Raw genomic sequence first — 288358 nt, 5'->3', positions numbered from 1 at the left:
TGGGCATCTGGTACTGGGGCACTGCGACGGACATAAGGTCTCGAAAATCCTCTGTGTCCACCAGGCGGAAAGGCAGCATTTCTGTAGCCAAGAGCTTTCAGATGGTGAAATTCAACCTCTTAGCTTTCTCATGGCTAGGAGGAAATGGTCTTTTACTTGTCCACATCTGAGGGACCGAGGGCTGGCTATTGTGCTTAGACGGGGTTGATAAGGGTGTCCCCGGCAAACTGCCGGTCTGTGAGGAAGATGCAGGCGGACATGTTAGGTTGCCTTGATCCAAAGGTGGTGCTATCGATGTCGGACAGCGCTCAACACCAGCTGGTGTTACCACCTCCAAAGAAAATGATGACCTGCCAATCACGATAGCTGTTGCGGGTAAAGAGGTGGCAGGTCTGCGCCCCAAAACAGGTGTGACTGCTGTCTCCCCAGTCACAGAGGATGAAGAGGCCACGGATGCACAAGATATGGCAGACGGTGGTTGGCCCGGCCGGCTAGGCTGCATTGTAGCACACTGAGCTTCCCACTGCAACTTATGCTTCATGTCCATGTGCCGGTTCATGCATGAAGTACTCAAACTATGTATTTTTTGGCCTCTACTTAGCTTTTGCTGACAAATGTTACAGATAACACGAGTTGGGTCATCTTTATCGATCTGAAAAAATGCCCAGGCTATGCAAGGCTTAGCACCCATGCGACCTGAAGAGCCACCACGACTTGTGGTGAGAGGCAGAGTTGTGTTTGAGGATGCAGTTGTTGACGTGCTTCCAGTACTACGTCTCTGTCCAGGAAGGTGCAACCTGACCTCGTCGTCACTAGCATCTTCCTCCACCTCCTCTGCTGACCTCATCTCTTGGCTGACTGTGGGTTGACAGTAAGTGGGATCTCCAACCTCATCATCATCACCCTGTGTGTTATCACACCCGTCGTCCTCAGAGCCAACCTGTTCCTGCCCTGACAAAAAACTAAAGTTGTCGCTCCAATCAGGTATTTGAGTCTAATCATCGTCTTCCTCATTGTCTCCACCAACAGGAGTTACAGTTTGGGAATGAGGGTCCACATTATGGTCAGAACCTTCTGCGTCTGGTCCTGGATCCGACTCATAAAGATTCTGGGCATCAGTGCAGATCATTTCCTCGTCTGGATTCACAGAAGCGCTGGAGTCGACCTCTGATTCCCAGGCTATAGTATGAGTAAACAGCTCTGCAGACTCAACCATCTGTTCTACCTCATACTCAGACGGGCAGCTGGAGATTTGGGAGCTGTGAGGAAGCAAGTGCGATTTGGGTGACACCTTTGAGGACTGGAGTATTTGTGATGTTGAAGTTGATGTGGAGGAGAGCCCACTTAAAGGAGCACTTGATATCCGTTGAAGCACCTGCTGTTTTTGTGCCTCATCTGGAATTTGTAGCGATTGGCGTGGCCGTAAGAAAGGGATCTTATCACATTGTCCGCTAAAAGAAGTAGACATTTTAGTTTGGCTGGAAGATGGTCTTTCTTCTGCAGATGGTACTGTTGCTTTAACACCTACCCCACGGACACAACCTTTTTTCCCCTTCCCAACACGCCTATTCCCCTTTCCACCAGCAGCAGGCCTTTTTCCACTCATTTTGGTGGTTAACTAATTCACAACTCTGGAGTTGTTTGCACAAAAAAACAATGGATGGTAACCGAGCAGAGCTGAGTGACCAAACTGTGGTATTAGGCCAAAACTATTGGCTGGGTTAGATGCAGGAAAAAATTATATTCAATTTGCAACCTGATGGAGGTCAGTATAGATGGACTAATACAACAAGTCCCACACACAGCTAGAAGCCCAATATTTTTTCAGAGGTAGATGCAGAAAAAAATATATTCAGTTTGCAACCTGATGGAGGTCAGTATAGATGGACTAATACAACAAGTCCCACACACAGCTAGAAGCCCAATATTTTTTCAGAGGTAGATGCAGAAAAAAATTATATTCAGTTTGCAACCTGATGGAGGTCTGTATAGATGGATTAATAGAACAAGACCCACACACAGCTAGAAGCCCAATATTTTTTCAGAGGTAGATGCAGAAAAAAATATATTCAGTTTGCAACCTGATGGAGGTCAGTATAGATGGACTAATACAACAAGTTCCCCACACAGCTAGAAGCCCAAATATTTTTTCAGAGGTACTGTAGATGCAGATAAAAATTATTTTTAATTTGCAACCTGATGGAGGTCAGTATAGATGGACTAATAGAGAAAGTCCGACACACTGCTAGAAGGCCAAATATTTTTTCAGAGCTAGATGCAGAAAAAAATTAGATTCAGTTTGCAACCTGATGGAGGTCAGTATAGATGGACTAACAGAGAAAGTCCCACACACTGCTAGAAGGCCAAATATTTTTTCAGAGCTAGATGCATACAAAAAATTATTTTGAATTTGCAACCTGATGGAGGTCAGTATAGGTGGACTAATAGAACAAGTCCCACACACTGCTAGAAGGCCAAATATTTTTTCAGAGCTAGATGCAGAAAAAAATTATATTCAGTTTGCAACTTGATGGAGGTCTGTATAGATGGATTAATAGAACAAGACCCACACACAGCTAGAAGCCCAATATTTTTTCAGAGGTAGATGCAGAAAAAAATATATTCAGTTTGCAACCTGATGGAGGTCAGTATAGATGGACGAATACAACAAGTCCCACACACAGCTAGAAGCCCAATATTTTTTCAGAGGTACTGTAGATGCAGATAAAAATTATTTTTAATTTGCAACCTGATGGAGGTCAGTATAGATGGACTAATAGAGAAAGTCCGACACACTGCTAGAAGGCCAAATATTTTTTCAGAGCTAGATGCAGAAAAAAATTTGATTGAGTTTGCAACCTGATGGAGGTCAGTATAGATGGACTAACAGAGAAAGTCCCACACACTGCTAGAAGGCCAAATATTTTTTCAGAGCTAGATGCATACAAAAAATTATTTTGAATTTGCAACCTGATGGAGGTCAGTATAGGTGGACTAATAGAACAAGTCCCACACACTGCTAGAAGGCCAAATATTTTTTCAGAGCTAGATGCAGAAAAAAATTATATTCAGTTTGCAACCTGATGGAGGTCTGTATAGATGGATTAATACAACAAGACCCACACACAGCTAGAAGCCCAATATTTTTTCAGAGGTAGATGCAGAAAAAAATATATTCAGTTTGCAACCTGATGGAGGTCAGTATAGATGGACTAATAGAGAAAGTCCGACACACTACTAGAAGGCCAAAAATTTTTTCAGAGCTAGATGCAGAAAAAAATTATATTCAGTTTGCAACCTGATGGAGGTCAGTATAGATGGATTAATAGAACAAGACCCACACACAGCTAGTAGCCCAATATTTTTTCAGAGCTAGATGCAGAAAAAAATATATTCAGTTTGCAACCTGATGGAGGTCAGTATAGATGGACTAACAGAGAAAAGTCCCACACACTACTAGAAGGCCAAATATTTTTTCAGAGCTAGATGCAGAAAAAAATTATATTCAGTTTGCAACCTGATGGAGGTCTGTATAGATGGATTAATAGAACAAGACCCACACACAGCTAGAAGCCCAATATTTTTTCAGAGGTAGATGCAGAAAAAAATATATTCAGTTTGCAACCTGATGGAGGTCAGTATAGATGGACTAATACAACAAGTCCCACACACAGCTAGAAGCCCAATATTTTTTCAGAGGTAGATGCAGAAAAAAATATATTCAGTTTGCAACCTGATGGAGGTCAGTATAGGTGGACTAATAGAACAAGTCCCACACACTGCTAGAAGGCCAAATATTTTTTCAGAGCTAGATGCAGAAAAAAATTAGATTCAGTTTGCAACCTGATGGAGGTCAGTATAGATGGACTAATAGAATGATGCTATGCCCAAAAGATTTTACTTCACTAGGTGCAGTAAAAAAATTGGAATTCTATACACAGGTGGTATATCTTGCAACACAGATAGGCTACTCCACTGACTAACACACTCTGCAATAGGCCAAAAAGGATTAGCTTTGCTAGATTCAGCCAAATGCTGTGAAAAAAACTTGCACAGCACTGGCACAGACCTGCCTGGCAAAAACTGATAGGAACTGATGTAACCTAGTCCTGAAAAGGACTCCAATTACAATTAGTCTTTACTCCCACAACCTATCTATTTAAGAGCACAGACCTGCCTGATAAAAGTCATAGGAAATGCTGTAACCTAGTCCTTAAAAGGACTGCAATCACAACTATTCCCTACTCCCAAGCTATCTGTATATTTGTGCGAAAATTGGCTTGAAATTAACAAGGTATAGCGCACACAGCAACAGCGGTGCCGTCTAACAAGCAGCTGCAGCAGTGAGAAAATGGTGGCGACGGGGAAAATGGCTTGGTCTTATAGGGCAAGTACATGTGACATACACTGCCAATGACACATGCCCTTGCTTGTGTGAAAAAAAGCACTTCGCTCCGTGTGTGCGCTGCTGATAGGCTGACAGATTGCACCTCCCCACTGTAAATGCGGGAAAGAGAAAAAAAAATGGAGATCTTCATTGTTCCTGCAGAGATCCATCCCCTGCCCCTCCCCCCACCCCGCTGTACACTCAAACTGTGTATTAACATTAATTTTCATCATTACTGAGAAAAAATCCAGTTATGATTTTGGTGCACGAACAGTTATCGAACATAACCTCGAACAGCCGAATTTTTCTCAAATTGTTCGTGTTCGCCGAACGGCTCGAACACCGCCCAAAACAGCTCGAATTTGAGATTGGCGAACAGTTCGAGTAGAACAACGCTCATCTCTAAAATTGAATATAATTTTTATCTGCATCTAGCTCTGAAAAAATATTGGGCTTCTAGCTGTGTGTGGGACTTGTTGTATTAGTCCATCTATACTGACCTCCATCAGGTTGCAAACTGAATATATTTTTTATGCATCTACCTCTGAAAAAATATTGGGCTTCTAGCTGTGTGTGGGACTTGTTCTATTAATCCATCTATACAGACCTCCATCAGGTTGCAAACTGAATATAATTTTTTTCTGCATCTAGCTCTGAAAAAATATTTGGCCTTCTAGCAGTGTGTGGGACTTTCTCTATTAGTCCATCTATACTGACCTCCATCAGGTTGCAAACTGAATATAATTTTTTTCTGCATCTAACTCTGAAAAAATATTTGGCCTTCTAGCAGTGTGTGGGACTTTCTCTATTAGTTCATCTATACTGACCTCCATCAGGTTGCAAACTGAATATAATTTTTTTCTGCATCTAGCTCTGAAAAAATATTTGGCCTTCTAGCAGTGTGTGGGACTTTCTCTATTAGTCCATCTATACTGACCTCCATCAGGTTGCAAATTAAAAATAATTTTTATGTGCATCTAGCTCTGAAAAAATATTTGGGCTTCTAGCTGTGTGTGGGACTTATTCTATTACTCCATCTATACTGACCTCCATCAGGTTACAAATTGAATATAATTTTTTTCTGCATCTAGCTCTGAAAAAATATTGGGCTTCTAGCTGTGTGTGGGACTTGTTGTATTAGTCCATCTATACTGACCTCCATCAGGTTGCAAACTGAATATATTTTTTTCTGCATCTACCTCTGAAAAAATATTGGGCTTCTAGCTGTGTGTGGGACTTGTTCTATTAATCCATCTATACAGACCTCCATCAGGTTGCAAACTGAATATAATTTTTTTCTGCATCTAGCTCTGAAAAAATATTTGGCCTTCTAGCAGTGTGTGGGACTTTCTCTATTAGTCCATCTATACTGACCTCCATCAGGTTGCAAATTAAAAATAATTTTTATCTGCATCTAGCTCTGAAAAAATATTTGGCCTTCTAGCAGTGTGTGGGACTTTCTCTATTAGTCCATCTATACTGACCTCCATCAGGTTGCAAACTGAATATCATTTTTTTCTGCATCTAGCTCTGAAAAAATATTTGGCCTTCTAGCAGTGTGTGGGACTTTCTCTATTAGTTCATCTATACTGACCTCCATCAGGTTGCAAATTAAAAATAATTTTTATCTGTATCTAGCTCTGAAAAAGTATTTGGGCTTCTAGCTGTGTGTGGGACTTGTTCTATTACTCCATCTATACTGACCTCCATCCTGTTGCAAATTGAATATAATTTTTATCTGCATCTAGCTCTGAAAAAATATTGGGCTTCTAGCTGTGTGTGGGACTTGTTGTATTAGTCCATCTATACTGACCTCCATCAGGTTGCAAACTGAATATATTTTTTTCTGCATCTACCTCTGAAAAAATATTGGGCTTCTAGCTGTGTGTGGGACTTGTTCTATTAATCCATCTATACAGACCTCCATCAGGTTGCAAACTGAATATAATTTTTTTCTGCATCTAGCTCTGAAAAAATATTTCGCCTTCTAGCTGTGTGTGGGACTTTCTCTATTAGTCCATCTATACTGACCTCCATCTGGTTGCAAACTGAATATATTTTTTTTCTGCATCTAGCTCTGAAAAAATATTTGGCCTTCTAGCAGTGTGTGGGACTTGTTCTATTAGTCCACCTATACTGACCTCCATCAGGTTGCAAATTCAAAATAATTTTTTGTCTGCATCTAGATCTGAAAAAATATTTGGACTTCTAGCAGTGTGTGGGACTTTCTCTATTAGTCCATCTATACTGACCTCCATCAGGTTGCAAACTGAATATTTTTTTTTCTGCATCTACCTCTGAAAAAATATTTGGGCTTCTAGCTGTGTGTGGGACTTGTTCTATTAGTCCATCTATACTGACCTCCATCAGGTTGCAAATTGAATATAATTTTTTTCTGCATCTAACCCAGCCAATAGTTTTGGCCTAATACCACAGTTTGGCCACTCAGCTCTGCTCGGTTCCCATCCATTGTTTTTTTGTGCAAACAACTCCAGAGTTGTGAATTAGTTAACCACCAAAATGTGTGGAAAAAGGCCTGCTGCTGGTGGAAAGGGGAATAGGCGTGTTGGGAAGGGGAAAAAAGGTTGTGTCCGTGGGGTAGGTGTTAAAGCAACAGTAACATCTGCAGAAGAAAGACCATCTTCCAGCCAAACTAAAATGTCTACTTCTTTTAGCGGACAATGTGATAAGATCCCTTTCTTACGGCCACGCCAATCACTACAAATTCCAGATGAGGCACAAAAACAGCAGGTGCTTCAACGGATATCAAGTGCTCCTTTAAGTGGGCTCTCCTCCACATCAACTTCAACATCACAAATACTCCAGTCCTCAAAGGTGTCACCCCAATCGCACTTGCTTCCTCACAGCTCCCAAATCTCCAGCTGCCCGTCTGAGTATGAGGTAGAACAGATGGTTGAGTCTGCAGAGCTGTTTACTCATACTATAGCCTGGGAATCAGAGGTCGACTCCAGCACTTCTGTGAATCCAGACGAGGAAATGATCTGCACTGATGCCCAGAATCTTTATGAGTCGGATCCAGGACCAGACGCAGAAGGTTCTGACCATAATGTAGACCCTCATTCCCAAACTGTAACTACTGTTGGTGGAGACAATGAGGAAGACGATGATGAGACTCAAATACCTGATTGGAGCGACAACTTTAGTTTTTTGTCAGGGCAGGAACAGGTTGGCTCTGAGGACGACGGGTATGATAACGCACAGGGTGATGATGATGAGGTTGGAGATCCCACTTACTGTCAACCCACAGTCAGCCAAGAGATGAGGTCAGCAGAGGAGGTGGAGGAAGATGCTAGTGACGACGAGGTCAGGTTGCGCCTTCCTGGACAGAGACGTAGTACTGGAAGCACGTCAACAACTGCATCCTCAAACACAACTCTGCCTCTCACCACAAGTCGTGGTGGCTCTTCAGGTCGCATGGGTGCTAAGCCTTGCATAGCCTGGGCATTTTTTCAGATCGATAAAGATGACCCAACTCGTGTTATCTGTAACATTTGTCAGCAAAAGCTAAGTAGAGGCCAAAAAATACATCGTTTGAGTACTTCAGGCATGAACCGGCACATGGACATGAAGCATAAGTTGCAGTGGGAAGCTCAGTGTGCTACAATGCGGCCTAGCCGGCCGGGCCAACCACCGTCTGCCATATCTTGTGCATCCGCGGCCTCTTCATCCTCTGTGACTGGGGGGACAACAGTCACACCTGTTTTGGGGCGCAGACCTGCCACCTCTTTACCCGCAACAGCCAGCGTGATTGGCAGGTCATCATTTTCTTTGGAGGTGGTAAGACCAGCTGGTGTTGAGCGCTGTCCGACATCGATAACACCACCTTTGGATCAAGGCAACCTAACATGTCCGCCTGCATCTTCCTCACAGACCGGCAGTTTGCCGGGGACACCCTTATCAACCCCGTCTAAGCACAATAGCCAGCCCTCGGTCCCTCAGATGTGGACAAGTAAAAGATCATTTCCTCCTAGCCATGAGAAAGCTAAGAGTTTGAATTTCACCATCTGCAAGCTCTTGGCTACAGAAATGCTGCCTTTCCGCCTGGTGGACACAGAGGATTTTCGAGACCTTATGTCCGTCGCAGTGCCCCAGTACCAGATGCCCAGTCGGCACTACTTCTCAAAGAAAGGTGTGCCTGCGCTCCACCAGCATGTCGCACACAACATCACCGCTTCTTTGAGAAACTCTGTGTGTGACAGGGTGCATTTCACCACAGACACTTGGACGAGTAGGCATGGACAGGGGCGTTACATGTCGCTGACTGGGCACTGGGTAACTATGGTGACAGCAGGACAAGGGGCTGCTGTCCAAGTCTTGCCGTCCCCACGAGTTGTGCGTCAATCCTCTTTATGTCAAAGTTTCTCCACTGCTTCTGCCTCCTCAACCTCCTCTCGATCTTCCACCTGCACCCAAAGCCTGTCTGGTCATGCCACAAGCTTTCTAACTGCGCAGAAGGGATCCTGCACACCTCCTTACTATCCTGGCAGTAGGGCTCAACGTCATCAGGCGGTTTTTACTTTCAAATGTCTGGGAAATGTGAGTCACACAGCTGAGGAGTTGTGGTCAGCTCTGGAGAACCAATTTCATGAATGGTTGTCTCCACTGGACCTGAAACCAGGGAAGGCCGTGTGCGACAATGCTGCAAACCTGGGTGCGGCCCTTCGCCGGGGCAATGTCACACACGTGCCTTGTATGGCTCACGTGTTGAACCTGGTTGTCCAGCAATTTTTAGCCCACTATCCCAGACTAGATGGCCTTCTGCAGAGGGCACGGTCGCTGTGTGCTCACTTCCGCCGTTCGCATCCCGCAGCTCAGCGACTTACATCTCTACAGAAGTCGTTGGGCCTGCCACTTCACCGGCTAAAATGCGATGTGCCTACCCGGTGGAATTCAACTCTGCACATGTTGCAGCGACTGTGGCAGCACCGACAAGCCCTGGTGCAATACGTTCTGACGTATAGCCTGGGCCAACGAGATCCAGACGTGGGGCAAATCACGCTGGAGGAGTGGTCTCAGATCAGGGACATATGCACCCTTCTGCACAGTTTTGAAATGGCGACGAAGATGTTTAGTGCTTACGATGCCATTATCAGCATGACTATTCCGGTGATTTACATGCTGGAGCACATGTTAAACAGAATTCGGAGTCAGGTGGTGGCACAAGAGGAGGTGGAGGAAGTAGAGGAGGAGGAGTTGTATGCGGAAGGGCTAACATCTGCAAGGTCCAGACGGTCGGCAGCACCAAGGCGGCAGGCATGTGAGGGTGGGGGAGATGGTTTTACCAGGGCGCATGGTAGCAGCCAAACTAGTGAGGAAGGTGCAGGAGCCCAGGAAGAAGTGGAGGACGAACTGATGGAAGACTCATCAGATGAGGGAGACCTTGATCACATTTCTGTTGTGCGAGGTTGGGGGGAGAGGACAGAGGAAGGAAGCATGATTGTTACCTCGCCACCAACACAACAGGGACTTGGTGCTCCTGGATGCGCAACACACATGAGTGCCTTCTTGCTGCACTACCTGCAACATGACCCTCGAATTGGGAGAATTAGAAATAATCCTGACTACTGGGTTGCCACACTGTTAGATCCCCGGTACAAAAGTAAATTTGCAGAAATTATTCCTGCCATAGAAAGGGATGCACGCATGTAGGAGTATCAGCAGAGACTGTTGCAGAATCTTACATGTGCTTTTCCACAAAACACCAGTGGTGCACGTAGTGAATCTCACAGTTCCAACTTGCCAACCGTGGGACCGTCAAGTGGTCAGCACTCAAACCATAACAGAACCACAGTATCTGCTGGTAACATCAATTTTGCGCAATCATTTCACCACTTTTTTAGCCCATCCTTTGCAAGGCCACAGGAGACAAGAAGTCTGACACATAGTCAACGCCTAGAGACGATGGTACAGGAGTATCTCCAAGTAAACATTGAAGCCATGACTGTGTCACTGGACCCTTGCACTTTTTGGGCTTCCAATCTGGATAAATGGCCGGAGCTAGCCACTTACGCCTTGGAGATCTTGTCATGCCCCGCAGCCAGCGTTCTGTCTGAACGTGTGTTCAGCGCTGCTGGTGGTGTGCTGACAGATAAGCGCACGCGGCTCTCCACTGATAATGTAGACAGACTCACGTTCATAAAGATGAACAAATCATGGATCCGAAACAACTTTTCTACCCCTGTGTCATCCTGGGGAGAGTAAAAGATGTATGATTGGTTAAAATCACCATACCAACCATTTTAAGCTTTCAAATTACTAATCATGTTTATCTGTATCTTGGCTGGAAAATAATTTGGGCTTTGTAGCAGTGTGCAGCACTGATTCTATTAGGCCATCTATAATAAGCTCCACCAGATTTAAAATTACTAATCATGTTTATCTGTATCTTGGCTGGAAAATAATTTGGGCTTTGTAGCAGTGTGCAGCACTGATCCTATTAGGCCATCTATACTAAGCTCCACCAGATTTAAAATTAATAATAATTTTTAGCAGCATCTAGCCCGGAAAATAATTTTGGGGCTCCGAGATGCGCAAAACACATAAGTGCCTTCTTGCTGCACTACCTGCAACATGACCCTCATATTGTCAGAATTCAAAGTAATCATGACTACTGGGTTGCCACACTCTTAGATCCGCCAAACTTTTCGATCAACCTTTTCATTTTAATAAAGACCAAAAAATGGTCATTTTTGAAATTATAAGCATTAGCAGGTTATTAGAAACTGAAATCAAACAGTTTTCAACTCAAAACTTTATTCTAGGTGATGTTACATTTTCACATAGGATCCCTTGTTCGAAAGGAGCTTCTGAACTCTCTCGTCCATTGAATTTGTCAGGTTTTGGATGGTTTCTGCTTCAATTGTTTTGCATGAGGACAGAATACCCTCCCAGAGCTGTTGCATAGATGTGAACTGCCTCCCGCCATCATAGACATTCCTTTTGATGATGCTCCAGAGGTTCTGAATGGGGTAGAGGTCACCATAAGTTTGTCCCCTTTTATGCCCATATCAGCCAGAGATGCAGATGTTTTATGTGCAGCATGAGATGGTGCATTATCATGCAAAAAAATGATCTTGCTGTGAAATACACGGTTCTTCTTCTTGAACCATGGCAGGAAGTGCTGTTTGAGAAAATCCACATACATTATGGAATTCATCTTTAGCGCCTTCAGGGATCCTAAAGGGGCCGACAATCTCTCTCCCCATGATTCCAGCCCAAAACATTACTCCACCTCCTCCTTGTTGGCTCTGTAGCCGTGTTTGCGTGGGGTGTCCATCAACCAGCCATCCTCCACTCCATCCATCTGGACCATCGAGCGCTGCACGGCACTCATCCGTGAACAAAACAGTTTTGAAATCAGTCTTCATGTAATGTTTGGCCCACTGGAGCCGTTTCTGCTTGTGTGAAGTGGATAGAGGAGGTCGACAGGATGGCGTATGCACAGCTGCAAACCTCTGAAGGACCCTGCATCTTGTTGTTCGGAGGACGTTGGAGGCACCAGCAGCTTCAAAAACTTGTCTGCTGCTATGACAAGGCTTTTTTGCCGCTGCTCTTTTAACCTGACGTAATTGCTTGTAGGAAAGAGTCCTCAATTTGCCCTTATCAGCACGCACACATGTGTACTGTGAATCAGCTACATACTTCTTGATTGCCAAGACACTTCATCCTGATCATCGCACAATGTTGATTGTAGTCATGCCTTGACCTAAACACTCCACAATTTGTTGCTTCTCAGCAGCCGACACATCCTTTTTCTTTCCCATTTTGGCAGAAAATGTAGGCTGCTTAATAATGTGAGACAGCCTTCTTAAGTAGTCTTGCCTTTCATTGGACACACCTGCCAAACTAATTAGCACAGGTGTCTGCAATTGCTTACAGTGATATAAAGAGCCCTGACACACATCACCATCAATGAGTTTAACTGACAAACAAACAAATTCTTCCCTTATCACTCCTAAACACTTTTTGCATAATAATTTGGAACACAGTGTACATGTGCTTTTCCACAAAACACCAGTGGTTCACGTAGTGAATCTTACAGTTCTACCTTGCCAACCGTGGTCTGTATGGAGTTGTTCAATAAAGGGCCCAAAATTAAGATAACATAGATGGGAGAGGTCTCTATGAATAGGAATTCCTAAGTATTTGATACCCTGTGAGGGCCAGGCAAAGGGAAAGTTGGACTGGATGGAATCCTATATGGATTTGGGGAGGGAGACATCGAGGGCCTCAGACTTCGCTGCATTGATTTTAAAATTTGACCATGTAACAAAGTGATCTATTTCAGCCATAACAGCATGGATGGATATATGTGATTGAGTGATATATACTAGGACATCATCAGCAAATAGAGAGCACTTGTACTCGGTGCCGCCCACCTCAATCCACCTAATATTGGGGTTATGGCGAATTGATGAGAGCAGGTGCTCCGTCACTAGGATGTATAAGAGAGGGGACAGAGAACATCCCTGCCTTGTCCCATTGGTGATTGTGAAAGGTGATGAAAATGTTCTGATGCACCCCCTGGGCCTTGGGACACCCGGAGCCGGACCCTTTTTGGTGGATGCTGGTGGTTGTAGTCTCCGTGGCGGCGACCCGGTTCCGTGGCTCAGGTCGGTCAAACCAGTGGCGGAACTATTTATGTGGTTTTGATGTTTAAATGTCCGACTACGCCACCCGTGGATTGCGGTCAGAGTGAACCGCCGCTCCAGGGCAGACCGCTGAGGCTGGTGTTGTGGGTGCAGCAGAGCGTAGCATAACTCCCCACGGGAGGAGTATAGCCTCAGGGCAGTGTATGCGGAGGATGGGGGTGATGGTGCAGGGCAGCAGCAGTAACGACACGGAGTCAGTGATGCAGTCCAGGGCCTTTACTCACAGTTCTTATTATCCAGACCACGTCTGCAGGTAACGGCTGCCCACGTCGTACTGTGCTCACCAGGTGAGGGGCTCAGACAACTCCCAGATAACTTTGTAGCGCTTCACAGGACCCCCTTTGTGTGTCCTTTGTCTGGCCTTTCTTACCAACCCTTCTGTCCGGCTGCCTCGGGCCTCCTCTTGGTAAACTTGGCGCCAGTTTCCCTGACCCTATGTGGTGCCTTCCTAGCGGGTGTAGCGAGGGGCTGCGCCACATAAAATGTCACAGCCTCCGGTTTCTAGCTGAGGGTCGTTTCCTGCCTCCACTAGTTTCGGGGACCGGTCTCCCCCTTTGGCCTGACCCCTCCACGCAGGTGGATTCGGGCGTGCGGTGGCGACTCGCCCGTCCGCACCCCTGGGATCCCTTCATTCCTCGTTCCTGGAGCCTTTTCCGCTCCTCTTCCTTCCTTCTCCCTCTTCCAGGCCTGGGCCTCTGTTACTAGGCCCGCCTCCGGAGCAGAGCTCATGCAGAGCCCCTGCTCCCTGCCACTTCTGCTCAGACTTCTCTGCACTGAACTAAGATGGTGCCCACCTTTTATACTCCCTTCTCAATGCACCCAGGAACTGCTTCCTCCCTGCTCCTGCACTACAGGGTTCCCCTTCCTCAGTGTTCCCTCCCCCCACTCCAGCCAGGGACAGGGACTGTCGTGCCCATCTCAGGGGCATATTGGTCGCCCTGCCCCACGGCAATGTGGTGTAATGCATGCAGGTGTCGGGTCCTGATCCACACTCCATCCTTACCTGAGAGTGAGATATCACACCTCTGGGTGAGGTGCAATACCTCTGTAGCAACCGAGCCCTGAGGGTAATACAGTTCCATTTATCTTCAGCCTAGGTGACGTATTGCGATACAGGGCCGTGATTTTGGCTATAAAAGGGTCCCCTAGACCCCTACCCCAAGCTTTTTAAGAGAATCATATATGGCGTGCCAGGAGACTCTATGGAATGCTTTCGCAGCATCCAACGAGAGTATCTAATTACAAATTTTTAACTGCATCTAGCCCAGGAAATACTTTGTGCCTAGTAGCAGTGTCTGCTAGTCAGCGGATTATCCCGGCTGTTAAGCAAGCTACACCACCTGTAGTTTTGACACTTAATTTTTTCAAAGGAAATGCTTCGGGACCACGGGATACTCAGTGAAGAGCATCAGGAGGCACCCCAAGGCATAGATGCTGGGACTGGCAGTAGGATGCCTTGCGGTGGACAGCCGAGCTCGATCCTTATAAAAGCTTTTTAACTGCAGCAGCTTTAGTGGACGCTACTGGAGCTGGAATTACGCGGCTGCTGGCATGAGACTTGCTCTCCAATAGATCCTTGTAAATGGATTTAAAGTGTATTCATTCAAATTAGAGAGACAATTTAAATTAAAAAGCTTAGAGCTGCCTCCACCACAGGGGGGCTCGCTCGACCCACCAGCGGACAGGCACCAGTATTGGGAGAGGGCGGCTGGCCGTCAGGGTTCACCGTGGCTCTGGCACAAACCCGGCGACACGGAGGTGGCACGGGCAGGAGCGGACTGAACGTGTCAGCTTCTCACTTTTTGGATTTTAGAAGGGCATGACATGCCTATATCTGTGTCTCCCCCTCCTTTTACTCCTCCACCTCTTTTCTTTTCGCATGACTATATGTACTTGTCACTTTTCCATGTGTTAGTTGTGTCTTCAGAGCAGTTTGTCAGCTTTTGGACACCTTTGAAGGTGTTTTCTATGTGTTTCTATGTGTTTTTGTTTGCCTGCCATTGGTTTTAATGGTGTTCGAAGGTGTTCGACCAACAGTTCGACGAACAGTTCGGCGAACACACGGGTGTTCGACGAACCGAACCGAACTCGAACACTACGGGGGTGGCTCAACACTAGTCAGCAACAAACCCAGTGATGTTGTAAAAAGACTGGCTGAGCCCTTATTTGGATCGGGTCGCAATATAACAGCTGACAATTGGTTTTCAAATTGTGATCTGATTGATTATCTGAAAATGCAGAAGCTTTCATATGTCGGAACTGTAAGAAAAAATAAAAAAGAATTGCCTACAGAGTTTGTAAGTGTGAAAGGGAGACAACAGTACAGCAGTATGTTTGCATTCCATAATGGAAAGTGTTTGGTTTCCTATGTACCACAAGCAAAAAAATTGTACTTCTTCTATCAACACTTCATGATGATGATGCCATCGATCCTGGGATTGATGCAAAAAAAACCCGGAGATAATTACATTTTATAATGCAACCAAAGGGGGTGTTGATACAGCTGATCAGATGTGCTCAACTTTCAACATCAGCAGAAACACCAAACACTGGCCAATGGTCATATTTTTTGCTATGTTGAATTTGGGTGGTATAAATTCACAAGTCATTTACCTTGAAAACAAGCTTGAACCACTCCGTAGACGATTCTAGCTGAAAAAATTGGCCCATGAACTAGTGCTTGGAGAGCTACGCAGGAGAATTATGAAAACAATCGGTATCCCCTCTCGCCTTCAAGTTCAGCTCAAAAGATTCCGCCCAGAAGATGATAGTGAAAATTCACCACCTGCACCACCACCCAAAAGAAGGAGATGCACCACCTGCACCACGGAAAGCGGAATCAGAAGGCTTTCTAATTATGAATGTCACAAATGTCATAATGCAATCTGCCTGACACATGCAAAAATGATGTGTAATTCTTGCTCTTTGCTCTGCAAGTGTAATTTTTCTGGGGAAACTTCAGGATCTAATTCTGATTGAATATGTGTTTAATAGTACTTAAGGTACCTTAAAATTAAGTTTGTTTCCATAAATTTTCTTTGTAGAGTTTCTTGACAGAGTCGAACTGGGGACTATTTGGCGGGAGTTTTGAAATGTTTGTATTTCAGAGCTATTAGTTTTATGTTAAGTAAATGGTTTTTTTTTGCACCTGATTATGTGTAGTCTCTTTTATTACATCCCTATGAAGGTCACTGATCACTTTTAGAGCACTGAAATTGCAAACATTAGATATTATAGGTATTTTTCTAGCCTGCGCCTGACAGTCACATTGTATGTGAACTCGTTAGAACCGATATTGTATGTGACGGAGGGTTAATGTAGCGTCAGCGTCCCTGCCTCCTGCTAGGCAGGGACGCCGTTCCCCTCACCTCTCCGCTCCGTGCCTGGCGTCTTCCTCCCACTCTGCTGGCAGCGCGTGCTGCTTCCCGGCCTCTGTGCTTAGGGCGCGCGGGCGCGCGCTCCCCCTCTCTTAAAGGGGACGCGCACGCCGTCCTAAGGAGTCCCCGGCCAATGGCCGGAGGACCTCACCATATATAAGGCACCTCCTCCAAAATGGAGGTGCCCGAGCAATGTTGTTGCAAAGCCTTTCAACTCTGCTTCAGCCCTCAGGTCCCGTTACCAGTTACCTGCCAGTCACCTGCCAGATTCCTGCTTGATACCTGCCTGATACCTGCCTGATATCTGCTTACCTGCTTGCTATCCTGTGGTCCGACAGTCTGCCTACCAGCACCTGCCAGTCTGTCTATGGATCTGTCCGCCTGCGGACCAGGAAGTACCTGCCAGATACCTGCCTGATACCTGCCTGCCTGTCCAGAGACTCTTACTCGCTCACCTGGGAGCGCTCAACTGCTACCTGCCTGCTAGCCTACCTGGAGGCTTAGCCGTCACTTGCTGTGACCACCTGCCTGTCCAGAGACTCTTACTCACTCACCTGGGAGCGCTCACCTGCTACCTACCTGCTTGCCTACCTGGAGGCTTAGCCGTCACTCGCTGTGACCACCTGCCTGTCTGGAGACTCTTGCCCGCTCACCTGGGAGCGCTCACCTGCTATCTGCCTGCTAGCCTACCTGGAGGCTCTGCCGTCACTTGCCGTGACCACCTGCCTGTCCAGAGACTCTTGCCCGCTCACCTGGGAGCGCTCACCTGCTACCTGCCTGCTAGCCTACCTGGAGGCCCTGCCGTCACTTGCCGTGACCACCTGCCTGTCCAGAGACTCTTGCCTGCTCACCTGGGAGCGCTCATCTGCTACCTGCCTGCTAGCCTATCTAGAGACTCTTCCCTGCTGTCACTTGCCGTGACCACCTGCCCGTCTAGACACTCTTTCCCTGCTGTCACTTGCCGTGACCACCTGCCCATCTAGAGACTCTTACCCTGCTGTCACTTGCCGTGACCATCCGCCTGTCAAGAGACTGTCCCCGTCACTTGCCGTGACTTCCTGCCCCTTCTACCCAGAGACTATCCCTGTCACTTGCCGTGACTACATGCCCGCCTTCCCTGGGAGCCACCCGCTTCCTTACAAGGACTGCCCCTTTGTATAGTTGCTCAGAGGTTCCACCTCCCAGACCCGTTACAGTTAAGAACAAGTGCTGAGCTGGGAAAACTGTGTGGCTCTGTAGAGTTTTGTGGAAGTCCATGATAAGTGGATTAGAGACTTTGTGCTGAAGGAGTCACGTGTCGAGTGATAAAGGAAGGGACTTAGGAATCCAATTCTGTGACAGAGCACATGGTTGGTGTACTGGATAAGAGTGAGAGACTTCAGGAGGAAAGAAGGTTTATGGTGCCATTTCCACTGAGAGGATATTGACAAGACTTTGCGAAGAGATCTTCCCAGACCTCAATCTGAGGCTACAGGACTAAAGTCCCCGGCGTGTGGGCTCAGCATCGGCCGACAAGACAAGGAATTTTTGCTGTTTTTGTGAACTTTATTTTTGTTTTGGCGCCAAAGTTTTCCAGGACTAGCTGCAGCCACCGCGATTCACAGGCCTGTGATAGACTGCATCTGAGGTTAACGGTACCATAACTTTAAGATACCCGGGTATCCTGATAATAAGGGTATAAGAGCAATTGGTATAGCTTCATGCATTACTATTGTTATAGTGGTAGGATTGTATTCAGTGTGCCATCTCAGGGGGTCCCCATATACCGCCCTCACTTGACCGACACTGTGTTTAGTTAAAATTGTTCCAGATCACTAGAATAATTCACATAAGCTGGAAACCTTGAGATTGGCACATTGATTTCAGCTTTTGCTGATTGTGTGTATTTAGTAGAGACAGTGTCCCAGGCAGAACCTGAGACTGATTCATTCAATACTGAATTTTAGTCTAATCCCTGTTTTAGTAAAGAAAGTGTTGTTTATTTCTGTCTCTGTCTCAGTTTGTGACTCACTGGATCTCTCTCGGACCTCCGGTCTTTACAGAGGTGACCTCCTAATCTGGATTAGCGTCATCCAGTCTCCCTCTAACGTCCCTATACAGCCTCCGCAGCTGTCGCCGATCACGTGCCTCGCCCTACTATCCTTGGCGTAAGCATAAAGCTGGGGGTGGAAGGAGATGAGCACTAGTCAACCTCCGCTAGCACTCTAAAGACAAAATGGGAAGACAACACAGGGAAATAATAGCTTAGCTTTAGAAGAATTCCAACAGGGCACACGGCCTCAAGACTCCAAAGAGGACGTGATGATGCTTCAGCCATGTTCCAAGCAGAAATGAGTATAACCGGCGACACCCACCTAGACACACCAGGTAAATATGCACCCAGACTAAAGGGAGGTAGTCGCTGGGTCCTAAACACAGCCTCCTATCTAGGCAACTGTTTGCATTGCCAAATGTGGAGAACTCCTGCAAACCACCGCAGGGCGACTGTCTGTCACCTCTGACACACCCGTGACAGGATGTCAGTGATAAATATTGCTATTTTTTCCGCTGTATTGTGTAACTGTTCCGCAAAATTTTTTTTATTCTATATATAATTTTGAAATTGCACTCCCAGTTAAGTCACATCCCTAAAGTACACTACTTTTTTTTACTTTTGCTGACCTTTTGGTGAAAAAGGTAACAACTCTACTGGAAGTGGTTATCAGATCTTGTTACCTAACCCAGGACGGACATATCATTGGTGCAACCTGTGCAGCTACACAGGGTCCCAAGAGGTAAGGGAATCATTTATATCTCCAAACCAGGTGGAATTGTGCATTATAATGAGCGATTTGGACTGCAAAAGTCCCATAGATTCTTCTTTGACAGGGGTCCTTTTCTGTCTGTGTCTGCCAGTGACCTAAGCCATTGAAGGGGAAGAGGGAGGTTCATTAGGGGTCCTGTTTCCTTAGTCTCTGACCCATCCCTTTGCTTTGAGATGTGGGGGGTGGGTGGGTGCATTGGCTTCATCTGCCTAGGGCACCAAAATACCGTGTCTTGGCCCTGGTTGTCTGTTTGCATTTTGTTTATTTAATCATCTTTTATTAATATGTTAAGGCCACGGCCCCACTATCATTATTTGGTCAGTATTCAGTCAGTATTTTTTCTCAGGATCCAAAACCAGGAGTGGGTGATGAATGCAGAATTGGTGCACTTGTTTCTACTATACCTTTTCTCTGATTGTTCCTCAACTGGTTTTAGCTCCCACTCCTGAGAAAAAATACTGACTGAATACTGACCAAATACTGCTAGTGGGGCTGTGGCCTTAAGGACCATTTACAGTTTCCTATGTTACAGAATTGCAATGTATGTCCACTGCTCCACTATAAATATTTTGTCAGTATTCGGTCAGTTTTTTTTCTCAGGAGTGGGAGCCAAAACCAGGAGTGGGTGATAAATGCAGAATTGGTGACTTGTTTCTATTATACCTTTTCTCTGATTGTTCCTCAACTGGTTTTAGCTCCCACTCCTGAGAAAAAATACTGACCGAATACTAACCAAATACGGATAGTGGGGCCGTGGCCTGACAGTGAACATACATTCAAATAGATTTTTTCACCAAGGATTTGCTGGAAAGGAGAAATAGGTGATGCAATATCCCCAGTCTAGTAGTTAGTGGGGTTCCTTGTGGTGGAGCCCAGAGTTTGACATGTATTGCCTACTCTGATGAAAAGTAAACATATTATTCTTTGTCAAACTTCTTTAAAAGCACACATTTTTCAATTCTTAAGTATGTCTTAATTAATTACATCTAAAACTAAGGTTCATTTCTTTCATGATAAGCATACTCATCTTAATTTATAGGCTAACATTGAAATCACATAAAAAAATCTTTGGCTAAAAAAATTTTATTAAAAAAATATTGTTATTTAAAAAAAATAGAAAGCTGTTTACTGATCAACACGGTTGTATTTTATTATGCCGGAATAAACTGCAGGCTGAACAAAAAGGTTGTACCATGCTTATAGCACCACCCTGTGGTAAAATACTATATGAATCACAACAAAGTGTGGATATAGCCTCTTGATAGAGGACAGGAACTCTAGTACCACCTAACAAAATGGGGTAAATGTCTGGTATTCAGAATATGTTCACCAAATCTCTTTTTAAAGGTAATATATCATCAGGTTTTTGCTACCCTATCAGAGTGCAGAATGATCCAATTGCAGAGACTCTGATTCCAGTGATGTATCACCTAATGGACAACATGAGGGTGCAGCACTGTGCCTAAGTGGTTAGCACTGTTGCTTTGCAGCATGGGAATCCTGGGTTCAAATCCCACCAAGGACAATACATGCAAGAAGTTCATTCTCTGTGAGTTTCCTTACAGTTTCCCTGACATTCAAAATATATATTGATAGGGAATTTACATTTTGAGCCCCAATGGGGACAGAGGTGATAAAGTCTGTAATGTTCTGTGGAATATGATGGTGCTATATAAGAAAAGCTTTATGTTTTTTATAAAATCATTATTTTCTCTGCTACAGATTTTGCAGTTCTCTGAAGGCTGAGCTCCCACACCACTGATTGACAGCTTTTTGTGTTCACTGTGCATAGGCAGAATGCTTCCAAACAGTTTTGGAGGTGGAGTTATACAGAGCTCATGAATATAGAGGACTACATGGCATCTGGTCTACTAGTCCTCTGGTGATAATCTTCTGCTGCTAAAACAGTGATTTTATCAAGACTACATCAAGCAGCCCATGAAGTGACACATCGCTGGAATCAGGGCAAATGTCTTTACATTTTGCATTATCTGGAAAAAAAATTTTGACAGTTTGCCTTTAATCAGGGGCATAACTAAGATGGGGCAGGTGGGGCATTTGCCATGAGTGCAGGCAGCAGGGGCTGCCATCGGGTTGGCTAACTTGGCAGTCAGACGTATCTCCCAGGCTGCTGCATTTGACTGCATGAGTGGGATTCACTCATTCTCTAAAACAATTGTCAAATTGACAGCCAGCTTAGAGAACATGTAAAATGGTTCACTGCACACAATTGAACTCAAGTTTTTCAGACATAAGTGCAATGGAAGCTCTGACTGCTGGCACTGCTGGGGTCAAGGAAATGTCAACAGGGTGGTAACTTGATAATGCAGACCTCTCTTGATCATGAGGAGATTTATGGGGAGATAATCTTGTTAGGGGACAATGTGGGGAGGGTGGGGGAATGGGGACAGTATGAGGTTGCAAAGTGTGAAGGGACAGTATGAGGGGGAAAAGGTTGAGGGGACAGGTTTTGGAGGAGGTGAAAGGGAATATTATAGGAGATAAAAGTGTGGGAGGACAGAATAGAGGACAATAGTGTGAGAGGACAGCATAGAGGATAATATGAGGGGCAGTATGCGGGAAATTGTGAGGAAACAATATGGGGGAATATTGTGAGGGGAACAACAAGCAGGGAAAAACATGAGGGGAATATATGAGTGGAAAGTATGGGGGAATAGTATGAGTATGAGGAAGTGTGAGGGGACAATATGGGGAAATGTGAGAGGACAGTATAAGGGGGGAAGTGTGAGGGGGCAGTTTAGCAGAGAAAAGTGTGAGTGGACAGTAAAAAGGGCTTCCCTATATTGTTGTGTCCGGCCAGGTACAAATAGGCAGCTGGTGGTTGGGGGCAGCCCGTTCCTGCCTGCTGTACCTGGCTGGACACAAATATAGTGCGAAGCCCCACGTCAATTTTTTTTTAATTATTTAATGAAATAATTAAAAAAAGGGCTTCCCTATATTGTTGTGTCCGGCCAGGTACAAATAGGCAGCTGGTGGTTGGGGGCAGCCCGTTCCTGCCTGCTGTACCTGGCTGGACACAAATATAGTGCGAAGCCCCACGTCAATTTTTTTTAAATTATTTAATGAAATAATTTAAAAAAAAAGGGCTTCCCTATATTGTTGTGTCTGGCCAGGTACAAATAGGCAGCTGGTGGTTGGGGGCAGCCTGTTCCTGCCTGCTGTAACTGACGGGACACAAATATAGTGCGAAGCCAGGTACAGCAGGCAGGAACGGGCTGCCCCCAACCACCAGCTGCCTATTTGTACCTGGCCGGACACAACAATATAGGGAAGCCCTTTTTTTCTTAATTATTTCATGAATTTCATGAAATAATTAAAAAAAAAATACGTGGGGCTTCGACCTATTTTTGTGTCCAGCCAGGTACAACTAGGCAGCTGGGGGCTGGAATCTGCAGCGCAGGGAGGCCCAAACTTTCTGGGCCCCCCCCCCCGCTGCAAATTGCAGTCCGCAGCCTCCCCGGAAAATGGCGCGTTCATAGAAGCGCCATCTTCTGGCACTGTACCCAACTCATCCAGGGCCCTGGTGCGGTGGCTTCCTGGGTAATAAAGGGGTTAGGGCCAGCTTGGTATTATCAGCTGGCCCTAAGCCCGAAATTCATGGGGGTCACGCCAATATTAGACATGACCGCCATGAATTTCTAGTAAAGTATTTAAAAAAACACAATACCCAGAATAAAGTCCTTTAATTGAAATAAACACACAATTCTTTATTGTTCTAAATTAAACCATAGTGTCAGTGTCTGGCTGTGACGGCATAAAGATGAGCCGAGGTCATGTCCAATGAACTCAGCTCACCTCATGCACGTCACTGACAGCGTGGGAAAATTCTCCTGCACTCAGCGCTTCAGCAGGAGAATTCTCCCACGCTGTCAGTGACGTGCATGAGGTGAGCTGAGTTCATTGGACATGAACTCAGCTCATCTTTATGCCGTCACAGCCTGACAATGAGGAGCGCAAGCATGCCTGCGCTTCTCAGTGTCTGCGGCATGGCAAGCTGGATGGCAGCTTTCTGCAGCGATCCAGCCTGTCATGTGAATGTAGCAGAGCTGGAGCTGTCCTGGGAACCATGGAAAGGTAAGGATGATGTTGCTTTATTATTTTTCTTTTATTGCAGGAGATCGTTGGCTTCAGCTGGAATGGGCGTGATGGTAAGTATGGTTTAATTTAGAACAATAAAGAATTGTGTGTTTATTTCAATTAAAGGACTTTATTCTGGGTGTTTGTGTTTTTATTTTAACTTTGACTATTGGGTTAGTAATGGGGGTGTCTTATAGACGCCTCTCCATTACTAACCTGGGCTTGATGTCAGCTGGCATTATAAGCTGACATCAACCCCAACCCTATTACCCCACTGCCACCGCTACAGGGCAGTGGGAAGAGCGAGGCTAAGTGCCAGAATTGGCGCATCCTATGGATGCGCGATTTCTGGGGCGGCTGATGGCTGGTGTTTCTAGCCTGGGAGGGGGCCAATATTCATGGCACCCTTCCTGGGCTATTAATATCAGCCCCCAGCTGTCTGCCTAGCCTTTGCTAGCTATTAAAATAGGGGGGACCCCATGTCATTTTTTTTGGGGTCCCCCATTTTAATAGCTAGTAAAGGCTAGGTATTCAGCTGGGGGCTGATTTTAGTAGCCTGGGAAGCTCCGTGGGTATTACCCCCTTCCCAGGCTTCAAACATCTGCCCCAGCTGTCTGCTTAACCTCCACTAGAGACTAAAATTACGGGGAAACCGACGCCAATTTTTTTTTTATAAATCCTTTATTTTAACACTAAATGACAAGTACAGTAACCAACACTATCACTGTACTTCTTATATATGTGACTGACATGTTTCTATCTATCTAATCTATGTGTGATGCTCTATCTTTCTGTTCTAAATTGTCGGGTACCGCTGCTGAATTGCCAGCCGGCTTTTTTAAAGAGACGGTGCATGAAAACACTATTATTTTTTTAAATAATTCCTTTACACTAAATGACTAGTACAGTAAGCAACACTGTCACTGAACTTATTATATATGTGACTGACATGTTTCTATCTATCTAATCTATGTGTGAAGCTCTATTCTTTCTGTTCTAAATTGTCGGGTACCAGTGTATGCCGCTGCTGAATTGCCGGCTTTTCATGTTTCACTGTGAGCACTGTTCCCATCGATTTGGGCAACCACCTCCCCCAATACATTCTACATTATTGTTAGTTGTTTTCCTTCACGTAGAATTAACCTACAAGGAAAGAAAGGGTTTATTTTCATTCCGAGATTTGTGTCCCATTGACTTGCATTGGTTTCCGGTATCGGAATCGGCGATATCTGATACTTTTTGAGTATCGGCCTGATCCAATCCGATCCAATATTTCCTGATATCGGAAGGTATCGCTCAACACTACTGGCCATCCAAGATAAGCATGGCAAGTCATAGGATTTTAGAAGAGTATTAATGGCGTTGGCAAGTGTTAGGAAGTTACTTTGATACAGTTCTCTTGGGTCGCTGGTAACTAGAACTCTAAAGTATTTGATATGTTTTGAGGGTCCTTTAAATGGGGTATTTTTCTTTCGAGTCTCTACATAATTTTTGGGTCAGTAATATTAAAGGCTTCTGATTTATCTAGATTGATTTTGAAGTTTGATAATTCACCAAATTGTTCAAAAAGTTCAGTGAGTTTAGGGAAGGATTTCTTAGGGTCTGTGAGTAGAAGTAAAAGGTCATCAGTAAAAGCTGACGCTTTTTGTTCTGATGGTACTACTTTTATGCCTTAAATGGCCTGATATTTTGTATGAGAGTCTCCATAACAAGTATAAAGAGAGAAGGGGAAAGAGGACATCCCTGATGAGTTCTGTTTTGGATGTTGAAGATCTGAGAGAAGGAGCTGATGACTCTTATTTTTGTTGAAGGTTGAGAATAAAGTGTTTTTATTGCATCAATAAATGCAGTTGGAAAAGCGAACCATTCTAAATTGCTTACCATGAAATGCCAGCTAATTCTATCAAACACTTTTTCGGCATCAGTTGAGAGGAGGGTCAAGGAGTCTTTGTTTTTGAGGCATAATAAACTGAGTGTAGCTTCCTAGCGGAATTGTCCTTCCCCTCTCTGTATTTCACAAAACCAGTTTGGTCTGTATGTATTAGTTTTGGTAGGACATTACTTATTTTTCTATCTAGAATTTTAGCCCATAATTTTGTGTCTGCGTTCAACAGGGAGATTGGGCAGTAGCTACTACATAGTAGTGGGTATGATGATTTATATGAATGCTTCTAGGGATTGTATAGGATGGGGGAATATCCAGAGAGAAAATAATTAAAACGGTTTACTAGGTAATTTTTACTCTTATTTTGAACATTTTCCTCTGTCTTTGCAAGTTTAATGTTTCCCCCACATCCACTTCTCTTTCTCCTCTTCCATATCCTTCTGCATGTAATTGGATGTTGAGTGTCTGCGCAAGGGACAAATCCTACACAGTGTTTTATTGAGGAACTTCAATTGATCCAAAATAATTTAGATAAACATTACAAAAAGTTCCAATTTCTACAAAAATTCTGCCCCTCATGCCCTGCCCTGTACAGGCACTATGTACTGTGCAGTGTTTTTCTGGGCAAAATCAGTGTAGATGAAGGCCCAATAACATTTCACTAAAAATGAGAAATACCATGTCTGCTTCCCACTCATATAAATCTGAAAATAGCCGCCTGTAAGAATTTTAGTTCACGGTGGGTAACCGCGACTGGAAGGACTTCCAGTGCAAAATATATGCAAAATGGAGATACCCAGTATTATTGTTCTAGATCCAGTTGCTCATCCTCCAGCACCATCATGCAGTGTCCCATGTACTAGGAGGGGCCTCTCTGTGCTGGTAACATTTACCCGCAACACCTTCACTCCTGGCTGGCTCAAGTGATGACTTCAGGCTGGGGTACAACATGGGTAAGTAGACCGCAATAGCCGCAAGAGCAGAGTAATCTGGCAAGTGGCTCAAACTGTTCTTTGTGCTCCCGGATGATGGAAGATTACATTTTGGATCAGGTGGGTTCCTGGAATTAGGCATGATTGGCAAGTTTAAAAGAAGCTCTAATAAGGGCATCATCTCTGTTAGGTGTCTGTCTCTGCACTCATTCAAAACAAAAATGTATCATACTCCGGACATTAATTATTGCTACATCTCTCCTTTCTAAAAAAAAAGGATAGGCAAAATAAATGCATAACGCCATTTCACACACTGCTGAACAATCACAGAGTGAGCTAATGAATGTTAACCCCTGGGCAATTTTCCGCTTTGCTCAGGCTGCAACTCCATCCTCAGCAAATACAGTAGCTTGCAAAAGTGTTCACCCCCTTGGCTTTTTAACTACTTTGTTACATTACAACCTGTGTTTAAATATTTTTGTAATCTGATTAGTGTGTGATGCATCATATAATAATAATAATCTTTTTATTTATACTGTATAGTGCCAACATATTCTGCAGTGCTTTACAATTCAGACATTATCGTCACTGTCCTCATTGGGGCTCACAATCTACATTTCCTATCAGTATGTCTTTGAAGTGTGGGAGCAAACCCACACAAACACATACAAACTCCTTGCAGATTTTGTCTTTGGTGGGGTTTGAACCCAGGACCCCAGTACTGCAAGGCTGCAGTTCTAACCACTGAGCCACCATGCTATTTACTGCATCAGCACTAAGTAGTCTAAATTGGTGAAGTGAAGTGAGAAAAATATAGGTATGAATGTAATTTATGGAATCAAATAACTAAAATTGGCAAGTGTATATGTATTAGCCTCTTTAGCTATGAAGCACATAAACATTTCTGATGCAAGCAATTACCTTGAAAATTCACATGCTTAATCAAAGGAAGTTCGCCTGTGTGCAATCTAAATGCCACATGGACTGTCAGCATATATTCACTAACCAAACAACACCATGAAGACCAAGGAGATATCCAAACAAGTCAGGGACAAAGTTGTTGAGAAGTACAAGTCAGGGTTGGGTTAAGAACATGGTACCCCAAAAAACCTGCCAAGAGAGGTCCACCCACTAAAACTCACAGCCCATGCAAGGAGGGCATTATTCAGAGAGACAGAGCAAAGACCAAAGGTAACCAAGAGTTCCCAAGCAGAGAATAAGACATGTGAGAGACTTCCCAAATGTATGGAGAAAGGTCCAGTGGTCAGATGAGACCAAAATTGAATGTTTTGGCCACCAAGGTAAACAATATATCTGGCGCCAAACTAACACCTCATCACCCCAAGAACACCATCCCCACAGTGAAACATGGTGGTGGCAGCATCATGCTGTGAAGATGTTTTTGGGCAGCAGGGACAGGGAAAAAGGTCCATGTCGATTGTAATATGGATGGTGCGAAATACAGGGATATTCTTGAGATAAACCTCTTTCAGTCTGTCAGTGATTTGGGACTGGGAGGGAGGTTCACCTTCCAACAAGGCAATGACCCAAAGCATACTGCTAAAGCAACACTTGAGTGGTTTAAGGGGACATGTGTAAATGTTTTGTAGTGGCCTAGTCAAAGCCCAGACCTTAATCCAATTAAGAATCTGTGGTCAGACTTGAAGATTGGTGTTCACCAGAAACCATCTAACTTGATGAAGCTTCTGCAGGTTTGCCTTGAGGAATGGGCAAAAATCCCAGTGGCAAGAAGTGGAAAGCGCATAGAGAATTATCTAAAGCAACTTGCAACTGTATTTGCTGCAAAAGAAGCTCTACAAATTACTGACTTTAGGGGGGTGAATAGTTATGCACACTGAAGATTTTAGTCATTTTGTCCTATTTGTTGTTTGCTTCACAAAAAATAGAAAACCAAATGTTCACAGTTGTAGGCATGTTCTTTACATGAACTGATGCAAATCCTCAAAAAAACAGCGAAATTCCAGGTTGTAAGGTAGTAAAACATGAAAAATTCCAAGGGGAGAGGATGGGTTGATGAATACTTTTGCAAGTCACTGTAGTTCTAAGAGCTGGCAAAAAGAGTAAGGACACTTTTTCTACTGCATGCCTGATAGATCATCACTTTATGCAATAAATCCTGAGATCTTTAGCTATGTATGGTGAAGATATTTTTGCACACAGTCTGGGTCCCTCTACTTGTTTTGTTCCTGAAAATTTTGGGAACATCACCCTATGATCCATCTGAATATTTTTAAGCAATTAAGAGAAGGCTTGTGACTGAGACACTACTGCTCAACCTCCACATCCTCAGACTCCTCCATCTCAGTTAATTATATGCCTTAACATGCCCCACAGGCCGTGTCAGGTGTTCATATGATTGTAGCCAATCCATGTTTTCACAGAGCCAGGAAAGACCAACCTACATGACATTACATAGTCGTTCTGCAAATCATCAAGCCATCTATCCCTCCGTTGCTCAGCTATCAATATTTGACTACAGCACAGGCCAACATCAAGGGCAACATACATTTGAGCGGTCCACCTGAGCAGCTAGTTTCTCCCTTCACTTATAGTGGTTTATATAATTCTTAGATTTTGTTTTTAAAATATGTATTTTTATGGGTTGTTTTTATCAAAAATTTGGCCATATTGTGATTTGGCCAATTTTGTCCTCATTTGGGGCAAAATAGTTTTAATTTACATTTTATTTCTCTTTCTCAAAATGTTTATGTAAATGCAAATTCTGGTTGCCAAAAAAGTTTGATATGATTTGTAATTCTATTGTTTTTTTATCATATAAATGGTACTAATCTTGTAATGCACCAATGTCATGTTCATTGTTTTTCAAATTTTACTCATGTCTATTATGTTGTTTAGTATTATTTCAGAGTTTTCTCGGAACAGGTTAACAAACAATCCTGTCTAGATCTGATTTTGATAACTTAGTGATCTGTGAGAACTAATACTACTACCACCACCAACGAATATTAAGTTATCACATAGCCTAATATAGAGGAATTGTTTAATAGACATCTTCAAAGTCTTTAATGAAATGTCATTACTCATTATACAAAATTTGGTAAGAAAAGATCGGTGACAACTTTGTTTACATCTTCATGTTTTATGAACACTGAAAATACAGTATGTTGGCAAAGATTTTACATTGAAAAAAATGCTATGTGACTAGCTCACATCAGGGACATGTTGAACATTTATCACATATACACATGATTTGTCATAGATATTATCTAACAGTTTGGCAACATATTTTAAATGTGTGATCAAAATTTCAGACAATCATAACAAATTGACATTTAGTAAATATATTTTAACTACTTCTAGACTACCCGTAGACTTTAATTATTCAAGCAGTTCACTATTATCCCTGCTCTGACGTTTTAAACATCAATGCCGACTAAACAGTTTTCGCAAGATTGTGAAGCTGTCGGGGGAGGTAAGCTGGTTGTCACACTCAGCCAGACTTCCCAGATATAAGATAACCATGGTTTATTACTATATTTACCTTCATTATCTCTGCATGCAGAATTCTGAATTAGTGCTGTTAATATAGATTAGGAATCACTTACCCTGCTTCCTCCTCCAGTCTCAGGAAAACCAGTCAACTTTACTATGTAAATAAGTGGCTGAGATCCCCATGTAACTAGGGTTAATATATAAGAATACATCAGCCCCAGTTACAGGGAAATCTGCTAAAAAAAGATTGTAATTTTATGTTAAAATACTCCCCAAAAGTACTTTAAGACTTATCGGTGGCACAGTATGTAAATTATATTTAACAATACATAAATAAAATAGCAAAAATAAAATAGAAAATAACAGCATAAACAAATAAAACAAAACTAAAAAAGGGACAAGAGCCAGTCTGAATAGCTTCCTCAAAAAATAATATGTCCAATAAAAAAAATAATTTCTACAGCAGGAGAGCTCAATTTAAAATGTTTTTAGCAGTCCTTTGTAATCATAAAAAATTGTGAAGAATAGATCTGTATTTCCTATTTTTCTTTTCCCCAATGTCATCAAAAAAATGACATTAAGGGTATGTGCACACGATGCAGAAATGAAGCAGAAAATTTCTGCATCATTTCTGCATCTCCCTGGCAGAAAAAACGCATGCAGATTGTGCATGCATTTTTCCGGCGGAATACATGCGGATTCACATGCGTTTCCACATGAGTTTCCGCATGTGGATTGACAAGCGCTTTCCAGGCGATTTTAGCATCACCTGGAAAGTGCTTGACGACTAGGTCACACTATATAAATCCATGCAACCGGCATGGATTTTTATAGTGTAACCCGAGAGAATGGTAAAAATAAAAAATAAATATATACTTTACCCTCTGATGGCCCCCAGTGTCCTGCTTTACCCTCCGTTCTCCCTCGCCGGCAACTTTGAATTGAAAGACCTGCCGACGTCAGCGTCACGTGACCCGTCACATAACTCTGACGTCAGCACAGGTCCTTCAACTCACTGCTAAGTGCTGGGAAGCAAGCAGGAGTGGTGCGCGGGCCGACAGAAGGTAAGTATACATTTATTTTTTATTTTATTCTTGTTTTTACAGCTTTTTTATGGTACCTGGGCGTGGAGGAGAGTCTCCTCTCATCTACACCCGGGAACCATCCGCACATTAGAACGCGCCAATAGTGCAAGTACAAATGCAGTCTTGCGGAATTGGCGCGTTGTAATGCAAGTCAATGGCGGCGAAAACGCAGCGTTTAGGCAAAATTAATTGACATGCTGCGGATTTTTGAGCACAGCATTTACGCTGCGGAAAAATCCGCATCATGGGCACAGCAAATGCGGATTTCAATTGGGGAACATTGCTGCCCTTCTACCATGCGTTTTTAATGCGTTTCCGCAACTGCAAAAACGCCGCAGAAACGCATTATAAACGCATCGTGTGAACTCAGCCTAAAATTAAGCCCCATATATCGCAAAAAAAAAGAGGAAAACACTTTCGAATATCCAAGTGAGAAATGTTTTTTACATCTGTCAAGACACATGTACGATAAAAGATAAAAATGTGCCTGGTCAGGAGAGCGGAAAATGGCCTAGTCATAACTAGTTAAGCAGCAAAGGCAACAATGGTATGCATATACTAAAAAGGAAGTAGAAGAAGAAAAAATACAAAAATGTATAGGAGACACGATGTTAAAAATGTCTGGTGCCACAAGCCTATCCAATTCAATATATAAATTATGTGTGATAGCCAAAGTATAAGAAAAAGCCAACAAAAAAAATGTTAAAGGGAACCTGTCACATCCTAGCTACTATCTAAAATGGTCAAACGTTTGCACTGACGAGACAAATGTTTTTGAACTTGTCTGGGTACTGCCATAGTTCACTGTAGAGGTGCTTTTTTGGCACATTGTGACACAATGGGATGAACCCACAATCTGCCCCTCTTTCTTAGTTCCTCCTGCCTTTTGTACCACTCAAAGCATCGAGATACCATAAAGAGTAAGAGAGCATGGTTACGAGGACTTAATAGCACTTTAGACATTTTGCTCAATAACAAACAACCAACCTTTCACATGAACCAAAAAGCATGCTTTCCAATGCTATGGATAAAATGAAAATTATGTTTGTGCAGTCAGGTGATCTGTAATGGGCCCTTTTATCTGTTAAAGGGCTTGCTCCCACTTGCAATGCAATCGGACGAGTGGAATCCGATAAAAAAAACAGATTGCACTCTCCCCAATGTTACCCTATGGTGCAGCACACATCTGCGATTATGTTCTCATGCCGATTCTGCATGCGAAAATAGTAGCAGCATGCTGCAATTGCACCCGTGGATCAGATCGCACGCACCCTTATACAGTGCAGACCAAAAGTTTGGACACAGCTTCTCATTTAAAGATTTTTCTGTATTTTCATGACTATGAAAATTGTACATTCACACTAAAGGCAACAAAACTATGAATTAACACATGTGGAATTATATACTTAACAAAAAAGTGTGAAACAACTGAAAATATGTCTTATATTCTAGGTTCTTCAAAGTAGCCACCTTTTGCTTTGATGACCGCTTTGAACACTCTTGGCATTCTCTTGATGAACTTCAAGAGGTAGTCACCGGAAATGGTTTTCACTTCACAGGTGTGCCCTGTCAGGTTTAATAAGTGGGATTTCTTGCCTTATAAATGGGGTTGGGACCATCAGTTGTGTTGTGCAGAAGTCAGGTGGATACACAGCTGATAGTCCTACTGAATAGACTGTTAGAATTTGTATTATGGCAAGAAAAAAGCAGCTAAGTAAAGAAAAACGAGTGGCCATCATTGCTTTCAGAAATGAAGGTCAGTCAGTCCGAAAAATTGGGCAAACTTTGAAAGTGTCCCCAAGTGCAGTTGCAAAAACCATCAAGCGCTACAAAGAAACTGGCTCACATGAGGACCGCCCCAGGAAAGTAAGACCAAGAGTCACCTCTGCTTCTGAAGATAAGTTTATCCAAGTCACCAGCCTCAGAAATCACAGGTTAACAGCAGCTCAGATTAGGGACCAGGTCAATGCCACACAGAGTTCTAGCAGCAGACACATCTCTTCAACAACTGTTAAGAGGAGACTTTGTGCAGCAGGCCTTTGTGGTAAAATAGCTGCTAGGAAACCACTGCTAAGGACAGGCAACAAGGTGAAGAGACTTATTTGGGCTAAAGAACACAAGGAATGGACATTAGACCAGTGGAAATCTGTGCTTTGGTCTGAAGAGTCCAAATTTGAGATCTTTGGTTCCAACCACCGTGTCTTTGTGCGACGCAGAAAAGGTGAACGGATGGACTCTACATGCCTGGTTTCCACCGTGAAGCATGGAGGAGGAGGTGTGATGGTGTGGGGGTGCTTTGCTGGTTACACTGTTGGGGATTTATTCAAAATTGAAGGCATACTGAACCAGCATGGCTAACACAGCATCTTGCAGCAGCATGCTATTCTATCCGGTTTGCGTTTAGTTGGACCATCATTTATTTTTCAACAGGACAATGACCCCAAACACACCTCCAGGCTGTGTAAGGGCTATTTGACCAAGAAGGAGAGTGATGGGGTGCTACGCCAGATGACCTGGCCTCCACAGTCACCAGACCTGAACCCAATCGAGATGGTTTGGGGTGAGCTGGACTGCAGAGTGAAGGCAAAAGGGCCAACAAGTGCTAAACATCTCTGGGAACTCTTTCAAGATTGTTGGAAGACCATTTCCGGTGACTACCTCTTGAAGTTCATCAAGAGAATGCCAAGAGTGTGCAAAGCAGTCATCAAGCAAAAGATGGCTACTTTGAAGAACCTAGAATATAAGACATATTTTCAGTTGTTTCACACTTTTTTGTTAAGTATATAATTCCACATTTGTTAGTTCATAGTTTTGATGCCTTCAGTGTGAATGTACAATTTTCAAAGTCATGAAAATACAGAAAAATCTTAAAATGAGAAGGTGTGTCCAAACTTTGGGTCTGTACTGTAAGTCTATGGGTGTGTGTGAAGACTCGACGTCTTCCATGGGCATAATACTACTCAGACAACACAGGGTGAGGGTAAAACAGTGTGGCAATATTTTATTGAACCTCCAAACAGACAATAAACATATAGAACAGCCCCAGCAAATACCCAAGATGGTGCAAAATTACACAGTCTCACCCTTCCGCTGCCCTGTCGGGAATAGATCAGCTGCGACTTTGGGACTTCCAGGGCCAACTACCTCAACCAGTGACCCCCCGCTATTTATGGGAACCCACAGAGAGGAGGTAGCGGCAAGCTTAAGAAGCTGACAGTCCATTGGGGAGACCCGAGAATCACACCCCAGCCTCTTCAAACAACTCCATGGGTTCCAGGTTACCTCATTGTCCCAACCTGGCTTTCTCCGAGTGTCTCCGTGGATTCCAGGTGACCAGATAGTCCCAACCTGGCAACCCAAAACAACATACCCATGGGGCCAGGTGACCACATTGTCCCAATCTGGTTTTCCCATATGTATCCATGGGTTCTCTGATGGTCAATGGAGCAGATCTGCATCCTTCCAGCCAGAACCGTGTACCCTTAGGCTGGAATCCTGTAGAATCCAAATCTGTGTCTCTCTGGGTGAAGCCATGGTACCAAATTGCTGTCCTGAAGAGTCTATCTGATTCTCTGATTCTCCTTGCAGCAGGATAGAAAACCCTTTTTATATTTCCATATGTGGCTAAGGTCATCATTCACAGGTCAGGGGGAAAGGTACATGGGCTCATGTCTCATTGTTTGAGCATTTAATTCATTTGCATAGTTGGTATCTCCCTGCTTTGTAAACCAACAACTAGCTGGCTTAGTACAATATGTAATTAGCATATTAACAAACATGATTGTTCTACCCTGAGTCACTGTCCTTCTTGACTAGCCAAACACAAATTCAAAAGTCAACACAAACACAATTGTATATTTCGCCTGGCTTAACACATTTAGAGACGTCTGGGTAATTAAGATTAGAAGCTGTGTCATCACATTGCTCCCCCAACTTAATTAGCCAGATGTGATAGGATCCCATTAATCCTTCTCCACTTATTGGGGACAGTCCATCAGCATGTCTTTAAGCACAGACACAAAAGTAAGAGGTCTCACCTTCATGGGAACAAAATTTTGTATGATTCAGTTTCCTCAGAGCATATTCCATGTCTTCCTTGCGAATAAAATCATCACATAATTGACTAAAACCGACTCATATCCATTGCGCCCATACATGCTGTCCTCCACATCCTGTGGTTCCTAAATTAAATGCAATGAGTGTCAGTGGCCTGGTATTCAATCTGTTGAAGCTCGCACAGCTCCTGTAGTTGCCGTTTCTTGTTACTGCTGTATATCCTCTCTGGTCCTCCTCCCAAGGCTGGGCTGGTGGGGTTGGACATGGTAGCAACCGAAACCCACTGTGTATGGCTCAACTATGGTCTGCTTGGTATGTCTATATGCCTTCCAGGTTGTGGAGCCCCTTGGATGGTGTGTGCTAACACCAGTCCCCTTGCAGATCCTTCGGATCCACTGGGCTGAGTAGTATCCTACTGTTGCCACCAAAATGTGAAGAGACGGGGTCTTCCGTGGGCATAATGCTACTCAGACAGCACAGGATGAGAGTTAAAAAAGTATGGCAATATTTTATTGAACCACCAAACAGACAATAAACATATAGAACTGTCCCAGCAAATACCCAATATGTTGCAAAATTATACAGTCTCACCCTTCCGCTGGCCCTTCGGGAATAGATCAGCTGCGACTTTGGGACCTCCAGGGTCAACTACCTCAACCAGTGGCACCCACAGAAAGGAGGTAGCGGCAACCTTAGGAAGCTGACAGCCAGTCGAGGTACAAGGCCAGGAGACCTGAGGGTCCAACCCTGGCCTCATCAAACAATTCCATGGGTTCCAGGTGACCTCATTGTCCCAACCTGGCAACCCAAAACAACATATCCGTGCAGCCAGGTGACCACATTGTCACAACCTCGTTTCCCCAATTGTATCCATGGGTTCTCTGATGGTCAATGGAGTAGATCTGTATCCTTCCAGCCAGTGTCGTGTACCCTTAGGCTGGAATGCTGTAGAATGCAGATCTGTTTCTCTCTGGATGTAGCCATGGTACCAAATTGCTGTCCTGAAGAGTCTCTCTGATTCTCTGATTCTCCTTGCAGCAGGATAGAAACCTCTTTTTATATTTACATATGTGGCTAAGGTTATCATTCACAGGTCAGGGAGAAAGGTGCAGGGCTCAGGTCATCATTCACAGGTCAGGGGGAAAGGTGCAGGGCTCATGTCTCATTGTTTGAGCATTTAATTCATTTGCATAGCTGGTATCCCCCTGTTCTATAAACCAACAACTAGTTGGTTTAGTACAATATGTAATTAGTATATTAACAAACATGATTGTTCTACCCTGAGTCACTGTCTTTCTTGACCAGCCAAAGAAAAACATAACTTGTGAATTGAAAAGTCAACACAAACACAATTGTGCATTTCTACTGGCTTAACAAATCTAGATGTCTGGGTAATTAAGATTAGAAGCTGTGTCGTCACAGTGTGTGTGAAACATCGCACTGCACTCGGATATCACCCAAGTGCAGTGCAATTATCGCCAATTCTGGCAACAGAGGAGATGGAGAAAATAATTTCTGCGTCTACTGTACAGCTGTGCTGTGATCCTCTCATGCGGGAGGAGTGGAGCACAGAGCACTGACACTCAGCTCCTGCTCACAGCAGAGCAGGAGCCAAGTATCATCCGCATATCACATCCGGTGCTCTCACATTGGTTGTGATTCGCTAGTGTGACTATGGCCTTAGGCTACATTCACACTGAAGTATTTTGGTCAGTATTTCAAACCAGCATTTGTAAGGCAAAATCATGAGTGGAACAATCAGAGGAAAAGAAGAATAGAAACACGTGCACTACTTCTACATTTTTCACCCACTCTTGGCTTGAGCTTACAAATACTGAGGTAAAAAACTGACCAAAATACTGAATGTATGAATGTAGCCTTAGGGCCACAGTGGGAGGAAATTACTTTGATTTTGCATATAATAAAAACCATGGGCCATACGGATGTCAAAAGCAGAAAAGCGGATGACACACGGACATAAAAAACGGACATATGAATACAATACAGATATGAAAAATGTAAAAAAAAAAACGTTAGACACGGGACAATGGAAAAATTTGTATTCTCTTGTGTGAACCCAGGCTTAGGTATACTATTTAGGAGAAAGAAGCCTAGCATGAATTCTAGAATTTCATTTAAATTACAATGTAACTTTACTGATCCCTGTGGCAGGCCATATTTTGAGACTCATAACTAGAGAAGGGGAAGGTGTGGGAGCAGAATTTGCATGATTATTCTTTGCATATTATAGAGACCATGGAGGTCCTCATTACAACTTTGGTCCAACCTTCCTTCAAGAACGTTCAAAATTCTACTGGAGGGAAATTCAGATTTCTCATGGTTAGGCTAGGGTCACACCAGCGTATTTTCTCCCATCTGAAAGAATCAGGTCGATTATGCAAAACACACTTTGATCAAACTCTGAAAAGAGTTTGATCAGAGTGTGATCATAGTGTGATCAGATTCTCTCGGATGAGGAGAAGATGGAGAAAAACATTTCTCCATCTTCCCCATTCTGTTGGTCATTGGAAATCAGACTGCACTCAGATGTCATCCTAGTGCAGTCCATTGTTTGCATGCAGGTCTGCCACCAGAAATTTCAGGGCCCCATACTGGCAAAATTTTTGGGCCCTTTGAAACTCCGCCCCCACTCCACCCCAGCTCCACCTCCACCCACCCCCACCTCCACTCCTCGAACCTTCCACAGTGCCTCTGCCTACACTTGGAAAAACTCCACTTGTGCACCACATCCTTACCAATCACACATTAACAGTTCCCATCGAACACCATATCACATACATAACCATCAGCTTTTGTTTTGGCCAAAAGATTTTTTAAACCACCATCACGACAAGGTAGACTCTTCCCTATTTAACATTTCTTATAATACCCAATACTCGTTTTGATATATTTTATGGGAATGTGTCACATACATTTTTTAAAAATGACCAATACACATACACAATCCACATACAAGGAACAAATACCACCACACAATGACCAGACCACATAGTGACCGAATAATACCACATAAAAGGAACAAATACCGCTACACCATGACCAGACCATATATTACCAGCACATAGTGACCAAATAATACCACATGCAAGGAACAAATACCATCACCCCATGACCAGACCACATATTACCACCACATAGTGACCGAATAACACCACATACAAGGAACAAATACCATCACACCATGACCAGACGACATATTACTACCACTTAGTGACTGAATAATACCACATACAAGGACAAATACCGCTACACCGTGGCCAAACCACATATTACCATTACATAGTGACTGAATACTTCATTACTGATCATTAATAAAAAAAAACACTACACTAATATTGCCATAAATGCCAATATACACAGGAGCTCTGTATAGTGTCAGTGTATGGGTAATACAGTGATCACCAGTGACATTATACACAGGAGCTCTGTATATAGTGTCAGTGTACATGTAATACAGGAATCCCCAGTGACCCAGGAGCCCTGTGTATAGTTTGCAGTGTATAGTGTCAGTGTACAGGTAACTGACCGACTCACCGGTGATGTCTCTAGTTGAAGTTCTTCATCTTCGCTTTTCTCCTTCATCCAGCGCAGACTGCCTTCACTTCTTCCAGCCAGGACTAGTCTCTCAGGAAAATAACACAGTTATCTAGAGCAGTTTGCAGAGCACATTCTCCAATTTTTCCCCAACTTCTACACTACACCAGATGAAGAAAAAAGCGACATATTGTCACCGTGCACAGTAACAGGACCCCCCCACGGAAAACAGTATCCTCAAAAATAAAATACATTCTGCCACCATGTGTCTCATCATCACCATCCTGCTCCATGTGTCTCATCATCACCATCCTGCCCCCATGTGTCTCATCACCATTCTGCCCCATGTGTCTCATCATCACAATCCTGTTCTCATGTGTCTCATCATCACCATCCTGCCCCCATGTGTCTCATCATCACCATCCTGCCCCCATGTGTCTCATCGCCATTCTGCCCCCATGTGTCTCATCACAAATCTGGTCCCCATGTGACTCATCATCATCCTGCCCCGATGTGTCTCATTATCACCAGTCTGCCCCATGTCTCCCCACCATTCTGCCCCCCATGTCTCCTCTCCATTCTGTCTCATGTCTCCTCTCCATTCTGCCCCCATGTCTCATCACCATTCTGCCCCCATGTCTCCTCACCATTCTGCCCCATGTCTCCTCAACATTCTGCCCCCATGTCTCCTCATCATTCTGCCCCCATGTCTCCTCATAAAAAAAAGTTCCTCCTTACCTTGCCACCGCTCCAGCGCTGACTCTCCATCGTCATCTGAGGCAACAATACCAGACAGTCACAGGCCAGCAGTGATGTCATACGCCAGTGACATGCGCACTGACATCAGCTGCCGTCCTGTGATTGCTGGCGGCTGTTATCTATTGCCATGCAGGATCTTCCTGCACGGTAATAGATTTATAGTGAACCTGCATCCGAGGAAGCATGTTCAGTTCGCTGGGGCCCGATGAGCAGAGGGGGGTCCCACCCAGCCCCTCTGCTCACCTGGCCCCATATGCCAGTAAGGGCAGTAATGCCCTGATGGCGGCCCCATTTCATAGCCAAGTGCGATCCGAATATCGAAGCAAACTTGGGCATGCATCGATTTTTCCACGGACCAGCTCTGTCCGAGGAAAACATCGTACATGTGTATGGCCCCATTTAAGAATAACCTTGGTCTGAGAGTGATACAATGTTTTGTCAGATCGCACTCAGACCGATAATACGGTCGTCTGCACAAGCCCTTACTCTAGTGAGATAGTGCAGTTTTCCCACAATCAGCCACAATCCACTGCAGCTCAGAAAATCTCCTCATTTAACACACAACAAGGAACCTTTGTGTTTTAATCTTCCAGAATTAAATTTAGGTATCAAGGGTATGGTCACACAATTTTTTTTAAGGAAGGTTTGGAGCGGGTTGGCACCATAAACTTCCAGAAAAAGCACTCAAAAAAATCTCAGAAGAATCTTCCTACTCATTGGAAAAAGAACTTGCTGTTCATATGTTCAGACTTTTGAGCATTTTTTAACCACTTTAGGTTTCCAAAAATGAATTTTCCACTTGGAAGACATTCCATACTTCATAATAGCACTTAATTTGAAGTACAAAAACGCCTGGACGATGTCTAGGCGTTTTTTAAAGTGTTTTGTGAGCATTTTTGCCTAAAATAACCACTTATGTTTCACTCATTTCTTAATGGACTTAAAAATTACCTGCAAATCACCCCCCCAAAAATGCTGTAAAAAACACTTCAAAGTCAGCCAAGAAAAACACTTAAGAAAACATTAAAATAATCATTTACAAATCACTTCGGGAATTTTTTTTAAAAACATGCAAAAAGACACTCATTGGTTCCAACCACCTGGAAATAAACTTGATTTGCACATACCTTAAAAAGTGGCATGTTGTTCTACTTTCATTGTCTCCATGCCAATCCTTATTTTTCCACTAGATGTCACCCATAAACCAACTGTTGAAAAGAAAACTGCAGCTTCATGTGACTTGCAGATTTCAAAGCACTTGCAAGGTTTTTTATTTTTACATATTTCTAAAGTGCAATGGATTTCATATGCAGGAGGTATCAGTACAAATAAAGAGCATGTTTTTTTTATGTAGGCTGTTCACTTTTATATTTGCTATTTTATCTTATGTTTGAACTTTACCTGCTGATTTTGAGTGCGGAACATGTGGATTTATATGATAATAACTTTGAAATGATTGTGAGATTATATTTTCATTCGGTTGTATTTATCAATACTATCTATTTATTACACAGAACAAATTTAGACTAGATTATATTAAAATGCACCAGATTTAACAATTGTTCATTTCATAAATTTGGTAAATCTAAAAGGGGTTTCTCATGAACAAAGTACATTTTAATCAATAGATCTTTAAATAATAATAAGTTCCACAACTGGATGTGTTAAAAAAAATGTTCCTGTGCTGAGATAATCTTATAAATGTGCCCCTGCTGTGTACTGTGTAATGGCTGTGTCTGACTGTGCAGGAACATGGTCTGATCATACCACAGCCCTGGGCAGGGGAAGAAGCAAAAGGGTATACAGACATTACAGCAGGGGATCACAGCTGATTCTTTTTGAATGATTTTATTTAAATACATTCAATTGTGGAATTATTATCATTCCAAGATCTATTGCTTAAAATGAACTTTTGTTTGTGGGAAAACCCCTTTAAAGGCAATCTGTTACCAGGTTGTTGCTGCTCTACCCGAGAGCAGCATAATGTAGGGCGAAATGTTATTTGCTGTGCTACTTGGTGCAGTTTTGATAAAAATCACTATTTTATCTGCTGCATATCTACCATTTCTCTGAATGCTGAACTCTGTATAACCCGCCCCCGCTGCTGACTGACAGATTTCTATGTACACTATGCATAGGCAGAAAGCTGTCCATCAGTGATGGCATACAAAACCTATGAATATGGCGGACTACATGGCAGCAAGTTTACTAGTCCTCTAATGATAATCTCCTGGTGATGAAACAGTGATTTTTTTTCAAAGCTTCAGTAAGCAGCCTGGTAACTGGCACATCGCAGGAATCAGGGACTCTGTCTCTACATGATGTTGCTCTTAGATTAGGTGGCAAATCCTGGTGACAATTTACCTTCAAGACTGACTAGCTTAATGGTGTACCAGTTATTAGATGGCCTAACATGTGCCCAAAAACTGCAAAGTCATGCCTACTTCTTCTCACATATGGTGCACATAATAAAATAATTTTTTTTTTCAAATTGCACCAATATACTGACACATTTAGCTTAAAAAGTTTCATGTATTGTACTTTGTTAGTAGTAAATATTGGGTCTAAGCGGGAACGTTTCTCCTTGCGTAGATTGACAAGCCGGCATAAGGCAACGTACAGGCCACGCAATGATCCTGGGAATTTAAATATGCAAATAGCCTCGTCAGAAGGAAAAGGAATTAATCTCTGGCTACATCCAGTAGATGGTGCTAGAGATCAAGTTCTCTCCCCTCTGAAGAAGCTAATTACATGGTCAATTTTGGTCAACCTGTTTTGTTTATTTATAAAAAAAAAATAACCTTTGAGGTTTCTTAAATTTGTATGCCTTTTCTTGTTATGTTTTGCTTATATGCCACAGTACATTAGATACATCATCACTTTCCCCTTTGGAGCTCAAATCTAGATTCCCAATCAGTATGTCTTTGAAATATGAGATGAAGCCCATACAAATTCCTTGCAAATATTGTCCATTGTGAGATTTGAACCCAGGACCCTAGGGCTGCAAAGCAACAATACAGTACTAACCACTGAGCCACTGTGCCATTCCTTGTTTTTAACACCACACAAAATAGATAAGAAGTTTATCTTAAAGAAGCTGTCCACTAGAGATGAGCGTTGTTCTACTCGAACTGTTCGCCAATCTCAAATTCGAGCTGTTTTGGGCGGTGTTCGAGCCGTTCGGCGAACACGAACAATTTGAGAAAAATTCGGCTGTTCGAGGTTATGTTCGATAACTGTTCGTGCACCAAAATCATAACTGGATTTTTTCTCAGTAATGATGAAAATTAATGTTAATACGCAGTTTGAGTGTACAGCGGGGTGGGGGGAGGGGCAGGGGATGGATCTCTGCAGGAAAAATGAAGATCTCCATTTTTTTTTCTCTTTCCCGCATTTACAGTGGGGAGGTGCAATCTGTCAGCCTATCAGCAGCGCACACACGGAGCGAAGTGCTTTTTTTCACACAAGCAAGGGCATGTGTCATTGGCAGTGTATGTCACATGTCCTTGCCCTATAAGACCAAGCCATTTTCCCCGTCGCCACCATTTTCTCACTGCTGCAGCTGCGTGTTAGACGGCACCGCTGTTGCTGTGTGCGCTATACCTTGTTAATTTCAAGCCAATTTTCGCACAAATATACAGATAGCTTGGGAGTAGGGAATAGTTGTGATTGCAGTCCTTTTAAGGACTAGGTTACAGCATTTCCTACGACTTTTATCAGGCAGGTCTGTGCTCTTAAATAGATAGGTTGTGGGAGTAAAGACTAATTGTAATTGGAGTCCTTTTCAGGACTAGGTTACATCAGTTCCTATCAGTTTTTGCCAGGCAGGTCTGTGCCAGTGCTGTGCAAGTTTTTTTCACAGCATTTGGCTGAATCTAGCAAAGCTAATCCTTTTTGGCCTATTGCAGAGTGTGTTAGTCAGTGGAGTAGCCTATCTGTGTTGCAAGATATACCACCTGTGTATAGAATACCAATTTTTTTACTGCACCTAGTGAAGTAAAATCTTTTGGGCATAGCATCATTCTATTAGTCCATCTATACTGACCTCCATCAGGTTGCAAACTGAATCTAATTTTTTTCTGCAACTAGCTCTGAAAAAATATTTGGCCTTCTAGCAGTGTGTGGGACTTGTTCTATTAGTCCACCTATACTGACCTCCATCAGGTTGCAAACTGAATATATTTTTTTCTGCATCTACCTCTGAAAAAATATTGGGCTTCTAGCTGTGTGTGGGACTTGTTGTATTAGTCCATCTATACTGACCTCCATCAGGTTGCAAACTGAATATATTTTTTTCTGCATCTACCTCTGAAAAAATATTGGGCTTCTAGCTGTGTGTGGGTCTTGTTCTATTAATCCATCTATACAGACCTCCATCAGGTTGCAAACTGAATATAATTTTTTTCTGCATCTAGCTCTGAAAAAATATTTGGCCTTCTAGCAGTGTGTGGGACTTGTTCTATTAGTCCACCTATACTGACCTCCATCAGGTTGCAAATTCAAAATAATTTTTTGTATGCATCTAGCTCTGAAAAAATATTGGCCTTCTAGCAGTGTGTGGGACTTTCTCTGTTAGTCCATCTATACTGACCTCCATCAGGTTGCAAACTGAATCTAATTTTTTTCTGCATCTAGCTCTGAAAAAATATTTGGCCTTCTAGCAGTGTGTCGGACTTTCTCTATTAGTCCATCTATACTGACCTCCATCAGGTTGCAAATTAAAAATAATTTTCATCTGCATCTACAGTACCTCTGAAAAAATATTTGGGCTTCTAGCTGTGTGTGGGACTTGTTGTATTAGTCCATCTATACTGACCTCCATCAGGTTGCAAACTGAATATATTTTTTTCTGCATCTACCTCTGAAAAAATATTGGGCTTCTAGCTGTGTGTGGGTCTTGTTCTATTAATCCATCTATACAGACCTCCATCAGGTTGCAAACTGAATATAATTTTTTTCTGCATCTACCTCTGAAAAAATATTGGGCTTCTAGCTGTGTGTGGGACTTGTTCTATTAATCCATCTATACAGACCTCCATCAGGTTGCAAACTGAATATATTTTTTTCTGCATCTACCTCTGAAAAAATATTGGGCTTCTAGCTGTGTGTGGGACTTGTTGTATTAGTTCATCTATACTGACCTCCATACTGACCTCCATCAGGATGCAAACTGAATATATTTTTTTCTGCATCTACCTCTGAAAAAATATTGGGCTTCTAGCTGTGTGTGGGACTTGTTCTATTAATCCATCTATACAGACCTCCATCAGGTTGCAAACTGAATATATTTTTTTCTGCATCTACCTCTGAAAAAATATTGGGCTTCTAGCTGTGTGTGGGACTTGTTGTATTAGTCCATCTATACTGACCTCCATCAGGTTGCAAACTGAATATATTTTTTTCTGCATCTACCTCTGAAAAAATATTGGGCTTCTAGCTGTGTGTGGGTCTTGTTCTATTAATCCATCTATACAGACCTCCATCAGGTTGCAAACTGAATATAATTTTTTTCTGCATCTACCTCTGAAAAAATATTGGGCTTCTAGCTGTGTGTGGGACTTGTTGTATTAGTCCATCTATACTGACCTCCATCAGGTTGCAAACTGAATATATTTTTTTCTGCATCTACCTCTGAAAAAATATTGGGCTTCTAGCTGTGTGTGGGACTTGTTCTATTAATCCATCTATACAGACCTCCATCAGGTTGCAAACTGAATATATTTTTTTCTGCATCTACCTCTGAAAAAATATTGGGCTTCTAGCTGTGTGTGGGACTTGTTGTATTAGTCCATCTATACTGACCTCCATCAGGTTGCAAACTGAATATATTTTTTTCTGCATCTACCTCTGAAAAAATATTGGGCTTCTAGCTGTGTGTGGGACTTGTTCTATTAATCCATCTATACAGACCTCCATCAGGTTGCAAACTGAATATATTTTTTTCTGCATCTACCTCTGAAAAAATATTGGGCTTCTAGCTGTGTGTGGGACTTGTTGTATTAGTCCATCTATACTGACCTCCATCAGGTTGCAAATTGAATATAATTTTTTTCTGCATCTAACCCAGCCAATAGTTTTGGCCTAATACCACAGTTTGGTTACTCAGCTCTGCTCGGTTACCATCCATTGTTTTTTTGTGCAAACAACTCCAGAGTTGTGAATTAGTTAACCACCAAAATGAGTTTAAAAAGGCCTGCTGCTGGTGGAAAGGGGAATAGGCGTGTTGGGAAGGGGAAAAAAGGTTGTGTCCGTGGGGTAGGTGTTAAAGCAACAGTAACATCTGCAGAAGAAAGACCATCTTCCAGCCAAACTAAAATGTCTACTTCTTTTAGCGGACAATGTGATAAGATCCCTTTCTTACGGCCACGCCAATCGCTACAAATTCCAGATGAGGCACAAAAACAGCAGGTGCTTCAACGGATATCAAGTGCTCCTTTAAGTGGGCTCTCCTCCACATCAACTTCAACATCACAAATACTCCAGTCCTCAAAGGTGTCACCCAAATCGCACTTGCTTCCTCACAGCTCCCAAATCTCCAGCTGCCCGTCTGAGTATGAGGTAGAACAGATGGTTGAGTCTGCAGAGCTGTTTACTCATACTATAGCCTGGGAATCAGAGGTCGACTCCAGCGCTTCTGTGAATCCAGACGAGGAAATGATCTGCACTGATGCCCAGAATCTTTATGAGTCGGATCCAGGACCAGACGCAGAAGGTTCTGACCATAATGTAGACCCTCATTCCCAAACTGTAACTCCTGTTGGTGGAGACAATGAGGAAGACGATGATAAGACTCAAATACCTGATTGGAGCGACAACTTTAGTTTTTTGTCAGGGCAGGAACAGGTTGGCTCTGAGGACGACGGGTGTGATAACACACAGGGTGATGATGATGAGGTCGGAGATCCCACTTACTGTCAACCCACAGTCAGCCAAGAGATGAGGTCAGCAGAGGAGGTGGAGGAAGATGCTAGTGACGACGAGGTCAGGTTGCGCCTTCCTGGACAGAGACGTAGTACTGGAAGCACGTCAACAACTGCATCCTCAAACACAACTCTGCCTCTCACCACAAGTCGTGGTGGCTCTTCAGGTCGCATGGGTGCTAAGCCTTGCATAGCCTGGGCATTTTTTCAGATCGATAAAGATGACCCAACTCGTGTTATCTGTAACATTTGTCAGCAAAAGCTAAGTAGAGGCCAAAAAATACATAGTTTGAGTACTTCATGCATGAACCGGCACATGGACATGAAGCATAAGTTGCAGTGGGAAGCTCAGTGTGCTACAATGCGGCCTAGCCGGCCGGGCCAACCACCGTCTGCCATATCTTGTGCATCCGCGGCCTCTTCATCCTCTGTGACTGGGGGGACAGCAGTCACACCTGTTTTGGGGCGCAAACCTGCCACCTCTTTACCCGCAACAGCCAGCGTGATTGGCAGGTCATCATTTTCTTTGGAGGTGGTAACACCAGCTGGTGTTGAGCGCTGTCCGACATCGATAGCACCACCTTTGGATCAAGGCAACCTAACATGTCCGCCTGCATCTTCCTCACAGACCGGCAGTTTGCCGGGGACACCCTTATCAACCCCGTCTAAGCACAATAGCCAGCCCTCGGTCCCTCAGATGTGGACAAGTAAAAGACGATTTCCTACTAGCCATGAGAAAGCTAAGAGGTTGAATTTCACCATCTGCAAGCTCTTGGCTACAGAAATGCTGCCTTTCCGCCTGGTGGACACAGAGGATTTTCGAGACCTTATGTCCGTCGCAGTGCCCCAGTACCAGATGCCCAGTCGGCACTACTTCTCAAAGAAAGGTGTGCCTGCGCTCCACCAGCATGTCGCACACAACATCACCGCTTCTTTGAGAAACTCTGTGTGTGACAGGGTGCATTTCACCACAGACACTTGGACGAGTAGGCATGGACAGGGGCGTTACATGTCGCTGACTGGGCACTGGGTAACTATGGTGACAGCAGGACAAGGGGCTGCTGTCCAAGTCTTGCCGTCCCCATGAGTTGTGCGTCAATCCTCTTTATGTCAAAGTTCCTCCACTGCTTCTGCCTCCTCAACCTCCTCTCGGTCTTCCACCTGCACCCAAAGCCTGTCTGGTCATGCCACAAGCTTTCTAACTGCGCAGAAGGGATCCTGCACACCTCCTTACTATGCTGGCAGAAGGGCTCAACGTCATCAGGCGGTTTTTACTTTGAAATGTCTGGGAAATGTGAGTCACACAGCTGAGGAGTTGTGGTCAGCTCTGGAGAACCAATTTCATGAATGGCTGTCTCCACTGGACCTGAAACCAGGGAAGGCCGTGTGCGACAATGCTGCAAACCTGGGTGCGGCCCTTCGCCGGGGCAATGTCACACACGTGCCTTGTATGGCTCACGTGTTGAACCTGGTTGTCCAGCAATTTTTAGCCCACTATCCCAGACTAGATGGCCTTCTGCAGAGGGCACGGTCGCTGTGTGCTCACTTCCACCGTTCGCATCCCGCAGCTCAGCGACTTACATCTCTACAGAAGTCGTTGGGCCTGCCACTTCACCGGCTAAAATGCGATGTGCCTACCCGGTGGAATTCAACTCTGCACATGTTGCAGCGACTGTGGCAGCACCGACAAGCCCTGGTGCAATACGTTCTGACGTATAGCCTGGGCCAACGAGATCCAGACGTGGGGCAAATCACGCTGGAGGAGTGGTCTCAGATCAGGGACCTATGCACCCTTCTGCACAGTTTTGAAATGGCGACGAAGATGTTTAGTGCTGATGATGCCATTATCAGCATGACTATTCCGGTGATTTACATGCTGGAGCACATGTTAAACAGAATTCGGAGTCAGGTGGTGGCACAAGAGGAGGTGAAGGAAGTAGAGGAGGAGGAGTTGTATGCGGAAGGGCTAACATCTGCAAGGTCCAGACGGTCGGCAGCACCAAGGCGGCAGGCATGTGAGGGTGGGGGAGATGGTTTTACCAGGGCGCATGGTAGCAGCCAAACTAGTGAGGAAGGTGCAGGAGCCCAGGAAGAAGTGGAGGACGAACTGATAGAAGACTCATCAGATGAGGGAGACCTTGATCACATTTCTGTTGTGCGAGGTTGGGGGGAGAGGACAGAGGAAGGAGGCATGATTGTTACCTCGCCACCAACACAACAGGGACTTGGTGCTCCTGGATGCGCAACACACATGAGTGCCTTCTTGCTGCACTACCTGCAACATGACCCTCGAATTGTGAGAATTAGAAATAATCCTGACTACTGGGTTGCCACACTGTTAGATCCCCGGTACAAAAGTAAATTTGCCGAAATTATTCCTGCCATAGAAAGGGATGCACGCATGCAGGAGTATCAGCAGAGACTGTTGCAGAATCTTACATGTGCTTTTCCACAAAACACCAGTGGTGCACGTAGTGAATCTCACAGTTCCAACTTGCCAACCGTGGGACCGTCAAGTGTTCAGCACTCAAACCGTAACAGAACCACAGTATCTGCTGGTAACATCAATTTTGCGGAATCATTTCACCACTTTTTTAGCCCATCCTTTGCAAGGCCACAGGAGACAAGAAGTCTGACACATAGTCAACGCCTAGAGACGATGGTACAGGAGTATCTCCAAGTAAACATTGAAGCCATGACTGTGTCACTGGACCCTTGCTCTTTTTGGGCTTCCAATCTGGATAAATGGTCGGAGCTAGCCACTTACGCCTTGGAGATCTTGTCATGCCCCGCAGCCAGCGTTCTGTCTGAACGTGTGTTCAGCGCTGCTGGTGGTGTGCTGACAGATAAGCGCACGCGGCTCTCCACTGATAATGTAGACAGACTCACGTTCATAAAGATGAACAAATCATGGATCCGAAATGACTTTTCTACTCCTGTGTCATCCTGGGGAGAGTAAAAGCTTGATGATTGGTTAAAATCACCCTACCAACCGTTTTAAGCTTTCAAATTACTAATCATGTTTATCTGTATCTTGGCTGGAAAATAAGTTGGGCTTTGTAGCAGTGTGCAGCACTGATTCTATTAGGCCATCTATAATAAGCTCCACCAGATTTAAAATTACTAATCATGTTTATCTGCATCTTGACTGGAAAATAATTTGGGCTTTGTAGCAGTGTGCAGCACTGATCCTATTAGGCCATCTATACTAAGCTCCACCAGATTTAAAATTAATAATAATTTTTAGCTGCATCTAGCCCGGAAAATAATTTTGGGGCTCCGAGATGCACAAGACACATAAGTGCCTTCTTGCTGCACTACCTGCAACATGACCCTCATATTGTCAGAATTCGAAGTAATCATGACTACTGGGTTGCCACACTCTTAGATCCCCCAAACTTTTCGATCAACCTTTTCATTTTAATAAAGACCAAAAAAATGGTCATTTTTGAAATTATAAGCATTAGCAGGTTGTTAGAAACTGAAATCAAACAGTTTTCAACTCAAAACTTTATTCTAGGTGATGTTACATTTTCACATAGGACCCCTTGTTCGAAAGGAGCTTCTGAACTCTCTCGTCCATTGAATTTGTCAGGTTTTGGATGGTTTCTGCTTCAATTGTTTTGCATGAGGACAGAATACCCTCCCAGAGCTGTTGCTTAGATGTGAACTGCCTCCCGCCATCATAGACACTCCTTTTAATGATGCTCCAAAGGTTCTGAATGGGGTAGAGGTCAGGGGAGCATGGGGGTCACACCATAAGTTTGTCCCCTTTTATGCCCATATCAGCCAGAGATGCAGATGTTTTATGTGCAGCATGAGATGGTGCATTATCATGCAGAAAAATGATCTTGCTGTGAAATACACGGTTCTTCTTCTTGAACCATGGCAGGAAGTGCTGTTTGAGAAAATCCACATACATTATGGAGTTCATCTTTAGCGCCTTCAGGGATCCTAAAGGGGCCGACAATCTCTCTCCCCATGATTCCAGCCCAAAACATTACTCCACCTCCTCCTTGTTGGCGCTGTAGCCGTGTTTGCGTGGGGAGTCCATCAACCAGCCATCCTCCACTCCATCCATCTGGACCATCGAGCGCTGCACGGCACTCATCCGTGAACAAAACAGTTTTGAAATCAGTCTTCATGTAATGTTTGGCCCACTGGAGCCGTTTCTGCTTGTGTGAAGTGGATAGAGGAGGTCGACAGGATGGCGTATGCACAGCTGCAAACCTCTGAAGGACCCTGCATCTTGTTGTTCGGGGGACGTTGGAGGCACAAGCAGCTTCAAAAACTTGTCTGTTGCTATGACAAGGCTTTTTTGCCGCTGCTCTTTCAACCTGACGTAATTGCCTGTAGGAAAGAGTCCTCAATTTGCCCTTATCAGCACGCACACGTGTGTACTGTGAATCAGCTACATACTTCTTGATTGCCAAGACACTTCATCCTGATCATCGCACAATGTTGATTGTAGTCATGCCTTGACCTAAACACTCCACAATTTGTTGCTTCTCAGCAGCCGACACATCCTTTTTCTTTCCCATTTTGGCAGAAAATGTAGGCTGCTTAATAATGTGAGAGAGCCTTCTTAAGTAGTCTTGCCTTTCATTGGACACACCTGCCAAACTAACTAGCACAGGTGTCTGCAATTGCTTACAGTGATATAAAGAGCCCTGACACACATCACCATCAATGAGTTTAACTGACAAACAAACAAATTCTTCCCTTATCACTCCTAAACACTTTTTGCATAATAATTTGGAACGCAGTGTACATGTGCTTTTCCACAAAACACCAGTGGTTCACGTAGTGAATCTTACAGTTCTAACTTGCCAACCGTGGTCTGTATGGAATTGTTCAATAAAGGGCCCAAAATTAAGATAACATAGATGGGAGAGGTCTCTATGAATAGGAATTCCTAAGTATTTGATACCCTGTGAGGGCCAGGCAAAGGGAAAGTTGGACTGGATGGAATCCTATATGGATTTGGGGAGGGAGACATCGAGGGCCTCAGACTTCGCTGCATTGATTTTAAAATTTTACCATGTAACAAAGTGATCTATTTCAGCCATAACAGCAGGGATGGATATATGTGATTGAGTGATATATACCAGGACATCATCAGCAAATAGAGAGCACTTGTACTCGGTGCCTCCCACCTCAATCCACCTAATATTGGGGTTATGGCGAATTGATGAGAGCAGGTGCTCCGTCACTAGGATGTATAAGAGAGGGGACAGAGGACATCCCTGCCTTGTCCCATTGGTGATTGTGAAAGGTGATGAAAATGTTCTGACGCACCCCCTGGGCCTTGGGACACCCGGAGCCGGACCCTTTTTGGTGGATGCTGGTGGTTGTAGTCTTCGTGGCGGCGACCCGGTTCCGTGGCTCAGGGCGGTCAAACCAGTGACGGAACTATTTATGTGGTTTTGATGTTTAAATGTCCGACTAAGCCACCCGTGGATTGCGGTCAGAGTGAACCGCCGCTACAGGGCAGACCGCTGAGGCTGGTGTTGTGGGTGCAGCAGAGCGTAGCATAACTCCCCACGGGAGGAGTATAGCCTCAGGGCAGTGTATGCGGAGGATGGGGGTGATGGTGCAGGGCAGCAGCAGTAACGACACGGAGTCAGTGATGCAGTCCAGGGCCTTTACTCACAGTTCTTATTATCCAGACCACGTCTGCAGGTAACGGCTGCCCACGTCGTACTGTGCTCACCAGGTGAGGGGCTCAGACAACTCCCAGATAACTTTGGAGCACTTCACAGGACCCCCTTTGTGTGTCCTTTGTCTGGCCTTTCTTACCAACACTTCTGTCCGGCTGCCTCGGGCCTCCTCTTGGTAAACTTGGCGCCAGTTTCCCTGACCCTATGTGGTGCCTTCCTAGCGGGTGTAGCGAGGGGCTGCGCCACATAAAATGTCAGAGCCTCCGGTTTCTAGCTGAGGGTCGTTTCCTGCCTCCACTAGTTCGGGGACCGGTCTCCCCCTTTGGCCTGACCCCTCCACGCAGGTGGATTCGGGCGTGGGGTGGCGACTCGCCCGTCCGCACCCCTGGGATCCCTTCATTCCTCATTCCTGGAGCCTTCTCCGCTCCTCTTCCTTACTTCTCCCTCTTCCAGGCCTGGGCCTCTGTTACTAGGCCCGCCTCCGGAGCAGAGCTCATGCAGAGCCCCTGCTCCCTGCCACTTCTGCTCAGACTTCTCTGCACTGAACTAAGATGGTGCCCACCTTTTATACTCCCTTCTCAATGCACCCAGGAACTGCTTCCTCCCTGCTCCTGCACTACAGGGTTCCCCTTCCTCAGTGTTCCCTCCCCCCACTCCAGCCAGGGACAGGGACTGTCGTGCCCATCTCAGGGGCATATTGGTCGCCCTGCCCCACGGCAATGTGGTGTAATGCATGCACGTGTCGGGTCCTGATCCACACTCCATCCTTACCTGAGAGTGAGATATCACACCTCTGGGTGAGGTGCAATACGTCTGTAGCAACCGAGCCCTCAGGGTGCTACAGTTCCATTTATCTTCAGCCTAGGTGACGTATTGCGATACAGGGCCGTGATTTTGGCTATAAAAGGGTCCCCTAGACCCCTACCCCAAGCTTTTTAAGAGAATCATATATGGCGTGCCAGGAGACTCTATGGAATGCTTTCTCAGCATCCAACGAGAGTATCTAATTACAAATTTTTAACTGCATCTAGCCCAGGAAATACTTTGTGCCTAGTAGCAGTGTCTGCTAGTCAGCGGATTATCCCGGCTGTTAAGCAAGCTACACCACCTGTAGTTTAGACACTTAATTTTTTCAAAGGAAATGCTTCGGGACCATGGGATACTTAGTGAAGAGCATCAGGAGGCACCCCAAGGCATAGGGGCTGGGACTGGCAGTAGGATGCCTTGCGGTGGACAGCCGAGCTCGATCCTTATAAAAGCTTTTTAACTGCAGCAGCTTTAGTGGACGCTACTGGAGCTGGAATTACCGCGGCTGCTGGCATTGGACTTGCCCTCCAATAGATCCTTGTAAATGGATTTAAAGTGTATTCATTCAAATTAGAGAGACAATTTAAATTAAAAAGCTTAGAGCTGCCTCCACCACAGGGGGGCTCGCTCGACCCACCAGCGGACAGGCACCAGTATTGGGAGAGGGGGGCTGGCCGTCAGGGTTCACCGCGGCTCTGGCACAAACCCGGCGACACGGAGGTGGCACGGGCAGGAGCGGACTGGCCGTGTCGGCTTCTCACTTTTTGGATTTTAGAAGGGCATGACATGCCTATATCTGTGTCTCCCCCTCCTTTTACTCCTCCACCTCTTTTATTTTCGCATGACTATATGTACTTGTCACTTTTCCATGTGTTAGTTATGTCTTCTGAGCAGTTTGTCAGCTTTTGGACACCTTTGAAGGTGTTTTCTATGTGTTTCTATGTGTTTTTGTTTGCCTGCCATTGGTTTTAACGGTGTTCGAAGGTGTTCGACGAACAGTTCGACGAACACATGGGTGTTCGACGAACCGAACCGAACTCGAACACTACGGGGGTGGCTCAACACTACTGTCCTCTACTATTGAACATGCCCCCCATCGATGTAAACGGTGGAAATAAGACTATTATCAAATACCTTGCACTGTCAATATTGCCTGTAAGAGGTGCTATCGCTGACCACTCACAGGCATCATGTGACCCCCAGCTGCAGCCTCTTCTGGCATCCGCTGATGTCACATCAAGTCGGGCGTGACCCAGTGACGCGCTCCCCCTGATTGATGGGCTGTGGGCGCGCGCTTTTCCAATGAATGCGGAACTGTCCTGGGCCTCATCACAGTCAGAAGTCTTAACTTAGCATGAAGTGGCCCAGGGATTCAGCGCTCATGGCGGTGATAAGATACGATGAGAACCAGATTGATGACGAATAAGGAGCGTTGGGGTCGCAGAGGTGAGCGGTGAGGTGAGTACAAGCATTTATTTTATTTTTTACTTCTAACGTTTATTATGCTTTGGGGTCTAAAAAGACCCCAAAGAATAAAGAGGGACATTTTGCTGATTAAGATAAATAACTTCTCTGCTAATCAGATTTTCCTGGAAAATCTGGCCGAACAGGCCAATCCCAATTTTGCCTGATCCACTCATCTCTAGCGACTGCTGTTTTATTAGAGGACATCTTATAATGGATGGTGATCTCAGTGGTGGAACCTCATGCAATCATACATTTATCATCAATCTTGTGGGTAGGCGAAAAAGGCACATAAGATCTATCCATTTTTTTAACATGGTCCACCATCAAAATGCACTAGCATAAGACACACAAATGACCAAAAACCCTTTCAATTAATAACAGAACTACAGTATATAAGGAGCTATCACAATCTATATAGGGAATCAGAAAACTAGGGAATCAACAACTACATCCAAAAATTTATCTTTAGCTTTCAGAATATAAAGAACAGAGGATGTCATAGGTATTTCAAAGACCAGTAAAAGGAAAGTAATATTTTACAGTTCTTTGAGGTATTCATCTCAGAAATTCTCTGCTAAGGTCTGCTTGATCTGCTATCTTCCACAATGTACTTTTACATTTGACAGTTACACTTGGTTTTAAAAATAGATGTGTGGAGCTGAATGTAATGGATTTGTGTAAACCAATACTTTTCTATTGGCATTTTAGGTGCCATTCCATACCTTGTTTCAAGGAAAATCATTATTGTTGTAATTTAATTAAAATATAGTAACTAGTGATGAGCTAGCATATTCGCAAGTACTCCGTACTCGCCCGAGCATCTCAATACTCGAGATGCTCGGAGCTCGCAGAGTACTTGCGAGATGCTCAGGCAGATGCTTGGGTCCCCTCCCTGCATGTTTGGCGCTCTTTAGAGCGCCAATCAACATGCAGGGATTGCCTGCAACTCATTGTAATGCCGCAGCCATGGTGGTTGTGGCATTACAGTGATTGGCTGGCCGCACAGCATCATGAGGTCTATATCAGACCTGGAGCCGCCGTGCTTGTCACAGTCACTCCTGAATCAGGAAGAGTAGGGAGAGGTGCTGGTGAGCTAGGGAGAGATTTGCTTGTGTATTAGGTAGTGTAGGGAGAAAACAAGAACATTACACATATCCATCTCAAAAAACAGTCTTTCTGAGGACTAATCCATCTGCAGAGATATCAGGCAGGCAGTGTATATAGGCTGGCAGGCAGTGCATATACCAGACTGCAGTGCATATAGCACAAGAGTATATATATATGCTCCATTCCAGTTCTGCCTTCTGCTGCTGTTAGATATTTCTAGACAAAGGCCCAGGTCTCAGGTGCCAGGAATATTTTTTTTTTTATCTTAATCCTCACTATTTGCTTAAAAAGCAATCCAGAGAACACCATTTTTCTGCGCCATTTGCTTGTTGGCACTGCAGAATACAGCCAGGTCCTTTCCATGTTACAAAAAAAATCCAGCTATTTAAAACTGTGGTTTGTCTGTCACACGGATCACATATAATTGCGCTGAAAATACTGTCATTTTTGGCCTCCATTCAATTTTTTTTTCAGTGTGTCAGCAAAGTTTTTGACACCGGTTTGCTGTTCAAAATAGTTACCTACAGGCCAGGTATTTAAAACTGTGGTTTCTCCATCACACAGATTACATGTAACTTCACTCTAAATTAAGCCATTTGTAGTGAGCATGGAAGATATTGTCCTCCATTTAAAATTGGCAAGGCGCGTGGCAAGGGACGGGGAACTGGACGTGATCGTGATGGTGATGGTGCATGCAGAGGCTGAGGCTGTGGGCAAGCTGAAATTGTGCCACAGCAAAAACCCACATCTTCTCGCCCGACCTTCCTCTCCCAATTCTTATGGGACCGCAGCACACCACTATTGAACCCAGAGCAGTGTCAAAAGGTTGTTGGTTGGATAGCGGATAATGCTTCCAGTCACTTAGCCACCACCATCACCGTGTCTTCCACACGGTCAAGTCTCAGTAGCCATGAGTCGGGAGTGCATATTCCTCACCCTGATCCTCCTTCCTCCCACCATGCCGAGTGCCTGGGGACAACTGATCCCTCACTTGGACACTCTGAAGAGATGCTCACTTTTCCATTTATAGATTTGGGCCTCTCGCCCGGTCCACTTGGAATGGGGCAAAAGGAGATCGTATGTAGCGATGCCCAAATATTTGAGCAGCCACGGTCACATGAAGGTGATGGTGGGAAAGTGTCACAAGAGGTGGACGATGGTGAGACACAATTGCCAAAAAGCCAGGAGGAGGATCAGGGTGCGGAAGTGGAAGACGAGGAGGTGGATGATATAGTAACTGACACAACCTGGCAAAAGGGCATGCAGAGCGAGGACAGCAGCACACAGGGGGAGGGAGGCAAAACACCCCAACAGGCAGGAAGAAGCAGTGTGGTGGCCGCAGACAGAAGGCAGGCAACCGTTCCCCGTAACACCAACACAAAGGAAGTTGCCAGTACAACTGTTAGGTCTTCCCGAGTCTGGTTGTTTTTTAAAGATTCTGCCAATAACCCCAAAAAGGCCATTTGCACCACCTGCCAGGCTGGCATCAGCAGGGGTGGCAAAACGACCAGCCTGACCACCACCAGCATGATCAGGCACATGGCAACAAAGCATCCGACTTTGTGGGCCGAACGCCAGGGTCCAGGAACAGTGTCTGCGGGTGGCACAATTGCTTCTTCCGCTGTTGTGCATACAAGCCAATCCCCTATCCATGGTTCATGCGAAGATGCCTCCTGCCCGGCACCTGTCGTTGCACACTCTCAAGTAGCAGCATCAGGAAGCATGTCCATGTCCTTGTCCCAGCTCAACGTTCAGTTGTCCTTGGAACGCAAGTGCAAACACGCAGCCAACACCCCACAGGCCACACAATTCCCACATTTCACGACTGCTTGCGCTCGAAATGTTGCCTTTTAGGCTCGTGGAAACGGAAGCATTCCGCAACCTGATGGCGGCGGCCTTCCAACGGTACTCGGTACCCAGCCGTCACTATTTCTCCTGGTGTGCCGTCCCCGCATTACACAAGCACGTGTCCCAAAACATTAGCCGTGCCCTCAACAACGGACACGTGGACAAGTGCTTGTAGGCAGTGATGGTACATCTCGCTGATGGCACACTGGGTTAACATAGTGGAAGCTGGGACCCAGTCGGACCTTGGGACGAAACTCGTCCTCCTGACACCAAGGATTGAGGGCCCTAAGACAATCAGGGTTATCACCACAGTCTACAGCTCCCTGGCCTCATCCTCCTCAGCCTCCTCCTCCTCTTCAGCCTCCATCTCCAAAATGACCACATCAGTCACAAGCTGGAAGCACTGCAGCACTGCCAAGTGGCAGCAGGCTGTGCTGAAGCTAATATGCTTAGGTGACAAACTGCACAATGCTGAAGAATTGTGGACAGCTATGAAAGAGCAGGCAGATCTGTGGCTCACACAGCTGAACCTACAGCCAGGCATGGTCGTGTGTGACAATGGCCGGAACCTGGTGGCGGCTCTGAGGCGAGGCGAGCTCACACACGTACCATGCCTGGCCCATGTGCTTAACCTCGTGGTTCAGAGGTTTCTCAAATCCTACCCGGAGCTGCCGGATCTGCTTGTTAAAGTATGCTACCTGTGTGCCCAATTTAGAAAGTCATCTACAGCTTCTGCCGCCCTTGCCGTGTTTCAGCAGTACTTGCAGCTTCCGGCTCACAGACTGGTGTGTGATGTCCCTACGCGTTGGAACTCTACACTGCAGATGTTGGGAAGGATTTGTGAGCAGTAGAGGGCAGTTGTTGAGTACCAGCATCAACAAGGCCTTCGGTATTCAGTTCAGACACCATACATAAGACCTCAGGAGTGGACATGGATGTCAGACATATGTACCATCCTCCAAAACTTTGAGGACTCCACCAAGATGGCGAGTGGCAATGACGCCATAATTAGCATCACCATCCTGATTCTCTGTCTTCTGAAACGCTCTCTGCTCACAATCAAAGAGCGGGTTTTTACTGCCGCTGGTGGAATTATAACTGATAAGTGCATCCGCCTGTCAACTGAAAATGCTGACAGGCTGAATCTTATAAAAATAAACAAGAGCTGGATTGGGCCAAACTTCTCAACACCACCGAATGATAGCAGCCTAACAAACTCAAATCCAGTGTCTTTTTTTGGAGGTGTATTCCCATGCACCTCTTCACATCCACACATGGGTATATGCTTCCTGATTTTGCCTATTTGCTCTTGTCCTCCTCCTTCTCCTCATCCTCATCCTCTACCACCATATCACCACGGTGACCGTAGTCCGTGATGCAACCCCCAAGTAATTTTTTTAAAGGGTGTTTATGATGCCCGTAAAAAAAAAAATTGTATATAGTATGTTCATGTATACCACCCAGGGGTAAATGTTTGTCAGCCCATCCACTTAGTGCATGGGCATTACAAGTATAGGAGACCTGCTCCTTTCTAATGGGAAAATTTTTTTATGAGGCCCTCCTCTAAGTCTCTTCCAAGGGCAATTGGAGTGATTCCAAATTTTTGGCAACCCTTGCATTCACTGCATAGGCAAACATAACAGGAGAACCACATCCTAATAATGGGAACATTGTTTTCAGGAGGCCCTCCTGTAAGTCTTTTCAAAGGTTGCATCCAAATTTTCAAAGTGGTATTGGGTTGCGTCCAAATTTTGGGCAGCCCTGCCACTCACTGCATATGCTATAACAGTATAGGAGACCCACTCTTTAGTAATGGGAACAATAAAACATAGCCGGCTGATGGCTATCTAAGAATAGTGAGGGCTGACTGCTGGCCCTTTAAGAATAGTAAAGGCCGCCTGATGGCCCTATAAAAATAGGCTTTGCGACTTTCAGAGTCACTCCTTCATAAATGAAACACGACATGTCTGATGATATCTCACACACCACATGGCCAGATAAGGTTGTAAAATGTTGGATGAATGGTGAATGCATTTGTCACGGTTGAAATCAATGCATAAGTGCAAAAACGCATCAAAAACGCTATGTGTGAACATAGCCCAAGGTGTGGAGGAGCATTTTGTTTTCAGTTATTTATTTTGCTTTATATACAAGTCATTACCCTGGAAAGGATGTTCCTTAACATATTTTCCAGGAAAATCCATTGTGGGTTTGCTTTTGTATGTTTTATTGTGAGTCCGTAAAAGTGGCGTAATACCTCTGACAACGTTGTTGACAGAAGTGACCTGGGAGTCAGAAATGCTTCCAGGGGTCTTCCCCATGCTGTTCCCATGTCATTTGAGCACTGTTCCCATCGATTTGGGCAATTTCTAGGCCCTCTGCAGACCGCCGGGGGGGAGCCGCCTGAAAAATGCTCAAGTGTCCCATAGACTTATATTGGGCTTGTTGCTCGGGTTGAGCACCCGAGTATTCCAATGTGCTCGGCCCGAGCATCGAGCACCTGAGCATTTTAGTGCTCGCCCATCACTAATAGTAACATTTAAATGACTTTATGGTGCTGGTTTTTGCTGAATTGATATTTTATCTAATAATTTACATAATTTACTTAATATTTTTTCACAGTTTTTTTTTAAATATTACAACTGAAAACCTAGAACAGATTTGTTCTAATTTTTCAGTTGTAATATTCTTCTGTAAGTGTTTATTAGTCTACAAATGTTCTCCATGTCAACTTAAAGAGGACCTGTCACCAAGTCACAAGAAGCTAGTTTTTACTCTTACTTTATTCCCGCTCCTTCTCTGAGTATTCCATTTTTCTTTAACTCAGCCATACAGTTCCAGAGATATGGGCCTTATCATTTAGTGCTAATTTTTATGGTCTTTACCAAAGAGGCATTGCTGACAAGAGTCCTCGGGGGCTTGTGTTTAGGCTACCCTGTCAGTCCGTGTCTCCTTGTAAAGACCATGAAAATTAGCATTACATAAAAAAGCCCATATCTTTGTAACCGTATGGCAGATTTGACAAAAAAATTTAAAAAAAATCTGAATATACAGGGAAGCAACAAGAATACAATTATAAAAACAAAACTGGCCACTTTTGACCTGACCCTCTCTAACCCCTTCCTGGCTGGGAGATTATCAGTTTTTGGCTTTCGTTTTTTCCTCTCCCTTTATTCCAAGAGCCATAACTTTTTTAATTTTCTGTCGACATAGCCATGTGACAGCTTGTTTTTTGTGGGAAGAGCTGTACTTTGAATGTACATATGATAAACTGGAAAGCGGGAACAAAACTCCAAGTTGAAATAGCAAAAAATTGCTTAATTTCACAATTGAAGGGAGGATAATTCAATCATACGGTAAAAATGACCCAGCAGTAGGATTTTCTAGGTCGGTACAATTTCAGCAATACCAAACATACAGTACATATTTTTTGTTTTATTTAAGTGGTGAAAAAACTGCAGAAATTGGTACAAAAAAAAACAAAAAAATAAAAAATATATATTTTTTGGTTTGTGTCATCTTTTTCCAAGAGCTGTAACGTTTTAAATTTTCAGGATATGGGGATGTGTGAGGGCTTGTTTTTAGCGCACAGAGTTGATGTTTTTATTGATACAGTTTTGGAGTAGATATGATGCTTTGGTCACCTCTTGTTTGTTACATTTTGTGCTGTTGCAGTTGCCAAAAGAGCACAATTCTGGCGGTTTGATTTTTTTTCTCATTATGCCATTTCGATTACCGATCGGATTAATTTATTATATATTTTGATATATCAGACTTTTATGAATGCAGTGATACCAAATATGTATATTTTTTATTTTTATTTTTTTAATGGGAGAAAAGGGGAGTGATTTGAACTTCCTTTAAGGAATTTGAACATTCAATCATCCAATCACTTGTGCTATAAACACCAATGTCACAGTATTGCTGTATATAGCAAAAATCACGGTCTGCTATTAACGCCAGCCATGAGATGACTTTCACAAGTGGGCTGTCATGACAAGCATGAGGGTCTTCAGCAGACCCCTGGATGTCACAGCATTCCATTAGCATCTGGTGATTGCATTGGGGAATGACGCGTCCCTCTGTAATTGCTTCTGTCACAGATTCATAGCGTCTTTTAACAAGTTAACAGCTGCAGAAGGAGCTTGGATCCATGTGTGGTTGTTAAAGGCAGATGAAGGCTGAATAACTCAGTCATCATCTGGTAGCAGAAATGTGGACTCCGTTTCTGAACCCGCATCAAAGTCAAGGTGGCAGCATTTTACGTACCAGTATGTCAGGAATTAAACATTAACATTCACCTTAAAGAACACAGACGGGAAGGAACCATAAAACATGTCTTACTTATCCATAGGATGCATCAATTTATAATCATAGATGTTCCTGTAATGTGAGCAGGGCGATAGTCATGGACGAGGGGCTCCTGTGTTCCCACACCTTAGCACCCCACATGTAAATAGTGTCCCATTTTGATTGTGCTGTGTGTTATTTATATAACACTCAGAATTTGGCCAGGGGCCTCAGCTGTTTCCACAATCCCAGATCCAGGAGCAGCTGCACAGTCAACAGGAGACACTTTGTTCTTTTCAAACAGCTTAACTTTACTGAGCAGTGTAAGTTAAATTGTAGTTACAGCACAATACGTTGTCGTAGTTATGGTTCCTTCAGCCAGAGCTATCCCTCTCCTTGCTGGCATCTCTGGCCCTTGGGATACTGCTCCCAGCTCTGCAGATTTCATGAATCCTGTCCACACTTCCGTACATGGTTTTTCATCTGGCTTCCCCTTATGGGAAGAGAATAAGGCAGGCTCCTCCATGCCTAGTTTTGGCCGTAGGCCCCGGACATCCCAGGAAGGTAAACTGAAGTTTGTCACGGCCATTCTCATGTGGCCCACACCGTCCGTAATGTCTCATGCACTCCAGCCCTCTGGCCTTGAACTTCTGTTCTCTACACTTTAATCTCCTCACCTAACTCTAACACTTTAACCATTCCTATTGTACCTATCTACTTCCTGAATCTATTGTGCCCACAACTGTACTATTCCCAGTTCTATCTTATATCTAAAACTAAACCTATATCCTATATCTTAACCTTATCCTTTCCCTATATCTAATATATCAGTACAATATATCTTCATCAAAACACATGTGAGAGATCCAGATCACTAAATATTTATAAAACTCTATGAAATTGCACATATTATACCTATTACATTACAATACATTAACTTTGGTGCCTATAAGGTTCTATGCATAATAAAAACACATTTTCCTTTACACAAGTTATAACCGTTTTCTTATTAAGGGAGAAACACATTCTTACAGGATTCCCATCAACTACAAAAAAAGGGTCCCGTGTATCCTGTTTGAATGAAGAAGCGGTCACATATACACAATACTGCAACATTCAATCTGTGTAACTGATATAGGTATCAGAATGCTGTACTAAATTAAGAAATAGTATTTATGATTTACATTTTAGCTCATTTAAACAAAATAAACATCCAGAGAATGAGGTATTGTTTATCCTAAATAAAAAATGATGGTACAAGATGCACAATGACTATTTTAAACACATTGTCATAGAAAATATTAAAATCTCTGAAGCCCCACTAGAGTGGGACATTCACCTTCCTCCCTCCTCCCCTTCTCTCTTTTGCATGACGAAACAAGAGCTAGCAATCTAAGCTGCCTTTATGTAAAATGGCAGTGGACATAGGGAATTGAACCATCCTAATTAAAATGCATAAAGGTGACTGAAAGAAGATATCTTTTGTGAGAAAGACTGAGATTTAGAATTGACAGGTAAGTCGACAAAAAGTCTTTTCAAATAAAATAGGGTACTTATGTTTACACCTAAATAGCAAGGTGGAAGGGTCTTTGTCCCCAGGAAATGCATTTTGAATTCAAGTAACACTGTGGTTTACGGCAGGGGAAATGTTACAATAGCCATACTAGACTCGATGTTTCCGAAAGAAAATATTGAATATCCCGGCTCACGTGAGGTCCTCATGGAGGGGTGTGTGGGTGTAACTCAGGTGCTCATGAAAGATCAAGGCAAATTATGATCTGTGTTCAACGCATAGGAAGATACATGTCAGTGTAGGTTTGATCCCATTAACCAGAAGTTTTCATTGGATTTCTTCCATCCACTAAGATGACTCATCTCTGTGAGCAGCGTAGTAAGTTCTTTTGTTAATCCCTTTTATTTTCTGTAACTGTAAATGCTGCATTGTTTGGTCCCCTTTGTAAAATCTTTTGTATATTTTTCATAAACACTGCCTCATTTTAAATTAAATACAAAATGTTATAGTTCTGTTTATTTTTGTTCTGTAAACCGCACCTCAAAGCCATATGTTACCCTATCAAGCCTCCAGTCAGCATGTAAAAAACGGCTTTTGGTGTCAACTAATAATCTTTCTTGGGTTATTGAGGAATTCACAGTGACCATATCGGAGGTATATAGATATATTCCAGTCGCTAGAATGGGAGGCATATATACCGTACGCTCACTGTTAGTTTTCCGATAACCGGCCTATTAGTGCAAACAGTCTGCGGCCTCCTCCGTTAATCGTTGGCCAATCTTGTAATTGTCCAGATGATAGGGGCAGCAGAGAGCTGTTCGCTCCAAAGATAACAGTGTGGTGGGTTTCGTTATTACCACCCTGGCTGCAATATCTTGGTGGCAGCGGTGGGATATTACAGATCTTCAGTGATCTAGTTTGAGCAATCATTCCTGGTGGTGCAGGTGATGCTTCTGCAGAGGTACCACCTGTGAATCCCAGCCATACCGGCAACCAGGATAGTGCAGATGGCCTTGGAGCAACTTGACACAGACGATCGTGAAGGACATCTGAACTGATTCAGCAAGAGCGACAGGCCCAGGCTAAGAGAGCCGAACGACAGGCCCAAGCCAAGCATCAGTACCAACTGAAGTTAGCCCAAATCCAAATGTAGAGATCTTCCCTCCATCGAGCAGTGAGTCGAGCAATACCAACTGTTTTAAACCCCACCCTTGTCAGTAATAGTACGTAGCTGCGCCCTGGGTCTATAGGGCCAGCTACGTATTATTGCGCGTGCTGCCATCGCGCCCGCACACAAGCGGTGCGGGGCGATCGCCGCCGGGTGTCAGCTGACACCCGGTGCTATGTGCTGGGAGCTCCTGGCACATAAACCCCCACAATGCTGCAATCTAAGTCGATTGCAGCATTGCGGTGGCAAGGGGGGAGGTGGTCAGCATACTCACCTCTCCTGCCGGCATCCAGCGATGTCTGCGGCGGCTTCCGGATGTCATGACAACATCCGGGTCACCAGGAGGCAGGACGTTCCTTTGGTCATGCGCAGTGCGCGACCAAAGTGATGTCTCCCCTGTGTGCAGCGCTGACAGGCTGCATGACAAAGAGAGCTGCTGCTCTCTATGCCATGCAGCCGATTAGGCTGCAAAAAGTGAAAGTCCCATAGTGGGACAATGTGTAAAAGTAATAAAAAAAAAGTAGAAAAGTGAAAAAATAAAATAAAAAAAAATTGTAAAAATATAAAGAAAAAAAAAGAAAAAAATAATCCCCAAAAAATAAAAATATATTGAACCCATAATATTTATTTATTATGAAAAAAAAAATAAACCAATAAAAGTACACATATTTGGTATCGCCGCGTCCGGAACGACCTGACCTATAAAACTGTCCCACTAGTTAACCCCTTTAGTGAACACGGTAAAAAAATAAATAAAAAACGAAGCAAAAAACAATGCTTTATCATCATACCGCCAAACAAAAAATGGAATAACACGCGATCAAAAAGACGAATGTAAATAAAAATGGTACCGCTAAAAATGTCATCTTGTCCTGCAAAAAACAAGCCACCACACAGCTCCATTGTCCGAAAAAAAAAAAGTTATAGCTCTCAGAATAAAGCGATACAAAAAAAATATTTTTTCTAGAAAATAGTTTTTATTGTGTAAAAGTGTCAAAACATAAGAAAAACTATATAAATGCAGTACCACTGTAAATGCACTGACCCGAAGAATAACGCCGCATTATCAATTTTACCACACGGGGAGCGGCATAAAATAAAACGCAAAGAAACAATTCCTGAATTGTTGGTTTTTGTTTATTCTGCCTCCCAAAAATCAGAATAGAAAGCGATCAAAAAATGTCACGTGCCCGAAAATGGTACCAATAAAAACGTCAACTTGTCCCGCAAAAAGCAAGCCATCACATGACTCTGTCGGCCAAAATATGGAAAAATTATAGCTCTCAAAATATGGTGATGCAAACACTAGTCTTTGCAAAAAAAGCGTCTTTTAGTGTGTGACAGCTGTCAGTCATAAAAACCCGATATGAATCTGGTATTGCTGTAATCACACCGACCCGAAGAATAAAGTAATCTAATCACTTATACCACGCGAGGAATGGTGTAAAAAAATAAACTCTAGGGTTACGGTTGTGCTAGGGTTAGGGTTGGGCTAGGGTTAGGGTTGGGGTTGTATTAGGGTTGGGGCTAGGGTTGGGTTTTTTTCAAAAGTAAAGAAAAAAAAATGATGACAATATGGCGACCAGTGTTGAGCGCAAGTGCTCGCTACTTGAGTTTGCATCAGGTACTCGGGTATGCACTGAGTATCGTGGGTGCTCGACTGACATGCTCGAGTCTCCGCCCCATATGCTTCGCGGACAAAAAAAGCATTGCTGGGATCGCCTGCCATGCACGAGCGATCCCCGCATGTTTTTTTTTGGGTGTCTAACAACCGTGAAACATGCGGGGCTGGGACTCGAGCATGTCATTCCAGCACCCGCGATACTTGGTGCATACCCGAGTACCCGATGCAAACTCAAGTAGCGAGCACTTGCGCCTAAGACTAATGACAACTTATTCAATATGTGGACCTAATGTTATCAAATTCTGTCGTACCTTTGGGTTCAAAATGTACACTATACCCCTTGATAAAATTCTTGAGGGGTCTAGTTTTCAAAATGGGGTCACTTGTGGGTGGTTTCCACTATTTCGGCACATCAGGGGCTCCCGAAATGCGACATGGCGTCCGCTCTTGATTCCAGGCAATTTTGCGTTCAAAAAGTCACACAGTGCTCCTTCTCTTCTGAACCCTGACGTGCACCCAAACAGTGTATTTTCCCCACATATAGGGTATTGGCATACTCAGGAGAAATTGCAGAACAGTTTTTAGATTCCACTTTCTCCTCTTACCCTTGTGAAACTAAAAAAATTGGGGCAAAAAGATAATTTTTGTGGAAAAAGTTAGATTTTTTTATTTTCACGGCTCCATGTTCTAAACTTCTGTGAAGCACCTGGGGGTTAAAGGTGCTCACCACACATCTAGATAAGTTCCCTCAGGGATCTAATTTCCAAAATGGTGTCACTTGTGGGGGTTTTCCACTGTTTAGGCACATCATGGGCACATCCGCTAATTATTCAAGCAAATTTTACATTCAAAAAGTCAAATGGCACTCCTTCCCTTCCGAACCCTGCTGTGCGCCCAAACAGTGGTTTTCACCCATATATGGGGTATCGGCTTACTCAGGAGAGATTGCACAACAAGTTACATGGTGCAATTTCTCCTGTTACCCTTATGAAAATGCAAAACTCGGGGCTGAAAAACATTTTTGTGGGAAAAATGTGAAAATTTTATTTTCACGGCTCCATGTTATAAACTTCTGTGAAGCACCTCGGGGTTCAAGATGCTCACCACACATCTAGATAAGTTCCCTGAGGGGTCTAGTTTCCAAAATGGTGTCTTTTGTGGGGGGTTTCCACTGTTTAGGCACATCAGGGGCTCTCCAAACGCAACATGGCGTCCGCTAATTATTCAAGCAAATTTTACATTCAAAAAGTCAAATGGCGTTCCTTCCCTTCTGAGCCCTGCAGTGCGCCCAAACAGTATTTTTTTTCCCAATGTATGGGTATCTGCGTACTCAGGAGAAATTGCACAACAAATTTTGGGGTCCACTTTTTCCTGTTACCCCTGCAAAAATAAAAATTTGGGGTCTAAAGTAACATTTTTGTGAAAAAAGTTAAATGTTCATTTTTTTTCTTCCCCATTCCAAAAAATTCCTGTGAAGCACGTGAAGGGTTAATAAACTTCTTGAATGTGGTTTTGAGCACCTTGAGAGGTGCAGTTTTTATAATGGTGTCATTTTTGGGTATTTTCTGTCATAAAGGCCCCTCAAAGTCACTTCAAATGTGATGTGGTCCCTAAAAAAATGGTTTTGTAAATTTTGTTGGAAAATGAGAAATTGCTGATCAACTTTTAACCCTTATAGCGCACTAATAAAATAAATTTGGGGTTCCAAAATTGTGCTGATGAAAAGTAGACATGTGGTAAATGTTATTTATTAACTATTTTGTGTAACATATCTCTCTGATTTAACGGAATAAAAATTAAAATTTTGAAAATTGTGAAATTTTCAAAATTTTCACAAATTTTCCAATTTTTTCACAAATAAACGCAAGTGATCTCGAATAAATTTTACCACTATCATGAAGTACAATATGTCATGAAAAAACATTCTCAGAATCAGCGGGATTCGTTGAAGCGTTTCAGAGTTATTACCTCATAAAGTGACAGAGGTCAGAATTGTAAAAATTGGCCTGGTCATTAACGTGCAAACCACCCTGGGGGGTAAAGGGATTAAATCCTCAACATGTTAAATTAAAAATCAGTTGCAGATTTGTTACAGATTTTTTCTCTATTCATTTCAATGGGGGAAGTCAAAATCCATATTAACGCCTGTTTTTGCCAAATTTTTCTGTAGAATATCCATGGAAAACACTTTTTGAAAAGTTTAAAATAAAAATAAAATACCATACTCACCTTCCCAATCACAGGCTGGGGCAAGACATTATTGAGAGAGGCCGGGATTTACAAAAACTGGCAGAGGACAAGGTAAGAAGACTGAATCATCAGGGAAGATTAATATAGTATTTTTGTTTACCCCATTCACAGCAGCAAGTCCATAAATAGATCTTAATGAAAAATGTGCATTTAATGGTGAGGATTTGTAATGGTGTATATCGCTGTGATTCCTGGAGAGATTGCTAGCGAAATTGCTCACAGCAGTTTCACCCCATGTGAACATACCCTAAAAAATATTTCCAATCCTTTAGGTAGTAGAAAATATATGGGTTATGTAAATGAAAGTCTATATAAAGAAGCAATGTCTGCTTCTTTCTACCGTGAGAAATCTGTGTTTATATTCCAGCACAGAGCGCAGTCCGCAGTGGACGTAGCCTGATTAAATAAAGTACCCTCATATGTATAATCTCATCGTGACAATTCATCTTTTTATAAACCATAATCCTCTGTTTTCACAGCGTTGGACATGTTGTCATCTGTTTATATGTTGTATGCTCTTTTCACAGCGAGGGTAGGAGATGGATTTTGGACAATTACTCTACCTTGTAGAACACACTGTATCAAATTATGTTAAACCAACTTCATCAGAAGTGCCAAATGCTTCATCATGAAATAAAAAAAATGTTTTTACAGTGACTGTGATGACAGTAGCTTTAATTCTTAGAAATGCAATTTTAGGGGAGGCTAAATTTTCACTGAGTAGAGAATGCTGCGTTATCTGTAAATGCATGTGCGCACATTGTATGTTTGTATTATAAGCTTTTCAAGATGTGTGCTTAATCTAAAAGCTTTCACTAGAGTGAACAATGTTAATCTATTAAATCACAGTTGACTAAATGTACTTTTGGAATCTTCCAGTAAATGAAATCCAGTTACCATAACACATGTTGGCTGAATTTTGTTTAAAATCAGTTTTACTATATAAAACAACCACGATAAAAGACTGAGCAATGCATAAGAGTATTGAGCTGCATAAAACCATAATAGAATATATCATGCAGCAGTCAAACTAGAGCAAAGCTTACTTTGAGATCTGCCATTGGCAGCTAACAAGGGATGTGTGTCACCTAGTAGAGCCCTTTGAAAAGGCTTCAAAATTTTCAATAGGTACAACTATGGAATCTACTACGGTATATACCTTATTTTTCATTTTATAAGATGCACTTTTTTCCCCCAGATTTGGAGGGAAAACTAGGGGTGCGTCTTAGAAAATGAAATCACCTTATCGGCTGCAGTGGAGCGGGTCCCGGAGATGCGGACAGGGTGCCGGAGATGCTGCGGGGTCAGTACGGAGTGTTCGGAGGAAGCTGCGGGCCCCATTCTGTCTCACAAGTTCTGCGCTGGAGGCATCCGGTGGTGCGGGGGCTCTACTGGCATCTTGTGGCAGCCGGAGCCCCGCACCTTCCATACTGTCCTATCCGATGGACTCCGGGAAAATGGCCGCCGGAGGTGGCGCATGCTAAGATTGAGATCTCGGCACCGAGATCTCAGGAGATGAGAGACCCTGTCTGCATGTCCGGCACCCCGTCCACATGTCCGGTACCCCGCAGCATCTCCGGGACCCCCCAGCATCTCGGGGACCACGCAACATCTCAGGCACCTCGTAGCATCTCCAGCCTCAGCCAGCGGCAACCCTGGGACAAAGCTCTACCAACGCCGCCCCCCAGGTAAGCTTGTTAAAATACACACTGGTTTATTAAAAAACATTTTTTCCTATTTTCCGCCCCAAAATTTGGGGGTGTCTTATAAACCGATGCATCTTCTAATCAGCAAAATACGGTAATTCCCCTCATATTTATCTTGCAAAAACAATCACGCAAGATGGGATGGAGAAAGAACAGGGGAGGGTGAATGAGGAGCAATAGAAGTTGTATATGGAAGGAGACTTTGAGCTGGCACAGTTAGGTTATGAGGCTTGTAGAGTGAAAATGATGACAACCCTGGCAATGACAACCAACAGTTGCTGAAGGGTGATGAAAGTGAACCAACAGGGCCTTGGTTGTACAGACAAGCATTTCTAGCTATATGCAGGTATGCTTGTGGCATGACAGGCACATTGTTAGCATCAAGAGGACTGATCACTAATTGATAGCTATGTTTTTAGACCATATAGTTTCACTACAAAAGCCAACTATTGGGAATTGTCTTTGGCTTAGGAAAGGAAGTTTAGACTGTATTATTACCAGGATAATCAGTTTTACCTGCTGTGCAAAGCTTTTGCTGAGTAGATGCCTCTTGAAAACATTACTGTCCAAGAGACCCTTCATTGCTCCCTGCAGACCCACCCTTTCCCGCCTGTAGCAGCGTTGGGGCTTCAACAATAAGTTGAGGCAGCAGCAATAGCTTTAGAATATTTTAGATGATGGGCCAGATGTTTTATTTGCAATTGTGACAAACTGGTGCACTTCAGCAAACAGACATTCCGGTTGAACAGCCTGGTTCAGTCATACATAGGTTGCGCCCATTTTCAGGCTATTATTCTAAGACTTGATCTCATGGACTTCTGGGTCAGCAGATTGGAACAGTGGCAAGAACTGGCCCAGTTTGCTATAGGTATATTGTTAGAGAGGATATCCAGCATGGCCAGTTGCATTGATTGTCACACCCAAGTAGACCAGATTATTTGCTGCAAATGTGAAAACACTAACATTTGTAAAAATTAATCAGACATGAATCAGTGCTGAGTTTCATCAGTGCTGATCCCAATAACTAGATACTTGACCATACCCCATTTGCCTGGCTATCCATTGTCTGTCAAATCTGCTGCTGTTAGTGCAGATGGTTTACACTCAGCTGGGCATTTACTCCCTGTCCATCATGGCATTTATACTGTAGTTCTGATGGTGCCCTGGCTGTTGTTGCTGGCTCTGCACTGTCAGATACTGTATCTCATTGCCTGCCCCATCATATTTTTATACTATGGAGCTTGTGTTACTGCCACTGGGCAGCCATGCAAGCGACACATATCCTGGTTTCCCACTGTGTTTTATATTGCTTTACTTTAATGCTGCCCTCACTGGCCATTCACTGCATGACATCTACTTGTCTACTAATTCATATTTTTCTACTGTGCAGTTTCTGTTGCTGCTAATGTCCCTACATATCCATGCCAATCATACATCTACTGGCTGCCCACTGTGTTTTCAAGTGCTGTACTATACTACTGCTGCTGCTGGGGCTCAGATTGCTGGCCCTATATTGCCAGAAATCTTTTTGTCTTACCCATCATATTTTTAGACTGAGCAGCTTCTGCAAATGTTAGAGGACCACACACACTTGTGCTTGAACAAAGTGTTGTATAGCCTCACTTTAATGCTGCTGGGAGGTCTTATCTCTTAAAGGTACACAAATATGAAACAGCTCCCTTGCATGACTTGTTGACAAGCCATTAATTCTTCACTTTGAAAACAATATACTGTTCCTGCTTCCTTAAAAAGGTATAATTTTTCGATGACTAGTGAAAAACCTTTGTAATCATTTAATTATTCTGAGAATAGCAAACTTTTTGCAGATCTAAAAAAGGGATTTTTTTATTCTTAGGTGCGAAGCCATTTCTTCTACACTTTCAAAACAGTTAACCTATTCCTGTGCCATAATTAAATGGGATAATTTTTGGACGACTTGTGAAGAAACTGTCACTTCTTCATTTAGCAAAAAGAAAGCACTTAATACTCCCCAAACAGGGATCATTTTATTCCACTCCCATGTGAAAAATCCACAGTTTCTTCCATTTGCACAGTATATAAACACCAGCAAAGCAAATATCTGTTCCCAAAAATGAATCATTTTAACAGCAGGGATTGTGGCTAGTTCCATACTCCTGATCCCAACATGTACCTAGTTGATAGATATATTGCAGTCCTGGTTTACGAGTTCCACTTCATGACCAGAAATGCATCATGTGACCTCATACTTTACAAAAATATATATTTTATTGACACCATATGGACAGAAAAGATGCAACAAGGTTGCTGATTCCGTGGCACCTTTTACTACATGCTACCTATCTTCCTCTCATTCTCTATACACAATCCGGTACGCATAAAAAGTTTAAGCTTTTTATCAATATGTTTGGTTGTTTAGATTCTCTGCAATTTTTTTTAATATCTCTATTGTCCATATATATGTGATTCTGATTGACAGTAAACAATTAAATACTTGAGATTCCTTTATTTAGTGTGTATATCCATTTACAAATTTTTCTAGGTTTTTCCCCTTTCTTTGATTCCGCATTAACCACTTTGATGACTGTTTTTACTCTAGTGCTGGATTTTGCTGAGCTGTTAGGGGGCCCTGTAGATTTTGTGAGCGGCCCCAACTCTTGGGCATTATGCAGACACCTGAATAGCTAGTGTTACCTTAATTAATAGGGTGTTTCTCTATTTTTATTATGCTACGAGCTCCAACATGCATAGTATTTATTTATTATTTTTCTGTACATATGGCATATAGGATTTATTGCTCATTATTTTTTATTGCATCTTCCATATCTTCTATTTTTGCTTTTCCCCCAATTTTTCAGATGATGGTCCAGGATTGTGGAACGAAATGTCACAAATCTATGTCATTTTGGATTGCAAAATAAAAATTTGCATCTATTCCACTTATTGTAGTGTCAAGTTGTTCATCAGTAATCTATAGGATATACTTACAGTACAGACCAAAAGTTTGGCCACACCTTTTCACTTAAAGATTTTTCTGTATTTTCTTGACTATGGAAATGGTACATTCACACTGAAGGCATCAAAACTATGAATTAACACATGTGGAATTATATACTTAACAAAAAAGTGTGAAACAACTGAAAATAGGTCTTATATTCTAGGTTCTTCAAAGTAGCCACCTTTGCTTTGGTGACTGCTTTGCACACTCTTGGCATTCTCTTGATGAGCTTCAAGAGGTAGTCACCGGAAATGGTCTTCCAACAATCTTGAAGGAGTTCCCAGAGATGCTTAGCACTTGTTGGCCCTTTTGCCTTCTCTCTGCGGCCCAGCTCACCCCAAACCATCTCGATTGGGTTGAGGTCTGGTGACAGTGGAGGCCAGGTCATCTGGCGTAGAACCCCATCACTCTCCTTCTTGGTCAAATAGCCCTTACACAGCCTGGAGGTGTGTTTGGGGTCATTGTCCTGTTGAAAAATAAATTATGGTCCAACTAAACGCAAACCGGATGGAATAGCATGCCGCTGCAAGATGCTGTGGTAGCCATGCTGTTTCAGTATGCCTTCAAGTTTGAATAAATCCCCAACAGTGTCACCAGCAAAGCACCCCAACACCATCACACCTCCTCCATGCTTCACGGTGGGAACCAGGCATGTAGAGTCCATCCGTTCACCTTTTCTGCGTCGCACAAAGACACGGTGGTTGGAACCAAAGATCTCAAATTTGGACTCATCAGACCAAAGCACAGATTTCCACTAGTCTAATGTCCATTCCTTGTGTTCTTTAGCCAAAACTTGTCTCTTCTGCTTGTTGCCTGTCCTTAGCAGTGGTTTCCTAGCAGCTATTTTACCATGATGGCCTGCTGCACAAAGTCTCCTCTTATCAGTTGTTGAAGAGATGTGTCTGCTGCTAGAACTCTGTGTGGCATTGACCTGGTCTCTAATCTGAGCTGCTGTTAACCTGCGATTTCTGAGGCTGGTGACTCGGATAAACTTATCCTCAGAAGCAGAGGTGACTCTTGGTCTTGCTTTCCTGGGGCGGTCCTCATGTGAGCCAGTTTCTTTGTAGCGCTTGATGGTTTTTGCAACTGCACTTGGGGACACTTTCAAAGTTTTCCCAATTTTTCGGACTGACTGACATTTCTTAAAGTAATGATGGCCACTCGTTTTTCTTTACTTAGCTGCTTTTTTCTTGCCATAATACAAATTCTAACAGTCTATTCAGTAGGACTATCAGCTGTGAATCCACCAGACTTCTGCATAACACAACAGATGGTCCCAACCCCATTTGTAAGGCAAGAAATCCCACTTATTAAACCTGACAGGGCACACCTGTGAAGTGAAAACCATTTCCGGTGACTACCTCTTGAAGCTCATCAAGAGAATGCCAAGAGTGTGCAAAGCAGTCATCAAAGCAAAAGGTGGCTACTTTGAAGAACCTAGAATATAAGACATATTTTCAGTTGTTTCACACTTTTTTGTTAAGTATATAATTCCACATGTGTTAATTCATAGTTTTGATGCCTTCAGTGTGAATGTACAATTTCCATAGTCAAGAAAATACAGAAAAATCTTTAAATGAGATGGTGTGTCCAAACTTTTGGTCTGTACTGTATATCGGGAAGGGGATACATTTTTTATACAATCTATGCCTATTGAATTACTATTGTTGGATATATAAGAACTTCTAATAGCTTCAAAGATCTCATGTTCAAATATTGACCAACTTGTTACACTATTTCCTCCAGCTGTTACTAGTTCGGGAACATCCAGGGACCTCACTATAAAACAGCTTCATAAGTTGTAAGACGAACCAATTTATTTTCATAAATTGAGTGGGTCACAACCATGATAAATCTCACCTTGACTAATCTTTTAGGCTTCTCACCACCTTCAAAGTAAGGCAAATTGATGCCAAATGACACCAGAATAGTCTAAAATCCAGAATAACCTTCTAAGGGAGCATGGGCTTGACCTTTCACTGCTTGTTCTTGCATTGATATGCCTGTTTTCCTGCTTCCCCCTTTTTTATATGACCCTTCCTTGCTTTTAAGCCTTCTTTTCTTCTTTCTGCTGTCCTATAAATCTTGTCATGTGGACCTTTATCAACAGCTTCCACCCCAGACTCCTTTTTTTTCCTTTCTTCCTCGATGAATGAAGGATCAAGAAATAAGACAAATATAAACAAGAATATTTTCCACACAAATATGGTATTAATAATACAGATTAATCTGAAATTTAGGCCATACTTTAATATATAGATATGATATTATGTTAACAAAACAGACAGCACAGTTTATGCAGTAGATTTTTCTTTCTAAATGTTGCACCATCAGTTATTTGATTTATAGATGCCCAGCAAATACACACTGTATGGGAGATCATTACGGTAATTTCAGTAAGACTATGATCCAATTTACTATGTAAAGTGCTTGTATGAGGTAAGAAAAACAGCGTGTTGCATACTTACCGGTCTGCACTTCTGCCTCCATTGTCAGGTGCTGCTGCTCTACCTCAAAAGGAAACACTAGTCATCATCATTGCTTTCCTGCTGTTACTGATCATTTATTTATGTGAGGTCTTGATTACTTGTCAGTGGCTAGGCTGGTCAGCAGACAAATAGCAGGCTATAACCAGCAGCTAAATAGTGGGAAAGGCACCATATTTAAATATTATCATAAAGCCCTTATTCTTCAAAGTGTTTATGCCACATTTCTGGTGTAAAAAGCTTAAAAAAAATCATAACATTTTTGCACAATGAGAAATTCTACACGAAAATTGCAACTTTTGGCATTTTCACAAAACTGACTTTTTCTACAACAATCGGACTTTTTCCTCACCTCAGTATACAGGGAACATAAAATACTGTACATTGAAATATACCATGTATCTCTATGTACATACATAATCTGCTTCTGAGTTCACTGCCTGTAATACAGGTCAAGATTACCAAATTCTCTAATGTTTATCATTATGAGCTATGGCTCATAGATAAAGCTGCTGTGTACTAACATTGAGGTGTGAGTTTGAGTCTTGGGGAGTCCTGATCCCAGGAGAAGAAGCACGGAATGTTATAATTTAATTTATGCAGAGAGAGGCGGCCCCAAATCCCCCGAGGAGAAGCCCCCCGAGGATGAAGACATCGGAAAGAGCTGAGTATTTAGAAGCCGGGACAAAGCTCTGACATGCCGGGATAGCGGGACTGAGCCTTCAAAGCAGGACAGTCCCACTGAATCCGGAACGGTTGAGAGCTAGGGATACAGTCCATGGATGTCAAACAAGTATTTACCCTGCTTGCTTTGGCTAGCACTTGTTTTTAACTAATGCTATTAATTTCCATGCACAAATATAGTCTTTTACTGTTATTTTTTTATTTTGTGGCTGCACTCATGACTTTAGGGGACTGAAACCTGCCAGCAAATTTTTTAAAATTATGTTTTCATTTACAAAAATATGACAAGTAAGTGAGCTTAATACCAATTTCAGGTGTCATACTGAAAAGCATTTTTGGATCTAGCCATAATATTTGATTGTAAATGATATTTTGTTGAATTGCAGCTTTATGAGAAGTAGTTTGATTCTGAAGTGGAATGTGCTAATTTACTTTAAGTGTGAAATAGATGAGAGCAATAGAATAAATGAAGCAAAACATTTTCAGTCAATGTAAAAATAAATCAAAACAAAAACTCAAAAACTGAGATCAATCTTCATTGAACTGATTGCACTGTTCCCCACTTACAACACTGATTCAAGGTTTCAGCTAACCTTTTCAGGAAAAAACAGAAAGCGTCCCTCCACAGTAGGACTGAAAAGTGACTATATATTTTTCATGTAGAAGCCACCCAACCTGGTGCTACAGTGAGCACTGCTCTACTAAGAGACCGAGACAGGAGAGTAACTCACTAGAACTATGAACTAGTCACAATTGTGAATTGTAGGATTGCTACTTCCAATAGGTGGCGCTACAGAGTACAAGTCCTCTTTTTCTCTGAAGAGGCAATTTGCAGCTACCCCTTAGACCTAGTCCAGAGCCTCTCATCTAGCCAAATCAGATCTCATGCTTTGCACTGACGAGGGCCAACAACCCGAAACACCGTGTCTGCAAATTGAGATTCTGATTTGGCTTTTATCCTAAGTCATATTGCCCGACTTTTTAAAGGGTTGATTGTTACTTGTAGGATTGCCACTTCCAATAGGTGGTGCTATAGAGTACAAGTCCTCTTTTTCTCTGAAGAGGCAATTTGCATATAGAACTATGAAGAGTCTTCAGCTAATGAAGAGAGGCTGAGGGTTTCTGTCCCTTAATTTCAGTTATCAGTGGCATCAAAGCATCCTGACTCCACCAATCAAAACTTTTGATGTGTCTCTATGAAATGTCAGTGGTTTTGGGAAAGTGCACTTACACTTAGACCTCATTCAAATGTCCATGTTGCGTGTACACATTGTATCCACTCCTTTCATGGATACAACACGTACCCATTATAATCTACTAGCTATTGAACCCATTCTATGCCCGGGTGGAGAGCATTTTTATTGGTATATGGTCTCCATCCTGATCCATGCTCCGCCATCCTGGTCCCCCAAGCTGTTATATGCTTCCCCACCCTGTTATGCGCACCCCCATCCTGTTATGTGCGCCCCCATCCTGCTCCCCCATCTTGTTATGTGCACCCCCATCCTGCTCCCACATCTTATGTGCTGCCCCATCCTGTCATGTGCTTCCCCCATCCTGTCATATGCTGCCCTCATCCTGCACCCCCATACTGGCATGTGCTGCCCCCATCCTGTCATGTGCTGCCCCCATCCTGCGCCCTCATCCTGTCATGTGCTTCCCCCATCCTGTCATGTGCTGCTGCCATCCTGCACCCCCATCCTGTCATGTGCTGCCTCCATCCTGCGCCCCCATTCTGTCATGTGCTGCCCCCATCCTGTGCCCCCATCCTGTCAAGTGCTGATCCCATCCTGTGCCCCCATCCTGTTATGTGCTGCCCCCATCCTGCACACCCATCCTGTCATGTGCTGCCCCCATCCTGCACCCCCATCCTGGTATGTGCTGCCTTCATCCTGTCATGCACTGCCCCTATCCTGTTATGTGTTGCCCCCATCCTGCGCCCCCATCCTGGTATGTGCTGCCACCATCCTGGTATGTGCTGCCCCCATCCTGTCATGTGCTTCCCCCATCCTGTCATGTGCTGTCCCCATCCTGTGCCTCCATCCTGGTATGTGCTACCCCCATCCTGTCATGTCCTGCTCCCATCCTTTGCCCCGATCCTGTCATGTACTGCCCCCATCCAGCGCCCCCATCTTGTCATGTGCTACCCCCATCCTGTGCCCCCATCCTGTCATGTGCTGCTCCTATCTTGCGCCCCCATCCTGGCATGTGCTGCCCTCATCCTACGCCCCCATACTCTACGTGTTTAGGGATGGACATGTGAATGAGGCCTTAAAATGAATATTGTCCAGTTAACCTCTAACACACCCCTCAATCCTCCACTGACTCTTCTCTCTGAAGAGAGGCTGAGGGTTTCTGTCCCTTAATTTCAGTTATCAGTGGCATCAAAGCATCTTGACTCCACCAATCAAAACTTCTGATGTGTCTCTATGAAATGTCAGTGGTTTTGGGAAAGTGCACTTACACTTAGACCTCATTCAAATGTCCATGTTGTGTGTACACATTGTATCCACTCCTTTCATGGATACAACACATACCCATTATAATCTACTAGCTATTGAACCCATTCTACGCCCGGGTGGAGAGCATTTTTATTGGTATATGGTCTCCATCCTGATCCATGCTCCGCCATCCTGGTCCCCCCATCCTGTTATATGCTTCCCCACCCTGTTATGCGCACCCCCATCCTGTTATGTGCGCCCCCATCCTGCTCCCCCATCTTGTTATGTGCACCCCCATCCTGCTCCCACATCTTATGTGCTGCCCCATCCTGTCATGTGCTTCCCCCATCCTGTCATATGCTGCCCTCATCCTGCACCCCCATACTGGTATGTGCTGCCCCCATCCTGTCCTGTGCTGCCCCCATCCTGCACCCTCATCCTGTCATGTGCTGCCCCCATCCTGTCAAGTGCTGCTCCCATCCTGTGCCCCCATCCTGTTATGTGCTGCCCCCATCCTGCACACACATCCTGTCATGTGCTGCCCCCATCCTGCACCCCCATCCTGGTATGTGCTGCCTTCATCCTGTCATGCACTGCCCCTATCCTGTTATGTGCTGCCCCCATCCAGCGCCCCCATCCTGGTATGTGCTGCCACCTTCCTGGTATGTGCTGCCCCCATCCTGTCATGTGCTGCCCCCATCCTGTCATGTGCTGGCCCCATCCTGTGCCCCCATCCTGGTATGTGCTACCCCCATCCTGTCATGTCCTGCTCCCATCCTGTGCCCCCATCCTGTCATGTGCTGCCCCCATCCTGCGCCCCCATCCTGTCATGTGCTACCTCCATCCTGTGCCCCCATCCTGTCATATGCTGCTCCTATCTTGCGCCCCCATCCTGGTATGTGCTGCCCTCATCCTACGCCCCCATACTATACGTGTTTAGGGATGGACATGTGAATGAGGCCTTAAAATGAATATTGTCCAGTTAACCTCTAACACACCCCTCAATCCTCCACTGACTCTTCTCTCTGCAAATCCCTTCACTGCATACCAAATGAATTGATATTGAAATATTAAAAATCACATACAAGCTTGTCTACAACTTGTCAACTCTTTATTTTCCTGTCCTGAATTTCAGGCTCTCCTTTGCACGCCTCCTGTCTGCTGTTTCTTACACCATTGTCTTAAAGATGATTTCTCTTGTCTTAAAGTTTTCTCCTGTGCACTCACCAGACTCTGGAACCCGCTTTATGAATCAGACTCTCTATCATCATCCAAATCTTCAAAGAGAACTTGAAAAACCCACCTTTTCAGAAACACCTACAATCTTCATCAGAAATGATTCTAGATTTTCTGCTGCCTAAGGAAAAAACTGAAACAGTGCCCCCACACTCCCTAAACACTGTCCACAAAGAAAATCATTATCCATCCGCTCCATAGAAATTATGCTGTATAGTAATCATTATCACCCCCACAGTAACCTTGATGTACAGTTATCATTTCCCCCATGGTAACCATGATGTACAGTAATTATCATCTCCCTCCTCAACCCGTAAATATGGTTTATTTCCCATTTTCTCCTATTGAGGTTGTATTGCATTTAGAAAAAATGCAATGCAACCTCAAGGGAGGATTCAGTCCATTTTATAACTATAAAGTGAACTTTCCTGTTGGAACTGTTGAAACATAAATACAGGAGGTCTCAGGTGCAAAGCTTGGTTTTAACATCTTCTGGCACAAGTATAACAGTCAAATGAGACAGCACTCTGCTTTTTAGCAACAACAGTTCAGCAATATAGCAAGGATGACTTGAACACTCCATTTCAACTTATTGTTCTTCACTGACAACAGCTCACTTTCAGGAGTATTAATGGCCAAGCCTGGCAGGTCAAATAATTGCTCACTAAGACTGCCAGGTCCAGCTTACACATTTCCTCTTCCGCCCCACTTCTCCTGTGTTGTTTCAGGGATACCCAAAACTCACAGTCCTACCTTGTGCTCCCTGCCCAAGAAGGTAGACCCTGCCCTGCAGTTGAGTTCTTCTTTCCTATCTCTTCCTCTTCTAAAGATCCAGGATCTTCTGGCAGTATTCAGATCAAGACTGCCAATTTATTCAGCACAGTTATAGGGCTTGCTACTTTAGAAAATCTCTAGCCTAGCCTAATCTGTCACACCCATACAATAGTATAGCATACAAATGTAGCACCCCGAGGGTTCGGTTGCTACAGGGGTATTGCACCTCAACCAGAGGTGTGATATTTCACTCCCAGGTAAGGATGGAGTATGGACCAGGGCTCAGTAGCTGCATACACACACTCACCCCATTTCCGGGGGACAGCTCAATGGTGCTCCCATTTATTGCAGGCACAACTGACCATGTCCCTGGCTGGAGTGGGGAGGGGGGAGAGAACCCAGTGATGTAGGAGCAGAGGAGACGGTTTCTGGAGCATAGGAAGGAGCTCATTGGGTGCTGGTCACCTGGGCTCAGACAGAGAAGCAGATAAAAGGTGGGAGCCATCTTAGTTCAGTGTTCAGAGAGAGAAGTAGTCAGCCAGAGAGAGCTGACAGGGAGCTGAGGCTCAGCCTGAGCTCAGCTCCACGAGGCAGGCCTAGAGAAGAGGCCGGGGCCAGAGAGGAGAAGTGAAGAAGGAGAAGGAAGGAAAGAGGGGAGACAGAGGAGTAGAAAGGCTCCAGAAACAAGGAGGCAGAAGGGACCCTAAGAGAGAGCAGAACGGACAGTAACCATTGCAAACCCGCGTGATATCGGGTGAAGGGTCAGGTCGTGGAAGGGTACCGGATTCCCAAGTTGGTGGAGGTAAATTATCCCTCAGCCAAAAACCGGAGGTCGTGATTAGTGTTGAGCCACCCCCGTAGTGTTCGAGTTCGGTTCGGTTCGTCGAACACCCGTGTGTTCGCCGAACTGTTCGTCGAACTGTTCGTCGAACACCTTCGAACACCGTTAAAACCAATGGCAGGCAAACAAAAACACATAGAAACACATAGAAAACACCTTCAAAGGTGTCCAAAAGCTGACAAACTGCTCAGAAGACATAACTAACACATGGAAAAGTGACAAGTACATATAGTCATGCGAAAATAAAAGAGGTGGAGGAGTAAAAGGAGGGGGAGACACAGATATAGGCATGTCATGCCCTTCTAAAATCCAAAAAGTGAGAAGCCGACACGGCCAGTCCGCTCCTGCCCGTGCCACCTCCGTGTCGCCGGGTTTGTGCCAGAGCCACGGTGAACCCTGACGGCCAGCCCCCCTCTCCCAATACTGGTGCCTGTCCGCTGGTGGGTCGAGCGAGCCCCCCTGTGGTGGAGGCAGCTCTAAGCTTTTTAATTTAAATTGTCTCTCTAATTTGAATGAATACACTTTAAATCCATTTACAAGGATCTATTGGAGGGCAAGTCTCATGCCAGCAGCCGCGGTAATTCCAGCTCCAGTAGCGTCCACTAAAGCTGCTGCAGTTAAAAAGCTTTTATAAGGATCGAGCTCGGCTGTCCACCGCAAGGCATCCTACTGCCAGTCCCAGCCCCTATGCCTTGGGGTGCCTCCTGATGCTCTTCACTAAGTATCCCATGGTCCCGAAGCATTTCCTTTGAAAAAATTAAGTGTCTAAACTACAGGTGGTGCAGCTTGCTTAACAGCCGGGATAATCCGCTCACTAGCAGACACTGCTACTAGGCACAAAGTATTTCCTGGGCTAGATGCAGTTAAAAATTTGTAATTAGATACTCTCGTTGGATGCTGAGAAAGCATTCCATAGAGTCTCCTGGCACGCCATATATGATTCTCTTAAAAAGCTTGGGGTAGGGGTCTAGGGGACCCTTTTATAGCCAAAATCACGGCCCTGTATCGCAATACGTCACCTAGGCTGAAGATAAATGGAACTGTAGCACCCTGAGGGCTCGGTTGCTACAGACGTATTGCACCTCACCCAGAGGTGTGATATCTCACTCTCAGGTAAGGATGGAGTGTGGATCAGGACCCGACACCTGCATGCATTACACCACATTGCCGTGGGGCAGGGCGACCAATATGCCCTGAGATGGGCACGACAGTCCCTGTCCCTGGCTGGAGTGGGGGGAGGGAACACTGAGGAAGGGGAACCCTGTAGTGCAGGAGCAGGGAGGAAGCAGTTCCTGGGTGCATTGAGAAGGGAGTATAAAAGGTGGGCACCATCTTAGTTCAGTGCAGAGAAGTCTGAGCAGAAGTGGCAGGGAGCAGGGGCTCTGCATGAGCTCTGCTCCGGAGGCGGGCCTAGTAACAGAGGCCCAGGCCTGGAAGAGGGAGAAGGAAGGAAGAGGAGCGGAGAAGGCTCCAGGAACGAGGAATGAAGGGATCCCAGGGGTGCGGACGGGCGAGTCGCCACCGCACTCCCGAATCCACCTGCGTGGAGGGGTCAGGCCAAAGGGGGAGACCGGTCCCCGAACTAGTGGAGGCAGGAAACGACCCTCAGCTAGAAACCGGAGGCTCTGACATTTTATGTGGCGCAGCCCCTCGCTACACCCGCTAGGAAGGCACCACATAGGGTCAGGGAAACTGGCGCCAAGTTTACCAAGAGGAGGCCCGAGGCAGCCGGACAGAAGTGTTGGTAAGAAAGGCCAGACAAAGGACACACAAAGGGGGTCCTGTGAAGTGCTCCAAAGTTATCTGGGAGTTGTTTGAGCCCCTCACCTGGTGAGCACAGTACGACGAGGGCAGCCGTTACCTGCAGACGTGGTCTGGATAATAAGAACTGTGAGTAAAGGCCCTGAACTGCATCACTGACTCCGTGTCGTTACTGCTGCTGCCCTGCACCATCACCCCCATCCTCCGCATACACTGCCCTGAGGCTATACTCCTCCCGTGGGGAGTTATGCTACGCTCTGCTGCACCCACAACACCAGCCTCAGTGGTCTGCCCTGTAGCGGCGGTTCACTCTGACCGCAATCCACGGGTGGCGTAGTCGGACATTTAAACATGAAAACCACATAAATAGTTCCGCCAATGGTTTGACCGCCCTGAGCCACGGAACTGGGTCGCCGCCACGAAGACTACAACCACCAGCATCCACCAAAAAGGGTCCGGCTCCGGGTGTCCCAAGGCCCAGGGGGTGCGTCAGAACATTTTCATCACCTTTCACAATCACCAATGCGACAAGGCAGTGATGTCCTCTGTCCCCTCTCTTATACATCCTAGTGACGGAGCACCTGCTCTCATCAATTCGCCATAACCCCAATATTAGGTGGATTGAGGTGGGAGGCACCGAGTACAAGTGCTCTCTATTTGCTGATGATGTCCTAGTATATATCACTCAATCACATATATCCATCCATGCTGTTATGGCTGAAATAGATCACTTTGTTACATGGTAAAATTTTAAAATCAATGCAGCGAAGTCTGAGGCCCTCGATGTCTCCCTCTCCAAATCCATATAGGATTCCATCCAGTCCAACTTTCCCTTTGCCTGGCCCTCACAGGGTATCAAATACTTAGGAATTCCTATTCATAGAGACCTCTCCCATCTATGTTATCTTAATTTTGGGCCCTTTATTGAACAACTCCATACAGACCACGGTTGGCAAGTTAGAACTGTAAGATTCACTACGTGAACCACTGGTGTTTTGTGGAAAAGCACATGTACACTGCGTTCCAAATTATTATACAAAAAGTGTTTAGGAGTGATAAGGGAAGAATTTGTTTGTTTGTCAGTTAAACTCATTGATGGTGATGTGTGTCAGGGCTCTTTATATCACTGTAAGCAATTGCAGACACCTGTGCTAATTAGTTTGGCAGGTGTGTCCAATGAAAGGCAAGACTACTTAAGAAGGCTCTCTCACATTATTAAGCAGCCTACATCTTCTGCCAAAATGGGAAAGAAAAAGGATGTGTCGGCTGCTGAGAAGCAACAAATTGTGGAGTGTTTAGGTCAAGGCATGACTACAATCAACATTGTGCGATGATCAGGATGAAGTGTCTTGGCAATCAAGAAGTATGTAGCTGATTCACAGTACACACGTGTGCGTGCTGATAAGGGCAAATTGAGGACTCTTTCCTACAGGCAATTACGTCAGGTTGAAAGAGCAGCGGCAAAAAAGCCTTGTCATAGCAGCAGACAAGTTTTTGAAGCTGCTTGTGCCTCCAACGTCCCCCGAACAACAAGATGCAGGGTCCTTCAGAGGTTTGCAGCTGTGCATGCGCCATCCTGTAGACCTCCTCTATCCACTTCACACAAGCAGAAACGGCTCCAGTGGGCCAAACATTACATGAAGACTGATTTCAAAACTGTTTTGTTCACGGATGAGTGCCGTGCAGCGCTCGATGGTCCAGATGGATGGAGTGGAGGATGGCTGGTTGATGGACACCCCACGCAAACACGGCTACAGCGCCAACAAGGAGGAGGTGGAGTAATGTTTTGGGCTGGAATCATGGGGAGAGAGATTGTCGGCCCCTTTAGGATCCCTGAAGGCGCTAAAGATGAACTCCATAATGTATGTGGATTTTCTCAAACAGCACTTCCTGTCATGGTTCAAGAAGAAGAACCGTGTATTTCACAGCATGATCATTTTTCTGCATGATAATGCACCATCTCATGCTGCACATAAAACATCTGCATCTCTGGCTGATATGGGCATAAAAGGGGACAAACTTATGGTGTGACCCCCATGCTCCCCTGACCTCTACCCCATTCAGAACCTTTGGAGCATCATTAAAAGGAGTGTCTATGATGGCGGGAGGCGGTTCACATCTAAGCAACAGCTCTGGGAGGGTATTCTGTCCTCATGCAAAACAATTGAAGCAGAAACCATCCAAAACCTGACAAATTCAATGGACGAGAGAGTTCAGAAGCTCCTTTCGAACAAGGGGTCCTATGTGAAAATGTAACATCACCTAGAATAAAGTTTTGAGTTGAAAACTGTTTGATTTCAGTTTCTAACAACCTGCTAATGCTTATAATTTCAAAAATGACCATTTTTTTGGTCTTTATTAAAATGAAAAGGTTGATCGAAAAGTTTGGGGGATCTAAGAGTGTGGCAACCCAGTAGTCATGATTACTTCGAATTCTGACAATATGAGGGTCATGCTGCAGGTAGTGCAGCAAGAAGGCACTTATGTGCCTTGCGCATCTCGGAGCCCCAAAATTATTTTCCGGGCTAGATGCAGCTAAAAATTATTTTTAATTTTAAATCTGGTGAAGCTTTAGTATAGATGGCCTAATAGGATCAGTGCTGCACACTGCTACAAAGCCCAAATTATTTTCCAGTCAAGATACAGATAAACATGATTAGTAATTTGAAAGCTTAAAACGGTTGGTAGGGTGATTTTAACCAATCATCAAGCTTTTACTCTCCCCAGGATGACACAGGGGTAGAAAAGTCGTTTCGGATCCATGATTTGTTCATCTTTATGAACGTGAGTCTGTCTACATTATCAGTGGAGAGCCACGTGCGCTTATCTGTCAGCACACCACCAGCAGCGCTGAACACACGTTCAGACAGAACGCTGGCTGCGGGGCATGACAAGATCTCCAAGGCGTAAGTGGCTAGCTCCGGCCATTTATCCAGATTGGAAGCCCAAAAAGAGCAAGGGTCCAGTGACACAGTCGTGGCTTCAATGTTTACTTGGAGATACTCCTGTACCATCGTCTCTAGGCGTTGACTATGTGTCAGACTTCTTGTCTCCTGTGGCCTTGCAAAGGATGGGCTAAAAAAGTGGTGAAATGATTCCGCAAAATTGATGTTACCAGCAGATACTGTGGTTCTGTTACGGTTTGAGTGCTGAACACTTGACGGTCCCACGGTTGGCAAGTTGGAACTGTGAGATTCACTACGTGCACCACTGGTATTTTGTGGAAAAGCACATGTAAGATTCTGCAACAGTCTCTGCTGATACTCCTGCATGCGTGCATCCCTTTCTATGGCAGGAATAATTTCTGCAAATTTACTTTTGTACCGGGGATCTAACAGTGTGGCAACCCAGTAGTCAGGATTATTTCTAATTCTCACAATTCGAGGGTCATGTTGCAGGTAGTGCAGCAAGAAGGCACTCATGTGTGTTGCGCATCCAGGAGCACCAAGTCCCTGTTGTGTTGGTGGCGAGGTAACAATCATGCTTCCTTCCTCTGTCCTCTCCCCCCAACCTCGCACAACAGAAATGTGATCAAGGTCTCCCTCATCTGATGAGTCTTCCATCAGTTCGTCCTCCACTTCTTCCTGGGCTCCTGCACCTTCCTCACTAGTTTGGCTGCTACCATGCGCCCTGGTAAAACCATCTCCCCCACCCTCACATGCCTGCCGCCTTGGTGCTGCCGACCGTCTGGACCTTGCAGATGTTAGCCCTTCCGCATACAACTCCTCCTCCTCTACTTCCTCCACCTCCTCTTGTGCCACCACCTGACTCCGAATTCTGTTTAACATGTGCTCCAGCATGTAAATCACCGGAATAGTCATGCTGATAATGGCATCGTCAGCACTAAACATCTTCGTCGCCATTTCAAAACTGTGCAGAAGGGTGCATAGGTCCCTGATCTGAGACCACTCCTCCAGCGTGATTTGCCCCACCTCTGAATCTCGTTGGCCCAGGCTATACGTCAGAACGTATTGCACCAGGGCTTGTCGGTGCTGCCACAGTCGCTGCAACATGTGCAGAGTTGAATTCCACCGGGTAGGCACATCGCATTTTAGCCGGTGAAGTGGCAGGCCCAACGACTTCTGTAGAGATGTAAGTCGCTGAGCTGCGGGATGCGAACGGCGGAAGTGAGCACACAGCGACCGTGCCCTCTGCAGAAGGCCATCTAGTCTGGGATAGTGGGCTAAAAATTTCTGGACAACCAGGTTCAACACGTGAGCCATACAAGGCACGTGTGTGATATTGCCCCGGCGAAGGGCCGCACCCAGGTTTGCAGCATTGTCGCACACGGCCTTCCCTGGTTTCAGGTCCAGTGGAGACAACCATTCATGAAATTGGTTCTCCAGAGCTGACCACAACTCCTCAGCTGTGTGACTCACATTTCCCAGACATTTCAATGTAAAAACCGCCTGATGACGTTGAGCCCTACTGCCAGCATAGTAAGGAGGTGTGCAGGATCCCTTCTGCGCAGTTAGAAAGCTTGTGGCATGACCAGACAGGCTTTGGGTGCAGGTGGAAGACCGAGAGGAGGTTGAGGAGGCAGAAGCAGTGGAGGAACTTTGACATAAAGAGGATTGACGCACAACTCGTGGGGACGGCAAGACTTGGACAGCAGCCCCTTGTCCTGCTGTCACCATAGTTACCCAGTGCCCAGTCAGCGACATGTAACGCCCCTGTCCATGCCTACTTGTCCAAGTGTCTGTGGTGAAATGCACCCTGTCACACACAGAGTTTCTCAAAGAAGCGGTGATGTTGTGTGCGACATGCTGGTGGAGCGCAGGCACACCTTTCTTTGAGAAGTAGTGCCGACTGGGCATCTGGTACTGGGGCACTGCGACGGACATAAGGTCTCGAAAATCCTCTGTGTCCACCAGGCGGAAAGGCAGCATTTCTGTAGCCAAGAGCTTGCAGATGGTGAAATTCAACCTCTTAGCTTTCTCATGGCTAGGAGGAAATGGTCTTTTACTTATCTACATCTGAGGGACCGAGGGCTGGCTATTGTGCTTAGACGGGGTTGATAAGGGTGTCCCCGGCAAACTGCCGGTCTGTGAGGAAGATGCAGGCGGACATGTTAGGTTGCCTTGATCCAAAGGTGGTGCTATCGATGTCGGACAGCGCTCAACACCAGCTGGTGTTACCACCTCCAAAGAAAATGATGACCTGCCAATCACGCTGGCTGTTGCGGGTAAAGAGGTGGCAGGTCTGCGCCCCAAAACAGGTGTGACTGCTGTCCCCCCAGTCACAGAGGATGAAGAGGCCGCGGATGCACAAGATATGTCAGACGGTGATTGGCCCGGCCGGCTAGGCCGCATTGTAGCACACTGAGCTTCCCACTGCAACTTATGCTTCATGTCCATGTGCCGGTTCATGCATGAAGTACTCAAACTATGTATTTTTTGGCCTCTACTTAGCTTTTGCTGACAAATGTTACAGATAACACGAGTTGGGTCATCTTTATCGATCTGAAAAAATGCCCAGGCTATGCAAGGCTTAGCACCCATGCGACCTGAAGAGCCACCACGACTTGTGGTGAGAGGCAGAGTTGTGTTTGAGGATGCAGTTGTTGACGTGCTTCCAGTACTACGTCTCTGTCCAGGAAGGCGCAACCTGACCTCGTCGTCACTAGCATCTTCCTCCACCTCCTCTGCTGACCTCATCTCTTGGCTGACTGTGGGTTGACAGTAAGTGGGATCTCCGACCTCATCATCATCACCCTGTGCGTTATCACACCCGTCGTCCTCAGAGCCAACCTGTTCCTGCCCTGACAAAAAACTAAAGTTGTCGCTCCAATCAGGTATTTGAGTCTTATCATCGTCTTCCTCATTGTCTCCACCAACAGGAGTTACAGTTTGGGAATGAGGGTCTACATTATGGTCAGAACCTTCTGCGTTTGGTCCTGGATCCGACTCATAAAGATTCTGGGCATCAGTGCAGATCATTTCCTCGTCTGGATTCACAGAAGCGCTGGAGTCGACCTCTGATTCCCAGGCTATAGTATGAGTAAACAGCTCTGCAGACTCAACCATCTGTTCTACCTCATACTCAGACGGGCAGCTGGAGATTTGGGAGCTGTGAGGAAGCAAGTGCGATTTGGGTGACACCTTTGAGGACTGGAGTATTTGTGATGTTGAAGTTGATGTGGAGGAGAGCCCACTTAAAGGAGCACTTGATATCCGTTGAAGCACCTGCTGTTTTTGTGCCTCATCTGGAATTTGTAGCGATTGGCGTGGCCGTAAGAAAGGGATCTTATCACATTGTCCGCTAAAAGAAGTAGACATTTTAGTTTGGCTGGAAGATGGTCTTTCTTCTGCAGATGTTACTGTTGCTTTAACACCTACCCCACGGACACAACCTTTTTTCCCCTTCCCAACACGCCTATTCCCCTTTCCACCAGCAGCAGGCCTTTTTCCACTCATTTTGGTGGTTAACTAATTCACAACTCTGGAGTTGTTTGCACAAAAAAACAATGGATGGTAACCGAGCAGAGCTGAGTGGCCAAACTGTGGTATTAGGCCAAAACTATTGGCTGGGTTAGATGCAGAAAAAAATTATTTTGAATTTGCAACCTGATGGAGGTCAGTATAGATGGACTAATACAAATAGTCCCACACACTGCTAGAAGCCCAAATATTTTTTCAGAGGTACTGTAGATGCAGATAAAAATTATTTTTAATTTGCAACCTGATGGAGGTCAGTATAGATGGACTAATAGACCAAGTCCCACACACTGCTAGAAGCCCAAATATTTTTTCAGAGCTAGATGCAGAAAAAAATTATTTTTAATTTGCAACCTGATGGAGGTCAGTATAGATGGACTAATAGACCAAGTCCCACACACCGCTAGAAGCCCAACTATTTTTTCAGAGCTAGATGCAGAAAAAAAATATTTTTAATTTGCAACCTGATGGAGGTCAGTATAGATGGACTAATAGACCAAGTCCCACACACTGCTAGAAGCCCAAATATTTTTTCAGAGCTAGATGCAGAAAAAAATTATTTTTAATTTGCAACCTGATGGAGGTCAGTATAGATGGACTAATAGACCAAGTCCCACACACTGCTAGAAGCCCAAATATTTTTTCAGAGCTAGATGCAGAAAAAAAATATTTTTAATTTGCAACCTGATGGAGGTCAGTATAGATGGACTAATAGACCAAGTCCCACACACTGCTAGAAGCCCAAATATTTTTTCAGAGCTAGATGCAGAAAAAAATTATTTTTAATTTGCAACCTGATGGAGGTCAGTATAGATGGACTAATAGACCAAGTCCCACACACTGCTAGAAGCCCAAATATTTTTTCAGAGCTAGATGCAGAAAAAAATTATTTTTAATTTGCAACCTGATGGAGGTCAGTATAGATGGACTAATAGACCAAGTCCCACACACCGCTAGAAGCCCAACTATTTTTTCAGAGCTAGATGCAGAAAAAAATTATATTCAATTTGCAACCTGCTGGAGGTTAGTATAGAAGGACTAATAGAACAAGTCCCACACACTGCTAGAAGCCCAAATATTTTTTCAGAGCTAAATGAAGAAAAAAATTATTTTTAATTTGCAACCTGATGGAGGTCAGTATAGATGGACTAATAGACCAAGTCCCACACACTGCTAGAAGCCCAAATATTTTTTCAGAGCTAGATGCAGAAAAAAATTATATTCAGTTTGCAACCTGATGGAGGTCAGTATAGATGGACTAATAGAATGATGCTATGCCCAAAAGATTTTACTTCACTAGGTGCAGTAAAAAAATTGGTATTCTATACACAGGTGTTATATCTTGCAACACAGATAGGCTACTCCACTGACTAACACACTCTGCAATAGGCCAAAAAGGATTAGCTTTGCTAGATTCAGCCAAATGCTGTGAAAAAAACTTGCACAGCACTGGCACAGACCTGCCTGGCAAAAACTGATAGGAACTCATGTAACCTAGTCCTGAAAAGGACTCCAATTACAATTAGTCTTTACTCCCACAACCTATCTATTTAAGAGCACAGACCTCCCTGATAAAAGTCGTAGGAAATGCTGTAACCTAGTCCTTAAAAGGACTGCAATCACAACTATTCCCTACTCCCAAGCTATCTGTATATTTGTGCGAAAATTGGCTTGAAATTAACAAGGTATAGCGCACACAGCAACAGCGGTGCCGTCTAACACGCAGCTGCAGCAGTGAGAAAATGGTGGCGACGGGGAAAATGGCTTGGTCTTATAGGGCAAGGACATGTGACATACACTGCCAATGACACATGCCCTTGCTTGTGTGAAAAAAAGCACTTCGCTCCGTGTGTGCGCTGCTGATAGGCTGACAGATTGCACCTCCCCACTGCAAATGCGGGAAAGAGAAAAAAAAAATGGAGATCTTCATTGTTCCTGCAGAGATCCATCCCCTGCCCCTCCCCCCACCCCGCTGTACACTCAAACTGCGTATTAACATTAATTTTCATCATTACTGAAAAAAATCCAGTTATGATTTTGGTGCACGAACAGTTATCGAACATAACCTCGAACAGCCGAATTTTTCTCAAATTGTTCGTGTTCGCCGAACGGCTCGAACACCGCCCAAAACAGCTCGAATTTGAGATTGGCGAACAGTTCGAGTAGAACAACGCTCATCTCTAGTCGTGATCATCTATTGGTGCGACCCCCCGCCAAACCTGCTAGGAAGGCACCATATAGGATAGCGGGAAACGGGGGCCAACGTTTGCCCGCAAAGATCCGCGGAAGCTGGACTGAAGTCTGGTCACTGGTGGGGTACGAGAGGCCAGAGAATGGACAAAAGGGGGTCCTGTGCCATACTCCTGAATTGCCTGGGGGTTGACCGAGCCCCTCACCTGGTGGACGCAGCACGGCTTGGGCAGTGACATGGATAACAACTGTGAGTAAAAACCCTGGACTGCATCATTGGACTCTGTGTTATTTATGCTGCGCCTGCACCATCACCCAAGCATCCTCTTACACTGCCCTGAGGCTATACTCTTCCCGTGGGGAGTTATCCTATCCCTGTGCTGCACGCTAACACCAGCCTCAGCCGTCTGCCTTGCAGCGGCGGTCATCCTTGATCGCAATCCACGGGTGGCGTAGTCGGACATTCATAGCTCTACAAATAGACTGCCACAACAATTTGGTCTGACCACCCTGAGCCACGGAATCGGGTTGCACTACTACTCCCAGCATCGCACTGAAGCCTGGTTCTGGGTGCCCCACGGCCCAGGGGGCGAGTCACAATCATATCAAAAATCACAATAGCAATGTCTTCAGGGGGCGTCAGCCATCTTTTCTCTCCTTTACAATGCTACCATAGGTGGGTGGAGCCAATTGAATGGTTGTTTTACATGTTCCTTCTGGAAATTGTCATCATGATGCTTCGGGTGTCAGAGTCAGGAGAAGTAGCATTTTGACGCCCCCTGTTCCTGAACTACATTTAGCCTACTACAACTACTACTACACTATCACAAGAGCAGCTTAAACTCACTCTTCCTAACTTCTTTCCCCCTTGCAAGGCAGGTATTGTGCCCACAAACCCAGTAATCATTCACTTGAAGTACCCCGCTAATACAAATAATGCTAACATATGAGGAAAAAATGGACATCTAAATGAGGCCTTATTCAGTACATAATATCTACCTCAAAATTGTGGCATCAAAAATAAAAACTCATCCCTAAAAAAGCATGCCCTAAATGGCTATTTTTGTTGGAAAAGTAAAGAAAATATTATGACACTCAGAAAGCATTGAGGAAAAAAATCACTGCGTCCTTAAAGAGAACCTGTCAGCATTATTTTGTAATGTAAGGTAAATACATAGCTGTAATCATGCTGATTACATTGATATGTTTGGTGAAGAAATCCACCTTGTTGTGCTTCTTTAATCACCATGTGAAGTTTTCTGCTAATTGTATTTGGGTGCACAGGGGCCGGACAGTGCACCGGTCTTCTCCTTCCTGCCTGTGATTCCCCAGCCCCTCCGTCTGACTCCAGTCTGTGAATGACCTGCCTCCTGCTGGTCACTGCTAAGATTTCGAACAGAGAACGCAGGTAATGACTGACCGGAGGAAAGTAGAGGCAGGTGGAGGGGCAGGGGAACCACAGACAGGGAAGAGAAGACCCAACCCCTGTGCACTGAAATCTAATTAGCAGAAAACTTCAAATAGTGAATAAAGAAGAACCACAAAGAGAATTACTTCAACAAAGGTATCCATGTAATCAGTAATACAGCACCAGTAAAGCCATGTTTTTGCTTTACATTACAAAATTATGCTACCTTTCTATCTTTAAAACCCAAACTAACTACACTATGCAACTATATGGTTAAGGAATAGTGATGAGCAAGCATTCTCGCTACTGCTCGGTGCTCGCCCAAGCATCTCACTGCTCAACATGCTCGGCGCTCGCCGAGTATTTCCGGGGTTGCTCGGGGGGAGCTCGGGTCTCCTCCCTACAAGTTTGGCGCTCTTTACAGAGCCAATGAACATTCAGGGATTGCCTGCCACTCACTGTAATGTCGTAGCCTTGTTGGTTGTGGCATTACAGTGATTGGCTGGCCGCACAGCGTCATCAGGTCTATATCAGACCTGGCGCCGCCATGCTCATCACAGTCACTCCGGAATCAGACAGTGTAGAGAGAGCTGCTGCTGAGCTAGGGAGAGATTTGTTTGCTTCAAGTTAGTGTAAGTGTACCAAACTATTTTAGAGATACATATCCATCTCAACAAACACTCCTTCTGAGGACTAACCCATCTGCAGAGATATCAGGCAGGCAGTGTATATAGGCAGGCAGGGTATATAGCAGACTGCAGTGCACATAGCACAAGAGGCACCATTCCAGTTTTGTCTGTTGCTGCTGCTGTTAGATATTTCTAGAAATAGGCCTAGGTCTCAGGGGCCAAGAATATTTTTTTTTTATCTTAATCCTCATTATTTGCTTAAAAAGCAATCCAGAGAACATTGTTGTTCTGCGCCATTTGCTTGTTGACACTGCAGAATACAGCCAGGTCCTTTCCATATTACAGCTCAAAAATCCAGCTATTTAAAACTGTGGTTTGTTCGTCACACGGATCACATATAATTGTGCTGAAAATACTTCCATTTCTGGCATCCATTAAAAATTTGTTTCAGTGTGTCAGTGAAGCAATTGACACCAGTTTGCTGTTCAAAATAGTTACCTACAGGCCAGGTATTAAAAACAGTGTTGACTCAGTCACACGGATAACATATACGTTTTCAGAAAATACTGCCATTTCTGGCCTCCATTACATTTTTTTTTCAGTGTGTCAGCAAAGTTTTTGACACCGGTTTCCTGTTCAAAATAGTTACCTCCATGCCAGGTATTTAAAACTGTGGTTTCTCCATCACACAAATTACATACAACTTTGCTCCAAATTCAGCCATTTGTAGGGCGTGGAAGATATTGTCTTCCATTTAAAATGGGCAAGGCGCATGGCAAGGGACAGGGAACTGGACGTGATGGTGATATGGTGATGGTGCATGCAGAGGCCGAGGCCGTGGGCAAGCTGAAATTGTGCCACAACAAACACCCACATCTTCTCGCCTGACCTTCCTGTCCCTATTCCTAGGAAACCGCAGCACACCACTATTGAACCCAGAGCAGTGTCAAAAGGTTGTTGGTTGGATAGCGGATAATGCTTCCAGTCACTTTGCCACCACCCTGTCTTGCACGCGGTCAAGTCTCAGTAGCCGTGAGTATGGACTGCATATTTCTCACCCTGATCCTCCTTCCTCCCACTATGCCGAGTGCCTGGAGACAACTGATCTCACACTTGGACAATACGAAGATCTGTTCACTTTTCCATTTATAGATTCGGGCCTCTCGCCCAGTCCACTTGAAGCGGGGTAAGAGGAGATCGCATGTAGCGATGCCCAAATATTTGATCAGCCATGGTCACCCGAAGGTGATGGTGGGAAAGTGTCACAAGAGGTGGACGATGATGAGACACAATTGCCAGAAAGTCAGGAGAAGGATCAGGGTGCGGAAGTGGAAGACGAGGTGGTGGATGATATAGTAAATGACCCAACCTGGCAGGAGGACATGCAGAGCGAGGACAGCAGCACACATTGGGAGGGAGGCAGAGCCCCCCCATAGGCAGGAAGAAGAAGTGTGGTGGCCGCAGACTGAAGGCAGGCAACCATTCCCCGTAACACCAACAGGAAGGAAGTTGCCAGTAGAACTGTTAGGTCTTCCCGAGTCTGGTTGTTTTTTAAAGACTCTGCCAATAACCCCGAAAAGGCCATTTGCACCACCTGCCAGGCCAGCATCAGCAAGGAGGCAAAACGACCAGCTTGACCACCACCAGCATGATCCGGCACATGGCAGCAAAGCACCCAACTTTGTGGGCCGAACCCCAGGGTCCAGGAACAGTCTCTGCGGGTGGCACCACTGCTTCTTCTGCTGTTGTGCATGCAAGCCAATCCCCTGTCCATGATGCATGCGAAGATGCCCCCAACCCTGCACCTGTCATTGCACACTCTCAAGTAACAGCATCAGGAAGCATGTCCACGTTCTTGTCCCAGCGCAGCGTTCAGTTGTCCATACCCCAGTCCTTGGAACGCAAGTGCAAATACGCAGCCAACGCCTCAAAGGCCACACTACTAAACTCACACATTTCATGACTGCTTGCATTCGAAATGTTGCCTTTTAGGCTCATGGAGATGGAAGCATTCCGCAACCTGATGGCGGCGGCCGTCCCTCGGTACTCGGTCCACAGCTGCCACTATTTCTCCCGGTGTGTCGTCCCCACATTACACAAGCACATGTCCCAAAACATTAGCCGCGCCCTCAACAACACAGTTACCGGGAAAGTCCACCTAACCACGGACACGTGGAAAAGTGCTTGTGGGCAGGGATGGTACATCTCGCTGACGGCACACTGGGTTAACATAGTGGAAGCCGGGACCCAGTCGGACCTTGGGACGGAAGACGTCCTCTCGACGCTAAGGATTGTGGGCCCTAGGTCAATCAGGGTTGCCCTCACAGTCTACAGCTCCTGCACCTCATCCTCCTCAGCCTCCTCCTCCTCTTCAGCCTCCATCCCAGTAATGACCACATCAGTCACAAACAGGAAGCACTGCAGCACTGCCTCGACCAAGCGGCAAAAGGTTGTGCGGAAGCTAATATGCTTAGGTGACAAACCGCACAATGCTGAAGAGTTGTGGACAGCTCTGAAAGAGCAGGCAGACCTGTGGCTCACACAGCTGAACCTACAGCCAGGCATGGTCGTGTGTGACAATGGCTGGAACCTGGTGGCGGCTCTGAGGCGAGGCGAGCTCACACACGTACTATGCCTGGCCCATGTGCTTAACCTCGTGGTTCAGCGGTTTCTAAAATCCTTCCCGAAGCTGCCGGATCTGCTTGTTAAAATACGCCTCTTGTGTGCCCATTTTAGAAAGTCAGCTACAGCTTCCGCCGCCCTTGCCGTGTTTCAGCAGTGTTTGCAGTTTCTGGCTCACAGACTGGTGTGTGATGTTCTCACGCATTGGAACTCTACATTGCAGATGTTGGGAAGGATTGTGAGCAGAAGAGGGCAGTTGTTGAGTATCAGCATCAATAAGGCCGTCGATATTCTGTTCAGACTCCACACATAAGACCTTAGGAGTGGACATGGATGTCAGACTTATGTACCATCCTCCAAAACTTTGAGAACTCTACCAAGATAGTGAGCGGTGATGACACCATAATTAGCGTCACCATTCCACTTCTCTGTCATTTGAAATGCTCTCTGCTCACAATCAAAGAGGATGCATTGCAGGCGGAGCACGATGAGATGGAGCACGGTACCATACAGGGTAATTACACACAGCCCAACCACATCTCATCCCAACGTGGATTGGGTGACAATGAGGAAGAGGAGGAGGAAGAGCAAGTCTTAGTTTCATGCGCTACAGACGGTACTACCTGCACAACTGTCATACCGTCTGTTCAGCATGGATGGCCAGAGGACAGAGAGGAGGAGGAAAGCAAGGTCAGTCATCCTCTTGGTCAGGACACGGAAGTCTTGCCTGTTGGCAGTCTGGCACGCATTGGCTGATTTTATGTTACGCTGACTTTCCCATGACCCTTGCGTTCTCAAAATTTTGGGTGACAATCATTAATGGTTGGTGACACATCTAGACCCACGCTACAAAGGAGAACAATATATCTCTTATTCCTGAGGCGGACAGGTCTATAAAAATGGGGCAGTGCCAGAAGCCCCTTTGCAGAACTATTAAAAAAATTCCCATCTGAAAACGCTGGCGATAGACGTCACAGTTTGTTGGACAACCAAGGAGTACGGGCGAGAGAGACACAACTTCAATCCAGCAGAGGCAGGGGAACACTGTCAAAGTTCTGGGAGAATTTTATCAGCCCCTCCCATCGCACAGGCCCTGAGGATCAAGGTACTCTCACAAGGAGTGCAAAGTTTGGGAAGATGCTGAGGGAGTACCTTGCAAACTGTACCAACGTCCTCCGTGATTCCTCTGTGCCTTATAATTATTGGGTATCCAAGCTGGATACGTGGAATAAATTGGCTCTCTACGCCTTGGAGGTCCTTGCCTGCCCTGCCACCAGCATTTTATCAGAGCGGGTTTTTAATGCCTCTGGTGGAATTATAACTGATAAACGCATCCGCCTGTCAAATGAAAATGCTGACAAGCTGACCCTTATAAAAATGAACAAGGGCTGGATTGGGCCAGACTTCTCAACACCACCGAATGATAGCAGCATAACATAAACTCAAATCCAGAGTCTTTTTTTGGGAGGTGTATTCCCATGCACCTTTTCATACCCACACATGGGTATACGCTTCCTGATTTTAGCTTTTTGCTCTTGTCCTCCTCCTTCTCCTCATATCACCAGGGTTACCATGGTCTGTGATGCAACTCCCACATAATTTTTTAAAGGGTGGTTATGATGCCCGTAAAAAAATTTTTTATACAGTATGTTCATGTATACCCCCCTGGGGTAAATGTTTGTCAGCCCATACACTTAGTGCATGGGCATTACAAGTATAGGAGACCCGGTCCTTTCTAATGGGAACATTTTTTATGAGGCCCTCCTCCACGTCTCTTCCAAGGGGCATTGGAGTGCCTCCCAATTTTTGCAGCCCTTGCATTCACTGCATAGGCAAACACAATGGGAGACCCACTTCCTAATGATGGGAACATTGTTTTCGGGAGGCCCTCTGACCTCCACGTTTCTTCCAAAGGGCATTGGAGTGCCTCCAAATTTTTGGCAACCCTAGCATTCACTGCATAGGCAAACACAATGAGAGACCTACTTCCTAACAATGGGAACATTGTTTTAAGGAACATTGTATTAAAGAGGCCCTCCGTAATGGGAACAATAAAACATAGCCGGCTCATGGCTCTCTAAGAATAGTGAGGGCTGACTGCTGGCCCTTTAAGAATAGTAAAGGCCGCCTGATGGACCTATAAAAATAGGCTTTGTGACGTTCAGAGCTCCTCCTTCATAAATGAAACACAATGTGTCTGATATCTCACACACCACATGGCCAGATAAGGTTGTAAAATGTTAAAATGACATTTCCTGGTGAATGCATTTGTCACGGTTGAAAGCAATGCATCAAAAACGCTAAGTGTGAACATAGCCCAAGGTGTGGAGGAGCATTTTTGTTTTTGGTTATTTATTTTGCTTTATATACAAGTCATTACCCTGGAAAGGATGTTCCTTAACATATTTCCCAGGAAAATCCATTTTGGTTTCGTTTTTGTATGTTTTATTGTGAGTCCGTAAAAGTGGCGTAATACCTCTGACAACGTTGTTGACAGAAGTGACCAGGGAGTCAGAAATTCTTCCAGGGGTCTTCCCCATGCTGTTCCCATGTCATTTGAGCACTGTTCCCATCGATTTGGGCAATTTTTAGGCCCTCTGCAGACCCCCGGGGGTAGCCGTCTGAAAAATGCTCGAGTTTCCCATAGACTTACATTGGGCTCACTGCTCGGGTTGAGCACCCGAGTATGCCAATGTGCTCGACCCGAGCATCGAGCACCCGAGCATTTTAGTACTCGCTCATCACTATTAAGGAACTATGCATTAGTGTCTTACACCTTTTGAAGGGCTAACTAACATGAAGTGTAAATAAGTACAGTATGTACTTGAAGAGAGAAGAGAGTAAGTGCCTGAAATAGACATGAAAAAACGGGTGTCTCAGAGATTAAGGGAAACGCTACAGTTGATTTTTGGTAAGGCTGGGTTCTCACCAGAGGGATATGAGGGACTCGGTACCTGGGCCTTTACCTTCTTGGGATGTCACGGCAGTCGGCTCCCGGGCTCGTACCCTCGGGTCACTCTTTAAAAAAAGGAGTTTGTTAACAGTTTTGTCTTGTGACGCCACCTGTGGCTCCTAGTAATGGGTACCAGCGCTGCTGCAGACCTCCGGGGGGTGATGGGATGGCAGCTGGGATGGAAGGGTGGAAGTGTCTGTGTGTAGTGAGGGCCTCTTGTGGAGAAGTCCGTCCATGCACCCCTTTGGGTCCTGTGGTACCTGTGTGTTGCAGGGTGCCACATTCCGCCCTAGTGTTCAACTCAGTACTCCTGGACTGAAGCATTTTTTTGTAAACAGGTAACAACAACAATTACAATTATAATAGCAATAACACATAGCAAAGTTACAGTGAGTACCATAACCAGGTGTCCATCTCACTGGTGAAGGTGCAACATGAGTAGCATGAGGGACTCGTGGGAAAACCCTCAACGTAGGCCCTGGGCATGGCTACAGGGCATAAGTGATCAAGGTGTTGGACCACGTCTTTGGCCACGCCAAACGGGTTTTTGTTCAGTGGTCTTTTAATATAAAACCAGTAGGGGGCACTTTAATAAGTGCAACTATTTACAATGGACAGTTTTTGGCTGCTCACAGTCCTCAGCCTGCAAGTCTTTATACCCTTTATGGGTAACTAAATGCACACATATAACTTTTCCAGTTCACACAAACAATACTATATAATAGTGTAGCTATTAACACTGTAGGTATTTTGAACCTTATTCCCTATACCTGGTAGGGATTTGGCCTTGTGTGCTGCGTGTGGATCTACGTAGCACTGGGGTGATACTGGTGTCTGTGCATACACTATCCGCTAACCTATCAGGTCTACGTGCGGGTAAGTTATAGAACTGCCTCAACATCTCTATAGGACTGGCAAGTGCACTGTTTACTGGACCCTCAGGCTCTGCTTCAACTGGTGATCCTCCTCTTACTGGAGACTCTTCCTGTTCCTGAGCAGGTTCTTCCAGGGTGCTCACAGGTTCTTCTTGTGGTGGAGGTTCTTCTGGTGGCTGACAGAAGTGTATCACTGGTATGATAACTGCTCCATCGAGTTGAGGCCAGTCCGCGGGGAAGTCTCCTAGGACTGTATGAACTACATCTTCCTTGGGTTTTCCTGGTATTATAAGAGGTACTTCTTCCTCCTGTGTCTTCAGTAAACCTGGGCACAATTTCAAGTGGTCTCTTGAGACTGTTGTGGTTGTCCTACCTCCATCCTTGCTGATCAGGCAGGTTTTGGTGTTGTCAAATCCGGAATTTAGCAAGGCGTAGGGCTCTCTTTCCCACTGGTCATCGAGCTTGTGACCTCTTCTTTTCCGCTTTAGCACTATTTCTCTGGGTGCCAAGGGTTCTGCTGGTGCATGCTTGTTATACTGGCCAGAGACTTGCCAGTACCCGCTAGTGAGATCCAATGTAGAGAAATAATTGGCAGATTTTAGTGCAGCCAGGGATTCCTCTATACGGGGCAAAGGGTATGCATCCTTATGTGTTAATTCGATTAATTTGTCTATAATCTACACATATCCTCATGCTACTGTCCTTCTTTCTGACCAGGACCAGGGGAGCTGCCCAGGGGCTACAGCAATCCCTTACTACCCCTGCCTTTTTCATGTCATGCAACATTTCTTTTGCTTTTTGGTAATGTGCTGGTGGTATGGGTCTGAGTGTTTACTAAACACCTGTTCATATTCCTGAACCACTCTGTAGACACCGTGTTTTTGATGGACAGGAGTGGCGTCAGTTCCAACATGGAACTGTTGACACCATTCCTCCAGCTGGGTTTTGGAGTCATTGTCTTCCACCGTATCTGGTGAGGTCAAGGATTCCACTGTGTGTATGGCATTATTATTCACAGTATACAGCCTGGCAACAGTGGCGTATCTTGGCAATTTGACTTCCTCATCCCCACAATTTAGGAGGCGTATGGGTACCCTCCCATTGCGCACATCAACTACCCCTCTAGCCGTTAGGACTGTAGGTCTGTGCTCTGAGTTAACGGGCTCTACTACCACCTGGTAGTTCTGTCCCTTGAGACCTATTGCTGCCCTAGACAAAAATAAGGATTTCACTCATTGAGGGAATCACAATGGGTATCGGGTCTGTCACCCGTACATTACCAATCTCACCACCTGTTAGTTTTACCTGTTGCTGGTACAGGAGGGCTGGAATCTCTCTCTGGAGCACCTTCCTCTGACCTTGTCTGGCAGTGTCAGCAATCTGTTGGAGTAAAAACTAAACTTCTCCCAGTCAGTTACCAACAACATTTGTACCAAGTATCATATAAGGGTTTGTATCACAAGGGTTAGACTCTATTACAATCAGTCCTTGGTCCTTTAGTTCCACTCTTCCCACCTTCACTGTCACGTCCTTAACCCCGACTAGGTTAAGAGGAAGGCCATTGGAGGCATACACAGAGAGGTTTGGGTTTGGCGGGTGGAGTTCATCTATGGACCAGTACCTTTTGTAGAGGACATCAGGTATGATGGTTACCTGTGACCCGGTGTCCAGTAGTGCAGGTGTTGCTATGCCATCCAGCACAATGGACAGGAAAGGCCTTCCTCCTACAAACCGGTCATACCTGCTCGATGGGCCTGGTTGATCTACTCCTGGGTGTTGGACCTTGGCCCCAGGGTTTGCCCGTTTAAAGGACAGATCCGTGTGGTGTGGCCTGCCTTGTGGCAACAGTAGCAAATGAGTTCACCTGGAAGACGAGGTCGGTCATTGGTCCTCCCACGGGGTGGCACTGTCCTCCCTCTTCTCCTCATCCAGGGGACATCCTCAGGACTGTCGGCGAGTAGGATCCTTCCATCCGGCTCGAGCTCCGTCTGTAGTTGCAGGGCGCTCAGGACAGTGGCCAGGGCTTTACTGAGCTGACGCAATTCAGAGCGCAGGCTGTCCAGCTCGCTAGGGGACGCTGTTTGCACTTTTGCCTCAGCTGCTAATGAAGGGGCAGTGAGTGCTGTGGGCATTGGGGTGGCCCCACCCTGGTAACGCTGGATAGCAGTATCTGATGTTTCCAGGGGCTGAAGGCCCTTAATAGCCATGTCCTTCAGGGAATCAAAGGTGGCATTTGGATGATCTAAGGCCCACCACCGTACAGTTCTGCACTCCTCCTCGGACCTTAACCCCCGGATGAATTGTTCTATCAGCATTTTGTCTTCATCATGTATGCTGGCTGGACTAACCTGTTTCAGGGCCCACAGGGCCTCTTGTAAACGCCAGGCATAGTCCCGGATACTGTCCTGAGGTTTCTGGGTACAGTGGTAGAACATCATCCGAAGATCTGTCTCAGTGTGGTTTTCAAAGACAGTTTGCAGTCTCTTAAATATAATAGATACGGATTTCTGGTCTGCAGCTGGCCAGGTTTCAACTTCCCGCTCTGCGGCAACAGCCAATTGTCCCAGCACAACAGCGGCTCTCTGTTTACCAGTCATTGAGTACATGTCCAATACACCGCATATTTTCCTTTTGAACCCAGACAGGGAGTCTGGTTTGCCATCATACTGAGGAAGCCATTTCGCTCTGGGGACATACGGCAGGGCCATGGGCATCACTGGAGTCATGACCCCTGCTGGTGGGGTGGTCGCTCTGGCCTGAGCAGCGCTGGGCGCGAGTTGAGCATCGGGAGCGTTAACTGGTGAACCGGCGTTTTGTTGGTCGTCGGCCATGGTTGCGCCCCCTTTGTAAACCGTAGCCTACCTTCTTTGCTTTTATCGGGTAGGCCGCAGCTCCGCAGATGGAGGTCTCCTTCCAGGACCTGACGCTTCCTGGTGCGGCGTCCGAGCGCGAGGCAGGGCTTGGGCGTCATGCGCTACTAACGGTCATGCCTCTCTGGTTCCCGGGGTTATGCCACTCTTCTTCCCGCGTGGCGACGTGGTAATGGCGGCTATGTTCACCACAGTTCAAACACAGTTCAAATACGGCACACAGTACCCGGTGGCAACGGGCACGAAATCCTGTTCGCGACGACAGAAAGAGATGACTCGCCCAGGGGATATGGGGGACTCGGTACCTGGGCCTTTACCTTCTTGGGATGTCATGGCAGTCGGCTCCCGGGCCCGTGCCCTGGGGTCACTCTTTAAAAAAAGGGGTTTGTTAACAGTTTTGTCTCGTGACGCCACCTGTGGCTCCTGGTAATGGGTACCAGCGCAGCTGCAGACCTCTGGGGGTGATGGGATGGCAGCTGGGATGTTTCTGCTCCCCACAGGCGGAGTGGGCCCCCGAGACAGGGTTGATGGAAGGGATGCAGGTGAGAGGTGGCCCGGTCGGGTCAGGGGGAATGGCGGACACGCACACAGGGGATTCGCTTCAGTACCTTTACTGGTGTAACGGCAGGTATGGTCCAGGGTACCTAGTAGGAAGGGTGCACTTCTGGACTCTCCCCAGTGAGCGAGTAGTAGGCCTTCTGGTCCGTTTCTTTCTCTCTCTAAAGCTTCTGGCAAGCCTGGAACTAGGCCTAGCTTCTGTACTGTTTCACTCTCTCACCTGTCTGCTTGGTAATAGAACTTTTCTCTGGCTACCACTATCCCTGGACGCTGGGGCCTTCGTGGTTCCTAGTTCTGTGAATGATGGTCGCTTCAGGTTGACCAGGGGTCTGGAATCCTCCTGGTATGCCGGTTGTCCCTACTGGGTGTAGAGGACCCTGGAGGCACGGACCCTGTGTTCGGCTTGTGTCCTGGGGTGAGGTTTAGATGCTCCTCTGCCCCCTTAACTCCTCTCTCCTTGCTTCCGGCCACACTCGGGGCCCTCAACACAGCAGCTAACAGGTGCTGCTTCTTCACTGATTTCTAGTGCCAGCACACTCTGCCTACCTAACTCCATCCTCCAGTATATATATCCCTAACAGGGCTCCCTCTGGTGGTATGAGGTGGAAGGGTGGAGGTGTCTGTGTGTAGTGAGGGCCTCTTGTGGAGAAGTCCGTCCATGCACCCTTTTGGGTCCTGTGGTACCTGTGTGTAGCAGGGTGCCACACATGTACAGACCGTAATGCACAGACTGACAGTGGGTCTTCTGACTCGAACTTACGGCCTCATAACTTAAGAGGCTGTAAGTAAGGACAGCCAGACCAGGCATTGTGGTCTGTATACAGACCATGGAATACTCCTGTCTAACCCTGACCTAGAGGTAACAAATACATTGATGTGGTGGTGATAATGTTGATTGTCTTCATCAGCTGTGAAATAGACGCGTTTAAAACTTTCTGTAGGACAGGTGTAGATTTCTTTAGCAAGCAAAGGGGGTACTATCTAAGCCATTATTCTGTGACCCTCATGTAGGCACTCTCTGAACATTGCTTTAACTGTGCCTGTGTGGTCAAATATATCTAGCTGGGTGAATGTGATCAACTGAAATTATGCCTCTTCCTATTTGACCTATCTGAAATTCCATCTGAGGTGACAAACAATATATCAGCTGGTTGGACCGACGTTAGTCTAGTGTGAATAGGTGCTATAACATATGGGTAAGTATTGGGTGGAAACTTCTAAAACATTTAATATAGAATAATTATTAAATACAATAAATAAGAATGCAAAAGCATAAAATGATGCTTATAAATGTAACATTTGTGTTACAATCTAACAGTTGAATCAATTGACTTAACATGTGGGCTACATTACAACTATGATCTCATAAAATAATTGTCCATGCCCTTTTTTGCTAAAAATAATAAAAAATACATACTTACCAATCCCTTTGCACAACCCTGTGCTACTGTCCAGGTCCTTCAGCGGTCTCCTCTCCTACTCTTTTATAATAGTCACCAATGCAGACAATCTGCTGCTGCTGCTGCAATTATACATTGGTCACCACTGCAGCCAATGATTAGCTGCAGTGCTCACAGTCCTACAACATCGAGAAAGGAAGAGAGATTATTGGCAGAGGACCCAGTCCAACATTAAGTAGGAGCAACTGAATGTAGGATCAGTAGATTAGCATGTGCTTTATATTATTTTTAGAGCATGTTTGGGCTTTTGGTAAGATAAAAAAAGGAATGTGGACAACCCATTTAAGGTGTTGCTCCATACTTTCTTGTCTTTTCTCCTGTGCTAAGCCATATGCTCATATGCTGCTGCAATGTTCCTAATGGTGGTGGTTTCAGATATTAGATGTTTGTTATGATACTGGGTAGTGTGTATACCGCCTAGTCAATTGTTAGTTTTGCTAACTGGCTAAGTTCAATCAGAGTGTGGATCCAGCGCCTAATAAGTGCCCCTGGTGCCCTTTTTAATTTCTCAGTGTCATGGCACCTTTGCTAGATATTATATTTTATTCATATTCTACCCCAGTATTCTAATGTTGGACTGATCTCTAGGGTTGAGTGAGTATGTTCTGTTCCGAGTATGCTCGGTCCAAGCTCCGAGTATTTACAGCTGCTCGGTGAAATGGTTGAACCGCTCCCGTGTGCATGATTTGCAACTGTTTGACAGCTTTATTATATGTGAGGAATGTGTAAGAAATAGTGTTGAGCAAGTACTTTCTATTAACACTTTCGCCGAGTACGCTCGGGCCGAGCACCGAGTATTTATAGCTGCTCGGTGATAAGGTTGAATCGCTCCCGTGTGCATGATTTGCAACTGTTTGACAGTTTTATTACATGTGAGGAATGTCTATTTCTTACACATTCCTCACATGTAATAAAACTGTCAAATAGTTGCAAATCATGCACATGGGAGCGATTTAACCTTAACACCGAGCAGCTATAAATACTCGGAGCTCGGCCCGAGCATACTCGGACAGAACATACTCGCTCAACACTAGTAAGAAATAGACATTCCTCACATGTATTAAAACTGTCAAACAGTTGCAAATCATGCACACGGGAGCGATTTAACATTATCACCGAGCAGCTATAAATACTCGGAGCTCACCCCGAGCATACTCGGACAGAACATATTTGCTCAATACTAGTAAGAAATAGACATTCCTCACATGTATTAAAACTGTCAAACAGTTGCAAATCATGCACACGGGAGCGATTTAACCTTATCACCGAGCAGCTATAAATACTCGGAGCTCGGCCAGAGCATGCTCGGCGAAAGGGTTAATAGATCATACTCGCTCAACACTACTGATCACTAGTGTTGAGCGAACATGCTCGACACTGCTCGGTACTCGCCCGAGCATCACGCTACTCGGGATGTTCGGCGATCACCGATCATTTCCGGGTTACTCGGGCGGGAGCACGGGTCTCGTTCAGACACAAATATATCTGTTGAAAATAGTCTGGTGTAGGCCCGACAAATAGAACTGTGGTTTTGCAGTTCCACGGGTCAAATCTCTGTATTATCCTGCTTTTGGCATTTTTTGCCGTAAAGAAAAACAGTAATAGTGTCTCTTGATTGTTCAGACACAAATATATCTGTTTAAAAGAGTCTGGTATACACCAGTAAATTATAACTGTGGTTTTGCCGTCCCACAGTAAAAAATCTCTATTATCCTGCTTTTGGTATTTTTTCTGTAAAAAAAACAGTAATAGTGTCTCCTGATTGTTCAGACACCAATATATCTGTTTAAAAGAGTCTGGTATACATCAGTAAATTATAACTGTGGTTTTGCCGTTCCACGATGAAAAATCTCTATTATCCTGCTTTTGGCATTTTTTGCCGTAAAGAAAAACAGTAATAGTGTCTCCTGATTGTTCAGACACAAATATATCTGTTGAAAATAGTCTGGTGTAAGCCCGAGAAATAGAACTGTGGTTTTGCAGTTCCACGGGTCAAATCTCTGTATTATCCTGCTTTTGGCATTTTTTGCCGAAAAGAAAAACAGTAATAGTGTCTCTTGATTGTTCAGACACAAATATATCTGTTTAAAAGAGTCTAGTATACACCAGTAAATTATAACTGTGGTTTTGCCGTCCCACGGTAAAAAATCTCTATTATCCAGCTTTTGGTATTTTTTGCCATAAAAAAAAAATGTAATAGTGTCTCCCTGATTGTTCAGACACAAATATATTTGTTGAAAATAGTCTGGTGTAGGCCAGAGAAACAGAAGTGTGGTTTTGCAGCTCCACGGTTCAAACCTCTGTATTATCCACTTTTGGGCCATTTTTACTTAAAAAAAGCCAGTTTGAGTGTGTCGCTCACTGTTCAGCCGCAAATATATCTATTTAAAATTGTATGGTATACCCCAGTAAACAACTACTGTGGTTTTGCCATTCCAAGGTAAAAAATTTCTATTATTCAGCTTTTGGTATTTTTTCCGTAAAGAAAAACAGTAATAGTTTCTCCCTGATTGTTCAGATTGTTTAAAAGAGTCGGGTGTAGGCCAGAAAAATAGAACTGTGGTTTTCCTCTTCCACGGTTCTAATCTACTTTTTATTACCCTTTTTCCATTGATAGTGCCAGTGTAAGCTATTTTACTTCCTTTACAACGGGCAAGGCGCGTGGCAATGGACGTGGAACTGGAAGTTCTGGTGATGGTGCGTGCAGAGGACGGGGCCGTGGCCAAGGTGAAAATGTGCCACAACCAACAGCCACATCTTCTCGCTCCCACTTCTTGACCAAATTACTAGGGAAGCACAGAACAACACCAGTATTGCGAACTGATCAGTGTGAACAGGTTATTAATTGGATAGCAGATAATACTTCCAGTTACCTGAGCACCACCACCTCCGGTCTGTCTTCCACAAGGTCAAATCTTAGTAGCCGTGAGTCTCATACTCCTCCTCACCCTGATGCTCCTTCCTCCCACCATACCGAGTGTCGTCAGACAGCAACTGATCCCACACTTGGACACTCTGAAGAGCTGTTCACTGGTCCATTTCCATATTTGTGCCCCTCGCCTGCTCCGCTTGAAGAGGTGGAAGAGGAGATCCCATGTAGCGATGGCCAAATATTTGAACAGCCACAGCCACAGGAAGTCGACGCTGGCAATTTGTTGCAAGAGGTGGACGATGACGAGACACAATTGCCAGGAAGTGAGGAGGAGGATCGTGGAGCGCAAGTGGAAGAGGAGGAGGTGGTGGATGATCTAGTAACTGACCCAACATGGCAGGAGGATATGCAGAGCGAGGCCAGCAGCACACAGGGTGAGGGAGGCAGAGTACCCCAACAGGCAGGAAGAAGCAGTGTGGTGGCAGCACAGAGAAGGCAGGCAACTGTTCCCCGTAACATCAACACGAGGGACGTTGCCAGTACAACCTGTAGGTCTTCCAGAGTCTGGAATTTTTTTAAAGACTCTGCTGATAACCCCAAAAAGGCCATTTGTACCACCTGCCATGCCAGCATCAGCAGGAGTGACAAAACTACCAGCCTGACCACCACCAGCATGATCAGGCACATGGCAGCAAAGCACCCGACTTTGTGGGGTGAACCCCAGGGTCCACGACCAGTGTCAGCGGGTGTCACCACTGCTTCTTCCACTGTTGTGCGTGCAATAGAACCCCCTGTTGTGTGTGCAAGGCAATCCCCTGTCCATACTGCATGCAAAGATGCCCCCTCCTCTCTGTCTTCACTTGTTATGGCAGTTTCTCAAGAAACAGCATCAACGTCCACATCCCACCGCAGCGTTCAATTGTCCATATCCCAGACCTTTGAACGAAAGCGGAAATTCGCAGCCAACGTCCCACAGGCCACAGTCCTAAATTCACACATTTCACGACTGCTTGCGTTGGAAATGCTGCCTTTTAGACTTGTAGAGACAAAATCCTTCCGCAACCTTATGGCGATGGCCGTCCCTCGGTACTCGGTCCCCAGCCGACACTATTTTGCCCGGTGTGCCATCCCCGCACTACAGAAGCACGTGTCCATAAACATCTGCCATGCCTCAACAACGCAGTTACTGGGAGAGTCCACCTGACAACGGACACGTGGAAAAGTGCTTGTGGCCAGGGACGGTACATCTCCCTGACGGCACACTGGGTAAACATAGTGGAAGCTGGGACCCAGTCGGACCTTGGGACGGAACACATCCTCCCCACACCGAGGATTGCGGGCCCTATGTCAGTCAGAGTTGCCACCACAGTGTACAGCTCCTGCGCATCATCCTCCTCCTCATGTTCAGCCTCCAACTCAGATATCACCACATCAGTTACAAGCTGGAAGCACTGCAGTACTGCCTCCGCCAAGTGGCAACAGGCTGTGCTGAAACTCATAAGCTTAGGTGAGAAACCTCACACTGCTTGTGAGTTGTGGACAGCTGTGAAAGAGCAGGCAGATCAGTGGCTGAGACCGCTGAACCTACATCCAGGCATGGTCGTGTGTGACAATGGCCAGTACCTGGTGGCGGCTCTGAGGCGAGGCGAGATCACACATGTACAATGCCTGGCTCATGTGCTTAACCTCGTGGTTCAGCGGTTTCTTAAATCATACCCCGAGTTGCCAGATCTGCTCGTCAAAGTACGCCGCCTGTCAGCTCATTTTCGCAAGTCGGCTACAGCTTCCGCCGCCCTTGCTGTGTTGCAGCAGCGTTTACAGCTTCCGTCACACCGACTGGTGTGTGATGTCCCCACACGTTGGAACTCTACCCTCTATATGTTGCAAAGGATTTGTGAGCAGAAGTTGTGGAGTATCAGCTGCAAAAAGGCCGTTGATATTCAGGTCAGACTCCACACATAAGACCTGAGGAGTGAACCTGGATGTCTGACATATATACCATCTTGACAAACTTTGAGGAGTCCACCAAGATGGTGAGTGGCAATGACGCCATCATTAGCATCAGCATTCCACTTGTCTGTCTTTTGCAACGCTCTCTGCAGAGAATTAAAGAGGAGGCATTGCAGCCAGAGTATGATGAGATGGATCAAGAAGCCGTAGCGGTCGATTACATACAGCGCAGCCTCATCTCATCCCAACGTGCATTGGGGGACAGTGAGGGAGAGGAGGATGAGGAGGAAGAACAGGAGCTTGTATCATGCGCTGTAGACGGTAGTACCTGTTCAACTGTCATACTGTCGGTTCAGCGTGGGTGGCCTGAGGACAGGGGGGAGGAGGAGGAGGAGAGCTTGGTCAGTCATCATCTTGGTGAGGACACGGAAGTCTTGCCTGTTACCAGTCTGGCACGCATGGCTGACTTTATGTTACGCTGCCTTAACCGTGACCCTCAATTTGTCAAAATGTTGGGTGACAGTTATTACTGGTTGGTGACACTTTTAGACCACCGCTACAAGGAGAACTTTCACTCTCTTATTCCTGAGGTGGAGAGGTCTACAAAAATGGGGCAGTACCAGATGGTCCTTGCTGCAGAACTATTAAAAAAATTCCCATCTGAACACGCTAGCGGCAGAGGTCACAGTTCGTTGCCCAACCAAAGCGTACATGCGAGATAGACGCAACTCCAATCCAGCAGAGGCAGGGGAACACTGTCAACGTTCTGGAACAGTTTTCTCAGACCCTCCCTTCGGACAGACCCTGAGGCGCGGGGTACTCTCACAAGGAGTGGAAAGTTTCAAAAGATGGTGAGGGAGTACCCTGCCGAAAGTACCTGCGTCCTCCGTGATTCCTCTGTGCCTTTTAATTATTGGGTATCCAAGCTTGGACACTTGGAATGAACTCGCTCTGTACGCCTTGGAGGTCCTGGCCTGCCCTGCCGCTAGCGTGTTATCGGAGCGTGTTTTTAGTGCCGCTGGGGGAATTATAACTGATAAGCGCACTCGCCTGTCAACAATGCTGACTAGCTGACCCTTATCAAAATGAACAAGGGCTGGATTGGGCCAGACTTCTCATCACCACCAAATGACAGCAGAGTAACATAAAGTCAAATCCACTGTGTTATTTCGGGAGGTGTATTCACATGCACCGCTTCACACCCACACATAGGTATACGCTTCCTCATTTCGGCTGTTTTATGTTCTTCTCCTTATTCTCAGCCTCCACCACCACTATACCACCAGGGTGACTGTGGTCCATGTTGCCATTATTGAAAGTTCCTCCACCCTTATTTTTGTCAGCTTTTGCTTGGAAGGCATAAGCAAAGACTGTGGGAGACCCACTCCCCAATAATGGGAATAATATTTTTAAGATGCTGTACTGTATGACTCTTGTAAGGGGCATTAAAACCGTCTTGTTAAGCTACTGAAACCTCCACCACTTTTCCAAGTGGCATTAATACCGTCTTGTTAAGCTACTGCAACCTCCACGTCTCTTCCGAGGGGCATTAAAAGCGTCTTGTTAAGCTACTGGGTCCTCCACCACTTTTCCAAGGGGCATTCAAACCGTCTTGTTAAGCTACTTTGACCTCCACCACTTTTCCAAGGGGCATTAAAACCATCTTGTTAAGCTACTGGGACCTCCACGTCTCTTCTGAGGGGCATTAAATCGTCTTGTTAAACCACTCTGAACTCCACAGCTCTTCCAAGGGGCATTGAAATGTTGTTTTTAATTAACTCTAACCTCTACGACTCTTCGAACGGGCATTGCATTTCCTCCTAATTTTTTGGCAGCTTTTGCTTGGAAGGCATAAGCAAAGACTATGGGAGACCCCCTCCCCAATAATGGGAATAATGTTTGTAATATGCTATACTGCATGGCTCTTCTAAGGGGCATTGCAAGATCCTCCATCCTAATTTTTGGCAGCTTTTGCTTGGAAGGCATAAGCAAAGACAATGGGAGACCCACTCCCAAATAATGGGAATAATGTTTGTAATATGCTGTACTGCATGGCTCTTGTAAGGGGCATTGCAAGTTCCTCCGTCCTAATTTTTACAGCTTTTGCTTGGAAGGCATAAGCAAAGACTATGGGAGACCCACTCCCCAATAATGGGAATAATGTTTGTAATATGCTGTACTGCATGGCTCTTGTAAGGGGCATTGCAAGTTTCTCCGTCCTAATTTTTGACAGCTTTTGCTTGGAAGGCATAAGCAAAGACTATGGGAGACCCACTCCCCAATAATGGGAATAATGTTTTTAAGATGCTATACTGTATGGCTCTTTTAAGGGGCATTAAAACCATCTTGTTAAGCTACTGCGACCTCCACCACTTTTCCAAAGGGCTTTCAAACCGTCTTGTAAAGCTACTGTGACCTCCACCACTTTTCCAAGGGGCATTAAAACCGTCTTGTTAAGCTACTGCGACCTCCACGTCTCTTCCGAGGGGCATTAAAACCATCTTGTTAAGCTACTGTGACCTCTACCACTTTTCCAAGGGGCATTCAAACCGTCTTGTTAAGCTACTGTGACCTCCACCACTTTTCCAAGGGGCATTAAAACCGTCTTGTTAAGCTACTGCGACCTCCACGACTTTTCCATCGGGTATTGCATTTCCTCCTAATTTTAGTCAGCTTTTGCTTTTCAATGCATAGGCGAACACTAAGGGAGACTCACTCCCCAATAGTGGGTAGAAGGTTTTTAGTATGCTGTAATCCACGTCTGTTTCAAGGGGCATTGCAGTTCCTCATAATTTTTGGAAAGCCTTCCATTCACTGCTTAGGCCAACAGTGCACAGGAGACCCAGTTGCTATAAATGGAAAAAATGGCTTAGTTAAGGCCCTCTGACCTCCATGTCAATTCCAAGGGGCATTGGAGTGCCTCTAAATTTTTGGTAGGCATTGCACTCACTGTATGCCCTATAACTGTGTAGCCGAACCGCTCCTTTTGGTACAGAAACATATCCTACAAGACATGTGTGGTTGACTGGCCTGATATTGATGTGAATGGTCCCTGTTCCTCCTGCTCTTTCTCCTTTGCCACCACCTCATCCATCATTTATCACCGGAAGCTTTGTTTTAACGGGAGTCATAGAACTGGGATAGTAGCAGGAAAACATCCAGCAATCCTCGGAGGGGGTAGGATATGCGCCAAAACGCTGACCACCTCAGGCCTAGCCGCTACTGCATACATGCGCTTGCATTAAAAGAAAACAAAGCAGATGCTAACTTCTATCATCATCATCATGCTCCTCACCTTGGCACTCTCAACTCCCCTGATGGAGAAGCCAGGGCCCACCGGAGGAGTCTGGTTCTCTGGTGGGCTCGTCCAATGCTGCCCTAAAGCAGGCCAGGCTAAGAAAAGTGTCTGGGAAGGTGACAGGAGAAATAGGGGGGCTGGGGACCGTTTATGGACACCCGGCCGCCAGGCGGCTGGGGACTGAGTATGGATAACAGGCCGCCGAAGCAGCCATGAGGAAGTGTCCAGCTTCGGCCTCCTCCAAACTAAAAGGCCCCATTTCAAGTGCAAGCTAGCAGTATGGCATTGCAGCCTAGGGGAGGGTGGGTGGCAGGCTGCACATTTAGGCTGGGTGCCCACGTAGCGTTTTTCAAGCGTTTATGCTGCAGAATTTCCGCAGCATAAACGCTTGTGAAACGCTAGGTAATCCGCACCCCATGGTCCCCAAGGGGATTCCGCATGTTCTATGCACATGCTGCGGATTTTTCCGCAGCGTTTATGCTGCGTACAAAAATCCGCAGCATGTCATTTAATTTTGCGGTAGCGCAGCGGAACTCCCGCCATTGACTTGCATTGAAACGCATAGAAACCGCGACTGTACATTTGTACAAGCGGCTTCTATGCGTTTCTATGTGTAGATGGTACCCAGTTCTGGAGGAGAGAAGACTCTCATCCAGACCTGGGTACCATTGTACCTGTAAAAAAAGAATAAAATAACAAATAAAGTTATATTCACCTGTCCGGCGTCTTCTCTCTGAATGCCGGCATCGCTTGAGGACCTGCGGTGACGTCACAGTCATGTGACCGCAGGCCCTTCACCGCTCTGTCTCGCGATATGCCGGCAGCCGGGAACCAGCCAGGAAGCAGCGCTGCACCCACGCCGGGGCCTCGGGGGTGAGTATAGCTTGATTTGTTTTAATTTTTACGGTTCACACTGTATAAATCCATGCTGTTTGCATGGATTTATACAGTGTGACCTAGTTGTCAAGCACTTTCCAAGTGATGCTATCGCCTGGAAAGCGCTTGTCAATCTACATGCGGAAATGCATGTGAATCCGCATGTGGATCCGCATGTATTCTGCAGGAAAAACGCATGTACAATCTGCATGCGTTTTTTCTGCCAGGGAGATGCAAAAATGCTGCAGAAATTTTCTGCTTCATTTCTGCATCGTGGGCACATAGCCTTACGCTTGCATTAAAAGAAAACAAAGCAGATGCTAACTTCTATCATCATCATCATGCTGCTCACCTTGGCACTCTCAACTCCCCTGATGGAGAAGCCAGGGCCCACCGGAGGAGTCTGGTTCTCTGGTTGGCTCATCCAATGCTGCCCTAAAGCAGGCCAGGCTAAGAAAAGTGTGTGGGAAGGTGACAGGAGAAATAGGGGCGACTGGGGACCGTTTATGGACACCCGGCCACCGGGCGGCTGGGGACTGTGTATGGATACCAGGCCACCGAAGCAGCCATGAGGTAGTGGCCAGCTTTGGCCTACTCCAAACTAAAAGGCCCCATTTCAAGTGCAAGCTAGCAGTTTGGCATTGCAGACTGGGGGTGGGTGGGTGGCAGGCTGTACACTTACGCTTGCATTAAAAGAAAACAAAGCAGATGCTAACTTCTATCATCATCATCATGCTCCTCACCTTGGCACTCTCAACTCCCCTGATGGAGAAGCCAGGGCCCACCGGAGGAGTCTGGTTCTCTGGTGGGCTCGTCCAATGCTGCCCTAAAGCAGGCCAGGCTAAGAAAAGTGTGAGGGAAGGTGACAGGAGAAATAGGGGCGGCTGGGGACCGTTTATGGACACCCGGCCGCCCCCAGGTGGCTGGGGACTGTGTGTGGACACCCGGTCACGGGGCGGCTGGGGACCAAGTGTGGACACCCGGCCGCCGGGTGGCTGGGGACTGAGTATGGATACCAGGCCACCGAAGCAGCCATGAGGTAGTGGCCTGCTTCGGCCTACTGCAAACTAAAATGCCCCATTTCAAGTGCAAGCTAGCAGTATGGCATTGCAGCCTGGGGGTGGGTGGGTGGCAGGCTGCACATTTATGCTTGCATTAAAAGAAAACAAAGCAGATGCTAACTTCTATCATAATCATCATGCTCCTCACCTTGGCACTCTCAACTCCCCTGATGGAGAAGCCAGGGCCCACCGGAGGAGTCTGGTTCTCTGGTGGGCTCGTCCAATGCTGCCCTAAAGCAGGCCAGGCTAAGAAAAGTGTGAGGGAAGGTGACAGGAGAAATAGGGGCGGCTGGGGACCGTTTATGGACACCCGGCCGCCCCCAGGTGGCTGGGGACCGTGTGTGGACACCCGGTCGCGGGGCGGCTGGGGACCGAGTGTGGACACCCGGCCGCCGGGCGGCTGGGGACTGAGTATGGATACCAGGCCACCGAAGCAGCCATGAGGTAGTGGCCTGCTTCGGCCTACTGCAAACTAAAATGTCCCATTTCAAGTGCAAGCTAGCAGTATGGCATTGCTGCCTGGGGGTGGGTGGGTGGCAGGCTGCACATTTATGCTTGCATTAAAAGAAAACAAAGCAGATGCTAACTTCTATCATCATCATCATGCTCCTCACCTTGGCACTCTCAACTCCCCTGATGGAGAAGCCAGGGCCCACCGGAGGAGTCTGGTTCTCTGGTGGGCTCGTCCAATGCTGCCCTAAAGCAGGCCAGGCTAAGAAAAGTGTGAGGGAAGGTGACAGGAGAAATAGGGGCGGCTGGGGACCGTTTATGGACACCCGGCCGCCCCTAGGCGGCTGGGGACCGTGTGTGGACACCCGGCCGCGGGGCTGCTGGGGACCGAGCATGGACACCGGACGCCCCATGGTGGCTGGGGACCGAGCGTGGACACCCGGCCGCCGGGTGGCTGGGGACTGAGTATGGATACCTCGCTGCCAAAGCTGCCATGAGGTAGTGGCCAGCTTCTGCCTCCTCCAAACTAAAAGGCCCCATTTCAAGTGAAAGCTAGCAGTATGGTATTGCAGCCTGTGGGTGGGTGGGTGGGTGGGTGGTTGGCTGCATATTTGTGCTTGCATTGCAAGGAATGGGGGAGGTAGAATTGAACACTGCCCTGGGACAAGGACTTGCACAGGAATAGTTGCAAGTCTGCATCTACTGAAGCGGCAAGGATCACTTCTGATGGGCAATCTTTTAGGCAGTGACCTGGGTGTCAGAGATGCTTCCAGGGGTCTTCCCCATGCTGTTCCCATGTCTTTTCAGCATTGTATGCATGTGTCACACAGCACATTGCCAGATAAGGTTGTAAAATGTTAAAATGACATTTCCCGGTGAATGCATTTGTCACGGTTGAAAGCAATACAAAAGTGCAAAAACGCGTGAAAAATCCTACTTGTGAACATAGCCCAAGGTGTGGAGGAGTATTTTTGTTTTTGGTTATTTATTTTACCTTATACACAAGTCTTTACCCTGGAAAGGAAATTCCTTAACATACTGTATTTCAGAGGAAAACGGTTTCAGTTTCGTTTTTGAACGTTTTATTGTGAGCCCGTAAAAGTGGCTTAATACCTCTGACCACGTTATTGACAGCAGTGACCTGGGGGTCAGAAATGCTTCCAGGGGCGATCCCCATGCTGCCCCCATGTCTTTTGAGCACTGCCACTATGGTTTTGGGCACTTTTTAGGCTTTCTACAGACTGCCGGGGTTGCTGCCGCAAAAATGCTCGGGTTTCCCATAGACTAACATTGGGCTCGTTGCTCGGGTCGAACACCCGAGTATCACGGTGAGCTCGGCCCGAGCTTCGAGCACCCGAGCATTTTAGTGCTCGGTCAACACTACTGATCAATGATCTTCTGGCTTTCTCAACCATCTGTGTTCCTGACACTTGATCCTCTGTTTAATTGAGCCGTTGACTGCCTGACTTCTTTCTGCCTCTTTTTACTTCTTGACCTCCTCATCACTGACCCGGCTTCCTTTGGCTATGCTTTTGGTTCCAATTTTGTTCTTGTCACTGCCTCTCTGTTTTTCCACTGACTCATTTACATTTTCCCTCAACTTGATTCACCTTCCAACAATTACTTTGTGGATGTAATCCAGGGTTCCTTGAAGCAAGGGCCAGATCACTGTTTAGAAGAAAAAGGTGAAGACCAGCATGCTTCCAAATCATACTTAGTGGAGCTGCTGGAACAAAATGAATCTGTAAAAGGACAATTTGAGTTGATGGATTCCTTATAAGTGGACCATACCAAAATCTAAGTAAACTAAAGGTACTTCTAGGATGAGAAAAAGTGAGATAATGTTATTTTATCTTTTATACCTATTACAATAAGGCAAATGGACAATCTGACTGAATATGAGAAATTCTGATGTTTGAAGAATAGATGTTTTTATTACATCTGTGATAAAAAAATGACACATTTTACTTGCACATGCATGATTTGTACAACAGGTCTGATTTTTCTTTACGGCTTTACGCTAGACACAGATGATAACAAAAGGAGCAGCTGTTAGTACTCTGTCATTGAAATGTCAATTTTATATCTATGATGTGTGATTCCAACATCCCAGGACGGTTCATCAAAGCAAAGCACGACAATCAGGGTTTATAGTGGTACGAATATAAAGAAATACCTTGTGTTTTTCTGTTTCTCTACTGGAATTTCTTCTGGTAAAAGGGGAACATGGTGAGAATAATAAAAATCCATATTTTATACTAAAGAATATACTAGGGCTCATTTTAGTCTTTTGTGCTTCAGCCGTAGCTGGAACTATACAGACTCATTCCTTGTATTCCCTAGTTATCACAGGTGACATTGTGATGGCAAAATGTTTGCCCCTTGACATTTCACATGATAGGAAAGAACAGCTTGAAGTGCTGCCAGAATGGGATTCTGTCATAAAGAGCTCCCCAAGAGGTTACATAGATACAGAAACAGAGGGAAACTGTAGAAGACGAGTACAAAAGTGAAATATTCTTTTAATAATATACTGACTGTACACAAGTTTACTATGAAACCCATAACAATTTTGGAGAGAATAGAAATGAAGAGATGAGTGATGTCTAAGGTATTATAAAATTTGTAAAGAGCAATGAAAATGGAAATAGTACATTAGAAAAGTTCTTGCACATGATTTTATCATTATACAGTTTATCATTTATCATGCATCATGGAATAAAGGGATACATTTGTGCACAATTGTGGCCAAAAGTTTACAGACTGATTCAAATTTAGATTTTCACAAAGTTTGCTACTTTATTATTCTTAAATCTTGTAGTCAGATATTTCTTTAGGATACTGGATTGCAATTATAAGCATTTCATATGTTCTTATACTTTTTTTTACAAATACAGTAAATCATGTATATGCAAGTACCCAATATTTATATTATTGACCTCATATTTTAAGACTTCTACAATTCATCCTGGCCTCCTGGTATTATCCCTGTATAAATCACTGGTGAGACCACATCTAGAAAATGGGATCAAAATTTGGGCTCCACATTTTAAAAAGGATATACAGTCAGTACAAAAAGTCAGTACAAAGGCGGGCAACTAGATTATTAGAAGGAATGGAAGGCCTCCCATATGACGAGAGGTTGGAAAAGTTGGGCTTTTTAGCTTAGAAAAAAGACATCTCAGACGTGACCTCATTTACATGTACAAATATATGTGGGGTCAGTACAAAGGACTAGCACATGGCTTATTCCTTCCAAAGACCATACTAAGGGCACTCATTACTTGAGGAGGAAAGGTGATTCTGGCAGCTCAATAGGAAAGTATTCTTTACAGTCAGAGAAGTCGGACTGTGGAACTCCCTACCACAAGAGGCAATAAAGGCAGACACTATAAGGCTATGTGCCCACGATGCAGAAATGCTCAGGATTTTTTCCTGAGCGTTTCTGCATCTCCCTGGCAGAAAAAAAACGCATGCGGATTGTACATGCGTTTTCCTGCCAGGGACATGCGGAAGTGAAGCGTTCTTCACTTGCATTTCCGCATGCGGGTTGACAAGCACTTTCCAAGCGATTTTAGCATCAATTGGAAAGTGCTTGTCAACTTGGTCACACTATATACAGTACAAGCCAAAAGTTTGGACACACCTTCTCATTTAAAGATTTTTCTGTATTTTCATGACTATGAAAATTGTACATTGACACTGAAGGCATCAAAACTATGAATTAACACATGTGGAATTATATACTTAACAAAAAAGTGTGAAACAACTGAAAATATGTCTTATATTCTAGGTTGTTCAAAGTAACCACCTTTTGCTTTGATGACTGCTTTGCACACTCTTGGCATTCTCTTGATGAGCTTCAAGAGGTACTCACCGGAAATGGTCTTACAACAATCTTGAAGGAGTTCCCAGAGATGCTTAGTAGTGTTGAGCGAGCACTAAAATGCTCGGGTGCTCGAAACTCGGGCCGAGCTCGCCGTGATACTCGGGTGCTCGACCCGAGCAACGAGCCCAATGTTAGTCTATGGGAGACTCGAGCATTTTTGCAGTGGCACCCCCGGCAGTCTTTTAAAAGCCTAACAAGTGCCCAAAATGATAGTGACAGTGCTCAAATGACATGGGGACAGCATGGGGATCGCCCCAGGAAGCATTTCTGACCCCTAGGTCACTGCTGTCAACAACGTGGTCAGAGGTATTAAGCCACTTTTACAGGCTCACAATAAAACGTTCAAAAACGAAAGTGAAACTTTTTCCTGTGAAATATGCTAAGGAACATCCTTTCCAGGGTAAAGACTTGTGTATAAGGTAAAATAAATGACCAAAAACAAAAATACTCCTCCACACCTTCGGCTATGTTCACAAGTAGCATTTTTCATGCGTTTTTGCACTTTTGTATTGCTTTCAACTATGACAAATGCATTCACCGTGAAATGTCATTTTAACATTTTACAACCTTATCTGGCCATGTGCTGTATGACACATGCATAAAGTGCTGAAAAGACAAGGGAATAGCATGGGGAAGACCCCTGGAAGCATCTCTGACTCCCAGGTCACTGTCTAAAAGTGTGCCCATCATAAGTGATCCTTACTGCATCAGAAGATGCAGACTTGCAACACTCCCCATGCAAGTTCTTGTCCCAGGGCAGTGTTCAATTGTACCTCCCCCATTCCTTGCAATGCAAGCGCAAGTATGCAGCCTGCCACCCACCCACCCCCTGGCTGCAATACCATACTGCTTGCTTGCTTGCACTTTAAATTGGGCCTTTTAGGCATGTGGAGGGGGAATCTGGCCACCACGCCTGGCTGTGTCGGTGGCCTGGTATGCATACTCAGTCCCCAGCCGCCTGGTGGCCGGGTGTCCCCGCTTGCTCCCCAGCCTCCAGGGGGTGGCCGGGTGTCCATACTCGGTCCCCAGCCACCCCTATTTGTCCCGGTAACCTTTCCCACACTGTTCTTAGCCTGGCCTGCTTTAGGGCAGCATTGGCCAAGCCCACCGGACTATCAGACCCTCCGGTGGGCCCTGGCTTCTCCATCAGGGGAGTTGAGAGTGCCAAGGTGAGGAGCATGATGAGGATGATAGAAGTTAGCATCTGCTTTGTTTTGTTGTAATGCAAGCGCATATATGTAGTAGCGGCTAGGCCTGAGGTGGTCAGCGTTTTGGCGCATATCCTACCTCCTCCGAGGATTGCTGGATGTTTTCCTGCTACTATCCAAGTTCTATGACTCCCGCTAAAACAAAGCTTCAGGTGATAAATGATGGATGAGGTAGTGGCAAAGGAGAAAGAGCAGGAGGAACAGGGACCATTCACATCAATATCAGGCCAGTCAACCAGATATGTCTTGTAGGATATGTTTCTGTAACAAAATGAGCGGTTCGGCTACACAGTTATAGGGCATACAGTGAGTGCAATGCCTACCTAAAATTTAGAGGCACTCCAATGCCCCTTGGAAATGACATGGAGGTCAGAGTTCGTTAACTAAACCTTTTTTTCCATTTATAGCAACTGGGTCTCCCGTGCACTGTTGGCCTAAGCAGTGAATGGAAGGCTTTCCAAAAATTATGAGGAACTGCAATGCCCCTTACAAGAGCCATGTGTGGCACCCCAGGGGTCTGGTCACCACAGTAATAGAGATATTACGTCGGAGAGCAAGTGGGAGGTTTCCTGGTCAGGATCCCTTAAACATGCAACATCCTCCTGCCCCAATCCTGGGAGGGGAGAATTCTGCCCTTATAAACTGGATCTGGGGCAGGGTTGAGTGAGTCAGAGAACAGTCAGAGTCAGAGTGAGAGCAAGGGAAAGTAACAGCAAGGAGCTCTGTAGGAGCTAGGAGCTAAAGACCAGGGGCTGGAAGCTGAGCAGAACTCGCCCTGGCAGAAGACAATAGGAACCGGACACAGGAGTCCGAAGCTGTGAGGACTTATATATCCAGCAGCAGAAACCAGCTGGCAGGGGATTTCAGGTCCTCTGGCCATAGAAGCCCGGAGGCTCAGTTACAAGCAAGGGACCAGCACCGCCATCGTGGAGCGGAGGCTAACAGAAGGCCCCAAGTCACCAGCCATACGGGTGAGCACTACACTGTACACTCAGGGACGTGGGCTACTTCTACCCGCTTACAGCAAGGTAGCCAGGAAGAGTGCAGACAGATGGGGAGGCCTACAACTCCACCTGGCCAGGGGAACTCCTGCTTGCTCACAGACTGACCAGGCCTCTTATGCTAGCCAGTACTCCCGGGAGGGTCTACCTTATAATCATCAGTAAAGACCCTGAACTGCACTGCAAAGACTCTGAGTCATTCCTGCTCAGTACTCCCGAGGGGAGTTATCCCATTCTATGTTGCGCACACAACACCAGCCTCAGTGGTCTGCCTCGCAGCGGTGGTACTCCCTGACCGCAATCCACGGGTGGCGCAGTCGGACAATTAACCTCAAAACCTAAGAAAGACTGCCACTGGTTTGACTAGCCTGAGCCACGGGACCGGGTCACCGCCACGGAGACTACAGACCCCAGAGACCCGGCACCGGGTATCCCACACACGTGTACACACGGCCCAGGGGGCGCGTCACATGCAGTGCAGCATATTACAAACATAAGTCCCATTATTGGGGAGTGGGTGTCCCATAGTATTTGCTTATGCTTTCCCAGCAAAAGCTGCCAAAAATTAGGATGGAGCAACTTGCAATGCCCCTTACAAGAGCCATGCAGTACAGCATATTACAAACATAAGTCCCATTATTGGGGAGTGGGTGTCCCATAGTATTTGCTTATGCTTTCCCAGCAAAAGCTGCCAAAAATTAGGAAGGAGCAACTTGCAATGCCCCTTACAAGAGCCGTGCAGTACAGCATATTACAAACATAAGTCCCATTATTGGGGAGTGGGTGTCCCATAGTATTTGCTTATGCTTTCCCAGCAAAAGCTGCCAAAAATTAGGACGGAGCAACTTGCAATGCCCCTTACAAGAGCCATGCAGTACAGCATATAACAAACATAAGTCCCATTATTGGGGAGTGGGTGTCCCATAGTATTTGCTTATGCTTTCCCAGCAAAAGCTGCCAAAAATTAGGACGGAGCAACTTGCAATGCCCCTAACAAGAGCCATGCAGTACAGCATATTACAAACATAAGTCCCATTATTGGGGAGTGGGTGTCCCATAGTAATTGCTTATGCTTTCCCAGCAAAAGCTGCCAAAAATTAGGACGGAGCAACTTGCAATGCCCCTTACAAGAGCCATGCAGTACAGCATATTACAAACATAAGTCCCATTATTGGGGAGTGGGTGTCCCATGGTATTTGCTTATGCTTTCCCAGCAAAAGCTGCCAAAAATTAGGACGGAGCAACTTGCAATGCCCCTTACAAGAGCCATGCAGTACAGCATATTACAAACATAAGTCCCATTATTGGGGAGTGGGTGTCCCATAGTATTTGCTTATGCTTTCCCAGCAAAAGCTGCCAAAAATTTGGAAGGAGCAACTTGCAATGCCCCTTACAAGAGCCATGCAGTACAGCATATTACAAACATAAGTCCCATTATTGGGGAGTGGGTGTCCCATAGTATTTGCTTATGCCTTGCAAGCAAAAGCTGCCAAAAATAAGGATGGAGGAACTTGCAATGCTGGCACCCTGGTGGTATAGTGGTGGTGGAGGCTGAGGATAAGGAGAAGAAGATTAAACAGCCGAAACGAGGAAGCGTATACCCATGTGTGGGTGTGAAGCGGTGCATGTGAATACACCTCCCGAAATAACACAGTGGATTTGACTTTATGTTACTCTGCTGTCATTTGGTGGTGATGAGAAGTCTGGCCCAATCCAGCCCTTGTTCATTTTGATAAGGGTCAGCTTGTCAGCATTGTCAGTTGACAGGCGAGTGAGCTTATCAGTTATAATTCCCCCAGCGGCACTAAAAACACGCTCCGATAACACGCTAGCGGCAGGCAGGCCAGGACCTCCAAGGCGTACAGAGCGAGTTCATTCCAAGTGTCCAGCTTGGATACCCAATAATTAAAAGGCACAGAGGAATCACGGAGGACGCTGGTACAATCGGCAAGGTACTCCCTCACCATCTTTTGAAACTTTCCACTCCTTGTGAGAGTACCCCGCGCCTCAGGGCCTATAAGCTGGGCGGGTGTCAGAAAACTGTCCCAGAACGTTGACAGTGTTCCCCTGCCTCTGCTGGATTGGAGTTGCATCTCTCTCGCCTGTACGCTTTGGTTGGGCAACGAACTGTGACCTCTGCCGCTAGCGTGTTCAGATGGGAATTTTTTTAAGAGTTCTGCAGCAAGGGCCTTCTGGTACTGCCCCATTTTTGTAAACCTCTCCACCTCAGGAATAAGAGAGTGAAAGTTCTCCTTGGAGCGGGGGTCTACAAGTGTCACCAACCAGTAATGCCTGTCACCCAACATTTTGACAATGCGAGGGTCACGGTTAAGGCAGCGTAACATAAAGTCAGCCATGCCTGCCAGACTGGTATCGGGCAAGATTTCCGTGTCCTCACCAAGATGACGACTGACCATGCTCTCCTCCTCCTCCTCCTCTTCCTCCTCCCCCCCTGTCCTCAGGCCACCGACGCTGAACCGACGGTATGACACTTGTACAGGTACTACCGTCTACAACGCATGATAGCAGCTCCTGTTCTTCCTCCTCCTCCTCCTCTCCCTCATTGTCCCCCAATGCACGTTGGGATGAGATGAGGCTGGACTGTGTGTAATCGCCCGCTACGGCTTCTTGATCCATCTCATCATACTCTGGCTGCAATGCCTCCTCTTTAATTCTCTGCTGAGAGCGTTGCAAAAGACAGACAAGTGGGATGCTGACACTAATGATGGCGTCATCGCCACTCACCATCTTGGTGGCCTCCTCAAAGTTTGTCAGGATGGTACATATGTCAGACATCCAGGTCCACTCCTGAGGTCTTATGTGTGGAGTCAGACCTGAATATCGACGGCCTTGTTGCAGCTGGTACTTCACAACTGCTCTCTTCTGCTCACAAATCCTTTGCAACATGTGGAGGGTAGAGTTCCAACGTGTGGGGACATCACACACCAGTCGGTGTGCCGGAAGCTGCAAACGCTGCTGCAACACAACAAGGACGGCAGAAGCTGTAGCCGACTTGCGAAAATGAGCAGACAGGCGGCGTACTTTCACGAGCAGATCTGGCAACTAGGGGTACGATTTAAGAAACCGCTGAACCACGAGGTTAAGCACTTGAGCCAGGCATGGTACGTGTGTGATCTCACCTCGCCTCAGAGCCGCCACCAGGTTACGGCCATTGTCACACACGACCATGCCGGGATGTAGGTTCAGCGGTCTCAGCCGCAGATCTGCCTGCTCTTTCACAGCTGTCCACAACTCACAAGCAGTGTGAGGTTTATCACCTAAGCTTATGAGTTTCAGCACAGCCTGTTGCCGCTTGGCGGAGGCAGTACTGCAATGCTTCCAGCTTGTAACTGATGTGCTGATATCTGAGATGGAGGCTGAACATGAGGAGGAGGAGGAGGAGGATGCGCAGGAGCTGTACACTGTGGGGGCAACTCTGACTGACATAGGGCCCACAATCCTCGGTGTGGGGAGGATGTGTTCCGTCCCAAGGTCCGACTGGGTCCCGGCTTCCACTATGTTTACCCAGTGTGCCGTCAGAGAGATGTACCATCCCTGGCCACAAGCACTTGTCCACGTGTCCGTTGTCAGGTGGACTCTCCCAGTAACTGTGTTGTTGAGGGCATGGCAGATGCTTTGGGACACGTGCTTGTGTAGTGCGGGGATGGCACACCGGGCAAAATAGTGTCGGCTGGGGACCGATTACTGAGGGACGGCCACCGCCATAAGATTGCGGAAGGATTCCGTCTCCACCAGCCTAAAAGGCAGCATTTCCAATGCAAGCAGTCGAGAAATGTGCGAATTTAGGACTGTGGCCTGTGGGGCGTTAGCTGCGAATTTCCGCTTTCGTTCAAAAGTCTGGGATATTATTATTATTATTATTATTTATTATTATAGCGCCATTTATTCCATGGCGCTTTACATGTGATAGGGATATACATAACAAAAGCATTTACATAATCTTAACAAAACGAGTCAGCGACTGGTACAGGAGGAGCGAGGACCCTGCCCGCGAGGGCTCACAGTCTACGAGGGATGGGTGAGGATACAGTAGGTGAGGGTAGAGCTGGTCGTGCAGTGGTGTTTACTGCAGGTTGTAGGCTTGTCGGAAGAGGTGGGTCTTCAGGTTCCTTTTGAAGGTTTCCACGGTCGGCGAGAGTCTGATATGTTGGGGTAGAGAGTTCCAGAGTAGGGGGGAAGCACGGGAGAAATCTTGTATACGATTGTGGGAGGAGGAGATAAGAGGGGAGTAGAGCAGGAGATCTTGTGAGGATTGGAGGTTGCGTGCAGGTAAGTACCGGGAGACTAGGTCACAGATGTATGGGGGAGACAGGTTGTGGATGGCTTTGTATGCCATGGTTAGAGTTTTGAACTGAATTCTCTGGGCAATAGGGAGCCAGTGAAGGGATTGACAGAGAGGAGAGGCCGGGGAATAGCGGGGGGACAGGTGGATTAGTCGAGCAGCAGAGTTTAGGATAGATTGGAGAGGTGCAAGAGTGTTGGAAGGGATGCCACGGAGCAGGAGGTTGCAGTAGTCGAGGCGGGATATGATGAGGGCATGCACTAGTGTTTTTGCAGAGTCTTTGCTGAGGAATGCACGGATCCGGGAGATGTTTTTGAGTTGGAGTCGGCAGGAGGTGGAAAGGGCTTGAATATGTGGCTTGAAGGAGAGATCAGAGTCCAGGGTTACCCCAAGGCAGCGAGCTTGTGGGACTGGGGAGAGTGAACAGCCATTGACGTTGATGGATAGGTCGGATGGGGGATGTGAATGAGAGGGTGGAAAGATGATGAACTCTGTTTTATCCATGTTGAGTTTTAGAAACCTGTCGGAGAAGAAGGATGAGATGGCGGTCAGACATTGTGGGATTCTGGTTAGTAGGGAGGAGATATCGGGTCCAGAGAGGTAGATCTGTGTGTCGTCAGCATAGAGGTGATACTGAAAGCCGTGAGAATCTATGAGCTGTCCCAGGCCAAAGGTGTAGATGGAGAAGAGCAGGGGTCCTAGAACTGAACCTTGGGGGACACCGACAGATAGGGGGCGAGATGAGGAGGTGGTGCGTGAGTGGGAGACGCTGAATGTCCTGTCTGTTAAGTATGAGGAGATCCAAGATAGAGCCAAGTCCGTGATGCCAAGAGATGAGAGAATCTGGAGTAAGAGGGAATGGTCCACTGTGTCAAAGGCAGATGACAGGTCCAGAAGGAGGAGGATGGAGTAGTGTCGCTTGGATTTGGCATTTAGTAGGTCGTTGGTGACTTTGGTCAGGGCAGTTTCAGTCGAGTGATGCGGTCGGAAGCCAGATTGTAGACGGTCGAAGAGGGAGCAGGAGGAGAGGTGGGAGGACAGTTCAAGGTGGACATGTTGTTCTAGAAGTTTTGAGGCAAAGGGGAGAAGTGATATGGGGCGGTAGCAGGTCAGAGTGGAAGGGTCAAGCGAGGGCTTTTTGAGGATGGGTGTGATTGCGGCATGTTTGAAACATGAGGGGAAGACTCCGGTTGTTAGTGATACATTGAAGAGGTGGGTTAGGGTTAGGATGAAGACTGAGGTGAGGTTAGTGATGAGGTGGGATGGGATTGGGTCAAGTTCGCAGGTGGTGAGGTGTGATTTGGAGAGTAAAGAGGAGACTTGACCTTCTGTAATGGTGGAGAAGTGGGGTTTGGAGGAGGAGGGTTGAGTAGATATGAGGAGGGGTTGTGTGGACTTTAGGACAAAGTTTTGTCTGATGGTGTCAATCTTCTGTTTGAAGAATGAGGCAAAGTCGTCGGCTGAGATGAGAGAAGAGGGAGGAGGTGCTGGGGGACGAAGGAGAGAGTTGAAAGTGTTAAATAGCTGTTTAGGGTTGTGAGATAGGGAGGATATGAGAGATGAGAAGTAGGTTTGTTTTGCTGTAGTGAGTGCGGACTTGAAATTAGTGAGGGATTGCTTGAATGCGATGAAGTGCTCGATGGAGTGAGACCTTTTCCATCTCCGCTCCGCAACCCTGGAGGCCCGGCGCAGTTCTTTGGTAAGTTTAGTGTGCCAGGGTTGCCTGTTGAATGTGCGAGGTGTGGTGTGTGTGAGAGGGGCGATCGAGTCTAGAGCTGCAGCTATTGTGGTGTTATATGAAGCAGCAGCAACGTCTGCATCGTGCAAGGAATTTATGTCTGTGAGAGGAAGGAGGGATTCAGAGAGAGAGTGTAGGTCAAGGTGTTTGAGATTTCTGCGAGGGTGTGTGAGTTTGTGGAGTGGGGATTTTGCACCCGGAGAGGAGAGGGTAGAGAATGTGAGGAGGTTATGGTCAGAGAGAGGGAGTGGTGAGTTAGAGAGGTTAGATAGGGAACAGAGGCGGGTGAAGATGAGGTCCAGTGTGTGGCCATCTTTGTGGGTGGGTGTGGAAGACCATTGAGTGAGTCCAAAGGAGGAAATGGACAATTGAACACTGCGGTGGGACATGGACGTGGACGTTGATGCTGTTTCTTGAGAAACTGCCATAACAAGTGAAGACTGAGAGGAGGGGGCATCTTTACATGCAGTATGGACAGGGGATTGCCTTGCACACACAACAGGGGGTTCTATTGCATGCACAACAGTGGAAGAAGCAGTGGTGACACCCGCTGACACTGGTCGTGGACCCTGGGTTTCGCCCCACAAAGTCGGGTGCTTTGCTGCCATGTGCCTGATCATGCTGGTGGTGGTCAGGCTGGTAGTTTTGTCACCCCTGCTGATGCTGGCATGGCAGGTGGAACATTTGACCTTTTTGGGGTTATCAGCAGAGTCTTTAAAAAAATTCCAGACTCTGGAAGACCTACCGCTTGTACTGGCAACGTCCCTCGTGTTGGTGTTACGGGGAACGGTTGCCTGCCTTCTGTGTGCGGCCACCACACTGCTTCTTCCTGCCTGTTGGGGTACTCTGCCTCCCTCCCCCTGTGTGCTGCTGGCCTCACTCTGCATGTCCTCCTTCCACGTTGGGTCAGTTACTAGATCATCCACCACCTCCTCCTCTTCCACTTGCGCACCACAATCCTCCTCCTCACTTCCTGGCAATTATGTCTCGTCATCGTCCACCTCTTGTGACAGATTGCCAACGTCGACTTCCTGTGGCCGTGGCTGTTCAAATATTTGGTCATCGCAACATGGGATCTCCTCTTCCACCACTTCAAGCGTATCAGGCGAGGGGCCCAAATATGGAAATGGACCAGTGAACAGCTCTTCAGAGTGTCCAAGTGTGGGATCACTTGCTGTCTGACGACACTCGGCATGGTGGGAGGAAGGAGCATCAGGGTGAGGAGGAGTATGCGGTCGAGACTCACGGCTATTAAGAGTTGACCGTGTGGAAGACAGACCGGAGGTGGTGGTGCCCAGGAAACTGGAAGTATTATCTGCTATCCAACTAATAACCTGTTCACACTGATCAGTTCTCAATACTGGTGTTCTTCTGTGCTTCCCTAGTAATTCGGTCAAGAAGTGGGAGCGAGAAGATGTGGCTGTTGGTTGTGGCACATTTTCACCTTGGCCACAGCCCCGTCCTCTGCACGAACCATCACCAGAACGTCCACTTCCACGTCCCTTGCCACGCGCCTTGCCCATTGTAAATGAAGTAAAATAGCTTACACTGGCACTATCAATGGAAAAAGGGTAATAAAGAGTAGATTAGAACCGTGGAAGAGGAAAACCACAGTTATTGTTTACAGGGGTATACCACACTTTTTTAAATAGAGATATTTGCGGCTGAACAGTGAGCGACACACTCAAACTGCTTTTTTTTTAGATACCAAAGGCCCAAAACTGGATAGTACAGCGATTTGACCCGTGGAACTGCGAAACCACACTGGGATGTCGGGCCTACACAAGACTATTTTCAACAGATATATTTTTGTGTCACAACAGTCAGGAGACACTACTGTTTTTCTTTACGGAAAAACTACCAAAAGCTGAATAATAGAGATTTTTTACCGTGGGATGGCAAAACCACAGTTATTGTTTACTGGGGTATACCACACTTTTTTAAATAGAGATATTTGCAGCTGAACAGTTAGCGACACACTCAAACTGCTTTTTTTTTAGATACCAAAGGCCCAAAACTGGATAGTACAGCGATTTGACCCGTGGAACTGCGAAACCACACTGGGATGTCGGGCCTACACAAGACTATTTTCAACAGATATATTTTTGTGTCACAACAGTCAGGAGACACTACTGTTTTTCTTTACGGAAAAAACTACCAAAAGCTGAATAATAGAGATTTTTTACCGTGGGATGGCAAAACCACAGTTATTGTTTACTGGGGTATACCACACTTTTTTAAATAGAGATATTTGCGGCTGAACAGTGAGCGACACACTCAAACTGCTTTTTTTTTAGATACCAAAGGCCCAAAACTGGATAGTACAGCGATTTGACCCGTGGAACTGCAAAACCACACTGGGATTTCGGGCCTACACAAGACTATTTTCAACAGATATATTTTTGTGTCACAACAGTCAGGAGACACTACTGTTTTTCTTTACGGAAAAAACTACCAAAAGCTGAATATTAGAGATTTTTTTACCGTGGAATGGCAAAACCACAGTTATTGTTTACTGGGGTATACCACACTTTTTTAAATAGAGATATTTGCAGCTGAACAGTGAGCGACACACTCAAACTGCTTTTTTTTTAGATACCAAAGAGACAAAACTGGATAGTACAGCGATTTGACCCGTGGAACTGCGAAACCACACTGGGATGTCGGGCCTACACAAGACTATTTTCAACAGATATATTTTTGTGTCACAACAGACAGGAGACACTACTGTTTTTCTTTACGGAAAAAACTACCAAAACCTGAATAATAGAGATTTTTTACCGTGGGATGGCAAAACCACAGTTATTGTTTACTGGGGTATACCACACTTTTTTAAATAGAGATATTTGCAGCTGAACAGTGAGCGACACACTCAAACTGCTTTTTTTTTAGATACCAAAGGCCCAAAACTGGATAGTACAGCGATTTGACCCGTGGAACTGCGAAACCACACTGGAATGTCGGGCCTACACAAGACTATTTTCAACAGATATATTTTTGTGTCACAACAGTCAAGAGACACTACTGTTTTTCTTTACGGAAAAAACTACCAAAAGCTGAATAATAGAGATTTTTTACCGTGGGATGGCAAAACCACAGTTATTGTTTACTGGGGTATACCACACTTTTTTAAATAGAGATATTTGCAGCTGAACAGTGAGAGACACACTCAAACTGCTTTTTTTTTAGATACCAAAGGCCCAAAACTGGATAGTACAGCGATTTGACCCGTGGAACTGCGAAACCACACTGGGATGTCGGGCCTACCCAAGACTATTTTCAACAGATATATTTTTGTGTCACAACAGTCAGGAGACACTACTGTTTTCCTTTACGGAAAAAACTACCAAAAGCTGAATAATAGAGATTTTTTACCGTAGGATGGCAAAACCACAGTTATTGTTTACTGGGGTATACCACACTTTTTTAAATAGAGATATTTGCGGCTGAACAGTGAGCGACACACTCAAACTGCTTTTTTTTTTAGATACCAAAGGCCCAAAACTGGATAGTACAGTGATTTGACCCGTGGAACTGCGAAACCACACTGGGATGTCGGGCCTACCCAAGACTATTTTCAACAGATATATTTTTGTGTCACAACAGTCAGGAGACACTACTGTTTTCCTTTACGGAAAAAACTACCAAAAGCTGAATAATAGAGATTTTTTACCGTAGGATGGCAAAACCACAGTTATTGTTTACTGGGGTATACCACACTTTTTTAAATAGAGATATTTGCGGCTGAACAGTGAGCGACACACTCAAACTGCTTTTTTTTTTAGATACCAAAGGCCCAAAACTGGATAGTACAGCGATTTGACCCGTGGAACTGCGAAACCACACTGGGATGTCGGGCCTACACAAGACTATTTTCAACAGATATATTTTTGTGTCACAACAGTCTGGAGACACTACTGTTTTTCTTTACGGAAAAAACTACCAAAAGCTGAATATTAGAGATTTTTTTACCGTGGAATGGCAAAACCACAGTTATTGTTTACTGGGGTATACCACACTTTTTTAAATAGAGATATTTGCGGCTGAACAGTGAGCGACACACTCAAACTGCTTTTTTTTTAGATACCAAAGAGACAAAACTGGATAGTACAGCGATTTGACCCGTGGAACTGCGAAACCACACTGGGATGTCGGGCCTACACAAGACTATTTTCAACAGATATATTTTTGTGTCACAACAGACAGGAGACACTACTGTTTTTCTTTACGGAAAAAACTACCAAAACCTGAATAATAGAGATTTTTTACCGTGGGATGGCAAAACCACAGTTATTGTTTACTGGGGTATACCACACTTTTTTAAATAGAGATATTTGCTGCTGAACAGTGAGCGACACACTCAAACTGCTTTTTTTTTAGATACCAAAGGCCCAAAACTGGATAGTACAGCGATTTGACCCGTGGAACTGCGAAACCACACTGGAATGTCGGGCCTACACAAGACTATTTTCAACAGATATATTTTTGTGTCACAACAGTCAAGAGACACTACTGTTTTTCTTTACGGAAAAAACTACCAAAAGCTGAATAATAGAGATTTTTTACCGTGGGATGGCAAAACCACAGTTATTGTTTACTGGGGTATACCACACTTTTTTAAATAGAGATATTTGCAGCTGAACAGTGAGAGACACACTCAAACTGCTTTTTTTTTAGATACCAAAGGCCCAAAACTGGATAGTACAGCGATTTGACCCGTGGAACTGCGAAACCACACTGGGATGTCGGGCCTACCCAAGACTATTTTCAACAGATATATTTTTGTGTCACAACAGTCAGGAGACACTACTGTTTTCCTTTACGGAAAAAACTACCAAAAGCTGAATAATAGAGATTTTTTACCGTAGGATGGCAAAACCACAGTTATTGTTTACTGGGGTATACCACACTTTTTTAAATAGAGATATTTGCGGCTGAACAGTGAGCGACACACTCAAACTGCTTTTTTTTTTAGATACCAAAGGCCCAAAACTGGATAGTACAGCGATTTGACCCGTGGAACTGCGAAACCACACTGGGATGTCGAGCCTACACAAGACTATTTTCAACAGATATATTTTTGTGTCACAACAGTCTGGAGACACTACTGTTTTTCTTTACGGAAAAAACTACCAAAACCTGAATAATAGAGATTTTTTACCGATGGATGGCAAAACCACAGTTATTGTTTACTGGGGTATACCACACTTTTTTAAATAGAGATATTTGCGGCTGAACAGTGAGCGACACACTCAAACTGCTTTTTTTTTAGATACCAAAGGCCCAAAACTGGATAGTACAGCGATTTGACCCGTGGAACTGCAAAACCACACTGGGATGTCGGGCGTACACAAGACTATTTTCAACAGATATATTTTTGGGTCACAAGTCAGGAGACACTACTGTTTTTCTTTACGGAAAAAATACCAAAAGCTGAATAATAGAGATTTTTTACCGTGGGATGGCAAAACCACAGTTATTGTTTACTGGGGTATACCACACTTTTTTAAATAGAGATATTTGCGGCTGAACAGTGAGCAACACACTCAAACTGCTTTTTTTTTAGATACCAAAGGCCCAAAACTGGATAGTACAGCGATTTGACCCGTGGAACTGCGAAACCACACTGGGATGTCGGGCCTACACAAGACTATTTTCAACAGATATATTTTTGTGTCACAACAGTCAGGAGACACTACTGTTTTTCTTTACGGAAAAACTACCAAAAGCTGAATAATAGAGATTTTTTACCGTGGGATAGCAAAACCACAGTTATTGTTTACTGGGGTATACCACACTTTTTTAAATAGAGATATTTGCAGCTGAACAGTGAGCGACACACTCAAACTGCTTTTTTTTAGATACCAAAGGCCCAAAACTGGATAGTACAGCGATTTGACCCGTGGAACTGCGAAACCACACTGGAATGTCGGGCCTACACAAGACTATTTTCAACAGATATATTTTTGTGTCACAACAGTCAAGAGACACTACTGTTTTTCTTTACGGAAAAAACTACCAAAAGCTGAATAATAGAGATTTTTTACCGTGGGATGGCAAAACCACAGTTATTGTTTACTGGGGTATACCACACTTTTTTAAATAGAGATATTTGCAGCTGAACAGTGAGAGACACACTCAAACTGCTTTTTTTTTAGATACCAAAGGCCCAAAACTGGATAGTACAGCGATTTGACCCGTGGAACTGCGAAACCACACTGGGATGTCGGGCCTACCCAAGACTATTTTCAACAGATATATTTTTGTGTCACAACAGTCAGGAGACACTACTGTTTTCCTTTACGGAAAAAACTACCAAAAGCTGAATAATAGAGATTTTTTACCGTAGGATGGCAAAACCACAGTTATTGTTTACTGGGGTATACCACACTTTTTTAAATAGAGATATTTGCGGCTGAACAGTGAGCGACACACTCAAACTGCTTTTTTTTTTAGATACCAAAGGCCCAAAACTGGATAGTACAGTGATTTGACCCGTGGAACTGCGAAACCACACTGGGATGTCGGGCCTACCCAAGACTATTTTCAACAGATATATTTTTGTGTCACAACAGTCAGGAGACACTACTGTTTTCCTTTACGGAAAAAACTACCAAAAGCTGAATAATAGAGATTTTTTACCGTAGGATGGCAAAACCACAGTTATTGTTTACTGGGGTATACCACACTTTTTTAAATAGAGATATTTGCGGCTGAACAGTGAGCGACACACTCAAACTGCTTTTTTTTTTAGATACCAAAGGCCCAAAACTGGATAGTACAGCGATTTGACCCGTGGAACTGCGAAACCACACTGGGATGTCGGGCCTACACAAGACTATTTTCAACAGATATATTTTTGTGTCACAACAGTCTGGAGACACTACTGTTTTTCTTTACGGAAAAAACTACCAAAAGCTGAATATTAGAGATTTTTTTACCGTGGAATGGCAAAACCACAGTTATTGTTTACTGGGGTATACCACACTTTTTTAAATAGAGATATTTGCGGCTGAACAGTGAGCGACACACTCAAACTGCTTTTTTTTTAGATACCAAAGAGACAAAACTGGATAGTACAGCGATTTGACCCGTGGAACTGCGAAACCACACTGGGATGTCGGGCCTACACAAGACTATTTTCAACAGATATATTTTTGTGTCACAACAGACAGGAGACACTACTGTTTTTCTTTACGGAAAAAACTACCAAAACCTGAATAATAGAGATTTTTTACCGTGGGATGGCAAAACCACAGTTATTGTTTACTGGGGTATACCACACTTTTTTAAATAGAGATATTTGCTGCTGAACAGTGAGCGACACACTCAAACTGCTTTTTTTTTAGATACCAAAGGCCCAAAACTGGATAGTACAGCGATTTGACCCGTGGAACTGCGAAACCACACTGGAATGTCGGGCCTACACAAGACTATTTTCAACAGATATATTTTTGTGTCACAACAGTCAAGAGACACTACTGTTTTTCTTTACGGAAAAAACTACCAAAAGCTGAATAATAGAGATTTTTTACCGTGGGATGGCAAAACCACAGTTATTGTTTACTGGGGTATACCACACTTTTTTAAATAGAGATATTTGCAGCTGAACAGTGAGAGACACACTCAAACTGCTTTTTTTTTAGATACCAAAGGCCCAAAACTGGATAGTACAGCGATTTGACCCGTGGAACTGCGAAACCACACTGGGATGTCGGGCCTACCCAAGACTATTTTCAACAGATATATTTTTGTGTCACAACAGTCAGGAGACACTACTGTTTTCCTTTACGGAAAAAACTACCAAAAGCTGAATAATAGAGATTTTTTACCGTAGGATGGCAAAACCACAGTTATTGTTTACTGGGGTATACCACACTTTTTTAAATAGAGATATTTGCGGCTGAACAGTGAGCGACACACTCAAACTGCTTTTTTTTTTAGATACCAAAGGCCCAAAACTGGATAGTACAGCGATTTGACCCGTGGAACTGCGAAACCACACTGGGATGTCGAGCCTACACAAGACTATTTTCAACAGATATATTTTTGTGTCACAACAGTCTGGAGACACTACTGTTTTTCTTTACGGAAAAAACTACCAAAACCTGAATAATAGAGATTTTTTACCGATGGATGGCAAAACCACAGTTATTGTTTACTGGGGTATACCACACTTTTTTAAATAGAGATATTTGCGGCTGAACAGTGAGCGACACACTCAAACTGCTTTTTTTTTAGATACCAAAGGCCCAAAACTGGATAGTACAGCGATTTGACCCGTGGAACTGCAAAACCACACTGGGATGTCGGGCGTACACAAGACTATTTTCAACAGATATATTTTTGGGTCACAAGTCAGGAGACACTACTGTTTTTCTTTACGGAAAAAATACCAAAAGCTGAATAATAGAGATTTTTTACCGTGGGATGGCAAAACCACAGTTATTGTTTACTGGGGTATACCACACTTTTTTAAATAGAGATATTTGCGGCTGAACAGTGAGCAACACACTCAAACTGCTTTTTTTTTAGATACCAAAGGCCCAAAACTGGATAGTACAGCGATTTGACCCGTGGAACTGCGAAACCACACTGGGATGTCGGGCCTACACAAGACTATTTTCAACAGATATATTTTTGTGTCACAACAGTCAGGAGACACTACTGTTTTTCTTTACGGAAAAACTACCAAAAGCTGAATAATAGAGATTTTTTACCGTGGGATAGCAAAACCACAGTTATTGTTTACTGGGGTATACCACACTTTTTTAAATAGAGATATTTGCAGCTGAACAGTGAGCGACACACTCAAACTGCTTTTTTTTAGATACCAAAGGCCCAAAACTGGATAGTACAGCGATTTGACCCGTGGAACTGCGAAACCACACTGGGATGTCGGGCCTACACAAGACTATTTTCAACAGATATATTTTTGTGTCACAACAGTCAAGAGACACTACTGTTTTTCTTTACGGAAAAAACTACCAAAAGCTGAATAATAGAGATTTTTTACCGTGGGATGGCAAAACCACAGTTATTGTTTACTGGGGTATACCACACTTTTTTAAATAGAGATATTTGCAGCTGAACAGTGAGAGACACACTCAAACTGCTTTTTTTTTAGATACCAAAGGCCCAAAACTGGATAGTACAGCGATTTGACCCGTGGAACTGCGAAACCACACTGGGATGTCGGGCCTACACAAGACTATTTTCAACAGATATATTTTTGTGTCTCAACAATCAGGAGACACTACTGTTTTTCTTTACGGAAAAAACTACCAAAAGCTGAATAATAGAGATTTTTTACCGTGGGATGGCAAAACCACAGTTATTGTTTACTGGGGTATACCACACTTTTTTAAATATAGATATTTGCGGTTGAACAGTGAGCGACACACTCAAACTGCTTTTTTTTTAGATACCAAAGGCCCAAAACTGGATAGTATAGCGATTTGACCCGTGGAACTGCGAAACCACACTGGGATGTCGGGCCTACACAAGACTATTTTCAACAGATATATTTTTGTGTCACAACAGACAGGAGACACTACTGTTTTTCTTTACGGAAAAAACTACCAAAACCTGAATAATAGAGAATTTTTACCGTGGGATGGCAAAACCACAGTTATTGTTTACTGGGGTATACCACACTTTTTTAAATAGAGATATTTGCAGCTGAACAGTGAGCGACACACTCAAACTGCTTTTTTTTTAGATACCAAAGGCCCAAAACTGGATAGTACAGCGATTTGACCCGTGGAACTGCGAAACCACACTGGGATGTCGGGCCTACACAAGACTATTTTCAACAGATATATTTTTGTGTCACAACAGTCAAGAGACACTACTGTTTTTCTTTACGGAAAAAACTACCAAAAGCTGAATAATAGAGATTTTTTACCGTGGGATAGCAAAACCACAGTTATTGTTTACTGGGGTATACCACACTTTTTTAAATAGAGATATTTGCAGCTGAACAGTGAGAGACACACTCAAACTGCTTTTTTTTTAGATACCAAAGGCCCAAAACTGGATAGTACAGCGATTTGACCCGTGGAACTGCGAAACCACACTGGGATGTCGTGCCTACCCAAGACTATTTTCAACAGATATATTTTTGTGTCACAACAGTCAGGAGACACTACTGTTTTCCTTTACGGAAAAAACTACCAAAAGCTGAATAATAGAGATTTTTTACCGTGGGATGGCAAAACCACAGTTATTGTTTACTGGGGTATACCACACTTTTTTAAATAGAGATATTTGCGGCTGAACAGTGAGCGACACACTCAAACTGCTTTTTTTTTTAGATACCAAAGGCCCAAAACTGGATAGTACAGCGATTTGACCCGTGGAACTGCGAAACCACACTGGGATGTCGGGCCTACACAAGACTATTTTCAACAGATATATTTTTGTGTCACAACAGTCTGGAGACACTACTGTTTTTCTTTACGGAAAAAACTACCAAAACCTGAATAATAGAGATTTTTTACCGATGGATGGCAAAACCACAGTTATTGTTTACTGGGGTATACCACACTTTTTTAAATAGAGATATTTGCGGCTGAACAGTGAGCGACACACTCAAACTGCTTTTTTTTTAGATACCAAAGGCCCAAAACTGGATAGTACAGCGATTTGACCCGTGGAACTGCGAAACCACACTGGGATGTCGGGCGTACACAAGACTATTTTCAACAGATATATTTTTGGGTCACAAGTCAGGAGACACTACTGTTTTTCTTTACGGAAAAAATACCAAAAGCTGAATAATAGAGATTTTTTACCGTGGGATGGCAAAACCACAGTTATTGTTTACTGGGGTATACCACACTTTTTTAAATAGAGATATTTGCGGCTGAACAGTGAGCGACACACTCAAACTGCTTTTTTTTTAGATACCAAAGGCCCAAAACTGGATAGTACAGCGATTTGACCCGTGGAACTGCGAAACCACACTGGGATGTCGGGCCTACACAAGACTATTTTCAACAGATATATTTTTGTGTCACAACAGTCAGGAGACACTACTGTTTTCCTTTACGGAAAAAACTACCAAAAGCTGAATAATAGAGATTTTTTACCGTGGGATGGCAAAACCACAGTTATTGTTTACTGGGGTATACCACACTTTTTTAAATAGAGATATTTGCGGCTGAACAGTGAGCGACACACTCAAACTGCTTTTTTTTTAGATACCAAAGGCCCAAAACTGGATAGTACAGCGATTTGACCCGTGGAACTGCGAAACCACACTGGGATGTCGGGCCTACACAAGACTATTTTCAACAGATATATTTTTGTGTCACAACAGTCAGGAGACACTACTGTTTTTCTTTACGGAAAAACTACCAAGAGCTGAATAATAGAGATTTTTTACCGTGGGATAGCAAAACCACAGTTATTGTTTACTGGGGTATACCACACTTTTTTAAATAGAGATATTTGCAGCTGAACAGTGAGCGACACACTCAAACTGCTTTTTTTTAGATACCAAAGGCCCAAAACTGGATAGTACAGCGATTTGACCCGTGGAACTGCGAAACCACACTGGGATGTCGGGCCTACACAAGACTGTTTTCAACAGATATATTTTTGTGTCACAACAGTCAAGAGACACTACTGTTTTTCTTTACGGAAAAAACTACCAAAAGCTGAATAATAGAGATTTTTTACCGTGGGATAGCAAAACCACAGTTATTGTTTACTGGGGTATACCACACTTTTTTAAATAGAGATATTTGCAGCTGAACAGTGAGAGACACACTCAAACTGCTTTTTTTTTAGATACCAAAGGCCCAAAACTGGATAGTACAGCGATTTGACCCGTGGAACTGCGAAACCACACTGGGATGTCGGGCCTACCCAAGACTATTTTCAACAGATATATTTTTGTGTCACAACAGTCAGGAGACACTACTGTTTTCCTTTACGGAAAAAACTACCAAAAGCTGAATAATAGAGATTTTTTACCGTGGGATGGCAAAACCACAGTTATTGTTTACTGGGGTATACCACACTTTTTTAAATAGAGATATTTGCGGCTGAACAGTGAGCGACACACTCAAACTGCTTTTTTTTTTAGATACCAAAGGCCCAAAACTGGATAGTACAGCGATTTGACCCGTGGAACTGCGAAACCACACTGGGATGTCGGGCCTACACAAGACTATTTTCAACAGATATATTTTTGTGTCACAACAGTCTGGAGACACTACTGTTTTTCTTTACGGAAAAAACTACCAAAACCTGAATAATAGAGATTTTTTACCGATGGATGGCAAAACCACAGTTATTGTTTACTGGGGTATACCACACTTTTTTAAATAGAGATATTTGCGGCTGAACAGTGAGCGACACACTCAAACTGCTTTTTTTTTAGATACCAAAGGCCCAAAACTGGATAGTACAGCGATTTGACCCGTGGAACTGCGAAACCACACTGGGATGTCGGGCGTACACAAGACTATTTTCAACAGATATATTTTTGGGTCACAAGTCAGGAGACACTACTGTTTTTCTTTACGGAAAAAATACCAAAAGCTGAATAATAGAGATTTTTTACCGTGGGATGGCAAAACCACAGTTATTGTTTACTGGGGTATACCACACTTTTTTAAATAGAGATATTTGCGGCTGAACAGTGAGCGACACACTCAAACTGCTTTTTTTTTTAGATACCAAAGGCCCAAAACTGGATAGTACAGCGATTTGACCCGTGGAACTGCGAAACCACACTGGGATGTCGGGCCTACACAAGACTATTTTCAACAGATATATTTTTGTGTCACAACAGTCTGGAGACACTACTGTTTTTCTTTACGGAAAAAACTACCAAAACCTGAATAATAGAGATTTTTTACCGATGGATGGCAAAACCACAGTTATTGTTTACTGGGGTATACCACACTTTTTTAAATAGAGATATTTGCGGCTGAACAGTGAGCGACACACTCAAACTGCTTTTTTTTTAGATACCAAAGGCCCAAAACTGGATAGTACAGCGATTTGACCCGTGGAACTGCGAAACCACACTGGGATGTCGGGCGTACACAAGACTATTTTCAACAGATATATTTTTGGGTCACAAGTCAGGAGACACTACTGTTTTTCTTTACGGAAAAAATACCAAAAGCTGAATAATAGAGATTTTTTACCGTGGGATGGCAAAACCACAGTTATTGTTTACTGGGGTATACCACACTTTTTTAAATAGAGATATTTGCGGCTGAACAGTGAGCGACACACTCAAACTGCTTTTTTTTTAGATACCAAAGGCCCAAAACTGGAAAGTACAGCGATTTGACCCGTGGAACTGCGAAACCACACTGGGATGTCGGGCCTACACAAGACTATTTTCAACAGATATATTTTTGTGTCACAACAGTCAGGAGACACTACTGTTTTTCTTTACGGAAAAACTACCAAAAGCTGAATAATAGAGATTTTTTACCGTGGGATAGCAAAACCACAGTTATTGTTTACTGGGGTATACCACACTTTTTTAAATAGAGATATTTGCAGCTGAACAGTGAGCGACACACTCAAACTGCTTTTTTTTAGATACCAAAGGCCCAAAACTGGATAGTACAGCGATTTGACCCGTGGAACTGCGAAACCACACTGGGATGTCGGGCCTACACAAGACTATTTTCAACAGATATATTTTTGTGTCTCAACAATCAGGAGACACTACTGTTTTTCTTTACGGAAAAAACTACCAAAAGCTGAATAATAGAGATTTTTTACCGTGGGATGGCAAAACCACAGTTATTGTTTACTGGTGTATACCACACTTTTTTAAATAGAGATATTTGCGGCTGAACAGTGAGCGACACACTCAAACTGCTTTTTTTTTTAGATACCAAAGGCCCAAAACTGGATAGTACAGCGATTTGACCCGTGGAACTGCGAAACCACACTGGGATGTCGGGCCTACACAAGACTATTTTCAACAGATATATTTTTGTGTCACAACAGTCTGGAGACACTACTGTTTTTCTTTACGGAAAAAACTACCAAAACCTGAATAATAGAGATTTTTTACCGATGGATGGCAAAACCACAGTTATTGTTTACTGGGGTATACCACACTTTTTTAAATATAGATATTTGCGGCTGAACAGTGAGCGACACACTCAAACTGCTTTTTTTTTAGATACCAAAGGCCCAAAACTGGATAGTATAGCGATTTGACCCGTGGAACTGCGAAACCACACTGGGATGTCGGGCCTACACAAGACTATTTTCAACAGATATATTTTTGTGTCACAACAGACAGGAGACACTACTGTTTTTCTTTACGGAAAAAACTACCAAAACCTGAATAATAGAGATTTTTTACCGTGGGATGGCAAAACCACAGTTATTGTTTACTGGGGTATACCACACTTTTTTAAATAGAGATATTTGCAGCTGAACAGTGAGCGACACACTCAAACTGCTTTTTTTTTAGATACCAAAGGCCCAAAACTGGATAGTACAGCGATTTGACCCGTGGAACTGCGAAACCACACTGGGATGTCGGGCCTACACAAGACTATTTTCAACAGATATATTTTTGTGTCACAACAGTCAAGAGACACTACTGTTTTTCTTTACGGAAAAAACTACCAAAAGCTGAATAATAGAGATTTTTTACCGTGGGATGGCAAAACCACAGTTATTGTTTACTGGGGTATACCACACTTTTTTAAATAGAGATATTTGCAGCTGAACAGTGAGAGACACACTCAAACTGCTTTTTTTTTAGATACCAAAGGCCCAAAACTGGATAGTACAGCGATTTGACCCGTGGAACTGCGAAACCACACTGGGATGTCGGGCCTACCCAAGACTATTTTCAACAGATATATTTTTGTGTCACAACAGTCAGGAGACACTACTGTTTTCCTTTACGGAAAAAACTACCAAAAGCTGAATAATAGAGATTTTTTACCGTAGGATGGCAAAACCACAGTTATTGTTTTCTGGGGTATACCACACTTTTTAAGTAGAAATATTTGCGGCTGAACAGTGAGCGACACACTCAAACTGCTTTTTTTTTAGATACCAAAGGCCCAAAACTGGATAGTACAGCGATTTGACCCGTGGAACTGCGAAACCACACTGGGATGTCGGGCCTACACAAGACTATTTTCAACAGATATATTTTTGTGTCACAACAGTCAGGAGACACTACTGTTTTTCTTTACGGAAAAACTACCAAAAGCTGAATAATAGAGATTTTTTACCGTGGGATAGCAAAACCACAGTTATTGTTTACTGGGGTATACCACACTTTTTTAAATAGAGATATTTGCAGCTGAACAGTGAGCGACACACTCAAACTGCTTTTTTTTAGATACCAAAGGCCCAAAACTGGATAGTACAGCGATTTGACCCGTGGAACTGCGAAACCACACTGGGATGTCGGGCCTACACAAGACTATTTTCAACAGATATATTTTTGTGTCTCAACAATCAGGAGACACTACTGTTTTTCTTTACGGAAAAAACTACCAAAAGCTGAATAATAGAGATTTTTTTTACCGTGGGATGGCAAAACCACAGTTATTGTTTACTGGGGTATACCACACTTTTTTAAATATAGATATTTGCGGCTGAACAGTGAGCGACACACTCAAACTGCTTTTTTTTTTAGATACCAAAGGCCCAACACTGGATAGTACAGCGATTTGACCCGTGGAACTGCGAAACCACACTGGGATGTCGGGCCTACACAAGACTATTTTCAACAGATATATTTTTGTGTCACAACAGTCTGGAGACACTACTGTTTTTCTTTACGGAAAAAACTACCAAAACCTGAATAATAGAGATTTTTTACCGATGGATGGCAAAACCACAGTTATTGTTTACTGGGGTATACCACACTTTTTTAAATATAGATATTTGCGGCTGAACAGTGAGCGACACACTCAAACTGCTTTTTTTTTAGATACCAAAGGCCCAAAACTGGATAGTATAGCGATTTGACCCGTGGAACTGCGAAACCACACTGGGATGTCGGGCCTACACAAGACTATTTTCAACAGATATATTTTTGTGTCACAACAGACAGGAGACACTACTGTTTTTCTTTACGGAAAAAACTACCAAAACCTGAATAATAGAGATTTTTTACCGTGGGATGGCAAAACCACAGTTATTGTTTACTGGGGTATACCACACTTTTTTAAATAGAGATATTTGCAGCTGAACAGTGAGCGACACACTCAAACTGCTTTTTTTTTAGATACCAAAGGCCCAAAACTGGATAGTACAGCGATTTGACCCGTGGAACTGCGAAACCACACTGGGATGTCGGGCCTACACAAGACTATTTTCAACAGATATATTTTTGTGTCACAACAGTCAAGAGACACTACTGTTTTTCTTTACGGAAAAAACTACCAAAAGCTGAATAATAGAGATTTTTTACCGTGGGATGGCAAAACCACAGTTATTGTTTACTGGGGTATACCACACTTTTTTAAATAGAGATATTTGCAGCTGAACAGTGAGAGACACACTCAAACTGCTTTTTTTTTAGATACCAAAGGCCCAAAACTGGATAGTACAGCGATTTGACCCGTGGAACTGCGAAACCACACTGGGATGTCGGGCCTACCCAAGACTATTTTCAACAGATATATTTTTGTGTCACAACAGTCAGGAGACACTACTGTTTTCCTTTACGGAAAAAACTACCAAAAGCTGAATAATAGAGATTTTTTACCGTGGGATGGCAAAACCACAGTTATTGTTTTCTGGGGTATACCACACTTTTTAAGTAGAAATATTTGCGGCTGAACAGTGAGCGACACACTCAAACTGCTTTTTTTTTAGATACCAAAGGCCCAAAACTGGATAGTACAGCGATTTGACCCGTGGAACTGCGAAACCACACTGGGATGTCGGGCCTACACAAGACTATTTTCAACAGATATATTTTTGTGTCACAACAGTCAGGAGACACTACTGTTTTTCTTTACGGAAAAACTACCAAAAGCTGAATAATAGAGATTTTTTACCGTGGGATAGCAAAACCACAGTTATTGTTTACTGGGGTATACCACACTTTTTTAAATAGAGATATTTGCAGCTGAACAGTGAGCGACACACTCAAACTGCTTTTTTTTAGATACCAAAGGCCCAAAACTGGATAGTACAGCGATTTGACCCGTGGAACTGCGAAACCACACTGGGATGTCGGGCCTACACAAGACTATTTTCAACAGATATATTTTTGTGTCTCAACAATCAGGAGACACTACTGTTTTTCTTTACGGAAAAAACTACCAAAAGCTGAATAATAGAGATTTTTTTACCGTGGGATGGCAAAACCACAGTTATTGTTTACTGGGGTATACCACACTTTTTTAAATATAGATATTTGCGGCTGAACAGTGAGCGACACACTCAAACTGCTTTTTTTTTAGATACCAAAGGCCCAAAACTGGATAGTATAGCGATTTGACCCGTGGAACTGCGAAACCACACTGGGATGTCGGGCCTACACAAGACTATTTTCAACAGATATATTTTTGTGTCACAACAGTCAGGAGACACTACTGTTTTTCTTTACGGAAAAAACTACCAAAAGCTGAATAATAGAGATTTTTTACCGTGGGATGGCAAAACCACAGTTATTGTTTACTGGGGTATACCACACTTTTTTAAATAGAGATATTTGCAGCTGAACAGTGAGCGACACACTCAAACTGCTTTTTTTTTAGATGCCAAAGGCCCAAAATTGGATAGTACAGCGATTTGACCCTTGGAACTGCGAAACCACACTGGGATGTCGGGCCTACACAAGACTATTTTCAACAGATATATTTTTGTGTCACAACAGTCAGGAGACACTACTGCTTTTCTTTACGGAAAAAACTACCAAAAGCTGAATAATAGAGATTTTTTACCGTGGGATGGCAAAACCACAGTTATTGTTTACTGGGGTATACCACACTTTTTTAAATAGAGATATTTGCAGCTGAACAGTGAGCGACACACTCAAACTGCTTTTTTTTTTAGATACCAAAGGCCCAAAACTGGATAGTACAGCGATTTGACCCGTGGAACTGCGAAACCACACTGGGATGTCGGGCCCACCCAAGACTATTTTCAACAGATATATTTTTGTGTCACAACAGTCAGGAGACACTACTGTTTTTCTTTACGGAAAAAACTACCAATAGCTGAATAATAGAGATTTTTTACCGTGGGATGGCAAAACCACAGTTATTGTTTACTGGGGTATACCACACTTTTTTAAATAGAGATATTTGCGGCTGAACAGTGAGCGACACACTCAAACTGCTTTTTTTTAGATACCAAAGGCCCAAAACTGGATAGTACAGCGATTTGACCCGTGGAACTGCGAAACCACACTGGGATGTCGGGCCTACACAAGACTATTTTCAACAGATATATTTTTGTGTCACAAGTCAGGAGACACTACTGTTTTTCTTTACGGAAAAAATACCAAAAGCTGAATAATAGAGATTTTTTACCGTGGGATGGCAAAACCACAGTTATTGTTTACTGGGGTATGCCACACTTTTTTAAATAGAGATATTTGCGGCTGAACAGTGAGCGACACACTCAAACTGCTTTTTTTTTAGATACCAAAGGCCCAAAACTGGATAGTACAGCGATTTGACCCGTGGAACTGCGAAACCACACTGGGATGTCGGGCCCACCCAAGACTATTTTCAACAGATATATTTTTGTGTCACAACAGTCAGGAGACACTACTGTTTTTCTTTACGGAAAAAACTACCATGAGCTGAATAATAGAGATTTTTTACCGTGGGATGGCAAAACCACAGTTATTGTTTACTGGGGTATACCACACTTTTTTAAATAGAGATATTTGCGGCTGAACAGTGAGCGACACACTCAAACTGCTTTTTTTTTAGATACCAAAGGCCCAAAACTGGATAGTACAGCGATTTGACCCGTGGAACTGCGAAACCACACTGGGATGTCGGGCCTACACAAGACTATTTTCAACAGATATATTTTTGTGTCACAAGTCAGGAGACACTACTGTTTTTCTTTACGGAAAAAATACCAAAAGCTGAATAATAGAGATTTTTTACCGTGGGATGGCAAAACCACAGTTATTGTTTACTGGGGTATGCCACACTTTTTTAAATAGAGATATTTGCGGCTGAACAGTGAGCGACACACTCAAACTGCTTTTTTTTTAGATACCAAAGGCCCAAAACTGGATAGTACAGCGATTTGACCCGTGGAACTGCGAAACCACACTGGGATGTCGGGCCTACACAAGACTATTTTCAACAGATATATTTTTGTGTCACAACAGTCAGGAGACACTACTGCTTTTCTTTACGGAAAAAACTACCAAAAGCTGAATAATAGAGATTTTTTACCGTGGGATGGCAAAACCACAGTTATTGTTTACTGGGGTATACCACACTTTTTTAAATAGAGATGTTTGCAGCTGAACAGTGAGCGACACACTCAAACTGCTTTTTTTTTAGATACCAAAGGCCCAAAACTGGATAGTACAGCGATTTGACCAGTGGAACTGCGAAACCACACTGGGATGTCGGTCCCACCCAAGACTATTTTCAACAGATATATTTTTGTGTCACAACAGTCAGAAGACACTACTGTTTTTCTTTACGGAAAAAACTACCAATAGCTGAATAATAGAGATTTTTTACCGTGGGATGGCAAAACCACAGTTATTGTTTACTGGGGTATACCACACTTTTTTAAATAGAGATATTTGCGGCTGAACAGTGAGCGACACACTCAAACTGCTTTTTTTTTAGATACCAAAGGCCCAAAACTGGATAGTACAGCGATTTGACCCGTGGAACTGCGAAACCACACTGGGATGTCGGGCCTACACAAGACTATTTTCAACAGATATATTTTTGTGTCACAAGTCAGGAGACACTACTGTTTTTCTTTACGGAAAAAATACCAAAAGCTGAATAATAGAGATTTTTTACCGTGGGATGGCAAAACCACAGTTATTGTTTACTGGGGTATACCACACTTTTTTAAATAGAGATATTTGCAGCTGAACAGTGAGCGACACACTCAAACTGCTTTTTTTTTAGATACCAAAGGCCCAAAACTGGATATTACAGCGATTTGACCCGTGGAACTGCGAAACCACACTGGGATGTCGGGCCTACACAAGACTATTTTCAACAGATATATTTTTGTGTCACAACAGTCAGGAGACACTACTGTTTTTCTTTACGGAAAAAACTACCAAAAGCTGAATAATAGAGATTTTTTACCGTGGGATGGCAAAACCACAGTTATTGTTTACTGGGGTATACCACACTTTTTTAAATAGAGATATTTGCAGCTGAACAGTGAGCGACACACTCAAACTGCTTTTTTTTTAGATGCCAAAGGCCCAAAATTGGATAGTACAGCGATTTGACCCGTGGAACTGCGAAACCACACTGGGATGTCGGGCCTACACAAGACTATTTTCAACAGATATGTTTTTGTGTCACAACAGTCAGGAGACACTACTGCTTTTCTTTACGGAAAAAACTACCAAAAGCTGAATAATAGAGATTTTTTACCGTGGGATGGCAAAACCACAGTTATTGTTTACTGGGGTATACCACACTTTTTTAAATAGAGATATTTGCAGCTGAACAGTGAGCGACACACTCAAACTGCTTTTTTTTTAGATACCAAAGGCCCAAAACTGGATAGTACAGCGATTTGACCCGTGGAACTGCGAAACCACACTGGGATGTCGGGCCTACACAAGACTATTTTCAACATATATATTTTTGTGTCACAACAGTCAGGAGACACTACTGTTTTTCTTTACGGAAAAAACTACCAAAAGCTGAATAATAGAGATTTTTTACCGTGGGATAGCAAAACCACAGTTATTGTTTACTGGGGTATACCACACTTTTTTAAATAGAGATATTTGCAGCTGAACAGTGAGCGACACACTCAAACTTCTTTTTTTTAGATACCAAAGGCCCAAAACTGGATAGTACAGCGATTTGACCCGTGGAACTGCGAAACCACACTGGGATGTCGGGCCTACACAAGACTATTTTCAACAGATATATTTTTGTGTCTCAACAATCAGGAGACACTACTGTTTTTCTTTACGGAAAAAACTACCAAAAGCTGAATAATAGAGATTTTTTACCGTGGGATGGCAAAACCACAGTTATTGTTTACTGGGGTATACCACACTTTTTTAAATATAGATATTTGCGGCTGAACAGTGAGCGACACACTCAAACTGCTTTTTTTTTAGATACCAAAGACCCAAAACTGGATAGTATAGCGATTTGACCCGTGGAACTGCGAAACCACACTGGGATGTCGGGCCTACACAAGACTATTTTCAACAGATATATTTTTGTGTCACAACAGACAGGAGACACTACTGTTTTTCTTTACGGAAAAAACTACCAAAACCTGAATAATAGAGATTTTTTACCGTGGGATGGCAAAACCACAGTTATTGTTTACTGGGGTATACCACACTTTTTTAAATAGAGATATTTGCAGCTGAACAGTGAGCGACACACTCAAACTGCTTTTTTTTTAGATACCAAAGGCCCAAAACTGGATAGTACAGCGATTTGACCCGTGGAACTGCGAAACCACACTGGGATGTCGGGCCTACACAAGACTATTTTCAACAGATATATTTTTGTGTCACAACAGTCAAGAGACACTACTGTTTTTCTTTACGGAAAAAACTACCAAAAGCTGAATAATAGAGATTTTTTACCGTGGGATGGCAAAACCACAGTTATTGTTTACTGGGGTATACCACACTTTTTTAAATAGAGATATTTGCAGCTGAACAGTGAGAGACACACTCAAACTGCTTTTTTTTTAGATACCAAAGGCCCAAAACTGGATAGTACAGCGATTTGACCCGTGAAACTGCGAAACCACACTGGGATGTCGGGCCTACCCAAGACTATTTTCAACAGATATATTTTTGTGTCACAACAGTCAGGAGACACTACTGTTTTCCTTTACGGAAAAAACTACCAAAAGCTGAATAATAGAGATTTTTTACCGTGGGATGGCAAAACCACAGTTATTGTTTACTGGTGTATACCACACTTTTTTAAATAGAGATATTTGCGGCTGAACAGTGAGCGACACACTCAAACTGCTTTTTTTTTTAGATACCAAAGGCCCAAAACTGGATAGTACAGCGATTTGACCCGTGGAACTGCGAAACCACACTGGGATGTCGGGCCTACACAAGACTATTTTCAACAGATATATTTTTGTGTCACAACAGTCTGGAGACACTACTGTTTTTCTTTACGGAAAAAACTACCAAAACCTGAATAATAGAGATTTTTTACCGATGGATGGCAAAACCACAGTTATTGTTTACTGGGGTATACCACACTTTTTTAAATAGAGATATTTGCGGCTGAACAGTGAGCGACACACTCAAACTGCTTTTTTTTTAGATATCAAAGGCCCAAAACTGGATAGTACAGCGATTTGACCCGTGGAACTGCGTAACCACACTGGGATGTCGGGCGTACACAAGACTATTTTCAACAGATATATTTTTGGGTCACAAGTCAGGAGACACTACTGTTTTTCTTTACGGAAAAAATACCAAAAGCTGAATAATAGAGATTTTTTACCGTGGGATGGCAAAACCACAGTTATTGTTTACTGGGGTATACCACACTTTTTAAATAGAAATATTTGCGGCTGAACAGTGAGCGACACACTCAAACTGCTTTTTTTTTAGATACCAAAGGCCCAAAACTGGATAGTACAGCGATTTGACCCGTGGAACTGCGAAACCACACTGGGATGTCGGGCCTACACAAGACTATTTTCAACAGATATATTTTTGTGTCACAACAGTCAGGAGACACTACTGTTTTTCTTTACGGAAAAACTACCAAAAGCTGAATAATAGAGATTTTTTACCGTGGGATAGCAAAACCACAGTTATTGTTTACTGGGGTATACCACACTTTTTTAAATAGAGATATTTGCAGCTGAACAGTGAGCGACACACTCAAACTGCTTTTTTTTAGATACCAAAGGCCCAAAACTGGATAGTACAGCGATTTGACCCGTGGAACTGCGAAACCACACTGGGATGTCGGGCCTACACAAGACTATTTTCAACAGATATATTTTTGTGTCTCAACAATCAGGAGACACTACTGTTTTTCTTTACGGAAAAAACTACCAAAAGCTGAATAATAGAGATTTTTTTACCGTGGGATGGCAAAACCACAGTTATTGTTTACTGGGGTATACAACACTTTTTTAAATATAGATATTTGCGGCTGAACAGTGAGCGACACACTCAAACTGCTTTTTTTTTAGATACCAAAGGCCCAAAACTGGATAGTACAGCGATTTGACCCGTGGAACTGCGAAACCACACTGGGATGTCGGGCCTACACAAGACTATTTTCAACAGATATATTTTTGTGTCACAAGTCAGGAGACACTACTGTTTTTCTTTACGGAAAAAATACCAAAAGCTGAATAATAGAGATTTTTTTACCGTGGGATGGCAAAACCACAGTTATTGTTTACTGGGGTATACAACACTTTTTTAAATATAGATATTTGCGGCTGAACAGTGAGCGACACACTCAAACTGCTTTTTTTTTAGATACCAAAGGCCCAAAACTGGATAGTACAGCGATTTGACCCGTGGAACTGCGAAACCACACTGGGATGTCGGGCCTACACAAGACTATTTTCAACAGATATATTTTTGTGTCACAACAGTCAGGAGACACTACTGCTTTTCTTTACGGAAAAAACTACCAAAAGCTGAATAATAGAGATTTTTTACCGTGGGATGGCAAAACCACAGTTATTGTTTACTGGGGTATACCACACTTTTTTAAATAGAGATATTTGCAGCTGAACAGTGAGCGACACACTCAAACTGCTTTTTTTTTAGATACCAAAGGCCCAAAACTGGATAGTACAGCGATTTGACCCGTGGAACTGCGAAACCACACTGGGATGTCGGGCCCACCCAAGACTATTTTCAACAGATATATTTTTGTGTCACAACAGTCAGGAGACACTACTGTTTTTCTTTACGGAAAAAACTACCATGAGCTGAATAATAGAGATTTTTTACCGTGGGATGGCAAAACCACAGTTATTGTTTACTGGGGTATACCACACTTTTTTAAATAGAGATATTTGCGGCTGAACAGTGAGCGACACACTCAAACTGCTTTTTTTTTAGATACCAAAGGCCCAAAACTGGATAGTACAGCGATTTGACCCGTGGAACTGCGAAACCACACTGGGATGTCGGGCCTACACAAGACTATTTTCAACAGATATATTTTTGTGTCACAAGTCAGGAGACACTACTGTTTTTCTTTACGGAAAAAATACCATAAGCTGAATAATAGAGATTTTTTACCGTGGGATGGCAAAACCACAGTTATTGTTTACTGGGGTATGCCACACTTTTTTAAATAGAGATATTTGCGGCTGAACAGTGAGCGACACACTCAAACTGCTTTTTTTTTAGATACCAAAGGCCCAAAACTGGATAGTACAGCGATTTGACCCGTGGAACTGCGAAACCACACTGGGATGTCGGGCCTACACAAGACTATTTTCAACAGATATATTTTTGTGTCACAACAGTCAGGAGACACTACTGCTTTTCTTTACGGAAAAAACTACCAAAAGCTGAATAATAGAGATTTTTTACCGTGGGATGGCAAAACCACAGTTATTGTTTACTGGGGTATACCACACTTTTTTAAATAGAGATATTTGCAGCTGAACAGTGAGCGACACACTCAAACTGCTTTTTTTTTAGATACCAAAGGCCCAAAACTGGATAGTACAGCGATTTGACCCGTGGAACTGCGAAACCACACTGGGATGTCGGTCCCACCCAAGACTATTTTCAACAGATATATTTTTGTGTCACAACAGTCAGGAGACACTACTGTTTTTCTTTACGGAAAAAACTACCAATAGCTGAATAATAGAGATTTTTTACCGTGGGATGGCAAAACCACAGTTATTGTTTACTGGGGTATACCACACTTTTTTAAATAGAGATATTTGCGGCTGAACAGTGAGCGACACACTCAAACTGCTTTTTTTTTAGATACCAAAGGCCCAAAACTGGATAGTACAGCGATTTGACCCGTGGAACTGCGAAACCACACTGGGATGTCGGGCCTACACAAGACTATTTTCAACAGATATATTTTTGTGTCACAAGTCAGGAGACACTACTGTTTTTCTTTACGGAAAAAATACCAAAAGCTGAATAATAGAGATTTTTTACCGTGGGATGGCAAAACCACAGTTATTGTTTACTGGGGTATACCACACTTTTTTAAATAGAGATATTTGCAGCTGAACAGTGAGCGACACACTCAAACTGCTTTTTTTTTAGATACCAAAGGCCCAAAACTGGATAGTACAGCGATTTGACCCGTGGAACTGCGAAACCACACTGGGATGTCGGGCCTACACAAGACTATTTTCAACAGATATATTTTTGTGTCACAACAGTCAGGAGACACTACTGTTTTTCTTTACGGAAAAAACTACCAAAAGCTGAATAATAGAGATTTTTTACCGTGGGATGGCAAAACCACAGTTATTGTTTACTGGGGTATACCACACTTTTTTAAATAGAGATATTTGCAGCTGAACAGTGAGCGACACACTCAAACTGCTTTTTTTTTAGATGCCAAAGGCCAAAATTGGATAGTACAGCGATTTGACCCGTGGAACTGCGAAACCACACTGGGATGTCGGGCCTACACAAGACTATTTTCAACAGATATGTTTTTGTGTCACAACAGTCAGGAGACACTACTGCTTTTCTTTACGGAAAAAACTACCAAAAGCTGAATAATAGAGATTTTTTACCGTGGGATGGCAAAACCACAGTTATTGTTTACTGGGGTATACCACACTTTTTTAAATAGAGATATTTGCAGCTGAACAGTGAGCGACACACTCAAACTGCTTTTTTTTTAGATACCAAAGGCCCAAAACTGGATAGTACAGCGATTTGACCCGTGGAACTGCGAAACCACACTGGGATGTCGGGCCCACCCAAGACTATTTTCAACAGATATATTTTTGTGTCACAACAGTCAGGAGACACTACTGTTTTTCTTTACGGAAAAAACTACCAATAGCTGAATAATAGAGATTTTTTACCGTGGGATGGCAAAACCACAGTTATTGTTTACTGGGGTATACCACACTTTTTTAAATAGAGATATTTGCGCCTGAACAGTGAGCGACACACTCAAACTGCTTTTTTTTTAGATACCAAAGGCCCAAAACTGGATAGTACAGCGATTTGACCCGTGGAACTGCGAAACCACACTGGGATGTCGGGCCTACACAAGACTATTTTCAATAGATATATTTTTGTGTCACAACAGTCAGGAGACACTACTGTTTTTCTTTACGGAAAAAACTACCAAAAGCTGAATAATAGAGATTTTTTACCGTGGGATGGCAAAACCACAGTTATTGTTTACTGGGGTATACCGCACTTTTTTATATAGAGATATTTGCAGCTGAACAGTGAGCGACACACTCAAACTGCTTTTTTGTTAGATACCAAAGGCCCAAAACTGGATAGTACAGCGATTTGACCCGTGGAACTGCGAAACCACACTGGGATGTCGGGCCTACACAAGACTATTTTCAACAGATATATTTTTGTGTCACAACAGTCAGGAGACACTACTGTTTTTCTTTACGGAAAAAACTACCAAAACCTGAATAATAGAGATTTTTTACCGTGGGATGGCAAAACCACAGTTATTGTTTACTGGGGTATACCACACTTTTTTAAATAGAGACATTTGCAGCTGAACAGTGAGCGACACACTCAAACTGCTTTTTTTTTAGATACCAAAGGCCCAAAACTGGATAGTACAGCGATTTGACCCGTGGAACTGCGAAACCACACTGGGATGTCGGGCCTACCCAAGCCTATTTTCAACAGATATATTTTTGTATCACAACAGTCAGGAGACACTACTGTTTTTCTTTACGGAAAAAACTACCAAAAGCTGAATAATAGAGATTTTTTACCGTGGGATGGCAAAACCACAGTTATTGTTTACTGGGGTATACCACACTTTTTTAAATAGAGATATTTGCGGCTGAACAGTGAGCGACACACTCAAACTGCTTTTTTTTTAGATACCAAAGGCCCAAAACTGGATAGTACAGCGATTTGACCCGTGGAACTGCGAAACCACACTGGGATGTCGGGCCTACACAAGACTATTTTCAACAGATATAATTTTGTGTCACAACAGTCAGGAGACACTACTGTTTTTCTTTACAGAAAAAACTACCAAAAGCTGAATAATAGAGATTTCTTACAATGGGATGGCAAAACCACAGTTATTGTTTACTGGGGTATACCACACTTTTTAAATAGAGACATTTGCGGCTGAACAGTGAGCGACACACTCAAACTGCTTTTTTTTTAGATACCAAAGGCCCAAAACTGGATAGTACAGCGATTTGACCCGTGGAACTGCGAAACCACACTGGGATGTCGGGCCTACCCAAGACTATTTTCAACAGATATATTTTTGTGTCACAACAGTCAGGAGACACTACTGTTTTTCTTTATGGAAAAAACTACCAAAAGCTGAATAATAGAGATTTTTTACCGTGGGATGGCAAAACCACAGTTATTGTTTACTGGGGTATACCACACTTTTTTAAATAGAGATATTTGCAGCTGAACAGTGAGCGACACACTCAAACTGCTTTTTTTTTAGATACCAAAGGCCCAAAACTGGAAAGTACAGCGATGTGACCCGTGGAACTGCGAAACCACACTGGGATGTCGGGCCTACACAAGACTATTTTCAATAGATATATTTTTGTGTCACAACAGTCAGGAGACACTACTGTTTTTCTTTACGGAAAAAACTACCAAAAGCTGAATAATAGAGATTTTTTACCGTGGGATGGCAAAACCACAGTTATTGTTTACTGGGGTATACCGCACTTTTTTATATAGAGATATTTGCAGCTGAACAGTGAGCGACACACTCAAACTGCTTTTTTGTTAGATACCAAAGGCCCAAAACTGGATAGTACAGCGATTTGACCCGTGGAACTGCGAAACCACACTGGGATGTCGGGCCTACACAAGACTATTTTCAACAGATATATTTTTGTGTCACAACAGTCAGGAGACACTACTGTTTTTCTTTACGGAAAAAACTACCAAAACCTGAATAATAGAGATTTTTTACCGTGGGATGGCAAAACCACAGTTATTGTTTACTGGGGTATACCACACTTTTTTAAATAGAGACATTTGCAGCTGAACAGTGAGCGACACACTCAAACTGCTTTTTTTTTAGATACCAAAGGCCCAAAACTGGATAGTACAGCGATTTGACCCGTGGAACTGCGAAACCACACTGGGATGTCGGGCCTACCCAAGCCTATTTTCAACAGATATATTTTTGTATCACAACAGTCAGGAGACACTACTGTTTTTCTTTACGGAAAAAACTACCAAAAGCTGAATAATAGAGATTTTTTACCGTGGGATGGCAAAACCACAGTTATTGTTTACTGGGGTATACCACACTTTTTTAAATAGAGATATTTGCGGCTGAACAGTGAGCGACACACTCAAACTGCTTTTTTTTTAGATACCAAAGGCCCAAAACTGGATAGTACAGCGATTTGACCCGTGGAACTGCGAAACCACACTGGGATGTCGGGCCTACACAAGACTATTTTCAACAGATATAATTTTGTGTCACAACAGTCAGGAGACACTACTGTTTTTCTTTACAGAAAAAACTACCAAAAGCTGAATAATAGAGATTTCTTACAATGGGATGGCAAAACCACAGTTATTGTTTACTGGGGTATACCACACTTTTTAAATAGAGACATTTGCGGCTGAACAGTGAGCGACACACTCAAACTGCTTTTTTTTTAGATACCAAAGGCCCAAAACTGGATAGTACAGCGATTTGACCCGTGGAACTGCGAAACCACACTGGGATGTCGGGCCTACCCAAGACTATTTTCAACAGATATATTTTTGTGTCACAACAGTCAGGAGACACTACTGTTTTTCTTTATGGAAAAAACTACCAAAAGCTGAATAATAGAGATTTTTTACCGTGGGATGGCAAAACCACAGTTATTGTTTACTGGGGTATACCACACTTTTTTAAATAGAGATATTTGCAGCTGAACAGTGAGCGACACACTCAAACTGCTTTTTTTTTAGATACCAAAGGCCCAAAACTGGAAAGTACAGCGATGTGACCCGTGGAACTGCGAAACCACACTGGGATGTCGGGCCTACACAAGACTATTTTCAACAGATATGTTTTTGTGTCACAACAGTCAGGAGACACTACTGCTTTTCTTTACGGAAAAAACTACCAAAAGCTGAATAATAGAGATTTTTTACCGTGGGATGGCAAAACCACAGTTATTGTTTACTGGGGTATACCACACTTTTTTAAATAGAGATATTTGCAGCTGAACAGTGAGCGACACACTCAAACTGCTTTTTTTTTAGATACCAAAGGCCCAAAACTGGATAGTACAGCGATTTGACCCGTGGAACTGCGAAACCACACTGGGATGTCGGGCCCACCCAAGACTATTTTCAACAGATATATTTTTGTGTCACAACAGTCAGGAGACACTACTGTTTTTCTTTACGGAAAAAACTACCAATAGCTGAATAATAGAGATTTTTTACCATGGGATGGCAAAACCACAGTTATTGTTTACTGGGGTATACCACACTTTTTTAAATAGAGATATTTGCGCCTGAACAGTGAGCGACACACTCAAACTGCTTTTTTTTTAGATACCAAAGGCCCAAAACTGGATAGTACAGCGATTTGACCCGTGGAACTGCGAAACCACACTGGGATGTCGGGCCTACACAAGACTATTTTCAATAGATATATTTTTGTGTCACAACAGTCAGGAGACACTACTGTTTTTCTTTACGGAAAAAACTACCAAAAGCTGAATAATAGAGATTTTTTACCGTGGGATGGCAAAACCACAGTTATTGTTTACTGGGGTATACCACACTTTTTTAAATAGAGATATTTGCAGCTGAACAGTGAGCGACACACTCAAACTGCTTTTTTGTTAGATACCAAAGGCCCAAAACTGGATAGTACAGCGATTTGACCCGTGGAACTGCGAAACCACACTGGGATGTCGGGCCTACACAAGACTATTTTCAACAGATATATTTTTGTGTCACAACAGTCAGGAGACACTACTGTTTTTCTTTACGGAAAAAACTACCAAAAGCTGAATAATAGAGATTTTTTACCGTGGGATGGCAAAACCACAGTTATTGTTTACTGGGGTATACCACACTTTTTTAAATAGAGATATTTGCAGCTGAACAGTGAGCGACACACTCAAACTGCTTTTTTGTTAGATACCAAAGGCCCAAAACTGGATAGTACAGCGATTTGACCCGTGGAACTGCGAAACCACACTGGGATGTCGGGCCTACACAAGACTATTTTCAACAGATATATTTTTGTGTCACAACAGTCAGGAGACACTACTGTTTTTCTTTACGGAAAAAACTACCAAAACCTGAATAATAGAGATTTTTTACCGTGGGATGGCAAAACCACAGTTATTGTTTACTGGGGTATACCACACTTTTTTAAATAGAGACATTTGCAGCTGAACAGTGAGCGACACACTCAAACTGCTTTTTTTTTAGATACCAAAGGCCCAAAACTGGATAGTACAGCGATTTGACCCGTGGAACTGCGAAACCACACTGGGATGTCGGGCCTACCCAAGCCTATTTTCAACAGATATATTTTTGTATCACAACAGTCAGGAGACACTACTGTTTTTCTTTACGGAAAAAACTACCAAAAGCTGAATAATAGAGATTTTTTACCGTGGGATGGCAAAACCACAGTTATTGTTTACTGGGGTATACCACACTTTTTTAAATAGAGATATTTGCGGCTGAACAGTGAGCGACACACTCAAACTGCTTTTTTTTTAGATACCAAAGGCCCAAAACTGGATAGTACAGCGATTTGACCCGTGGAACTGCGAAACCACACTGGGATGTCGGGCCTACACAAGACTATTTTCAACAGATATAATTTTGTGTCACAACAGTCAGGAGACACTACTGTTTTTCTTTACAGAAAAAACTACCAAAAGCTGAATAATAGAGATTTCTTACAATGGGATGGCAAAACCACAGTTATTGTTTACTGGGGTATACCACACTTTTTAAATAGAGACATTTGCGGCTGAACAGTGAGCGACACACTCAAACTGCTTTTTTTTTAGATACCAAAGGCCCAAAACTGGATAGTACAGCGATTTGACCCGTGGAACTGCGAAACCACACTGGGATGTCGGGCCTACCCAAGACTATTTTCAACAGATATATTTTTGTGTCACAACAGTCAGGAGACACTACTGTTTTTCTTTATGGAAAAAACTACCAAAAGCTGAATAATAGAGATTTTTTACCGTGGGATGGCAAAACCACAGTTATTGTTTACTGGGGTATACCACACTTTTTTAAATAGAGATATTTGCAGCTGAACAGTGAGCGACACACTCAAACTGCTTTTTTTTTAGATACCAAAGGCCCAAAACTGGAAAGTACAGCGATGTGACCCGTGGAACTGCGAAACCACACTGGGATGTCGGGCCTACACAAGACTATTTTCAATAGATATATTTTTGTGTCACAACAGTCAGGAGACACTACTGTTTTTCTTTACGGAAAAAACTACCAAAAGCTGAATAATAGAGATTTTTTACCGTGGGATGGCAAAACCACAGTTATTGTTTACTGGGGTATACCGCACTTTTTTATATAGAGATATTTGCAGCTGAACAGTGAGCGACACACTCAAACTGCTTTTTTGTTAGATACCAAAGGCCCAAAACTGGATAGTACAGCGATTTGACCCGTGGAACTGCGAAACCACACTGGGATGTCGGGCCTACACAAGACTATTTTCAACAGATATATTTTTGTGTCACAACAGTCAGGAGACACTACTGTTTTTCTTTACGGAAAAAACTACCAAAACCTGAATAATAGAGATTTTTTACCGTGGGATGGCAAAACCACAGTTATTGTTTACTGGGGTATACCACACTTTTTTAAATAGAGACATTTGCAGCTGAACAGTGAGCGACACACTCAAACTGCTTTTTTTTTAGATACCAAAGGCCCAAAACTGGATAGTACAGCGATTTGACCCGTGGAACTACGAAACCACACTGGGATGTCGGGCCTACCCAAGCCTATTTTCAACAGATATATTTTTGTATCACAACAGTCAGGAGACACTACTGTTTTTCTTTACGGAAAAAACTACCAAAAGCTGAATAATAGAGATTTTTTACCGTGGGATGGCAAAACCACAGTTATTGTTTACTGGGGTATACCACACTTTTTTAAATAGAGATATTTGCGGCTGAACAGTGAGCGACACACTCAAACTGCTTTTTTTTTAGATACCAAAGGCCCAAAACTGGATAGTACAGCGATTTGACCCGTGGAACTGCGAAACCACACTGGGATGTCGGGCCTACACAAGACTATTTTCAACAGATATAATTTTGTGTCACAACAGTCAGGAGACACTACTGTTTTTCTTTACAGAAAAAACTACCAAAAGCTGAATAATAGAGATTTCTTACAATGGGATGGCAAAACCACAGTTATTGTTTACTGGGGTATACCACACTTTTTAAATAGAGACATTTGCGGCTGAACAGTGAGCGACACACTCAAACTGCTTTTTTTTTAGATACCAAAGGCCCAAAACTGGATAGTACAGCGATTTGACCCGTGGAACTGCGAAACCACACTGGGATGTCGGGCCTACCCAAGACTATTTTCAACAGATATATTTTTGTGTCACAACAGTCAGGAGACACTACTGTTTTTCTTTATGGAAAAAACTACCAAAAGCTGAATAATAGAGATTTTTTACCGTGGGATGGCAAAACCACAGTTATTGTTTACTGGGGTATACCACACTTTTTTAAATAGAGATATTTGCAGCTGAACAGTGAGCGACACACTCAAACTGCTTTTTTTTTAGATACCAAAGGCCCAAAACTGGAAAGTACAGCGATGTGACCCGTGGAACTGCGAAACCACACTGGGATGTCGGGCCTACACAAGACTATTTTCAACAGATATGTTTTTGTGTCACAACAGTCAGGAGACACTACTGCTTTTCTTTACGGAAAAAACTACCAAAAGCTGAATAATAGAGATTTTTTACCGTGGGATGGCAAAACCACAGTTATTGTTTACTGGGGTATACCACACTTTTTTAAATAGAGATATTTGCAGCTGAACAGTGAGCGACACACTCAAACTGCTTTTTTTTTAGATACCAAAGGCCCAAAACTGGATAGTACAGCGATTTGACCCGTGGAACTGCGAAACCACACTGGGATGTCGGGCCCACCCAAGACTATTTTCAACAGATATATTTTTGTGTCACAACAGTCAGGAGACACTACTGTTTTTCTTTACGGAAAAAACTACCAATAGCTGAATAATAGAGATTTTTTACCATGGGATGGCAAAACCACAGTTATTGTTTACTGGGGTATACCACACTTTTTTAAATAGAGATATTTGCGCCTGAACAGTGAGCGACACACTCAAACTGCTTTTTTTTTAGATACCAAAGGCCCAAAACTGGATAGTACAGCGATTTGACCCGTGGAACTGCGAAACCACACTGGGATGTCGGGCCTACACAAGACTATTTTCAATAGATATATTTTTGTGTCACAACAGTCAGGAGACACTACTGTTTTTCTTTACGGAAAAAACTACCAAAAGCTGAATAATAGAGATTTTTTACCGTGGGATGGCAAAACCACAGTTATTGTTTACTGGGGTATACCACACTTTTTTAAATAGAGATATTTGCAGCTGAACAGTGAGCGACACACTCAAACTGCTTTTTTGTTAGATACCAAAGGCCCAAAACTGGATAGTACAGCGATTTGACCCGTGGAACTGCGAAACCACACTGGGATGTCGGGCCTACACAAGACTATTTTCAACAGATATATTTTTGTGTCACAACAGTCAGGAGACACTACTGTTTTTCTTTACGGAAAAAACTACCAAAAGCTGAATAATAGAGATTTTTTACCGTGGGATGGCAAAACCACAGTTATTGTTTACTGGGGTATACCACACTTTTTTAAATAGAGATATTTGCAGCTGAACAGTGAGCGACACACTCAAACTGCTTTTTTTTTAGATACCAAAGGCCCAAAACTGGATAGTACAGCGATTTGACCCGTGGAACTGCGAAACCACACTGGGATGTCGGGCCTACACAAGACTATTTTCAACAGATATATTTTTGTGTCACAACAGTCAGGAGACACTACTGTTTTTCTTTACGGAAAAAACTACCAAAAGCTGAATAATAGAGATTTTTTACCGTGGGATGGCAAAACCACAGTTATTGTTTACTGGGGTATACCACACTTTTTTAAATAGAGATATTTGCAGCTGAACAGTGAGCGACACACTCAAACTGCTTTTTTTTTAGATGCCAAAGGCCAAAATTGGATAGTACAGCGATTTGACCCGTGGAACTGCGAAACCACACTGGGATGTCGGGCCTACACAAGACTATTTTCAACAGATATGTTTTTGTGTCACAACAGTCAGGAGACACTACTGCTTTTCTTTACGGAAAAAACTACCAAAAGCTGAATAATAGAGATTTTTTACCGTGGGATGGCAAAACCACAGTTATTGTTTACTGGGGTATACCACACTTTTTTAAATAGAGATATTTGCAGCTGAACAGTGAGCGACACACTCAAACTGCTTTTTTTTTAGATACCAAAGGCCCAAAACTGGATAGTACAGCGATTTGACCCGTGGAACTGCGAAACCACACTGGGATGTCGGGCCCACCCAAGACTATTTTCAACAGATATATTTTTGTGTCACAACAGTCAGGAGACACTACTGTTTTTCTTTACGGAAAAAACTACCAATAGCTGAATAATAGAGATTTTTTACCGTGGGATGGCAAAACCACAGTTATTGTTTACTGGGGTATACCACACTTTTTTAAATAGAGATATTTGCGCCTGAACAGTGAGCGACACACTCAAACTGCTTTTTTTTTAGATACCAAAGGCCCAAAACTGGATAGTACAGCGATTTGACCCGTGGAACTGCGAAACCACACTGGGATGTCGGGCCTACACAAGACTATTTTCAATAGATATATTTTTGTGTCACAACAGTCAGGAGACACTACTGTTTTTCTTTACGGAAAAAACTACCAAAAGCTGAATAATAGAGATTTTTTACCGTGGGATGGCAAAACCACAGTTATTGTTTACTGGGGTATACCGCACTTTTTTATATAGAGATATTTGCAGCTGAACAGTGAGCGACACACTCAAACTGCTTTTTTGTTAGATACCAAAGGCCCAAAACTGGATAGTACAGCGATTTGACCCGTGGAACTGCGAAACCACACTGGGATGTCGGGCCTACACAAGACTATTTTCAACAGATATATTTTTGTGTCACAACAGTCAGGAGACACTACTGTTTTTCTTTACGGAAAAAACTACCAAAACCTGAATAATAGAGATTTTTTACCGTGGGATGGCAAAACCACAGTTATTGTTTACTGGGGTATACCACACTTTTTTAAATAGAGACATTTGCAGCTGAACAGTGAGCGACACACTCAAACTGCTTTTTTTTTAGATACCAAAGGCCCAAAACTGGATAGTACAGCGATTTGACCCGTGGAACTGCGAAACCACACTGGGATGTCGGGCCTACCCAAGCCTATTTTCAACAGATATATTTTTGTATCACAACAGTCAGGAGACACTACTGTTTTTCTTTACGGAAAAAACTACCAAAAGCTGAATAATAGAGATTTTTTACCGTGGGATGGCAAAACCACAGTTATTGTTTACTGGGGTATACCACACTTTTTTAAATAGAGATATTTGCGGCTGAACAGTGAGCGACACACTCAAACTGCTTTTTTTTTAGATACCAAAGGCCCAAAACTGGATAGTACAGCGATTTGACCCGTGGAACTGCGAAACCACACTGGGATGTCGGGCCTACACAAGACTATTTTCAACAGATATAATTTTGTGTCACAACAGTCAGGAGACACTACTGTTTTTCTTTACAGAAAAAACTACCAAAAGCTGAATAATAGAGATTTCTTACAATGGGATGGCAAAACCACAGTTATTGTTTACTGGGGTATACCACACTTTTTAAATAGAGACATTTGCGGCTGAACAGTGAGCGACACACTCAAACTGCTTTTTTTTTAGATACCAAAGGCCCAAAACTGGATAGTACAGCGATTTGACCCGTGGAACTGCGAAACCACACTGGGATGTCGGGCCTACCCAAGACTATTTTCAACAGATATATTTTTGTGTCACAACAGTCAGGAGACACTACTGTTTTTCTTTATGGAAAAAACTACCAAAAGCTGAATAATAGAGATTTTTTACCGTGGGATGGCAAAACCACAGTTATTGTTTACTGGGGTATACCACACTTTTTTAAATAGAGATATTTGCAGCTGAACAGTGAGCGACACACTCAAACTGCTTTTTTTTTAGATACCAAAGGCCCAAAACTGGAAAGTACAGCGATGTGACCCGTGGAACTGCGAAACCACACTGGGATGTCGGGCCTACACAAGACTATTTTCAACAGATATGTTTTTGTGTCACAACAGTCAGGAGACACTACTGCTTTTCTTTACGGAAAAAACTACCAAAAGCTGAATAATAGAGATTTTTTACCGTGGGATGGCAAAACCACAGTTATTGTTTACTGGTTTATACCACACTTTTTTAAATAGAGATATTTGCAGCTGAACAGTGAGCGACACACTCAAACTGCTTTTTTTTTAGATACCAAAGGCCCAAAACTGGATAGTACAGCGATTTGACCCGTGGAACTGCGAAACCACACTGGGATGTCGGGCCCACCCAAGACTATTTTCAACAGATATATTTTTGTGTCACAACAGTCAGGAGACACTACTGTTTTTCTTTACGGAAAAAACTACCAATAGCTGAATAATAGAGATTTTTTACCATGGGATGGCAAAACCACAGTTATTGTTTACTGGGGTATACCACACTTTTTTAAATAGAGATATTTGCGCCTGAACAGTGAGCGACACACTCAAACTGCTTTTTTTTTAGATACCAAAGGCCCAAAACTGGATAGTACAGCGATTTGACCCGTGGAACTGCGAAACCACACTGGGATGTCGGGCCTACACAAGACTATTTTCAATAGATATATTTTTGTGTCACAACAGTCAGGAGACACTACTGTTTTTCTTTACGGAAAAAACTACCAAAAGCTGAATAATAGAGATTTTTTACCGTGGGATGGCAAAACCACAGTTATTGTTTACTGGGGTATACCACACTTTTTTAAATAGAGATATTTGCAGCTGAACAGTGAGCGACACACTCAAACTGCTTTTTTGTTAGATACCAAAGGCCCAAAACTGGATAGTACAGCGATTTGACCCGTGGAACTGCGAAACCACACTGGGATGTCGGGCCTACACAAGACTATTTTCAACAGATATATTTTTGTGTCACAACAGTCAGGAGACACTACTGTTTTTCTTTACGGAAAAAACTACCAAAACCTGAATAATAGAGATTTTTTACCGTGGGATGGCAAAACCACAGTTATTGTTTACTGGGGTATACCACAGTTTTTTAAATAGAGATATTTGCAGCTGAACAGTGAGCGACACACTCAAACTGCTTTTTTTTTAGATACCAAAGGCCCAAAACTGGATAGTACAGCGATTTGACCCGTGGAACTGCGAAACCACACTGGGATGTCGGGCCTACCCAAGACTATTTTCAACAGATATATTTTTGTATCACAACAGTCAGGAGACACTACTGTTTTTCTTTACGGAAAAAACTACCAAAAGCTGAATAATAGAGATTTTTTACCGTGGGATGGCAAAACCACAGTTATTGTTTACTGGGGTATACCACACTTTTTTAAATAGAGATATTTGCGGCTGAACAGTGAGCGACACACTCAAACTGCTTTTTTTTTAGATACCAAAGGCCCAAAACTGGATAGTACAGCGATTTGACCCGTGGAACTGCGAAACCACACTGGGATGTCGGGCCTACACAAGACTATTTTCAACAGATATAATTTTGTGTCACAACAGTCAGGAGACACTACTGTTTTTCTTTACAGAAAAAACTACCAAAAGCTGAATAATAGAGATTTCTTACCATGGGATGGCAAAACCACAGTTATTGTTTACTGGGGTATACCACACTTTTTTAAATAGAGACATTTGCGGCTGAACAGTGAGCGACACACTCAAACTGCTTTTTTTTTAGATACCAAAGGCCCAAAACTGGATAGTACAGCGATTTGACCCGTGGAACTGCGAAACCACACTGGGATGTCGGGCCTACCCAAGACTATTTTCAACAGATATATTTTTGTGTCACAACAGTCAGGAGACACTACTGTTTTTCTTTATGGAAAAAACTACCAAAAGCTGAATAATAGAGATTTTTTACCGTGGGATGGCAAAACCACAGTTATTGTTTACTGGGGTATACTACACTTTTTTAAATAGAGATATTTGCAGCTGAACAGTGAGCGACACACTCAAACTGCTTTTTTTTTAGATACCAAAGGCCCAAAACTGGAAAGTACAGCGATTTGACCCGTGGAACTGCGAAACCACACTGGGATGTCGGGCCTACACAAGACTATTTTCAACAGATATATTTTTGTGTCACAACAGTCAGGAGACACTACTGTTTTTCTTTACGGAAAGAACTACCAAAAGCTGAATAATAGAGATTTTTTACCGTGGGAAGGCAAAACCACAGTTATTGTTTACTGGGGTATATCACACTTTTTTAAATAGAGATATTTGCAGCTGAACAGTGAGCGACACACTCAAACTGCTTTTTTTTTAGATACCAAAGGCCCAAAACTGGATAGTACAGCGATTTGACCAGTGGAACTGCGAAACCACACTGGGATGTCGGGCCTACCCAAGACTATTTTCAACAGATATATTTTTGTGTCACAACAGTCAGGAGACACTACTGTTTTTCTTTACGGAAAAAACTACCAAAAGCTGAATAATAGAGATTTTTTACCGTGGGATGGCAAAACCACAGTTATTGTTTACTGGGGTATACCGCACTTTTTTATATAGAGATATTTGCAGCTGAACAGTGAGCGACACACTCAAACTGCTTTTTTGTTAGATACCAAAGGCCCAAAACTGGATAGTACAGCGATTTGACCCGTGGAACTGCGAAACCACACTGGGATGTCGGGCCTACACAAGACTATTTTCAACAGATATATTTTTGTGTCACAACAGTCAGGAGACACTACTGTTTTTCTTTACGGAAAAAACTACCAAAACCTGAATAATAGAGATTTTTTACCGTGGGATGGCAAAACCACAGTTATTGTTTACTGGGGTATACCACACTTTTTTAAATAGAGACATTTGCAGCTGAACAGTGAGCGACACACTCAAACTGCTTTTTTTTTAGATACCAAAGGCCCAAAACTGGATAGTACAGCGATTTGACCCGTGGAACTGCGAAACCACACTGGGATGTCGGGCCTACCCAAGACTATTTTCAACAGATATATTTTTGTATCACAACAGTCAGGAGACACTACTGTTTTTCTTTACGGAAAAAACTACCAAAAGCTGAATAATAGAGATTTTTTACCGTGGGATGGCAAAACCACAGTTATTGTTTACTGGGGTATACCACACTTTTTTAAATAGAGATATTTGCGGCTGAACAGTGAGCGACACACTCAAACTGCTTTTTTTTTAGATACCAAAGGCCCAAAACTGGATAGTACAGCGATTTGACCCGTGGAACTGCGAAACCACACTGGGATGTCGGGCCTACACAAGACTATTTTCAACAGATATAATTTTGTGTCACAACAGTCAGGAGACACTACTGTTTTTCTTTACAGAAAAAACTACCAAAAGCTGAATAATAGAGATTTCTTACAATGGGATGGCAAAACCACAGTTATTGTTTACTGGGGTATACCACACTTTTTAAATAGAGACATTTGCGGCTGAACAGTGAGCGACACACTCAAACTGCTTTTTTTTTAGATACCAAAGGCCCAAAACTGGATAGTACAGCGATTTGACCCGTGGAACTGCGAAACCACACTGGGATGTCGGGCCTACCCAAGACTATTTTCAACAGATATATTTTTGTGTCACAACAGTCAGGAGACACTACTGTTTTTCTTTATGGAAAAAACTACCAAAAGCTGAATAATAGAGATTTTTTACCGTGGGATGGCAAAACCACAGTTATTGTTTACTGGGGTATACCACACTTTTTTAAATAGAGATATTTGCAGCTGAACAGTGAGCGACACACTCAAACTGCTTTTTTTTTAGATACCAAAGGCCCAAAACTGGAAAGTACAGCGATGTGACCCGTGGAACTGCGAAACCACACTGGGATGTCGGGCCTACACAAGACTATTTTCAACAGATATGTTTTTGTGTCACAACAGTCAGGAGACACTACTGCTTTTCTTTACGGAAAAAACTACCAAAAGCTGAATAATAGAGATTTTTTACCGTGGGATGGCAAAACCACAGTTATTGTTTACTGGGGTATACCACACTTTTTTAAATAGAGATATTTGCAGCTGAACAGTGAGCGACACACTCAAACTGCTTTTTTTTTAGATACCAAAGGCCCAAAACTGGATAGTACAGCGATTTGACCCGTGGAACTGCGAAACCACACTGGGATGTCGGGCCCACCCAAGACTATTTTCAACAGATATATTTTTGTGTCACAACAGTCAGGAGACACTACTGTTTTTCTTTACGGAAAAAACTACCAATAGCTGAATAATAGAGATTTTTAACCATGGGATGGCAAAACCACAGTTATTTTTTACTGGGGTATACCACACTTTTTTAAATAGAGATATTTGCGCCTGAACAGTGAGCGACACACTCAAACTGCTTTTTTTTTAGATACCAAAGGCCCAAAACTGGATAGTACAGCGATTTGACCCGTGGAACTGCGAAACCACACTGGGATGTCGGGCCTACACAAGACTATTTTCAATAGATATATTTTTGTGTCACAACAGTCAGGAGACACTACTGTTTTTCTTTACGGAAAAAACTACCAAAAGCTGAATAATAGAGATTTTTTACCGTGGGATGGCAAAACCACAGTTATTGTTTACTGGGGTATACCACACTTTTTTAAATAGAGATATTTGCAGCTGAACAGTGAGCGACACACTCAAACTGCTTTTTTGTTAGATACCAAAGGCCCAAAACTGGATAGTACAGCGATTTGACCCGTGGAACTGCGAAACCACACTGGGATGTCGGGCCTACACAAGACTATTTTCAACAGATATATTTTTGTGTCACAACAGTCAGGAGACACTACTGTTTTTCTTTACGGAAAAAACTACCAAAACCTGAATAATAGAGATTTTTTACCGTGGGATGGCAAAACCACAGTTATTGTTTACTGGGGTATACCACAGTTTTTTAAATAGAGATATTTGCAGCTGAACAGTGAGCGACACACTCAAACTGCTTTTTTTTTAGATACCAAAGGCCCAAAACTGGATAGTACAGCGATTTGACCAGTGGAACTGCGAAACCACACTGGGATGTCGGGCCTACCCAAGACTATTTTCAACAGATATATTTTTGTATCACAACAGTCAGGAGACACTACTGTTTTTCTTTACGGAAAAAACTACCAAAAGCTGAATAATAGAGATTTTTTACCGTGGGATGGCAAAACCACAGTTATTGTTTACTGGGGTATACCACACTTTTTTAAATAGAGATATTTGCGGCTGAACAGTGAGCGACACACTCAAACTGCTTTTTTTTTAGATACCAAAGGCCCAAAACTGGATAGTACAGCGATTTGACCCGTGGAACTGCGAAACCACACTGGGATGTCGGGCCTACACAAGACTATTTTCAACAGATATAATTTTGTGTCACAACAGTCAGGAGACACTACTGTTTTTCTTTACAGAAAAAACTACCAAAAGCTGAATAATAGAGATTTCTTACCATGGGATGGCAAAACCACAGTTATTGTTTACTGGGGTATACCACACTTTTTTAAATAGAGACATTTGCGGCTGAACAGTGAGCGACACACTCAAACTGCTTTTTTTTTAGATACCAAAGGCCCAAAACTGGATAGTACAGCGATTTGACCCGTGGAACTGCGAAACCACACTGGGATGTCGGGCCTACCCAAGACTATTTTCAACAGATATATTTTTGTGTCACAACAGTCAGGAGACACTACTGTTTTTCTTTATGGAAAAAACTACCAAAAGCTGAATAATAGAGATTTTTTACCGTGGGATGGCAAAACCACAGTTATTGTTTACTGGGGTATACTACACTTTTTTAAATAGAGATATTTGCAGCTGAACAGTGAGCGACACACTCAAACTGCTTTTTTTTTAGATACCAAAGGCCCAAAACTGGAAAGTACAGCGATTTGACCCGTGGAACTGCGAAACCACACTGGGATGTCGGGCCTACACAAGACTATTTTCAACAGATATATTTTTGTGTCACAACAGTCAGGAGACACTACTGTTTTTCTTTACGGAAAGAACTACCAAAAGCTGAATAATAGAGATTTTTTACCGTGGGAAGGCAAAACCACAGTTATTGTTTACTGGGGTATATCACACTTTTTTAAATAGAGATATTTGCAGCTGAACAGTGAGCGACACACTCAAACTGCTTTTTTTTTAGATACCAAAGGCCCAAAACTGGATAGTACAGCGATTTGACCAGTGGAACTGCGAAACCACACTGGGATGTCGGGCCTACCCAAGACTATTTTCAACAGATATATTTTTGTGTCACAACAGTCAGGAGACACTACTGTTTTTCTTTACGGAAAAAACTACCAAAAGCTGAATAATAGAGATTTTTTACCGTGGGATGGCAAAACCACAGTTATTGTTTACTTGGGTATACCACACTTTTTTAAATAGAGATATTTGCGGCTGAACAGTGAGCGACATACTCAAACTGCTTTTTTTTTAGATACCAAAGGCCCAAAACTGGATAGTACAGCGATTTGACCCGTAGAACTACGAAACCACACTGGGATGTCGGGCCTACCCAAGACTATTTTCAACAGATATATTTTTGTGTCACAACAGTCAGGAGACACTACTGTTTTTCTTTACGGAAAAAACTACCAAAAGCTGAATAATAGAGATTTTTTACCGTGGGATGGCAAAACCACAGTTATTGTTTACTGGGGTATACCACACTTTTTTAAATAGAGATATTTGCGGCTGAACAGCTAGCGACACACTCAAACTGCTTTTTTTTTAGATACCAAAGGCCCAAAACTGGATAGTACAGCGATTTGACCAGTGGAACTGCGAAACCACACTGGGATGTCGGGCCTACCCAAGACTATTTTCAACAGATATATTTTTGTGTCACAACAGTCAGGAGACACTACTGTTTTTCTTTACGGAAAAAACTACCAAAAGCTGAATAATAGAGATTTTTTACCGTGGGATGGCAAAACCACAGTTATTGTTTACTGGGGTATACCACACTTTTTTAAATAGAGATATTTGCGGCTGAACAGTGAGCGACACACTCAAACTGCTTTTTTTTTAGATACCAAAGGCCCAAAACTGGATAGTACAGCGATTTGACCCGTGGAACTGCGAAACCACACTGGGATGTCGGGCCTACACAAGACTATTTTCAGCAGATATATTTTTGTGTCACAACAGTCAGGAGACACTACTGTTTTTCTTTACGGAAAAAAATACCAAAAGCTGAATAATAGAGATTTTTTACCGTGGGATGGCAAAACCACAGTTATTGTTTACTGGGGTATACCACACTTATTTAAATAGAGATATTTGCAGCTGAACAGTGAGCGACACACTCAAACTGCTTTTTTTTTAGATACCAAAGGCCCAAAACTGGATAGTACAGCGATTTGACCAGTGGAACTGCGAAACCACACTGGGATGTCGGGCCTACCCAAGACTATTTTCAACAGATATATTTTTGTGTCACAACAGTCAGGAGACACTACTGTTTTTCTTTACGGAAAAAACTACCAAAAGCTGAATAATAGAGATTTTTTACCGTGGGATGGCAAAACCACAGTTATTGTTTACTGGGGTATACCACACTTTTTTAAATAGAGATATTTGCGGCTGAACAGTGAGCGACACACTCAAACTGCTTTTTTTTTTAGATACCAAAGGCCCAAAACTGGATAGTACAGCGATTTGACCCGTAGAACTACGAAACCACACTGGGATGTCGGGCCTACCCAAGACTATTTTCAACAGATATATTTTTGTGTCACAACAGTCAGGAGACACTACTGTTTTTCTTTACGGAAAAAACTACCAAAAGCTGAATAATAGAGATTTTTTACCGTGGGATGGCAAAACCACAGTTATTGCTTACTGGGGTATACCACACTTTTTTAAATAGAGATATTTGCGGCTGAACAGTGAGCGACACACTCAAACTGCTTTTTTTTTAGATACCAAAGGCCCAAAACTGGATAGTACAGCGATTTGACCCGTGGAACTGCGAAACCACACTGGGATGTCGGGCCTACACAAGACTATTTTCAGCAGATATATTTTTGTGTCACAACAGTCAGGAGACACTACTGTTTTTCTTTACGGAAAAAAATACCAAAAGCTGAATAATAGAGATTTTTTACCGTGGGATGGCAAAACCACAGTTATTGTTTACTGGGGTATACCACACTTTTTTAAATAGAGATATTTGCAGCTGAACAGTGAGCGACACACTCAAACTGCTTTTTTTTTAGATACCAAAGGCCCAAAACTGGATAGTACAGCGATTTGACCAGTGGAACTGCGAAACCACACTGGGATGTCGGGCCTACCCAAGACTATTTTCAACAGATATATTTTTGTGTCACAACAGTCAGGAGACACTACTGTTTTTCTTTACGGAAAAAACTACCAAAAGCTGAATAATAGAGATTTTTTACCGTGGGATGGCAAAACCACAGTTATTGTTTACTGGGGTATACCACACTTTTTTAAATAGAGATATTTGCGGCTGAACAGTGAGCGACACACTCAAACTGCTTTTTTTTTAGATACCAAAGGCCCAAAACTGGATAGTACAGCGATTTGACCCGTGGAACTGCGAAACCACACTGGGATGTCGGGCCTACACAAGACTATTTTCAACAGATATATTTTTGTGTCACAACAGTCAGGAGACACTACAGTTTTTCTTTACGGAAAAAACTACCAAAAGCTGAATAATAGAGATTTTTTACCGTGGGATGGCAAAACCACAGTTATTGTTTACTGGGGTATACCACACTTTTTTAAATAGAGATATTTGCAGCTGAACAGTGAGCGACACACTCAAACTGCTTTTTTTTTAGATACCAAAGGCCCAAAACTGGATAGTACAGCGATTTGACCCGTGGAACTGCGAAACCACACTGGGATGTCGGGCCTACACAAGACTATTTTCAACAGATATATTTTTGTGTCACAACAGTCACGAGACACTACTGTTTTTCTTTACGGAAAAAAATACCAAAAGCTGAATAATAGAGATTTTTTACCGTGGGATGGCAAAACCACAGTTATTGTTTACTGGGGTATACCACACTTTTTTAAATAGAGATATTTGCAGCTGAACAGTGAGCGACACACTCAAACTGCTTTTTTTTTAGATACCAAAGGCCCAAAACTGGATAGTACAGCGATTTGACCAGTGGAACTGCGAAACCACACTGGGATGTCGGGCCTACACAAGACTATTTTCAACAGATATATTTTTGTGTCACAACAGTCTGGAGACACTACAGTTTTTCTTTACGGAAAAAACTACCAAAAGCTGAATAATAGAGATTTTTTACCGTGGGATGGCAAAACCACAGTTATTGTTTACTGGGGTATACCACACTTTTTTAAATAGAGATATTTGCAGCTGAACAGTGAGCGACACACTCAAACTGCTTTTTTTTTAGATACCAAAGGCCCAAAACTGGATAGTACAGCGATTTGACCCGTGGAACTGCGAAACCACACTGGGATGTCGGGCCTACACAAGACTATTTTCAACAGATATATTTTTGTGTCACAACAGTCACGAGACACTACTGTTTTTCTTTACGGAAAAAAATACCAAAAGCTGAATAATAGAGATTTTTTACCGTGGGATGGCAAAACCACAGTTATTGTTTACTGGGGTATACCACACTTTTTTAAATAGAGATATTTGCAGCTGAACAGTGAGCGACACACTCAAACTGCTTTTTTTTTAGATACCAAAGGCCCAAAACTGGATAGTACAGCGATTTGACCAGTGGAACTGCGAAACCACACTGGGATGTCGGGCCTACCCAAGACTATTTTCAACAGATATATTTTTGTGTCACAACAGTCAGGAGACACTACCGTTTTTCTTTACGGAAAAAACTACCAAAAGCTGAATAATAGAGATTTTTTACCGTGGGATGGCAAAACCACAGTTATTGTTTACTGGGGTATACCACACTTTTTTAAATAGAGATATTTGCGGCTGAACAGTGAGCGACACACTCAAACTGCTTTTTTTTTAGATACCAAAGGCCCAAAACTGGATAGTACAGCGATTTGACCCGTAGAACTACAAAACCACACTGGGATGTCGGGCCTACCCAAGACTATTTTCAACAGATATATTTTTGTGTCACAACAGTCAGGAGACACTACTGTTTTTCTTTACGGAAAAAACTACCAAAAGCTGAATAATAGAGATTTTTTACCGTGGGATGGCAAAACCACAGTTATTGTTTACTGGGGTATACCACACTTTTTTAAATAGAGATATTTGCAGCTGAACAGTGAGCGACACACTCAAACTGCTTTTTTTTTAGATACCAAAGGCCCAAAACTGGATAGTACAGCGATTTGACCCGTGGAACTGCGAAACCACACTGGGATGTCGGGCCTACACAAGACTATTTTCAACAGATATATTTTTGTGTCACAACAGTCAGGAGACACTGCTGTTTTTCTTTACGGAAAAAACTACCAAAAGCTCAATAATAGAGATTTTTTACCGTGGGATGGCAAAACCACAGTTATTGTTTACTGGGGTATACCACACTTTTTTAAATAGAGATATTTGCGGCTGAACAGTTAGCGACACACTCAAACTGCTTTTTTTTTAGATACCAAAGGCCCAAAACTGGATAGTACAGCGATTTGACCCGTGGAACTGCGAAACCACACTGGGATGTCGGGCCTACACAAGACTATTTTCAACAGATATATTTTTGTGTCACAACAGCCAGGAGACACTACTGTTTTTCTTTACGGAAAAAACTACCAAAAGCTGAATAATAGAGATTTTTTACCGTGGGATGGCAAAACCACAGTTATTGTTTACTGGGGTATACCACACTTTTTTAAATAGAGATATTTGCAGCTGAACAGTGAGCGACACACTCAAACTGCTTTTTTTTTAGATACCAAAGGCCCAAAACTGGATAGTACAGCGATTTGACCCATGGAACTGCGAAACCACACTGGGATGTCGGGCCTACACAAGACTATTTTCAACAGATATATTTTTGTGTCACAACAGTCAGGAGACACTACTGTTTTTCTTTACGGAAAAAACTACCAAAAGCTGAATAATAGAGATTTTTTACCGTGGGATGGCAAAACCACAGTTATTGTTTACTGGGGTATACCACACTTTTTTAAATAGAGATATTTGCGGCTGAACAGTGAGCGACACACTCAAACTGCTTTTTTTTAAGATACCAAAGGCCCAAAACTGGATAGTACAGCGATTTGACCCGTGGAACTGCGAAACCACACTGGGATGTCGGGCCTACACAAGACTATTTTCAACAGATATATTTTTGTGTCACAACAGTCAGGAGACACTACTGTTTTTCTTTACGGAAAAAACTACCAAAAGCCGAATAATAGAGATTTTTTACCGTGGGATGGCAAAACCACAGTTATTGTTTACTGGGGTATACCACACTTTTTTAAATAGAGATATTTGCGGCTGAACAGTGAGCGACACACTCAAACTGCTTTTTTTTTTAGATACCAAAAGCCCAAAACTGGATAGTACAGCGATTTGACCCGTAGAACTACGAAACCACACTGGGATGTCGGGCCTACCCAAGACTATTTTCAACAGATATATTTTTGTGTCACAACAGTCAGGAGACACTACTGTTTTTCTTTACGGAAAAAACTACCAAAAGCTGAATAATAGAGATTTTTTACCGTGGGATGGCAAAACCACAGTTATTGTTTACTGGGGTATACCACACTTTTTTAAATAGAGATATTTGCGGCTGAACAGTGAGCGACACACTCAAACTGCTTTTTTTTTAGATACCAAAGGCCCAAAACTGGATAGTACAGCGATTTGACCCGTGGAACTGCGAAACTACACTGGGATGTCGGGCCTACACAAGACTATTTTCAACAGATATATTTTTGTGTCACAACAGTCAGGAGACACTACAGTTTTTCTTTACGGAAAAAACTACCAAAAGCTGAATAATAGAGATTTTTTACCGTGGGATGGCAAAACCACAGTTATTGTTTACTGGGGTATACCACACTTTTTTAAATAGAGATATTTGCAGCTGAACAGTGAGCGACACACTCAAACTGCTTTTTTTTTAGATACCAAAGGCCCAAAACTGGATAGTACAGCGATTTGACCCGTGGAACTGCGAAACCACACTGGGATGTCGGGCCTACACAAGACTATTTTCAACAGATATATTTTTGTGTCACAACAGTCACGAGACACTACTGTTTTTCTTTACGGAAAAAACTACCAAAAGCTGAATAATAGAGATTTTTTACCGTGGGATGGCAAAACCACAGTTATTGTTTACTGGGGTATACCACACTTTTTTAAATAGAGATATTTGCAGCTGAACAGTGAGCGACACACTCAAACTGCTTTTTTTTTAGATACCAAAGGCCCAAAACTGGATAGTACAGCGATTTGACCAGTGGAACTGCGAAACCACACTGGGATGTCGGGCCTACCCAAGACTATTTTCAACAGATATATTTTTGTGTCACAACAGTCAGGAGACACTACTGTTTTTCTTTACGGAAAAAACTACCAAAAGCTGAATAATAGAGATTTTTTACCGTGGGATGGCAAAACCACAGTTATTGTTTACTTGGGTATACCACACTTTTTTAAATAGAGATATTTGCGGCTGAACAGTGAGCGACACACTCAAACTGCTTTTTTTTTAGATACCAAAGGCCCAAAACTGGATAGTACAGCGATTTGACCCGTAGAACTGCGAAACCACACTGGGATGTCGGGCCTACCCAAGACTATTTTCAACAGATATATTTTTGTGTCACAACAGTCAGGAGACACTACTGTTTTTCTTTACGGAAAAAACTACCAAAAGCTGAATAATAGAGATTTTTTACCGTGGGATGGCAAAACCACAGTTATTGTTTACTGGGGTATACCACACTTTTTTAAATAGAGATATTTGCGGCTGAACAGCTAGCGACACACTCAAACTGCTTTTTTTTTAGATACCAAAGGCCCAAAACTGGATAGTACAGCGATTTGACCAGTGGAACTGCGAAACCACACTGGGATGTCGGGCCTACCCAAGACTATTTTCAACAGATATATTTTTGTGTCACAACAGTCAGGAGACACTACTGTTTTTCTTTACGGAAAAAACTACCAAAAGCTGAATAATAGAGATTTTTTACCGTGGGATGGCAAAACCACAGTTATTGTTTACTGGGGTATACCACACTTTTTTAAATAGAGATATTTGCGGCTGAACAGTGAGCGACACACTCAAACTGCTTTTTTTTTAGATACCAAAGGCCCAAAACTGGATAGTACAGCGATTTGACCCGTGGAACTGCGAAACCACACTGGGATGTCGGGCCTACACAAGACTATTTTCAGCAGATATATTTTTGTGTCACAACAGTCAGGAGACACTACTGTTTTTCTTTACGGAAAAAAATACCAAAAGCTGAATAATAGAGATTTTTTACCGTGGGATGGCAAAACCACAGTTATTGTTTACTGGGGTATACCACACTTTTTTAAATAGAGATATTTGCAGCTGAACAGTGAGCGACACACTCAAACTGCTTTTTTTTTAGATACCAAAGGCCCAAAACTGGATAGTACAGCGATTTGACCAGTGGAACTGCGAAACCACACTGGGATGTCGGGCCTACCCAAGACTATTTTCAACAGATATATTTTTGTGTCACAACAGTCAGGAGACACTACTGTTTTTCTTTACGGAAAAAACTACCAAAAGCTGAATAATAGAGATTTTTTACCGTGGGATGGCAAAACCACAGTTATTGTTTACTGGGGTATACCACACTTTTTTAAATAGAGATATTTGCGGCTGAACAGTGAGCGACACACTCAAACTGCTTTTTTTTTTAGATACCAAAGGCCCAAAACTGGATAGTACAGCGATTTGACCCGTAGAACTACGAAACCACACTGGGATGTCGGGCCTACACAAGACTATTTTCAACAGATATATTTTTGTGTCACAACAGTCAGGAGACACTACTGTTTTTCTTTACGGAAAAAACTACCAAAAGCTGAATAATAGAGATTTTTTACCGTGGGATGGCAAAACCACAGTTATTGTTTACTGGGGTATACCACACTTTTTTAAATAGAGATATTTGCGGCTGAACAGTGAGCGACACACTCAAACTGCTTTTTTTTTAGATACCAAAGGCCCAAAACTGGATAGTACAGCGATTTGACCCGTGGAACTGCGAAACCACACTGGGATGTCGGGCCTACACAAGACTATTTTCAACAGATATATTTTTGTGTCACAACAGTCAGGAGACACTACAGTTTTTCTTTACGGAAAAAACTACCAAAAGCTGAATAATAGAGATTTTTTACCGTGGGATGGCAAAACCACAGTTATTGTTTACTGGGGTATACCACACTTTTTTAAATAGAGATATTTGCAGCTGAACAGTGAGCGACACACTCAAACTGCTTTTTTTTTAGATACCAAAGGCCCAAAACTGGATAGTACAGCGATTTGACCCGTGGAACTGCGAAACCACACTGGGATGTCGGGCCTACACAAGACTATTTTCAACAGATATATTTTTGTGTCACAACAGTCACGAGACACTACTGTTTTTCTTTACGGAAAAAACTACCAAAAGCTGAATAATAGAGATTTTTTACCGTGGGATGGCAAAACCACAGTTATTGTTTACTGGGGTATACCACACTTTTTTAAATAGAGATATTTGCAGCTGAACAGTGAGCGACACACTCAAACTGCTTTTTTTTTAGATACCAAAGGCCCAAAACTGGATAGTACAGCGATTTGACCAGTGGAACTGCGAAACCACACTGGGATGTCGGGCCTACCCAAGACTATTTTCAACAGATATATTTTTGTGTCACAACAGTCAGGAGACACTACTGTTTTTCTTTACGGAAAAAACTACCAAAAGCTGAATAATAGAGATTTTTTACCGTGGGATGGCAAAACCACAGTTATTGTTTACTGGGGTATACCACACTTTTTTAAATAGAGATATTTGCGGCTGAACAGTGAGCGACACACTCAAACTGCTTTTTTTTTAGATACCAAAGGCCCAAAACTGGATAGTACAGCGATTTGACCCGTAGAACTACAAAACCACACTGGGATGTCGGGCCTACCCAAGACTATTTTCAACAGATATATTTTTGTGTCACAACAGTCAGGAGACACTACTGTTTTTCTTTACGGAAAAAACTACCAAAAGCTGAATAATAGAGATTTTTTACCGTGGGATGGCAAAACCACAGTTATTGTTTACTGGGGTATACCACACTTTTTTAAATAGAGATATTTGCAGCTGAACAGTGAGCGACACACTCAAACTGCTTTTTTTTTAGATACCAAAGGCCCAAAACTGGATAGTACAGCGATTTGACCCGTGGAACTGCGAAACCACACTGGGATGTCGGGCCTACACAAGACTATTTTCAACAGATATATTTTTGTGTCACAACAGTCAGGAGACACTACTGTTTTTCTTTACGGAAAAAACTACCAAAAGCTGAATAATAGAGATTTTTTACCGTGGGATGGCAAAACCACAGTTATTGTTTACTGGGGTATACCACACTTTTTTAAATAGAGATATTTGCGGCTGAACAGTTAGCGACACACTCAAACTGCTTTTTTTTTAGATACCAAAGGCCCAAAACTGGATAGTACAGCGATTTGACCCGTGGAACTGCGAAACCACACTGGGATGTCGGGCCTACACAAGACTATTTTCAACAGATATATTTTTGTGTCACAACAGTCAGGAGACACTACTGTTTTTCTTTACGGAAAAAACTACCAAAAGCTGAATAATAGAGATTTTTTACCGTGGGATGGCAAAACCACAGTTATTGTTTACTGGGGTATACCACACTTTTTTAAATAGAGATATTTGCAGCTGAACAGTGAGCGACACACTCAAACTGCTTTTTTTTAGATACCAAAGGCCCAAAACTGGATAGTACAGCGATTTGACCCGTGGAACTGCGAAACCACACTGGGATGTCGGGCCTACACAAGACTATTTTCAACAGATATATTTTTGTGTCACAACAGTCAGGAGACACTACTGTTTTTCTTTACGGAAAAAACTACCAAAAGCTGAATAATAGAGATTTTTTACCGTGGGATGGCAAAACCACAGTTATTGTTTACTGGGGTATACCACACTTTTTTAAATAGAGATATTTGCAGCTGAACAGTGAGCGACACACTCAAACTGCTTTTTTTTTAGATACCAAAGGCCCAAAACTGGATAGTACAGCGATTTGACCAGTGGAACTGCGAAACCACACTGGGATGTCGGGCCTACCCAAGACTATTTTCAACAGATATATTTTTGTGTCACAACAGTCAGGAGACACTACTGTTTTTCTTTACGGAAAAAACTACCAAAAGCTGAATAATAGAGATTTTTTACCGTGGGATGGCAAAACCACAGTTATTGTTTACTGGGGTATACCACACTTTTTTAAATAGAGATATTTGCGGCTGAACAGTGAGCGACACACTCAAACTGCTTTTTTTTTAGATACCAAAGGCCCAAAACTGGATAGTACAGCGATTTGACCCGTAGAACTACAAAACCACACTGGGATGTCGGGCCTACCCAAGACTATTTTCAACAGATATATTTTTGTGTCACAACAGTCAGGAGACACTACTGTTTTTCTTTACGGAAAAAACTACCAAAAGCTGAATAATAGAGATTTTTTACCGTGGGATGGCAAAACCACAGTTATTGTTTACTGGGGTATACCACACTTTTTTAAATAGAGATATTTGCAGCTGAACAGTGAGCGACACACTCAAACTGCTTTTTTTTTAGATACCAAAGGCCCAAAACTGGATAGTACAGCGATTTGACCCATGGAACTGCGAAACCACACTGGGATGTCGGGCCTACACAAGACTATTTTCAACAGATATATTTTTGTGTCACAACAGTCAGGAGACACTACTGTTTTTCTTTACGGAAAAAACTACCAAAAGCTGAATAATAGAGATTTTTTACCGTGGGATGGCAAAACCACAGTTATTGTTTACTGGGGTATACCACACTTTTTTAAATAGAGATATTTGCGGCTGAACAGTGAGCGACACACTCAAACTGCTTTTTTTTAAGATACCAAAGGCCCAAAACTGGATAGTACAGCGATTTGACCCGTGGAACTGCGAAACCACACTGGGATGTCGGGCCTACACAAGACTATTTTCAACAGATATATTTTTGTGTCACAACAGTCAGGAGACACTACTGTTTTTCTTTACGGAAAAACTACCAAAAGCTGAATAATAGAGATTTTTTACCGTAGGATGGCAAAACCTCAGTTATTGTTTACTGGGGTATACCACACTTTTTTAAATAGAGATATTTGCAGCTGAACAGTGAGCGACACACTCAAACTGCTTGTTTTTTAGATACCAAAGGCCCAAAACTGGATAGTACAGCGATTTGACCCGTGGAACTGCGAAACCACACTGGGATGTCGGGCCTACACAAGACTAATTTCAACAGATATATTTTTGTTTCACAACAGTCAGGAGACACTACTGTTTTTCTTTACGGAAAAAACTACCAAAAGCTGAATAATAGAGATTTTTTACCGTGGGATGGCAAAACCACAGTTATTGTTTACTGGGGTATACCACACTTTTTTAAATAGAGATATTTGCGGCTGAACAGTGAGCGACACACTCAAACTGCTTTTTTTTTAGATACCAAAGGCCCAAAACTGGATAGTACAGCGATTTGACCCGTGGAACTGCAAAACCACACTGGGATTTCGGGCCTACACAAGACTATTTTCAACAGATATATTTTTGTGTCACAACAGTCAGGAGACAATACTGTTTTTCTTTACGGAAAAAACTACCAAAACCTGAATAATAGAGACTTTTTACCGTGGGATGGCAAAACCACAGTTATTGTTTACTGGGGTATACCACACTTTTTTAAATAGAGATATTTGCGGCTGAACAGTGAGCGACACACTCAAACTGCTTTTTTTTTAGATACCAAAGGCCCAAAACTGGATAGTACAGCGATTTGACCCATGGAACTGCGAAACCACACTGGGATGTCGGGCCTACACAAGACTATTTTCAACAGATATATTTTTGTGTCACAACAGTCTGGAGACACTACTGTTTTTCTTTACGGAAAAAACTACCAAAAGCTGAATAATAGAGATTTTTTACCATGGGATGGCAAAACCACAGTTATTGTTTACTGGGGTATACCACACTTTTTTAAATAGAGATATTTGCGGCTGAACAGTGAGCGACACACTCAAACTGCTTTTTTTTTAGATACCAAAGGCCCAAAACTGGATAGTACAGCGATTTGACCCGTGGAACTGCGAAACCACACTGGGATGTCGGGCCTACACAAGACTATTTTCAACAGATATATTTTTGTGTCACAACAGTCACGAGACACTACTGTTTTTCTTTACGGAAAAAACTACCAAAAGCTGAATAATAGAGATTTTTTACCGTGGGATGGCAAAACCACAGTTATTGTTTACTGGGGTATACCACACTTTTTTAAATAGAGATATTTGCAGCTGAACAGTGAGCGACACACTCAAACTGCTTTTTTTTTAGATACCAAAGGCCCAAAACTGGATAGTACAGCGATTTGACCCGTGGAACTGCGAAACCACACTGGGATGTCGGGCCTACACAAGACTATTTTCAACAGATATATTTTTGTGTCACAACAGTCACGAGACACTACTGTTTTTCTTTACGGAAAAAACTACCAAAAGCTGAATAATAGAGATTTTTTACCGTGGGATGGCAAAACCACAGTTATTGTTTACTGGGGTATACCACACTTTTTTAAATAGAGATATTTGCAGCTGAACAGTGAGCGACACACTCAAACTGCTTGTTTTTTAGATACCAAAGGCCCAAAACTGGATAGTACAGCGATTTGACCCGTGGAACTGCGAAACCACACTGGGATGTCGGGCCTACACAAGACTAATTTCAACAGATATATTTTTGTTTCACAACAGTCAGGAGACACTACTGTTTTTCTTTACGGAAAAAACTACCAAAAGCTGAATAATAGAGATTTTTTACCGTGGGATGGCAAAACCACAGTTATTGTTTACTGGGGTATACCACACTTTTTTAAATAGAGATATTTGCGGCTGAACAGTGAGCGACACACTCAAACTGCTTTTTTTTTAGATACCAAAGGCCCAAAACTGGATAGTACAGCGATTTGACCCGTGGAACTGCAAAACCACACTGGGATTTCGGGCCTACACAAGACTATTTTCAACAGATATATTTTTGTGTCACAACAGTCAGGAGACAATACTGTTTTTCTTTACGGAAAAAACTACCAAAACCTGAATAATAGAGACTTTTTACCGTGGGATGGCAAAACCACAGTTATTGTTTACTGGGGTATACCACACTTTTTTAAATAGAGATATTTGCGGCTGAACAGTGAGCGACACACTCAAACTGCTTTTTTTTTAGATACCAAAGGCCCAAAACTGGATAGTACAGCGATTTGACCCATGGAACTGCGAAACCACACTGGGATGTCGGGCCTACACAAGACTATTTTCAACAGATATATTTTTGTGTCACAACAGTCAGGAGACACTACTGTTTTTCTTTACGGAAAAAACTACCAAAAGCTGAATAATAGAGATTTTTTACCGTGGGATGGCAAAACCACAGTTATTGTTTACTGGGGTATACCACACTTTTTTAAATAGAGATATTTGCGGCTGAACAGTGAGCGACACACTCAAACTGCTTTTTTTTTAGATACCAAAGGCCCAAAACTGGATAGTACAGCGATTTGACCCGTGGAACTGCGAAACCACACTGGGATGTCGGGCCTACACAAGACTATTTTCAACAGATATATTTTTGTGTCACAACAGTCACGAGACACTACTGTTTTTCTTTACGGAAAAAACTACCAAAAGCTGAATAATAGAGATTTTTTACCGTGGGATGGCAAAACCACAGTTATTGTTTACTGGGGTATACCACACTTTTTTAAATAGAGATATTTGCAGCTGAACAGTGAGCGACACACTCAAACTGCTTTTTTTTTAGATACCAAAGGCCCAAAACTGGATAGTACAGCGATTTGACCCGTGGAACTGCGAAACCACACTGGGATGTCGGGCCTACACAAGACTATTTTCAACAGATATATTTTTGTGTCACAACAGTCACGAGACACTACTGTTTTTCTTTACGGAAAAAACTACCAAAAGCTGAATAATAGAGATTTTTTACCGTGGGATGGCAAAACCACAGTTATTGTTTACTGGGGTATACCACACTTTTTTAAATAGAGATATTTGCAGCTGAACAGTGAGCGACACACTCAAACTGCTTTTTTTTTAGATACCAAAGGCCCAAAACTGGATAGTACAGCGATTTGACCAGTGGAACTGCGAAACCACACTGGGATGTCGGGCCTACCCAAGACTATTTTCAACAGATATATTTTTGTGTCACAGCAGTCAGGAGACACTACTGTTTTTCTTTACGGAAAAAACTACCAAAAGCTGAATAATAGAGATTTTTTACCGTGGGATGGCAAAACCACAGTTATTGTTTACTGGGGTATACCACACTTTTTTAAATAGAGATATTTGCGGCTGAACAGTGAGCGACACACTCAAACTGCTTTTTTTTTTAGATACCAAAGGCCCAAAACTGGATAGTACAGCGATTTGACCCGTAGAACTACAAAACCACACTGGGATGTCGGGCCTACCCAAGACTATTTTCAACAGATATATTTTTGTGTCACAACAGTCAGGATACACTACTGTTTTTCTTTACGGAAAAAACTACCAAAAGCTGAATAATAGAGATTTTTTACCGTGGGATGGCAAAACCACAGTTATTGTTTACTGGGGTATACCACTCTTTTTTAAATAGAGATATTTGCGGTTGAACAGTGAGCGACACACTCAAACTGCTTTTTTTTTAGATACCAAAGGCCCAAAACTGGATAGTACAGCGATTTGACCCGTGGAACTGCAAAACCACACTGGGATTTCGGGCCTACACAAGACTATTTTCAACAGATATATTTTTGTGTCACAACAGTCAGGAGACAATACTGTTTTTCTTTACGGAAAAAACTACCAAAAGCTGAATAATAGAGACTTTTTACCGTGGGATGGCAAAACCACAGTTATTGTTTACTGGGGTATACCACACTTTTTTAAATAGAGATATTTGCGGCTGAACAGTTAGCGACACACTCAAACTGCTTTGTTTTTAGATACCAAAGGCCCAAAACTGGATAGTACAGCGATTTGACCCATGGAACTGCGAAACCACACTGGGATGTCGGGCCTACACAAGACTATTTTCAACAGATATATTTTTGTGTCACAACAGTCAGGAGACACTACTGTTTTTCTTTACGGAAAAAACTACCAAAAGCTGAATAATAGAGATTTTTTACCGTGGGATGGCAAAACCACAGTTATTGTTTACTGGGGTATACCACACTTTTTTAAATAGAGATATTTGCGGCTGAACAGTGAGCGACACACTCAAACTGCTTTTTTTTTAGATACCAAAGGCCCAAAACTGGATAGTACAGCGATTTGACCCGTGGAACTGCGAAACCACACTGGGATGTCGGGCCTACACAAGACTATTTTCAACAGATATATTTTTGTTTCACAACAGTCAGGAGACACTACTGTTTTTCTTTACGGAAAAAACTACCAAAACCTGAATAATAGAGACTTTTTACCGTGGCATGGCAAAACCACAGTTATTGTTTACTGGGGTATACCACACTTTTTTAAATAGAGATATTTGCAGCTGAGCAGTGAGCGACACACTCAAACTGCTTTTTTTTTAGATACCAAAGGCCCAAAACTGGATAGTACAGCGATTTGACCCGTGGAACTGCGAAACCACACTGGGATGTCGGGCCTACACAAGAATATTTTCAACAGATATATCTTTGTGTCACAACAGTCAGGAGACACTACTGTTTTTCTTTACGGAAAAAACTACCAAAAGCTGAATAATAGAGATTTTTTACCGTGGGATGGCAAAACCACAGTTATTGTTTACTGGGGTATACTACACTTTTTTAAATAGAGATATTTGCGGCTGAACAGTTAGCGACACACTCAAACTGCTTTTTTTTTAGATACCAAAGGCCCAAAACTGGATAGTACAGCGATTTGACCCGTGGAACTGCGAAACCACACTGGGATGTCGGGCCTACCCAAGACTATTTTCAACAGATATATTTTTGTGTCACAACAGTCAGGAGACACTACTGTTTTTCTTTACGGAAAAAACTACCAAAAGCTGAATAATAGAGATTTTTTACCGTGGGATGGCAAAACCACAGTTATTGTTTACTGGGGTATACCACACTTTTTTAAATAGAGATATTTGCAGCTGAACAGTGAGCGACACACTCAAACTGCTTTTTTTTTAGATACCAAAGGCCCAAAACTGGATAGTACAGCGATTTGACCCATGGAACTGCGAAACCACACTGGGATGTCGGGCCTACACAAGACTATTTTCAACAGATATATTTTTGTGTCACAACAGTCAGGAGACACTACTGTTTTTCTTTACGGAAAAAACTACCAAAACCTGAATAATAGTGACTTTTTACCGTGGGATGGCAAAACCACAGTTATTGTTTACTGGGGTATACCACACTTTTTTAAATAGAGATATTTGCGGTTGAACAGTGAGCGACACACTCAAACTGCTTTTTTTTTAGATACCAAAGGCCCAAAACTGGATAGTACAGCGATTTGACCCGTGGAACTGCGAAACCACACTGGGATGTCGGGCCTACACAAGACTATTTTCAACAGATATATTTTTGTGTCACAACAGTCAGGAGACACTACTGTTTTTCTTTACGGAAAAAAATACCAAAAGCTGAATAATAGAGATTTTTTACCGTGGGATGGCAAAACCACAGTTATTGTTTACTGGGGTATACCACACTTTTTTAAATAGAGATATTTGCGGCTGAACAGTGAGCGACACACTCAAATTGCTTTTTTTTTAGATACCAAAGGCCCAAAACTGGATAGTACAGCGATTTGACCCGTGGAACTGCGAAACCACACTGGGATGTCGGGCCTACACAAGACTATTTTCAACAGATATATTTTTGTGTCACAACAGTCAGGAGACACTACTGTTTTTCTTTACGGAAAAAACTACCAAAACCTGAATAATAGTGACTTTTTACCGTGGGATGGCAAAACCACAGTTATTGTTTACTGGGGTATACCACACTTTTTTAAATAGAGATATTTGCGGTTGAACAGTGAGCGACACACTCAAACTGCTTTTTTTTTAGATACCAAAGGCCCAAAACTGGATAGTACAGCGATTTGACCCGTGGAACTGCGAAACCACACTGGGATGTCGGGCCTACACAAGACTATTTTCAACAGATATATTTTTGTGTCACAACAGTCAGGAGACACTACTGTTTTTCTTTACGGAAAAAACTACCAAAACCTGAATAATAGAGACTTTTTACCGTGGCATGGCAAAACCACAGTTATTGTTTACTGGGGTATACCACACTTTTTTAAATAGAGATATTTGCAGCTGAACAGTGAGCGACATACTCAAACTGCTTTTTTTTTAGATACCAAAGGCCCAAAACTGGATAGTACAGCGATTTGACCCGTTGAACTGCGAAACCACACTGGGATGTCGGGCCTACACAAGAATATTTTCAACAGATATATCTTTGTGTCACAACAGTCAGGAGACACTACTGTTTTTCTTTACGGAAAAAACTACCAAAAGCTGAATAATAGAGATTTTTTACCGTGGGATGGCAAAACCACAGTTATTGTTTACTGGGGTATACCACACTTTTTTAAATTGAGATATTTGCAGCTGAACAGTGAGCGACACACTCAAACTGCTTTTTTTTTAGATACCAAAGGCCCAAAACTGGATAGTACAGCGATTTGACCCGTGGAACTGCGAAACCACACTGGGATGTCGGGCCTACACAAGACTATTTTCAACAGATATATTTTTGTGTCACAACAGTCAGGAGACACTACTGTTTTTCTTTACGGAAAAAACTACCAAAACCTGAATAATAGAGACTTTTTACCGTGGGATGGCAAAACCACAGTTATTGTTTACTGGGGTATACCACACTTTTTTAAATAGAGATATTTGCGGTTGAACAGTGAGCGACACACTCAAACTGCTTTTTTTTTAGATACCAAAGGCCCAAAACTGGATAGTACAGCGATTTGACCCGTGGAACTGCGAAACCACACTGGGATGTCGGGCCTACACAAGACTATTTTCAACAGATATATTTTTGTGTCACAACAGTCAGGAGACACTACTGTTTTTCTTTACGGAAAAAACTACCAAAACCTGAATAATAGAGACTTTTTACCGTGGCATGGCAAAACCACAGTTATTGTTTACTGGGGTATACCACACTTTTTTAAATAGAGATATTTGCAGCTGAACAGTGAGCGACATACTCAAACTGCTTTTTTTTTAGATACCAAAGGCCCAAAACTGGATAGTACAGCGATTTGACCCGTTGAACTGCGAAACCACACTGGGATGTCGGGCCTACACAAGAATATTTTCAACAGATATATCTTTGTGTCACAACAGTCAGGAGACACTACTGTTTTTCTTTACGGAAAAAACTACCAAAAGCTGAATAATAGAGATTTTTTACCGTGGGATGGCAAAACCACAGTTATTGTTTACTGGGGTATACTACACTTTTTTAAATAGAGATATTTGCGGCTGAACAGTTAGCGACACACTCAAACTGCTTTTTTTTTAGATACCAAAGGCCCAAAACTGGATAGTACAGCGATTTGACCCGTGGAACTGCGAAACCACACTGGGATGTCGGGCCTACCCAAGACTATTTTCAACAGATATATTTTTGTGTCACAACAGTCAGGAGACACTACTGTTTTTCTTTACGGAAAAAAATACCAAAAGCTGAATAATAGAGATTTTTTACCGTGGGATGGCAAAACCACAGTTATTGTTTACTGGGGTATACCACACTTTTTTAAATAGAGATATTTGCAGCTGAACAGTGAGCGACACACTCAAACTGCTTTTTTTTTAGATACCAAAGGCCCAAAACTGGATAGTACAGCGATTTGACCCATGGAACTGCGAAACCACACTGGGATGTCGGGCCTACACAAGACTATTTTCAACAGATATATTTTTGTGTCACAACAGTCAGGAGACACTACTGTTTTTCTTTACGGAAAAAACTACCAAAAGCTGAATAATAGAGATTTTTTACCGTGGGATGGCAAAACCACAGTTATTGTTTACTGGGGTATACTACACTTTTTTAAATAGAGATATTTGCGGCTGAACAGTGAGCGACACACTCAAACTGCTTTTTTTTAAGATACCAAAGGCCCAAAACTGGATAGTACAGCGATTTGACCCGTGGAACTGCGAAACCACACTGGGATGTCGGGCCTACACAAGACTATTTTCAACAGATATATTTTTGTGTCACAACAGTCAGGAGACACTACTGTTTTTCTTTACGGAAAAAACTACCAAAACCTGAATAATAGAGACTTTTTACCGTGGGATGGCAAAACCACAGTTATTGTTTACTGGGGTATACCACACTTTTTTAAATAGAGATATTTGCGGCTGAACAGTGAGCGACACACTCAAACTGCTTTTTTTTTAGATACCAAAGGCCCAAAACTGGATAGTACAGCGATTTGACCCGTGGAACTGCGAAACCACACTGGGATGTCGGGCCTACACAAGACTATTTTCAACAGATATATTTTTGTGTCACCACAGTCAGGAGACACTACTGTTTTTCTTTACGGAAAAACTACCAAAAGCTGAATAATAGAGATTTTTTACCGTAGGATGGCAAAACCTCAGTTATTGTTTACTGGGGTATACCACACTTTTTTAAATAGAGATATTTGCAGCTGAACAGTGAGCGACACACTCAAACTGCTTTTTTTTTAGATACCAAAGGCCCAAAACTGGATAGTACAGCGATTTGACCCGTGGAACTGCGAAACCACACTGGGATGTCGGGCCTACACAAGACTAATTTCAACAGATATATTTTTGTTTCACAACAGTCAGGAGACACTACTGTTTTTCTTTACGGAAAAAACTACCAAAAGCTGAATAATAGAGATTTTTTACCGTGGGATGGCAAAACCACAGTTATTGTTTACTGGGGTATACCACACTTTTTTAAATAGAGATATTTGCGGCTGAACAGTGAGCGACACACTCAAACTGCTTTTTTTTTAGATACCAAAGGCCCAAAACTGGATAGTACAGCGATTTGACCCGTGGAACTGCAAAACCACACTGGGATTTCGGGCCTACACAAGACTATTTTCAACAGATATATTTTTGTGTCACAACAGTCAGGAGACAATACTGTTTTTCTTTACGGAAAAAACTACCAAAACCTGAATAATAGAGACTTTTTACCGTGGGATGGCAAAACCACAGTTATTGTTTACTGGGGTATACCACACTTTTTTAAATAGAGATATTTGCGGCTGAACAGTGAGCGACACACTCAAACTGCTTTTTTTTTAGATACCAAAGGCCCAAAACTGGATAGTACAGCGATTTGACCCGTGGAACTGCGAAACCACACTGGGATGTCGGGCCTACACAAGACTATTTTCAACAGATATATTTTTGTGTCACAACAGTCAGGAGACACTACTGTTTTTCTTTACGGAAAAAACTACCAAAACCTGAATAATAGAGACTTTTTACCGTGGCATGGCAAAACCACAGTTATTGTTTACTGGGGTATACCACACTTTTTTAAATAGAGATATTTGCAGCTGAACAGTGAGCGACATACTCAAACTGCTTTTTTTTTAGATACCAAAGGCCCAAAACTGGATAGTACAGCGATTTGACCCGTTGAACTGCGAAACCACACTGGGATGTCGGGCCTACACAAGAATATTTTCAACAGATATATCTTTGTGTCACAACAGTCAGGAGACACTACTGTTTTTCTTTACGGAAAAAACTACCAAAAGCTGAATAATAGAGATTTTTTACCGTGGGATGGCAAAACCACAGTTATTGTTTACTGGGGTATACTACACTTTTTTAAATAGAGATATTTGCGGCTGAACAGTTAGCGACACACTCAAACTGCTTTTTTTTTAGATACCAAAGGCCCAAAACTGGATAGTACAGCGATTTGACCCGTGGAACTGCGAAACCACACTGGGATGTCGGGCCTACCCAAGACTATTTTCAACAGATATATTTTTGTGTCACAACAGTCAGGAGACACTACTGTTTTTCTTTACGGAAAAAACTACCAAAAGCTGAATAATAGAGATTTTTTACCGTGGGATGGCAAAACCACAGTTATTGTTTACTGGGGTATACCACACTTTTTTAAATAGAGATATTTGCAGCTGAACAGTGAGCGACACACTCAAACTGCTTTTTTTTTAGATACCAAAGGCCCAAAACTGGATAGTACAGCGATTTGACCCATGGAACTGCGAAACCACACTGGGATGTCGGGCCTACACAAGACTATTTTCAACAGATATATTTTTGTGTCACAACAGTCAGGAGACACTACTGTTTTTCTTTACGGAAAAAACTACCAAAAGCTGAATAATAGAGATTTTTTACCGTGGGATGGCAAAACCACAGTTATTGTTTACTGGGGTATACTACACTTTTTTAAATAGAGATATTTGCGGCTGAACAGTGAGCGACACACTCAAACTGCTTTTTTTTAAGATACCAAAGGCCCAAAACTGGATAGTACAGCGATTTGACCCGTGGAACTGCGAAACCACACTGGGATGTCGGGCCTACACAAGACTATTTTCAACAGATATATTTTTGTGTCACAACAGTCAGGAGACACTACTGTTTTTCCTTACGGAAAAAACTACCAAAACCTGAATAATAGAGACTTTTTACCGTGGGATGGCAAAACCACAGTTATTGTTTACTGGGGTATACCACACTTTTTTAAATAGAGATATTTGCGGCTGAACAGTGAGCGACACACTCAAACTGCTTTTTTTTTAGATACCAAAGGCCCAAAACTGGATAGTACAGCGATTTGACCCGTGGAACTGCGAAACCACACTGGGATGTCGGGCCTACACAAGACTATTTTCAACAGATATATTTTTGTGTCACCACAGTCAGGAGACACTACTGTTTTTCTTTACGGAAAAACTACCAAAAGCTGAATAATAGAGATTTTTTACCGTAGGATGGCAAAACCTCAGTTATTGTTTACTGGGGTATACCACACTTTTTTAAATAGAGATATTTGCAGCTGAACAGTGAGCGACACACTCAAACTGCTTTTTTTTTAGATACCAAAGGTCCAAAACTGGATAGTACAGCGATTTGACCCGTGGAACTGCGAAACCACACTGGGATGTCGGGCCTACACAAGACTAATTTCAACAGATATATTTTTGTTTCACAACAGTCAGGAGACACTACTGTTTTTCTTTACGGAAAAAACTACCAAAAGCTGAATAATAGAGATTTTTTACCGTGGGATGGCAAAACCACAGTTATTGTTTACTGGGGTATACCACACTTTTTTAAATAGAGATATTTGCGGCTGAACAGTGAGCGACACACTCAAACTGCTTTTTTTTTAGATACCAAAGGCCCAAAACTGGATAGTACAGCGATTTGACCCGTGGAACTGCAAAACCACACTGGGATTTCGGGCCTACACAAGACTATTTTCAACAGATATATTTTTGTGTCACAACAGTCAGGAGACAATACTGTTTTTCTTTACGGAAAAAACTACCAAAACCTGAATAATAGAGACTTTTTACCGTGGGATGGCAAAACCACAGTTATTGTTTACTGGGGTATACCACACTTTTTTAAATAGAGATATTTGCGGCTGAACAGTGAGCGACACACTCAAACTGCTTTTTTTTTAGATACCAAAGGCCCAAAACTGGATAGTACAGCGATTTGACCCATGGAACTGCGAAACCACACTGGGATGTCGGGCCTACACAAGACTATTTTCAACAGATATATTTTTGTGTCACAACAGTCAGGAGACACTACTGTTTTTCTTTACGGAAAAAACTACCAAAAGCTGAATAATAGAGATTTTTACCGTGGGATGGCAAAACCACAGTTATTGTTTACTGGGGTATACCACACTTTTTTAAATAGAGATATTTGCGGCTGAACAGTGAGCGACACACTCAAACTGCTTTTTTTTTAGATACCAAAGGCCCAAAACTGGATAGTACAGCGATTTGACCCGTGGAACTGCGAAACCACACTGGGATGTCGGGCCTACACAAGACTATTTTCAACAGATATATTTTTGTGTCACAACAGTCAGGAGACACTACTGTTTTTCTTTACGGAAAAAACTACCAAAACCTGAATAATAGAGACTTTTTACCGTGGCATGGCAAAACCACAGTTATTGTTTACTGGGGTATACCACACTTTTTTAAATAGAGATATTTGCAGCTGAACAGTGAGCGACATACTCAAACTGCTTTTTTTTTAGATACCAAAGGCCCAAAACTGGATAGTACAGCGATTTGACCCGTTGAACTGCGAAACCACACTGGGATGTCGGGCCTACACAAGAATATTTTCAACAGATATATCTTTGTGTCACAACAGTCAGGAGACACTACTGTTTTTCTTTACGGAAAAAACTACCAAAAGCTGAATAATAGAGATTTTTTACCGTGGGATGGCAAAACCACAGTTATTGTTTACTGGGGTATACTACACTTTTTTAAATAGAGATATTTGCGGCTGAACAGTTAGCGACACACTCAAACTGCTTTTTTTTTAGATACCAAAGGCCCAAAACTGGATAGTACAGCGATTTGACCCGTGGAACTGCGAAACCACACTGGGATGTCGGGCCTACCCAAGACTATTTTCAACAGATATATTTTTGTGTCACAACAGTCAGGAGACACTACTGTTTTTCTTTACGGAAAAAACTACCAAAAGCTTAATAATAGAGATTTTTTACCGTGGGATGGCAAAACCACAGTTATTGTTTACTGGGGTATACCACACTTTTTTAAATAGAGATATTTGCAGCTGAACAGTGAGCGACACACTCAAACTGCTTTTTTTTTAGATACCAAAGGCCCAAAACTGGATAGTACAGCGATTTGACCCATGGAACTGCGAAACCACACTGGGATGTCGGGCCTACACAAGACTATTTTCAACAGATATATTTTTGTGTCACAACAGTCAGGAGACACTACTGTTTTTCTTTACGGAAAAAACTACCAAAAGCTGAATAATAGAGATTTTTTACCGTGGGATGGCAAAACCACAGTTATTGTTTACTGGGGTATACTACACTTTTTTAAATAGAGATATTTGCGGCTGAACAGTGAGCGACACACTCAAACTGCTTTTTTTTAAGATACCAAAGGCCCAAAACTGGATAGTACAGCGATTTGACCCGTGGAACTGCGAAACCACACTGGGATGTCGGGCCTACACAAGACTATTTTCAACAGATATATTTTTGTGTCACAACAGTCAGGAGACACTACTGTTTTTCCTTACGGAAAAAACTACCAAAACCTGAATAATAGAGACTTTTTACCGTGGGATGGCAAAACCACAGTTATTGTTTACTGGGGTATACCACACTTTTTTAAATAGAGATATTTGCGGCTGAACAGTGAGCGACACACTCAAACTGCTTTTTTTTTAGATACCAAAGGCCCAAAACTGGATAGTACAGCGATTTGACCCGTGGAACTGCGAAACCACACTGGGATGTCGGGCCTACACAAGACTATTTTCAACAGATATATTTTTGTGTCACCACAGTCAGGAGACACTACTGTTTTTCTTTACGGAAAAACTACCAAAAGCTGAATAATAGAGATTTTTTACCGTAGGATGGCAAAACCTCAGTTATTGTTTACTGGGGTATACCACACTTTTTTAAATAGAGATATTTGCAGCTGAACAGTGAGCGACACACTCAAACTGCTTTTTTTTTAGATACCAAAGGCCCAAAACTGGATAGTACAGCGATTTGACCCGTGGAACTGCGAAACCACACTGGGATGTCGGGCCTACACAAGACTAATTTCAACAGATATATTTTTGTTTCACAACAGTCAGGAGACACTACTGTTTTTCTTTACGGAAAAAACTACCAAAAGCTGAATAATAGAGATTTTTTACCGTGGGATGGCAAAACCACAGTTATTGTTTACTGGGGTATACCACACTTTTTTAAATAGAGATATTTGCGGCTGAACAGTGAGCGACACACTCAAACTGCTTTTTTTTTAGATACCAAAGGCCCAAAACTGGATAGTACAGCGATTTGACCCGTGGAACTGCAAAACCACACTGGGATTTCGGGCCTACACAAGACTATTTTCAACAGATATATTTTTGTGTCACAACAGTCAGGAGACAATACTGTTTTTCTTTACGGAAAAAACTACCAAAACCTGAATAATAGAGACTTTTTACCGTGGGATGGCAAAACCACAGTTATTGTTTACTGGGGTATACCACACTTTTTTAAATAGAGATATTTGCGGCTGAACAGTGAGCGACACACTCAAACTGCTTTTTTTTTAGATACCAAAGGCCCAAAACTGGATAGTACAGCGATTTGACCCATGGAACTGCGAAACCACACTGGGATGTCGGGCCTACACAAGACTATTTTCAACAGATATATTTTTGTGTCACAACAGTCAGGAGACACTACTGTTTTTCTTTACGGAAAAAACTACCAAAAGCTGAATAATAGAGATTTTTACCGTGGGATGGCAAAACCACAGTTATTGTTTACTGGGGTATACCACACTTTTTTAAATAGAGATATTTGCGGCTGAACAGTGAGCGACACACTCAAACTGCTTTTTTTTTAGATACCAAAGGCCCAAAACTGGATAGTACAGCGATTTGACCCGTGGAACTGCGAAACCACACTGGGATTTCGGGCCTACACAAGACTATTTTCAACAGATATATTTTTGTGTCACAACAGTCAGGAGACACTACTGTTTTTCTTTACGGAAAAAACTACCAAAACCTGAATAATAGAGACTTTTTACCGTGGCATGGCAAAACCACAGTTATTGTTTACTGGGGTATACCACACTTTTTTAAATAGAGATATTTGCAGCTGAACAGTGAGCGACACACTCAAACTGCTTTTTTTTTAGATACCAAAGGCCCAAAACTGGATAGTACAGCGATTTGACCCGTGGAACTGCGAAACCACACTGGGATGTCGGGCCTACACAAGACTGTTTTCAACAGATATATTTTTGTGTCACAACAGTCAGTAGACACTACTGTTTTTCTTTACGGAAAAAACTACCAAAAGCTGAATAATAGAGATTTTTTACCGTGGGATGGCAAAACCACAGTTATTGTTTACTGGGGTATACCACACTTTTTTAAATAGAGATATTTGCGGCTGAACAGTGAGCGACACACTCAAACTGCTTTTTTTTTAGATACCAAAGGCCCAAAACTGGATAGTACAGCGATTTGACCCGTGGAACTGCGAAACCACACTGGGATGTCGGGCCTACACAAGACTATTTTCAACAGATATATTTTTGTGTCACCACAGTCAGGAGACACTACTGTTTTTCTTTACGGAAAAACTACCAAAAGCTGAATAATAGAGATTTTTTACCGTAGGATGGCAAAACCTCAGTTATTGTTTACTGGGGTATACCACACTTTTTTAAATAGAGATATTTGCAGCTGAACAGTGAGCGACACACTCAAACTGCTTTTTTTTTAGATACCAAAGGCCCAAAACTGGATAGTACAGCGATTTGACCCGTGGAACTGCGAAACCACACTGGGATGTCGGGCCTACACAAGACTAATTTCAACAGATATATTTTTGTTTCACAACAGTCAGGAGACACTACTGTTTTTCTTTACGGAAAAAACTACCAAAAGCTGAATAATAGAGATTTTTTACCGTGGGATGGCAAAACCACAGTTATTGTTTACTGGGGTATACCACACTTTTTTAAATAGAGATATTTGCGGCTGAACAGTGAGCGACACACTCAAACTGCTTTTTTTTAGATACCAAAGGCCCAAAACTGGATAGTACAGCGATTTGACCCGTGGAACTGCAAAACCACACTGGGATTTCGGGCCTACACAAGACTATTTTCAACAGATATATTTTTGTGTCACAACAGTCAGGAGACAATACTGTTTTTCTTTACGGAAAAAAATACCAAAACCTGAATAATAGAGACTTTTTACCGTGGGATGGCAAAACCACAGTTATTGTTTACTGGGGTATACCACACTTTTTTAAATAGAGATATTTGCGGCTGAACAGTGAGCGACACACTCAAACTGCTTTTTTTTTAGATACCAAAGGCCCAAAACTGGATAGTACAGCGATTTGACCCATGGAACTGCGAAACCACACTGGGATGTCGGGCCTACAAAAGACTATTTTCAACAGATATATTTTTGTGTCACAACAGTCAGGAGACACTACTGTTTTTCTTTACGGAAAAAACTACCAAAAGCTGAATAATAGAGATTTTTTACCGTGGGATGGCAAAACCACAGTTATTGTTTACTGGGGTATACCACAATTTTTTAAATAGAGATATTTGCGGCTGAACAGTTAGCGACACACTCAAACTGCTTTGTTTTTAGATACCAAAGGCCCAAAACTGGATAGTACAGCGATTTGACCCGTGGAACTGCGAAACCACACTGGGATGTCGGGCCTACCCAAGACTATTTTCAACAGATATATTTTTGTGTCACAACAGTCAGGAGACACTACTGTTTTTCTTTACGGAAAAAACTACCAAAAGCTGAATAATAGAGATTTTTTACCGTGGGATGGCAAAACCACAGTTATTGTTTACTGGGGTATACCACACTTTTTTAAATAGAGATATTTGCAGCTGAACAGTGAGCGACACACTCAAACTGCTTTTTTTTTAGATACCAAAGGCCCAAAACTGGATAGTACAGCGATTTGACCCATGGAACTGCGAAACCACACTGGGATGTCGGGCCTACACAAGACTATTTTCAACAGATATATTTTTGTGTCACAACAGTCAGGAGACACTACTGTTTTTCTTTACGGAAAAAACTACCAAAACCTGAATAATAGAGACTTTTTACCGTGGGATGGCAAAACCACAGTTATTGTTTACTGGGGTATACCACACTTTTTTAAATAGAGATATTTGCGGTTGAACAGTGAGCGACACACTCAAACTGCTTTTTTTTTAGATACCAAAGGCCCAAAACTGGATAGTACAGCGATTTGACCCGTGGAACTGCGAAACCACACTGGGATGTCGGGCCTACACAAGACTATTTTCAACAGATATATTTTTGTGTCACAACAGTCAGGAGACACTACTGTTTTTCTTTACGGAAAAAACTACCAAAACCTGAATAATAGAGACTTTTTACCGTGGCATGGCAAAACCACAGTTATTGTTTACTGGGGTATACCACACTTTTTTAAATAGAGATATTTGCAGCTGAACAGTGAGCGACATACTCAAACTGCTTTTTTTTTAGATACCAAAGGCCCAAAACTGGATAGTACAGCGATTTGACCCGTTGAACTGCGAAACCACACTGGGATGTCGGGCCTACACAAGAATATTTTCAACAGATATATCTTTGTGTCACAACAGTCAGGAGACACTACTGTTTTTCTTTACGGAAAAAACTACCAAAAGCTGAATAATAGAGATTTTTTACCGTGGGATGGCAAAACCACAGTTATTGTTTACTGGGGTATACTACACTTTTTTAAATAGAGATATTTGCGGCTGAACAGTTAGCGACACACTCAAACTGCTTTTTTTTTAGATACCAAAGGCCCAAAACTGGATAGTACAGCGATTTGACCCGTGGAACTGCGAAACCACACTGGGATGTCGGGCCTACCCAAGACTATTTTCAACAGATATATTTTTGTGTCACAACAGTCAGGAGACACTACTGTTTTTCTTTACGGAAAAAACTACCAAAAGCTGAGTAATAGAGATTTTTTACCGTGGGATGGCAAAACCACAGTTATTGTTTACTGGGGTATACCACACTTTTTTAAATAGAGATATTTGCAGCTGAACAGTGAGCGACACACTCAAACTGCTTTTTTTTTAGATACCAAAGGCCCAAAACTGGATAGTACAGCGATTTGACCCATGGAACTGCGAAACCACACTGGAATGTCGGGCCTACACAAGACTATTTTCAACAGATATATTTTTGTGTCACAACAGTCAGGAGACACTACTGTTTTTCTTTACGGAAAAAACTACCAAAAGCTGAATAATAGAGATTTTTTACCGTGGGATGGCAAAACCACAGTTATTGTTTACTGGGGTATACCACACTTTTTTAAATAGAGATATTTGCGGCTGAACAGTGAGCGACACACTCAAACTGCTTTTTTTTTAGATACCAAAGGCCCAAAACTGGATAGTACAGCGATTTGACCCGTGGAACTGCGAAACCACACTGGGATGTCGGGCCTACACAAGACTATTTTCAACAGATATATTTTTGTGTCACAACAGTCAGGAGACACTACTGTTTTTCTTTACGGAAAAAACTACCAAAACCTGAATAATAGAGACTTTTTACCGTGGGATGGCAAAACCACAGTTATTGTTTACTGGGGTATACCACACTTTTTTAAATAGAGATATTTGCGGTTGAACAGTGAGCGACACACTCAAACTGCTTTTTTTTTAGATACCAAAGGCCCAAAACTGGATAGTACAGCGATTTGACCCGTGGAACTGCGAAACCACACTGGGATGTCGGGCCTACACAAGACTATTTTCAACAGATATATTTTTGTGTCACAACAGTCAGGAGACACTACTGTTTTTCTTTACGGAAAAAACTACCAAAACCTGAATAATAGAGACTTTTTACCGTGGCATGGCAAAACCACAGTTATTGTTTACTGGGGTATACCACACTTTTTTAAATAGAGATATTTGCAGCTGAACAGTGAGCGACATACTCAAACTGCTTTTTTTTTAGATACCAAAGGCCCAAAACTGGATAGTACAGCGATTTGACCCGTGGAACTGCGAAACCACACTGGGATGTCGGGCCTACACAAGAATATTTTCAACAGATATATCTTTGTGTCACAACAGTCAGGAGACACTACTGTTTTTCTTTACGGAAAAAACTACCAAAAGCTGAATAATAGAGATTTTTTACCGTGGGATGGCAAAACCACAGTTATTGTTTACTGGGGTATACTACACTTTTTTAAATAGAGATATTTGCGGCTGAACAGTTAGCGACACACTCAAACTGCTTTTTTTTTAGATACCAAAGGCCCAAAACTGGATAGTACAGCGATTTGACCCATGGAACTGCGAAACCACACTGGAATGTCGGGCCTACACAAGACTATTTTCAACAGATATATTTTTGTGTCACAACAGTCAGGAGACACTACTGTTTTTCTTTACGGAAAAAACTACCAAAAGCTGAATAATAGAGATTTTTTACCGTGGGATGGCAAAACCTCAGTTATTGTTTACTGGGGTATACCACACTTTTTTAAATAGAGATATTTGCGGCTGAACAGTGAGCGACACACTCAAACTGCTTTTTTTTTAGATACCAAAGGCCCAAAACTGGATAGTACAGCGATTTGACCCGTGGAACTGCGAAACCACACTGGGATGTCGGGCCTACACAAGACTATTTTCAACAGATATATTTTTGTGTCACAACAGTCAGGAGACACTACTGTTTTTCTTTACGGAAAAAACTACCAAAACCTGAATAATAGAGACTTTTTACCGTGGGATGGCAAAACCACAGTTATTGTTTACTGGGGTATACCACACTTTTTTAAATAGAGATATTTGCGGTTGAACAGTGAGCGACACACTCAAACTGCTTTTTTTTTAGATACCAAAGGCCCAAAACTGGATAGTACAGCGATTTGACCCGTGGAACTGCGAAACCACACTGGGATGTCGGGCCTACACAAGACTATTTTCAACAGATATATTTTTGTGTCACAACAGTCAGTAGACACTAACTACTGTTTTTCTTTACGGAAAAAACTACCAAAAGCTGAATAATAGAGATTTTTTACCGTGGGATGGCAAAACCACAGTTATTGTTTACTGGGGTATACCACACTTTTTTAAATAGAGATATTTGCAGCTGAACAGTGAGCGACACACTCAAACTGCTTTTTTTTTAGATACCAAAGGCCCAAAACTGGATAGTACAGCGATTTGACCCGTGGAACTGCGAAACCACACTGGGATGTCGGGCCTACACAAGACTATTTTCAACAGATATATTTTTGTGTCACAACAGTCAGGAGACACTACTGTTTTTCTTTACGGAAAAAACTACCAAAACCTGAATAATAGAGACTTTTTACCGTGGGATGGCAAAACCACAGTTATTGTTTACTGGGGTATACCACACTTTTTTAAATAGAGATATTTGCAGCTGAACAGTGAGCGATACACTCAAACTGCTTTTTTTTTAGATACCAAAGGCCCAAAACTGGATAGTACAGCGATTTGACCCGTGGAACTGCGAAACCACACTGGGATGTCGGGCCTACACAAGACTATTTTCAACAGATATATTTTTGTGTCACAACAGTCAGGAGACACTACTGTTTTTCTTTACGGAAAAAACTACCAAAAGCTGAATAATAGAGATTTTTTATCATGGGATGGCAAAACCACAGTTATTGTTTACTGGGGTATACCACACTTTTTTAAATAGAGATATTTGCGGCTGAACAGTTAGCGACACACTCAAACTGCTTTTTTTTTAGATACCAAAGGCCCAAAACTGGATAGTACAGCGATTTGACCCGTGGAACTGCGAAACCACACTGGGATGTCGGGCCTACCCAAGACTATTTTCAACAGATATATTTTTGTGTCACAACAGTCAGGAGACACTACTGTTTTTCTTTACGGAAAAAACTACCAAAAGCTGAATAATAGAGATTTTTTACCGTGGGATGGCAAAACCACAGTTATTGTTTCCTGGGGTATACCACACTTTTTTAAATAGAGATATTTGCAGCTGAACAGTGAGCGACACACTCAAACTGCTTTTTTTTTAGATACCAAAGGCCCAAAACTGGATAGTACAGCGATTTGACCCATGGAACTGCGAAACCACACTGGGATGTCGGGCCTACACAAGACTATTTTCAACAGATATATTTTTGTGTCACAACAGTCAGGAGACACTACTGTTTTTCTTTACGGAAAAAACTACCAAAAGCTGAATAATAGAGATTTTTTACCGTGGGATGGCAAAACCACAGTTATTGTTTACTGGGGTATACCACACTTTTTTAAATAGAGATATTTGCGGCTGAACAGTGAGCGACACACTCAAACTGCTTTTTTTTTAGATACCAAAGGCCCAAAACTGGATAGTACAGCGATTTGACCCGTGGAACTGCGAAACCACACTGGGATGTCGGGCCTACACAAGACTATTTTCAACAGATATATTTTTGTGTCACAACAGTCAGTAGACACTACTGTTTTTCTTTACGGAAAAAACTACCAAAAGCTGAATAATAGAGATTTTTTACCGTGGGATGGCAAAACCACAGTTATTGTTTACTGGGGTATACCACACTTTTTTAAATAGAGATATTTGCGGCTGAACAGTGAGCGACACACTCAAACTGCTTTTTTTTTAGATACCAAAGGCCCAAAACTGGATAGTACAGCGATTTGACCCGTGGAACTGCGAAACCACACTGGGATGTCGGGCCTACACAAGACTATTTTCAACAGATATATTTTTGTGTCACCACAGTCAGGAGACACTACTGTTTTTCTTTACGGAAAAACTACAAAAAGCTGAATAAAAGAGATTTTTTACCGTAGGATGGCAAAACCTCAGTTATTGTTTACTGGGGTATACCACACTTTTTTAAATAGAGATATTTGCAGCTGAACAGTGAGCGACACACTCAAACTGCTTTTTTTTTAGATACCAAAGGCCCAAAACTGGATAGTACAGCGATTTGACCCATGGAACTGCGAAACCACACTGGAATGTCGGGCCTACACAAGACTATTTTCAACAGATATATTTTTGTGTCACAACAGTCAGGAGACACTACTGTTTTTCTTTACGGAAAAAACTACCAAAAGCTGAATAATAGAGATTTTTTACCGTGGGATGGCAAAACCACAGTTATTGTTTACTGGGGTATACCACACTTTTTTAAATAGAGATATTTGCGGCTGAACAGTGAGCGACACACTCAAACTGCTTTTTTTTTAGATACCAAAGGCCCAAAACTGGATAGTACAGCGATTTGACCCGTGGAACTGCGAAACCACACTGGGATGTCGGGCCTACACAAGACTATTTTCAACAGATATATTTTTGTGTCACAACAGTCAGGAGACACTACTGTTTTTCTTTACGGAAAAAACTACCAAAACCTGAATAATAGAGACTTTTTACCGTGGGATGGCAAAACCACAGTTATTGTTTACTGGGGTATACCACACTTTTTTAAATAGAGATATTTGCGGTTGAACAGTGAGCGACACACTCAAACTGCTTTTTTTTTAGATACCAAAGGCCCAAAACTGGATAGTACAGCGATTTGACCCGTGGAACTGCGAAACCACACTGGGATGTCGGGCCTACATAAGACTATTTTCAACAGATATATTTTTGTGTCACAACAGTCAGGAGACACTACTGTTTTTCTTTACGGAAAAAACTACCAAAACCTGAATAATAGAGACTTTTTACCGTGGCATGGCAAAACCACAGTTATTGTTTACTGGGGTATACCACACTTTTTTAAATAGAGATATTTGCAGCTGAACAGTGAGCGACATACTCAAACTGCTTTTTTTTTAGATACCAAAGGCCCAAAACTGGATAGTACAGCGATTTGACCCGTGGAACTGCGAAACCACACTGGGATGTCGGGCCTACACAAGAATATTTTCAACAGATATATCTTTGTGTCACAACAGTCAGGAGACACTACTGTTTTTCTTTACGGAAAAAACTACCAAAAGCTGAATAATAGAGATTTTTTACCGTGGGATGGCAAAACCACAGTTATTGTTTACTGGGGTATACTACACTTTTTTAAATAGAGATATTTGCGGCTGAACAGTTAGCGACACACTCAAACTGCTTTTTTTTTAGATACCAAAGGCCCAAAACTGGATAGTACAGCGATTTGACCCGTGGAACTGCGAAACCACACTGGGATGTCGGGCCTACCCAAGACTATTTTCAACAGATATATTTTTGTGTCACAACAGTCAGGAGACACTACTGTTTTTCTTTACGGAAAAAACTACCAAAAGCTGAATAATAGAGATTTTTTACCGTGGGATGGCAAAACCACAGTTATTGTTTACTGGGGTATACCACACTTTTTTAAATAGAGATATTTGCAGCTGAACAGTGAGCGACACACTCAAACTGCTTTTTTTTTAGATACCAAAGGCCCAAAACTGGATAGTACAGCGATTTGACCCATGGAACTGCGAAACCACACTGGAATGTCGGGCCTACACAAGACTATTTTCAACAGATATATTTTTGTGTCACAACAGTCAGGAGACACTACTGTTTTTCTTTACGGAAAAAACTACCAAAAGCTGAATAATAGAGATTTTTTACCGTGGGATGGCAAAACCACAGTTATTGTTTACTGGGGTATACCACACTTTTTTAAATAGAGATATTTGCGGCTGAACAGTGAGCGACACACTCAAACTGCTTTTTTTTTAGATACCAAAGGCCCAAAACTGGATAGTACAGCGATTTGACCCGTGGAACTGCGAAACCACACTGGGATGTCGGGCCTACACAAGACTATTTTCAACAGATATATTTTTGTGTCACAACAGTCAGGAGACACTACTGTTTTTCTTTACGGAAAAAACTACCAAAACCTGAATAATAGAGACTTTTTACCGTGGGATGGCAAAACCACAGCTATTGTTTACTGGGGTATACCACACTTTTTTAAATAGAGATATTTGCGGTTGAACAGTGAGCGACACACTCAAACTGCTTTTTTTTTAGATACCAAAGGCCCAAAACTGGATAGTACAGCGATTTGACCCGTGGAACTGCGAAACCACACTGGGATGTCGGGCCTACACAAGACTATTTTCAACAGATATATTTTTGTGTCACCACAGTCAGGAGACACTACTGTTTTTCTTTACGGAAAAACTACAAAAAGCTGAATAAAAGAGATTTTTTACCGTAGGATGGCAAAACCTCAGTTATTGTTTACTGGGGTATACCACACTTTTTTAAATAGAGATATTTGCAGCTGAACAGTGAGCGACACACTCAAACTGCTTTTTTTTTAGATACCAAAGGCCCAAAACTGGATAGTACAGCGATTTGACCCATGGAACTGCGAAACCACACTGGAATGTCGGGCCTACACAAGACTATTTTCAACAGATATATTTTTGTGTCACAACAGTCAGGAGACACTACTGTTTTTCTTTACGGAAAAAACTACCAAAAGCTGAATAATAGAGATTTTTTACCGTGGGATGGCAAAACCACAGTTATTGTTTACTGGGGTATACCACACTTTTTTAAATAGAGATATTTGCGGCTGAACAGTGAGCGACACACTCAAACTGCTTTTTTTTTAGATACCAAAGGCCCAAAACTGGATAGTACAGCGATTTGACCCGTGGAACTGCGAAACCACACTGGGATGTCGGGCCTACACAAGACTATTTTCAACAGATATATTTTTGTGTCACAACAGTCAGGAGACACTACTGTTTTTCTTTACGGAAAAAACTACCAAAACCTGAATAATAGAGACTTTTTACCGTGGGATGGCAAAACCACAGTTATTGTTTACTGGGGTATACCACAATTTTTTAAATAGAGATATTTGCGGTTGAACAGTGAGCGACACACTCAAACTGCTTTTTTTTTAGATACCAAAGGCCCAAAACTGGATAGTACAGCGATTTGACCCGTGGAACTGCGAAACCACACTGGGATGTCGGGCCTACATAAGACTATTTTCAACAGATATATTTTTGTGTCACAACAGTCAGGAGACACTACTGTTTTTCTTTACGGAAAAAACTACCAAAACCTGAATAATAGAGACTTTTTACCGTGGCATGGCAAAACCACAGTTATTGTTTACTGGGGTATACCACACTTTTTTAAATAGAGATATTTGCAGCTGAACAGTGAGCGACATACTCAAACTGCTTTTTTTTTAGATACCAAAGGCCCAAAACTGGATAGTACAGCGATTTGACCCGTGGAACTGCGAAACCACACTGGGATGTCGGGCCTACACAAGAATATTTTCAACAGATATATCTTTGTGTCACAACAGTCAGGAGACACTACTGTTTTTCTTTACGGAAAAAACTACCAAAAGCTGAATAATAGAGATTTTTTACCGTGGGATGGCAAAACCACAGTTATTGTTTACTGGGGTATACTACACTTTTTTAAATAGAGATATTTGCGGCTGAACAGTTAGCGACACACTCAAACTGCTTTTTTTTTAGATACCAAAGGCCCAAAACTGGATAGTACAGCGATTTGACCCGTGGAACTGCGAAACCACACTGGGATGTCGGGCCTACCCAAGACTATTTTCAACAGATATATTTTTGTGTCACAACAGTCAGGAGACACTACTGTTTTTCTTTACGGAAAAAACTACCAAAAGCTGAATAATAGAGATTTTTTACCGTGGGATGGCAAAACCACAGTTATTGTTTACTGGGGTATACCACACTTTTTTAAATAGAGATATTTGCAGCTGAACAGTGAGCGACACACTCAAACTGCTTTTTTTTTAGATACCAAAGGCCCAAAACTGGATAGTACAGCGATTTGACCCATGGAACTGCGAAACCACACTGGAATGTCGGGCCTACACAAGACTATTTTCAACAGATATATTTTTGTGTCACAACAGTCAGGAGACACTACTGTTTTTCTTTACGGAAAAAACTACCAAAAGCTGAATAATAGAGATTTTTTACCGTGGGATGGCAAAACCACAGTTATTGTTTACTGGGGTATACCACACTTTTTTAAATAGAGATATTTGCGGCTGAACAGTGAGCGACACACTCAAACTGCTTTTTTTTTAGATACCAAAGGCCCAAAACTGGATAGTACAGCGATTTGACCCGTGGAACTGCGAAACCACACTGGGATGTCGGGCCTACACAAGACTATTTTCAACAGATATATTTTTGTGTCACAACAGTCAGGAGACACTACTGTTTTTCTTTACGGAAAAAACTACCAAAACCTGAATAATAGAGACTTTTTACCGTGGGATGGCAAAACCACAGCTATTGTTTACTGGGGTATACCACACTTTTTTAAATAGAGATATTTGCGGTTGAACAGTGAGCGACACACTCAAACTGCTTTTTTTTTAGATACCAAAGGCCCAAAACTGGATAGTACAGCGATTTGACCCGTGGAACTGCGAAACCACACTGGGATGTCGGGCCTACACAAGACTATTTTCAACAGATATATTTTTGTGTCACAACAGTCAGTAGACACTACTGTTTTTCTTTACGGAAAAAACTACCAAAAGCTGAATAATAGAGATTTTTTACCGTGGGATGGCAAAACCACAGTTATTGTTTACTGGGGTATACCACACTTTTTTAAATAGAGATATTTGCAGCTGAACAGTGAGCGACACACTCAAACTGCTTTTTTTTTAGATACCAAAGGCCCAAAACTGGATAGTACAGCGATTTGACCCGTGGAACTGCGAAACCACACTGGGATGTCGGGCCTACACAAGACTATTTTCAACAGATATATTTTTGTGTCACAACAGTCAGGAGACACTACTGTTTTTCTTTACGGAAAAAACTACCAAAACCTGAATAATAGAGACTTTTTACCGTGGGATGGCAAAACCACAGTTATTGTTTACTGGGGTATACCACACTTTTTTAAATAGAGATATTTGCGGTTGAACAGTGAGCGACACACTCAAACTGCTTTTTTTTTAGATACCAAAGGCCCAAAACTGGATAGTACAGCGATTTGACCTGTGGAACTGCGAAACCACACTGGGATGTCGGGCCTACACAAGACTATTTTCAACAGATATATTTTTGTGTCACAACAGTCAGTAGACACTACTGTTTTTCTTTACGGAAAAAACTACCAAAAGCTGAATAATAGAGATTTTTTACCGTGGGATGGCAAAACCACAGTTATTGTTTACTGGGGTATACCACACTTTTTTAAATAGAGATATTTGCAGCTGAACAGTGAGCGACACACTCAAACTGCTTTTTTTTTAGATACCAAAGGCCCAAAACTGGATAGTACAGCGATTTGACCCGTGGAACTGCGAAACCACACTGGGATGTCGGGCCTACACAAGACTATTTTCAACAGATATATCGTTGCGTCACAACAGTCAGGAGACACTACTGTTTTTCTTTACGGAAAAAACTACCAAAAGCTGAATAATAGAGATTTTTTACCGTGGGATGGCAAAACCACAGTTATTGTTTACTGGGGTATACTACACTTTTTTAAATAGAGATATTTGCGGCTGAACAGTTAGCGACACACTCAAACTGCTTTTTTTTTAGATACCAAAGGCCCAAAACTGGATAGTACAGCGATTTGACCCGTGGAACTGCGAAACCACACTGGGATGTCGGGCCTACCCAAGACTATTTTCAACAGATATATTTTTGTGTCACAACAGTCAGGAGACACTACTGTTTTTCTTTACGGAAAAAACTACCAAAAGCTGAATAATAGAGATTTTTTTACCGTGGGATGGCAAAACCACAGTTATTGTTTACTGGGGTATACCACACTTTTTTAAATAGAGATATTTGCAGCTGAACAGTGAGCGACACACTCAAACTGCTTTTTTTTTAGATACCAAAGGCCCAAAACTGGATAGTACAGCGATTTGACCCGTGGAACTGCGAAACCACACTGGGATGTCGGGCCTACACAAGACTATTTTCAACAGATATATTTTTGTGTCACAACAGTCAGGAGACACTACTGTTTTTCTTTACGGAAAAAACTACCAAAACCTGAATAATAGAGACTTTTTACCGTGGGATGGCAAAACCACAGTTATTGTTTACTGGGGTATACCACACTTTTTTAAATAGAGATATTTGCGGTTGAACAGTGAGCGACACACTCAAACTGCTTTTTTTTTAGATACCAAAGGCCCAAAACTGGATAGTACAGCGATTTGACCCGTGGAACTGCGAAACCACACTGGGATGTCGGGCCTACACAAGACTATTTTCAACAGATATATTTTTGTGTCACAACAGTCAGTAGACACTACTGTTTTTCTTTACGGAAAAAACTACCAAAAGCTGAATAATAGAGATTTTTTACCGTGGGATGGCAAAACCACAGTTATTGTTTACTGGGGTATACCACACTTTTTTAAATAGAGATATTTGCAGCTGAACAGTGAGCGACACACTCAAACTGCTTTTTTTTTAGATACCAAAGGCCCAAAACTGGATAGTACAGCGATTTGACCCGTGGAACTGCGAAACCACACTGGGATGTCGGGCCTACACAAGACTATTTTCAACAGATATATTTTTGTGTCACAACAGTCAGGAGACACTACTGTTTTTCTTTACGGAAAAAACTACCAAAACCTGAATAATAGAGACTTTTTACCGTGGGATGGCAAAACCACAGTTATTGTTTACTGGGGTATACCACACTTTTTTAAATAGAGATATTTGCAGCTGAACAGTGAGCGATACACTCAAACTGCTTTTTTTTTAGATACCAAAGGCCCAAAACTGGATAGTACAGCGATTTGACCCGTGGAACTGCGAAACCACACTGGGATGTCGGGCCTACACAAGACTATTTTCAACAGATATATTTTTGTGTCACAACAGTCAGGAGACACTACTGTTTTTCTTTACGGAAAAAACTACCAAAAGCTGAATAATAGAGATTTTTTACCATGGGATGGCAAAACCACAGTTATTGTTTACTGGGGTATACCACACTTTTTTAAATAGAGATATTTGCGGCTGAACAGTTAGCGACACACTCAAACTGCTTTTTTTTTAGATACCAAAGGCCCAAAACTGGATAGTACAGCGATTTGACCCGTGGAACTGCGAAACCACACTGGGATGTCGGGCCTACCCAAGACTATTTTCAACAGATATATTTTTGTGTCACAACAGTCAGGAGACACTACTGTTTTTCTTTACGGAAAAAACTACCAAAAGCTGAATAATAGAGATTTTTTACCGTGGGATGGCAAAACCACAGTTATTGTTTCCTGGGGTATACCACACTTTTTTAAATAGAGATATTTGCAGCTGAACAGTGAGCGACACACTCAAACTGCTTTTTTTTTTAGATACCAAAGGCCCAAAACTGGATAGTACAGCGATTTGACCCATGGAACTGCGAAACCACACTGGGATGTCGGGCCTACACAAGACTATTTTCAACAGATATATTTTTGTGTCACAACAGTCAGGAGACACTACTGTTTTTCTTTACGGAAAAAACTACCAAAAGCTGAATAATAGAGATTTTTTACCGTGGGATGGCAAAACCACAGTTATTGTTTACTGGGGTATACCACACTTTTTTAAATAGAGATATTTGCGGCTGAACAGTGAGCGACACACTCAAACTGCTTTTTTTTTAGATACCAAAGGCCCAAAACTGGATAGTACAGCGATTTGACCCGTGGAACTGCGAAACCACACTGGGATGTCGGGCCTACACAAGACTATTTTCAACAGATATATTTTTGTGTCACAACAGTCAGTAGACACTACTGTTTTTCTTTATGGAAAAAACTACCAAAAGCTGAATAATAGAGATTTTTTACCGTGGGATGGCAAAACCACAGTTATTGTTTACTGGGGTATACCACACTTTTTTAAATAGAGATATTTGCGGCTGAACAGTGAGCGACACACTCAAACTGCTTTTTTTTTAGATACCAAAGGCCCAAAACTGGATAGTACAGCGATTTGACCCGTGGAACTGCGAAACCACACTGGGATGTCGGGCCTACACAAGACTATTTTCAACAGATATATTTTTGTGTCACCACAGTCAGGAGACACTACTGTTTTTCTTTACGGAAAAACTACAAAAAGCTGAATAAAAGAGATTTTTTACCGTAGGATGGCAAAACCTCAGTTATTGTTTACTGGGGTATACCACACTTTTTTAAATAGAGATATTTGCAGCTGAACAGTGAGCGACACACTCAAACTGCTTTTTTTTTAGATACCAAAGGCCCAAAACTGGATAGTACAGCGATTTGACCCGTGGAACTGCGAAACCACACTGGGATGTCGGGCCTAGACAAGACTAATTTCAACAGATATATTTTTGTTTCACAACAGTCAGGAGACACTACTGTTTTTCTTTACGGAAAAAACTACCAAAAGCTGAATAATAGAGATTTTTTACCGTGGGATGGCAAAACCACAGTTATTGTTTACTGGGGTATACCACACTTTTTTAAATAGAGATATTTGCGGCTGAACAGTTAGCGACACACTCAAACTGCTTTTTTTTTAGATACCAAAGGCCCAAAACTGGATAGTACAGCGATTTTGTTAGAACCTTGCTGTTAGGTTTTTTTTCCTTTGCTGGTCACATGACCTTGTTGGCCTATTTAATCCTGCTCCGCCCTTCTGGCTTTGCTGGACTTCATTGTATATCTACTTTCTAGCTAGCCTGTGCTCTGTATCTAACTCTGTTAGTTTGCTTGGTCTACGGACCTCTATGTTCTATCTATTTTGTTTGTTCGTCTGTCTGCTACTATTTCTGTTAGGAGGTGTCCCATATTCCTCCCAGTCCTTAGTACTTGTAGGGATTCCCTCCCCAAATCTATAGGTCTCCGTACAGACTAGATTAGGACTTTAGCAGGTCTGATCGCAGGATCAGGTTCCCTGTTACATCGTAGGGATTCAGCTGAGTCTTATAGTAGGGACAGATCTCCTCTCTTTCCTTAGCTTTGGTAGCAAAACATAACAGTAAGTCCAGCCTGCAAATTCTCTAAGGAAAGATTTTTTTTGTTCCATCATGGTGTCGGTTCAGGATTTGGCTAAACACCTGCAGGGACTCTCTCTGGAAGTGGCCGAGCTCCGTCAGCACGTGAGTAACTGTCCTGGAGCATATTTCTTGGAGCCTAAGGTATGTTTGCCGGATTTATTTTTTGGTGAACATCGAGAATTTTTTTCATTTAAAAATGCTTGCTTATTGTATTTTCGTTTGAGACCCAAGTCCTCTGGGGATGAATCCCAGCGCGTAGGGTTCATAATGTCACTTTTGCGCAAAGAGCCTCAGGAGTGGGCCTTTTCTTTGCAACCTAGTGATACATGCTTCAGATCAGTGGATAGTTTTTTTTCTGCTTTAGGACTATTATATGATGATCCTGACCGTGTGGCATCAGCTGAGACTGAGTTGAGACGTTTAAAACAAGGATCAGGTAATATGGAAAAATATTGTACACATTTTCGTCGTTGGTCCACTCAAACAGGGTGGAACGATTCTGCTCTGAAAAGTCTATTTCTTGCTGGGCTCAGTGAAAGGGTTAAAGACCTGCTAATTGCTTATCCTACACCTGAGGATTTGCAACAGGCTATGCAATTAGCTATACGGGTGGATAGAAGACTGCGTGCTAGGGTTAATGAGAGCAAATCCTCTGCTATGTCAGTTTCTGGTTATGATAATGTGTGTACTAACAGTGGTGAACCGATGGAGATTGGATCGGTGGCACCTCGCTCTCAAGAAAAACACCGTCGTTTTTCAGAAGGCTTGTGTTTCTATTGCGGGAAATCTGGTCATTTGATTAAAGGCTGTGAGCTTCGTATGAAGAAAGAAAAAAAAATGGTCAGTCACGCCCGTATTGCCTGTTTAAATTCCAAGGGTATATTTTTAGCTGCTTCCACGATTGCTCAGGAAAAATTAATGGAATTTCGGGTGTTTGTTGATTGCGGGTCTACACTGAATGTTATTGATGGGGGATTCGTGGAAAAACTCAATTTAAAACCTGAACCTTTATCATCCCCCATTGCTGTGGTTTCTGTGGATGGCTCCCCTTTGAAGAATATTACTCTCAAGGTCAGTGAATTTCCTCTCACTATTAATGGTGTTCACCATGAGAAATTGGATTTGGTAGTGTTGAATAACTTGCCTTCTCCAGTAATATTGGGTTTGCCCTGGTTAAAATTTCACAATCCTGTACTGGATTGGTCTACCAGTGAAATTAAATCCTGGAGCCATAAATGTTATGACAAGTGTTGTAACGGGCGTATTGCAGCTTTGGATAGGGGAGAATTGCCTGTTCCTATTCAGGATTTTTGGAGAGTTTTTTCTGAGAAAGAATCGCAGGTTTTGCCTCCCCATAGAGACTATGATTGTTCTATTGAATTTGTCCCTGGAGCGACTCTTCCTAAAAGTCGTTTATTTAACCTTACTATTCCTGAGAGGAAGGCTTTGGAGGAATACATACAGACAAGTTTGGCCGCCGGTCACATTAGGCCCTCTAAGTCTCCTGTGGCGGTTGGATTTTTTTTTGTAAAAAAAAAGGACGGCGGTTTACGTCCTTGTCTGGATTTTCGCGAGATTAACAAAATTACTGCACGCAATCCTTACCCACTGCCATTGATTCCTGATCTGTTTAACCAGTTATTGGGGGCCAAGTGGTTCTCTAAAATTGACCTTAAGGGGGCATACAATCTGTTGCGCATGAAGGAGGGTGATGAATGGAAGACTGCTTTTAACACTCCTGTGGGTCATTTTGAGAATCTGGTTATGCCTTTTGGTCTTACTAATGCTTCTGCATTTTTTCAGAATCTGATTAATGACATCCTTAGACCTTTGATCGGTAAAAATGTGGTTGTGTATTTGGATGACATTTTGATTTATTCGCCAGATCTGGAGTCTCATTGGCGGAGCGTGCGTGAGGTATTACAGTTATTAATGGACAATTCGCTTTTTGCTAAGCTGGAGAAATGTGAGTTCGCTGTACAGAGAATTAGTTTTTTGGGCTACATTATCTCCAGCAAAGGTTTTGAGATGGATCCGGTTAAGGTTCAGGCTGTGCAGGAATGGCCTAGGCCTATTGGTTTGAAATCGATACAGAGGTTTTTGGGTTTCGCCAATTACTATAGAAAATTCATAAAAAATTTTTCTAGTATTGTCAAACCTCTGACTGATCTCACCAGGAAAGGTGCTGATGCGGTTCAGTGGTCTTCTGAGGCCATTGAAGCTTTTGTGTATCTCAAGGAGAGGTTCACCTCTGCTCCCATCCTTATGCAGCCTGATGTTACTAGGCCGTTTTTGGTTGAGGTTGATGCTTCCTCTGTGGGGGTTGGCGCAGTATTGTCTCAGGATAACGGGGATGGATTACATCCCTGTGCATTTTTTTCAAAAAAATTTTCGGAGACTGAATTGAATTACGATATTGGTAATCGGGAATTATTGGCTATTAAACTCGCATTTGAACACTGGCGCCACTTCTTGGAAGGTGCGGAATTTCCCGTTCAGGTTCTTACGGATCATAAAAATCTGATATATCTTGACGCTGCCAAGCGCCTGAATGCCCGTCAGGCTAGGTGGGCACTGTTTTTCTCGCGGTTTAATTTCTCCGTTACTTACATCCCTGGTACTAAGAATGTTAAGGCGGATGCCTTGTCTCGCAGTTTTTCTCCCATAGTCGGTGCTGAGAAAGAGGAAAACATTTTACAAGAAGGTGTTGTGATAGCTGCTTTAGACTCCGTTTTGGAAGATGAGATTCTTAAAGCTCAGGAGAATGCCCCATCTAACACTCCTCATGGGAGGTTGTTTGTGCCTGGGACCTTTAGGAGAGATTTGTTTGTTGAGTGTCACGAATCTCGGTTGGCAGGTCATCCCGGAATCTCTGAGACCAAGAGACTGGTGGGTCGCAGTTTTTGGTGGCCTGGATGGCAGAAGGAAGTCATTAAGTGGGTGCGCCAATGTACTATATGTGCTAGATCTAAGTCCTCACATACTCCTGCTGCGGGGTTGCTTTGTCCTTTGGAGGTCCCCAGTGCTCCTTGGACACATTTGGCTATGGACTTTATAACTGACCTTCCCCCCTCTGAGGGTTTTACTGTCATCTGGGTGGTCGTGGACCGTTTTAGCAAGATGTGTCACTTGGTTCCCTTCGTCAAACTGCCCTGCGCTAAAACTCTCGCTAAGGCCTTTGTCAAGGAAATTGTCAGACTTCATGGCGTTCCTACTGACATTGTTTCTGATAGGGGTCCTCAGTTCGTGGCTCGTTTTTGGCGTGCCTTTTGTGACAGGTTGGGAATTCATTTGTCGTTTTCGTCCGGATATCATCCTGAATCTAATGGCCAGACAGAAAGGAAAAACCAGGATGTTGAGCAGTTCTTGCGTTGTTTTGTGGCAGACAATCAAGAGGGGTGGTCTGAGTTTCTGCCACTTGCCGAATTTGCTCTGAACAATCATACATCTTCTTCTGCTGGTTGTTCGCCTTTTTTTTGTTGTTCTGGGAGACATCCGTCGTTTGGGTCGTTCTCCAAGTTGGGATCTGCCGTGCCTGAGGAGGAGAATTTTTCCGGTGATTTGGAAAGAGTTTGGACGGATGTGCGTGGTAATCTTCTGGAGGCCAACAGAAAATCTAAAGACTACTTTGATAGGAAACGACAGGAGGTTTTGTTCGCTGTTGGTGACATGGTTTGGTTGTCCTCTAGGAATCTGCGGTTGAGGATTCCTTCTAAGAAATTGGGTCCCAAGTTTGTAGGGCCCTTTAAGGTGCTTCAGGTTGTCAACCAATCTGCTGTTAGGTTGGAGGTTCCTACCTCCTGGAGAATTAATCCGGTCTTTCATGTCTCTCTGTTAAAAAAAGCTGTTGTGTCGGATGGTGACGCCTCTGCCTCTGTTCCTCCGGTGGTGGAGGACGGGGAATATGAAATTTCTCGTATCCTTGACTCTAGACGTTATAGAGGTAGTTTGCAGTATCTTGTGGCCTGGAAAGGTTTCGGACCCGAGGATAACTCTTGGGTGAGGTCAGATGATGTTTCCGCGTCCAGACTTATCAGAGCGTTTCACAGGAGATTTCCTGATAAGCCTGGTCCTAGGGGATCCGGAGGATCCTCTTAGAAGGGGGGGTACTGTTAGAACCTTGCTGTTAGGTTTTTTTTCCTTTGCTGGTCACATGACCTTGTTGGCCTATTTAATCCTGCTCCGCCCTTCTGGCTTTGCTGGACTTCATTGTATATCTACTTTCTAGCTAGCCTGTGCTCTGTATCTAACTCTGTTAGTTTGCTTGGTCTACGGACCTCTATGTTCTATCTATTTTGTTTGTTCGTCTGTCTGCTACTATTTCTGTTAGGAGGTGTCCCATATTCCTCCCAGTCCTTAGTACTTGTAGGGATTCCCTCCCCAAATCTATAGGTCTCCGTACAGACTAGATTAGGACTTTAGCAGGTCTGATCGCAGGATCAGGTTCCCTGTTACATCGTAGGGATTCAGCTGAGTCTTATAGTAGGGACAGATCTCCTCTCTTTCCTTAGCTTTGGTAGCAAAACATAACAGATTTGACCCGTGGAACTGCGAAACCACACTGGGATGTCGGGCCTACACAAGACTAATTTCAACAGATATATTTTTGTTTCACAACAGTCAGGAGACACTACTGTTTTTCTTTACGGAAAAAACTACCAAAAGCTGAATAATAGAGATTTTTTACCGTGGGATGGCAAAACCACAGTTATTGTTTACTGGGGTATACCACACTTTTTTAAATAGAGATATTTGCGGCTGAACAGTGAGCGACACACTCAAACTGCTTTTTTTTTAGATACCAAAGGCCCAAAACTGGATAGTACAGCGATTTGACCCGTGGAACTGCAAAACCACACTGGGATTTCGGGCCTACACAAGACTATTTTCAACAGATATATTTTTGTGTCACAACAGTCAGGAGACAATCCTGTTTTTCTTTACGGAAAAAACTACCAAAACCTGAATAATAGAGACTTTTTACCGTGGGATGGCAAAACCACAGTTATTGTTTACTGGGGTATACCACACTTTTTTAAATAGAGATATTTGCTGCTGAACAGTGAGCGACACACTCAAACTGCTTTTTTTTTAGATACCAAAGGCCCAAAACTGGATAGTACAGCGATTTGACCCATGGAACTGCGAAACCACACTGGGATGTCGGGCCTACACAAGACTATTTTCAACAGATATATTTTTGTGTCACAACAGTCAGGAGACACTACTGTTTTTCTTTACGGAAAAAACTACCAAAAGCTGAATAATAGAGATTTTTTACCGTGGGATGGCAAAACCACAGTTATTGTTTACTGGGGTATACCACACTTTTTTAAATAGAGATATTTGCGGCTGAACAGTTAGCGACACACTCAAACTGCTTTGTTTTTAGATACCAAAGGCCCAAAACTGGATAGCACAGCGATTTGACCCGTGGAACTGCGAAACCACACTGGGAAGTCGGGCCTACCCAAGACTATTTTCAACAGATATATTTTTGTGTCACAACAGTCAGGAGACACTACTGTTTTTCTTTACGGAAAAAACTACCAAAAGCTGAATAATAGAGATTTTTTACCGTGGGATGGCAAAACCACAGTTATTGTTTACTGGGGTATACCACACTTTTTTAAATAGAGATATTTGCAGCTGAACAGGGAGCGACACACTCAAACTGCTTTTTTTTTAGATACCAAAGGCCCAAAACTGGATAGTACAGTGATTTGACCCATGGAACTGCGAAACCACACTGGGATGTCGGGCCTACACAAGACTATTTTCAACAGATATATTTTTGTGTCACAACAGTCAGGAGACACTAATGTTTTTCTTTACGGAAAAAACTACCAAAAGCTGAATAATAGAGATTTTTTACCGTGGGATGGCAAAACCACAGTTATTGTTTACTGGGGTATACCACACTTTTTTAAATAGAGATATTTGCGGCTGAACAGTGAGCGACACACTCAAACTGCTTTTTTTTTAGATACCAAAGGCCCAAAACTGGATAGTACAGCGATTTGACCCGTGGAACTGCAAAACCACACTGGGATTTCGGGCCTACACAAGACTATTTTCAACAGATATATTTTTGTGTCACAACAGTCAGGAGACAATCCTGTTTTTCTTTACGGAAAAAACTACCAAAACCTGAATAATAGAGACTTTTTACCGTGGGATGGCAAAACCACAGTTATTGTTTACTGGGGTATACCACACTTTTTTAAATAGAGATATTTGCTGCTGAACAGTGAGCGACACACTCAAACTGCTTTTTTTTTAGATACCAAAGGCCCAAAACTGGATAGTACAGCGATTTGACCCATGGAACTGCGAAACCACACTGGGATGTCGGGCCTACACAAGACTATTTTCAACAGATATATTTTTGTGTCACAACAGTCAGGAGACACTACTGTTTTTCTTTACGGAAAAAACTACCAAAAGCTGAATAATAGAGATTTTTTACCGTGGGATGGCAAAACCACAGTTATTGTTTACTGGGGTATACCACACTTTTTTAAATAGAGATATTTGCGGCTGAACAGTTAGCGACACACTCAAACTGCTTTGTTTTTAGATACCAAAGGCCCAAAACTGGATAGTACAGCGATTTGACCCGTGGAACTGCGAAACCACACTGGGAAGTCGGGCCTACCCAAGACTATTTTCAACAGATATATTTTTGTGTCACAACAGTCAGGAGACACTACTGTTTTTCTTTACGGAAAAAACTACCAAAAGCTGAATAATAGAGATTTTTTACCGTGGGATGGCAAAACCACAGTTATTGTTTACTGGGGTATACCACACTTTTTTAAATAGAGATATTTGCAGCTGAACAGTGAGCGACACACTCAAACTGCTTTTTTTTTAGATACCAAAGGCCCAAAACTGGATAGTACAGTGATTTGACCCATGGAACTGCGAAACCACACTGGGATGTCGGGCCTACACAAGACTATTTTCAACAGATATATTTTTGTGTCACAACAGTCAGGAGACACTAATGTTTTTCTTTACGGAAAAAACTACCAAAAGCTGAATAATAGAGATTTTTTACCGTGGGATGGCAAAACCACAGTTTTTGTTTACTGGGGTATACCACACTTTTTTAAATAGAGATATTTGCGGCTGAACAGTGAGCGACACACTCAAACTGCTTTTTTTTTAGATACCAAAGGCCCAAAACTGGATAGTACAGCGATTTGACCCGTGGAACTGCGAAACCACACTGGGATGTCGGGCGTACACAAGACTATTTTCAACAGATATATTTTTGTGTCACAACAGTCAGGAGACACTACTGTTTTTCTTTACGGAAAAAACTACCAAAAGCTGAATAATAGAGATTTTTTACCGTGGGATGGCAAAACCACAGTTATTGTTTACTGGGGTATACCACACTTTTTTAAATAGAGATATTTGCGGCTGAACAGTGAGCGACACACTCAAACTGCTTTTTTTTTAGATACCAAAGGCCCAAAACTGGATAGTACAGCGATTTGACCCGTGGAACTGCGAAACCACACTGGGATGTCGGGCCTACACAAGACTATTTTCAACAGATATATTTTTGTGTCACAACAGTCAGGAGACACTACTGTTTTTCTTTACGGAAAAAACTACCAAAACCTGAATAATAGAGACTTTTTACCGTGGCATGGCAAAACCACAGTTATTGTTTACTGGGGTATACCACACTTTTTTAAATAGAGATATTTGCAGCTGAACAGTGAGCGATACACTCAAACTGCTTTTTTTTTAGATACCAAAGGCCCAAAACTGGATAGTACAGCGATTTGACCCGTGGAACTGCGAAACCAGACTGGGATGTCGGGCCTACACAAGACTATTTTCAACAGATATATTTTTGTGTCACAACAGTCAGGAGACACTACTGTTTTTCTTTACGGAAAAAACTACCAAAAGCTGAATAATAGAGATTTTTTACCGTGGGATGGCAAAACCACAGTTATTGTTTACTGGGGTATACCACACTTTTTTAAATAGAGATATTTGCGGCTGAACAGTTAGCGACACACTCAAACTGCTTTTTTTTTAGATACCAAAGGCCCAAAACTGGATAGTACAGCGATTTGACCCGTGGAACTGCGAAACCACACTGGGATGTCGGGCCTACCCAAGACTATTTTCAACAGATATATTTTTGTGTCACAACAGTCAGGAGACACTACTGTTTTTCTTTACGGAAAAAACTACCAAAAGCTGAATAATAGAGATTTTTTACCGTGGGATGGCAAAACCACAGTTATTGTTTCCTGGGGTATACCACACTTTTTTAAATAGAGATATTTGCAGCTGAACAGTGAGCGACACACTCAAACTGCTTTTTTTTTTAGATACCAAAGGCCCAAAACTGGATAGTACAGCGATTTGACCCATGGAACTGCGAAACCACACTGGGATGTCGGGCCTACACAAGACTATTTTCAACAGATATATTTTTGTGTCACAACAGTCAGGAGACACTACTGTTTTTCTTTACGGAAAAAACTACCAAAACCTGAATAATAGAGACTTTTTACCGTGGGATGGCAAAACCACAGTTATTGTTTACTGGGGTATACCACACTTTTTTAAATAGAGATATTTGCGGTTGAACAGTGAGCGACACACTCAAACTGCTTTTTTTTTAGATACCAAAGGCCCAAAACTGGATAGTACAGCGATTTGACCCGTGGAACTGCGAAACCACACTGGGATGTCGGGCCTACACAAGACTATTTTCAACAGATATATTTTTGTGTCACAACAGCCAGTAGACACTACTGTTTTTCTTTACGGAAAAAACTACCAAAAGCTGAATAATAGAGATTTTTTACCGTGGGATGGCAAAACCACAGTTATTGTTTACTGGGGTATACCACACTTTTTTAAATAGAGATATTTGCAGCTGAACAGTGAGCGACACACTCAAACTGCTTTTTTTTTAGATACCAAAGGCCCAAAACTGGATAGTACAGCGATTTGACTCATGGAACTGCGAAACCACACTGGGATGTCGGGCCTACACAAGACTATTTTCAACAGATATATTTTTGTGTCACAAAAGTCAGGAGACACTACTGTTTTTCTTTACGGAAAAAACTACCAAAAGCTGAATAATAGAGATTTTTTACCGTGGGATGGCAAAACCACAGTTATTGTTTACTGGGGTATACCACACTTTTTTAAATAGAGATATTTGCGGCTGAACAGTGAGCGACACACTCAAACTGCTTTTTTTTTAGATACCAAAGGCCCAAAACTGGATAGTACAGCGATTTGACCCGTGGAACTGCGAAACCACACTGGGATGTCGGGCCTACACAAGACTATTTTCAACAGATATATTTTTGTGTCACAACAGTGAGGAGACACTACTGTTTTTCTTTACGGAAAAAACTACCAAAACCTGAATAATAGAGACTTTTTACCATGGGATGGCAAAACCACAGTTATTGTTTACTGGGGTATACCACACTTTTTTAAATAGAGATATTTGCGGCTGAACAGTTAGCGACACACTCAAACTGCTTTTTTTTTAGATACCAAAGGCCCAAAACTGGATAGTACAGCGATTTGACCCGTGGAACTGCGAAACCACACTGGGATGTCGGGCCTACCCAAGACTATTTTCAACAGATATATTTTTGTGTCACAACAGTCAGGAGACACTACTGTTTTTCTTTACGGAAAAAACTACCAAAAGCTGAATAATAGAGATTTTTTACCGTGGGATGGCAAAACCACAGTTATTGTTTCCTGGGGTATACCACACTTTTTTAAATAGAGATATTTGCAGCTGAACAGTGAGCGACACACTCAAACTGCTTTTTTTTTTAGATACCAAAGGCCCAAAACTGGATAGTACAGCGATTTGACCCATGGAACTGCGAAACCACACTGGGATGTCGGGCCTACACAAGACTATTTTCAACAGATATATTTTTGTGTCACAATAGTCAGGAGACACTACTGTTTTTCTTTACGGAAAAAACTACCAAAACCTGAATAATAGAGACTTTTTACCGTGGGATGGCAAAACCACAGTTATTGTTTACTGGGGTATACCACACTTTTTTAAATAGAGATATTTGCGGTTGAACAGTGAGCGACACACTCAAACTGCTTTTTTTTTAGATACCAAAGGCCCAAAACTGGATAGTACAGCGATTTGACCCGTGGAACTGCGAAACCACACTGGGATGTCGGGCCTACACAAGACTATTTTCAACAGATATATTTTTGTGTCACAACAGCCAGTAGACACTACTGTTTTTCTTTACGGAAAAAACGACCAAAAGCTGAATAATAGAGATTTTTTACCGTGGGATGGCAAAACCACAGTTATTGTTTACTGGGGTATACCACACTTTTTTAAATAGAGATATTTGCAGCTGAACAGTGAGCGACACACTCAAACTGCTTTTTTTTTAGATACCAAAGCCCCAAAACTGGATAGTACAGCGATTTGGCCAGTGGAAATGCGAAACCACACTGGGATGTCGGGCCTACCCAAGACTATTTTCAACAGATATATTTTTGTGTCACAACAGTCAGGAGACACTAGTGTTTTTCTTTACGGAAAAAACTACCAAAAGCTGAATAATAGAGATTTTTTACCGTGGGATGGCAAAACCACAGTTATTGTTTACTGGGGTATACCACACTTTTTTAAATAGAGATATTTGCGGCTGAACAGTTAGCGACACACTCAAACTGCTTTTTTTTTAGATACCAAAGGCCCAAAACTGGATAGTACAGCGATTTGACCCGTGGAACTGCGAAACCACACTGGGATGTCGGGCCTACCCAAGACTATTTTCAACAGATATATTTTTGTGTCACAACAGTCAGGAGACACTACTGTTTTTCTTTACGGAAAAAACTACCAAAAGCTGAATAATAGAGATTTTTTACCGTGGGATGGCAAAACCACAGTTATTGTTTCCTGGGGTATACCACACTTTTTTAAATAGAGATATTTGCAGCTGAACAGTGAGCGACACACTCAAACTGCTTTTTTTTTTAGATACCAAAGGCCCAAAACTGGATAGTACAGCGATTTGACCCATGGAACTGCGAAACCACACTGGGATGTCGGGCCTACACAAGACTATTTTCAACAGATATATTTTTGTGTCACAACAGTCAGGAGACACTACTGTTTTTCTTTACGGAAAAAACTACCAAAACCTGAATAATAGAGACTTTTTACCGTGGGATGGCAAAACCACAGTTATTGTTTACTGGGGTATACCACACTTTTTTAAATAGAGATATTTGCGGTTGAACAGTGAGCGACACACTCAAACTGCTTTTTTTTTAGATACCAAAGGCCCAAAACTGGATAGTACAGCGATTTGACCCGTGGAACTGCGAAACCACACTGGGATGTCGGGCCTACACAAGACTATTTTCAACAGATATATTTTTGTGTCACAACAGCCAGTAGACACTACTGTTTTTCTTTACGGAAAAAACTACCAAAAGCTGAATAATAGAGATTTTTTACCGTGGGATGGCAAAACCACAGTTATTGTTTACTGGGGTATACCACACTTTTTTAAATAGAGATATTTGCAGCTGAACAGTGAGCGACACACTCAAACTGCTTTTTTTTTAGATACCAAAGGCCCAAAACTGGATAGTACAGCGATTTGACTCATGGAACTGCGAAACCACACTGGGATGTCGGGCCTACACAAGACTATTTTCAACAGATATATTTTTGTGTCACAAAAGTCAGGAGACACTACTGTTTTTCTTTACGGAAAAAACTACCAAAAGCTGAATAATAGAGATTTTTTACCGTGGGATGGCAAAACCACAGTTATTGTTTACTGGGGTATACCACACTTTTTTAAATAGAGATATTTGCGGCTGAACAGTGAGCGACACACTCAAACTGCTTTTTTTTTAGATACCAAAGGCCCAAAACTGGATAGTACAGCGATTTGACCCGTGGAACTGCGAAACCACACTGGGATGTCGGGCCTACACAAGACTATTTTCAACAGATATATTTTTGTGTCACAACAGTCAGGAGACACTACTGTTTTTCTTTACGGAAAAAACTACCAAAACCTGAATAATAGAGACTTTTTACCATGGGATGGCAAAACCACAGTTATTGTTTACTGGGGTATACCACACTTTTTTAAATAGAGATATTTGCGGCTGAACTGTTAGCGACACACTCAAACTGCTTTTTTTTTAGATACCAAAGGCCCAAAACTGGATAGTACAGCGATTTGACCCGTGGAACTGCGAAACCACACTGGGATGTCGGGCCTACCCAAGACTATTTTCAACAGATATATTTTTGTGTCACAACAGTCAGGAGACACTACTGTTTTTCTTTACGGAAAAAACTACCAAAAGCTGAATAATAGAGATTTTTTACCGTGGGATGGCAAAACCACAGTTATTGTTTCCTGGGGTATACCACACTTTTTTAAATAGAGATATTTGCAGCTGAACAGTGAGCGACACACTCAAACTGCTTTTTTTTTTAGATACCAAAGGCCCAAAACTGGATAGTACAGCGATTTGACCCATGGAACTGCGAAACCACACTGGGATGTCGGGCCTACACAAGACTATTTTCAACAGATATATTTTTGTGTCACAATAGTCAGGAGACACTACTGTTTTTCTTTACGGAAAAAACTACCAAAACCTGAATAATAGAGACTTTTTACCGTGGGATGGCAAAACCACAGTTATTGTTTACTGGGGTATACCACACTTTTTTAAATAGAGATATTTGCGGTTGAACAGTGAGCGACACACTCAAACTGCTTTTTTTTTAGATACCAAAGGCCCAAAACTGGATAGTACAGCGATTTGACCCGTGGAACTGCGAAACCACACTGGGATGTCGGGCCTACACAAGACTATTTTCAACAGATATATTTTTGTGTCACAACAGCCAGTAGACACTACTGTTTTTCTTTACGGAAAAAACGACCAAAAGCTGAATAATAGAGATTTTTTACCGTGGGATGGCAAAACCACAGTTATTGTTTACTGGGGTATACCACACTTTTTTAAATAGAGATATTTGCAGCTGAACAGTGAGCGACACACTCAAACTGGTTTTTTTTTAGATACCAAAGGCCCAAAACTGGATAGTACAGCGATTTGACTCATGGAACTGCGAAACCACACTGGGATGTCGGGCCTACACAAGACTATTTTCAACAGATATATTTTTGTGTCACAAAAGTCAGGAGACACTACTGTTTTTCTTTACGGAAAAAACTACCAAAAGCTGAATAATAGAGATTTTTTACCATGGGATGGCAAAACCACAGTTATTGTTTACTGGGGTATACCACACTTTTTTAAATAGAGATATTTGCGGCTGAACAGTGAGCGACACACTCAAACTGCTTTTTTTTTAGATACCAAAGGCCCAAAACTGGATAGTACAGCGATTTGACCCGTGGAACTGCGAAACCACACTGGAATGTCGGGCCTACACAAGACTATTTTCAACAGATATATTTTTGTGTCACAACAGTCAGGAGACACTACTGTTTTTCTTTACGGAAAAAACTACCAAAACCTGAATAATAGAGACTTTTTACCATGGGATGGCAAAACCACAGTTATTGTTTACTGGGGTATACCACACTTTTTTAAATAGAGATATTTGCGGCTGAACAGTGAGCGACACACTCAAACTGCTTTTTTTTTAGATACCAAAGGCCCAAAACTGGATAGTACAGCGATTTGACCCGTGGAACTGCGAAACCACACTGGGATGTCGGGCCTACACAAGACTATTTTCAACAGATATATTTTTGTGTCACAACAGTCAGGAGACACTACTGTTTTTCTTTACGGAAAAAACTACCAAAAGCTGAATAATAGAGATTTTTTACCGTGGGATGGCAAAACCACAGTTATTGTTTCCTGGGGTATACCACACTTTTTTAAATAGAGATATTTGCAGCTGAACAGTGAGCGACACACTCAAACTGCTTTTTTTTTTAGATACCAAAGGCCCAAAACTGGATAGTACAGCGATTTGACCCATGGAACTGCGAAACCACACTGGGATGTCGGGCCTACACAAGACTATTTTCAACAGATATATTTTTGTGTCACAACAGTCAGGAGACACTACTGTTTTTCTTTACGGAAAAAACTACCAAAACCTGAATAATAGAGACTTTTTACCGTGGGATGGCAAAACCACAGTTATTGTTTACTGGGGTATACCACACTTTTTTAAATAGAGATATTTGCGGTTGAACAGTGAGCGACACACTCAAACTGCTTTTTTTTTAGATACCAAAGGCCCAAAACTGGATAGTACAGCGATTTGACCCGTGGAACTGCGAAACCACACTGGGATGTCGGGCCTACACAAGACTATTTTCAACAGATATATTTTTGTGTCACAACAGCCAGTAGACACTACTGTTTTTCTTTACGGAAAAAACTACCAAAAGCTGAATAATAGAGATTTTTTACCGTGGGATGGCAAAACCACAGTTATTGTTTACTGGGGTATACCACACTTTTTTAAATAGAGATATTTGCAGCTGAACAGTGAGCGACACACTCAAACTGCTTTTTTTTTAGATACCAAAGGCCCAAAACTGGATAGTACAGCGATTTGACTCATGGAACTGCGAAACCACACTGGGATGTCGGGCCTACACAAGACTATTTTCAACAGATATATTTTTGTGTCACAAAAGTCAGGAGACACTACTGTTTTTCTTTACGGAAAAAACTACCAAAAGCTGAATAATAGAGATTTTTTACCGTGGGATGGCAAAACCACAGTTATTGTTTACTGGGGTATACCACACTTTTTTAAATAGAGATATTTGCGGCTGAACAGTGAGCGACACACTCAAACTGCTTTTTTTTTAGATACCAAAGGCCCAAAACTGGATAGTACAGCGATTTGACCCGTGGAACTGCGAAACCACACTGGGATGTCGGGCCTACACAAGACTATTTTCAACAGATATATTTTTGTGTCACAACAGTCAGGAGACACTACTGTTTTTCTTTACGGAAAAAACTACCAAAACCTGAATAATAGAGACTTTTTACCATGGGATGGCAAAACCACAGTTATTGTTTACTGGGGTATACCACACTTTTTTAAATAGAGATATTTGCGGCTGAACTGTTAGCGACACACTCAAACTGCTTTTTTTTTAGATACCAAAGGCCCAAAACTGGATAGTACAGCGATTTGACCCGTGGAACTGCGAAACCACACTGGGATGTCGGGCCTACCCAAGACTATTTTCAACAGATATATTTTTGTGTCACAACAGTCAGGAGACACTACTGTTTTTCTTTACGGAAAAAACTACCAAAAGCTGAATAATAGAGATTTTTTACCGTGGGATGGCAAAACCACAGTTATTGTTTCCTGGGGTATACCACACTTTTTTAAATAGAGATATTTGCAGCTGAACAGTGAGCGACACACTCAAACTGCTTTTTTTTTTAGATACCAAAGGCCCAAAACTGGATAGTACAGCGATTTGACCCATGGAACTGCGAAACCACACTGGGATGTCGGGCCTACACAAGACTATTTTCAACAGATATATTTTTGTGTCACAATAGTCAGGAGACACTACTGTTTTTCTTTACGGAAAAAACTACCAAAACCTGAATAATAGAGACTTTTTACCGTGGGATGGCAAAACCACAGTTATTGTTTACTGGGGTATACCACACTTTTTTAAATAGAGATATTTGCGGTTGAACAGTGAGCGACACACTCAAACTGCTTTTTTTTTAGATACCAAAGGCCCAAAACTGGATAGTACAGCGATTTGACCCGTGGAACTGCGAAACCACACTGGGATGTCGGGCCTACACAAGACTATTTTCAACAGATATATTTTTGTGTCACAACAGCCAGTAGACACTACTGTTTTTCTTTACGGAAAAAACGACCAAAAGCTGAATAATAGAGATTTTTTACCGTGGGATGGCAAAACCACAGTTATTGTTTACTGGGGTATACCACACTTTTTTAAATAGAGATATTTGCAGCTGAACAGTGAGCGACACACTCAAACTGGTTTTTTTTTAGATACCAAAGGCCCAAAACTGGATAGTACAGCGATTTGACTCATGGAACTGCGAAACCACACTGGGATGTCGGGCCTACACAAGACTATTTTCAACAGATATATTTTTGTGTCACAAAAGTCAGGAGACACTACTGTTTTTCTTTACGGAAAAAACTACCAAAAGCTGAATAATAGAGATTTTTTACCATGGGATGGCAAAACCACAGTTATTGTTTACTGGGGTATACCACACTTTTTTAAATAGAGATATTTGCGGCTGAACAGTGAGCGACACACTCAAACTGCTTTTTTTTTAGATACCAAAGGCCCAAAACTGGATAGTACAGCGATTTGACCCGTGGAACTGCGAAACCACACTGGGATGTCGGGCCTACACAAGACTATTTTCAACAGATATATTTTTGTGTCACAACAGTCAGGAGACACTACTGTTTTTCTTTACGGAAAAAACTACCAAAACCTGAATAATAGAGACTTTTTACCATGGGATGGCAAAACCACAGTTATTGTTTACTGGGGTATACCACACTTTTTTAAATAGAGATATTTGCGGCTGAACAGTGAGCGACACACTCAAACTGCTTTTTTTTTAGATACCAAAGGCCCAAAACTGGATAGTACAGCGATTTGACCCGTGGAACTGCGAAACCACACTGGGATGTCGGGCCTACACAAGACTATTTTCAACAGATATATTTTTGTGTCACAACAGTCAGTAGACACTACTGTTTTTCTTTACGGAAAAAACTACCAAAAGCTGAATAATAGAGATTTTTTACCGTGGGATGGCAAAACCACAGTTATTGTTTACTGGGGTATACCACACTTTTTTAAATAGAGATATTTGCAGCTGAACAGTGAGCGACACACTCAAACTGCTTTTTTTTTAGATACCAAAGGCCCAAAACTGGATAGTACAGCGATTTGACCCGTGGAACTGCGAAACCACACTGGGATGTCGGGCCTACACAAGACTATTTTCAACAGATATATTTTTGTGTCACAACAGTCAGGAGACACTACTGTTTTTCTTTACGGAAAAAACTACCAAAAGCTGAATAATAGAGATTTTTTACCGTGGGATGGCAAAACCACAGTTATTGTTTACTGGGGTATACCACACTTTTTTAAATAGAGATATTTGCGGCTGAACAGTGAGCGACACACTCAAACTGCTTTTTTTTTAGATACCAAAGGCCCAAAACTGGATAGTACAGCGATTTGACCCGTGGAACTGCGAAACCACACTGGGATGTCGGGCCTACACAAGACTATTTTCAACAGATATATTTTTGTGTCACCACAGTCAGGAGACACTGCTGTTTTTCTTTACGGAAAAACTACCAAAAGCTGAATAATAGAGATTTTTTACCGTAGGATGGCAAAACCACAGTTATTGTTTACTGGAGTATACCACACTTTTTTAAATAGAGATATTTTCAGCTGAACAGTGAGCGACACACTCAAACTGCTTTTTTTTTAGATACCAAAGGCCCAAAACTGGATAGTACAGCGATTTGACCCGTGCAACTGCGAAACCACACTGGGATGTCGAGCCTACCCAAGATTAATTTCAACAGATATATTTTTATTTCACAACAGTCAGGAGACACTACTGTTTTTCTTTACGGAAAAAAATACCAAAAGCTGAATAATAGAGATTTTTTACCGTGGGATGGCAAAACCACAGTTATTGTTTACTGGGGTATACCACACTTTTTTAAATAGAGATATTTGCGGCTGAACAGTGAGCGACACACTCAAACTGCTTTTTTTTTAGATACCAAAGGCCCAAAACTGGATAGTACAGCGATTTGACCCGTGGAACTGCAAAACCACACTGGGATTTCGGGCCTACACAAGACTATTTTCAACAGATATATTTTTGTGTCACAACAGTCAGGAGACACTACTGTTTTTCTTTACGGAAAAAACTACCAAAACCTGAATAATAGAGACTTTGTACCGTGGGATGGCAAAACCACAGTTATTGTTTACTGGGGTATACCACACTTTTTTAAATAGAGATATTTGCGGCTGAACAGTGAGCGACACACTCAAACTCCTTTTTTTTTAGATACCAAAGGCCCAAAACTGGATAGTACAGCGATTTGACCCATGGAACTGCGAAAGCACACTGGGATGTCGGGCCTACCCAAGACTATTTTCAACAGATATATTTTTGTGTCACAACAGTCAGGAGACACTACTGTTTTTCTTTACGGAAAAAACTACCAAAAGCTGAATAATAGAGATTTTTTACCGTGGGATGGCAAAACCACAGTTATTGTTTACTGGGGTATACCACACTTTTTTAAATAGAGATATTTGTGGCTGAACAGTGAGCGACACAATCAAACTGCTTTCTTTTTAGATACCAAAGGCCCAAAACTGGATAGTACAGCGATTTGACCCGTGGAACTGCAAAACCACACTGGGATTTCGGGCCTACACAAGACTATTTTCAACAGATATATTTTTGTGTCACAACAGTCAGGAGACACTACTGTTTTTCTTTACGGAAAAAACTACCAAAACCTGAATAATAGAGACGTTTTACCGTGGGATGGCAAAACCACAGTTATTGTTTACTGGGGTATACCACACTTTTTTAAATAGAGATATTTGCGGCTGAACAGTGAGCGACACACTCAAACTGCTTTTTTTTTAGATACCAAAGGCCCAAAACTGGATAGTACAGCGATTTGACCCATGGAACTGCGAAACCACACTGGGATGTCGGGCCTACCCAAGACTATTTTCAACAGATATATTTTTGTGTCACAACAGTCAGGAGACACTACTGTTTTTCTTTACGGAAAAAACTACCAAAAGCCGAATAATAGAGATTTTTTACCGTGGGATGGCAAAACCACAGTTATTGTTTACTGGGGTATACCACACTTTTTTAAATAGAGATATTTGCGGCTGAACAGTGAGCGACACACTCAAACTGCTTTTTTTTTTAGATACCAAAGGCCCAAAACTGGATAGTACAGCGATTTGACCCGTGGAACTGCGAAACCACACTGGGATGTCGGGCCTACACAAGACTATTTTCAACAGATATATTTTTGTGTCACCACAGTCAGGAGACACTACTGTTTTTCTTTACGGAAAAACTACCAAAAGCTGAATAATAGAGATTTTTTACCGTAGGATGGCAAAACCACAGTTATTGTTTACTGGGGTATACCACACTTTTTTAAATAGAGACATTTGCAGCTGAACAGTGAGCGGCACACTCAAACTGCTTTTTTTTTAGATACCAAAGGCCCAAAACTGGATAGTACAGCGATTTGACCCGTGGAACTGCGAAACCACACTGGGATGTCGGGCCTACACAAGACTATTTTCAACAGATATATTTTTGTGTCACAAAAGTCAGGAGACACTACTGTTTTTCTTTACGGAAAAAACTACCAAAAGCTGAATAATAGAGATTTTTTACCGTGGGATGGCAAAACCACAGTTATTGTTTACTGGGGTATACCACACTTTTTTAAATAGAGATATTTGCGGCTGAACAGTGAGCGACACACTCAAACTGCTTTTTTTTTAGATACCAAAGGCCCAAAACTGGATAGTACAGCGATTTGACCCGTGGAACTGCGAAACCACACTGGGATGTCGGGCCTACACAAGACTATTTTCAACAGATATATTTTTGTGTCACAACAGTCAGGAGACACTACTGTTTTTCTTTACGGAAAAAACTACCAAAACCTGAATAATAGAGACTTTTTACCATGGGATGGCAAAACCACAGTTATTGTTTACTGGGGTATACCACACTTTTTTAAATAGAGATATTTGCGGCTGAACAGTTAGCGACACACTCAAACTGCTTTTTTTTTAGATACCAAAGGCCCAAAACTGGATAGTACAGCGATTTGACCCGTGGAACTGCGAAACCACACTGGGATGTCGGGCCTACCCAAGACTATTTTCAACAGATATATTTTTGTGTCACAACAGTCAGGAGACACTACTGTTTTTCTTTACGGAAAAAACTACCAAAAGCTGAATAATAGAGATTTTTTACCGTGGGATGGCAAAACCACAGTTATTGTTTCCTGGGGTATACCACACTTTTTTAAATAGAGATATTTGCAGCTGAACAGTGAGCGACACACTCAAACTGCTTTTTTTTTTAGATACCAAAGGCCCAAAACTGGATAGTACAGCGATTTGACCCATGGAACTGCGAAACCACACTGGGATGTCGGGCCTACACAAGACTATTTTCAACAGATATATTTTTGTGTCACAACAGTCAGGAGACACTACTGTTTTTCTTTACGGAAAAAACTACCAAAACCTGAATAATAGAGACTTTTTACCGTGGGATGGCAAAACCACAGTTATTGTTTACTGGGGTATACCACACTTTTTTAAATAGAGATATTTGCGGTTGAACAGTGAGCGACACACTCAAACTGCTTTTTTTTTAGATACCAAAGGCCCAAAACTGGATAGTACAGCGATTTGACCCGTGGAACTGCGAAACCACACTGGGATGTCGGGCCTACACAAGACTATTTTCAACAGATATATTTTTGTGTCACAACAGCCAGTAGACACTACTGTTTTTCTTTACGGAAAAAACTACCAAAAGCTGAATAATAGAGATTTTTTACCGTGGGATGGCAAAACCACAGTTATTGTTTACTGGGGTATACCACACTTTTTTAAATAGAGATATTTGCAGCTGAACAGTGAGCGACACACTCAAACTGCTTTTTTTTTAGATACCAAAGGCCCAAAACTGGATAGTACAGCGATTTGACTCATGGAACTGCGAAACCACACTGGGATGTCGGGCCTACACAAGACTATTTTCAACAGATATATTTTTGTGTCACAAAAGTCAGGAGACACTACTGTTTTTCTTTACGGAAAAAACTACCAAAAGCTGAATAATAGAGATTTTTTACCGTGGGATGGCAAAACCACAGTTATTGTTTACTGGGGTATACCACACTTTTTTAAATAGAGATATTTGCGGCTGAACAGTGAGCGACACACTCAAACTGCTTTTTTTTTAGATACCAAAGGCCCAAAACTGGATAGTACAGCGATTTGACCCGTGGAACTGCGAAACCACACTGGGATGTCGGGCCTACACAAGACTATTTTCAACAGATATATTTTTGTGTCACAACAGTCAGGAGACACTACTGTTTTTCTTTACGGAAAAAACTACCAAAACCTGAATAATAGAGACTTTTTACCATGGGATGGCAAAACCACAGTTATTGTTTACTGGGGTATACCACACTTTTTTAAATAGAGATATTTGCGGCTGAACAGTGAGCGACACACTCAAACTGCTTTTTTTTTAGATACCAAAGGCCCAAAACTGGATAGTACAGCGATTTGACCCGTGCAACTGCGAAACCACACTGGGATGTCGAGCCTACCCAAGATTAATTTCAACAGATATATTTTTATTTCACAACAGTCAGGAGACACTACTGTTTTTCTTTACGGAAAAAAATACCAAAAGCTGAATAATAGAGATTTTTTACCGTGGGATGGCAAAACCACAGTTATTGTTTACTGGGGTATACCACACTTTTTTAAATAGAGATATTTGCGGCTGAACAGTGAGCGACACACTCAAACTGCTTTTTTTTTAGATACCAAAGGCCCAAAACTGGATAGTACAGCGATTTGACCCGTGGAACTGCAAAACCACACTGGGATTTCGGGCCTACACAAGACTATTTTCAACAGATATATTTTTGTGTCACAACAGTCAGGAGACACTACTGTTTTTCTTTACGGAAAAAACTACCAAAACCTGAATAATAGAGACTTTGTACCGTGGGATGGCAAAACCACAGTTATTGTTTACTGGGGTATACCACACTTTTTTAAATAGAGATATTTGCGGCTGAACAGTGAGCGACACACTCAAACTCCTTTTTTTTTAGATACCAAAGGCCCAAAACTGGATAGTACAGCGATTTGACCCATGGAACTGCGAAACCACACTGGGATGTCGGGCCTACCCAAGACTATTTTCAACAGATATATTTTTGTGTCACAACAGTCAGGAGACACTACTGTTTTTCTTTACGGAAAAAACTACCAAAAGCTGAATAATAGAGATTTTTTACCGTGGGATGGCAAAACCACAGTTATTGTTTACTGGGGTATACCACACTTTTTTAAATAGAGATATTTGTGGCTGAACAGTGAGCGACACAATCAAACTGCTTTCTTTTTAGATACCAAAGGCCCAAAACTGGATAGTACAGCGATTTGACCCGTGGAACTGCAAAACCACACTGGGATTTCGGGCCTACACAAGACTATTTTCAACAGATATATTTTTGTGTCACAACAGTCAGGAGACACTACTGTTTTTCTTTACGGAAAAAACTACCAAAACCTGAATAATAGAGACTTTTTACCGTGGGATGGCAAAACCACAGTTATTGTTTACTGGGGTATACCACACTTTTTTAAATAGAGATATTTGCGGCTGAACAGTGAGCGACACACTCAAACTGCTTTTTTTTTAGATACCAAAGGCCCAAAACTGGATAGTACAGCGATTTGACCCATGGAACTGCGAAACCACACTGGGATGTCGGGCCTACCCAAGACTATTTTCAACAGATATATTTTTGTGTCACAACAGTCAGGAGACACTACTGTTTTTCTTTACGGAAAAAACTACCAAAAGCCGAATAATAGAGATTTTTTACCGTGGGATGGCAAAACCACAGTTATTGTTTACTGGGGTATACCACACTTTTTTAAATAGAGATATTTGCGGCTGAACAGTGAGCGACACACTCAAACTGCTTTTTTTTTTAGATACCAAAGGCCCAAAACTGGATAGTACAGCGATTTGACCCGTGGAACTGCGAAACCACACTGGGATGTCGGGCCTACACAAGACTATTTTCAACAGATATATTTTTGTGTCACCACAGTCAGGAGACACTACTGTTTTTCTTTACGGAAAAACTACCAAAAGCTGAATAATAGAGATTTTTTACCGTAGGATGGCAAAACCACAGTTATTGTTTACTGGGGTATACCACACTTTTTTAAATAGAGACATTTGCAGCTGAACAGTGAGCGGCACACTCAAACTGCTTTTTTTTTAGATACCAAAGGCCCAAAACTGGATAGTACAGCGATTTGACCCGTGGAACTGCGAAACCACACTGGGATGTCTGGCCTACACAAGACTATTTTCAACAGATATATTTTTGTGTCACAAAAGTCAGGAGACACTACTGTTTTTCTTTACGGAAAAAACTACCAAAAGCTGAATAATAGAGATTTTTTACCGTGGGATGGCAAAACCACAGTTATTGTTTACTGGGGTATACCACACTTTTTTAAATAGAGATATTTGCGGCTGAACAGTGAGCGACACACTCAAACTGCTTTTTTTTTAGATACCAAAGGCCCAAAACTGGATAGTACAGCGATTTGACCCGTGGAACTGCGAAACCACACTGGGATGTCGGGCCTACACAAGACTATTTTCAACAGATATATTTTTGTGTCACAACAGTCAGGAGACACTACTGTTTTTCTTTACGGAAAAAACTACCAAAACCTGAATAATAGAGACTTTTTACCATGGGATGGCAAAACCACAGTTATTGTTTACTGGGGTATACCACACTTTTTTAAATAGAGATATTTGCGGCTGAACAGTTAGCGACACACTCAAACTGCTTTTTTTTTAGATACCAAAGGCCCAAAACTGGATAGTACAGCGATTTGACCCGTGGAACTGCGAAACCACACTGGGATGTCGGGCCTACCCAAGACTATTTTCAACAGATATATTTTTGTGTCACAACAGTCAGGAGACACTACTGTTTTTCTTTACGGAAAAAACTACTAAAAGCTGAATAATAGAGATTTTTTACCGTGGGATGGCAAAACCACAGTTATTGTTTCCTGGGGTATACCACACTTTTTTAAATAGAGATATTTGCAGCTGAACAGTGAGCGACACACTCAAACTGCTTTTTTTTTTAGATACCAAAGGCCCAAAACTGGATAGTACAGCGATTTGACACATGGAACTGCGAAACCACACTGGGATGTCGGGCCTACAGAAGACTATTTTCAACAGATATATTTTTGTGTCACAACAGTCAGGAGACACTACTGTTTTTCTTTACGGAAAAAACTACCAAAACCTGAATAATAGAGACTTTTTACCGTGGGATGGCAAAACCACAGTTATTGTTTACTGGGGTATACCACACTTTTTTAAATAGAGATATTTGCGGCTGAACAGTGAGCGACACACTCAAACTGCTTTTTTTTTAGATACCAAAGGCCCAAAACTGGATAGTACAGCGATTTGACCCGTGGAACTGCGAAACCACACTGGGATGTCGGGCCTACACAAGACTATTTTCAACAGATATATTTTTGTGTCACAACAGCCAGTAGACACTACTGTTTTTCTTTACGGAAAAAACTACCAAAAGCTGAATAATAGAGATTTTTTACCGTGGGATGGCAAAACCACAGTTGTTGTTTACTGGGGTATACCACACTTTTTTAAATAGAGATATTTGCAGCTGAACAGTGAGCGACACACTCAAACTGCTTTTTTTTTAGATACCAAAGGCCCAAAACTGGATAGTACAGCGATTTGACTCATGGAACTGCGAAACCACACTGGGATGTCGGGCCTACACAAGACTATTTTCAACAGATATATTTTTGTGTCACAAAAGTCAGGAGACACTACTGTTTTTCTTTACGGAAAAAACTACCAAAAGCTGAATAATAGAGATTTTTTACCGTGGGATGGCAAAACCACAGTTATTGTTTACTGGGGTATACCACACTTTTTTAAATAGAGATATTTGCGGCTGAACAGTGAGCGACACACTCAAACTGCTTTTTTTTTAGATACCAAAGGCCCAAAACTGGATAGTACAGCGATTTGACCCGTGGAACTGCAAAACCACACTGGGATTTCGGGCCTACACAAGACTATTTTCAACAGATATATTTTTGTGTCACAACAGTCAGGAGACACTACTGTTTTTCTTTACGGAAAAAACTACCAAAACCTGAATAATAGAGACTTTGTACCGTGGGATGGCAAAACCACAGTTATTGTTTACTGGGGTATACCACACTTTTTTAAATAGAGATATTTGCGGCTGAACAGTGAGCGACACACTCAAACTCCTTTTTTTTTAGATACCAAAGGCCCAAAACTGGATAGTACAGCGATTTGACCCATGGAACTGCGAAACCACACTGGGATGTCGGGCCTACCCAAGACTATTTTCAACAGATATATTTTTGTGTCACAACAGTCAGGAGACACTACTGTTTTTCTTTACGGAAAAAACTACCAAAAGCTGAATAATAGAGATTTTTTACCGTGGGATGGCAAAACCACAGTTATTGTTTACTGGGGTATACCACACTTTTTTAAATAGAGATATTTGTGGCTGAACAGTGAGCGACACAATCAAACTGCTTTCTTTTTAGATACCAAAGGCCCAAAACTGGATAGTACAGCGATTTGACCCGTGGAACTGCAAAACCACACTGGGATTTCGGGCCTACACAAGACTATTTTCAACAGATATATTTTTGTGTCACAACAGTCAGGAGACACTACTGTTTTTCTTTACGGAAAAAACTACCAAAACCTGAATAATAGAGACTTTTTACCGTGGGATGGCAAAACCACAGTTATTGTTTACTGGGGTATACCACACTTTTTTAAATAGAGATATTTGCGGCTGAACAGTGAGCGACACACTCAAACTGCTTTTTTTTTTAGATACCAAAGGCCCAAAACTGGATAGTACAGCGATTTGACCCATGGAACTGCGAAACCACACTGGGATGTCGGGCCTACCCAAGACTATTTTCAACAGATATATTTTTGTGTCACAACAGTCAGGAGACACTACTGTTTTTCTTTACGGAAAAAACTACCAAAAGCCGAATAATAGAGATTTTTTACCGTGGGATGGCAAAACCACAGTTATTGTTTACTGGGGTATACCACACTTTTTTAAATAGAGATATTTGCGGCTGAACAGTGAGCGACACACTCAAACTGCTTTTTTTTTTAGATACCAAAGGCCCAAAACTGGATAGTACAGCGATTTGACCCGTGGAACTGCGAAACCACACTGGGATGTCGGGCCTACACAAGACTATTTTCAACAGATATATTTTTGTGTCACCACAGTCAGGAGACACTACTGTTTTTCTTTACGGAAAAACTACCAAAAGCTGAATAATAGAGATTTTTTACCGTAGGATGGCAAAACCACAGTTATTGTTTACTGGGGTATACCACACTTTTTTAAATAGAGACATTTGCAGCTGAACAGTGAGCGGCACACTCAAACTGCTTTTTTTTTAGATACCAAAGGCCCAAAACTGGATAGTACAGCGATTTGACCCGTGGAACTGCGAAACCACACTGGGATGTCGGGCCTACACAAGACTATTTTCAACAGATATATTTTTGTGTCACAAAAGTCAGGAGACACTACTGTTTTTCTTTACGGAAAAAACTACCAAAAGCTGAATAATAGAGATTTTTTACCGTGGGATGGCAAAACCACAGTTATTGTTTACTGGGGTATACCACACTTTTTTAAATAGAGATATTTGCGGCTGAACAGTGAGCGACACACTCAAACTGCTTTTTTTTTAGATACCAAAGGCCCAAAACTGGATAGTACAGCGATTTGACCCGTGGAACTGCGAAACCACACTGGGATGTCGGGCCTACACAAGACTATTTTCAACAGATATATTTTTGTGTCACAACAGTCAGGAGACACTACTGTTTTTCTTTACGGAAAAAACTACCAAAACCTGAATAATAGAGACTTTTTACCATGGGATTGCAAAACCACAGTTATTGTTTACTGGGGTATACCACACTTTTTTAAATAGAGATATTTGCGGCTGAACAGTTAGCGACACACTCAAACTGCTTTTTTTTTAGATACCAAAGGCCCAAAACTGGATAGTACAGCGATTTGACCCGTGGAACTGCGAAACCACACTGGGATGTCGGGCCTACCCAAGACTATTTTCAACAGATATATTTTTGTGTCACAACAGTCAGGAGACACTACTGTTTTTCTTTACGGAAAAAACTACCAAAAGCTGAATAATAGAGATTTTTTACCGTGGGATGGCAAAACCACAGTTATTGTTTCCTGGGGTATACCACACTTTTTTAAATAGAGATATTTGCAGCTGAACAGTGAGCGACACACTCAAACTGCTTTTTTTTTTAGATACCAAAGGCCCAAAACTGGATAGTACAGCGATTTGACCCATGGAACTGCGAAACCACACTGGGATGTCGGGCCTACACAAGACTATTTTCAACAGATATATTTTTGTGTCACAACAGTCAGGAGACACTACTGTTTTTCTTTACGGAAAAAACTACCAAAACCTGAATAATAGAGACTTTTTACCGTGGGATGGCAAAACCACAGTTATTGTTTACTGGGGTATACCACACTTTTTTAAATAGAGATATTTGCGGTTGAACAGTGAGCGACACACTCAAACTGCTTTTTTTTTAGATACCAAAGGCCCAAAACTGGATAGTACAGCGATTTGACCCGTGGAACTGCGAAACCACACTGGGATGTCGGGCCTACACAAGACTATTTTCAACAGATATATTTTTGTGTCACAAAAGCCAGTAGACACTACTGTTTTTCTTTACGGAAAAAACTACCAAAAGCTGAATAATAGAGATTTTTTACCGTGGGATGGCAAAACCACAGTTGTTGTTTACTGGGGTATACCACACTTTTTTAAATAGAGATATTTGCAGCTGAACAGTGAGCGACACACTCAAACTGCTTTTTTTTTAGATACCAAAGGCCCAAAACTGGATAGTACAGCGATTTGACTCATGGAACTGCGAAACCACACTGGGATGTCGGGCCTACACAAGACTATTTTCAACAGATATATTTTTGTGTCACAAAAGTCAGGAGACACTACTGTTTTTCTTTACGGAAAAAACTACCAAAAGCTGAATAATAGAGATTTTTTACCGTGGGATGGCAAAACCACAGTTATTGTTTACTGGGGTATACCACACTTTTTTAAATAGAGATATTTGCGGCTGAACAGTGAGCGACACACTCAAACTGCTTTTTTTTTAGATACCAAAGGCCCAAAACTGGATAGTACAGCGATTTGACCCGTGGAACTGCGAAACCACACTGGGATGTCGGGCCTACACAAGACTATTTTCAACAGATATATTTTTGTGTCACAACAGTCAGGAGACACTACTGTTTTTCTTTACGGAAAAAACTACCAAAACCTGAATAATAGAGACTTTTTACCATGGGATGGCAAAACCACAGTTATTGTTTACTGGGGTATACCACACTTTTTTAAATAGAGATATTTGCGGCTGAACAGTGAGCGACACACTCAAACTGCTTTTTTTTTAGATACCAAAGGCCCAAAACTGGATAGTACAGCGATTTGACCCGTGGAACTGCGAAACCACACTCTGATGTCGGGCCTACACAAGACTATTTTCAACAGATATATTTTTGTGTCACAACAGTCAGTAGACACTACTGTTTTTCTTTACGGAAAAAACTACCAAAAGCTGAATAATAGAGATTTTTTACCGTGGGATGGCAAAACCACAGTTATTGTTTACTGGGGTATACCACACTTTTTTAAATAGAGATATTTGCAGCTGAACAGTGAGCGACACACTCAAACTGCTTTTTTTTTAGATACCAAAGGCCCAAAACTGGATAGTACAGCGATTTGACCCGTGGAACTGCGAAACCACACTGGGATGTCGGGCCTACACAAGACTATTTTCAACAGATATATTTTTGTGTCACAACAGTCAGGAGACACTACTGTTTTTCTTTACGGAAAAAACTACCAAAAGCTGAATAATAGAGATTTTTTACCGTGGGATGGCAAAACCACAGTTATTGTTTACTGGGGTATACCACACTTTTTTAAATAGAGATATTTGCGGCTGAACAGTGAGCGACACACTCAAACTGCTTTTTTTTTAGATACCAAAGGCCCAAAACTGGATAGTACAGCGATTTGACCCGTGGAACTGCGAAACCACACTGGGATGTCGGGCCTACACAAGACTATTTTCAACAGATATATTTTTGTGTCACCACAGTCAGGAGACACTGCTGTTTTTCTTTACGGAAAAACTACCAAAAGCTGAATAATAGAGATTTTTTACCGTAGGATGGCAAAACCACAGTTATTGTTTACTGGAGTATACCACACTTTTTTAAATAGAGATATTTGCAGCTGAACAGTGAGCGACACACTCAAACTGCTTTTTTTTTAGATACCAAAGGCCCAAAACTGGATAGTACAGCGATTTGACCCGTGCAACTGCGAAACCACACTGGGATGTCGAGCCTACCCAAGATTAATTTCAACAGATATATTTTTATTTCACAACAGTCAGGAGACACTACTGTTTTTCTTTACGGAAAAAAATACCAAAAGCTGAATAATAGAGATTTTTTACCGTGGGATGGCAAAACCACAGTTATTGTTTACTGGGGTATACCACACTTTTTTAAATAGAGATATTTGCGGCTGAACAGTGAGCGACACACTCAAACTGCTTTTTTTTTAGATACCAAAGGCCCAAAACTGGATAGTACAGCGATTTGACCCGTGGAACTGCAAAACCACACTGGGATTTCGGGCCTACACAAGACTATTTTCAACAGATATATTTTTGTGTCACAACAGTCAGGAGACACTACTGTTTTTCTTTACGGAAAAAACTACCAAAACCTGAATAATAGAGACTTTGTACCGTGGGATGGCAAAACCCCAGTTATTGTTTACTGGGGTATACCACACTTTTTTAAATAGAGATATTTGCGGCTGAACAGTGAGCGACACACTCAAACTCCTTTTTTTTTACATACCAAAGGCCCAAAACTGGATAGTACAGCGATTTGACCCATGGAACTGCGAAACCACACTGGGATGTCGGGCCTACCCAAGACTATTTTCAACAGATATATTTTTGTGTCACAACAGTCAGGAGACACTACTGTTTTTCTTTACGGAAAAAACTACCAAAAGCTGAATAATAGAGATTTTTTACCGTGGGATGGCAAAACCACAGTTATTGTTTACTGGGGTATACCACACTTTTTTAAATAGAGATATTTGTGGCTGAACAGTGAGCGACACAATCAAACTGCTTTCTTTTTAGATACCAAAGGCCCAAAACTGGATAGTACAGCGATTTGACCCGTGGAACTGCAAAACCACACTGGGATTTCGGGCCTACACAAGACTATTTTCAACAGATATATTTTTGTGTCACAACAGTCAGGAGACACTACTGTTTTTCTTTACGGAAAAAACTACCAAAACCTGAATAATAGAGACTTTTTACCGTGGGATGGCAAAACCACAGTTATTGTTTACTGAGGTATACCACACTTTTTTAAATAGAGATATTTGCGGCTGAACAGTGAGCGACACACTCAAACTGCTTTTTTTTTAGATACCAAAGGCCCAAAACTGGATAGTACAGCGATTTGACCCATGGAACTGCGAAACCACACTGGGATGTCGGGCCTACCCAAGACTATTTTCAACAGATATATTTTTGTGTCACAACAGTCAGGAGACACTACTGTTTTTCTTTACGGAAAAAACTACCAAAAGCCGAATAATAGAGATTTTTTACCGTGGGATGGCAAAACCACAGTTATTGTTTACTGGGGTATACCACACTTTTTTAAATAGAGATATTTGCGGCTGAACAGTGAGCGACACACTCAAACTGCTTTTTTTTTTAGATACCAAAGGCCCAAAACTGGATAGTACAGCGATTTGACCCGTGGAACTGCGAAACCACACTGGGATGTCGGGCCTACACAAGACTATTTTCAACAGATATATTTTTGTGTCACCACAGTCAGGAGACACTACTGTTTTTCTTTACGGAAAAACTACCAAAAGCTGAATAATAGAGATTTTTTACCGTAGGATGGCAAAACCACAGTTATTGTTTACTGGGGTATACCACACTTTTTTAAATAGAGACATTTGCAGCTGAACAGTGAGCGGCACACTCAAACTGCTTTTTTTTTAGATACCAAAGGCCCAAAACTGGATAGTACAGCGATTTGACCCGTGGAACTGCGAAACCACACTGGGATGTCGGGCCTACACAAGACTATTTTCAACAGATATATTTTTGTGTCACAACAGTCAGGAGACACTACTGTTTTTCTTTACGGAAAAAACTACCAAAAGCTGAATAATAGAGATTTTTTACCGTGGGATGGCAAAACCACAGTTATTGTTTACTGGGGTATACCACACTTTTTTAAATAGAGATATTTGTGGCTGAACAGTGAGCGACACACTCAAACTGCTTTCTTTTTAGATACCAAAGGCCCAAAACTGGATAGTACAGCGATTTGACCCGTGGAACTGCAAAACCACACTGGGATTTCGGGCCTACACAAGACTATTTTCAACAGATATATTTTTATGTCACAACAGTCAGGAGACACTACTGTTTTTCTTTACGGAAAAAACTACCAAAACCTGAATAATAGAGACTTTTTACCGTGGGATGGCAAAACCACAGTTATTGTTTACTGGGGTATACCACACTTTTTTAAATAGAGATATTTGCGGCTGAACAGTGAGCGACACACTCAAACTGCTTTTTTTTTAGATACCAAAGGCCCAAAACTGGATAGTACAGCGATTTGACCCGTGGAACTGCGAAACCACACTGGGATGTCGGGCCTACACAAGACTATTTTCAACAGATATATTTTTGTGTCACAACAGTCAGGAGACACTACTGTTTTTCTTTACGGAAAAACTACCAAAAGCTGAATAATAGAGATTTTTTACCGTAGGATGGCAAAACCACAGTTATTGTTTACTGGGGTATACCGCACTTTTTTAAATAGAGACATTTGCAGCTGAACAGTGAGCGACACACTCAAACTGCTTTTTTTTTAGATACCAAAGGCCCAAAACTGGATAGTACAGCGATTTGACCCGTGGAACTGCGAAACCACACTGGGAAGTCGGGCCTACACAAGACTATTTTCAACAGATATATTTTTGTGTCACAACAGTCAGGAGACACTACTGTTTTTCTTTACGGAAAAAACTACCAAAAGCTGAATAATAGAGATTTTTTACCGTGGGATGGCAAAACCACAGTTATTGTTTACTGGGGTATACCATACTTTTTTAAATAGAGATATTTGTGGCTGAACAGTGAGCGACACACTCAAACTGCTTTCTTTTTAGATACCAAAGGCCCAAAACTGGATAGTACAGCGATTTGACCCGTGGAACTGCAAAACCACACTGGGATTTCGGGCCTACACAAGACTATTTTCAACAGATATATTTTTGTGTCACAACAGTCAGGAGACACTACTGTTTTTCTTCACGGAAAAAACTACCAAAACCTGAATAATAGAGACTTTTTACCGTGGGATGGCAAAACCACAGTTATTGTTTACTGGGGTATACCACACATTTTTAAATAGAGATATTTGTGGCTGAACAGTGAGCGACACACTCAAACTGCTTTTTTTTTAGATACCAAAGGCCCAAAACTGGATAGTACAGCGATTTGACCCGTGGAACTGCGAAACCACACTGGGATGTCGGGCCTACACAAGACTATTTTCAACAGATATATTTTTGTGTCACCACAGTCAGGAGACACTACTGTTTTTCTTTACGGAAAAACTACCAAAAGCTGAATAATAGAGATTTTTTACCGTAGGATGGCAAAACCACAGTTATTGTTTACTGGGGTATACCACACTTTTTTAAATAGAGACATTTGCAGCTGAACAGTGAGCGGCACACTCAAACTGCTTTTTTTTTAGATACCAAAGGCCCAAAACTGGATAGTACAGCGATTTGACCCGTGGAACTGCGAAACCACACTGGGATGTCGGGCCTACACAAGACTATTTTCAACAGATATATTTTTGTGTCACAACAGTCAGGAGACACTACTGTTTTTCTTTACGGAAAAAACTACCAAAAGCTGAATAATAGAGATTTTTTACCGTGGGATGGCAAAACCACAGTTATTGTTTACTGGGGTATACCACACTTTTTTAAATAGAGATATTTGTGGCTGAACAGTGAGCGACACACTCAAACTGCTTTCTTTTTAGATACCAAAGGCCCAAAACTGGATAGTACAGCGATTTGACCCGTGGAACTGCAAAACCACACTGGGATTTCGGGCCTACACAAGACTATTTTCAACAGATATATTTTTGTGTCACAACAGTCAGGAGACACTACTGTTTTTCTTTACGGAAAAAACTACCAAAACCTGAATAATAGAGACTTTTTACCGTGGGATGGCAAAACCACAGTTATTGTTTACTGGGGTATACCACACATTTTTAAATAGAGATATTTGTGGCTGAACAGTGAGCGACACACTCAAACTGCTTTTTTTTTAGATACCAAAGGCCCAAAACTGGATAGTACAGCGATTTGACCCGTGGAACTGCGAAACCACACTGGGATGTCGGGCCTACACAAGACTATTTTCAACAGATATATTTTTGTGTCACCACAGTCAGGAGACACTACTGTTTTTCTTTACGGAAAAACTACCAAAAGCTGAATAATAGAGATTTTTTACCGTAGGATGGCAAAACCACAGTTATTGTTTACTGGGGTATACCACACTTTTTTAAATAGAGACATTTGCAGCTGAACAGTGAGCGGCACACTCAAACTGCTTTTTTTTTAGATACCAAAGGCCCAAAACTGGATAGTACAGCGATTTGACCCGTGGAACTGCGAAACCACACTGGGATGTCGGGCCTACACAAGACTATTTTCAACAGATATATTTTTGTGTCACAACAGTCAGGAGACACTACTGTTTTTCTTTATGGAAAAAACTACCAAAAGCTGAATAATAGAGATTTTTTACCGTGGGATGGCAAAACCACAGTTATTGTTTACTGCGGTATACCATACTTTTTTAAATAGAGATATTTGTGGCTGAACAGTGAGCGACACACTCAAACTGCTTTCTTTTTAGATACCAAAGGCCCAAAACTGGATAGTACAGCGATTTGACCCGTGGAACTGCAAAACCACACTGGGATTTCGGGCCTACACAAGACTATTTTCAACAGATATATTTTTGTGTCACAACAGTCAGGAGACACTACTGTTTTTCTTTACGGAAAAAACTACCAAAACCTGAATAATAGAGACTTTTTACCGTGGGATGGCAAAACCACAGTTATTGTTTACTGGGGTATACCAAATATTTTTAAATAGAGATATTTGCGGCTGAACAGTGAGCGACACACTCAAACTGCTTTTTTTTTAGATACCAAAGGCCCAAAACTGGATAGTACAGTGATTTGACCCGTGGAACTGCGAAACCACACTGGGATGTCGGGCCTACACAAGACTATTTTCAACAGATATATTTTTGTGTCACCACAGTCAGGAGACACTACTGTTTTTCTTTACGGAAAAACTACCAAAAGCTGAATAATAGAGATTTTTTACCGTAGGATGGCAAAACCACAGTTATTGTTTACTGGGGTATACCGCACTTTTTTAAATAGAGACATTTGCAGCTGAACAGTGAGCGACACACTCAAACTGCTTTTTTTTTAGATAACAAAGGCCCAAAACTGGATAGTACAGCGATTTGACCCGTGGAACTGCGAAACCACACTGGGATGTCGGGCCTACACAAGACTATTTTCAACAGATATATTTTTGTGTCACAACAGTCAGGAGACACTACTGTTTTTCTTTATGGAAAAAACTACCAAAAGCTGAATAATAGAGATTTTTTACCGTGGGATGGCAAAACCACAGTTATTGTTTACTGCGGTATACCATACTTTTTTAAATAGAGATATTTGTGGCTGAACAGTGAGCGACACACTCAAACTGCTTTCTTTTTATATACCAAAGGCCCAAAACTGGATAGTACAGCGATTTGACCCGTGGAACTGCAAAACCACACTGGGATTTCGGGCCTACACAAGACTATTTTCAACAGATATATTTTTGTGTCACAACAGTCAGGAGACACTACTGTTTTTCTTTATGGAAAAAACTACCAAAACCTGAATAATAGAGACTTTTTACCGTGGGATGGCAAAACCACAGTTATTGTTTACTGGGGTATACCACACATTTTTAAATAGAGATATTTGCGGCTGAACAGTGAGCGACACACTCAAACTGCTTTTTTTTTAGATACCAAAGGCCCAAAACTGGATAGTACAGCGATTTGACCCGTGGAACTGCGAAACCACACTGGGATGTCGGGCCTACACAAGACTATTTTCAACAGATATATTTTTGTGTCACCACAGTCAGGAGACACTACTGTTTTTCTTTACGGAAAAACTACCAAAAGCTGAATAATAGAGATTTTTTACCGTAGGATGGCAAAACCACAGTTATTGTTTACTGGGGTATACCACACTTTTTTAAATAGAGACATTTGCAGCTGAACAGTGAGCGGCACACTCAAACTGCTTTTTTTTTAGATACCAAAGGCCCAAAACTGGATAGTACAGCGATTTGACCCGTGGAACTGCGAAACCACACTGGGATGTCGGGCCTACACAAGACTATTTTCAACAGATATATTTTTGTGTCACAACAGTCAGGAGACACTACTGTTTTTCTTTACGGAAAAAACTACCAAAAGCTGAATAATAGAGATTTTTTACCGTGGGATGGCAAAACCACAGTTATTGTTTACTGGGGTATACCACACTTTTTTAAATAGAGATATTTGTGGCTGAACAGTGAGCGACACACTCAAACTGCTTTCTTTTTAGATACCAAAGGCCCAAAACTGGATAGTACAGCGATTTGACCCGTGGAACTGCAAAACCACACTGGGATTTGGGGCCTACACAAGATTATTTTCAACAGATATATTTTTGTGTCACAACAGTCAGGAGACACTACTGTTTTTCTTTACGGAAAAAACTACCAAAACCTGAATAATAGAGACTTTTTACCGTGGGATGGCAAAACCACAGTTATTGTTTACTGGGTATACCACACTTTTTTAAATAGAGATATTTGCGGCTGAACAGTGAGCGACACACTCAAACTGCTTTTTTTTTAGATACCAAAGGCCCAAAACTGGATAGTACAGCGATTTGACCCGTGGAACTGCGAAACCACACTGGGATGTCGGGCCTACACAAGACTATTTTCAACAGATATATTTTTGTGTCACAACAGTCAGGAGACACTACTGTTTTTCTTTACGGAAAAACTACCAAAAGCTGAATAATAGAGATTTTTTACCGTAGGATGGCAAAACCACAGTTATTGTTTACTGGGGTATACCGCACTTTTTTAAATAGAGACATTTGCAGCTGAACAGTGAGCGACACACTCAAACTGCTTTTTTTTTAGATACCAAAGGCCCAAAACTGGATAGTACAGCGATTTGACCCGTGGAACTGCGAAACCACACTGGGATGTCGGGCCTACACAATACTGTTTTCAACAGATATATTTTTGTGTCACAACAGTCAGGAGACACTACTGTTTTTCTTTATGGAAAAAACTACCAAAAGCTGAATAATAGAGATTTTTTACCGTGGGATGGCAAAACCACAGTTATTGTTTACTGCGGTATACCATAATTTTTTAAATAGAGATATTTGTGGCTGAACAGTGAGCGACACACTCAAACTGCTTTCATTTTAGATACCAAAGGCCCAAAACTGGATAGTACAGCGATTTGACCCGTGGAACTGCAAAACCACACTGGGATTTCGGGCCTACACAAGACTATTTTCAACAGATATATTTTTGTGTCACAACAGTCAGGGGACACTACTGTTTTTCTTTACGGAAAAAACTACCAAAACCTGAATAATAGAGACTTTTTACCGTGGGATGGCAAAACCACAGTTATTGTTTACTGGGGTATACCACACTTTTTTAAATAGAGATATTTGCGGCTGAACAGTGAGCGACACACTCAAACTGCCTTTTTTTTAGATACCAAAGGCCCAAAACTGGATAATACAGTGATTTGACCCGTGGAACTGCGAAACCACACTGGGATGTCGGGCCTACACAAGACTATTTTCAACAGATATATTTTTGTGTCACCACAGTCAGGAGACACTACTGTTTTTCTTTACGGAAAAACTACCAAAAGCTGAATAATAGAGATTTTTTACCGTAGGATGTCAAAACCACAGTTATTGTTTACTGGGGTATACCACACTGTTTTAAATAGAGATATTTGCGGCTGAACAGTGAGCGACACACTCAAACTGCTTTTTTTTTAGATACCAAAGGCCCAAAACTGGATAGTACAGCGATTTGACCCGTGGAACTGCGAAACCACACTGGGATGTCGGTCCTACACAAGACTATTTTCAACAGATATATTTTTGTGTCACAACAGTCAGGAGACACTACTGTTTTTCTTTACGGAAAAAACTACCAAAACCTGAATAACAGAGATTTTTTACCGTGGGATGGCAAAACCACAGTTATTGTTTACTTGGGTATACCACACTTTTTTAAATAGAGATATTTGCAGCTGAACAGTGAGCGACACACTCAAACTGCTTTTTTTTTAGATACCAAAGGCCCAAAACTGGATAGTACAGCGATTTGACCCGTGGAACTGCAAAACCACACTGGGATTTCGGGCCTACACAAGACTATTTTCAACAGATATATTTTTGTGTCACAACAGTCAGGAGACACTACTGTTTTTCTTTACGGAAAAAACTACCAAAAGCTGAATAATAGAGATTTTTTACCGTGGGATGGCAAAACCAAAGTAATTGTTTACTGGGGTATACCACACTTTTTTAAATAGAGATATTTGCGGCTGAACAGTGAGCGACACACTCAAACTGCTTTTTTTTTAGATACCAAAGGCCCAAAACTGGATAGTACAGCGATTTGACCCGTGGAACTACAAAACCACACTGGGATTTCGGGCCTACACAAGACTATTTTCACCAGATATATTTTTGTGTCACAACAGTCAGGAGACACTACTGTTTTTCTTTACGGAAAAAACTACCAAAACCTGAATAATAGAGATTTTTTACCGTGGGATGGCAAAACCACAGTTATTGTTTACTTGGGTATACCACACTTTTTTAAATAGAGATATTTGCAGCTGAACAGTGAGCGACACACTCAAACTGCTTTTTTTTTAGATACCAAAGGCCCAAAACTGGATGGTACAACGATTTGACCCGTGGAACTGCAAAACCACACTGGGATTTCGGGCCTACACAAGACTATTTTCAACAGATATATTTTTGTGTCACAACAGTCAGGAGACACTACTGTTTTTCTTTACGGAAAAAACTACCAAAAGCTGAATAATAGAGATTTTTTACCGTGGGATGGCAAAACCACAGTTATTGTTTACTGTGGTATACCACACTTTTTTAAATAGAGATATTTGCGGTTGAACAGTGAGCGACACACTCAAACTGCTTTTTTTTTAGATACCAAAGGCCCAAAACTGGATAGTACAGCGATTTGACCCGTGGAACTGCAAAACCACACTGGGATTTCGGGCCTACACAAGACTATTTTCAACAGATATATTTTTGTGTCACAACAGTCAGGAGACACTACTGTTTTTCTTTACGGAAAAAACTACCAAAACCTGAATAATAGAGACTTTTTACCGTGGGATGGCAAAACCACAGTTATTGTTTACTGGGGTATACCACACTTTTTTAAATAGAGATATTTGCGGCTGAACAGTGAGCGACACACTCAAACTGCTTTTTTTTTAGATACCAAAGCCCCAAAACTGGATAGTACAGCGATTTGACCCGTGGAACTGCGAAACCACACTGGGATGTCAGGCCTACACAAGACTATTTTCAACAGATATATTTTTGTGTCACCACAGTCAGGAGACACTACTGTTTTTCTTTACGGAAAAACTACCAAAAGCTGAATAATAGAGATTTTTTACCGTGGGATGGCAAAACCACAGTTATTGATTACTGGGGTATACCACACTGTTTTAAATAGAGATATTTGCGGCTGAACAGTGAGCGACACACTCAAACTGCTTTTTTTTTAGATACCAAAGGCCCAAAACTGGATAGTACAGCGATTTGACCCGTGGAACTCCAAAACCACACTGGGATTTCGGGCCTACACAAGACTATTTTCACCAGATATATTTTTGTGTCACAACAGTCAGGAGACACTACTGTTTTTCTTTACGGAAAAAACTACCAAAACCTGAATAATAGAGATTTTTTACCGTGGGATGGCAAAACCACAGTTATTGTTTACTTGGGTATACCACACTTTTTTAAATAGAGATATTTGCAGCTGAACAGTGAGCGACACACTCAAACTGCTTTTTTTTTAGATACCAAAGGCCCAAAACTGGATGGTACAACGATTTGACCCGTGGAACTGCAAAACCACACTGGGATTTCGGGCCTACACAAGACTATTTTCAACAGATATATTTTTGTGTCACAACAGTCAGGAGACACTACTGTTTTTCTTTACGGAAAAAAATACCAAAACCTGAATAATAGAGACTTTTTACCGTGGGATGGCAAAACCACAGTTATTGTTTACTGGGGTATACCACACTTTTTTAAATAGAGATATTTGCGGCTGAACAGAGAGCGACACACTCAAACTGCTTTTTTTTTAGATACCAAAGGCCCAAAACTGGATAGTACAGCGATTTGACCCGTGGAACTGCGAAACCACACTGGGATGTCGGGCCTACACAAGACTATTTTCAACAGATATATTTTTGTGTCACAACAGTCAGGAGACACTACTGTTTTTCTTTACGGAAAAAACTACCAAAAGCTGAATAATAGAGATTTTTTACCGTGGGATGGCAAAACCACAGTTATTGTTTACTGTGGTATACCACACTTTTTTAAATAGAGATATTTGCGGTTGAACAGTGAGCGACACACTCAAACTGCTTTTTTTTTAGATACCAAAGGCCCAAAACTGGATAGTACAGCGATTTGACCCGTGGAACTGCAAAACCACACTGGGATTTCGGGCCTACACAAGACTATTTTCAACAGATATATTTTTGTGTCACAACAGTCAGGAGACACTACTGTTTTTCTTTACGGAAAAAACTACCAAAAGCTGAATAATAGAGACTTTTTACCGTGGGATGGCAAAACCACAGTTATTGTTTACTGGGGTATACCACACTTTTTTAAATAGAGATATTTGCGGCTGAACAGTGAGCGACACACTCAAACTGCTTTTTTTTTAGATACCAAAGCCCCAAAACTGGATAGTACAGCGATTTGACCCGTGGAACTGCGAAACCACACTGGGATGTCAGGCCTACACAAGACTATTTTCAACAGATATATTTTTGTGTCACCACAGTCAGGAGACACTACTGTTTTTCTTTACGGAAAAACTACCAAAAGCTGAATAATAGAGATTTTTTACCGTGGGATGGCAAAACCACAGTTATTGATTACTGGGGTATACCACACTGTTTTAAATAGAGATATTTGCGGCTGAACAGTGAGCGACACACTCAAACTGCTTTTTTTTTAGATACCAAAGGCCCAAAACTGGATAGTACAGCGATTTGACCCGTGGAACTGCGAAACCACACTGGGATGTCGGGCCTACACAATACTATTTTCAACAGATATATTTTTGTGTCACAACAGTCAGGAGACACTACTGTTTTTCTTTACGGAAAAAACTACCAAAACCTGAATAATAGAGATTTTTTACCGTGGAATGGCAAAACCACATTAATTGTTTACTGGGGTATACCACACTTTTTTAAATAGAGATATTTGCAGCTGAACAGTGAGCGACACACTCAAACTGCTTTTTTTTTAGATACCAAAGGCCCAAAACTGGATAGTACAACGATTTGACCCGTGGAACTGCGAAACCACACTGGGATGTCGGGCCTACACAAGACTATTTTCAACAGATATATTTTTGTGTCACAACAGTCAGGAGACACTACTGTTTTTCTTTACGGAAAAAACTACCAAAAGCTGAATAATAGAGATTTTTTTACCGTGGGATGGCAAAACCACAGTTATTGTTTACTGGGGTATACCACACTTTTTTAAATAGACATATTTGCGGCTGAACAGTGAGCGACACACTCAAACTGCTTTTTTTTTAGATACCAAAGGCCCAAAACTGGATAGTACAGCGATTTGACCCGTGGAACTGCGAAACCACACTGGGATGTCGGGCCTACACAAGACTATTTTCAACAGATATATTTTTGTGTCACAACAGTCAGGAGACACTACTGTTTTTCTTTACGGAAAAAACTACCAAAACCTGAATAATAGAGATTTTTTACCGTGGGATGGCAAAACCACAGTTATTGTTTACTGGGGTATACCACACTTTTTTAAATAGAGATATTTGCAGCTGAACAGTGAGCGACACACTCAAACTGCTTTTTTTTTAGATACCAAAGGCCCAAAACTGAATAGTACAGCGATTTGACCCGTGGAACTGCGAAACCACACTGGGATGTCGGGCCTACACAAGACTATTTTCAACAGATATAATTTTGTGTCACAACAGTCAGGAGACACTACTGTTTTTCTTTACAGAAAAAACTACCAAAAGCTGAATAATAGAGATTTCTTACCATGGGATGGCAAAACCACAGTTATTGTTTACTGGGGTATACCACACTTTTTTAAATAGAGATATTTGCGGCTGAACAGTGAGCGACACACTCAAACTGCTTTTTTTTTAGATACCAAAGGCCCAAAACTGGATAGTACAGCGATTTGACCCGTGGAACTGCGAAACCACACTGGGATGTCGGGCCTACCCAAGACTATTTTCAACAGATATATTTTTGTGTCACAACAGTCAGGAGACACTACTGTTTTTCTTTACGGAAAAAACTACCAAAAGCTGAATAATAGAGATTTTTTACCGTGGGATGGCAAAACCACAGTTATTGTTTACTGGGGTATACCACACTTTTTTAAATAGAGATATTTGCAGCTGAACAGTGAGCGACACACTCAAACTGCTTTTTTTTTAGATACCAAAGGCCCAAAACTGGATAGTACAACGATTTGACCCGTGGAACTGCGAAACCACACTGGGATGTCGGGCCTACACAAGACTATTTTCAACAGATATATTTTTGTGTCACAACAGTCAGGAGACACTACTGTTTTTCTTTACGGATAAAACTACCAAAAGCTGAATAATAGAGATTTTTTTACCGTGGGATGGCAAAACCACAGTTATTGTTTACTGGGGTATACCACACTTTTTTAAATAGACATATTTGCGGCTGAACAGTGAGCGACACACTCAAACTGCTTTTTTTTTAGATACCAAAGGCCCAAAACTGGATAATACAGCGATTTGACCCGTGGAACTGCGAAACCACACTGGGATGTCGGGCCTACACAAGACTATTTTCAACAGATATATTTTTGTGTCACAACAGTCAGGAGACACTACTGTTTTTCTTTACGGAAAAAACTACCAAAAGCTGAATAATAGAGATTTTTTTACCGTGGGATGGCAAAACCACAGTTATTGTTTACTGGGGTATACCACACTTTTTTAAATAGACATATTTGCGGCTGAACAGTGAGCGACACACTCAAACTGCTTTTTTTTTAGATACCAAAGGCCCAAAACTGGATAGTACAGCGATTTGACCCGTGGAACTGCGAAACCACACTGGGATGTCGGGCCTACACAAGACTATTTTCAACAGATATATTTTTGTGTCACAACAGTCAGGAGACACTACTGTTTTTCTTTACGGAAAAAACTACCAAAACCTGAATAATAGAGATTTTTTACCGTGGGATGGCAAAACCACAGTTATTGTTTACTGGGGTATACCACACTTTTTTAAATAGAGATATTTGCAGCTGAACAGTGAGCGACACACTCAAACTGCTTTTTTTTTTAGATACCAAAGGCCCAAAACTGAATAGTACAGCGGTTTGACCCGTGGAACTGCGAAACCACACTGGGATGTCTGGCCTACACAAGACTATTTTCAACAGATATAATTTTGTGTCACAACAGTCAGGAGACACTACTGTTTTTCTTTACAGAAAAAACTACCAAAAGCTGAATAATAGAGATTTCTTACCATGGGATGGCAAAACCACAGTTATTGTTTACTGGGGTATACCACACTTTTTTAAATAGAGATATTTGCGGCTGATCAGTGAGCGACACACTCAAACTGCTTTTTTTTTAGATACCAAAGGCCCAAAACTGGATAATACAGCGATTTGACCCGTGGAACTGCGAAACCACACTGGGATGTCGGGCCTACCCAAGACTATTTTCAACAGATATATTTTTGTGTCACAACAGTCAGGAGACACTACTGTTTTTCTTTACGGAAAAAACTACCAAAAGCTGAATAATAGAGATTTTTTACCGTGGGATGGCAAAACCACAGTTATTGTTTACTGGGGTATACCACACTTTTTTAAATAGAGATATTTGCAGCTGAACAGTGAGTGACACACTCAAACTGCTTTTTTTTTAGATACCAAAGGCCCAAAACTGGATAGTACAGCGATTTGACCCGTGGAACTGCGAAACCACACTGGGATGTCGGGCCTACCCAAGACTATTTTCAACAGATATATTTTTGTGTCACAACAGTCAGGAGACACTACTGTTTTTCTTTACGGAAAAAACTACCAAAAGCTGAATAATAGAGATTTTTTACCGTGGGATGGCAAAACCACAGTTATTGTTTACTGGGGTATACCACACTTTTTTAAATAGAGATATTTGCGGCTGAACAGTGAGCGACACACTCAAACTGCTTTTTTTTTAGATACCAAAGGCCCAAAACTGGATAGTACAACGATTTGACCCGTGGAACTGCGAAACCACACTGGGATGTCGGGCCTACACAAGACTATTTTCAACAGATATATTTTTGTGTCACAACAGTCAGGAGACACTACTGTTTTTCTTTACGGATAAAACTACCAAAAGCTGAATAATAGAGATTTTTTTACCGTGGGATGGCAAAACCACAGTTATTGTTTACTGGGGTATACCACACTTTTTTAAATAGAGATATTTGCGGCTGAACAGTGAGCGACACACTCAAACTGCTTTTTTTTTAGATACCAAAGGCCCAAAACTGGATAGTACAGCGATTTGACCCGTGGAACTGCGAAACCACACTGGGATGTCGGGCCTACACAAGACTATTTTCAACAGATATATTTTTGTGTCACAACAGTCAGGAGACACTACTGTTTTTCTTTACGGAAAAACTACCAAAAGCTGAATAATAGAGATTTTTTACCGTAGGATGGCAAAACCACAGTTATTGTTTACTGGGGTATACCGCACTTTTTTAAATAGAGACATTTGCAGCTGAACAGTGAGCGACACACTCAAACTGCTTTTTTTTTAGATACCAAAGGCCCAAAACTGGATAGTACAGCGATTTGACCCGTGGAACTGCGAAACCACACTGGGATGTCGGGCCTACACAAGACTATTTTCAACAGATATATTTTTGTGTCACAACAGTCAGGAGACACTACTGTTTTTCTTTATGGAAAAAACTACCAAAAGCTGAATAATAGAGATTTTTTACCGTGGGATGGCAAAACCACAGTTATTGTTTACTGCGGTATACCATACTTTTTTAAATAGAGATATTTGTGGCTGAACAGTGAGCGACACACTCAAACTGCTTTCTTTTTAGATACCAAAGGCCCAAAACTGGATAGTACAGCGATTTGACCCGTGGAACTGCAAAACCACACTGGGATTTCGGGCCTACACAAGACTATTTTCAACAGATATATTTTTGTGTCACAACAGTCAGGAGACACTACTGTTTTTCTTTACGGAAAAAACTACCAAAACCTGAATAATAGAGACTTTTTACCGTGGGATGGCAAAACCACAGTTATTGTTTACTGGGGTATACCACATATTTTTAAATAGAGATATTTGCGGCTGAACAGTGAGCGACACACTCAAACTGCTTTTTTTTTAGATACCAAAGGCCCAAAACTGGATAGTACAGTGATTTGACCCGTGGAACTGCGAAACCACACTGGGATGTCGGGCCTACACAAGACTATTTTCAACAGATATATTTTTGTGTCACCACAGTCAGGAGACACTACTGTTTTTCTTTACGGAAAAACTACCAAAAGCTGAATAATAGAGATTTTTTACCGTAGGATGGCAAAAACACAGTTATTGTTTACTGGGGTATACCGCACTTTTTTAAATAGAGACATTTGCAGCTGAACAGTGAGCGACACACTCAAACTGCTTTTTTTTTAGATACCAAAGGCCCAAAACTGGATAGTACAGCGATTTGACCCGTGGAACTGCGAAACCACACTGGGATGTCGGGCCTACACAAGACTATTTTCAACAGATATATTTTTGTGTCACAACAGTCAGGAGACACTACTGTTTTTCTTTATGGAAAAAACTACCAAAAGCTGAATAATAGAGATTTTTTACCGTGGGATGGCAAAACCACAGTTATTGTTTACTGCGGTATACCATACTTTTTTAAATAGAGATATTTGTGGCTGAACAGTGAGCGACACACTCAAACTGCTTTCTTTTTATATACCAAAGGCCCAAAACTGGATAGTACAGCGATTTGACCCGTGGAACTGCAAAACCACACTGGGATTTCGGGCCTACACAAGACTATTTTCAACAGATATATTTTTGTGTCACAACAGTCAGGAGACACTACTGTTTTTCTTTACGGAAAAAACTACCAAAACCTGAATAATAGAGACTTTTTACCGTGGGATGGCAAAACCACAGTTATTGTTTACTGGGGTATACCACACATTTTTAAATAGAGATATTTGCGGCTGAACAGTGAGCGACACACTCAAACTGCTTTTTTTTTAGATACCAAAGGCCCAAAACTGGATAGTACAGCGATTTGACCCGTGGAACTGCGAAACCACACTGGGATGTCGGGCCTACACAAGACTATTTTCAACAGATATATTTTTGTGTCACAACAGTCAGGAGACACTACTGTTTTTCTTTACGGAAAAACTACCAAAAGCTGAATAATAGAGATTTTTTACCGTAGGATGGCAAAACCACAGTTATTGTTTACTGGGGTATACCGCACTTTTTTAAATAGAGACATTTGCAGCTGAACAGTGAGCGACACACTCAAACTGCTTTTTTTTTAGATACCAAAGGCCCAAAACTGGATAGTACAGCGATTTGACCCGTGGAACTGCGAAACCACACTGGGATGTCGGGCCTACACAAGACTATTTTCAACAGATATATTTTTGTGTCACAACAGTCAGGAGACACTACTGTTTTTCTTTATGGAAAAAACTACCAAAAGCTGAATAATAGAGATTTTTTACCGTGGGATGGCAAAACCACAGTTATTGTTTACTGCGGTATACCATACTTTTTTAAATAGAGATATTTGTGGCTGAACAGTGAGCGACACACTCAAACTGCTTTCTTTTTAGATACCAAAGGCCCAAAACTGGATAGTACAGCGATTTGACCCGTGGAACTGCAAAACCACACTGGGATTTCGGGCCTACACAAGACTATTTTCAACAGATATATTTTTGTGTCACAACAGTCAGGAGACACTACTGTTTTTCTTTACGGAAAAAACTACCAAAACCTGAATAATAGAGACTTTTTACCGTGGGATGGCAAAACCACAGTTATTGTTTACTGGGGTATACCACATATTTTTAAATAGAGATATTTGCGGCTGAACAGTGAGCGACACACTCAAACTGCTTTTTTTTTAGATACCAAAGGCCCAAAACTGGATAGTACAGTGATTTGACCCGTGGAACTGCGAAACCACACTGGGATGTCGGGCCTACACAAGACTATTTTCAACAGATATATTTTTGTGTCACCACAGTCAGGAGACACTACTGTTTTTCTTTACGGAAAAACTACCAAAAGCTGAATAATAGAGATTTTTTACCGTAGGATGGCAAAAACACAGTTATTGTTTACTGGGGTATACCGCACTTTTTTAAATAGAGACATTTGCAGCTGAACAGTGAGCGACACACTCAAACTGCTTTTTTTTTAGATACCAAAGGCCCAAAACTGGATAGTACAGCGATTTGACCCGTGGAACTGCGAAACCACACTGGGATGTCGGGCCTACACAAGACTATTTTCAACAGATATATTTTTGTGTCACAACAGTCAGGAGACACTACTGTTTTTCTTTATGGAAAAAACTACCAAAAGCTGAATAATAGAGATTTTTTACCGTGGGATGGCAAAACCACAGTTATTGTTTACTGCGGTATACCATACTTTTTTAAATAGAGATATTTGTGGCTGAACAGTGAGCGACACACTCAAACTGCTTTCTTTTTATATACCAAAGGCCCAAAACTGGATAGTACAGCGATTTGACCCGTGGAACTGCAAAACCACACTGGGATTTCGGGCCTACACAAGACTATTTTCAACAGATATATTTTTGTGTCACAACAGTCAGGAGACACTACTGTTTTTCTTTACGGAAAAAACTACCAAAACCTGAATAATAGAGACTTTTTACCGTGGGATGGCAAAACCACAGTTATTGTTTACTGGGGTATACCACACATTTTTAAATAGAGATATTTGCGGCTGAACAGTGAGCGACACACTCAAACTGCTTTTTTTTTAGATACCAAAGGCCCAAAACTGGATAGTACAGCGATTTGACCCGTGGAACTGCGAAACCACACTGGGATGTCGGGCCTACACAAGACTATTTTCAACAGATATATTTTTGTGTCACCACAGTCAGGAGACACTACTGTTTTTCTTTACGGAAAAACTACCAAAAGCTGAATAATAGAGATTTTTTACCGTAGGATGGCAAAACCACAGTTATTGTTTACTGGGGTATACCACACTTTTTTAAATAGAGACATTTGCAGCTGAACAGTGAGCGGCACACTCAAACTGCTTTTTTTTTAGATACCAAAGGCCCAAAACTGGATAGTACAGCGATTTGACCCGTGGAACTGCGAAACCACACTGGGATGTCGGGCCTACACAAGACTATTTTCAACAGATATATTTTTGTGTCACAACAGTCAGGAGACACTACTGTTTTTCTTTACGGAAAAAACTACCAAAAGCTGAATAATAGAGATTTTTTACCGTGGGATGGCAAAACCACAGTTATTGTTTACTGGGGTATACCACACTTTTTTAAATAGAGATATTTGTGGCTGAACAGTGAGCGACACACTCAAACTGCTTTCTTTTTAGATACCAAAGGCCCAAAACTGGATAGTACAGCGATTTGACCCGTGGAACTGCAAAACCACACTGGGATTTGGGGCCTACACAAGATTATTTTCAACAGATATATTTTTGTGTCACAACAGTCAGGAGACACTACTGTTTTTCTTTACGGAAAAAACTACCAAAACCTGAATAATAGAGACTTTTTACCGTGGGATGGCAAAACCACAGTTATTGTTTACTGGGTATACCACACTTTTTTAAATAGAGATATTTGCGGCTGAACAGTGAGCGACACACTCAAACTGCTTTTTTTTTAGATACCAAAGGCCCAAAACTGGATAGTACAGCGATTTGACCCGTGGAACTGCGAAACCACACTGGGATGTCGGGCCTACACAAGACTATTTTCAACAGATATATTTTTGTGTCACAACAGTCAGGAGACACTACTGTTTTTCTTTACGGAAAAACTACCAAAAGCTGAATAATAGAGATTTTTTACCGTAGGATGGCAAAACCACAGTTATTGTTTACTGGGGTATACCGCACTTTTTTAAATAGAGACATTTGCAGCTGAACAGTGAGCGACACACTCAAACTGCTTTTTTTTTAGATACCAAAGGCCCAAAACTGGATAGTACAGCGATTTGACCCGTGGAACTGCGAAACCACACTGGGATGTCGGGCCTACACAATACTATTTTCAACAGATATATTTTTGTGTCACAACAGTCAGGAGACACTACTGTTTTTCTTTATGGAAAAAACTACCAAAAGCTGAATAATAGAGATTTTTTAACGTGGGATGGCAAAACCACAGTTATTGTTTACTGCGGTATACCATACTTTTTTAAATAGAGATATTTGTGGCTGAACAGTGAGCGACACACTCAAACTGCTTTCTTTTTAGATACCAAAGGCCCAAAACTGGATAGTACAGCGATTTGACCCGTGGAAATGCAAAACCACACTGGGATTTCGGGCCTACACAAGACTATTTTCAACAGATATATTTTTGTGTCACAACAGTCAGGGGACACTACTGTTTTTCTTTACGGAAAAAACTACCAAAACCTGAATAATAGAGACTTTTTACCGTGGGATGGCAAAACCACAGTTATTGTTTACTGGGGTATACCACACTTTTTTAAATAGAGATATTTGCGGCTGAACAGTGAGCGACACACTCAAACTGCCTTTTTTTTAGATACCAAAGGCCCAAAACTGGATAATACAGTGATTTGACCCGTGGAACTGCGAAACCACACTGGGATGTCGGGCCTACACAAGACTATTTTCAACAGATATATTTTTGTGTCACCACAGTCAGGAGACACTACTGTTTTTCTTTACGGAAAAACTACCAAAAGCTGAATAATAGAGATTTTTTACCGTAGGATGTCAAAACCACAGTTATTGTTTACTGGGGTATACCACACTGTTTTAAATAGAGATATTTGCGGCTGAACAGTGAGCGACACACTCAAACTGCTTTTTTTTTAGATACCAAAGGCCCAAAACTGGATAGTACAGCGATTTGACCCGTGGAACTGCGAAACCACACTGGGATGTCGGTCCTACACAAGACTATTTTCAACAGATATATTTTTGTGTCACAACAGTCAGGAGACACTACTGTTTTTCTTTACGGAAAAAACTACCAAAACCTGAATAATAGAGATTTTTTACCGTGGGATGGCAAAACCAAAGTAATTGTTTACTGGGGTATACCACACATTTTTAAATAGAGATATTTGCGGCTGAACAGTGAGCGACACACTCAAACTGCTTTTTTTTTAGATACCAAAGGCCCAAAACTGGATAGTACAGCGATTTGACCCGTGGAACTACAAAACCACACTGGGATTTCGGGCCTACACAAGACTATTTTCACCAGATATATTTTTGTGTCACAACAGTCAGGAGACACTACTGTTTTTCTTTACGGAAAAAACTACCAAAACCTGAATAATAGAGATTTTTTACCGTGGGATGGCAAAACCACAGTTATTGTTTACTGGGGTATACCACACTTTTTTAAATAGAGATATTTGCAGCTGAACAGTGAGCGACACACTCAAACTGCTTTTTTTTTAGATACCAAAGGCCCAAAACTGGATGGTACAACGATTTGACCCGTGGAACTGCAAAACCACACTGGGATTTCGGGCCTACACAAGACTATTTTCAACAGATATATTTTTGTGTCACAACAGTCAGGAGACACTACTGTTTTTCTTTACGGAAAAAACTACCAAAAGCTGAATAATAGAGATTTTTTACCGTGGGATGGCAAAACCACAGTTATTGTTTACTGTGGTATACCACACTTTTTTAAATAGAGATATTTGCGGTTGAACAGTGAGCGACACACTCAAACTGCTTTTTTTTTAGATACCAAAGGCCCAAAACTGGATAGTACAGCGATTTGACCCGTGGAACTGCAAAACCACACTGGGATTTCGGGCCTACACAAGACTATTTTCAACAGATATATTTTTGTGTCACAACAGTCAGGAGACACTACTGTTTTTCTTTACGGAAAAAACTACCAAAACCTGAATAATAGAGACTTTTTACCGTGGGATGGCAAAACCACAGTTATTGTTTACTGGGGTATACCACACTTTTTTAAATAGAGATATTTGCGGCTGAACAGTGAGCGACACACTCAAACTGCTTTTTTTTTAGATACCAAAGCCCCAAAACTGGATAGTACAGCGATTTGACCCGTGGAACTGCGAAACCACACTGGGATGTCAGGCCTACACAAGACTATTTTCAACAGATATATTTTTGTGTCACCACAGTCAGGAGACACTACTGTTTTTCTTTACGGAAAAACTACCAAAAGCTGAATAATAGAGATTTTTTACCGTGGGATGGCAAAACCACAGTTATTGATTACTGGGGTATACCACACTGTTTTAAATAGAGATATTTGCGGCTGAACAGTGAGCGACACACTCAAACTGCTTTTTTTTTAGATACCAAAGGCCCAAAACTGGATAGTACAGCGATTTGACCCGTGGAACTGCAAAACCACACTGGGATTTCGGGCCTACACAAGACTATTTTCACCAGATATATTTTTGTGTCACAACAGTCAGGAGACACTACTGTTTTTCTTTACGGAAAAAACTACCAAAACCTGAATAATAGAGATTTTTTACCGTGGGATGGCAAAACCACAGTTATTGTTTACTTGGGTATACCACACTTTTTTAAATAGAGATATTTGCAGCTGAACAGTGAGCGACACACTCAAACTGCTTTTTTTTTAGATACCAAAGGCCCAAAACTGGATGGTACAACGATTTGACCCGTGGAACTGCAAAACCACACTGGGATTTCGGGCCTACACAAGACTATTTTCAACAGATATATTTTTGTGTCACAACAGTCAGGAGACACTACTGTTTTTCTTTACGGAAAAAAATACCAAAACCTGAATAATAGAGACTTTTTACCGTGGGATGGCAAAACCACAGTTATTGTTTACTGGGGTATACCACACTTTTTAAAATAGAGATATTTGCGGCTGAACAGTGAGCGACACACTCAAACTGCATTTTTTTTAGATACCAAAGGCCCAAAACTGGATAGTACAGCGATTTGACCCTTGGAACTGCGAAACCACACTGGGATGTCGGGCCTACACAAGACTATTTTCAACAGATATATTTTTGTGTCACAACAGTCAGGAGACACTACTGTTTTTCTTTACGGAAAAAACTACCAAAAGCTGAATAATAGAGATTTTTTACCGTGGGATGGCAAAACCACAGTTATTGTTTACTGTGGTATACCACACTTTTTTAAATAGAGATATTTGCGGTTGAACAGTGAGCGACACACTCAAACTGCTTTTTTTTTAGATACCAAAGGCCCAAAACTGGATAGTACAGCGATTTGACCCGTGGAACTGCAAAACCACACTGGGATTTCGGGCCTACACAAGACTATTTTCAACAGATATATTTTTGTGTCACAACAGTCAGGAGACACTACTGTTTTTCTTTACGGAAAAAACTACCAAAAGCTGAATAATAGAAACTTTTTACCGTGGGATGGCAAAACCACAGTTATTGTTTACTGGGGTATACCACACTTTTTTAAATAGAGATATTTGCGGCTGAACAGTGAGCGACACACTCAAACTGCTTTTTTTTTAGATACCAAAGCCCCAAAACTGGATAGTACAGCGATTTGACCCGTGGAACTGCGAAACCACACTGGGATGTCAGGCCTACACAAGACTATTTTCAACAGATATATTTTTGTGTCACCACAGTCAGGAGACACTACTGTTTTTCTTTACGGAAAAACTACCAAAAGCTGAATAATAGAGATTTTTTACCGTGGGATGGCAAAACCACAGTTATTGATTACTGGGGTATACCACACTGTTTTAAATAGAGATATTTGCGGCTGAACAGTGAGCGACACACTCAAACTGCTTTTTTTTTAGATACCAAAGGCCCAAAACTGGATAGTACAGCGATTTGACCCGTGGAACTGCGAAACCACACTGGGATGTCGGGCCTACACAATACTATTTTCAACAGATATATTTTTGTGTCACAACAGTCAGGAGACACTACTGTTTTTCTTTAAGGAAAAAACTACCAAAACCTGAATAATAGAGATTTTTTACCGTGGAATGGCAAAACCACATTAATTGTTTACTGGGGTATACCACACTTTTTTAAATAGAGATATTTGCAGCTGAACAGTGAGCGACACACTCAAACTGCTTTTTTTTTAGATACCAAAGGCCCAAAACTGGATAGTACAACGATTTGACCCATGGAACTGCGAAACCACACTGGGATGTCGGGCCTACACAAGACTATTTTCAACAGATATATTTTTGTGTCACAACAGTCAGGAGACACTACTGTTTTTCTTTGCGGAAAAAACTACCAAAAGCTGAATAATAGAGATTTTTTTACCGTGGGATGGCAAAACCACAGTTATTGTTTACTGGGGTATACCACACTTTTTTAAATAGACATATTTGCGGCTGAACAGTGAGCGACACACTCAAACTGCTTTTTTTTTAGATACCAAAGGCCCAAAACTGGATAGTACAGCGATTTGACCCGTGGAACTGCGAAACCACACTGGGATGTCGGGCCTACACAAGACTATTTTCAACAGATATATTTTTGTGTCACAACAGTCAGGAGACACTACTGTTTTTCTTTACGGAAAAAACTACCAAAACCTGAATAATAGAGATTTTTTACCGTGGGATGGCAAAACCACAGTTATTGTTTACTGGGGTATACCACACTTTTTTAAATAGAGATATTTGCAGCTGAACAGTGAGCGACACACTCAAACTGCTTTTTTTTTAGATACCAAAGGCCCAAAACTGAATAGTACAGCGATTTGACCCGTGGAACTGCGAAACCACACTGGGATGTCGGGCCTACACAAGACTATTTTCAACAGATATAATTTTGTGTCACAACAGTCAGGAGACACTACTGTTTTTCTTTACAGAAAAAACTACCAAAAGCTGAATAATAGAGATTTCTTACCATGGGATGGCAAAACCACAGTTATTGTTTACTGGGGTATACCACACTTTTTTAAATAGAGATATTTGCGGCTGAACAGTGAGCGACACACTCAAACTGCTTTTCTTTTAGATACCAAAGGCCCAAAACTGGATAGTACAGCGATTTGACCCGTGGAACTGCGAAACCACACTGGGATGTCGGGCCTACCCAAGACTATTTTCAACAGATATATTTTTGTGTCACAACAGTCAGGAGACACTACTGTTTTTCTTTACGGAAAAAACTACCAAAAGCTGAATAATAGAGATTTTTTACCGTGGGATGGCAAAACCACAGTTATTGTTTACTGGGGTATACCACACTTTTTTAAATAGAGATATTTGCAGCTGAACAGTGAGCGACACACTCAAACTGCTTTTTTTTTAGATACCAAAGGCCCAAAACTGGATAGTACAACGATTTGACCCGTGGAACTGCGAAACCACACTGGGATGTCGGGCCTACACAAGACTATTTTCAACAGATATATTTTTGTGTCACAACAGTCAGGAGACACTACTGTTTTTCTTTACGGATAAAACTACCAAAAGCTGAATAATAGAGATTTTTTTACCGTGGGATGGCAAAACCACAGTTATTGTTTACTGGGGTATACCACACTTTTTTAAATAGACATATTTGCGGCTGAACAGTGAGCGACACACTCAAACTGCTTTTTTTTTAGATACCAAAGGCCCAAAACTGGATAGTACAGCGATTTGACCCGTGGAACTGCGAAACCACACTGGGATGTCGGGCCTACACAAGACTATTTTCAACAGATATATTTTTGTGTCACAACAGTCAGGAGACACTACTGTTTTTCTTTACGGAAAAAACTACCAAAAGCTGAATAATAGAGATTTTTTTACCGTGGGATGGCAAAACCACAGTTATTGTTTACTGGGGTATACCACACTTTTTTAAATAGACATATTTGCGGCTGAACAGTGAGCGACACACTCAAACTGCTTTTTTTTTAGATACCAAAGGCCCAAAACTGGATAGTACAGCGATTTGACCCGTGGAACTGCGAAACCACACTGGGATGTCGGGCCTACACAAGACTATTTTCAACAGATATATTTTTGTGTCACAACAGTCAGGAGACACTACTGTTTTTCTTTACGGAAAAAACTACCAAAACCTGAATAATAGAGATTTTTTACCGTGGGATGGCAAAACCACAGTTATTGTTTACTGGGGTATACCACACTTTTTTAAATAGAGATATTTGCAGCTGAACAGTGAGCGACACACTCAAACTGCTTTTTTTTTTAGATACCAAAGGCCCAAAACTGAATAGTACAGCGGTTTGACCCGTGGAACTGCGAAACCACACTGGGATGTCTGGCCTACACAAGACTATTTTCAACAGATATAATTTTGTGTCACAACAGTCAGGAGACACTACTGTTTTTCTTTACAGAAAAAACTACCAAAAGCTGAATAATAGAGATTTCTTACCATGGGATGGCAAAACCACAGTTATTGTTTACTGGGGTATACCACACTTTTTTAAATAGAGATATTTGCGGCTGATCAGTGAGCGACACACTCAAACTGCTTTTTTTTTAGATACCAAAAGCCCAAAACTGGATAATACAGCGATTTGACCCGTGGAACTGCGAAACCACACTGGGATGTCGGGCCTACCCAAGACTATTTTCAACAGATATATTTTTGTGTCACAACAGTCAGGAGACACTACTGTTTTTCTTTACGGAAAAAACTACCAAAAGCTGAATAATAGAGATTTTTTACCGTGGGATGGCAAAACCACAGTTATTGTTTACTGGGGTATACCACACTTTTTTAAATAGAGATATTTGCAGCTGAACAGTGAGTGACACACTCAAACTGCTTTTTTTTTAGATACCAAAGGCCCAAAACTGGATAGTACAGCGATTTGACCCGTGGAACTGCGAAACCACACTGGGATGTCGGGCCTACCCAAGACTATTTTCAGCAGATATATTTTTGTGTCACAACAGTCAGGAGACACTACTGTTTTTCTTTACGGAAAAAACTACCAAAAGCTGAATAATAGAGATTTTTTACCGTGGGATGGCAAAACCACAGTTATTGTTTACTGGGGTATACCACACTTTTTTAAATAGAGATATTTGCAGCTGAACAGTGAGCGACACACTCAAACTGCTTTTTTTTTAGATACCAAAGGCCCAAAACTGGATAGTACAACGATTTGACCCGTGGAACTGCGAAACCACACTGGGATGTCGGGCCTACACAAGACTATTTTCAACAGATATATTTTTGTGTCACAACAGTCAGGAGACACTACTGTTTTTCTTTACGGATAAAACTACCAAAAGCTGAATAATAGAGATTTTTTTACCGTGGGATGGCAAAACCACAGTTATTGTTTACTGGGGTATACCACACTTTTTTAAATAGACATATTTGCGGCTGAACAGTGAGCGACACACTCAAACTGCTTTTTTTTTAGATACCAAAGGCCCAAAACTGGATAGTACAGCGATTTGACCCGTGGAACTGCGAAACCACACTGGGATGTCGGGCCTACACAAGACTATTTTCAACAGATATATTTTTGTGTCACAACAGTCAGGAGACACTACTGTTTTTCTTTACGGAAAAAACTACCAAAAGCTGAATAATAGAGATTTTTTTACCGTGGGATGGCAAAACCACAGTTATTGTTTACTGGGGTATACCACACTTTTTTAAATAGACATATTTGCGGCTGAACAGTGAGCGACACACTCAAACTGCTTTTTTTTTAGATACCAAAGGCCCAAAATTGGATAGTACAGCGATTTGACCCGTGGAACTGCGAAACCACACTGGGATGTCGGGCCTACACAAGACTATTTTCAACAGATATATTTTTGTGTCACAACAGTCAGGAGACACTACTGTTTTTCTTTACGGAAAAAACTACCAAATCCTGAATAATAGAGATTTTTTACCGTGGGATGGCAAAACCACAGTTATTGTTTACTGGGGTATACCACACTTTTTTAAATAGAGATATTTGCAGCTGAACAGTGAGCGACACACTCAAACTGCTTTTTTTTTTAGATACCAAAGGCCCAAAACTGAATAGTACAGCGGTTTGACCCGTGGAACTGCGAAACCACACTGGGATGTCTGGCCTACACAAGACTATTTTCAACAGATATAATTTTGTGTCACAACAGTCAGGAGACACTACTGTTTTTCTTTACAGAAAAAACTACCAAAAGCTGAATAATAGAGATTTCTTACCATGGGATGGCAAAACCACAGTTATTGTTTACTGGGGTATACCACACTTTTTTAAATAGAGATATTTGCAGCTGAACAGTGAGCGACACACTCAAACTGCTTTTTTTTTAGATACCAAAGGCCCAAAACTGAATAGTACAGCGATTTGACCCGTGGAACTGCGAAACCACACTGGGATGTCGGGCCTACACAAGACTATTTTCAACAGATATAATTTTGTGTCACAACAGTCAGGAGACACTACTGTTTTTCTTTACAGAAAAAACTACCAAAAGCTGAATAATAGAGATTTCTTACCATGGGATGGCAAAACCACAGTTATTGTTTACTGGGGTATACCACACTTTTTTAAATAGAGATATTTGCGGCTGAACAGTGAGCGACACACTCAAACTGCTTTTCTTTTAGATACCAAAGGCCCAAAACTGGATAGTACAGCGATTTGACCCGTGGAACTGCGAAACCACACTGGGATGTCGGGCCTACCCAAGACTATTTTCAACAGATATATTTTTGTGTCACAACAGTCAGGAGACACTACTGTTTTTCTTTACGGAAAAAACTACCAAAAGCTGAATAATAGAGATTTTTTACCGTGGGATGGCAAAACCACAGTTATTGTTTACTGGGGTATACCACACTTTTTTAAATAGAGATATTTGCAGCTGAACAGTGAGCGACACACTCAAACTGCTTTTTTTTTAGATACCAAAGGCCCAAAACTGGATAGTACAACGATTTGACCCGTGGAACTGCGAAACCACACTGGGATGTCGGGCCTACACAAGACTATTTTCAACAGATATATTTTTGTGTCACAACAGTCAGGAGACACTACTGTTTTTCTTTACGGATAAAACTACCAAAAGCTGAATAATAGAGATTTTTTTACCGTGGGATGGCAAAACCACAGTTATTGTTTACTGGGGTATACCACACTTTTTTAAATAGACATATTTGCGGCTGAACAGTGAGCGACACACTCAAACTGCTTTTTTTTTAGATACCAAAGGCCCAAAACTGGATAGTACAGCGATTTGACCCGTGGAACTGCGAAACCACACTGGGATGTCGGGCCTACACAAGACTATTTTCAACAGATATATTTTTGTGTCACAACAGTCAGGAGACACTACTGTTTTTCTTTACGGAAAAAACTACCAAAAGCTGAATAATAGAGATTTTTTTACCGTGGGATGGCAAAACCACAGTTATTGTTTACTGGGGTATACCACACTTTTTTAAATAGACATATTTGCGGCTGAACAGTGAGCGACACACTCAAACTGCTTTTTTTTTAGATACCAAAGGCCCAAAACTGGATAGTACAGCGATTTGACCCGTGGAACTGCGAAACCACACTGGGATGTCGGGCCTACACAAGACTATTTTCAACAGATATATTTTTGTGTCACAACAGTCAGGAGACACTACTGTTTTTCTTTACGGAAAAAACTACCAAAACCTGAATAATAGAGATTTTTTACCGTGGGATGGCAAAACCACAGTTATTGTTTACTGGGGTATACCACACTTTTTTAAATAGAGATATTTGCAGCTGAACAGTGAGCGACACACTCAAACTGCTTTTTTTTTTAGATACCAAAGGCCCAAAACTGAATAGTACAGCGGTTTGACCCGTGGAACTGCGAAACCACACTGGGATGTCTGGCCTACACAAGACTATTTTCAACAGATATAATTTTGTGTCACAACAGTCAGGAGACACTACTGTTTTTCTTTACAGAAAAAACTACCAAAAGCTGAATAATAGAGATTTCTTACCATGGGATGGCAAAACCACAGTTATTGTTTACTGGGGTATACCACACTTTTTTAAATAGAGATATTTGCGGCTGATCAGTGAGCGACACACTCAAACTGCTTTTTTTTTAGATACCAAAAGCCCAAAACTGGATAATACAGCGATTTGACCCGTGGAACTGCGAAACCACACTGGGATGTCGGGCCTACCCAAGACTATTTTCAACAGATATATTTTTGTGTCACAACAGTCAGGAGACACTACTGTTTTTCTTTATGGAAAAAACTACCAAAAGCTGAATAATAGAGATTTTTTACCGTGGGATGGCAAAACCACAGTTATTGTTTACTGGGGTATACCACACTTTTTTAAATAGAGATATTTGCAGCTGAACAGTGAGTGACACACTCAAACTGCTTTTTTTTTAGATACCAAAGGCCCAAAACTGGATAGTACAGCGATTTGACCCGTGGAACTGCGAAACCACACTGGGATGTCGGGCCTACCCAAGACTATTTTCAGCAGATATATTTTTGTGTCACAACAGTCAGGAGACACTACTGTTTTTCTTTACGGAAAAAACTACCAAAAGCTGAATAATAGAGATTTTTTACCGTGGGATGGCAAAACCACAGTTATTGTTTACTGGGGTATACCACACTTTTTTAAATAGAGATATTTGCAGCTGAACAGTGAGCGACACACTCAAACTGCTTTTTTTTTAGATACCAAAGGCCCAAAACTGGATAGTACAACGATTTGACCCGTGGAACTGCGAAACCACACTGGGATGTCGGGCCTACACAAGACTATTTTCAACAGATATATTTTTGTGTCACAACAGTCAGGAGACACTACTGTTTTTCTTTACGGATAAAACTACCAAAAGCTGAATAATAGAGATTTTTTTACCGTGGGATGGCAAAACCACAGTTATTGTTTACTGGGGTATACCACACTTTTTTAAATAGACATATTTGCGGCTGAACAGTGAGCGACACACTCAAACTGCTTTTTTTTTAGATACCAAAGGCCCAAAACTGGATAGTACAGCGATTTGACCCGTGGAACTGCGAAACCACACTGGGATGTCGGGCCTACACAAGACTATTTTCAACAGATATATTTTTGTGTCACAACAGTCAGGAGACACTACTGTTTTTCTTTACGGAAAAAACTACCAAAAGCTGAATAATAGAGATTTTTTTACCGTGGGATGGCAAAACCACAGTTATTGTTTACTGGGGTATACCACACTTTTTTAAATAGACATATTTGCGGCTGAACAGTGAGCGACACACTCAAACTGCTTTTTTTTTAGATACCAAAGGCCCAAAATTGGATAGTACAGCGATTTGACCCGTGGAACTGCGAAACCACACTGGGATGTCGGGCCTACACAAGACTATTTTCAACAGATATATTTTTGTGTCACAACAGTCAGGAGACACTACTGTTTTTCTTTACGGAAAAAACTACCAAATCCTGAATAATAGAGATTTTTTACCGTGGGATGGCAAAACCACAGTTATTGTTTACTGGGGTATACCACACTTTTTTAAATAGAGATATTTGCAGCTGAACAGTGAGCGACACACTCAAACTGCTTTTTTTTTTAGATACCAAAGGCCCAAAACTGAATAGTACAGCGGTTTGACCCGTGGAACTGCGAAACCACACTGGGATGTCTGGCCTACACAAGACTATTTTCAACAGATATAATTTTGTGTCACAACAGTCAGGAGACACTACTGTTTTTCTTTACAGAAAAAACTACCAAAAGCTGAATAATAGAGATTTCTTACCATGGGATGGCAAAACCACAGTTATTGTTTACTGGGGTATACCACACTTTTTTAAATAGAGATATTTGCGGCTGATCAGTGAGCGACACACTCAAACTGCTTTTTTTTTAGATACCAAAGGCCCAAAACTGGATAATACAGCGATTTGACCCGTGGAACTGCGAAACCACACTGGGATGTCGGGCCTACCCAAGACTATTTTCAACAGATATATTTTTGTGTCACAACAGTCAGGAGACACTACTGTTTTTCTTTACGGAAAAAACTACCAAAAGCTGAATAATAGAGATTTTTTACCGTGGGATGGCAAAACCACAGTTATTGTTTACTAGGGTATACCACACTTTTTTAAATAGAGATATTTGCAGCTGAACAGTGAGTGACACACTCAAACTGCTTTTTTTTTAGATACCAAAGGCCCAAAACTGGATAGTACAGCGATTTGACCCGTGGAACTGCGAAACCACACTGGGATGTCGGGCCTACACAAGACTATTTTCAACAGATATATTTTTGTGTCACAACAGTCAGGAGACACTACTGTTTTTCTTTACGGAAAAAACTACCAAAAGCTGAATAATAGAGATTTTTTACCGTGGGATGGCAAAACCACAGTTATTGTTTACTGGGGTATACCACACTTTTTTAAATAGAGATATTTGCAGCTGAACAGTGAGCGACACACTCAAACTGCTTTTTTTTTAGATACCAAAGGCCCAAAACTGGATAGTACAGCGATTTGACCAGTGGAACTGCGAAACCACACTGGGATGTCGGGCCTACCCAAGATTATTTTCAACAGATATATTTTTGTGTCACAACAGTCAGGAGACACTACTGTTTTTCTTTACGGAAAAAAACTACCAAAACCTGAATAATAGAGACTTTTTACCGTGGGGTGGAAAAACCACAGTTATTGTTTACTGGGGTATACCACACTTTTTTAAATAGAGATATTTGCGGCTGAACAGTGAGCGACACACTCAAACTGCTTTTTTTTTTAGATACCAAAGGCCCAAAACTGGATAGTACAGCGATTTGACCCGTGGAACTGCGAAACCACACTGGGATGTCGGGCCTACACAAGACTATTTTCAACAGATATATTTTTGTGTCACCACAGTCAGGAGACACTACTGTTTTTCTTTACGGAAAAAACTACCAAAACCTGAATAATAGAGATTTTTTACCGTGGGATGGCAAAACCACAGTTATTGTTTACTTGGGTATACCACACTTTTTTAAATAGAGATATTTGCAGCTGAACAGTGAGCGACACACTCAAACTGCTTTTTTTTTTAGATACCAAAGGCCCAAAACTGGATGGTACAACGATTTGACCCGTGGAACTGCAAAACCACACTGGGATTTCGGGCCTACACAAGACTATTTTCAACAGATATATTTTTGTGTCACAACAGTCAGGAGACACTACTGTTTTTCTTTACGGAAAAAAATACCAAAACCTGAATAATAGAGACTTTTTACCGTGGGATGGCAAAACCACAGTTATTGTTTACTGGGGTATACCACACTTTTTTAAATAGAGATATTTGCGGCTGAACAGTGAGCGACACACTCAAACTGCTTTTTTTTTAGATACCAAAGGCCCAAAACTGGATAGTACAGCGATTTGACCCGTGGAACTGCGAAACCACACTGGGATGTCGGGCCTACACAAGACTATTTTCAACAGATATATTTTTGTGTCACAACAGTCAGGAGACAATACTGTTTTTCTTTACGGAAAAAACTACCAAAAGCTGAATAATAGAGATTTTTTACCGTGGGATGGCAAAACCACAGTTATTGTTTACTGTGGTATACCACACTTTTTTAAATAGAGATATTTGCAGCTGAACAGTGAGTGACACACTCAAACTGCTTTTTTTTTAGATACCAAAGGCCCAAAACTGGATAGTACAGCGATTTGACCCGTGGAACTGCGAAACCACACTGGGATGTCGGGCCTACACAAGACTATTTTCAACAGATATATTTTTGTGTCACAACAGTCAGGAGACACTACTGTTTTTCTTTACGGAAAAAACTACCAAAAGCTGAATAATAGAGATTTTTTACCGTGGGATGGCAAAACCACAGTTATTGTTTACTGGGGTATACCACACTTTTTTAAATAGAGATATTTGCAGCTGAACAGTGAGCGACACACTCAAACTGCTTTTTTTTTAGATACCAAAGGCCCAAAACTGGATAGTACAGCGATTTGACCAGTGGAACTGCGAAACCACACTGGGATGTCGGGCCTACCCAAGATTATTTTCAACAGATATATTTTTGTGTCACAACAGTCAGGAGACACTACTGTTTTTCTTTACGGAAAAAAACTACCAAAACCTGAATAATAGAGACTTTTTACCGTGGGGTGGAAAAACCACAGTTATTGTTTACTGGGGTATACCACACTTTTTTAAATAGAGATATTTGCGGCTGAACAGTGAGCGACACACTCAAACTGCTTTTTTTTTTAGATACCAAAGGCCCAAAACTGGATAGTACAGCGATTTGACCCGTGGAACTGCGAAACCACACTGGGATGTCGGGCCTACACAAGACTATTTTCAACAGATATATTTTTGTGTCACCACAGTCAGGAGACACTACTGTTTTTCTTTACGGAAAAAACTACCAAAACCTGAATAATAGAGATTTTTTACCGTGGGATGGCAAAACCACAGTTATTGTTTACTTGGGTATACCACACTTTTTTAAATAGAGATATTTGCAGCTGAACAGTGAGCGACACACTCAAACTGCTTTTTTTTTTAGATACCAAAGGCCCAAAACTGGATGGTACAACGATTTGACCCGTGGAACTGCAAAACCACACTGGGATTTCGGGCCTACACAAGACTATTTTCAACAGATATATTTTTGTGTCACAACAGTCAGGAGACACTACTGTTTTTCTTTACGGAAAAAAATACCAAAACCTGAATAATAGAGACTTTTTACCGTGGGATGGCAAAACCACAGTTATTGTTTACTGGGGTATACCACACTTTTTTAAATAGAGATATTTGCGGCTGAACAGTGAGCGACACACTCAAACTGCTTTTTTTTTAGATACCAAAGGCCCAAAACTGGATAGTACAGCGATTTGACCCGTGGAACTGCGAAACCACACTGGGATGTCGGGCCTACACAAGACTATTTTCAACAGATATATTTTTGTGTCACAACAGTCAGGAGACAATACTGTTTTTCTTTACGGAAAAAACTACCAAAAGCTGAATAATAGAGATTTTTTACCGTGGGATGGCAAAACCACAGTTATTGTTTACTGTGGTATACCACACTTTTTTAAATAGAGATATTTGCGGTTGAACAGTGAGCGACACACTCAAACTGCTTTTTTTTTAGATACCAAAGGCCCAAAACTGGATAGTACAGCGATTTGACCCGTGGAACTGCAAAACCACACTGGGATTTCGGGCCTACACAAGACTATTTTCAACAGATATATTTTTGTGTCACAACAGTCAGGAGACACTACTGTTTTTCTTTACGGAAAAAAATACCAAAACCTGAATAATAGAGACTTTTTACCGTGGGATGGCAAAACCACAGTTATTGTTTACTGGGGTATACCACACTTTTTTAAATAGAGATATTTGCGGCTGAACAGTGAGCGACACACTCAAACTGCTTTTTTTTTAGATACCAAAGCCCCAAAACTGGATAGTACAGCGATTTGACCCGTGGAACTGCGAAACCACACTGGGATGTCGGGCCTACACAAGACTATTTTCAACAGATATATTTTTGTGTCACCACAGTCAGGAGACACTATTGTTTTTCTTTACGGAAAAACTACCAAAAGCTGAATAATAGAGATTTTTTACCGTGGGATGGCAAAACCACAGTTATTGATTACTGGGGTATACCACACTGTTTTAAATAGAGATATTTGCGGCTGAACAGTGAGCGACACACTCAAACTGCTTTTTTTTTAGATACCAAAGGCCCAAAACTGGATAGTACAGCGATTTGACCCGTGGAACTGCGAAACCACACTGGGATGTCGGGCGTACACAAGACTATTTTCAACAGATATATTTTTGTGTCACAACAGTCAGGAGACACTACTGTTTTTCTTTACGGAAAAAACTACCAAAAGCTGAATAATAGAGATTTTTTTACCGTGGGATGGCAAAACCACAGTTATTGTTTACTGGGGTATACCACACTTTTTTAAATAGACATATTTGCGGCTGAACAGTGAGCGACACACTCAAACTGCATTTTTTTTAGATACCAAACGCCCAAAACTGGATAGTACAGCGATTTGACCCGTGGAACTGCGAAACCACACTGGGATGTCGGGCCTACACAAGACTATTTTCAACAGATATATTTTTGTGTCACAACAGTCAGGAGACACTACTGTTTTTCTTTACGGAAAAAACTACCAAAACCTGAATAATAGAGATTTTTTACCGTGGGATGGCAAAACCACAGTTATTGTTTACTGGGGTATACCACACTTTTTTAAATAGAGATATTTGCAGCTGAACAGTGAGCGACACACTCAAACTGCTTTTTTTTTAGATACCAAAGGCCCAAAACTGAATAGTACAGCGATTTGACCCGTGGAACTGCGAAACCACACTGGGATGTCGGGCCTACACAAGACTATTTTCAACAGATATAATTTTGTGTCACAACAGTCAGGAGACACTACTGTTTTTCTTTACAGAAAAAACTACCAAAAGCTGAATAATAGAGATTTCTTACCATGGGATGGCAAAACCACAGTTATTGTTTACTGGGGTATACCACACTTTTTTAAATAGAGATATTTGCGGCTGAACAGTGAGCGACACACTCAAACTGCTTTTTTTTTAGATACCAAAGGCCCAAAACTGGATAGTACAGCGATTTGACCCGTGGAACTGCGAAACCACACTGGGATGTCGGGCCTACCCAAGACTATTTTCAACAGATATATTTTTGTGTCACAACAGTCAGGAGACACTACTGTTTTTCTTTACGGAAAAAACTACCAAAAGCTGAATAATAGAGATTTTTTACAGTGGGATGGCAAAACCACAGTTATTGTTTACTGGGGTATACCACACTTTTTTAAATAGAGATATTAGCAGCTGAACAGTGAGCGACACACTCAAACTGCTTTTTTTTTAGATACCAAAGGCCCAAAACTGGATAGTACAACGATTTGACCCGTGGAACTGCGAAACCACACTGGGATGTCGGGCCTACACAAGACTATTTTCAACAGATATATTTTTGTGTCACAACAGTCAGGAGACACTACTGTTTTTCTTTACGGATAAAACTACCAAAAGCTGAATAATAGAGATTTTTTTACCGTGGGATGGCAAAACCACAGTTATTGTTTACTGGGGTATACCACACTTTTTTAAATAGACATATTTGCGGCTGAACAGTGAGCGACACACTCAAACTGCTTTTTTTTTAGATACCAAAGGCCCAAAACTGGATAGTACAGCGATTTGACCCGTGGAACTGCGAAACCACACTGGGATGTCGGGCCTACACAAGACTATTTTCAACAGATATATTTTTGTGTCACAACAGTCAGGAGACACTACTGTTTTTCTTTACGGAAAAAACTACCAAAAGCTGAATAATAGAGATTTTTTTACCGTGGGATGGCAAAACCACAGTTATTGTTTACTGGGGTATACCACACTTTTTTAAATAGACATATTTGCGGCTGAACAGTGAGCGACACACTCAAACTGCTTTTTTTTTAGATACCAAAGGCCCAAAACTGGATAGTACAGCGATTTGACCCGTGGAACTGCGAAACCACACTGGGATGTCGGGCCTACACAAGACTATTTTCAACAGATATATTTTTGTGTCACAACAGTCAGGAGACACTACTGTTTTTCTTTACGGAAAAAACTACCAAAACCTGAATAATAGAGATTTTTTACCGTGGGATGGCAAAACCACAGTTATTGTTTACTGGGGTATACCACACTTTTTTAAATAGAGATATTTGCAGCTGAACAGTGAGCGACACACTCAAACTGCTTTTTTTTTTAGATACCAAAGGCCCAAAACTGAATAGTACAGCGGTTTGACCCGTGGAACTGCGAAACCACACTGGGATGTCTGGCCTACACAAGACTATTTTCAACAGATATAATTTTGTGTCACAACAGTCAGGAGACACTACTGTTTTTCTTTACAGAAAAAACTACCAAAAGCTGAATAATAGAGATTTCTTACCATGGGATGGCAAAACCACAGTTATTGTTTACTGGGGTATACCACACTTTTTTAAATAGAGATATTTGCGGCTGATCAGTGAGCGACACACTCAAACTGCTTTTTTTTTAGATACCAAAGGCCCAAAACTGGATAATACAGCGATTTGACCCGTGGAACTGCGAAACCACACTGGGATGTCGGGCCTACCCAAGACTATTTTCAACAGATATATTTTTGTGTCACAACAGTCAGGAGACACTACTGTTTTTCTTTACGGAAAAAACTACCAAAAGCTGAATAATAGAGATTTTTTACCATGGGATGGCAAAACCACAGTTATTGTTTACTGGGGTATACCACACTTTTTTAAATAGAGATATTTGCAGCTGAACAGTGAGCGACACACTCAAACTGCTTTTTTTTTAGATACCAAAGGCCCAAAACTGGATAGTACAGCGATTTGACCAGTGGAACTGCGAAACCACACTGGGATGTCGGGCCTACCTAAGATTATTTTCAACAGATATATTTTTGTGTCACAACAGTCAGGAGACACTACTGTTTTTCTTTACGGAAAAAACTACCAAAACCTGAATAATAGAGACTTTTTACCGTGGGATGGAAAAACCACAGTTATTGTTTACTGGGGTATACCACACTTTTTTAAATAGAGATATTTGCGGCTGAACAGTGAGCGACACACTCAAACTGCTTTTTTTTTAGATACCAAAGGCCCAAAACTGGATAGTACAGCGATTTGACCCGTGGAACTGCGAAACCACACTGGGATGTCGGGCCTACACAAGACTATTTTCAACAGATATATTTTTGTGTCACAACAGTCAGGAGACACTACTGTTTTTCTTTACGGAAAAAACTACCAAAACCTGAATAATAGAGATTTTTTACCGTGGGATGGCAAAACCACAGTTATTGTTTACTGGGGTATACCACACTTTTTTAAATAGAGATATTTGCAGCTGAACAGTGAGCGACACACTCAAACTGCTTTTTTTTTTAGATACCAAAGGCCCAAAACTGAATAGTACAGCGGTTTGACCCGTGGAACTGCGAAACCACACTGGGATGTCTGGCCTACACAAGACTATTTTCAACAGATATAATTTTGTGTCACAACAGTCAGGAGACACTACTGTTTTTCTTTACAGAAAAAACTACCAAAAGCTGAATAATAGAGATTTCTTACCATGGGATGGCAAAACCACAGTTATTGTTTACTGGGGTATACCACACTTTTTTAAATAGAGATATTTGCGGCTGATCAGTGAGCGACACACTCAAACTGCTTTTTTTTTAGATACCAAAGGCCCAAAACTGGATAATACAGCGATTTGACCCATGGAACTGCGAAACCACACTGGGATGTCGGGCCTACCCAAGACTATTTTCAACAGATATATTTTTGTGTCACAACAGTCAGGAGACACTACTGTTTTTCTTTACGGAAAAAACTACCAAAAGCTGAATAATAGAGATTTTTTACCATGGGATGGCAAAACCACAGTTATTGTTTACTGGGGTATACCACACTTTTTTAAATAGAGATATTTGCAGCTGAACAGTGAGCGACACACTCAAACTGCTTTTTTTTTAGATACCAAAGGCCCAAAACTGGATAGTACAGCGATTTGACCAGTGGAACTGCGAAACCACACTGGGATGTCGGGCCTACCTAAGATTATTTTCAACAGATATATTTTTGTGTCACAACAGTCAGGAGACACTACTGTTTTTCTTTACGGAAAAAACTACCAAAACCTGAATAATAGAGACTTTTTACCGTGGGATGGAAAAACCACAGTTATTGTTTACTGGGGTATACCACACTTTTTTAAATAGAGATATTTGCGGCTGAACAGTGAGCGACACACTCAAACTGCTTTTTTTTTAGATACCAAAGGCCCAAAACTGGATAGTACAGCGATTTGACCCGTGGAACTGCGAAACCACACTGGGATGTCGGGCCTACACAAGACTATTTTCAACAGATATATTTTTGTGTCACCACAGTCAGGAGACACTACTGTTTTTCTTTACGGCAAAACTACCAAAAGCTGAATAATAGAGATTTTTTACCGTAGGATATCAAAACCACAGTTATTGATTACTGGGGTATACCACACTGTTTTAAGTAGAGATATTTGCGGCTGAACAGTGAGCGACACACTCAAACTGCTTTTTTTTTAGATACCAAAGGCCCAAAACTGGATAGTACAGCGATTTGACCCGTGGAACTGCGAAACCACACTGGGATGTCGGGCCTACACAAGACTATTTTCAACAGATATATTTTTGTGTCACAACAGTCAGGAGACACTACTGTTTTTCTTTACGGAAAAAACTACCAAAACCTGAATAATAGAGATTTTTTACCGTGGGATGGCAAAACCACAGTAATTGTTTACTGGGGTATACCACACTTTTTTAAATAGAGATATTTGCCGCTGAACAGTGAGCGACACACTCAAACTGCTTTTTTTTTAGATACCAAAGGCCCAAAACTGGATAGTACAACGATTTGACCCGTGGAACTGCGAAACCACACTGGGATGTCGGGCCTACACAAGACTATTTTCAACAGATATATTTTTGTGTCACAACAGTCAGGAGACACTACTGTTTTTCTTTACGGAAAAAACTACCAAAAGCTGAATAATAGAGATTTTTTTACCGTGGGATGGCAAAACCACAGTTATTGTTCACTGGGGTATACCACACTTTTTTAAATAGAGATATTTGCAGCTGAACAGTGAGCGACACACTCAAACTGCTTTTTTTTTAGATACCAAAGGCCCAAAACTGGATAGTACAACGATTTGACCCGTGGAACTGCGAAACCACACTGGGATGTCGGGCCTACACAAGACTATTTTCAACAGATATATTTTTGTGTCACAACAGTCAGGAGACACTACTGTTTTTCTTTACGGATAAAACTACCAAAAGCTGAATAATAGAGATTTTTTTACCGTGGGATGGCAAAACCACAGTTATTGTTTACTGGGGTATACCACACTTTTTTAAATAGACATATTTGCGGCTGAACAGTGAGCGACACACTCAAACTGCTTTTTTTTTAGATACCAAAGGCCCAAAACTGGATAGTACAGCAATTTGACCCGTGGAACTGCGAAACCACACTGGGATGTCGGGCCTACACAAGACTATTTTCAACAGATATATTTTTGTGTCACAACAGTCAGGAGACACTACTGTTTTTCTTTACGGAAAAAACTACCAAAACCTGAATAATAGAGATTTTTTACCGTGGGATGGCAAAAAAACAGTTATTGTTTACTGGGGTATACCACACTTTTTTAAATAGAGATATTTGCAGCTGAACAGTGAGCGACACACTCAAACTGCTTTTTTTTTTAGATACCAAAGGCCCAAAACTGAATAGTACAGCGGTTTGACCCGTGGAACTGCGAAACCACACTGGGATGTCTGGCCTACACAAGACTATTTTCAACAGATATAATTTTGTGTCACAACAGTCAGGAGACACTACTGTTTTTCTTTACAGAAAAAACTACCAAAAGCTGAATAATAGAGATTTCTTACCATGGGATGGCAAAACCACAGTTATTGTTTACTGGGGTATACCACACTTTTTTAAATAGAGATATTTGCGGCTGATCAGTGAGCGACACACTCAAACTGCTTTTTTTTTAGATACCAAAGGCCCAAAACTGGATAATACAGGGATTTGACCCGTGGAACTGCGAAACCACACTGGGATGTCGGGCCTACCCAAGACAATTTTCAACAGATATATTTTTGTGTCACAACAGTCAGGAGACACTACTGTTTTTCTTTACGGAAAAAACTACCAAAAGCTGAATAATAGAGATTTTTTACCGTGGGATGGCAAAACCACAGTTATTGTTTACTGGGGTATACCACACTTTTTTAAATAGAGATATTTGCAGCTGAACAGTGAGTGACACACTCAAACTGCTTTTTTTTTAGATACCAAAGGCCCAAAACTGGATAGTACAGCGATTTGACCCGTGGAACTGCGAAACCACACTGGGATGTCGGGCCTACACAAGACTATATTCAACAGATATATTTTTGTGTCACAACAGTCAGGAGACACTACTGTTTTTCTTTACGCAAAAAACTACCAAAAGCTGAATAATAGAGATTTTTTACCGTGGGATGGCAAAACCACAGTTATTGTTTACTGGGGTATACCACACTTTTTTAAATAGAGATATTTGCAGCTGAACAGTGAGCGACACACTCAAACTGCTTTTTTTTTAGATACCAAAGGCCCAAAACTGGATAGTACAGCGATTTGACCAGTGGAACTGCGAAACCACACTGGGATGTCGGGCCTACCCAAAATTATTTTCAACAGATATATTTTTGTGTCACAACAGTCAGGAGACACTACTGTTTTTCTTTACGGAAAAAACTACCAAAACCTGAATAATAGAGATTTTTTACCGTGGGATGGCAAAACCACAGTTATTGTTTACTGGGGTATACCACACTTTTTTAAATAGAGATATTTGCAGCTGAACAGTGAGCGACACACTCAAACTGCTTTTTTTTTAGATACCAAAGGCCCAAAACTGGATAGTACAGCGATTTGACCAGTGGAACTGCGAAACCACACTGGGATGTCGGGCCTACCCAAGATTATTTTCAACAGATATATTTTTGTGTCACAACAGTCAGGAGACACTACTGTTTTTCTTTACGGAAAAAACTACCAAAACCTGAATAATAGAGACTTTTTACCGTGGGATGGAAAAACCACAGTTATTGTTTACTGGGGTATACCACACTTTTTTAAATAGAGATATTTGCGGCTGAACAGTGAGCGACACACTCAAACTGCTTTTTTTTTAGATACCAAAGGCCCAAAACTGGATAGTACAGCGATTTGACCCGTGGAACTGCGAAACCACACTGGGATGTCGGGCCTACACAAGACTATTTTCAACAGATATATTTTTGTGTCACCACAGTCAGGAGACACTACTGTTTTTCTTTACGGCAAAACTACCAAAAGCTGAATAATAGAGATTTTTTACCGTAGGATATCAAAACCACAGTTATTGATTACTGGGGTATACCACACTGTTTTAAGTAGAGATATTTGCGGCTGAACAGTGAGCGACACACTCAAACTGCTTTTTTTTTAGATACCAAAGGCCCAAAACTGGATAGTACAGCGATTTGACCCGTGGAACTGCGAAACCACACTGGGATGTCGGGCCTACACAAGACTATTTTCAACAGATATATTTTTGTGTCACAACAGTCAGGAGACAATACTGTTTTTCTTTACGGAAAAAACTACCAAAAGCTGAATAATAGAGATTTTTTACCGTGGGATGGCAAAACCACAGTAATTGTTTACTGGGGTATACCACACTTTTTTAAATAGAGATATTTGCGGCTGAACAGTGAGCGACACACTCAAACTGCTTTTTTTTTAGATACCAAAGGCCCAAAACTGGATAGTACAGCGATTTGACCCGTGGAACTGCAAAACCACACTGGGATTTCGGGCCTACACAAGACTATTTTCACCAGATATATTTTTGTGTCACAACAGTCAGGAGACACTACTGTTTTTCTTTACGGAAAAAACTACCAAAACCTGAATAATAGAGATTTTTTACCGTGGGATGGCAAAACCACAGTTATTGTTTACTTGGGTATACCACACTTTTTTAAATAGAGATATTTGCAGCTGAACAGTGAGCGACACACTCAAACTGCTTTTTTTTTAGATACCAAAGGCCCAAAACTGGATGGTACAACGATTTGACCCGTGGAACTGCAAAACCACACTGGGATTTCGGGCCTACACAAGACTATTTTCAACAGATATATTTTTGTGTCACAACAGTCAGGAGACACTACTGTTTTTCTTTACGGAAAAAAATACCAAAACCTGAATAATAGAGACTTTTTACCGTGGGATGGCAAAACCACAGTTATTGTTTACTGGGGTATACCACACTTTTTTAAATAGAGATATTTGCGGCTGAACAGTGAGCGACACACTCAAACTGCTTTTTTTTTAGATACCAAAGGCCCAAAACTGGATAGTACAGCGATTTGACCCGTGGAACTGCGAAACCACACTGGGATGTCGGGCCTACACAAGACTATTTTCAACAGATATATTTTTGTGTCACAACAGTCAGGAGACACTACTGTTTTTATTTACGGAAAAAACTACCAAAAGCTGAATAATAGAGATTTTTTACCGTGGGATGGCAAAACCACAGTTATTGTTTACTGTGGTATACCACACTTTTTTAAATAGAGATATTTGCGGTTGAACAGTGAGCGACACACTCAAACTGCTTTTTTTCTAGATACCAAAGGCCCAAAACTGGATAGTACAGCGATTTGACCCGTGGAACTGCAAAACCACACTGGGATTTCGGGCCTACACAAGACTATTTTCAACAGATATATTTTTGTGTCACAACAGTCAGGAGACACTACTGTTTTTCTTTACGGAAAAAACTACCAAAACCTGAATAATAGAGACTTTTTACCGTGGGATGGCAAAACCACAGTTATTGTTTACTGGGGTATACCACACTTTTTTAAATAGAGATATTTGCGGCTGAACAGTGAGCGACACACTCAAACTGCTTTTTTTTTAGATACCAAAGCCCCAAAACTGGATAGTACAGCGATTTGACCCGTGGAACTGCGAAACCACACTGGGATGTCGGGCCTACACAAGACTATTTTCAACAGATATATTTTTGTGTCACCACAGTCAGGAGACACAACTGTTTTTCTTTACGGAAAAACTACCAAAAGCTGAATAATAGAGATTTTTTACCGTGGGATGGCAAAACCACAGTTATTGATTACTGGGGTATACCACACTGTTTTAAATAGAGATATTTGCGGCTGAACAGTGAGCGACACACTCAAACTGCTTTTTTTTTAGATACCAAAGGCCCAAAACTGGATAGTACAGCGATTTGACCCGTGGAACTGCGAAACCACACTGGGATGTCGGGCCTACACAAGACTATTTTCAACAGATATATTTTTGTGTCACAACAGTCAGGAGACACTACTGTTTTTCTTTACGGAAAAAACTACCAAAACCTGAATAATAGAGATTTTTTACCGTGGGATGGCAAAACCACAGTTATTGTTTACTGGGGTATACCACACTTTTTTAAATAGAGATATTTGCAGCTGAACAGTGAGCGACACACTCAAACTGCTTTTTTTTTAGATACCAAGGGCCCAAAACTGAATAGTACAGCGATTTGACCCGTGGAACTGCGAAACCACACTGGGATGTCGGGCCTACACAAGACTATTTTCAACAGATATAATTTTGTGTCACAACAGTCAGGAGACACTACTGTTTTTCTTTACAGAAAAAACTACCAAAAGCTGAATAATAGAGATTTCTTACCATGGGATGGCAAAACCACAGTTATTGTTTACTGGGGTATACCACACTTTTTTAAATAGAGATATTTGCGGCTGAACAGTGAGCGACACACTCAAACTGCTTTTTTTTTAGATACCAAAGGCCCAAAACTGGATAGTACAGCGATTTGACCCGTGGAACTGCGAAACCACACTGGGATGTCGGGCCTACCCAAGACTATTTTCAATAGATATATTTTTGTGTCACAACAGTCAGGAGACACTACTGTTTTTCTTTACGGAAAAAACTACCAAAAGCTGAATAATAGAGATTTTTTACCGTGGGATGGCAAAACCACAGTTATTGTTTACTGGGGTATACCACACTTTTTTAAATAGAGATATTTGCAGCTGAACAGTGAGCGACACACTCAAACTGCTTTTTTTTTAGATACCAAAGGCCCAAAACTGGATAGTACAACGATTTGACCCGTGGAACTGCGAAACCACACTGGGATGTCGGGCCTACACAAGACTATTTTCAACAGATATATTTTTGTGTCACAACAGTCAGGAGACACTACTGTTTTTCTTTACGGATAAAACTACCAAAAGCTGAATAATAGAGATTTTTTTACCGTGGGATGGCAAAACCACAGTTATTGTTTACTGGGGTATACCACACTTTTTTAAATAGACATATTTGCGGCTGAACAGTGAGCGACACACTCAAACTGCTTTTTTTTTAGATACCAAAGGCCCAAAACTGGATAGTACAGCGATTTGACCCGTGGAACTGCGAAACCACACTGGGATGTCGGGCCTACACAAGACAATTTTCAACAGATATATTTTTGTGTCACAACAGTCAGGAGACACTACTGTTTTTCTTTACGGAAAAAACTACCAAAAGCTGAATAATAGAGATTTTTTTACCGTGGGATGGCAAAACCACAGTTATTGTTTACTGGGGTATACCACACTTTTTTAAATAGAGATATTTGCAGCTGAACAGTGAGCGACACACTCAAACTGCTTTTTTTTTTAGATACCAAAGGCCCAAAACTGAATAGTACAGCGGTTTGACCCGTGGAACTGCGAAACCACACTGGGATGTCTGGCCTACACAAGACTATTTTCAACAGATATAATTTTGTGTCACAACAGTCAGGAGACACTACTGTTTTTCTTTACAGAAAAAACTACCAAAAGCTGAATAATAGAGATTTCTTACCATGGGATGGCAAAACCACAGTTATTGTTTACTGGGGTATACCACACTTTTTTAAATAGAGATATTTGCGGCTGAACAGTGAGCGACACACTCAAACTGCTTTTTTTTTAGATACCAAAGGCCCAAAACTGGATAGTACAGCGATTTGACCCGTGGAACTGCGAAACCACACTGGGATGTCGGGCCTACCCAAGACTATTTTCAACAGATATATTTTTGTGTCACAACAGTCAGGAGACACTACTGTTTTTCTTTACGGAAAAAACTACCAAAAGCTGAATAATAGAGATTTTTTACCGTGGGATGGCAAAACCACAGTTATTGTTTACTGGGGTATACCACACTTTTTTAAATAGAGATATTTGCAGCTGAACAGTG

This window comes from Phyllobates terribilis, unplaced genomic scaffold, assembly GCF_046119375.1.
Source record: "Phyllobates terribilis strain yellow unplaced genomic scaffold, ASM4611937v1 Scaffold_4__5_contigs__length_816908805, whole genome shotgun sequence".
Taxonomy (NCBI): Eukaryota; Metazoa; Chordata; class Amphibia; order Anura; family Dendrobatidae; genus Phyllobates; species Phyllobates terribilis.
This window is presented reverse-complemented; position numbering follows the sequence as displayed.